Source organism: Watersipora subatra, chromosome 10, assembly GCF_963576615.1.
Source record: "Watersipora subatra chromosome 10, tzWatSuba1.1, whole genome shotgun sequence".
In the NCBI taxonomy this organism is placed as follows: Eukaryota; Metazoa; Bryozoa; class Gymnolaemata; order Cheilostomatida; family Watersiporidae; genus Watersipora; species Watersipora subatra.
Window position 1 is genome coordinate 57,948,921 of NC_088717.1, and position 227,417 is coordinate 58,176,337.

The 227,417-nt window shown below is 37.9% G+C and overlaps 10 protein-coding genes and 1 long non-coding RNA gene across 11 annotated transcripts; 3 read left to right on the top strand and 8 right to left on the bottom strand.

Annotated features, from left to right (window-relative positions):
- The first annotated feature begins 13,501 nt into the window (after positions 1 to 13,501).
- Positions 13,502 to 62,157, top strand: LOC137407258 (telomerase protein component 1-like). The gene is made up of 49 exons (XM_068093866.1): positions 13,502 to 13,592; positions 14,112 to 14,267; positions 15,344 to 15,540; positions 16,615 to 16,788; positions 17,157 to 17,315; positions 17,625 to 17,759; positions 18,377 to 18,538; positions 20,784 to 20,880; positions 22,161 to 22,247; positions 22,328 to 22,516; positions 25,184 to 25,297; positions 26,041 to 26,241; positions 28,467 to 28,614; positions 30,898 to 31,078; positions 31,477 to 31,695; positions 32,145 to 32,290; positions 32,409 to 32,645; positions 33,774 to 33,950; positions 34,642 to 34,875; positions 35,132 to 35,225; positions 35,331 to 35,368; positions 37,486 to 37,606; positions 37,875 to 38,057; positions 38,646 to 38,800; positions 38,914 to 39,061; positions 40,481 to 40,660; positions 41,621 to 41,713; positions 42,719 to 42,851; positions 43,081 to 43,264; positions 44,094 to 44,271; positions 45,232 to 45,452; positions 45,682 to 45,940; positions 46,184 to 46,308; positions 46,737 to 46,877; positions 48,867 to 48,975; positions 50,249 to 50,368; positions 51,436 to 51,534; positions 51,965 to 52,248; positions 52,656 to 52,789; positions 54,583 to 54,710; positions 54,878 to 55,042; positions 57,199 to 57,374; positions 57,613 to 57,827; positions 58,328 to 58,510; positions 58,845 to 59,077; positions 59,781 to 59,885; positions 60,442 to 60,528; positions 60,925 to 61,167; positions 61,830 to 62,157. Exons 1-49 carry the CDS (start codon positions 13,502 to 13,504, stop codon positions 61,971 to 61,973), a joined length of 7,782 nt encoding a protein of 2,593 aa, XP_067949967.1. The 3' UTR covers positions 61,974 to 62,157.
- LOC137406642 (alpha-N-acetylgalactosaminidase-like) lies at positions 62,063 to 73,174 on the bottom strand. The gene is made up of 8 exons (XM_068093247.1): positions 72,968 to 73,174; positions 72,133 to 72,307; positions 71,330 to 71,504; positions 69,281 to 69,363; positions 65,669 to 65,830; positions 65,161 to 65,358; positions 64,247 to 64,409; positions 62,063 to 62,414 (listed from the first exon to the last, which is right to left on the bottom strand). The coding sequence occupies exons 1-8, from the start codon at positions 73,123 to 73,125 to the stop codon at positions 62,302 to 62,304; spliced, it is 1,227 nt and encodes a 408-aa protein (XP_067949348.1). The 5' UTR covers positions 73,126 to 73,174; the 3' UTR covers positions 62,063 to 62,301.
- A 1,571-nt stretch (positions 73,175 to 74,745) lies between these two features.
- Positions 74,746 to 79,134, bottom strand: LOC137405739 (uncharacterized). The gene is made up of 4 exons (XM_068092113.1): positions 79,010 to 79,134; positions 78,492 to 78,721; positions 76,835 to 76,985; positions 74,746 to 75,097 (listed from the first exon to the last, which is right to left on the bottom strand). The coding sequence occupies exons 1-4, from the start codon at positions 79,035 to 79,037 to the stop codon at positions 74,988 to 74,990; spliced, it is 519 nt and encodes a 172-aa protein (XP_067948214.1). The 5' UTR covers positions 79,038 to 79,134; the 3' UTR covers positions 74,746 to 74,987.
- Positions 79,135 to 79,259: 125 nt separating this feature from the next.
- Positions 79,260 to 93,292, top strand: LOC137405677 (ubiquitin-conjugating enzyme E2-22 kDa-like). The gene is made up of 6 exons (XM_068092017.1): positions 79,260 to 79,442; positions 89,631 to 89,783; positions 89,954 to 90,036; positions 90,143 to 90,306; positions 90,407 to 90,471; positions 92,688 to 93,292. The coding sequence occupies exons 1-6, from the start codon at positions 79,380 to 79,382 to the stop codon at positions 92,757 to 92,759; spliced, it is 600 nt and encodes a 199-aa protein (XP_067948118.1). The 5' UTR covers positions 79,260 to 79,379; the 3' UTR covers positions 92,760 to 93,292.
- Positions 93,293 to 107,408: 14,116 nt separating this feature from the next.
- LOC137407259 (uncharacterized) lies at positions 107,409 to 108,203 on the bottom strand. Its single transcript, XM_068093867.1, has one exon. It carries the CDS (start codon positions 108,201 to 108,203, stop codon positions 107,409 to 107,411), a length of 795 nt encoding a protein of 264 aa, XP_067949968.1.
- A 159-nt stretch (positions 108,204 to 108,362) lies between these two features.
- Positions 108,363 to 112,612, bottom strand: LOC137407260 (uncharacterized). The gene is made up of 3 exons (XM_068093868.1): positions 109,660 to 112,612; positions 109,323 to 109,513; positions 108,363 to 109,196 (listed from the first exon to the last, which is right to left on the bottom strand). Exons 1-3 carry the CDS (start codon positions 112,610 to 112,612, stop codon positions 108,363 to 108,365), a joined length of 3,978 nt encoding a protein of 1,325 aa, XP_067949969.1.
- A 5,178-nt stretch (positions 112,613 to 117,790) lies between these two features.
- Positions 117,791 to 122,954, top strand: LOC137407262 (uncharacterized). Its single transcript, XM_068093869.1, has 7 exons — positions 117,791 to 117,887; positions 118,566 to 118,634; positions 119,251 to 119,402; positions 120,075 to 120,191; positions 120,302 to 120,461; positions 121,660 to 121,806; positions 122,681 to 122,954. The coding sequence occupies exons 1-7, from the start codon at positions 117,791 to 117,793 to the stop codon at positions 122,908 to 122,910; spliced, it is 972 nt and encodes a 323-aa protein (XP_067949970.1). The 3' UTR covers positions 122,911 to 122,954.
- A 12,911-nt stretch (positions 122,955 to 135,865) lies between these two features.
- LOC137407263 (uncharacterized) lies at positions 135,866 to 139,188 on the bottom strand. The gene is made up of 7 exons (XM_068093870.1): positions 139,092 to 139,188; positions 138,875 to 138,943; positions 138,598 to 138,743; positions 138,249 to 138,365; positions 137,555 to 137,714; positions 137,216 to 137,356; positions 135,866 to 136,083 (listed from the first exon to the last, which is right to left on the bottom strand). Exons 1-7 carry the CDS (start codon positions 139,186 to 139,188, stop codon positions 135,866 to 135,868), a joined length of 948 nt encoding a protein of 315 aa, XP_067949971.1.
- Positions 139,189 to 153,991: 14,803 nt separating this feature from the next.
- On the bottom strand, positions 153,992 to 155,010 carry LOC137406275 (uncharacterized). Its single transcript, XR_010979848.1, has 2 exons — positions 154,862 to 155,010; positions 153,992 to 154,436 (listed from the first exon to the last, which is right to left on the bottom strand). It is a non-coding gene; the product is annotated as an uncharacterized lncRNA (long non-coding RNA).
- Positions 155,011 to 158,690: 3,680 nt separating this feature from the next.
- Positions 158,691 to 159,188, bottom strand: LOC137407264 (ladinin-1-like). Its single transcript, XM_068093871.1, has one exon. The coding sequence runs from the start codon at positions 159,186 to 159,188 to the stop codon at positions 158,691 to 158,693; it is 498 nt and encodes a 165-aa protein (XP_067949972.1).
- A 1,107-nt stretch (positions 159,189 to 160,295) lies between these two features.
- LOC137407266 (protein dachsous-like) lies at positions 160,296 to 226,807 on the bottom strand. Its single transcript, XM_068093873.1, has 51 exons — positions 226,670 to 226,807; positions 224,200 to 224,349; positions 219,810 to 219,940; positions 217,121 to 217,613; positions 216,313 to 216,526; positions 210,673 to 210,850; positions 207,039 to 207,186; positions 206,447 to 206,659; positions 205,517 to 205,531; positions 204,978 to 205,108; positions 203,190 to 203,339; positions 201,806 to 201,971; positions 191,901 to 192,084; positions 189,032 to 189,262; positions 186,464 to 186,697; positions 185,946 to 186,121; positions 184,501 to 184,722; positions 184,116 to 184,389; positions 183,768 to 183,994; positions 182,964 to 183,144; positions 182,145 to 182,351; positions 180,806 to 181,084; positions 180,302 to 180,492; positions 179,774 to 179,870; positions 179,414 to 179,599; positions 178,809 to 179,051; positions 178,026 to 178,231; positions 177,430 to 177,598; positions 177,029 to 177,244; positions 175,686 to 175,843; positions 173,755 to 173,993; positions 172,718 to 172,916; positions 172,509 to 172,628; positions 171,824 to 172,018; positions 171,189 to 171,322; positions 170,558 to 170,738; positions 170,008 to 170,248; positions 169,316 to 169,515; positions 168,874 to 169,096; positions 168,510 to 168,632; positions 167,990 to 168,225; positions 167,627 to 167,747; positions 167,284 to 167,468; positions 166,582 to 166,766; positions 165,887 to 166,075; positions 165,503 to 165,672; positions 164,912 to 165,136; positions 162,697 to 162,961; positions 162,332 to 162,549; positions 161,892 to 162,122; positions 160,296 to 161,241 (listed from the first exon to the last, which is right to left on the bottom strand). Exons 1-51 carry the CDS (start codon positions 226,805 to 226,807, stop codon positions 160,730 to 160,732), a joined length of 10,200 nt encoding a protein of 3,399 aa, XP_067949974.1. The 3' UTR covers positions 160,296 to 160,729.
- Between the last annotated feature and the right edge of the window lie 610 nt (positions 226,808 to 227,417).

A 227,417-nucleotide genomic window follows, 5' to 3' on the forward strand; every position in this document is an offset into this window, starting at 1 on the left:
TCTAGAATATTACTCATGCTTACATTATTGCATCATTTACTAGTCTTGTTAATATGTTATACTGCTATACACTTGTGTACATGACAAGAATTGCACAAATCATGTTTTCTATTATTCTGGCATATTCTAGAATGATCTTCTTTTCTACTATATAACCAAAGTTCCTGGTAATGGCAGTCCAGTTTAGTATTACACCTCTACATTACAGCTCCAAACATTATACATACAGTATACAGCTCTGCTCTTTTACTCTTCTATAATAAACCTACACACACACACGCACGCACGCACGCACGCACGCACGCACGCACGCACGCACGCACGCACGCACGCACGCACGCACACACACACACATACGTGGCTACAGAGCAAAACTTTCACAGTAATTATGATGAACAAAGTTGAGTAAAATTAGAAAATAATACAAGCTAATAAATGACAAATAAATAAAGAATGACTAATAAATAATGATAAATAATAAATGACTAGTAACTAGTAAGTTAGTGACTAGAACGTTTTGTGTAATTCATTAATACATTTCATGTATACTTGGAAGTAAACAAAATTGTGGAGTTGCTTTTTCATTTCGCATAATAAACAATCCTTGACATTGCGTCTAGTATTTCAGGGATAACTAATGCGGGCTATTACTATGTCGATATTCAATACTACATACATCATACCGGTATTAATTTGGTGCAATGCATCCACACGAACTCAAAATGACTGGTTTTTCCCTTATATGACCCGCTTTTTCAAGTTCCGAGGCTACTAAAATTGATTTCGTAGCTATGTTGCACCCACTCAGCAACCTTGGTTATGAGGCGTAAAAAGCGGTGTAATAACGAAAAGCAAACATACGAAGCTATAGTTGGGTAGCTCAAAGCTTATCGCCATTAGTTTCGTGCGTATTGGTAAAGCACAGCGTTTTGAAAGTCATGTGTAAAAACTTATGTTCAAGGGTTACTAGAATATAAGGTAGGTTTGTAATAATTTCTGTAAACGAACAGGTATGTAATTCTAATAGGTACTCTGTAGATACATCTCTTACATCTTCTTCATAGAACGTACTAGAGCCGGTTGCGGCAAGCGGCACGCCTCATATGTTGAGCAGTTGTTAGCACTAGATAACATTGTAATTTATTGCCATATTAGCAATTAATTGTTTATTGTTGATGTGATGTACAGTTTTTAAATTCACGAACAGCCTTTGGTAAAAAGCTGTTGTGATAAACAGACGTTCTTGCATATATAGTAGGAGGATCGCCTCTTCCAGCAGCTCGTGTGACAGTCGTACTAACTTGGTCCTGCATTAATTCATCATAGGTGGTAATTAATGAGTTGTGATTTTGGTCAGAGGAGAGGAGTCGCATTAGCGGATTTTGTCTACTGACCTTCCGTCTTTCACATAGTGTTTGCATATTTAAAGTATCTAAAGCTTTGGTGATGCTATCTCTTTCTTTCAGTTTACATATAAAACGTAGTGCGTTGTTTTGCACCATTTCAAGTTCATGTTGTAGTAGCTTAGTAGAAGGGTCCCACACAGTGGAGGCATACTCAATATGTGGCCTGCAAAGACTAGTATATGCTAAGAGTTTGGCCTTTTCAGGAGCTTTATATAGCACACGCTTAATCATGCCTAACTGCTGTCTCGCCCTTCTGGCTTTGGAGTCTATATGTTTGTCAAACTTCAGGTTAGATTGTAGGATAACACCTAGGTATTTGGTTTCTTCAACTATTTCTAATTGTTCAGTGTCTAGGAAGTATTCAGCTGAGGGAGAGTTATTTTTGTCATTAAAAACCATGACAGAGCACTTAGATACATTAAATAGCATTTTCCATTTGTTAGCCCATGATTCCAGGGCATTAATGTTTACCTGAAATCGTTGTTTATCAGCATGGCAGTTTACGGGTTGGTATATCAAGGTGTCATCTGCAAATAAACTAATATTACAGTCAACTTGCTGGGGCAAGTCATTAATATAAACTAAAAACAGTGTGGGACCTAGCACTGATCCCTGTGGAACTCCAGATGTGACAGCTAGTTCATCGGATTTATGTCCATCAACTACCACCCTTTGTTTTCTGGCCATTAGGAAGTCATGTATCAACATAAGAATTTTATCATCTATGTCAGATATACTGGATAACTTGTTCATCAAGAGTTGGTGAAGTACTTTGTCGAAGGCCTTTGCAAAGTCTAGTACTACGGCATGAGTGGTATCTCCCTGGTCGGTGCTGCGTGCAATATCATGATAAGTACTACACAGCTGAGTTTCACAAGAAAGGCCTTGCCTAAAACCATGTTGTCTACTGTGCAGTACTTTATCAAGTTTATCATTGAGGTGATGTAGAATAATGTGCTCCATGAGCTTACAAGGGATGCTTGTCAGTGAAATTGGCCGGTAGTTGTTTATTTGGTTGTATGCCCCACGCTTGTGGAGTGGTGCTACATGAGCTAATTTCCATTTGGTTGGTAACTTGGATGTTTTATATGATTCGTTATATATATATGTGAGACATTTGGCAGTCATTATTGGATCAATTGTAAGGTCTTCCTTTCTCAGTCCATCTGGACCTGGTGATTTTCCATTTTTTAAGCTATATAATAATTTCAATACGCCCTCATAAGTAATGGAGATGTTATCGTTATCACATTGTGTACGTTGATTAATCGGGGGTAAGTTGATCTTCAGTACAAAATTGTTTATGAAAGAAACTATTGAGCAGGTTTGCACATGTAACTGGCTCTTCAGTAATGGTGTCATCATTGTCAATAAGCTTCATAGCTGGTTTGGTGGAGCTTTGCATCCATTTCAAGTGACGATAAAAAGGCTTACTATTTCCCGATTCCAGAGGTTTACATATTTTATTGTACAAGTAACTTCGTTTAATTTCTCGAAGTTTATTTTTACCAAGCCTCCGTTCTTCTTTCTAACGCTTGAGATAGAATGAGTTTGATGTTTTCTTAAACAGATTGTAAGTTTTTCTATGTTTGTTGACTAGTTTCCTAGCTTCTTTATTGAGCCATAAAGGCTCTTCCTCATTTGCCTTGTGTATTATTTTGACTGGGACTGTTTTATTGACTGCATTTATTAGTTGTTCAGTAAACAGCTCCCACATTTCTTTAACATTGTGCATTACACTTAGTTTAGCTTGTGTAGGAAACAGAAGTTCCTGAAAAAGGTCAATGTCTGCTTTTTGATAGAGCTTTTTTGGTTGCATATGCACACGCTTGTTCGATTGGCTAAGTTGTATGTCAGCGGTGATAATGTAGTGATCACTAATACCTGGAGTAATTATTTCCGCATTTATTTCTGATGGATTTGTAGTGCAGATAAGGTCTAGAGTGTTTCCTAGGACATGAGTAGAGTCATTGATAATTTGTAACAAGTTATTTTCATCTAGGGAAGACTGAAACTGCTGATGTAGTAGCTTATATTGAGTATTTGGTTTAATAATACCTTGTTTCCAGTCAAACCCTGGAAAGTTCATGTCACCAACAATCAAAATATGGTCCTGTGGATATTTGTTAAATACATAATTGTAATACATAGCACATCAATCCAATGTTTTTTGTATTGACAGTCCGTTGAGCCTTGTAATTTCAATCACTAATAATGCAACCATTGAAACTGATGTGCCAATACATGTATTTGCTTTTAGAGTTCAACTTGTCATTTGGGTTTTAGATGTTTGATGCTAAGTAATTCTAATAATGATTGATTACAAGCATAGGCCTAAACACTTCTGAAATTTGCATGCTAAATAAATAATACATGTTGTGAAAAGGCAACCGTCGTGTTCCCTTTACTGCTCTGCAAGAATCAAAACCACTAAATGCAAGGCAATTGGAAATAAATATTTAATAATATATATAAGCATACAAACAACTCAATGTGTACGCATACACTGGACAGCGTGCAAGAGGCTGCTAGGGATCTCTGTCTTTCTTGGCTCATCTGGGCTCCCTATATACTGTTTCGTCCTTGACTGGCTTCGCCCCAGCGGTAGATTGGCAGCACGCTGGTCTCGGCAACCGACCTTTGGCCGACCAGCAGTCTTGCCGACGGCTGTGCTTTTTGGTGAGCCCGAGCTCAGTCATGCCGTCAGCCCTAAGGTTGGTTAGGCAGCTGGCCCTGGCTTCAACAATCTTCTACTACACTCTCTCTCCAGTGGAGGCCCTGGGGCTGTCTACTCAGCGTCAGGAGGAGATATCAGTTGAGACCAGAGCCGGTGCCGTTACGCTCCAAACTCTAGGCGCAGTACTTTGGTCTCTGTAATTGCTCAGTCATCTGCAGAGAGCCTCTGGGCTCGTATCAGGCTTACAGTTTGAAGGGCTATATCTTGTTAGCAGGGGCTGTCTTCAAGCAACTGGCAGGCTCGTTCCTTTTGCAGGCAAAAGAGGAGCTCGTTAGCTTTAGGCCCTCCCAGCAGGTGGGCTAGTCGCTTAGCATGTGACTCGGCCTGTGTCGAGCTATCTTCGGCTTGGTTCCTGAGTCGAGCAAGTAGGCTGCCGATCTGTTCCTCAAACCATTTCTTCTTTCTCGCAGGCGAGCTGTCAGCTCTTAGCTTGGGCGACCCAGGTTGTCTTGGTTGTAAGCAGGCAACCCACGATCGCTGAGTCAACTTTGACTTCAGCGACTCAGCTCGTCACTTAAGTTGGCCTCCCTTAAAGGTTGACTTGCAACAAAGTTCTCATTACAGTTATTTGATATCAAAAGATTCACCATGCTCTGTTGTGTTGTAGGTGCCAAATATGTGGAAATGTGATTACAAGCTCTTAAAAGATAAAAAATGAAAAGCCGTCGTAGATTAGAATCTGTTTGTTTCTCTTACGTCAACCTTTAAGCACGCGCCTGCCTACACTAACCAACTTGACTCCTGGCACCCTAGGGGCCGATCAGCCACAGTCAGTGTAGGGTACATGGCTTCATCGAGAGGTCAGTCGACCATCCTCTTGCCTATAAGAATGCATGCCACTTGGCTTCATTCACCAGGTAGATGACAACACTACATTTGTTATCCTCGTGTGTCCTCCGATGTTACATTACTTGGTCACGGGAGTCGTGTTGCTAGCGGCACATGTAGATGGCGAAGTGCTGCAGTACATATTGTCTGTTCCTTTGGGCGCGGTAGTGACACTGCACAAGCTAGATGTGCCAGGCTTTCACATAGACTCGGTCACTTTAGTCCAGGCAGCACTACTGATGTATCGCTCTGTCGCTCAGGCAACTTCTGGATCTTCCACTCGTAGCCTTTGGGTCTGTGCTTGCATTGAGGGTGATCTCTCAGTTGACTCAGTCTCAGATAAGCGAAAGATTCAGGCCGGCCCGGAGAACTCGACTCTCTCTACTTTTACCCAATCGAGTTGTTCGTGTATCTTGAGAGGTTTTTTACTTGGTTCCTCACTCGGTCGGCTGCGCAACATCTCCTTAATGCGAATGATCCGAGCAGGCTTTGGCTGGTAGCTTGGAGGAGGAGTGCCAACCAGGTGTTACTCGTCATGAGCATTTTTGTGTGGAACAGAGTCACCCAAGGAGTCAGCCTGACCAAAACATTCTCCTTTTGCTGTGCTGGGGAGTCTCACAGTCACGTTCGAATCTGATGTGTCCGTGTTTTTACACACAAATGCGGACTCCTCGTTAGAGTCTAGGAAGCCCCTCTCTTCAATGGCTCCAGGCTCAACAGATTCCAACAACAAGCTCAACATATCTGCAAAAGAATTTACAGTTTCACCTGGTTGAGCCGTGTGGACAAGTTCATCAAATTATCTCACGAACAAGCGAGTGGAGCGAATGTTTGAGTTTTTATGATAAATGCATGTGCACACAACTTACGAAAATTATTCATCAACAACGTCGAAATCCTTGCATCGAAATCTCATCCACAAATTTAACCATTTTTTTGTAGATTCGTTAAAGTATAATAACGATACAAAACACATACAACCCTATTTAAACATGTTACCAAGTCTTTGAAAGGTTACCGCAATATCTTAAAACTAACCCATCTGATCGGATTATACATAAATGAACAGATTAATTTGGCCGAAAATCGTTATTAAAACTGGCCAAGCCTTACTTTTGTCAACATTAAGACCGGCAAACGAAACGCCGAGCGACAGAGAATAGAACGATTAAGTCATGCGCATTTCACGAAAAAATAATGTGCACATTTCACCAGTCTATAGCATTGTCGAATTGGCGATGGTTTCTGTAATTAACGTAGAAGTACAGAAATCGTTTCTCTTTTGCTGATTTCAAAGTAACTGACATTTTGAAAACTTTTGAGTACTTTGGTATTCTAACTGATGCCCAAAGCAGTGAAAGTAAAGGTAATGACGATGATATTTTTTTCTAACGATTCTAATGAGATTATTACAATATTTAATTATAAGTTTGGATATTCTTCTTGATACTTCTTGATATTGTTAGCTATGACATTTTGAAATGTAAACAAAATTGTGCATTGGTTTTTTATTATTACTGTATTAATAATATTGGTTATTCTAATAATATCAGTGCATTTTACTTCCAATATTGCATGTCTCCTATTGCGGAGGGAAAGATATAAACATATAATCTTTTCCTTTCATTATTGCTGTTTGTTGTATATAATAACACCCACACCCAGTACATTACAGCTACCAATGCAGTTATCCTATTGCACTGCAGTACCATTTGACTGCTAATATTGCATTTCTCAACCATCAGTACCATTTCTTTTTTCCAATATCACTTTGGTCGTGGGCTGTATGACAGTGGAATTTCTAGTATAGTATTTGTTTCAGATATATAGGTAAGTCTCCAAGAGGGTACTTGGTCATTGTAGGGTACAAAAGCAAATGGCTCTGGTCTATTAAGCTCCCAAAATTGCAGCCTTTTCTCGGCCCTTGTATTTCTACGCAAGGGCCGCTGCGGATTGGCTGCCACTGTCAATAACCATGCCCACCGGTCTGGTTGTCGAGTGATCCGCGTAGTCTGAGGGTTGTGCAGAGTGACACCAGGTGCCTTTAGTGTCGGACTCAAGAGTCGGACTTGCTTTCCTGAGGTATCGCATCCTCGTTCTTTTAGTTGCCATTGGAGTTCCTTGAACCGAGCCTCGAGTTCTTGGCTCAACTCTGGGCCCTTGGTAACTTTAGCTTTTGGTTTTGCCAGTTTCAACACTGCTCTCAACTTGGCTTAAACTTCTTGTTTTCTGGCCAAGGCCCCTTTTATATTAGGGCCTCTGCGAGGTTTTATCGTTGCCAGTGTTCGACCTAACTCCTCGTTCTTCCAGTTGCCATTGGAGTTCCTTGAACTGAGCCTCGAGTTCTTGGCTAAACTCCGGGTCCTTGAGGAGTCCTCCGAAGACTGTCCTTGATGCTCAATCAGGCAAATGTGGTTGGGCCAGGCTTTAATTGACTTGGTACTGTTCCACAAACTTTGCCTGGAGCTTTGAGTTATCTCGTTATTGGCGTCTTTTATTCCAAAGTCAAACCTAATCTTATGGGGCATAGAGTTGGGCTTCTCTCTGTCTTCTTGCTGGATGGCCAGTTGCTCCTCCTTGAGGGCTGCACACACTTTTTCTAGCTTCTTTAGCGTTTCTACCACATTCATGTATGGGCTGTACCTCCGTGGGTGGTCAGCTGATCTAGCAGATGTGATTTTTGGTCGAGCTTCAGCAAACTGCTTGTCTCCTTGATTGCAGAGTGAGGTGTGCCTTGGTTTGCGCTCATTAGCTGAGGGAGCAGCTCTTTCCACTTCTTCTTGCTCAGCAGGAGTGCTCAAAGGGCACTCCAGCTGAGTGCCCTTTGAGCATGTCAGTCTCAAGGGCACTGTGGAAGGCAACAACAGACCCAGCTGTCTGTTGTTGCCTTTCACCATAATGTTAGCTTGAGGGTGGTAGGAGTGGTGTACGTCTTTTCTACCCCCAAAGCTGGCACAGCTCGGTTATTAGCTAATTTTCAAACTGTGCTCTCTGGCTAGTATAGACTTTCTCCAGCAGGCCCATATAGCAGAACACTCGCTCAGCTAGGGTATTAGCTACTACTGGGCCTATGGCCTCTGGGAGAGCCAAAGCATCCTGCCAACTTGTGAAGTGGTCCGCTAATACCAGGATCTACTGATTCCCTCATGCCGTTGTTGACATCAGTCGCACCAGGTCCACGACCACCTTCTGCTAAGGGCATCCTGCACATAGCCTCTCCTTGCAGCCAGCCGTACTTGTGCCTCCATGCTTCACCGCTTAGTAGACCTCGCAACTCTTAATCAGTCTCCTCACCGTGGCTGTCATTCTTGGCCAATACCAGGTCAGTCACAGTCGACTGGTCATCCCACTCACCCCAAAGTTAGCAAATGTGTGAGTATGCTAAATGGTTGTCTCTCTTATGGCTGGTTGGCAGACTGGGCACCATCAAGATTGGCCATGGGGATGTCCAAGCCTTCAGTACTTCATTCGGTCACAGCAGAATGAGTAGCTGGATCTCATGTAGTTGCCGGAGTTCCCGATCTCCCAACTCTAGCTGATTCTGGGTCAATTCCTTTGCTCAAGCGATGGCTTGGTATATGGTGGCCACCGGTCCCCTGCCTGCATTCGAGCTACATTAGTTTCTTGTTGGCGTCACCTCAAGTCATCCAAGCTGTGTCGGCTGAGTTGGTTGGTCCTGCGTCAACTTCCCTAATTGCCATGTTGGCAGCAGGCAGGTCCATACAACCAACCGCCTCGCGTGTGGCTTTGGTGACCTCTAACACGGCTGATGAGCTCCCCTCGAATCTACCAGACAAAGCTTGACTTTCCATAACGCGCTCTTTTCGAGTCGGTCTTTGGTCTCTCAGCTCGATAACTCACATTGCTGGCAGTTCTCACTGAGCTATCTGCTGAGCCCATTGGAATTCCCATGGCGGAGTCTGGTTCAGTGTTTCAGAGTACTAAAAATGGCTAAAATCTTTACCCACTTGGCTACATGGTTTGAGAGTTCCTTCTTTCTGCATAGCTATTGGAGAAAAGCGTGGTCTGTGCAGAAAAGGAATTATCGTTCGTAGAGGTAAGGCCGGAGGTGCTTCACGGCCCTAACCGTGGCCAACAGTTCCCTCCAAAGAATACAGTAGTTTCTTTCTCTCGGTGCCAGAGTTTTGCTGCAGAAAGCGATGACCCTTTTGGTCCTATCCTGTACTTGCGACAGCCCTGCACCGACTCCACAGCCGCTAACATCCGTTTCCAGGATGTACGGCTGGCTTGGATTGGGGTAGCCCAGCACAGGTGCCGAGGACAGGTGCTTATTCAGCTCCTCAAAGGCCATCCTGTTCTTCCTCATCCCATGTCTACTTTTCCCCATTTTTCTGTCAGCCAGTACAGAGTCTGTGCTGTGGTAACTCAGGATATATTGCCGGTAGTAGCCTACCATGCTCAGAAAGCCTTGCAACTCTTTGAACCCTCTAAGGGTCAGTCATTTTCGGACAGCCATCATTTTTTTTTGAGTCAGTAAATACATCTTCAGCGCTAACCACATGGCCTAAGTAACGTACCTATGACTAGAATAGCTCACCCTTGTAGCTTTAGTCCGGCTTCTTTCAGTTGCTGAATTACTTTTTTCAACCGGTGTAGGTGGGTATCAAGTCAGGCGCAATGACGATGATGCCATTCAAGTAGAGTAACAAGGTCTATTAATGCGAGCTGTGTAGTACACACTACATCAGCCTTTGGAAGGTGGTCGGGGCAGAGGTGAGTTTAAAGGGCAGGACCTTTCATTTCTGAAGCTGGAGCAGGTAGCAAACGCCGATTTCTTTTGAGCATTGGTGTCCAAGGACACTTACCAATAGCCACTGACTAGATCTAGTGGGCTAAAGAGCCTGCTGCTAGAGAGGGCATCAAGGCTGTTGTTGATCTGCGAAAGGGGTATGCATACTTCTCAGTAATGGCATTCAGCCGTCGGTAGTCAACGCAGAAAGCCGTTTTTGTACTCTGCGGTGCGGTACTCAAACTAGAAACAGGTGGTTCGTCATCCACCTGGTGGTCCTCTCCTCCCATTGATTGTGATGCCGGTTCAGAAATGTTAAAGGTTGATCCGTGGTGTGACTACGCTTCCTTTTGGCCAAGACGCGTTCAAGCTCATTGCCAGCAGTGAGCCCTCTCAGGCAATCTTCTATCAGCTTCAACGAGCAGTAGTTCCTTGTAGTGACTTGACACGGAACGGCCATCTCGGTCCCCTCTGGCACCACCATATCCTGCAGTACCTGCACTTTGCTGAGCAGCAGCTGCCCATGTCTGTCCATACAGGTCAGGGGCTGACCATCCACGGAGACCACAGGCTGCTGGAACTCTAGCTGGAATACGGGCTGCGGGAAGGGCATCCTAGGATGCCCCTTTTGGTGGCACTAATGTGCCACCAAGAGAGACATCTCTAGAATAGCATCCTTGCTAATGTGACTCGCCACAAAGACCTTCTCGGTCTTTACATCACAGAGCTGTATGGGCAGACGCATGGCTTTGTAGAGTGGCCGCCAGGTCCCATTGGCCATGAAACTGACTGTCACTCTTTTTGAGCAAATCCTTCACGCTTTGAGTAAGCTTGTCAAACACTTGTTTGCTTAGCAAGTTCGTGGTTCATATGGTGTCAATGAGAAACTGGATAGGCTGCACTTCCAGCTTCACGGGGAGCAAGTAGCTTGTAGAGTGGGGCTGGTCCAAAGATTGTGCCCCGATCGGTTTTGTACTATCCTTGCCTCGCGAGGCAAGATCCATGGCCCTGAATATCCTGAATCTGTTGGGGCAGTCTTTTGAAGTGTCTTTCGAGTATGAAAAGGGGACGTAAGTCAAGTCGGCCTGCCGCTTTTATGGTAAGCTTTCGATTATTCACCGGCCGGGGTTTTTTGTACTGGGTCTCCTGGGTAACCTCAGGGAAAACATTCTTGGAGCAAGCTTCTAATGTTTTGGTTCAATGTTCGCATTTCAGCCTTTCCACTTTTAAGGCAGGTTTCTGACAGTGGACCGGCTGGGGTCCATCTAGCTGACTCCAGAGCTCACTCTTGGCAACGCCGTCCGATGTGGTACAATCTGAGCTGAAGCATGTTTCCATGTCCGTGTTGCCCTCCAGTCATCTGGGTTCCAGCTTTTCTAAGGTCTTGTAGTAATTTTGAAGAGCTAAGGCCAGGGTCTCCTTCATTGCCATCTCGTCCAGTGTTATAGGCGCAGACCTGCTCTGTCTTGTCTCTCCATTACTCTTTGAGCTCTTTTGGGCTGGAGTCCCTTCTGGCAGGAGGTCTCCTACCAGTGGGTCAAAGTGCCTTTTGCTGGAGTAGGATTGGTTTGGTTCCTTAGTGCAACCAGTAGTCGGTACTAAGGTTGCGGCTCTGCCTTTTTTCCCGTTTGGTAGCTTCCGACTGGGGCAGTCATTACGAACGTGTCCCTATTCTCTGCTCTCCAGCATTGTAGAGGCTTTTTCTCAGTGGCCTCTTGCGGCTGACTCTTCTTTTGCTGTAGCTGCTTGACTTGCTTTGTCAGCTGCCTCATGAGTAGTGCCAACTGACTGTCGATTTGATCTTGGACTATAGCAGTCCTCTCCATCTGGGCCTTCTCCATGGACCTGCCAGCCATCGACTGGCATCCCTCAGACTTAACTTTGAGGAACTTGTTGTTTCAGCTCAAACTGCATTGGTCAATGTGAGGGTCGGCACTGCCGACAGATGGCCCTGTAGTTCCTAGTGGTTAATGGCGCTTTGAAATAACTCCTTGCCATGTCCTATAGGCCGCAAGCAAGTTTCCGCAAGCCACTCAGACTAGGCGCTCCACTTGGCAGGCATGCTTCTGGAGGGTAGTGGCTGTGTTTTTTTCAGGGTGCTCAGTTCACACTTGCCTGCCCGCCTTTGAGAGAGGTCGAACCAAGCTTGCAGCGCGTCAAAAATGGCCTCTACTCAATCGGCCTCCACTCACCTCCACTCCTCTTGCAAAACTTTTCGGAGGTGGAGTAGACTGGTGGCTTCTGTCCAGCCGTTTGCTTCTTCCATTTCTTGAAGTCGGCTGAGGAAATACTCCAGGTCTGCCGATCCAGAGTAGTGAGATGATTTAAACTGACGAAAATGGCTTGTGGGACCACCATCATTCTCTCTAGTACCTCGGCAAGACGGTCTGTACCTCGGTTCATGACAGCATGCGAACTGAGGTTCAGACAGCACATTCGGAGTTCATCCTAGTATCAATTTTTATGAGAATACCTTGCAGACCCTTGAAGGCGGTCTGCCCTTTGGGCAGCTAAGGCTCTCTATGATCAGGAGATGATCTTGCCTCGGAGCACTCTTTTCTTTGGCACTCTCCCCTTACTATCACTTGATTAGCGTCGGTTCGAGCAGTTCTCTTACTATCACTAGGATAGTCTCTGTTAGAGCATCCATTCTGTCGCTTCTTGTGGAATCGGGATCCCCGATTCCACTGCTACCACCAGTGTATAGGCAACTGACCTGTTCCCTTTACTGCTCCGCAAGAACCAAAACAATTAAGTGCAAGGCAATAGAGACATACATTTATTAATATATAAGCATAGGCCTACAAGCAATTCAAAGTTTGCGCATACATTGAACAGCATGCAAGAGACTGCCAGGGATCTGTCTTTCTTGGCTCATCTGGACTCCTTTTATACTCGTTCGTCGTTGGCTGCTCCTACTGCTCCTACGACACCAGCTTTTTTGACGCCACTGCCTTGCACGGCGTCAGAGCAGGCTGTGGCTTGGCTCAGTCATGGCGTCGGTCCTGAGGCTGGCTAGGCAGCCAGCCCTTGCCTCGGCGATCTTCCGCCACACTTGCACGATTGAGTAAGCAAATCCTACTGTACATGTAACTCCCGATACAAATCACAAAGACTAGTACTACAAGGTATAACACTAAGGTGATGCTACAATAGATATGACACTAAATTTGCTGCTTTTCCACTTCAACTTGAGAAGCTTTATGTAGACGGTTAACCTGACACTTGAATTTATAAGTTACTCAGGATAATGCTTGTCTGTGAAGACTTGCTACAGTAAAGAACTATTTACTAGATTACCTGACTTGCAAACAACATGCTGTGGTTTTATTTTTGGAGAGGCTTACACGTGTAGGCAAAAAGGGCGTCCAACCATAAATTGTTTTCTCTGCCAGCATACCGAAGTTGGGGCTCCATCTAAGGCATTTTGGTTGATCACTGATATCAAATGTGACAGTGCTTCCACTGATGCCCTCTTTCAGATATTTCGGCACCGCGTTTCTTCTGATGCTAAAAGAGTTGCAGCAAGTTAATCGCTTGGTAAATGCAAGAACAACCTAAGCATGCTTTCATATCTCTGCAGAGTTTTGAATGGAACTCTCCTGCGTGTACACCTAAACAGATTCGTGTCTAAACTAAATTAGAGACATGTTTAATCAGAGCCTGTGAAAAAAGACTGCGTGTCTCAAAATCATAGTTGTGGTTGGTGTAAGCAGCTAAAAAATTTTGTTCATCAACTACATGTATTTGGTTTGTTGCAGGATTTTGTAAGCACATAGAATGGTATCACCAACACTCATTCAAGATGAGAGAATGAGCACAAAACTGAAAACAAGGGATTTGAGGAACCCATCCTTAAAATCCCCAGCTGGTAGGTCAAGGCTACTCCAGTGTGTTAGCCATTTTCACAAAACTTGTGCAGCTGTGTCGAAGTAACAATGTTGAAACAAAGTATGTAGCGTGTTTGAGTCTCTTGTTGTTGTTATGACATTAAGTTGAATAGTTAAGATGGATGTGAGCAGGTCATAACATTTATATTGTGTTCAGCGATTCTTTAAAGCAGTCATAGATCTGTTAATTTTTAATTTTAATTTGTAAGGTTATACAATGGTACTCTATTGGCTGCAGTTGTCTTGTGGGCATGTCTGTTTGGAATGAGGTGCTGCATCTTATTATCGGTTGTCGTTAATTTACATAGATAGAATTCAATGTGTACAAGTGGACAAATAGAGGTATCTGATGGCTATAGACCTGGATGCCTGCCATAGACATGTATACTGGCCAATGCTCATAGAAACTGATTGAGACACAATTCAATATGCTGTTGCTAGAAACATTTCATTCTTTGATTTTAGAAAATTAGTGAACATTTTGTTGTATTTGTGTGTAGGCTCACTCTTGCAAGGTCACAGCCTGAGTCTCTCAGTGAAAGCTGCTCCACGAGAGACAGTAGCGGATAGGCTAAGAATAACTTCAAGTAGGGTCAAGGCTCGATCTCCTTCAGACTTGGCGAACCCTCTGCTTGAGTCCTCTACAGTCATCACAAGTAGGCAGCCTTTTTTTATTTTACCTCTTTGCAACTCTAAAAGACAATTACAATTTTTTATTTATGGTTGGTATTGTAAAATAGTAGCAGTCAGCGGCAATGACCTTATATGATATTGATACCCTCTGGCATGATGTCATTCAGGTATCAGTTATAAGACTAATGAAGATTGCACACCTAATCTGGCATTAGTTTTATTTCTGCTAGGATGAAAGGAATGGAGTAAAACTTAATCTTTCTTAAAATGCTAGGATATTAATGTCAATACCAAGTGACTCCAGATGTGCATGTAGAATCTCTGTTTATGAAGAGGCCTGCTGTAAGATACAAAGATCATAACACACGCTCTACGCTACAGTGAGAATGAAACCGCTTAGTTGCGTCTATTTTAAGGTTTGTAGCAACAACTTTTATGAAACCACAGGAGTCCCTCGATACTTTGCGGTGTAGCTTTCGTGGCTTCAGTACATGGCTGGGCAAAAAATACGTTAAAAGTATTAAAAAGTTATTACATTATTATTACGTTATTATTATTACGTTATTATTATTACGTTATTACGTTAAAATATTGAAAAGTTAAAAACAAAAGAAAAAAAAACACTCAAATACAGAAATCTCTCATACTCAGTGAGATCTCTCTGCAAGGGTTATTGTCATAGCAGTCGTAAAAGTTCACTGTTTTCCTGTTATGTTTTGTGAAGCGTAAAAGTGCCAAGTACCTGTGACACCCTTCATCATGAATCTTAAAGACCTTTGACCATCTAAATTGTCTAATTAACTTAAGAAAAATATGAAAATACTTATGATTAATGAAAAGTGATTTTATTAGGTATGAGTTTGTTAGTTTCTATCCCCAGATTTTCACTTTTAGAGGAGTGGTGCCATTCCCGATTAGTTACGAAAAATGAAAGATTACTATAAACAAAATCTTTGAAATCATTTGCTGCTACTGTATCGATTATGGCCTCTTGAGCATTGGTTTTGCCAACTTGTGGTTTAATTAGCTAGATTTCTTAGCACTTCTAAAACTACAACATTTACCATTTGATAGAGTGAATTTCTTGTTGCTTTGGTAGAAGGCAGAAAGGGTGGTTACAACACCGCAACGAGTAGTTTGAAAACTTGTCACAAGTTGTCATCAACTGACAAGCCAAGTCTGACCAACAAGCTGCTGACCAACCATGCCACAAATACGCTGGGTCTTTCTGCTAGCGCAAGACAGGTTACGAGGCTTGCTTCCACTCTGACCTCCACCCTTGCTATCAACCTAAAGGTAAGCACTGTTTAACAGCTGACGCAAATAACCATTTTGCCAACCATTGCCTGATTCTATCCATCTGCTCGCTAGATGACCTTCACCTTTCCTGCACCTACTACCTGTTTGATTACCCTATCTGCTTTACCAAAAACATAATTATGCTTGTATTCTGCTTACCTGTGGTTTTCTTCTGTATCTGCCTTTCTCTTCAGTTTTTACAAAATTTGTTCTGTGTCATCCAGCCGACAGTCTAGTCAGGTTATGTAGTAATCACACTAGTTGTCTAGGAAAATCCCACCAATTAAAAACACGAATGTATGTTAGCTCCCTTATTAAACTGAAGCGTTACTCCTATGTAGATCATAGAAATACTGGGACCCTTTGTAGCCTTTTGTTGACCCCTTGATGACCTTTCATTAGCATGTTTATACTACTTGGCAGCCATTTTACAAGAGGTGTGTTGGGATAACCTAACTGTTTTTAAGACACATAATTTTCTTCTCATGATTTATGCTAAAAGTTAAATAAGGAGTTACCCATCCTTGCCTTTTGTTTACTTGTCAAAATGTTCAAGTTTTTCCTGCTTGTTTATACATTAATTCATAACATTTAGATGTTTTCTTATATGTGAAAGAGCTGAAACAAAAATTTATGCATTTTTTGTCTTTTATAAAATTTGGATCTGTAACATTGAAAACCTGCAATGGAATACCAATAACCTCTCCTGATATCCAAACTGTTCCAATCTGAGATGGCTCACAGAGACGGCAGCAGAAGACAAAATAAACCTGAATATGACTGCGTTATGCAACCAAAAAGTTTGGGTCACCTAAAAAAGTGCGTGGCATGTAGAGAGTTGTAACTTGACTAGAGTTTACCAACATAAACAATGTTCTGCTGTGGAATCAAATTTCAAAAGTGGCAGACATAATACACATATTCATCTACAAATTAAAATAATTTTTGAGCTAGGATTATTTTGAATTAAACAGCGGTCTGCCCACAGTAATTGTTCTCTCTTTCTCTGCCTTATGATCAGGTCTCTCAGGTCTCTCACACACAAATAATAATGAGTTCAAATGTTTTTAGCCTTCCTATACCGCTGACCTTACCACTGACCTTACCAGCAACATGTCTGCCCACCTCTCCCAAACTGTGGAAGTTCCTTCTTCACTCCAAAAGAATTTGCACATTCAAAAGAAAACCAATTTTATAGAGAGACCAAAAGTGGAGAAAAAATCTAGAAAGCGAGCAACAACAGAGGTTTGTTTACATTTGATTCCATTTAGAGCAAGGTATGACAACTATGAGTGACAACATTGAATGACTTGGCATCTACAGCACTACACCTGTTGCACAGGGACCTCGTGTAACATTTATGATTAGTTTTCCAAGGTCATTTTCTTAATGGTGTCTACTTGAAATCGGATGGATTGCTGTGATCAACTAAATAACTCATTCAAAATCTTGAAATTTGCTTTGGCAGTTTGCACCTAAAACCCAGACAGGTTTGAACTTTGGTAAAACAGTTTCATTCTAAATGGCTATCAACCTAATCGTCCTGGAGAGTAAATACATTTTTATAACAAGTAATGCAATTAACAATCATCTCTTGCACAAACTACCTGCAGTTGCTGGAAGACACGTTACCTAAGATGCCAAGGTACAGTCTAGACTGCAGCTCGGTGAGAGTTCCTGGTGACGATAAAGAGGTGATGATGGAGTTCACATCTCCACCCTCAGCGGAGCCGGTGCCGGCCCAGAAGACCGATCACCTTGACAAGACCAAGGTTCTAGTATAGTTGCTTTTCTGACATACTTGAATTAATTTTCATGCCAAATTAAATGGTTGGTGTTGACGCTAGCTTTGCTGCGATTTTCCGGTAAAAACACATATTCTATTTGAAGGTATTGAAGCAGCAAGTTGGTGTACTAGCAATTAAATACAGGGTTTACACATGAATGCGAGTGCACTCGGCTACACTTGCTATGGGTGTTTGATCAGTACACAGCGCAAGGGTTGAAGCTATTTTAGTTTAATTCTTAGTTGCGTGTTTAGGTTGGCAGCAGAGAATGAAATATTTTCCCTTTTTTTACAGCGCCAATTTATCAATGCCATGAGTGCAGCTCTTCTCATGTCACCCAACTTCAAGTGCGTCTCTGATAAAACTCGCACCTCATTTGTCAGCTTGTGTGACAGCATCGCTGACATTGATCCAGAGTTCATTCTTAAGGTTGGTATTAGTCGACAGACCTTTCAGTCTGCATCTAAGCATTCATTTTGTTTATTACTGCTCTACAGGCATTGAGTGTATTTGTATTCTCTCACACTTCAGGCTTTTTACTTAAAAAGGGAATTCCTTGCTGTTTAATTCTGTTCATCTGTTTATCACTCTGTAAGAGAGATATGGATTAGGAGTTGTGTGCACATTGAGTTGCTGTGTGATAAGTGTTGCAATGGACCCTCACATGTTGCGAACTAATGTGGGCGCTTTATTAAAATAAGGATTTTTATGCCAACGGTCATGGCGGCACACTCGGAACTGCTCAACTCAAAATAGTAATGACTAAAGCGTGAAAATGTCTCAATAGTTTGCAAGTAACAAAACTCACAGATGTTTGCTTCATTCCATTTTGCGAATGAAAACAGTTTGTATAACTGTTTGCCAAAGGTACGATTTTGTATGATGTAATATGCTGTAAAATGTTGTCACAACCAGCCGTTGGACAAATCTCGCATTTGCTCAGGCTTGTGCATAATATTCTTTTGCATGAGGAGAGTTTTCAAGTCAATTGACACAAGATTGTACATATAAAGAAACGATGCTTGCAGCACCCTATTTATTGCTAGGTTGCCATATACAGTCGCAAGGATCTGAACATAAGAGCAGTAAGCAATTTCCTGCTGGCGGATGCAGCCCATCGTCCTGTATGCAGGCCATTCTTGAAGAAGTACTTCAAAAGTACAGTTATGCTGCCTTCCGACTGGATAGAGGTGGCTGAGATTTATCAGGTCTGCCAATTACAATGAATTGTCTCCTCTTGTGCATACATATATTTCTATAAGAAGCTGAAACACTAAATGTCAGTCTGTAGAGTATCTGCTGTCAGTCTGTGGAGTATCCGCTGTCAGTCTGTAGAGTATCTGCTGTCAGTTTGTAGAGTATCTGCTGTCTGTCTGTAGAGTATATGCTGTCAGTCTGTAGAGTATATGCTGTCAGTCTGTAGAGTATCTGCTGTCTGTTTGTAGAGTATCTGCTGTCTGTCTGTAGAGTATCTGCTGTCAGTTTGTAGAGTATCTGCTGTCAGTTTGTAGAGTATCTGCTGTCAGTCTGTAGAGTATCTGCTGTCAGTTTGTAGAGTATCTGCTGTCTGTCTGTAGAGTATTATGCTGTCTGTCTGTAGAGTATATGCTGTCAGTCTGTAAAGTATCTGCTGTCTGTTTGTAGAGTATCTGCTGTCTGTTTATAGAGTATCTGCTGCCAGTCTGTAGAGTATTTGCTCTCAGTTTGTAGAGTATCTGCTGTCAGTTTGTGGAGTATCTGCTGTCAGTCTGTAGAGTATCTGCTGTCAGTTTGTAGAGTATTTGCTGTCAGTTTGTAGAGTATCTGCTGTCAGTTTGTAGAGTATCCGCTGTCAGTCTGTAGAGTATCTGCTGTCAGTCTGTAGAGTATCTGCTGTCTGTCTGTAGAGTATATGCTCTCAGTTTGTAGAGTATCTGCTGTCTGTTTATAGAGTATCTGCTGTCAGTTTGTAGAGTATTTGCTGTCAGTTTGTAGAGTATTTGCTGTCAGTTTGTAGAGTATCTGCTGTCAGTTTGTAGAGTATCCGCTGTCAGTCTGTAGAGTATCTGCTGTCTGTCTGTAGAGTATATGCTCTCAGTTTGTAGAGTATCTGCTGTCTGTTTATAGAGTATCTGCTGTCAGTCTGTAGAGTATATGCTGTCAGTTAGTAGAGTATCCGCTGTCAGTCTGTAGAGTATCCGCTGTCTGTCTGTAGAGTATATGCTCTCAGTTTGTAGAGTATATGCTCTCAGTTTGTAGAGTATCTGCTGTCTGTTTATAGAGTATCTGCTGTCTGTTTATAGAGTATCTGCTGTCAGTTTGTAGAGTATCTGCTGTCTGTCTGTAGAGTATATGCTCTCAGTTTGTAGAGTATCTGCTGTCTGTTTATAGAGTATCTGCTGTCAGTTTGTAGAGTATATGCTCTCAGTTTGTAGAGTATCTGCTGTTTGTTTATAGTGTATCTGCTGTCAGTTTGTAGAGTATATGCTCTCAGTTTGTAGAGTATCTGCTGTCTGTTAATAGAGTATCTGCTGCCAGTCTGTAGAGTATATGCTCTCAGTTTGTAGAGTATCTGCTGTCTGTTTATAGAGTATTTGCTGTCAGTTTGTAGAGTATCTGCTGTCAGTTTTTAGAGTATCCGCTGTCAGTCTGTAGAGTATCTGCTGTCTGTCTGTAGAGTATCTGCTGTCAATCTGTAGAATATCTGCTGTCAGTCTGTAGATTATCTGCTGTCAGTCTATCAAGTATCCGCTGTCAGTTTGTAGAGTATCTGCTGTCAATCTGTAGAGTATTTGCTGTCAGTTTGTAGACCTTTTGCTGTCAGTCTGTAGAGTATCCGCTGTCAGTTTGTAGAATATCTGCTGTCAGTCTGTAGATTATCTGCTGTCTGTCTGTAGAGTATCTGCTGTCAATCTGTAGAGTATCTGCTGTCAGTCTGTAGATTATCTGCTGTCAGTCTGTCAAGTATCCGCTGTCAGTTTGTAGAGTATCTGCTGTCAGTCTGTAGATTATCTGCTGTCAGTCTGTCAAGTATCCGCTGTCAGTTTGCAGAGTATCTGCTGTCTGTCTGTAGAGTATCTGCTGTCTGTCTGTAGAGTATCTGCTGTCAGTCTGTAGAGTATATGCTGTCAGTCTGTAGAGTATCTGCTGTCTGTCTGTAGAGTATCCGCTGTCAGTCTGTAGAGTATCTGCTGTCAGTCTGTAGAGTATCTGCTGTCAATCTGTAGAGTATTTGCTGTCAGTTTGTAGACCTTTTGCTGTCAGTCTGTAGAGTATCCGCTGTCAGTTTGTAGAATATCTGCTGTCAGTCTGTAGAGTATCTGCTGTCTGTTAAACATAGTAAAACAAAATATGAATTTGCTTATGAAAACATCAGTTGTGACATTTCTAACTTGTTTCAGTTCACACATAGTATGTAGAAAACTATTAGTGGTATAGATGTAATTAACGATAGTTATGCTGCAATTTTTTTAGACTTTTCAAGACCACAACTTGAACTTTGGGTCATTGCCAACTGCATTGAGGAAAGTTATGGTGGAGAAGTTTGCAGATTTTGACAAGTATCAGCTTGGTGAGTAATGGATACTTGCACTGTTGCAAAGGTGTGACTTCTATCTCCCATGCTTGCACAGTCAATGGCTTTGGTAGTTGTGACATGTGTCAGTCGTTGTGACATGTGTCAGTTGTTATGACACGTGTCAGTTGTCGGGGCATGTGTTAGCTGTTATGGCATGTGTCAACTGCAGCATTTGTTAGCTGTGTGAGCATGAATTTTATAGCTTGGATTGGCTTTTGCAGTCTGTTGTCACATGAACCGGATGTCATGGCATAGGTCACCTGTTGTGGCATGGGTTTCCTGTTGTAGTAATTGAGTTGCCATTATTAATATGTAAGCAGAAGAGACAGCAATAAAATATACTAGAAATTCCCCTGCCATACAGCCCACGACCTGATAATGGAATAAGTGATAACGGAAAAAAGAAATGGCAGTGCAGGTTGTTGAAAAAGTAGTTGTCGGCAGGAATTGGCAGAGTATAGTGTAAATGAAAGTTGTTCGAGATGACATAAAATAAATTTGACATAAAATTAATTTAAGTTGTAAGCCTAACCTACTGTAATGTATGTAATTTAAAAACAACAATAAGGAAATATGTTTATTATAACTCTGAAATGCAAAATTAGAAGTAAAATGGCAAGCTACTGTGTACCATACACAGTTTGAAAGTTGGTTGTGTTGAATGTAGAATGATTTTGATAGTGATCTTTAACAGAAAGCAAGTATGAGCTTTCACGCGTCTGGAAGTTTTCTGCAAACTGCAGCAAAATAAAAAAATGTTTTCGTCATAATGGGGCATTGTAGTTCGGCCGTGGCTTGTACATAAGTTGTAAAGGATTTCGGCTAACGTTTTAAATAATTTAATGAAAACTTTGTGGACAAAAAAACATAGGCTGATAAACTGTGTACCACAATTTCGTACCTGTAAACCGGTCTACGCCTCAAACGGTCTACGTTTATTACAGAAACCGTTGTTATACTTTAACGGCTCTACAAAACGATAGTTAAATTTGTTGATGAGATTTCAAAACAAGGGTTTGCGACGTTGTTGATGAATAATTTTCGTAAGTTGTGTGCACATGCATTTATCATAAAAACTCTCAAACTTCGCTTCGCTTGTTTGGTCGTGGGATAAAACTGTAGCTTAAAGCATTCAACAGCGTGTTTGTCGCTCTTTTTGTTTGTCAGTCATCTCTCCTGTACCGTTCAAATAAGGTAACTCTTCTGCTATACAGGCTACATAAAATATTTAAAAACAATCTACTGTTTGTCACTTGGCTGTGTTGGTTTTGCAGGAAAATACAACAAGGATAAGAAGCAGACTAAAAGGAAGCCATTGTCCTCTAAAGAGAAAAATAGGATTGATCGGCATCGGCAGTCAGGTGAGTCCTCAGAGCAATCACCTTGGCTGTTTCCTGTTTCATATGAGGATAAAGCGTGTCCATATGCTTGTCTCATACAGGCATACAACCCTCACAGCTTGTCAGCGATGAGAGCAGTGACGATGAGTCTGAGATACACCTTAAAACCTTCACCCTGAAGCAGCTGATAAGACAACTCCACATCAGCTCGCCAGCTGACAATGTTTTGTGTCTCATTGGCAAGAAGTATCCTCAGACCAGGGAGGAATTTTACAGAATGAAACTGCCAGGTATTTATATGAAGTTATGGAGAGGAGGTAGCTGGTTAATCTTGGAGTTGCTCTCAGACACTTGGATTCCACGCAGTGGCCATGCTCGCTGATGATATTTACATATCAGTAAAGTTGGCAGCACCCAAAAAACCGTAGATCCAAAGTTTCTGAAATGGGTAAATCTCTACTGAAGCAACAAAAATCTGCAAAATGAGGCCACACTGGTTAAAACTGAACATGAAATATTAGCACCATTCCTGCCGTTTGTTGTTGAATGGTGGCGCAAGTTTCTTTGTTGTTTTGGATCACTATAGCATCGATTGTTGGTGTTGTTAAAGGTTGACTTGCAACAAAATTCGCATTACAGTTATTTGGTATCAAAAGGTTCATCATGTTTTACTCTGCTGTGTTGTAGGTGCAAAATACGTGGAAATGTGATTACAAGCTCATGAAAGCTCAAAAACAAAGTTAATCGCAGCCATTTTGAAAACGCCGTGAATTGGAATCCCTCTCCAAAACGTTTCAAATGGGACATAGTTAAACACGATGTGCTTCTGTTTACACTTTCATGCAACTTCATTCGTCGAAATCTTTTCACAAATATGCTTCACTCATTCAATAAAACCATGTCTATTGTCCTCATGCGACTCTTTCATCATCATTGTAATGCTGTCACTTTGAGCACTGATATCTCAAAACCTACCCTAAAAATTAGTTTAATTTATTAACCTTAGCCCGAAGAAGTGCATATCATCCTCTGATAAACATGAGGAGCCTGTTGATCACCTGTGATAGTCGAAACATGCTGCAGAAATTGTTCGCACCATTTGGCAAGAAGTATGGGTCACATGATCAGATTACGACTAGATGATTAGACCAAACCAAAATGAATCTGTAAACTAGTGAGCATCTATATTTGATAAGAGTTTTCTGGTAGAACTCGAAGTGTTTGTCATAAATTAGCACTACGAGACGTTTTATTTTGAACATTTTATTGACCTTTAATTTCACGTGATAACATCATGTGTCAAAACAATAACCACGTCGCGTTGAGTATGTCATCGAAATAAAAAGATTCCAACCTACGGCGTTTTTGTGATGGATGCGATTACCTGTTTGTTTTTGAGCTTTTAAGAGCTTGTAATCACATTTCAACATATTTTGGATCTACAACACAGCAGAATAAAACATGGTGAACCTTTTAATATCAAATAACTTTAATGTGAATCTAGTTGCAAGTCAAACTAACAAATTTATTGTCCAATCAAATGCAAGCTTCAATTATGCCTTACAGAACTAAATTGAGCATGGTCGAAGTTGGTTGGTTGCAGGTCTTCAAGGTTCTGTTACTTAGCTGCCTTATTCAACTGAAGCTTTTGAAACCAAAAGCTTACCTTTTTGTGTGGCCCCTCCCTTAAGCTATACCCTAGGACACTTATGTATTCGCCTCATCTAACTTTCGCATTTTCGCGGAGTCTTTCTCTCGCGAAAGTTTCATGTGCGAAACTAAACTATCATAACGAACGAGCGAAAACGCGAAATTAAATAGCTTTGTTCATTGATAGTCCAAGAAACAAATGGCAGCAAGCTATCAAATTGCATTATCGACCTCGCCCACACCATTCTACCTGCGGTTCACAATTACAAACTAGTCCCAATTGAATTTTTTTTTTATCGGTGAACTAGGCCCGTATTCCCTGGGGCAGCTGGCCGGCTGAGCCGTCCCAACTTTTTAGGAGCTTTCCGCGGCTAAGTACAGTCAAACTCGGATAGCTCGCCCTCGGATAAAATGTAACATTTCATCTCAAACACAAGGTTAACTCGAACGGATTTGTTTGGTCCGTTCCCACGCAATGATAAATTGCTTCAGATAACTCGACCTCAACATCATTTATTCGAAAAGCTATTTGCCCAACGGCTATGGAGACGGTTTTTATCGCTGTAGAATATCACTTTATTCGAAGCCATAGAGACAAACATCAACTTTTAGTAGTTCTTAGGCGTCATTATTATCATCATCAGTAGCAAAATATTCTTGTTAACGACCTTTATAAAGGTTTGCAAAATATCAAGTTTTACCAAACATCAGCTTGGCCATAAACTTCCGTATGAACTTAAAATAAAATCGGCAAAATTGATGTTTGTTAAAACGCTCAAAAGAAAAAGATGTCTTTTTTCTGAGCGTTTTAACTGCGGTCAAGTTTTGCCTATTTTAATTTAAAAATATCTCGTCAGTCACATCACTTAAAACAAAACTAATCTCACAAAAATAGAAAAATGTTGATACTTTCCGATAAAATTTTTTAAAACTTCACATGAGAGGCCCAGCTGAGGCCTACATAAGAAAAACCTGTTGGGGGCTTACACCGCCCCTCAACACTCCCAGGTGTTCATAACTAGTCGCCTAACATTAGCCGCCCCAACTTGCAACCAGTGAATGCAGGCCTGCAGTGAACTGAACCTGAGGAATCTAATTATGTTTGTTCCACTGCATTTATTTTCACATCACTATATTTTTGCACTCATCAGAGCTGCGAAATTAAGGTGCAGTGAAATTTTACTCTGTATGCTACTCACGAAACTAAATACTAGCGAAATATAAGTGTCCTAGGGTATGTAGTGTTTCAGGGCCTGACTTTCAGGCTATGCCTTTTAGACTCATTATTATGGAATAATGTTTAATAGGAGAGTTTGATGAGATGCAAGCTGGAAAAAGGATGCGGCTGCCCATTCCTGAAACCTGGGAGACGCAAGTATCACTCAGGGGAAACAAGGCAGAAGTATGGGAATCGCTAATAGGTGAGCTGGTTATTACTGACAGATGTCGGTGGGTATAGTGGTTAGTGCAGGTCAACTGAATTAGTTAATGGGGTGTGAGTTAGTATTACTAGCGGTAACTAGTAGGTAAGTCGGTAGTACCGATGGTAACTGATAAATTAGTCAGGTGGTACTGATAGTACTTGAGTTAAGTGCTTCTCCTAAGGCTGGTTCACACTATATCACCTTTTTCAGCTCTGTCCTCGGTGATTATTCATCGACCATGTGCATTGTCAACTGACGGTATCGTCGATGCGACGATTTCCTGATAGTTTTTCAAGCATCCACAGCAGTCTGTGCAATGTGTAACACTTTGGTAATGGTGATTGGTCATCACAGATTGCTTGATCCATATCTTCATGGCAGTTGCTGTGAGACTGCATAGTATAATGAGAAGGCTTAGCCACGGATTATTCACGGATGGAAACATTGTTCTCACAGACGATCACCGAAGTGTTGTGTGATTAATACTGATATAGTGTGAACCAGTCTCTAGCAACTGAGAAGTTAACCAAGTGTAATTTAGAGTTTTTGATAGCTCAGTGAATTGCTGCTGTTCTATAATCACAGAGTGGTTTAAGTTTTTTAAAGGTCCCAAGTACTGTTTGAAGGGCTACTATAGTAATTTTCCTGTTGCAGCTAAGTTTTGCGAGCCTACAGTTAATGTCTTCTAATACTAATAGCTGCTTTACCAATACTACCAATTACTTGTGATGAATATACAGACCACAGAAAGCTGCCCTTCATGGCTATGTTGAGAAACATACGAAACATGCTAAAGGCTGGTATCTCTGAAAAGCACCATCAGTGGGTCATCGGCAAGTTGACTGATGAAGGAGCAATAGCTAATAGCAAGCAATTTCCCTTCAGATTTTTCTCTGCTTACGCAGTCCTGACTGAACTCGACTCTGACTACGACAAATACCGTAAGTCCACATCTTTGCTTGTTTTTATGCCACCCAACAAATTAGGATTGCTCTCTAGAAATCAGGAGCCATGGCATTTGTGAGAAATTATGCATTTGAAAATATACGCATGTCTTGAGTTGCATTATTTTCTGTTAACTGAAATGTTGTGTAAAGAAGTTTGGAGGCAAATTAACCACCGCTGGTATCTTGCTCTTAAATGTATCTGTTAGTTCTGTCAGGACTATTGTAGGAGGTCTGAAGATTAAAAGTAGTTGTGAAGTTCTCAGGTTCGAATGAGTCAGCTGATTTAGCAGAACTGAACTAGCAGTGGACTGTCGATGAAAAAATATACTTGGTTTTTTTTCTGTTAAGTTACCCTATCAGGGGGATGTGCAGACGTAAACCCAAAGTTTGGAAAGTTGTTGATGATATGAATAAGCTGCTAGCTTGAACAGTAATATACCGTAATAGTGGTTTCAACAACATTCTTCATTTGAACTAAGTGTTGGTCTACATGTTTAAGTTTGTGATGGTTGAAAGTTCGCAAGTATTTGTTTGACTTGTGGTTTTTGATCATTTTATTTATCACAAAAAATAATTTCAACGTGAGATAGTTCGCACCATAGACCTATTAACTATACTATAGTTAATAGTTCTATGGTTATATATAGTATAGTTATATATAGTGTAGTTAATAGGTCTATGGTTCACACAGACTACCAGTTAGAAAAGACTCTGCTGTTCAAATTATTTCACCATTTTAACATTGTTGTCTGAGTTAGTGACCTTATTGCAAAAGTAATTTGCTTTCATAAAAGTAGTCATGCTTGTCAATTTTTGTGCAAATGCTGTACATTGATGATATGGAATCATTCTAGGTTGAGGGCTTGTAACAGAAAAACTTTGCCAGGGTAATACAGTGGAACCTCTATTTACAAAAGACTCAACACGCAAAATTTTTTAGTTGCAAAATGTCTTGTGGTAAATGATTTGCGTTGACTTACGAAGGATATTTCTAGATATGAAAAGCTGAAAGGCCTTTTGTATTTTGGTCTGTTTGTTTGTTTCATGTTTTGGCCTGTTTGCTTTACGTGGGTACGACATACCGCTTATCTTACTCAGTTCATTAATAACGAAAATCAGTAAATGACAAGTGTTGTTTTCATTTGTTGTATAATTTTGAGTTATTGCTTATCACATACAGAGTAGGACAACTTTAGTTTTCAGCAATTTAATTTCTGATGATGACATGGTTTTTCAGTTCATGCCGAAGTAAATAAATATTTTTCCTTACTGTCTTAGAAAATTTATTCTGAGCAACACATGAAATAACAATATAACATCCACCTCTTCTGACTGCCACCCACTTCCACATTCCACGATCTTCGCTCAGCGTCGTCCATACGACCAACATAAAAAGTAAACAAACAAACATACCTTTAGTAGTTGTTATTTTTTATTTCTCTGTTCTATCTTCTTTCCAAGTGTGCTTTTTTATTTATTACTTAGTAATATAATTATAACATGCATTTGTTATAGGTTTTTATCATTATATGTATTTATAATTTATATAAATGTTATTTCCGAGTGTTGTGGGAGCTTGGAACGAATTACAGAACTTATATGGTAAAATCGGTTTCGACACAAAATTTTCTACTTACGAAGCGGCTTCCTGCAAGAATCTATTTTGTAAGTGAAGGTTCCACTGTAAGCAGATGTTCCACTGTAAGCAGAGGTTCCACTGTAAGCAGAGGTTCTACTGTAAGCAGAGGTTCCACTGTAAGTAGAGGGTCCACTGTAAGTAGAGGTTCCACTGTAAGTAGAGGTTCCACTGTAAGTAGAGGTTCCACTGTAAGCAGATGTTCCACTGTTAAGTGTATACAATATAATAAATTCTGCTAGGCCAGCAAATTTAGTATATGCACAGGTCATGGACGACAATGTGCATGTGTTACAAAGGCCATATGTAGGTCACGTGTAGGTTACGTGTAGGTCATGTGTAGGTCATATGTATGTTGTGAACAAGTTGAAAATCATCTAGCGATCAAATACAAGGTTTTGAAAATTGCTAAAGCATGAAAATAAGTCTTCTTCTTATTTTCATAGAGTTCTCAGCAATCGTTTTACAAAGTTAAAGCTCTTGAACCATAAACAGGGAGAATGTTATGAGTTTTGTTATGATTCCAGCATAATTATAATCACAGTTTGCAGCTGTTGAAAGTGCACGCATTCATTGCATACAGAAGAAAAGCTGATATCTCTGGCGACTAAGCTGGAAGACGCGGCCAACAAGGAAGAGTCACAGCTTGGTTATAAACGCAGAAAGAAGAAAACAAAAGAGCAGCGGCGATCTGATCAAAAGAAAAACGGGATGAGGAAGCAGTTGAAACAGTGAGTTCAGGGTTTTTAGATACCAACTATCGGGTAAGGAGTGGGGTGGGTTTGCATCCTGAAACTCTGTGCAAAGTTACAATGGTTATGTGAATTGCTAAACTTGTGTGTGCTAGTGAATGTCACTCTTTTACATAGACATCTGAATAAAACAACTCGTATGATTATCAGTTATAAATATTGTAAAGGATTCGCTGCTTTGCTTCTCCAGACTTGAGCGAACCAGCCACTTTGAGTTGAGAGAATAAATATATTTAATCAATAGTGATAATAATCACTAGAAATTCCACTGTCATACAGCCCACGACCAAAGAGATGGCCAGAGATATTGGCAAAAAAATAAAGGGTACTGATGGTTGAGAAATGCAATATTAGCAATCAAATGGCTCTGCAGTGCAATAGGATAACTGCAATGGTAGCTGTAATGTACTGCGTGTGGGTGTTATTATATACAACAATAAGCAATAATGAATGGAAAAGATGTTTATATTTTCCCCCTGCAATAGGAGAAATGCAATATTGGCCAATATTAGAAGTAAAATGCACTGATATTCTTAGAATAATCAATTTTATTAATATAGTAATAATAGAAAAACAATACACAATTTTGTTTTCATTCCAAAACATCATAGGTAGCAATATCGAGAAGTTGTGGTATTTATATAGTTTTTAGAAAATTTATTTAAAAAGTGTTTGGTCATGACACACAACAACAATGAAAGGAAAATATTACACGTTTATATCTCTCCCTTGCAATAGGAGAAATGCAATGTTGGCAAATATTATAAGTAAAATGCACTGATATTATTAAAATAACCAATATTGTTAATATAGTAATACAGCAATAATAGAAAACCTATGAGCGGTCATGCGTCTCGAAGATTTCTGCAAACTGCAGCAAAATAAAATCTGTTATAAAAGTGTTATAAAGCTGTAGGCCTAATTTACTGTAATGTATGTAATTCAACAACAATAAAGAAATATGTTTATTATAACTCTGAAATGCAAAATTAGAAGTAAAATGGCAAGCTACTGTGTACTATACACAGTTTGAAAGTTGGTTGCGTTGAATGTAGAATGGTTTTGATAAGCGATCTTTAACAGAAAGCGAGTAAGAATATTCACGCGTATAAAACTGTAGCAAAATAAAAAATGTTCTCGTCATGAAGGGGCGTTGTAGTTCGGCCCTAGCTTGTACATAAGTTGTAAAGAATTTCGGCTAACGTTTCAAATAATGAAACCTTCGGTGATTGGACAAAAAACACAGGCTGATAAACTGTGTACCACAATTTCGTACCTGTAAATCAGTCTACGCCTCAAACGGTCTACGTTTATTACAGAAACCTTCGAATAAATTCGATTACAAGTAAAAAATGCCATAGACTGATGAAATGAGCACGGTTTTCTCGTGAAATGCGCACTGCTAAATAGTTCTACAATCGGTCGCACGGCTTTATTGGTGTTTCAATTATCGGTCTTAACTTTTATTAAACCGAGCTTTTCAAGCTTTTTGTGGCGATTTTCGTTGAAATTAATCTGTCTATTTGTGTATAATCCGATCAGATGGGTAAGTTTTAAGATATTATCGTAGGTTTACAAAGACTTGGTAACATATTTAAATAGGTTTAAATGTGTTTTGTATCGTTTTTATACTTTAACGACTTTAAATTCCGATGCTTAAATTTTTTGATGAAATTTCTTGACGAGGGTTCGTCTCATTGTTGATGAATAATTTTCGTAAGTTGTGTGCACATGCATTTATCATAAAAACTCCCACACTTCCGCTCCGCTCGTGTGGTCGTGTGAATATATTTAATAAATAATAATCATTATATTTGATAAATAATAATCAATATATTTAATAAAGATTACTAAAGTACTAGCAGAGTGTATTACGGTATAGAAAGCAGTATTATGCCAGCACTCCTGATGCCGTGCCTCTTGTTCGGCTCCTGCGTGTTCTTATATACTAGAGGGCCGCCCCTCTGGCTCGTGGCTGAACGTTCATTTTTCTTCCGGCTCGTCTCCGGCTGGCTCGGTTAAGCTGAAGTCATTCTCTCAGTTCGGCTGGGCTGAGTCCTAGGTCAGCCAACATCTCTAGTGTCAGGCTGGGAAGTGGGCCTGATGGTGTCCAGCACATTATAGTAGCTAATGAATGCTTCCCCAAATACAGCTGTTTGAGTTGAGCTATAATTGTAGTTCTTTCTTGAGCATTATAGATAACCCGTCATGTAGACGTATGGTTGGAGTATTATAATCACTGATAGCCCGTGATTCTTACAGGGACCTAAAGTATGACAAAGAATTAGTGGCTAGGTACAGAAAAGCTTTGGATAAGTCTGTAGAGCTGGCTACCAACTACAATGTCCCTCCCATCCCTGGAGTGACTCTTGTACTAATCAACACAGGGAGGAGTATGTTCCACCCGTGTACTACATACAGAGGCATGGGGACGCCAAGAAAGGTTTGTACGCAGCTCAAGTACTACTAGCAAAATAGGAACTTGGACTCTGGTCACATGGTAACAAAAGGAATAGGAACATTGTAGCTGACTATCCAACTTCATAATACACAATTTACCATCCTTGACCTAAACTGTTGATATTCTGATGATCAGTAAAAGGTTTTATAGGAGATAATAAAAAGGAATCCACCAGTTTTATGTTCAACAGTGTCTGTCTTTGCTGATGCTTAATGTGACAAAAGGATAGAGAAATTTATTCATCTGAATATAATCTATCATCAAAAACATTACAAAGTGCTGTCTTCAAACCAAAATACATCGTTTCAAATTTGTTCTTTTACCTTATGATCATTTTTGCCATTGGTGACTTTCACCTCGTTGTCTTATCTCTCTCACAGATAGTGGAAGTTGGCATTTTACTTGGACTAATGTGTCAACACGCCTGTGAGTCTAGCGAACTTGTAATGTATGACAAGCGCTACACAAGGATTCCTCTCGAGAAAGAAGGCATACTCGCTAGTACAGCCAGGCTCGTTGAGCGTATAACATTATCTGATAATCCAACTGCCAACATTCCCAGGGAGCTGTTGCAAGATATCTTGATGAATCGACAGCATGTAAGTTATGGAAAAACACAGTTAAAAGAACCTTAGCCATTTTGAATGTTTTATCAGATCTTCTATAGTCTTGTTTAGTTGTAATCTCTTCCGCACCAATGATTTATAACGGCGACCAAAATTGTGAAAGTTGTCAAAAATTATTAGTTAAAAAGTTTTATTATATATTAGATCATAAATATTGTATATTATATTATGTATTCATATCTTATACTATATTGCATTAACTTTTATTTTATTTATTTTATTACATTGTATTTTGTTATATCAATATTATTATGTTATATATTATTTCATGAACTTGATTAATTTATGTTATGTTACAATATATTATTGTAAGAGTTTTAATCAACAGCTATATCGAGCCATCCAGAGTATCCATTGTCTAAATCAGTGAAAAGAAAAAGCACTATTTAGGATTACTGACATTACTTTTGCTTCTTATGCAGATAGACAATGTGATTGTTCTCTCCGATGGACTCACATATGATAACCCTGATGGAGCTGCTATGGAGGAATTCCTCAGGGCCTACAGAGACCTCATAAATCCAAATGTCTTGTTCGTCTCTATTAATCTCTCCAGCAGGGTCACCGGGTAGGAGTGCATTTCTATTTATACAGACTGGTTTTGCTTTTTATTTCTGTATAAGTTGTGGTGTGTTTGCGTACTATAATCCACGCCAGGGCCGGAACATAACTTTCTGCTTCTGCAGAGTCGAGTCTCAAATGGTATCTAAGCACCCGAATGATGTGTTCTTGGCGGGCTTCAGTGACCAGCTTTTGAGATTTGTTGCCGAGCGTGGAGACTCTGCTCAAATGACCTATGTGGAGAACATAGACATGAAGTACGGCCTTGTCTCCACACTGCCTCCCACTGACGGAGCGAAGAGCCGATCTGCCACACATCACGGTGTTGTGACTGATTGCCTGTCTCCCGCACGAACTCTCAAGTTAGTCAGCTAACACCTTGTTACCATATGGCTGTTCATAATATGGCTCTTAAAATAGCTGTCTGTCGGTACCACAATTTTAGCATTTGTGTAAGATGTTCTTTTTGGTGAAAAATAACCGATATATGGGCAAGTAAGAGTTGTCTTTTCTGTCTATAAATTTATGTGAACATAAACTGGTGACTTAGAACACAGGCTACTTCTGGCTACTATGGTTACAACAGCTATCTTCTAAGATGTGACGCAGAGTTTATCAGAACACTTTTGCTCCATAGAAAACTTGTATTTCATGTGAAGATACCACTCGCTCCGTGATAGTTCCAGTCCTTCACTACAAAAACCATCCAAATGGCTCTCCTATGGTATTCATTCTAACAATAAGCCAGTTTAACAGCTTTCCTTAGTACCTTAGTACCTATGAGCTGTGATAAATACACAATATTTATCACAGCTCATAGAATTAACAGATCCGCTAAAAAATTTGTCACTTACATTTAAGATATTGTGTCATCATTTCGCCAAAGCAAGGAAAGCCTTTTCACAGTGTAAAATTGCAATGTTAAAATTTTTTAATTTTCGGTTTATGATAAAAGAAAAAAAATTTAAAACAGCAACCTGAACGTATTTTTGCACGTAGGGTAATGCTTCAACATTGGGTCTCAGATATATCTGGTAACTATATTTGTATATCAGAATCAATATCGGTATCAATTCTACAAGTATATTGGTCAAACTGCGAGAACGATAGCGTTCTTTTACAGCAGGTTTCACAAAACTAAAAAAAAATGTTAACATGGTATTTCAAATGCATAGATTCTTGTGCAGAATTTCCTTTTGATTTCAAAGAACTTTAGATTGAAGCTCAAGAACCAAAACTTTAACTGTTAGAGTGGAAATACTGAGTGTAGGTCAGCTGAAAATACTGAGTGTAGGTCAGCTGAAAATGTTTGGCAAAAACTATTGCCATGAGAACAGGCGAAAGAGTTCCGTAGTGAAAATTAAGCAGTTAGTTATATAACAATTAATATATAAGTTACTCTCTAATAATCACATAGGTAGTTATGCGTTTCATGTGCTTCAGTTGGCAGCACACTGTGTCATATCTTTATAATTTATATTTGCTGCCAGGTGGAGAGTGGCTCGCGTCTTCATCTCCTCCACTTTCCTCGACATGCATGGCGAAAGAGACGTGCTTACGAGGTTTGTGTTCCCAGAAATCCGTCTTTGGGCTCGCAAGAGACTAGTCCATGTTCTGGATGTAGACCTTAGGTGGGGTATCTCAGAGCATGCAGCGAATGAAAGTGGGTAGGTTGCTTGTGGTTTTTATTTAGCACATTTAGGATTGCTTTGGTCATATTGATGTAAAGCATTCTTCTACCTGTGTACACCTATCACAGTTTTAACTGGTCACCTCATATTCATCAGCAGTTTCGGTTTTAGCCTTGTCTCTATTATCGCCGTTGGTCTTAAGTGGGTGTTCATTCTAATACTGTGCTTCATACCATTATTATATTAGGAAGCTTTGCAATGCTTTTTAAGGACCTGAATCCACCATATTTATTGTGAGCCGTAATGAGCACAGTAGTTTTAGTCGCTAGTGGGGTTAGTGGAGTAGTAGTAGAAGAAAGATTAGGAATACTAGTAATGGCTAGATTGCTATATGGATATGTGACACTTGTTGCAGGTCACTCAGCCTGTGTATTAATATTAGGAATACTAGCAATGGCTAGATTGCTATATGGATATGTGACACTTGTTGCAGGTCACTCAGCCTGTGTATTAATATTATAAATACTACCAATGGCGGGATTGCTAGATGGATATGTGACACTTGTTGCAGGTCACTCAGCCTGTGTTTTAATATTAGGAATACTAGCAATGGCTAGATTGCTATATGGATATGTGACACTTGTTGCAGGTCACTCAGCCTGTGTATTAATATTATAAATACTACCAATGGCGGGATTGCTAGATGGATGTGTGACACCTGTTGCAGGTCACTCAGCCTGTGTATTAATGAAGTCCTTGCGGCAGACTACTTCATAGCCATCTTGGGTGAGAGAACCGGCTGGATTCCTGGCAAGGACGAGCTGCCTGCTGGAGAAGAGTTTGATTGGATGAGACGCCTTCCTCAACCCCAGTCAGCTACTGCTTTGGAAATACAACTGGCGATGAGAACTAAGGCTCCACAGAACTGCTTCTACTTTATACGATCAGATGAGTTTATATGGTGAGAGAGGGGGAGAGAGAGAGGGGGGGGGGGAGAGGGGGAGGGATAGGGGGAGGGAGAGGGAGGGAGAGAGGGGAGGGAGAGAGGAAGAGAGAGAGATACAGCTAGACCTGATATATGTTAATAGTTTATATGATGAGAGAGTGATATGTGAGTGAGTTATTGTGGGTAATGATGTACATGTATTACATTGAAGGAATATAACTAAATATTATCTTCTGTTGAATGCAAATGTTGAAGCACTCCTTGTTCACAGGACTGTTCCACGGAAATACCAAGATTTGTTTAAAGACACTGATGATCATGTCCCCGTGCTAAACAACCTGAAGGATATGATACTCAAAAGAGGGGTATGTCTGATATCTCCTTATCAGTATGTCATCTACTCACTGGGTCATGCGCAAGTTTATTTTTTCACATGATCTATATTTCAACTTTCTTACTTATTATTTCAGAAAGCAGGCAGCCGGAATGTATCAGAGGTGTTTGACGGGTGAGTATATGTTTCCTATTTGGTTACAAGTACTCAACTTATTCAGTCCATGTGCTAAGGATTTTTAACATCAGACTGGCAAGCGCTATTTGCTCATTGCTTTTTGTATTATATATACATGCACTAGTATGCTTTTCTGTCCCATGCACTGTGATAAATTGTAATGAGCAATCATTATATGTGTAATTTATGCATGAGGTGGCTGAGTGGTGTAGTGGCTAGCTCGCAGGACTAGTAACTGGATTATCTGAGTTCAATGCCAACGCGTGGAAATTTTTTCTTAACTCTCAAGCTGCGTTTACACCAGCCGATTGACAAACCTAGTTTTTGTGGCCAATTTGGCCAGATTTTGGCCTATTGGCCAGATTTTCTTCATTCACACCAGGTCAAGTTTGGACTGAGATTGAGCAATTTTGCCGATTCGCTTTTATTTACCGAGTCAGATCACTTTAACTGATATATTTTTAGCAAGTCTTGCTTTGAATTTTGTTGACTGTTTCCTACGATGTTTCTCGTGGACGTTTTAGCAGGTTTACTGATTATTTTGCACTGCCCAGCTCATCATTAATAATAGATAACTATAGAGAGGGCTAACATAATATGCTTCAACTATTATAGCAACAGCATATTAATTGAAGCAGTTGCTTCAATTATCATGCCGTTGCTATAAAGATTGAACCTTAGCAATAGTTCTGTTGATAGCACAATTCAGTGGTACTATCAACAGAATTATCACTCGAGAGCGAAGCTATGACAAAAACATGCATGAATGTGAAGGCAAATATGGTGTTTACTTTAAATGACAAATGATTGACTCTTTGAAAAAGTGATTTTATTGTCTACTCAAATTAAAGATCGGCCTAGAATCAGCCATCGATCAGGCACTGCCCAATAAAATTTCTCTCTGGACAAATTCGGTCTCAGACTCATTTGCTCTGTTCACACGATACGATTCTCGATCAGTGGCAAAATCAGCTAGAAAATCGGCCTGGAGTCGGCTGGTGTGAATGCAGCTTTTGTGTGGCTTTGAACATACGGGGGACCACTGTCCTTATTATAGCAAAGATTATGACAGAGTTTGATTCCTCAGACTTGCTTGGAAAAAAGATTTTTGCTTCAGTGTCAGATATTTGTGTACCAGTAAAGCTACTTTTATTTGTTTTTTGCATTTTTTCTTAATGTATCACTCCCAATATTCATTATTAGTAACAAAGTCTGTACTTCTAACTGTTTATTACCTCCCAATTTAATACTAGACATAAGTAGTATTTATAGTCATCCGTAGTTATCTATAGTCATTGTAGCTATTCATAGCGATCCTTAGTTATATATAGCCAACTCATCCGTAAATGTTGATACCCATCAATAGTTATTTATAGCCATCAATAGTTATTTATAGCCGTCAATGGTTATTTATAGTCGTCAATTTTTATTTATAGCCGTCAATAGTTATTCATAGCCATCAATGGTTATTTATAGTCGTCAATGGTTATTTATAGCTGTCAATAGTTATTCATAGCCATCAATGGTTATTTATAGCCGTCAATGGTTATTCATAGCCCTCAATATTTATTTATAGCCATGAATGCTTATTCATAGCTGTCAATGGGTATTTATAGCCGTCAATGGTTATTTATAGCCGTCATTAGTTATTTATAGCTATCCATGGTTATTTATAGCAATCAATGGTTATATATAGCCATCCATAGTTATTGATAGCCATCAATGGTTGTTTATAGCCATCAATAGTTATTTATAGCCATCAATAGTTATTTATAGCCATCAATAGTTATTTATAGCCATCAATAGTTATTTATAGCCATCAATATTTATTTATAGCTATTAATAGTTATTCATTACCACTATTACTTTGTGGGTAGCTGTTCATATTGTTTCATGTTTCACAATATTAATACATCTTTCTGTATTTCATAAATAGCTCCCAACCATTACAGATATGTAGCTGTTTGCAAATATAGCTAGCTATCCACAACCGTAAATAAACACGCAGTTATAGATCATCTCCTTTAGCTACTAGGCTAGTAGCTAGTAGTACTAGCATTCCATAGCACATGGTGGCTGTGCAGTTTTCTGCAAAAAATGTCATGTCTTTTTAGTTATCCTGCTAGCTGGGCAGGAGTTATTGACAACAAGCCAATGGCAGGCGATTTGGAGATGTTTGCTCTGAGAGCTGTAAAAATGATAAAGGAGAGGATAACTGCTGACTATCCATTAGAGGTAAGTCAAGGTCTATCTACACTTACCGCTCTATTCAACAAGGAGTACAATTATCAGGTGTAAATATCTACCGCTCATGATATACTTCCAGAGTCCAACATTTTAATCGATTGTCTTAGTCATTTAATAGAAATTGTTTCCTAGACAGTTTCTATCTATGATAGTTATCGGTACTTATTGTACTTCAATGATGTAATTAAAGTGTGCACCTGATAATAAGTGATGTTGATGATGCAAGGGTGTAAATGTGGATGTCTGTGGTATACAGGAGGTGTATGGGGATGAACTGGAGAACATAAAGGAATGGCAAGATGGGCTGATCGAGGAGAGCTCAGCAAAGTTCAAAGGTCGCCAGTCAGCTGTCAGAGACTTTTACCGAGAGTTTGGCTCTTTTGACAAAGGAATCTGCCTTATTCACGGAGAGATGGGCATTGGAAAAACTGCTTTCTGGGTATAGCGCTCAATGAGCTCTAGTAATGAGGCTTTCTGGGTATAGCACTCAATAAGCTCTAATAATGATGCTTTCTGGGTATAGCACTCAATCAGCTCTAGTAATGATGCTTTCTGGGTATAGCACTCAATGAGCTCTAGTAATGATGCTTTCTGGGTATAGCACTCAATCAGCTCTAGTAATGATGCTTTTTGGGTATAGCACTCAATGAGCTCTAGTAATTATGCTTTCTGGGTATAGCACTCAATGAGCTCTAGTAATGATGCTTTTTGGGTATAGCGCTCAATGAGCTCTAGTAATGATCAAATGATGGAAATTCTTTAGTTCCTTTCTGTCGTTTTACTGAAAATTTGGATGAGCTCTCAAAATAAATTTTCATTTTGTGTAATTGGATCATTTTATCATATAAGCATGCAAATTAAGCCTGAATATCTGCCCATATCCTCACTCATAGAGTGCTGATGCATAGTTTATCATCAGTTGAATTACATAGAGAAATCACTAACTAGTAGTGAACAACTAAAAATATTATCAGTGTAACAAAGATGGCTGTTTGTATGCTTATTAATGATTATGTTGTCCTGACAGTCACGTCTGTCTCATGAAATGACGGAGGCCAGCACCAAAGTGTTCAGACACACAGTGTGCACAGGCTATGATAACATGATTGTAATCCTACGCCGATTGTACCAGGAGTTGTGCTCTCTCTACCAAATGCCGCATGACACGCTTTATGATTACTAGTAGGTGTTACCTCGATACTATTGATTGCAGGAATGTCTAACCTTAGATCTGTGAATAGCGGGTGTGTTGAATGTATCCGCTAGATCAGCTTAAGCTTGTTTGGTGTTTACAGTGAGCTTGTAGAGGCTATCTCTAGCCTTCTCTCCGCAATAAGTGACATCACGGAGGAAACCCTTATCATCATGATAGATGGCCTTGACCACCTTAGCCAGGAGAATAACTCCCAGTCTCTCAACTGGCTACCGGAAACCCTTCCTAAGGTTCGCTCTCCCAGTTTCGCTGGGTTTTTCGTAACCTTAGCGTGTTCTGCATTTTACAGCTCATGAGTCAGAAATGTATTGTGCCATAACAATAGCTGACCTGCCACTACACACTACACATATTGTGCCATAGCAATAGCTGACCTGCCACTACACACTACACATATTGTGTCGTAGCAATAGCTGACCTGCCACTACGCACTACACATATTGTGCCATACCAATAGCTGACCTGCCACTACACACTACACATATTGTGCCATAGCAATAGCTGACCTGCCACTACACACTACACATATTGTGCCGTACCAATAGCTGACCTGCCACTACACACTACACATATTTTGCTGTAGCAATAGCTAACCTGCCACTACACACTACACATATTGTGCCGTAGCAGTAGCTGACCTGCCACTACGCACTACACATATTGTGCCGTAGCAGTAGCTGACCTGCCACAACGCACTACACATATTGTGCCGTAACAATAGCTGGCCTGCCACTACGCACTACACATATTGTGCCGTAACAATAGCTGGCCTGCCACTACATGCTACACATATTGTGCCGTAGCAATAGCTGACCTGCCACTACACACTACGCTTATGTGCCGTAGCAATAGCTGACCTGCCACTACACACTACACATATTGTGCCGTAGCAATAGCTGACCTGCCACTACACACTACGCTTATGTGCCGTAGCAATAGCTGACCTGCCACTACACTCTACACATATTGTGCCGTAGCAATAGCTGACCTGCCACTACACACTACACATATTTTGCTGTAGCAATAGCTGACCTGCCACTACACACTACACATATTGTGCCATAGCAATAGCTGACCTGCCACTACACACTACACATATTTTGCTGTAGCAATAGCTGACCTGCCACTACACACTACACATATTGTGCCATAGCAATAGCTGACCTGCCACTACACACTACACATATTGTGCCGTAGCAATAGCTGGCCTGCCACTACACACTACACATATTGTGCCGTAACAATAGCTGGCCTGCCACTACACACTACACATATTGTGCTGTAGCAATAGCTGACCGGCCACTACACACATTTGATTTAAAAGAACTGTCATTTAAATTACTACAATTAGCAGAAGTGGGCCAAACCAAACAATTTTTGTGATGCTAAGAAATGCTGTGTGACAGCTGCTATCTGACAAACTCAAACAAAGGCACTAATTAGAGCTAGTCAATAGCTCCTCGCAGGTTGGTGATACCTGCAAGTTCATCGTTTATTCACTGCTGCTAGATGTTGTCAAGACTTGTCCGTTGAGGGTGACAGCTACTTGCCATGAAGTAGCTGTCAAGGCCGACAGCTCCGTTTCTCTATATAAACCATCCACATAATGCATCATAAGGCTATCACACATGTGCTTCTTTTTGCAACAGAAAGTGGTGTTTTTGCTGACTTGTACAAGCAGCTCAACACCCCACAGATGTCTTTATTGCAAGAGAGGAGTCATTCAAACAGAGCTAAGAGCCCTGGATGTTTTGGATAAATCGGAGCTTGTCAAGGAAAGTCTGGCCAAGCATAGAAAAGCTCTTGATGAGTCACCCTTCAACAACCAGGTGTGCCATATACGCCCTCATGTCCGCCCTCATGTCCGCCCTCATGTCCGCCCTCATGTCTACCCTCATGTTCGCCTTCATGTTCGCCTTCATGTCCGCCCTCATGTCCACTCTCATGTCTACCCTCATGTTCGCCTTCATGTTCGCCTTCATGTCCGCCCTCATGTCCACTCTCATGTCCACCCTCATGTCCACCCTCATGTCCACCCTCATGTCCACCCTCATGTCCACCCTCACGCCCATCTTCATTTCAACCTTTGGTTTAGTTAACATTAACTGATTTAGTTAACATTAACTGATTTAGTTAACATTAACTGATTTAACTAACATTAACTGATTTAACTAACATTAACTGATGTAGTTAACATTAACTGGTTTAGTTAACCGTAACTGGTTTAGTTGTCGAGGAGTGAGCTGTTTAATCACAAAGTTCGTTTTTCATTCCTAGAGTTGAGCTTAAAGTCTGGTCTGGTATGTACCTGAGTAGCATAGCAGCTGATGACACAAGTCAATGCACTGATACTCTAGCAGATTCCAGCAGGCATAAACTGTTTAACGCTCTACTAATTAACAAATATATCATCAATAGATGACTCTGGCTATATTGTATTAATTGGTTTTCGAACGGAGGTGTCTAGATATTAACAGAACTTGTACACTATGGAGACCTGTCTTCATCGACTTATTTCTACTCTCTCTAGCACCTGCTTTACTCTCTGCGCCTGTTGTCATACCTACATTAGTAGTTTTACCACATCTTACTATTTCTACACTTAACATTCTAGCAGTGCCTGCTGTATCACTTAGCCTTATGAATCACGCGTGTCTAGTTCTACCTGCGCCGGTATGTTATAGATGAGTCTAGTTTTACCTGCGCCGGTATGTAATAGATGAGTCTAGTTTTACTTGCGCCGATATGTAATATATGAGTCTAGTTTTACCTGCGCCGGTATGTTATAGATGAAGCTGCTGACAGGCAAGAGGAGTGCTAATAATCCACTTTACCTGATGCTGGCTTGTGAACAGCTCAGGTTCCATGGAGTCTTTGAGGAGGTATGACACACCTCAGATGCTTGATATTTATACTGGCATTGAGCCTGGTGTAGCCTGTGTTTTCTTTCAGTTTCAATCGGATAGCTCGCAGCACGCGGGTAGATTTTCAAAGCGAATTGCCACACTGCAACGTGTTTATTGAGGGCAACCGTTTTTAGTGTATGTGAAGGCGCATTCTTCAGTTTCTAATCAGATGGTTGTTTGAAAGGTCAGTTTTCAGACATTAGACACAGTTTTGAAACCAATATTTTTGGCGAGCTGGTGAAAAGCATCAAGTATGGAAGTTTATGTATGTATGAAGTACATGAAGTTTGAACGATATCGGGCCAAAATATGTAAATGCAGTGAATACGCGGACTAACAGACAGATGTACAATAACAAAGTTGGATGTGTGCTACGTGTGTAAGTAGCTTGCAGTATAATAATATCAGGTGGAAATGGTGATGTTTATTTTTAGTCCACCTCTCCCATACAATTCACTCGTATCTTAAGTTCATTAGCTTTTTAGGTCTAGCATAGAAGAGTAGAGAGTCTAGCTAATAACGGACTTTAAGGTGGTCAGACAATTCCAGCCTCGTTATTGTTGATCGGAGTATCGGCTGCTCATGTGATAACCAGCAATAATTAGACATCCTGGTCATTCCGTGCGCTGTCGGAGATCATCATGTGTAATAAATATGTACACAATTATTCTTTGCTGTGGAAAGACGGTCGAGTGGCGGGGATGGTAGCATTCTTAGCTGGGAAAACAAATATTCGGATTCATTTCCTGTGCAGTGCAATCTTTTTTAACATTTTCTTGCGTGGTTTCAGACAGACGAATAGACGTGACTATTATTGAAGTTTGGAGTTCTTAGTAAAGTAATCACGTAGACATCATAGATTCCTTCCTCATGCTCACCTTGTTCCTCGAATACCATAAGTAGTCATTTTTTCTTTGTGCCCTTTTTGAGATCATCTCACCATTTTCTGTTTCTCACCACTGGTGATCTGGCTCCCTACAGGTAACAGAAAAGATTAAAAAGTTGCCACACACGCTGTCTAAGCTCTTGGACTACATTATCAGCAATCTTGAAGTAGACTTTGGCGATTCCACCGTATCAAAGCTCTTGGTAACCCTCTACTGCCTTCCTGCAGGTACCAGTTAATTGCTGACAGGCTCATAGCTGATACAGGAAATATATTGTAGAGATTCGCTGTAATATTCATCAGATATGGATTACATTGAAAGCTAGTGGATGCTGTAATGAGAAATGAGCGAATAGGAAATGAGAGATTTTTCTGTAGAAACATAAAATCTAGCTATGTTTTCTCCTGTAAGCCGTGTGACTGGTCATGCGAGTGCCAACCTATTATTTCTCTGCAGGTGTCACTATCAATGACATGAAGCTTTTACTTTACGTATACCTGAGGGTGAAGGGAGGATCTTCTCTCGAACAAGTTGGGACTCTCTATGAAAACTTTTCCGCGGAAGACTTGATTGCGACCTTGACCTTCACTCAACTGCTTCATCGGATTAGTTTCTTTCTTGCCAACTATGAGAGCAACAGGTTAGTTGAGTCTTTAAAGGTGTATGTCCATCCATTAACACTATTATACCAGATGGTTTTACCTTGAGCATTACTGAAATATTTAATGCTCATTCAAGAGATAAATCAGTCGTAACACCCCATGCGCTAATACAGGGTAAATACATGCTTTAGGATGACCAGCACTTCCCTATTCCTTTTCATTGCTGAACCACCACAACTGACGAGATCACACAACTCTCTCACCACCTCGTTTAGAATGTAACAAATAAGGGCTCACAACATAATGAAAAACAGACATATTCTGAATATATCAAAACAATATGTTATTGGAAGGTCATTTACGAATAGTCTAAAGTTTTCACACAGAAGCAACGTGTTAAAAAACAACTTAATGATCTCAGACTTTTTTCCTGCCTTTTCTTTTCTATTTTTCTATTATCTGATTAAAATATGGTTTATCGTGGGTGAGGGAAATGAGCAGATGATTTTCAGGATTGATGGTGTTATAATATATATTTATTTTTGATATATAAAAAATATGAAAACCCAGATTCACTGATACAAGTTGTTGCAAATTGAACAAGAATTTCAAATCTTCTTTTTGAGAGAGAAAGTTGGATAAACAGTCCTGACTATTGATTCTTGCTCCCTGCAACAGCTCACGCCCCTTGTGGGTGCGAGAACCCCTAATCGGGAAGCCCTGCAATAAACATTAATATATAATAGCCCAAGATTTAGGAGGTGTTTGGTTGATTTCATCTGATTAAAGCCTAACTTCAGGGTACCCAGCTAATTATTGCTATCCTTTGGCCAGTAGCAATTGTATGTTATTGTTGGTGGCTTGCAGTGTGCTAAGACTTACCTCTCAACCCATGCGAGAGACAATAAGGAAAAGATACATAAAGACTGGGGAGGTAGAGCAGCTATGCCATACTGTGATCTCAGGCTATTACCTGTATGCCATGCATGAGTTGCAGGCCCAGCCCTCTAGTATTCAGTACTACAAGGATGTCATCTTCCATCTGGTAGGTTACTATTTCTGGTCCTTAAACAAGGCTTGTGTAAGGCCTTAAACATTGCACTTATAAAATGCATTTTAATTTGCTCCTATAATAGTCATACAGGTATATTTTGTGGACCAGTCTTCTTAGCCATCTGCTAGGGCTCGGTAAAATGCCCTCCGTGGACTATATATAGGCAGCTAGATGTGATATAATACCAAAAAAATATCTATCAAGTAATGGAGTACATGATAAAAAATTGTTTAATCCTATGCATATCCATTAACCTGGAGTTATCTTCTCTTCTAGAGTTGATGGTAATTAAATTTTGGAAAACGCGGTAATGAATCCGATATAAAATTTTAGCACTAAATTTTGGCACTAAATTTAGCACTAAATTTAAACACTGGAAACACTATGTTTCCATGACTCGCATAATCCGCATTTGTTTGCTATCCATTAAGCGTTCAGTTAGGTAGCCTAAAAACAAGAACATATTTATTAAGATCTTGGGCTATGACTCTTACTAATTAATGATCACGCAGGCTCATTTACTGTCAACAGACCTGCAACAGACCTGGCTCAGTTATCATGTACCAGTATGTACTTCAACAGAGCCTAATTTACAGTGTTTCTCCTTGAATTGTGTGGGATATGAGATTTGAATCAGAATGCCTGACATGTACCTGATGACATACCTCCTACCAATAGGAATCTGACAGCCCTCAAAAAATCACAGTTTAGACATTATGTAGTGAGCCAGCTCAGCAATGGCTCATGTAGTGAGCCAGCTCAGCAATGGCTCATGTAGTGAGCCAGCTCAGCAATGGCTCTTGTAGTCCTTCCGCAAAATAAAACTTGAAATATAAACTTAATGTATAAAGTAATAGATCGTTAGAGGATGATGCCCAGCTGGAGCAAGTAACTTACAAATAGTATTGATATGGTTATATCCAACACGCCAGTGCGTTTTTTGTCCTACAGAAGCGTGGCTACCAGTTCACAAAGACTGTAGAATTGCTGAAATCATTAGACTTCCTGCACCGGAAGTGTTGCTTTGGACTTGTGACAAGCCTCAACACGGACTATAGCGCTGGCCTCTCAGCTAAGGCTGGCTCTGTGGCTAATCGAAAATGGGCTGCTGCCGTGGCAGAACTCGGCGAGTTCGCTCAATTTATATACAGAAACACCTCCCACCTGCTCAGGTGTGTCTTCTTTCACATCTCTATCATGAATCTGTTGCGCATGCTCATGATAGTCTTTTGAAGTGTTGGTCTTGCGTAAAACTGTATACGTGCTTTGTTTTTCAATTAGATCAGGGGTGATGTCTTCTGGTTGTCATCGTTACTACTGACAGTTCATTGTGAGTTGTTTACAATTTGTGCATATTTAAAGGACATGTCGCTGATGGTATTTATTTTAATCATAACGCAGCGAGCCCAAATGCCTGATCCAACTCGCCCTCAATGAGCCTGAGCAAAGCGCCATCTGTCAGTCCGCAAGAAAGATACTACTGAATGGAGATATAGATTACATAGACTGGGTCACCAAACCAGATGCGGCTGTGCAGTGTGTGGCCACCATTAAACCTGGTACAGTGATCAGGTGCAGCGCTATTTCTCCAGATGGAAACCTTCTAGCATTGGGTGGAGATGACTGCAGAGTGCATATTTATTCCATGGCGAGTTGTGAGGTATGTGGGTGAATATCATACTAGCTCGTGTATCTAAGTGGCTTCTCTTTACTGTTGTTGGTAGTTTTATGGATGTTTCTATGAACAGATGTCATGTGTGAATTCCTGACTAGTATCGATTACTATATATGAATATAATGATGTTTAGTGGGCAGTTCGCAATATCTTACATGAATTATATGGTATCTTACGTGGAGTATATGGTATCTTACATGGAGTACATGTATATGATACCTTTAACAGGAGAAGATGACTTTAGTCGGACATGCCAATCTAATAAGTGACTTGCGGTTTTTTGGAGAGAAGCTGCTAATGTCTGCTTCACATGACAAAACAGCTAGCTTGTGGGACATTACCACTGGACACCGGTAGGTAGACATCGTCTAATTCTCTCACTCTCTCATGAAATATATTTTACGGTCTTTCTCATCTTTTAAGTATGTTCTCATTCATTTAAACTGGGATTTCTTCTGCTGATATCTCCTTCTATATATGTCATCGGTCTTTATCAAAGACTTGATTCACATTCTCTGCGTTTTGGATTGGGGTGAAGAATTTCCTATTTGAAAAGGGCAAATTGTTAAGTCTATTACCGGGCTTTCCTCAAGTGCTGGTAAGGCTGTTGCCCCGAACTAGACATCTCTCGTGTAATAGCAGTTTCATACATCTATTATATACCTCTGTGTTTCTGATTAATAACAATTGTTAATATATTCCTGCTATATAGTTCACACCTAATGCTTAAATTATAAACTATCTCATATGCAACAACACAGCTTATGAACCGCTTTTGTAGTCGTGCTCTCCTGGACAAGCACATCCGTAGAGTGAGCTCTTGCGTTTCTACCAAAATTTCTCTCCTCACGGCAGGCTGGGATGGCTTTGTCAAAATGTGGACTAGGGATGGCAAGTTGAAAAATGACGTCTGCAGAGTTTCGTAAGTGTCATCAAACGCCGTGCCATTCCTCTTTTCTATTTGTCATTTCTTTATTGTTATTTATAGCCAGTTGGTCAGCAGGGACTGCATTTTGCAACATACTTGAACTTAAGGAGTCAAGGGTTTTACAACATACTTGAACTTAAGGAGTCAAGCAGCACCAAAAAATAGTCATGCCGCTTGGTGAACTACGTGTGATGGAGCGCTTAATGAACTATGTGTGATGGAGCGCTTAGTGAACTACGTGTGATGGAGTGCTTAATGAACTATGTGTGATGGAGTGCTTAATGAACTACGTGTGATGGAGTGCTTGGTGAATTATGTGTGATGGAGTGCTTAATGAACTATGTGTGATGGAGTGCTTAATGAACTACGTGTGATGGAGTGCTTAATGAACTATGTGTGATGGAGTGCTTAATGAACTATGTGTGATGGAGTGCTTAATGAACTATGTGTGATGGAGCGCTTAATGAACTATGTGTGATGGAGTGCTTAATGAACTATGTGTGATGGAGTGCTTAATGAACTACGTGTGATGGAGTGCTTGGTGAATTATGTGTGATGGAGTGCTTAATGAACTATGTGTGATGGAGTGCTTAATGAACTACGTGTGATGGAGTGCTTAATGAACTATGTGTGATGGAGTGCTTAATGAACTATGTGTGATGGAGTGCTTAATGAACTATGTGTGATGGAGTGCTTAATGAACTATGTGTGATGGAGCGCTTAATGAACTATGTGTGATGGAGTGCTTAATGAACTATGTGTGATGGAGCGCTTGGTGAACTACGTGTGATGGAGTGCTTAATGAACTACGTGTGATGGAGTGCTTAATGAACTACGTGTGATGGAGCGCTTAATGAACTACGTGTGATGGAGTGCTTAATGAACTACGTGTGATGGAGTGCTTAATGAACTACGTGTGATGGAGTGCTTAATGAACTACGTGTGATGGAGTGCTTAATGAACTACGTGTGATGGAGTGCTTAATGAACTACGTGTGATGGAGTGCTTAATGAACTACGTGTGATGGAGTGCTTAATGAACTACGTGTGATGGAGTGCTTAATGAACTACGTGTGATGGAGCGCTTAATGAACTACGTGTGATGGAGTGCTTAATGAACTATGTGTGATGGAGTGCTTAATGAACTACGTGTGATGGAGTGCTTAATGAACTACGTGTGATGGAGCGCTTAATGAACTACGTGTGATGGAGCGCTTAATGAACTATGTGTGATGGAGTGCTTAATGAACTACGTGTGATGGAGTGCTTAATGAACTACGTGTGATGGAGTGCTTAATGAACTATGTGTGATGGAGTGCTTAATGAACTACGTGTGATGGAGTGCTTAATGAACTACGTGTGATGGAGCGCTTAATGAACTATGTGTGATGGAGCGCTTAATGAACTACGTGTGATGGAGTGCTTAATGAACTACGTGTGATGGAGTGCTTAATGAACTACGTGTGATGGAGTGCTTAATGAACTATGTGTGATGGAGTGCTTAATGAACTACGTGTGATGGAGTGCTTAATGAACTACGTGTGATGGAGTGCTTAATGAACTATGTGTGATGGAGTGCTTAATGAACTACGTGTGATGGAGTGCTTAATGAACTACGTGTGATGGAGTGCTTAATGAACTACGTGTGATGGAGTGCTTAATGAACTACGTGTGATGGAGTGCTTAATGAACTACGTGTGATGGAGAGTGCAGAAAAGGTTTTTTGTTGCATCATATTTGTTCTTGTCTCTCCAATCATATGATTTTTTGTATTATCTCATCTTCTCCTTTCTTCTGCTCGCAATGCCTTAATTTTCTTTCTATATTTTAATATTCTCTCAATCTTTATTTACCTCATTTACACACTTGTGGTTTAAGTTGATCAAAGTTAGCTGACTGAAAATGCCTTTCTACAATCCGTTGTTAGCATTTCATCCAAGCACCTGTTATATACATAAGTACTTGGAGTACCTGTCATCTGCAGGTGCCCAATCAATGACATGAGTATTCACCCGAATGAGGTCTATGCCGCTATTGCATGCTGGGACAGCACCGTGAAGGTATACAACATACTGAGCAACAAGAGGCTCTCTGTAAGTAGTTTGGCGTACTGCGGGTTGTCTTCTCTCTGAACATCCATAGTTTATCATTACGACTGTCTAGAGGTGCTCTGCTAGTTGATTGATCCTATGCTGTCGAATCACTGACTGTATATTTGTTTGTATTTATATTGTGTTTCATCTAGTAGATGTTGAACTGGATGAAAAATTTATTTTAATCTCATTTGCTAAAAACATTTTTGATTCTCTTACAGCGACAAGCGTTTACCACAACCCATGATTGCTCTTGTGTAAGAACGATTGTTTGCTAGCAATTTTAGTTTCCACCTTGCTACAACTAATCTCAGTGGTAAATGCGTTTGTAGGCAGGCCACTGCTCAGACAGTCTTCAACGTAATAAATGACTAACAGCCTTACCCAAAATATATATACATTGTATATAATCAAATAGCGTGTCATATAAATGATTTAGTGAGAATAATTAGATTGGTATTTGAGTATGCAAGGTTTTTGCCTTATTTTAATGAAGAATTGTGCCAAAGTGACACTACTGAGATATAAAAGATCAACTTTTTTCTATAGCATGAATTTGTCTGATATCATACAACAAACATTGATTGGGTTGTTAGGGTGCTGAAACATAATCTAGCAGCTTTGGGCCATGAAATATAGCTATACCAAACATTCAATTCATGGCATTACTCTACTTTTGGTAAATTTTCTACAGTTGAACTCCTAAATTTTGGCAAAAGGTAGAACTGGGTCCATTGATAAGTAGAATATAATTATTCCATATTATTGTTTTATTTATGCTGTGGACATTTAATATTACACAGGAATGTGAACAATAAACACTCCACTTTGTTTTTTACTACATAAATGCTACGACACTGTTTTGGACAGTGTTTTTTCATTGTTGACTTTTGTTACTATGTTTGCAGTTTTATCTTATCTTATAGACTTATAGACTTATAGACTTATAGACTTATAGACTTATAGACTGCTGCTGTATCAGTCATAAAGTGTGTGTTTTATTGTTCTCAGGTTGTCATGATATAACTCTTACCTTCTGGTTAGAATAATACATCAATAAAAAATAGAGCACAAATAGCTACTGGTACAAGTTAAGAACTGGGGTTGACCAATTAAAAGCCAGTGAGTGTTTGGCCAACTTCGAATATTACCATGTATAATCTGTTCAGCGCTACTAGTTGCTGAGCCAATATTACCAGACGGAACGAGCGCCTTTCGTCCCTTTGTGACATTTTGATAAACTTGAGTCAAGTAACGATGACTTATCTCGCAGGTGCTCCATGGCCACAAAGCTTCAGTCCGCAGCATCTCCTACTCAACCGATGGCCAGTACATAAGCTCGGCAGCTCTGGATGGTGAAGTTAAACTCTGGTCTGCTGTGAACGGCAGTCGAGTGAGTCAACCATTTCCCAATTCTCTCATGGTTCCCTCGATATTTTTTCTTTTTGCTTCTAATCTTTGCTGGTTCTTTCTATTTTGATAGTTTTCTGCTCTCTGATCTCTTCAGTTTCTTATTTTTATGCTCAGTTCTCTTCCCTCATTCGGTTTATCATCTTTCTTTTCATTTTCTACCCTTATTCATTCTGCTTTCTTCGTCTCAACTTCCTTTTCATATTTTAACATTTTTTCAACCTTCATTTTTCACATATACACGTAATTACGCAACCTTCATATTACACATATACACATAAGTACTCAACCTTTATATTTCACATATACACGTAAGTACTCAACCTTCATATTTCACATATACACATAAGTACTCAACCTTCATATTTCACATATACACATAAGTGCTCAACCTTCATATTACACATATACACGTAAGTACTCAACCTTCATATTTCACATATACACATAAGTACTCAACCTTCATATTACACATATACACATAAGTGCTCAACCTTCATATTTCACATATACACGTAAGTGCTCAACCTTCATATTTCACATATACACATAAGTACTCAACCTTCATATTACACACATACACGTAAGTACTCAATCTTCATATTTCACATATACACATAAGTGCTCAACCTTCATATTTCACATATACACGTAAGTACTCAACCTTCATATTTCACATATACACGTAAGTGCTCAACCTTCATATTTCACATATACACGTAAGTACTCAACCTTCATATTTCACATATACACATAAGTACTCAACCTTCATATTACACATATACACATAAGTGCTCAACCTTCATATTTCACATATACACGTAAGTACTCAACCTTCATATTTCACATATACACATAAGTACTCAACCTTCATATTACACATATACACATAAGTGCTCAGCCTTCATATTTCACATATACACATAAGTACTCAACCTTCATATTTCACATATACACGTAAGTGCTCAACCTTCATATTTCACCTATATACATAAGTGCTCAACCAAAATGTTTGCATCATCCACGACTGACCAGACTAGATATTTTTAGATGGGTTCCTACGAGGGCCATAGTCGACCTGTTAGAGACTTGTGTTTCTCATCGGATGGCGATAGACTGATAACAGCTGCTGAAGACAGTCGTATCAAGGTAAAGTTTGGTTAACTATAGTCGTATGTGGGTTATGTATGCTGCTTTGTAGCAAAGACAACTTCACTACCTATATTAGAATACTGGAGCCACGACTACCCAAGCTCATAACTTCTGCATAGATGCTATTAGCAGATGCTTTCTCACATCTTTGATAGAGGGCTTCTGTCGTTACGGACAATAGGCTATGAACTCAGGCTATGAACTCAGATAGGAACACACTCTGTATCTTGGTACCGATGTTACACTTTTACTGTACAGCTTTAACTATGCATGGTTGCTTTTATTGTTTGCTTGGTTCCGTTACAAATCATACATATCACTTGAAATCTGTCATCAGATTGAGTTAGTTGCTGTAGAAACAATTTGGGAGCAAATGAGGCAACAACTCTAATAAAGTGGTATACATCATTGGTCTTTGGTTGAGCAGGTCTGGTCAGGGCAGCTTGGACTATGTGTGGACAAGTGGCCTGTGACACCCGTTCAGACTGATGATTCTGTGCTTTGTGTGGCCATCAACTCGAGCTGTACTGAACTCGCCGCCGGCACCACTCTAGGGAGTGTGATCACCTTTAAGGTAGATGATCTCAGCACGCCAATCAATGAAGTACGCCATAAGAAAGGCATTTCTATCTTGAGCTTGTGCTGGTGCAGAGACAGCAGTGATGTCATCTGTGCCACAACCGTTGGCAGCATCCATAAGTACTCTCCTATGTAAGTGACATGCTTCAACGCGTTTCCTTGGCTATCCATTTAGTCTGTTTTTGACAAATCGATAAATGACATATATGTACAGTTTCTACTGAGGTTTCACTATCAGCGAGAACTGATGGAACCTGATGATTATAACTATGTATTTTATATAGTGTTGTATAGGTGAACACACTTGTATCTTATATATAGTGTTGTATAGGTGGAGACACTTGGATCTTATATATAGTATTGTATAGGTGGACACGTTTGTATTCTACAGTTAGCGTTGTATAGGTGGACACATTATGCATTCTATATATAGTGTTGTATAGGTGGACACGTTTGTATTCTACAGATAATGTTGTATAGGTGGACACGCTTGTATCTTATATATAGTGTTGTATAAGTGGGCATACATTTGTTGCTAGGTTCTCACAGACTGATGAAATGCCGATGCTGATTCAGAACGTGACCCATGCTGCCATCCATAGCATTTGTACATCCACCAGGTGGGCCATTGCTTTCACAGATGGATCTGCTACAGTCTCTCTCTGCTCCTATGGTTTGTTCCTCAAAATCGTTAGCAGCAGTCAATCGGTCTTAATAAGTTGGTGACGAAAGCTTGTTTGTCAACCATGGTTTGTTGGACCACAAGCTAGGGCAGGTTCTGTTATATAAGGGAACTGTCCAACACCTCTTTGGCATTACAAAGTAGAACTATTTGTAACTATAGGTAATAACACCGCGGCAAATTTGTTGCTAGGCAACAGACCGAATGTTTAATTATATTCGGATGGTCATCTCTCCGCCGCACAACTCAAAATTAATTTGAATTTTTGGTTGATAGTTTAGCTTTTAGCTTATCAACAGGCTATCATTTTTCCATAATTCTATCAGCTTCTGGTCAGACCTGGTGAAACAGACTGGGAAATCACGCAGCCAAGCTGCTCAAGTGCATTAGAAGTAAAATATTTATTCGATCAAATATGTGTTAATGAATCCCACTTTATCATTGTGTCTCTCTCTGTCTGTCTTTGTATGTTTCTGTCTGTTTCTGTCTGTCCGAGTGAACGCTATGCATTTTTACTTTTTTCGCTGATTTCATACTACAACTTCACACGCATATGCTCCATGCCTTTCGCCGGGTCGCCGAAAATATTCTATTGTACGATTCTGTCTGGTTTCTGGGAACCAGCCTCTTAACCACCTGATTAAGAACTCAGAATTGTTGTTGTGAAAGCGGTGTAGCAATTTGCGTTAAAAGAAATATCAGGCAACGTTGGTCTTAATGCTGTTTACCGCTACAAGGTGTCAAAGTCAACAAGTGATATTACTCAATAGCCACTTATTTTCATTTAATGATAACTGCTTTTCAGTCGGTTACGCACTCACTAGCGTGGCACTAATGAAGGCTATAGCACTTGGACTACTACAATGTGGCATGGGTTAAATGGACGATTAGGACATTTAGTGACGATACTTATCAAGTCAGCTAGTTCAGTCTTGTAGTATCTCAGCTCTTAGATTAAATTGTCTTACTAAAGGCTGGTTCACACTATATCGCCGTTTGACAGCGTTTCCCTTTCATCGTTCATCGTCGATTATGTGAACTGTGAACCGATGGTATCGATGAAGCATCGCCGACATGTCGGGAAAGTTTGAAGCTGTCAAACTTTCCCGATATTTCGCCGAACATTGATGACTGCCTTTCAAATGTGAACTTTTTCAGCGATAGTAATTCGCAGTCTCGGATAGTATGATTTATTCATATCTGCTTATGATAGTCACTGCGAAACTAATATTTGATTCCAGCGCCTGAAAATAAAAATATTTCTTTGCGAAAATTTAAAAAGGGAAATGGGAACACTACGTCAGGAGTCTTTCCTGATGCAAACGGGATAGGTTTGTGATAGTGTGAACATCGTTATCAGTGAACATCGCCGAAGAATTGTGGCATCAATGCCGAGATACGGTGATATAATGTGAACCGGCATTTAGGTGAAACCATCCCTTCTCTCTTTTTCAAGAGAGAAGAGATGGTTACTCCTAAAGGGATGAACTCCTGGTGAGGTGGCAAATGTAATAGAAAAATCTAATGCTAAATTTTATTTTTCCTGTTCTGATGTTGTGACTGAACCCAGGTAGTAGGTTGAGGAAGGTTGGTGTCATGTGTGCACTGGTTGATCTACAGTACTGGTCTCACCTGTTGAGCGGTGTCATTTCCTTTCTAGTCATAATCTTTGGAACGTGAATATTTTGACCTTTCAACTGTTGTTATTTGTAAAACCTGTAGACGTTAATCATCTATGTTTGCTCCTTTGCAATCTTTGCCAGGAATGCTCTCTTATCTTATAGATGGTACAAAGACAGCTTACGACAGCCAACAACACGCTGGAGCTGTGCTTTCATGCTCATTCAACAACGATGGCAAACTCCTAGCCACGGGTGGAGCTGACTCCAGTATCGTAGTTTGGTCCATTGAGGTGAGGTAATCTCTCTTCTGAAGTTTTTGAAATATTCCATTTTTTGTATTAGTTGAACAAATGCTACTTAAATTTGTATATATGTATTTATATATTGTATTTAATGTACAAATTTATTTCTGCAAACTGCCATTGTCTAATGGGAAACATGTATGTGTATCCTGCAGTCCGTAGGAGGGGTATCTCTAACACCCCAAACCAATATATCTCAAGCTCACGCTGATTGGATAACCTGTCTCTCTTGGTCGGATTCTGTACAACAGTTGGCTTCAGGGTCTAATGACTGCGTTGTCAAGTTGTGGGACTTTACAAAGTCTGCTCCACCTACTGACGTACGTAGTATATTTTATGGTGATGAAGTATGTGTGGCCATGATATAGTATTTCTAGCAATTAAGTGAGATACAAAGCAATGATTATACTTACAACATTGCTAGCCTAGTACTAGAATTCAGCTTATGGTTAATTATCTTATGGACGCAGAACTTCAAAGACATAGTGGGTAGGCAAAGTTGCAACACAAAGTAGTTTTGGAAAAATCATGCGCAAATGGCCGAGTCTACAATTCATTATAACTAAGTCTTTGCCCTAGCTCTATTAGCATGTACATGTCAGGAATTTATAATCCATCAGTTTGCCTGTACACCACATCTGTTTGCCTGTACATTATATTTGTTTGCCTGTACATCATATCTGTTTGCCTGTACATCATATCTGTTTGCCTGTACATCACATCTGTTTGCCTGTACATCACATCTGTTTGCCTGTACATCATATCTGTTTGCCTGTACATCATATCTGTTTGCCTGTACATTATATCTGTTTGCATGTACATCATATATGTTTGCCTGTACATCATATCTGTTTGCCTGTACATATTTGGCTTGTGCAAACATTAGAATTAGTGAATCGATTTAAACCGCTTGATCGTATGTGTACTAACATATGTACTGCCATGTGTACTAACATGTGCACTAACATGTGCACTAACACATGTGTACTAACACATGTACTAACATGTGTACTGACATGTGTTGTTTACTCTGAACATGCATTGCCGGCTTTCTAGGCTACTGAATAAAACATGTTGTATTAATTGTAGTGACTGTAATTACTTTTGAGAAGTTTCCTGCAGTTTGAACTCCTAAATGTTGGCAAAAAGTAGAAGTAATTGGTTCAGCTGTTATGGATTAAAGCATGTCTTTTATTCTGAGGCATTTAATTGGTTCAGCTGTTATGGATTAAAGCATGTCTTTTATTCTGAGGCATTTATTAGTCTGCTTAGGCTGGTTTTTAACAAATCTTTATATGAACTCGATAGATAGATTTGCACACCGGCCAACCTGGAGTTTTATGACGATGAAATACGACTGTATGAACTCGATAGATAGATTTGCACACCGGCCAACCTGGAGTTTTATGACGATGAAATACGACTGACTACTAAGCGTAGCTCAGACCTCAGATAGAGTTCTATGAAAGAGCTAGCAAACAAGCAACTATCGTGCATCTGCAGTAGCAATCTTACAAAATATAAAATTCATGGACTTGAGCAATTGGCGATGATAAGCTTGCAGCTAAAAATATGTAAGTGTTAGAGGTGGTTGTGACATTCTGTCACCTCCATTTCTGTTCTGCTGCTTATTCTTTTGCCTCGCTTTGCTGAATTCAAATGGTTCTAATATTTTTTCAATTCGCAATTCAACATGTAGTCTGCTGTACTAAAATTATTGCTTGACAGCATTATAAGAAAAATAAGTTAAGCTAAAACAATGGCTAAATCAAGTAGTATCTCATTACAATGCCCTCCTTACTACATTGTGACATTTATATATAATGACTTTCTCTATCTTTCTTAATGTGACATCCCAGGTGGTTCACTTTCAATTTTCATCCCCAAGGGCTCGGCGAAAAAAGCACGTTTTAGGGGTGTTTTTGGTGGCCAGACACTCTAGAGTGTTTTCCTAAAAAAGGGTATGTGTTTTTAGCTTGGTGCAGTGGATAGGGGCCAAATCTGTCTCATTGAGTTCCACACCGTGTAAAGGGGTATTCATGAGCAAAAAAGGGGGCAATTAGTCTGTAGTGATAAAGTGATAAGGGGTAGGTTTGTATTAATGTGTAAGTCAGTGGAAAGGGTGCATTTTATAACATCTCAGACTAGCTCTAGGGGATGTATAGAAGAGAGTGAACTCCCTGGGTGTGACATGCAAGGACCTCTTCTTTGCACTTGTTGTGTCGTGTGCAATGACTTGCTCACTAGATATCCCGTGTCATATACTAGAACCTCCTCTGTACATTTCTTAATGTACAAAGACCTCTTATTGGCAAGGTGTGATATGCTTCATGAATTACAAGCCGTATTGTCTGTTGATCACGGATGACACACAAAGTTCTCTGTAACTCGAATCAAATGGCTGTGCAAAGCTTACAGCATCTAGAAAACTTTTTGTATCGTTATTGGTTACTGTACGAGTTTTGATTGGTTGCAGGCTAAACATGAGCTCAAGGGACACGGTGCCGCCATCACCTCCGTCTCGTACAAAGCAGGCTGTATCGTCTCTGCTGCTATGAACGGAGAGTTCAAGGTATGGAGTCATAAGGGAAGTGAAGTCACATCTGTCAAATGCAAATCGGGAGCTTTGAATGCCTGCTCGTTGGGAATACGGTGAGTTGTTGCGTCGAGTTTAACAACCTCTGTTGGAGAAATGAAACCTTAACAAGTGAAAAAGTGGATTTTCTTTATGATACTCTATTGTAAGCTCATTTGGCAATAAATCATTCCTGCCTTTTCATGTATTTCAATATTTATGTTCTTGAATACAATGTGCTGTAAACACCTAAAAGTATACCCAACAATAATGGTGCATTTATTTTGTGACGATGACAACATTTGTATACTTTAGAATGGCATCCAAGGGTGGTGACGAGGCCACACCAGACTGGGTGAGTCAGATGGATTGGGACGATGTAGAGAGTAGTAAGCCCAAGGCTGCCACAAGTAAGGCAAAATCAGACATTCTGAAGGAGGTGTTGGTTGCGATTGGCTCTACAGATGGAGAAGTTCAGCTTTGGCAGCCACTCAAAGCCAATGAACAGGAAGAGTTCATCAGCACGTCAAGTCAGTGTATTTGCTGCCGTCAGCAGTCAACAGCCTTATTTACATGCCTACTTATTATATATGTAGGTGTATTTTATTGTAGCTACATGTACATGTAGGTTTACTCTATTGTAGCTACATGTAGGTGTACTCTTCTGTAACTACATGTAGGTGTACTCTATTGTAACTACATGTAGGTGTACTCTAGGGTAACTACATGTAGGTGTACTCTAGGGTAACTACATGTAGGTGTACTCTATTGTAACTACACCTAGGTGTACTCTATTGTAACTACACGTAGGTGTACTCTATTGCTTTGCTCGCCCTTTTAGCTCAGCTAATATTGAGAACTATGATTAGTTGCATATTTTCTACAAGACTTATTTTACTCACAAAGTTCAAATTGGGTCAATTTTAACCTGTTACAACCTGTTGTGGTATGCCGCCAGCCAAGATACATGGACATAGCCCATATACATACTACTGCTGGTTAGACTATGAACTACATTTTGGCATTACAGGTGCCCTTTCTGTCTGTAATAATTCTAACAGACTGGTATCCACCCACCTCGATGAGTCAGTACGGATGTGGACCCTTCCTAGCGCAAAGCAAGTGAAGGCTAGCACAGAGAGATCAGTGGACCTGAAGCCTAACTACAACCAGATAACGCAGATTGCTGAAACTGAGATGTTTCTTCTTGCTGGTGAGCTATATAGCTAGGTATTCACATTATAGTGACTAAAGATGGTGGCGCGGGTAAACTTGTTTTTAGAGATTACAAAAGTTCAAGCACCTAGACTACAATGTGCTTGCACAGGTGATACCAACTACCGGTAACTGGAGGAATTGTGTTTCCATGATCACTTGGGTCTCCTTACCCGGAGAAGAGTTCTCCTACCAAGTAAAGCTTCATTTAAATTGTGACCTTGGAGTTTACATAATCTATGTTAAATCATCCCCAGTGTTGTGCACGTTTAATAACACTTGTAGGGTTTGATTGACTGTAAAGTCTTAAGGTTTTATATTGTCCTTTTCAGGCTCATTTGATGGAAGCTTAGCTGTGTGGCGTCGCACTGAAGGACGCCCCATTTGGCTCCGTCAGATTAACTGCAGTTCCACAGCTATATCTGCTATCAATGTACCTTTGGAGGACAAGCTTCCTATGAAGATATTTGTTGGTGCAGAAGACGGCACGTTGGCTATTGTAAATCTGAACTGGGACGGTGCAAGAGTTTGGCTAGACCTGCTTAGTTCTACCCAGGAATGTCCGGTACGTACTTCATAAGCATGTAAATGATATGGCAATGGTACAGGTGCTGGTATACGACTGACACGTAACTGTTAGACTTTAACTTGCCGTGTATGACATGCTCCTCACGGCTCTATGACCACCATTTGACAATAATGCATAGCTGATGATTATGTTGATGAATGGTTGACGTATGGCTGGTACCCGACTGACACAAAACCTTCTAATGATTGACATCATGTCTGATGTATGATCAGCGCATAAATAATCTCTGATCGGGACATGACTGATGCATGATTGGGACATGACTGGTGTATGATCGGGACATGCCATATGTATGTTTGGGTCATGACTGATGCATGATCGACATGCAACCGCTTCATGATCGGCGTGTGATCGGCTCATCTAAAGCTCTAGCTTTCAAAAGGTTTCTGTGTTAGTATTTTCATGCTGAGTTCTTCGCGTTATTGGTAAACCAAGTGGTTATAAAGTCTCGGACTGAGAGCGCGCAACATTACTGGCACCTGATGAATAATTTGCGTTATCTGCTGTTGTATCAGGATATTCTTTTTGACTACCAATTTTGTTTAAATTTATATTCACAATTTTGAATTAAACTTATAATGTAAGAGACATGTCATGCAGTATAATGAAGTAATAGTGAAGTAATACCCTAGTGTATTGGTGTATGAAATAGCCTTAGCACCTAAGCTCTTGTTTGTAGCAGAATGCAGACTCTGTCAGAAGCCGCCCCATTGTAAGCATCCAAATTGACAGGACATCTGAGGAAATTGGTCTTATATTTGGTGACCACAGAGGACTTAGCCTGGTTAGTTACTAAATGATTAGACTACTAGGGGTGTCGCATTAATAATTACTAGTTTAAATACCTGTGTAACACTCATCTGGATTCTCTAAAGTCCCATCTCGAGCTACTTGTAGATTGCTGAGAACTAAATTTATATAGACTGGTGCAATGGCATGGTTTTACCTAACTAGTCAATTCACTCTGTGTAATTTCGTCTAAAGCTTTTGACTGGCTATGTATAAGGGATCAGTCTAGCATGTTCGTGTCCTTATTCTAGAAGTTAGTCAAAATGTATCCACCTACAACAGTGTCATGTAACATCTACACATGCCCATGCATCTTCTCATCCGCACGCATTTGGTGACAGCTTGTCTTCACGATGCCTCTTGTGATTGTTTTTCAAGTATTCCAATGTTTATTCAGTAGGTTTCCTTTCATGGCTGCAAGCTTTAGTTCATCAGATCTTCTGTACCATTCTCATCTAACATTATATATCTTCTACGGTATTTAACTTAAAAAACAATTATAGGTTTTCTTCATAGAAACATGTTCAAAAAAAGAAAATGTTTTACTTTAGGGCTCTGCAAATGACAAGACTCTCTCTATGAAGGGCAGCTGCAGCTATGCGCTTAGGATGAACATCAGTGAAATCAAAACTCTAAAGGTGAGACGCCTTTATTCTCACTCTTTAGCTTCCTTGAGAGCTTTTCGTTAACATTTCTTAACAGTTTTCTTAACATTTCTCCATGTTGTATATCTCTACTGATTACTGTATACTTCTCACCATCTGTAGGGCTGCTAAGCTTTATATCAGAATATAAAACAAACCATGTGATCCTGCCTAGATTCTTCAATTAGCAATAGCCTGTGATCCAGGCTTCTTAAACTTGAGATTCTTGCTTCGTACCAAACTCTGTCTTCTTCAAAAATTCTCATGCTTGTTTTATCGAACCTGACATAGTGAAAAGCTAAATTCCTTCAAGGGAAATTTGTTGAAACTAGCTGAGGCCTATTGCACTGATGCTAACATGGTGACAGCAATCTGTTAGTATGTTTCTAGGCTTATGAACTGAGCAAAACCCTCGATGATGGAGAATTGATAACAAGCTGCGCTTCTTCATCATTTGTCTGCACAGGAACAAGCAAAGGTCGGGTTCTATTGAGCTCTAAAGAGCATGTGCAGCAGCGCATGCAGGCTCATAACATGAGAGTCACCTGCCTCATCATCGTTGACAGAATTCTTATTTCTGCTGGAGCGGACTCATTTGTTAAGCTGTGGAGGGTTGATCACAATGGTTTCCAGGTAAATGGCTGTTGACATACATTGTAACCAGTAACCAGCAGTACACTTGTAAGTACACTTCATCTTTCACTTAGCATCGTGTCTGTACATAGACTAAACTATAACCAGTAACCAGCAGTACACTTGTAAGTACACTTCATCTTTCACTTAGCATCGTGTCTGTACATAGACTAAACCATAACTAGTAACCAGCAGTACACTTGTAAGTACACTTCATTTTTCACTCAGCATCGTGTCTGTACATAGACTAAACTATAACCAGTAACCAGCAATACACTTGTAAGTACACTTCATCTTTCACTTAGCATCGTCTCTGTACATAGACTAAACTATAACCAGCAGTACACTTGTAAGTACACTTCATCTTTCACTTAGCATCGTGTCTGTACATAGACTAAACTATAACCAGTAACCAGCAGTACACTTGTAAGTACACCTCATCTTTCACTTAGCATCGTGTCTGTACATAGACTAAACTAACCTACAGATTGGAAGCGCATTTACATTCTAACTGATCTACCGACGGCCATGCTTGGTCGATTGTTCTATGATGTTACTGTAAACGAAAACTAAATCCATTTCAGTGTTCTATGAACAACTATTAATGCTTTCAACGGTGCTGCAATGTGACATTCTTTCCTAAAATCTATATTGTATTACAGCTGCTGAGCAAGCATATAGCCTTGGCTCCAGTTACCAGCTTATCATGCAGTGGGGTCAACAACCTACAAGCTAACAGACCTGTATATGAAGTGTATTGTGGAGACGTTCTTGGTGGGGTACACAGACTTGATTTCCATCTCTAATGGTAGAAGACTGACTATCTACCGTAGTAATTGCTATTTCTGTTCGATCAATTGATTTATTTTTCTATCTTCAAAGTTGACAATCCTAATCAAAAGCAATCATCAGTAATCTTTATTTTATGTAAACAATCTACTCATCTAGTGAACGACAGAGTTTAACAATAAAAATATGACTTGAGCCTTGCACGATGACAGCTGAAAATCGAGCATACTGTCTGATATAACCAGCAGGCGACAAAGTGTCCCTATATTGTAAATTTCACTGGAATGTACAGTAAATGCACTAAAGATAAGAATCGACAAAGATTACACCCGAGTGCTCTCATGCCTAAATATTGCTGGGAGAGGGGTTTGGGTGGCAGAGCATGAAGTAGACACCCCCACTGGGATTGAGCCATACAGATACATCATCCTTGGGACTCAGAGTGCCTATGAAACTGCCTGTAATAAATGTTAGACGATGTGAATTGGCAGCACTCTTATCTATCAACTGATAACTACAGGAATGAATATGCTTATAGAAGGCTCTTAGCTGAGATTATAGAATGTCAGGGATCATAGATTATGACTCCTATGTAGTTTTGCAAACAGCTTTAGGAACTTTCAGATTTTCTACACGTACCCTTCTAGCCACGCATGTGAAATATCTATTCTTTGGTAGATTAAAAGTTACAGCTTGCTCGCACCCTAAAATTTGAAGTGATCCTCTACATGCCACTTTTGACAATAATCAATCATAAGACTTTAATAACGTTTTTATGATTTGTTTAATAAAAATGTTTGCTATGTGGTGAGTGATCTGCCGTCGCCGCATACGATTATTTAAAATAGATGACAATCTCAGACTACATTTTTCAAATGATGTGTTGTATAATACATGTTCTCAAATGTTCACAAATGATCTGTTGTTCTCAATGAATAGTTGCTAACACGTGATGAACATTAACACGGATGTACATCTCAGACTACATATTTCAATGATGTGTTGTAAAGACACAGGTACTTACAATCAATCTCAGACTACATATTTCAATAATGTGTCGTAAAGACATAGGTACCTACAATCAATCTCAGACTACATATTTCAATGATGTGTCGTAAAGACATAGGTACCTACAATCAATCTCAGACTACATATTTCAATGATGTGTTGTAAAGACATAGGTACCTACAGTCAAAATAGTCTCAATAAATAGTTGCTAACACATCCTGCTGCACATTATTAATCGTAAGCAAGCTATCATAATTTTCCTATAACTGTAAGGGGGTAGAATTCAAGTTTGTCGGATATGTGCATGCTGCATATGTAACAAGGAACTGGAGGTATCCAATTAATAAAATAATCTATACTATAAACAGTGACCATCTGAAGCCACACCAAGAGTATCAGGAACAAAGCTGCCTCGTGCGGGATCTGAACTCAGGTATGCCGATTAATGGTCCAGCGCTCTGACCAGTGCACCACTAAATTACTTTATCACATCTGTATTTAAACAAAAGGAATCCATTATCTGCACACATTGAGTCAATAAAAATATGTTACTAACCCATTCTGAGCGTAGTTTTGCTTTGTAAAATCTTTTTTAAAGCAATTTATTTTTAGCAATGACAAGTCATGCTAGACGCATTAAAGCTACAAATTTTTGCTAATTTCAGATATATAAACTTTAGGTGAACGTTTGTTATTGAACAATAATACTAATGAAAGTTATTACTCATATTTTATAGGTACTAAGAATGCCATAAACTAATAATATTGTTTAATCGTCCAACTCGAACGTGCTCGTGGTCTTTTTGAAAATGGCTGAAAAAGTGTTCGTTCTCATTCTGCAACGCATATGTGGTGTTTTTCATGGTTTTGGCTAATGTAAAATTTTGGGATGATTAATTTGGTATTAAAATATATTTTATAGACCATTTGGTTTAAAAGTCATAACGTTTATACGCGCCCCTGATAAATATTATGTTTTATCGAACTAGAGAAGAGCTTTAGAAAAAAAGATTGCCTCGCACGGAAATCACACCCAGGGTGCACAATTGAAACGCACGCGCGCTGCTATTACACCACTCAGTACTCCTAACAATAAACTGGATAGTTCCCGATATACTGATTACTCATGACGATCTCTCAAAGTACACAAGACTGGCGAATGTACTAGTCTGTCTAAAGCTACACGAGTATGCAAGTTATATCTTCAATGGGTGTGCGTCATTTGCTGTTCGTAACGTCTCTGAAACATAAAAACTCATACATAGTTGGATACAATACTCACCTTCGAAAACTTCATAGCAGTCATAGCTGGTAGCAACAGATAGCCCTAAATCTTCTAGTGACCTGTTGATCTTTACTGGGGTGGGACCATCTGTCGTCCTAAGTAGCGCCACAGCCATGGAGTTACCTTTCAGTTCCCTGATGTACGTCTCTATGATCGTTCCCTGTGCACATGAGAAATACAGTAGGTGGGAGTAATAAAACTGCTGATTTCATCTATCAGTACAGTTTCTCCATAGTTCTATGAAGGAAGACTATTTTCTTCTTATTGCTTCCTATTATAGCTTCCCTTAACCTTCATTTCCTGAAATCTCTCAGCTAAACATGTTTCTGAAGATATTAGATCCTACTTACATATCGTATTAGGAACAGTAAATAAAACCCAAAAGCTTTTTGCTAAGATAAAGCGCCGATGCAATGTATTGCATCTGTTACAGCCATATAGTTTTCTTTCAGCTCCTTATGGATGTCTCTATAACCTTTCCCTGTGCAGGTAAGAGATACAAGGGTGAGTAATAATACTGCTTGCTTCAGGCTCCATTAACATATCTTAGCAAATGTTTCAATGAATATCTCCGTATTTTCATGAGAGTCGTATGCTCCCTCCTTAGTCCTACCTATTATAGCTATACTCAACCGTTTCTTTCATCACTGAACCAAACAGACATGTGTCTCATGATCTCTCTTCAAACCTGCACATCGTACCAGAAACAGTGAATGAAACCCAAAATATTTTTTTAGCGTAAAAGCATAGATGCCATGCCTCGCTTCACCCCAGCAGATACACTTCAAATGAAAATAACCAACAGTGTTATAACTGGAACAGCTCTGTTGAGTTCTAAAGTTGATAGGAAAGCCCACCAGGACACCCAGGTGCTCTCTGATAACCAATGAGAGTTTGTAGCTAAGATATACCTTGAAAACTCTCCTGCCTTGCTTGCCAAGAGGGTCTTGATTGACAGCGATGACATTTCGGTTAAGAAGAATTTTTGCGGCGGAGGGGTCTATGTTCCTAAGGTCAACTGACATGATCAGAGGTGATGCGTATATAGCCCAGAGAGCCATTTGTGCACGCCACTGATCATAAGTTATGCCAAAGTCCCCAATGATTAGCTGTAAATAGGCAGAGATGTACAGAATATGCCTTTAATATCTCAGAATAATGCAAAGTTTAACTGCCCGAGATCACAAACCAAAGATATTGCAGAGAACAAGCAGAAATCTTTCTGATAGGCTTCTGGCCATATTATAATAGAACCCAAAACTTTGCCATAACTAATGATTAACACAAACAAAATAAAATCATGGAAACGCTCAGAGGCCGATTGTGAAACAAATATAATTTGGTTATTTGTGACAAAACTTTTCTCTAGAACTCAACTTTTAGGCAGAAACAAAACAAAGTAGTGATAACTAGTCACACCTCATCAGGATCGTTGTATTGCCCAGGACCAGCTATCTCAGCGAATTTGTCGGTATTGTTGCCATAGTGATCTATAATCGAGTATACGCTGCTCCAGTTATCCTGTATGTCTCCATAATTTCTCCAAATGTTGCAGTACTTGGCAATCGTATCATAGGGCGGCTAAAATTTACAAACATGTCTCTATAAGTCAGAAATACAATAGCACATCTGTTCCAAAAACAATGCAGTTTTGTAAACCAATAAATGCGCACTTTCGCAGTTCTGCTTTACATGGTGTTGAAAGAGTATTAAACCTTTCTTTTTTAAATTTAAAGCCATCGATTCCAAGGAAACTAGAGTAAATGATGAAAATAACAAAGACAATGCTTTTTTAGAACTAAGCAAGAAATTACAAAACGCAAGCAAACATCTTCGGATTATGTCATTAAAAAAATCTCCGAGGTCGTCAAGTAATTATCGAGAATAAAATGAAAATGTGAACAAAATGACAGTCTGAAGCCAGTGAAAATGGAGAGGCGTTATGACTGGAACAGCTCTGTTGAGGTCTAAAGTTGATAGAACCCATCAGGACACCCAGGTGCTCCCTGATAACCGATGAGAGTTTATAGCTAAGATGTACTAGCTGATACTAGCTAAGATATACTAGGTGATGTCTAAAACAAAATGTGAAAAAATACAGCATATAAAATACCACATATAAAACACAGCATATAGAATACCACATATAAAACACAGCATATAAAATACCACATATAAAACACAGCATATAAAATACCACATATAAAAAACAGCATATAAAATACCACATATAAAACACAGCATATAGAATACCACATATAAAACACAGCATATAAAATACCACATATAAAACACAGCATATAAAATACCACATATAAAACACAGCATATAAAATACCACATATAAAACACAGCATATAGAATACCACATATAAAACACAGCATATAGAATACCACATATAAAACACAGCATATAAAATACCACATATAAAACACAGCATATAGAATACCACATATAAAACACAGCATATAGAATACCACATATAAAACACAGCATATAAAATACCACATATAGAATACCACATATAAAACACAGCATATAGAATACCACATATAAAACACAGCATATAAAATACCACATATAAAACACAGCATATAAAATACCACATATAAAACACAGCATATAAAATACCACATATAAAACACAGCATATAGAATACCACATATAAAACACAGCATATAAAATACCACATATAGAATACCACATATAAAACACAGCATATAGAATACCACATATAAAACACAGCATATAAAACACAGCATATAAAACACAGCATATAAAACACAGCATATAAAATACCACATATAAAACACAGCATATAAAATACCACATATAAAACACAGCATATAAAATACCACATATAAAACACAGCATATAGAATACCACATATAAAACACAGCATATAAAATACCACATATAAAACACAGCATATAAAACACAGCATATAGAATACCACATATAAAACACAGCATATAAAATACCACATATAAAACACAGCATATAAAATACCACATATAAAACACAGCATATAGAATACCACATATAAAACACAGCATATAAAATACCACATATAAAACACAGCATATAAAATACCACATATAAAACACAGCATATAAAATACCACATATAAAACACAGCATATAAAACACAGCATATAGAATACCACATATAAAACACAGCATATAGAATACCACATATAAAACACAGCATATAAAACACAGCATATAAAACACAGCATATAAAACACAGCATATAAAACATAGCATATAAAACACAGCATATAAAACACAGCATATAAAATACCACATATAAAACACAGCATATAAAATACCAAAATAAAACACAGCATATAAAATACCACATATAAAACACAGCATATAGAATACCACATATAAAACACAGCATATAAAATACCACATATAAAACACAGCATATAAAATACCACATATAAAACACAGCATATAGAATACCACATATAAAACACAGCATATAAAATACCACATATAAAACACAGCATATAAAATACCACATATAAAACACAGCATATAAAATACCACATATAAAACACAGCATATAAAACACAGCATATAAAACACAGCATATAAAACACAGCATATAAAACACAGCATATAAAACACAGCATATAAAACACAGCATATAAAATACCACATATAAAACACAGCATATAAAATACCACATATAAAACACAGCATATAAAATACCACATATAAAACACAGCATATAAAACACAGCATATAGAATACCACATATAAAACACAGCATATAAAACACAGCATATAAAACACAGCATATAAAATACCACATATAAAACACAGCATATAAAATACCACATATAAAACACAGCATATAGAATACCACATATAAAACACAGCATATAAAATACTACATATAAAACACAGCATATAAAATACTACATATAAAACACAGCATATAAAATATCAAAGATATCCCTAAGTTAATTTAAAGTTTATGTAGGTTAGACAAGCTCTGTATCTTTATCCCTACCATTAGACTATGCACCACCCATCTCCTGTATCTCCTGTGACACCAAAGCTACACCCCTATACAGCCAACTCTAACGTAAAGACAACCTGACCATACACCACCATTACCTATGCACCACCCATCTCCTGTATCTCCTGTGACACCAAAGCTACACCCCTATACAGCCAACTCTAACGTAAAGACAACCTGACCATACACTACCATTACCTATGCACCACCCATCTCCTGTATCTCCTGTGACACCAAAGCTACACCCCTATACAGCCAACTCTAACGTAAAGACAACCTGACCATACACCACCATTACCTATGCACCACCCATCTCCTGTATCTCCTGTGACACCGAAGCTACATCCCTATACAGCCATCTCTAACGTAAAGACAACCTGACCATACACCACCATTAGCCTATGCACCACCCATCTCCTGTATCTCCTGTATCTCCTGTGACACCAAAGCTACACCCCTGTACAGCCAACTCTAACGTAAAGATAATCTGACCATACACCACCATTAGCCTATGCACCGTCCATCTCCTGTATCTCCTGTGACACCAAAGCTACACCCCTATACAGCCAACTCTAACGTAAAGACAATCTGACCATACACCACCATTAGCCTATGCACCACCCATCTCCTGTATCTCCTGGATCTCCTGTGACACCAAAGCTACACACCTGTACAGCCAACTCTAACGTAAAGACAACCTGACCATAAAAACCTTTTTATTTCTAGCGACTATTACTCTATTTAGTTTGTTTCTAGGAATCTAGTTTTTACATCCTTATAGAAAGCATTTGTTAAATTATCTATGTAATTACTTGAAGGTCTTTGGGCTGTAAAACGAATTAAATGAAGTATTTGCACCAACATACGAAACAAATCACAAAATGAGTTAAATTCAGATACGATCGTGGACCAAAAACGAATCAACAGTTATAATAACAAGCTAACAACATCTACACAGATAAGGGTTTAAGGTACTAAAATATCTAAATAACTCACAGTTTGGATATATGCTGGCCAGCTGCAAGAGTACATTATTGGTCGTCCAGTTTTGTTCAGGGCCTTTGACATTGCCGGGTATCCTGAATTCATACCATGTAATTGGTGTGAGTAGAAGGCATGAAATCTTATATGAAAGAGATAATCGGATAAAAAGTACTTAAAGTGTCTATATTCTAAATTATTATAGTTCCCTTTCAAGCACCTGATAATTGCACAAACATGTAACAAACTTTAGTGCTAGCTTGTGACACTCTACCTAATTTGCTGCTCTTATTACTCAACTATTATCCAGGGATTACGTGTTTGTCACAATTTCCATTTCTATAACATTTCCATAATTCATTTTCATATTATTTCCATTTCCATAACATTTCCATAATCTATTTCCATATTATTTCCATTTCCATAACATTTCCATAATTCATTTTCATATTATTTCCATTTCCATAACATTTCCATAATCTATTTCCATATTATTTCCATTTCCATAACATTTCCATAATTCATTTCCATATTATTTCCATTTCCATAACATTTCCATAATTTATTTCCATATTATTTCCATTTCCATAATATTTCCATAATTCCTTTCCATATTATTTCCATTTCCATAACATTTCCATATTTTTTCCATTTCCATAACATTTCCATAATTCATTTCCATATTTTTTCCATTTATATAACATTTCCATATTTCTAAAATAAAATTTCCATATCCAATTCCATAAAAATTATGGAAATATTTATGTTTATGGAAATGGAAAAGTAAACATTTCCATAAAATGTTTAGCGATCCCTGGTGTGTACGTATGTGTGCGCGCTTGCGTGTCAAATGAGCGTGTGTATGTGTGCAATCGTCAACTCTTCCCGAATATGTGATTAATTTATACATAATATGAATATGATATTTGCTTGCTAATATACTTTATTTAGGGTCCAGGCAACATCAAAACTGTATGCTACCATTGCCTATAACTAAGCCAGAGACGATTTGAGATGTTTTGAGAGTTTCTTTCAGACTCCCTTAATAGTTTCTGTAAGACCACTGATGTTAGCTGGGTTTGTGTGTTACCATTGTCCGTACATGTAGCCAAGTCCAGAGACAATTTGAGTTAATTTCTTCCAGACCACTTTAATAGTTTCTGTAATACCATGGATGTTAGCTGGGTTTGTGTGTTACCATTGTCTATACATGTAGCCGAGCAAGAGACAATTTGAGTTAGTTTCTTCCAGACCCCTTTAATAGTTTCTGTAATACCACTGATGTTAGCTGTTTGTGTATTACCATTGTCTATTCATGTAGCCTAGTCTATACAATATAACTCCCCTCTGTTTATATCTTGGATTACGTGTATGTTACAATTTCCATAATTCAATTCTATATTATTTCCATTTCCATAAAATTTCCATAATTCATTTCCATAATTTCCATATTATTTCCATTTCCACACCCTTTCCATAATTTATTTCCATATTATTTCCATTTCCATAATATTTCCATAATTCATTTCCATACTATTTCCATTTCCATAAGTCATTTCCATATTTTTTTCCATTTCCATAACATTTCCATAATTTATTTCCATATTATTTCCATTTTCATAACATTTCCATAATTCATTTCCATAGTTTTTTCCATTTCCATAACATTTCCATAATTTATTTCCATATTATTTCCGTTTCCATAACATTTCCATAATTCATTTCCATATTTTTTCCATTTCCATAACATTTCCATAATTCATTTCCATATTATTTCCATTTCCATAACATTTCCATATTTCTAAAATAAAATTTCCATATCCATTTCCATAAAATTATGGAAATATTTATGTTTATGGATATGGAAAAGTAAACATTTCCATAATATGTTTAGCGATCCCTGCTATTATCACTCTTTTCTATCTCTGTTACACCCCACTACAAACATGAGGTCACACGCTATGAGGTCACAACCATGGAACAAACATGCTTGTCACCTCAGATGCAATGGCTACAAGCAAGAGCCACATTTTACTTTTCTGTTTAGAGTTGCGATACACTCACCGTATGCATAGTAACTGGCATTAGCATAACAGCCATCCAATTTAAGCATGTCCACTCCCCAGTCAGCGAATGTCTGCGCATCTGTTTCAAGGTTTGCATAACTGCCAGGATAACCAGCACAGGTTTTTGTGCCAATGTCTTCATAAATACCAAACTTGAGTCCTAAATTATGTATCTGTCAAAAAAGATTGAACAATTTCTAGCTACTCCGATCATGCAGTACGTTCCATCACCCCTAACGTTTTTTAGCCCACTGTACTCACCAAAAGATCTACTTCCTAAACCTCTTTCACAAAAAGTGGCTAGTGTGTAAGTTACTAAGTGTGTAAGTGACTAGTGCGTAAGTAATTAGTGTGTAGAGTAAATTAGAGAATGTGATTTCAACAAAAACAAACCAAAATTCAAGCTTCATTAGAGTCTATAGTGAAGTTTGAGAAGTTTGCAAGACTTCTCAAACTTACTAAAAACATATGCTAATATTTTTTGGCAATTTAGTGCACACTAACAATTACATATGAACAGGTTCGCGCAGGTTCGTGCGCGCACACACTACCAAACCATTATTGAGTTTATTCACGCATTCGTACCTTTGCAGTAAAGCACACTCTGATCATGTCACCAACAATGTCATAGAATTATTGTCCAGTAACAGTATGAAAAAGTAGAGTATTTTTGCACAATTGCAAAAATATTGTGTGAAACTCAGTTGCACAATAAACTGTGCAACTGAGTTCGACACACAAAGTTCTTCATGAGTCCAGAAAAGACAGACATCTTTAAAAAGAAATTGGATGACTGCTTACATATGCAGCTAGGGCAGCGATGCCACTTGGAAATCGGGCAGCATCTGGCTGAAGTTTGCCGTTACTATCGCGCTCTTTTGCTAGCCAGCAGTCATCTATGCTGACATATTGATAGCCGGCATCCTTATAGCCACCTTGTACTATCTTGTCAGCCATTGCTTTTATCAGTTTTTCGCTGAAACATAATGGAGACAAATCTATTGTGGTTGTATGTGAAATGTGTCATTTTTATAATACTTCCTTTCATTTAAATAGTTGAAATGAAATGTTTGGCACACTGTGAAATTTTGGTAGATATATAGCTGACACCAACTCAAACGCCAACAATGCATGAACCATAATCTGGCATTTACAACAAGTCATGCAAGCATAAAAGGTGGCAGCAAAGCAACAACACAATGTAGCAGATGAATTCATTCACGTAGCAAATAACTCCATGTATAAATGAATTCAAAATGTTGATTTGTATTTTGTATGGATATGCAGCTGCTACTAGCTAACAGTCAATGATTCTCGGAGTCCTTTTTATTTAGGGTGCTTGAAAGGCCATAACTAAACTACATTTGTCATACATTCCGTATATGGCACAACAAAAACAGTCTGTGTTGTAGCTGATTGACGTGTATTTGTGAACGTAACAAGGAAGATTTTCTCTCACTATATGAAATTTCACTAATCTTACACAATACTATTAATATCACAAGTATTTATCTAGTAAAGTAGAATTCTATTCGTACAATAACCTTTCAATTTTACAAAACAGAAATCGGAGGCAAATCATGCGATTGAAAAAGTTGGTCTATGTAAGCAGCCTAATCATTTTAAAAATGATTACCTGATGCAATTGTCGGGATCATTGAGACAATCTGTGTTACAACGAAATCTTTCCCACGCCATCCAGCCCATAGGAGGGGTGAGTGCCAAACCATTGTCAAGTGAGAAAGTTGGTTTAGAAAGAGCAAGCAAAAGCAGTGGCATCAAACGTAACACCATTTTATTCAGAGTCTAAATAGTAAATAAGCAATAAACATAAGCAACATTTTTTTGTATAGCAATGTTATATGACGACTAAAAACACAATCACGCAAGCAACGTTTCAAATAAGTGATCAAATACCTAACCGAGTTTAAACAGTTATAAAGCAAACAATTAAAATATATTATCAAACTAAACACCTACAAAATATCTACGGTTACAGTTTATCACATCAGAGGAAAAAATCAAATGGGTTTTATATGAAACATAACGTATGCTTGACAATATCGGTGATGTTGCCAAAAAAGAACAAATATGCAAAAACCGCACAAACACATATACTGGTATTATTCATTTTGTTCAAAAAGAAAACCGACACCAGAGTAAATACATGAGTTCAAGGGGAGGCGCATCTGTCAACAACATGGCACAATTTGAACGAACTCGGACACGCCTACAATCAAGTGAATAAACACCAAATATTGTATCACACAAAATGCTTTAAAATTTTATTACGTCTAGCGCACGTCAAGGGGTTTAGTCATAGATATATAAACCTATATATCTATGGGTTTATCTGTCTATGGGTTTAGTTAAGTCATACCAACGTAAACATGAAGAAAACTACCATTACCAAACCATTACATAAAGTGCGATAAAACAGCTTCACGATACATGTATATTTGTATATTAATGTATATTTGCAAAATTTAGAGCCTATAATAAATGCTTATTATGCTTATATGTCCGCTAACGATGATGAGCTTCATCGTGTAAGAGTTATCGCATCCCTCTGGCTGGTACACGACACCGAACATCAATAGGTTGGAAGAGAAGAATACGTGTACATGTACATATTGCGCATGTAGTTGTTAACGTAAAAAGCGGGAGTCATCTTTCTTTTTCAAAAAAGGCATATAACTTCTATACGCAAATACTTGATGGAAATGATGTTAGCTATAACTGGCCATAACTAAAAATAACTGCACAAGGTAGGCGAAGGCTAGTAATGCTGGTTAATTCCTAGACTAGTTTAGTACCTAATCAATGCACGATATGATTCCAAGGTTTCATGTCGTATTGGAGAGCCTCCAAGCTTCTCTAATACAAAAACATGATATTATACAGTACTACCCAATGATATTTTCCAGTAGGTTCTGGTAGGGGTCTGGCTCTCAACAATCTGAGAGCAATCTGTCTATCTTTCAACAATTTGAGAAAAAAGCCACGAACCTTTCTGAATTTTCTAAGCCGTGACAAATACTGATTAATAAGGTTCTTCATTTTTTTAACTTCGTCTGGACTTTCGCCATATAAGCATTATGCTCCAGCTTATATGCATGCAACTCACTGGTAGTCTGCAGTTCCGATAGTGTATTGGTTTTCAAAATATACACCTGAACACTCAGCATGGCTCGCAGTAAACATCTTACATAACTACTAGAAACCTATCATTATCTTATCTTATTATCTTTACATCACAAGAGAATCAACTATCATAAGCAACCTTGTAAACGCTATAGGATGTGAGCATATATAAACATATATTGAATTAAATTTTGGTCGTGGGTGACCCCACCCACGACCAGGTTTCCGGCTTTTCAAGCAAATCCAGGTTTCTAGCAGCAACACTAGAAATAGCTTGACAACTTTTCATTTATTCGAAAAGATATAAAGTCAAAATATGACACCAAAACATTGGCATATAAAATAAATAATTAGCTGTGTTTTAATGTGTTGCCGTCAATAACGGCTCTGGAGTTTAGCAGACATTTGGTAGGTCACAGTGACAGAATAGGGTACAATGCAAGGCAAAAATGTTTAATTAAAGCAGCATGTCATATGTGTTTGATGAATATGTAACGGGCGTTATGTGCACTTTACGCTTTCTCCTCAATAAGACCCTCTGCGATGAACATGGCAAAAGGAGTAATCTCATCATCTCTAAAGTCAACCAAAACTTGCATGCCATCAGGATCCATTTTCTCTCCTACAAAAAACCAAAGTGGAGGAGAAAAGGCCACCAAAGAACTTGCAGATATTATCCTGAGATAATTTAGTATATACTGTCACTTCCACTTTGCAGTAAATTATTATTTAATAAACACTTGTGTACCCACACTTATTTATTCTCTGACTTACCTACGCCATCAACAGCATATATGTTATTACGTATTTAGCAAGACTGGAGAATGACACTTTGAGTTACTGTATTTCTTTAATGCAGTTTCATTAGATTGCCAAATGTCATCTTTAAAGACCTGATGATTTATAGGGACAAATGATCAGACTTGTTCAATTTTGTTTTCAGATCCTGGGACTGCCAGTCGTGCTGCACGATAAAACGACATTGCACGATAAGTGTCGATTTTGTGTGGGACGATATCATTTTTGGGCATTTTATAGGTCAATTCTGTAATGGGGTATATCGACGTTTTCGATGTCAAAACAATAAATATCTGTGTTTAATTGGCAAAACAAACATCGATTATTGCTGGCTTTCGTGACTCAATATCGGCACAGCACTAATTCCTGAAAACTTATTTGCGAGCCCGCGGATCTCCTTATCTTTGCGAATCCTCTAGAAACAGATCGGCGAAGTAGAACAAAAGTTTCATAAATGTTAGTGAGAAAAGACAACTCCTAATTCTTTTTGTATTTGGACACACTTATCACTCTTGTATTTGTTTTTTTGTGAAACCTCGCAATAATCTATATTGAGAGTGCATAACTCTAAAGTTTCGATACTGAACGATATCAATAGATTACAGGGCCAATATATCATTTTGGCATGTGGTGTCATATCGCACAGCACTAACTGCTAGTAGCACGAGTTGACTCGATATGTCGCCAAGGCGTTTGAAAGAGAAAACATTGAATTTATTGCAGAGTGTATTCAATGACTTGACGCATTTTCAATGAAGTGCTATATTATCAATTGTATATTGATAGCAATCGTGCTATTTATTCAAGGTGTTTTAATGAAGTGTTCACCATATGATATAATGCATATGATACCAAATACATGGAAATACAAAATGTAATTTTACTGCAGAGTTAACGGAAAAGTTGCAAGCCTATTTACTGTTTTTTTATTCAAATTATAATCAAAACCATGTGATTGAAATCAGAATCCAAGTTTCCCTTTCATTATTTTTCGACTGATTAAAACTATTTTCAACGACAAAGTTTACCTCAATTATCTAAAACAAAAAGACTAAGCTATTGAATTAAGTTAAAAATATGATAGAAAACTAACACAGCACCCTTTTACTAAAATAGAAACTTGATGAGATTGTAACGAGTCATACCCAAGGCAAATGTTCGTCGTTGCAACAGCCTACCAATAGCCATTGGCAACAAATCTATAACTGCACATCTTTAGGTAATAAATATGGAGACAGCCTTAGTTCAATTTTTATAAACTAGCCAGGCATCACATTTCACTTACATTCTGACCAGTGTTGAAAGAATATCAAGGAACAATATCAAGTGACAGACAATTCTTAGTGTTTTTAAGGGACCTATTCATCAAAAGCTAAGAATAAATGCCACACAAACTTGTGTTGCCAACTATGTCACAATTTTATAATATAAACGAAATATCTAGTCAACCCGCTTACCAAAATTATTTTCCGTATTGCAAAGTCTATATATCCTAAAAACTAGACTTTTTAAACATTTGAGTTCTTTGAAATCCTGCAAACATTAGGTGGTTTCAAATTACCTGAAAACACTTCCATTTTGTCTATTCCCTTTTTAACCATGGACTTGACATGAGCAGACATATTGTCTTCAAACTTCTTCATATCTTCCTCAGATCGTCCATTCTCCTTCATTTTGCCTTTGACAGCTTTGAGATAAGGCTTAATATGAGCCTGCAAAGATGATGAGATACAAAAACCTAAAAATCCATAAACTGCTCCTTGTAGGACAGAAAAGGGACACAATAATTGCCATGTAGCTACCACATGTATTTAGACCCGCTGACTATCGCTACTTCAGTAGATGATTCTTAAGTGACATTACTTTAACATACAGATATTCTTATAACCATAATGTGACATAAATGTACAATAACTTTGAAAAATATTTGACATCATAAGCCCACTTGAACTAAAAGTCAGCAACAAAAGGTTTAATCCATAACTCCTGAACAAGTGGTCAGAGCACTTACGAGGTTAATAAATAAAAACTAGGTAATTTCAACGCAATAGTTGTCTGAAAAATGTAATATAACGTGCAAAATCTGCAAAAAGATAACATCTTTTCAACTTTCTCACTACACTATCATTTTTTAGACACGTAGTAATTATGAAAGTAGAACTTTCGAGCATCTTGTACTAATAATTCAATCTAAAATGTTTTGAATTTGTGGAAGGACAAATCGGTTAGAGACATTTTAGCACTAACCCGCTGGTTTTGACAAGTTAGTAAGTAATCAAGATCATGTAACTTTTGGGCAGATACACTTTCTTACACTGACTAGAAGACATGCATGTTAGGAGCAAACTGAAAACTTGAGATTTAGATCATGCACATACAGAAATAAACCTAAGGAAGAAAATTCAGAACCTGCTGATTGCCTCAGAACCGGCCTGATTAGAGCAGCACATAGCACAAGTTAAAATAATAATAAAATAACAATAGGTATGTTTCCTACTAAAAACATTAAGATTATTTAGGGTTCTATAACATCAAATTATGACTATAAGTAACATGGCAAAAATGTGTAGAACAAACCCAAGTACACAACAGCCAACATTTTACTTTTGAATTCATTGCTTAACATGAGCCAATACCGACAGACTTTTCAATGTTGTATATCTTGTTCAAGGGAACAACGAGTAATGTAAACGCCAAGCTGCATATGCGATGAACTCTTACTAATTTAAACTAATAGATGTAGCGCAAGTAAAACTGCATATTTCCATCGCTCATTCTACTGCCAAATATAGGCAACAGTAACGGCTCCTAATTGATTTAAAGGTTTTTTTACTAAGGAATCAACAGATGTAATTCATGTTCGGCGACTTGATATGAAAGCACTGTCATAGCAATGACATGTACACTCATTTATAATGAAAGGCCATGGAAAATTTTCTATCTATCCATTGACTGCTGCTGTTTAGCAGCATCAAATGGAGCCTCCATGATTTTACTACGAGGAGCTAGCCAAAATTATCGCCACAACAAAGATTCTTGACATGAAAATAAGACTGTTTACTACAAGAATTGTGGCAGCGAAGCCAGCGCTAGCACAATCTGTAGAATGAAACCAAAATTTCCCAGCAATCAATAAACAAAGTAGGGTTTTGTGATAATCCCATTACAACTTAGTTAAACGATGGCACGAGTTAAGAATCTTTATAACCAAGACATACCATAAAACCTTTTTTGTCGAATGGTGGCTGCTCAGCAAGCCGATTCTGAATTACAACGTCGTATCCTTTCTTCTCAGCTGACTCAACTCCCTCGGAAGCCTCCTCTGCACTTGCATTTCCACCAATGAGTGACTCATCTATTTCAGTGCTTTCACTCACCATCTTGCAATTGACTTCAATAATTCCATCCCGCCGAATAATATTGAATGAATCCGTGAACAACTCATCGCCTAATAACACAAAACATCGACACTAAATCATTATAGCTAACTTCAGTTTGAAAACATGAAATATCAACTCGAACCAGCTTTGAAGAGAATAAATGGCAAATACATTTAATTAACAAATGAATAGGAAACCAACAATGTTGCTTTAACAATCTTCTTGTAATTTCGATGGTGAGAAATTGCAGAGGTCAAAATATTTTGACTGTGCCTGGTATAAATAAAAACCAGGTATTCCCACAAATGGTCCAGTAAAGTTGCTTAGGTTTTTAATAAACTTTCAAGTTTACTAACCTGTAATGATGTCCTTGAATATTATCATTTTTAATGGATTTGCCCAGCTTCTTTTCAACGGGGAAAGAAAGTGGCACTGTACCCACTGTGACACATAAAGGAAAGACTCCGTAGTCCTACTTAGTGTACCATGAGTAACAATCGGATTTACATAGTCTCAAGAATAATTCTCATGCTGTACAATTATTGCTACATGTCTATGGTTGACACTCATCTTGTTTGACGAATAGTCGATCTCTTGTTCGTGGAGATAATAAGTGAACAGCTAGCTTACTTCGGAGACCCGACAATCGCCCCGAGCAGTTTCCTACTGATCTTGTCTTGCGAAGAATGCAATAATAATAATTTTATGCGACAGTAGTTTTATAACATGGCGAATATCGCTAGCCAAAGAATTCAAAGAGAATTTAAAGAAGTTATCAAAAGTGAAGAGGTTTGTAAAATTTTGTACAGGCATGGCCATCTTCAAACGGTGTTGTTCAACAGGTTGCCAAGTATAAAAAAAACTTGCTTGATGGATAACATTTGAGAAATTTGGTATCGATGTTTATCCGTGGATCATTGATTTGGCTACTGTGACTCACAATTATATGGCTATTTAGGCGAATTTTTGTTTTAAACATATCTACAGTAATACTTCAGAAGGTTTTGCTTACTTTGATGCTATGAACGTATTGCTGTAGCCTAGTAGGTTTTAACGAGGTTATGTGAGTATGTCGCTGATTTTGTATATTTTTACATATAACTCATAGTTGGTGACTGGTACTTGTCTCATGCTCCAGTACTAATACAAGTTGTATTATCTCTGCTGTCGATAAGCTTGCGATTCGCTGTCTTTCAATCGTTATTTTTGTGTTAGTTAGCCACCAATTAATCATCATTACAACTCTGACCATTTTTCTCTCGAATGATAATAAAAATCGGTTTGGAAACTTTATTATTTAGCTACTTGCATTGATCACATCCAATTCGTATTGCCATTTTTCATATCAAGTTTGCGTATTCTAACATGTTAACTTAGCTGTTTGGCTTTATCTAAGAAGCGTATGCTTATGCATGTAATGCCTTTTAGGCACCGCTTAGTTTTTGCTTGTGCAAGAAGTAACCACCTAAATCTGATTAAAAGAAAAACCTAAATACATATACATGCGTCAGTTTCCTTTAATTTCAAGCTTATTTTATGCTTTCATAGCTTCATCATTTAAACTGAGTTTTACCTAAAATATAGCAAGGTTTTTTCGAGTGGCTGTTTCTAAATAGCTCAAAATTAGGTGTTCTGCCCCATATGGGTGTAGTCCGTGTATGGCTGGTAGGCAGAAAATTGTCAGTGGTTAGAGCACTTGTAACTTGATATATATATATAATCTAGATTGATGGAAAACTAATCTGTGGTATGAAAATTGTCATAGAAATAGTGACTGCATACTTAGGCGTTGCATTTAGTGCATTTCTGAACATGACATTCTTTTTTACCACTGCATATAAAGATTTGAAGATCATCAACATTTTACTTTTGGCTTACACAAAACTATATATATAGCACAGGAACACCAGCTCGAATTACATCGTTACATTATCTTAGGTCCCCTTGGAAACCAAAACTTATGAAGCTAATATGCAAATAGCTTTTAGCTATTTGCATATTAGCTTTATAATAGTTTTTATAGCTTTATATTATTCGGTCAATAATAGCTATTATTTAGCTATTATTGACTTGCTTGTGAATATCAAGCCGACCGAAAGTTTTGCTAATTTGGATAATTTGCTGAATCCTCCACGTTAATTATATCCAGTTTGTCATTGTGCGTACGTTTTTCACACGTTTTTCATCCAAACTTCATACGCATATGTTCTGTTCCCCCATAAATATTTGGTTTCAAAATTGTGTCTGATTCTCAAGAACCAGCTTCTTTAAGATGTGGTTGCATCAAATTTTAGTTGATTTCAAAAGAAAGCATTTTTTTATCAGTTGATACGTTGTTTTTTGTGTTAGGCGATCTCATTGTCAAGATATTTGAAGATTAAAATTGATCGCGATAAAAATGCCCAAGCCAAAAAGACATGCCCAGACTTGCCCAAAATGATGTAAGGCATGATACAACCTGTCTCTATTTCTCGTATTCACATCGGCTATTGCGATAAAAGTCTAGTCCTACGCGGCTCTATTGGCATATTTTTTATTTTTTATTTACTCGTGTTGGCTAGAATAAAATTTTAAATCTAGCTACAGATACATTATTATAAATGTCTCAAACGCCTCAAATAAGAGAAATTGAAAACTTGTCATATTAGCTTCCTCTAAATGCTGTGTAAACATCGGAGTACCGACTTCTGCCTGTTTACGGTAATTAGGTCGTCGAGATAACTTATTTCATCGCGGCCTTTGTATCAGCTAAGTTTTCAGTGGCTAATCACACCGGAAACTTGCTACTAAATAAAATAAACGCGCTGCCATCTTTGAATAGAATATGTTTTAATATATGGCGAAACCAGCTGCATCCCAAAAGGTCATGTATAGTCAACGTTATCTAATCATTATCAGTGTTAATTTGTAGAAAAGATTTACTGGTCACATTTGATTAGTTGATTCAAGTACAAAACAAATGTTTTGTGAGTTGACCGAAATAGTGAACGCAAAACAACGTCAATTTCTTTGAAATCAGATAACTCACCGATTCTGGTATAGGATTACTAAAGCCATTCTTGCACCTGGTTGGTGGTTTGTGGACTCACCTGTTTTTATTTAGTAAGGTGGAGCATAAACGTTTTTGAACTTAATAGTTGGTCCGTTGGAATTGAGTCGAGCTATGCAAAAGTAACCGCCAATACAGCTCTTATTTCACTTCATAAATCCATAGAAATCTATCAGAGAAGATTTCAGCACAGGTCGCAACAGGACTATGATGTATTCAATATGTTCTGCAAATCATGTTTTGTATGGTCCTCAACAATATTATTTTTTTATATAATTTTTACAAGCCAAACAATTTTCATCGCAGCATTAAGTTTTTATTAAAAACATCCATCCAAGTTGTGGCCATTCACATTGTTTCAGCTCATATAATAGGACAAATAATCTACTGAAGCAAACTCAAACAAAACATATTATAGTGTGTGTAGCACACATTCGCGTCTCTCTTTCCCATTTGTGGCAGTTTCCAGACCTACACGACTGCTCCCCTAGTGAACCACATAAACATTCCGTAACAATAAAACAAATTTAATACATGTCATTCATATATATGTCGTTCTAACGCATATCTACCGAAAGCGTTCAATTTGAAAGTTAGATAGATTGCGAGTGTAATTTTCAAAATGAATAAATGTTTAACAAAAGCATAAATACGCAAAGCCAACAATTCGAAGCTTTGTTTCTGAGAGTTAAAGATGAGCAATGATCAATCGATGTTTCTCACTTTCTACAAGTGGGAAATGAACATAAATTCTAATCATAAATCTAATTAACTAGCTAAAAATGCCAAAGAAAATTTTAAGCAAATGTTATAGCTAGGTGAAACGAATAAAAAGTTATGAAATGATGATTCGTGATATCAAAAAGTTATAATTTTACTTATTAGTAGATGTATTCATGAGTACTAAATTTATTACCGTTAGTTTAGAATATATATGTAAGGTATACTCAAAGTTAAAAATAAATTTACCTCCATTCTCCTATCTTTCTCTGCAGCATAGCGTTGTTGACGTCTGTCAGCTCTAACCATAACCTGTTTGCTGCAATCTTTAAAGGTTGACCTGCAACAAAATTCACATTACAGTTATTTGGTATCAAAAGATTCACCATGTTTTACTCTGTTGTGTTGTAAGTGCAAAATATGTGGAAATGGGATTACAAGCTCTTAAAAGCTCAAAAACGAAAATCTGCCGTAGATTGGAATCAGTTTATTTCTCTGACGTAGTCATTACATCTGGTTATTGTTTTGTCATGTGATGTTCTCATGTAAATTGAAAGACCAATAAAAGGCTCAATATAAAACTTCTCTTAGCATTAGTTTATGACAAACACTTCGGGTTTTACCAAAAACCCCCTATGAAATATAGATGCTCGCTACTTTACAGTTTTGTTTCGGCTTGGTCTAATCATCTAGTCGTAATCTGATCATGTGACCCATACTTTGCGAATAATTTCTGCAGCATTTTTCGATTATCACAGGTGACCAACAAGCTCGTCATGTTATCATACAATGATATGTACTCCTTCAAGCTAAGGTTAAAATATTAAACGAATTTTCATGGTAGGTTATAAGATATCAGGGCTGAAAGTGATAGCATTACAATGACGATAAAATAGACACGTAAGAACAATAGACATGGTTTTATTGAGTGCTTGAAGTATATTTGTGAAAATATTTCGACGATTAAGGTTGCATGAAAGTGTAAACAGAAGCCATCTTGTACAACTACGTCCCATTTGAGCCATTTGGGAAAGAGATTCTAAATTATGGCAGTTTCGTGATGGCCGCGATTAACTGTTCGTTTTGAGCTTTTAAGAGCTTGTTATCACATTTCCACATGTTTTGCACCTACAACGCAGCAGAGTAAGACATGGTGAATTTTTTGATACCAAATAATTGTAATGTGAATTTTGTTGCAAGTCAACCTTTAATCACCTGACGCTCAGAAAACTTTGAGTCACCTTCGCTGAACTGAGCATTGTTACAATTCTGTTGTTCGTCAATAAAAACGTGTTGGTGCAGTAATTCAGTAAATCAATTATGTGGATTAAATCAGTAAATTAAATATCAATGTCGATACTCGTAGCTAATAGAATCTACTAGTAGTCGGTGCACGTAACTTACAAGTAATAGAGCAAAATTCCCAACAACGAGAATCTTCGAAATCACAGACGAACCGTTTTACGAGCGGTAACATTTAATATGACCTATATAAAAGTTTCATGCTGATGATTGGCTAATGAAGAGATCTTATATTTATTGCTTGTGGACTCTTTTCACATGTATCATTTGTTATGTAATGAATGAAGCACTCGCTGGAATCTGAGCTTTTTAAAAGATGGCCTCATTCAAACGCTTATATCTCTAGACAGGGTTAGTCTATAAAGACAAAAATGACATCAAATTGTAGCTCATGTTTTAGCCTTTTATTGGTCTAAATTTCATTAAATCGACCTTTTTGACGCAACCACATCTTTAAGCACCTATCTGGAGGCATTTGATTAAAAAGAACAACATCTCGGGCATTGTCAGTCTTACTGCTAGTGTATATGTGTACATATGTATATGTGTATATATTGTTATTAGTTCTCCTTAGCTGTTTTTTGAAATAACCAACAGCATGTAAATTTGTAATTTTATCTAGCTGCAAAATGTTAGTTGCAACACTATCCAATGACTGATATGAAAATACATTGTCTTAAATTGATATTTTGGTTGGTTTACTGCAGTAGCAGTTAATAAAAAAAGCCCTTTGGTTAAATTTTGCAGGTTTTGAATCTTATTGCTCGTGAAATGTTGTTAAATGATGTCATCCTTTTCTAGCATAACTTTTTTATGGATAATTTTATTTTGAAACATTTTATTACCCAAAGTATAGTTTGTCAAATGAATATACAACATTATAATGAGCACTTTACTGGATACATTTATTTCATATTATTATTTCTACACTTATTTGAACTCTGAAATACTAGAGTTACTCAGTTACAAGTAGTAAGCCCGGTGATGTCTAGTATTTCTTTCATTATCAACCAGATAGCCAGCGCGGGGTGTTTAGGAGACTGGTTCATAGGTACCTGATAGAGCTTTGATACCAAGTGTTTCTATGGACCTGACAGAAGATACCAAGTGTTTTTATGGACCTGACACAAGTCATGCACTATATGAGTGGCAAGTTTAGATGTTTCAACCAAAGAGTGTAAAAACACAAAATGTTTATACGGACACACACACTCAATGACAAAGTCCGATTTATTAATAACGACTATAAAACAGATGAGACATCAAATAAAAATCAATTTTATTTATATCTATAGTGAGGGAGTCGAAGCTTTTCTATTTGCATTAAAGTTTTGGTCAGTTTTGATCAGTTTTGATTTTTTTAAATCTGAGTTTTTATGGTTTGACACTTGACCTCAGCTGATTTATAATCAAAACATTCATTGTTTGGCATCTTTGAAAATATAACAATTTGATACATAAATCTTAATTACATTTTTCTGTTGTTTGCTTAAAAATATTTTTCCGCTACGACAAAATGATCACTAGCTTGTAATATTCAGTTATAAAAGTCATGTGTTTATTTTGTGGTGAGAAATGAAAATTGAACTGTTTTATGTCCTCATGTTTCTCAATATTGCTTCATCTCAAACTATGTTTTTTAAGTTACCATAAAACCTGTAATTGAATGCCACCTTTATTTGAACACTACTTTCCTTTGACCGCCACTTTGACCTTTATAGACCCTTAATATCAAACAATCAGTAGAAAAGTGTCTACAAAATAATATTAATAATGAATTGTGTACATCAATAACAATCAATTCTCTCGTTGTCAAACTTCAAAGCTTTCAGCTTTTTTTTTTAAACTATGAAAGCAACACCATAAAAATGATAACTGTCTCAGTCTAATAATAGTTCCTAGTTTAACGCGGTCTTAATATTTTGAAGTACATGTATATAAAAACGGTGTAGATTTACGATGGTAAAATGAACAACTAGTTTTAGGCTAAAGATTACGTTTAGCAAGCAAACCTTTTACGCGTCGCATTTGTGCTAAATGCAATGAGTAAAACTTTTGCTCTGCTAAAAAGTCATTTTGACGCTAATATCGACTAGTTCAGCAGGGTAGAAAAGGAGTTGAGGTCAGAAGACATTGTGGAAGGCATTGGACAACCAGAAGATGTTCGTTCCATCGAAAGCAACAATCAAAACGACCTGGCTGAGCAAACAATGCAAATATTTTGGTTTTAAAAACATTAATTTTTGGTTCCGCGTGAAATATAAGTATGATTCGTTTATGTCACTTGTTCATGGACATATATTTGTACTATTTGACAGATCATTATATAACTTGTAAATTTGCAGATCTATAGCATATTATTTGATAGCATCATTGCGGTAATCTGATCTTACAATTGATCGACGCTCATAACTCCTCTTCTACCGCACATAACAAACTAGTTTTGTCTGCAAACTGTAGCAAACATCAACGAATGCAATGAGCTTTTATGCAACAATGTTAAATATAGATATAAAATAAAAATGTCTCTAAATTTAGAATGAAATAAAAATTGAAAGCTCCAACAGATTGCAAAGCAGGACACAGGCTATAATATCATCAATAGGTTTATTGCAAGCAATAGATATTAGCTGGTAGGGATATTTCTCCATTTCTAAACGCATATTTATTAGAGATGTTAGGCAAGTTGGCGTATTTATTGTATCCAAAAGGTTTAATGTCGCTCCATTGGAAGAAGAGGGCAAAATATAGGCGACATTCGCTTCGCCTGTAAAAGAGCTAAATTTATCTTCCCAAAATTCTGATGAGCCATTTAATAAATACACCGCCAGCTTTTATTTGAAAGTCGCCTCCAATTGCCCGCCATTATAGAGGAAAGGTTGAAAAATAGAGCGCCATGGCAGTCAATTTGAGGTTTTACGGGAATCTGGTTAGTTGTACCTCTAATAACTGAGCTCATTTTATGACAATAAAATAGGAATACTATTACTATAATAGGAATACTCAAATAGGAATATTAAACTGCTATCAACAAATAGTTTCTGAATTATCTTCACTTTGTCGTTTTATCTTTGATTTATCTTCTCTTGCCAACACAGAGATTGCATATTCTAAGCTCAAGTCCTTCCACAACATTTTTTGAATGCATAGTAAAATGTAATCAATGTAAGCCATCAATATCAAGTCATTTGACCACCAAAGGTTTTAATCAGACAAGCTCCTGAGACATAGACTTAGAAACTTGTTAATGAATCTGTCTCGTCGTGCCAAATCACTAGTTTTCAAGCAATGGGAGATGAGATCGGAGATTAGTCGTTCTGTCTATATTATCATAGTTTGTGACAAGTCTAGGCTTGTCCATCAACGTTGAACATTTGTCCTCCTGTTTGCCGCCTAACTGACCTGTTGGATTGAGGTTAAATTTTTGTAGATCAGCATAAGCACTATTTATACAGCATATACTGGTTTGATAGTTTTATTAAGCAATTACCATGATAATAAAAACATAAAAGAGGGTAAGAAAGTGTTAATATTGAATTCAATGATGCGTTTGTGCCTCACTTAGACTTGCTTCTATGAAAATCATTTGCTTAAATTTTTGCTTTCTTAGATCAAACAAATGTCTGTACCAAACAAATTTCTAGAAGTCGCATGCCAAATGTTAATATGATTCTATGCTGCCCAGTGTCACATGTCAAATATTAATATGGCTCTAGGCTGCCCAGTGTCAAATGTTAATATGGTTCTATGCTGCCCAGAGTCAAATGTTAATATGGTTCTATGCTGCCCAGAGTCAAATATTAATATGGCTCTAGGCTGCCCAGAGTCACATGTCAAATGTTAATACGGTTCTATGCTGCCCAGAGTCAAATGTTAATATGGTTCTATGCTGCCCAGAGTCAAATATTAATATGGCTCTAGGCTGCCCAGAGTGAAATGTCAAATGTTAATAAGATTCTAGGTTGTCTAGTGTCACATGTTAATATGGTTCTATGCTGCCCAGTGTCAAATGTTAATATGGTTCTAGGCTGCCCAGTGTCAAATGTTAATATGGTTCTATGCTGCCCAGTGTCACATGTCAACTATTAATATGGTTCTATGCTGCCCAGAGTCACATGTCAAATGTTAATATGGTTCTATGCTGCCCAGTGTCACATGTCAAATATTAATATGGCTCATAGGCTGCCCAGAGTCAAATGTCAAATGTTAATAAAATTCTAGGTTGTCTAATGTCAAATATTAATATGGCTCTAGGCTGCCCAGAGTCAAATGTCAAATATTAATATGTTTTTAGGTTGTATAGTGTCAAATATTAATATGGCTCTAGGCTGCCCAGAGTCACATGTCAAATATTAATATGGCTCTAGGCTGCCCAGAGTCACATGTCAAATATTAATATGGCTCTAGGCGGCCCAGAGTCACATGTCAAATATTAATATGGTTCTATGCTGCCCAGAGTCACATGTCAAATATTAATATGGCTCTAGGCTGCCCAGAGTCACATGTCAAATATTAATATGGCTCTAGGCTGCCCAGTATCACATGTCAAATATTAATATGGTTCTAGGCTGCCCAGTGTCACATGTCAAATATTAATATGGCTCTAGGCTGGCCAGAGTCACATGTCAAATGTTAATATGGTTCTAGGCGGCCCAATATCACATGTCAAATATTTATATGGCTCTAGGCTGCCCAGTGTCACATGTCAAATATTAGTATGGTTTTAGGCTGCCCAGTGTCACATGTCAAATGTTAATATGGTTCTAGGCGGCCCAGTGTCACATGTCAAATATTTATATGGCTCTAGGCTGCCCAGAGTCACATGTCAAATATGGATATGGTTCTAGGCTGCCCAGTGTCACATGTCAAATATTGATATGGTTCTAGGCTGCCCAGTGTCACATATCAAATATTAATATGGCTCTAGGCTGCCCAGAGTCAAATGTTCATATGGCTCTAGGCTGTCCAGAGTCACATGTCAAATATTAATATGGCTCTAGGCTGGCCAGAGTCACATGTCAAATATTAGTATGGCTCTAGGCTGCCCAGTGTCACATGTCAAATATTAATATGGCTCTAGGCTGCCCAGTGTCACATGTCAAATATTAATATGGCTCTAGGCTGGCCAGAGTCACATGTCAAACGTTAATATGGCTCTAGGCTGCCCAGTATCACATGTCAAATATTAATATGGCTCTAGGCTGCCCAGAGTCACATGTCAAATATTAATATGGCTCTATGCTGCCCAGAGTCACATGTCAAATATTAGTATGGTTCTAGGCTGCCCAGTGTCACATGTCAAATATTAATATGGCTCTAGGCTGCCCAGTGTCACATGTCAAATATTAATATGGTTCTAGGCTGCCCAGAGTCACATGTCAAATATTAATATGGCTCTAGGCTGCCCAGAGTCACATGTCAAATATTAATATGGCTCTATGCTGCCCAGAGTCACATGTCAAATATTAGTACGGTTCTATGCTGCCCAGAGTCACATGTCAACTATTAATATGGTTCTAGGCTGCCCAGTGTCACATGTCAAATATTAATATGGTTCTAGGCGGCCCAGTGTCACATGTCAAATATTAATATGGCTCTAGGCTGCCCAGTGTCACATGTCAAATATTAATATGGCTCTAGGCTGCCCAGTGTCAAATATTAATATGGTTCTATGCTGCCCAGTGTCACATGTCAAATATTAATATGGTTCTAGGCTGGCCAGTGTCACATGTCAAATATTAGTATGGTTCTAGGCTGCCCAGTGTCACATGTCAAATATTAATATGGCTCTAGGCTGCCCAGTGTCAAATATTAATATGGTTCTAGGCTGCCCAGTGTCACATGTCAAATATTAATATGGCTCTAGGCTGGCCAGAGTCACATGTCAAACGTTAATATGATTTTAGGTTGCCAAGTGTCACATAAAGCTTGAACTGAAGAATGATGATTTTACACAGCTCAAGGGGGAAATTATTGGGCCACCTGACACCCCGTATGACGGAGGCGTGTTTCAAGTCGACATTGTAATACCGGAGACCTACCCATTTAATCCTCCTAAGGTAAATGTCTCGCTTCACATTCCTTCATCCTTTTCCCAGTCCCTCTACCGGTGCTAATTTAAGGGCACAAGTTTACTTATGATAGGGTTTTCTTAACAGTTGAACTGTTTGTCTCACGTTATCTGAAGGTTATATTTAATAGCAATAACAACTCCTGCTGTTCATTGCAGGTCAAGTTTGTAACTAAAATCTGGCACCCAAATATAAGCTCAGTGACAGGTGCCATCTGCCTAGACATTCTCAAAGATCAATGGTGAGTCTGCCAGCTGTGCTGGTAGTTCCTAAGGTTTGCTCTTATACGTGCCCTGAAAGCCAGCTGGGATATTATGACAGCTTTATAACCATTGGCTGTTTTGCAGGGCTGCGGCCATGACACTTCGAACTGTCCTTTTATCGCTACAAGCCTTGCTCTCCGCTGCCGAGCCAGATGATCCTCAAGATGCTGTTGTTGCAAGACAATACAAAGAGCAACAAATTGTTTTTAGGCAAACTGCGAAGCATTGGGCCAACATATATGCTCAGGGTGAGTGCTCAAGTATTCATTCCCATTCCGTGTACAGTTTCTCTCTATTCTTTTACCCTAAGTCATGCCTCGCGAGTCTCATATTAGAGTTTATTTCTAGGGCCAAACCGAGAAGCTGAACTAGAAGCCAAAGTATCTCAGCTTAAAGCTATGGGATTTGATGAGGTCAGTTTAGATACAGGGGAGTACATTGAAACCTTGACATACTAAGTTCAAGGTTAACTTACAGCATTTTAAAATGACATATTTATATACCGAAATACTCGTGATATGTTGTTGTCAACAATGATTTTAATAGAAAAAAAAATCATTTTGGCGACAACAACTTCAAGCTGTGACATAAGGAGGCTATAGAAGGAGGGAAACCATAGTCGTATAATGTACAATACGAATGCTAGTGACTCTCTTAATCATCAGCATTCATATTGTACATTCTATGAATGAGCGACATTCTATGAATGAGAGACATTCTATGAATGAGAAGCATTCTATGAATGAGAGACATTCTATGAATGAGAGACATTCTATGAATGAGAGACATTCTATGAATGAGAGACATTCTATGAATGAGAGACATTCTATGAATGAGAGACATTCTATGAATGAGAGACATTCTATGAATGAGAGACATTCTATGAATGAGAGACATTCTATGAATGAGAGACATTCTACGAATGAGAGACATTCTATGAATGAGAGACATTCTATGAATGAGAGACATTCTATGAATGAGAGACATTCTATGAATGAGAGACATTCTATGAATGAGAGACATTCTATGAATGAGAGACATTCTATGAATGAGAGACATTCTATGAATGAGAGACATTCTATGAATGAGAGACATTCTATGAATGAGAGACAAAAGGGCTTCTGTTGGCCACCATTCTAACACATTCTCTCCATCTAGCTGCCATGCTTCCTATTTTAGCTACCCATATAGCAGATAGATGTTTGCAAGGTCGAAGTAGGTTTCACAAATTCCAAAAAAAGGTCTGCGTCATGTTTATACATCCTGCATTTACTTTTGACTGATGGTTATAGAATTACACTAAACAGCTTGTGTGTACATCTTGTGGAATTCCCTCGCAACTAATTCTTTTATACGAACAGAAACTTCAAAAGATTGTCAGCAAAAATTGGCTATTTTGAAAGTCACCTGTTTAAAACTTATCAATGCATGTTCTACTTTTATAAAATCATTATTTTATTTTCATAAAAAACTTTTCATTCATTTTTATAAAAATGAATTTTTATAAAATCTAGTTAAAAAGCTGAGCAGATTAAATATTACGTAGCGTCGCAGCTGTTTTTGGTGGGTTTCTGTAAAGCTGGCAAATCTTTTTTTTATTACTTGCAACTGTTGATAAATCTGGTATTTGTTCAAAATTACCCAAAAATATGATTCAAACTTTAATCTGTAATGGTATTTGCTAGCGTTAATGCAATTACAATTTGCACTGTCAATTAACCTTTCTTCATTACTTCGACATGCATGTCGAAGCTGTCATATGTTATTGAGCAGACCGTCTTAAGACAACACTGTGCTTTGTTTAACACATTTCATGGCTCAAAAACTCGATAAAGGCTTCATGTAGTTACAAATAACATTCGAACAAAGGCAATATATCAAATTTTAGTTCCAAAACTGATGTTTGGGAAGTTTTGGATGTCATATGTAGGAAATTACCTTGTTTGTCGATACAAATATTATCTTGAATTTTACATCGTCTATCTCAAATAATTGGTATTTAGATATGGCCAGATGTAGATGTTAGATTGTGTTAGCAATGCTAGACAAAATAAGATGATTGTGAATGTATTAAAGGTGCTAAACATAGCTTAAATCTGGCTTATTTGTGATACCTGCGGTTTATCTAAGTACTCCTCAGTAATTTATTATTCTATGGTTCTAAGGCTTTGGCATCATCTACTTGACGACCTTGGAAATTGCTGAGTTCTTTTGTCAATCCTCTGTTCTTAATCCTCTTTTCTATATAAATAGCCATTTTGAGCTGGTGACCTATATAAAGTCAGTTTGGACCCAAGCGTTCATCATCCTGTCAACACTCTTGCTTATCACTGACCAGTTGATCCTCCCAATTAGAATCCATTTTCAATGTTGGATACTTTACCTAGTTTTAGATTGGAAGAATTATGCAACTCCTTTGATAATTGGGTTATTCCCATTAGTGAGAAGACAACTACTTTCAATCTCACAAATTCTTACTCAATGACTTAAACATACATGTAGTTCAAATTATTTTTAGTAAACTTTTGCTGTTTCACCTACTTATTGTATTTGCCTAGAATTTTGAACAAGCAATATAAACTATTACAATCCGTCATACTGTTATCATGTTTAATGTTAATTTATGCAGCATCGAGCAAGGGTCGCTCTTTCTACCTGCGATTGGAATATGCAAAGGGCTACCGACCACCTTGTCAGCTAGTTGACTAACCTACTCCCTCCGCTGCCAGAGTTCTACTCCTGTTCCTTGTTCACCAGTGTACTGTGGCTCAGCTACCAGATCCATCAGAAGTTGTCGTTCCAACTGCGGGACTGTATAACTCAAGTCCCTCGCGAGCTCGTTATGTTCTGAATTGTCCACTCGTGTTTAACTTGGCTATCCTTGTATTATAACTGTGTTTTATAGTAGGTTTGCTGTTACTAATATTCATTGCTTGATAGTGCTTTCGCCATGCCTTATATAAATTCATTTATCCTGAGAACTCGGATTTTTTCTGGTCAGGTTTACAATACAGCATAACTGGTTCTATTTCGAAAGGTTTGGCGTTGTTAGAGATTTGCCTTACCTCCTATTTGATTTTTTAAATAATTAAAACAAAAAACCGCTGTTGATTAGTATTTCATGATCAATACAATACACAAAATAGAACCTGCGGATTAATATTTAAATGCTGCCCCATCATTTGTGGTGTTATTACTCGCAGTAAAATTATTTCACTCTGTATACATGTGTACATGACTCCTACATATTGTACATGGTATGTTTATATGACTTATAAGAGTCAGGATCTATATAGAAACTTGTTTTTGCTGACAATTCGTGTTGCTTCAAAAAGGTTACAGCAAACAACACGAGTTACACTTTTTATTAATAAGCCTTCAATCATTGTTAACTAGCTTTTTAGAGAGACAAGCTTACAGCAAAACACTATAAAGGCTCTGAGTTATAGCGGCAGTTGGTGTCAAAGCTTACCTGTGCCGAAACTCTTAGTGTTGTGTGCAACAACGCTTTGACCTTGAAACGCATCTACAGATTAATAAATGACTGCAATGTCGGGCAATGGCTAAAGTTTCTCTCGTTCATCCACACAGACATCCCCAACAAGTGTATGAAGCCGTCCTTGAATATCTTTTAGTCTTCATAATAAATTGCTTGTACGTGTACAATAGCACATGTACACGTACAATAGCACATGTACACGTACAATATACAACAGCACACGTACAATATACAATAGCACATGTACACATACAATATACAATAGCACATGTACACGTACAATATACAATAGCACATGTACACGTACAATGTACAATAGCACATGTACAATGTACAATAGCACATGTACAATAGCACATGTACACGTACAATATACATTAGCACATGTACACGTACAATATACAACAGTACATGTACACATACAATAACACATGTACACGTACAATATACATTAGCACATGTACACATACAATAGCACATGTACACGTACAATATACAATAGCACATGTACACGTACAATGTACAATAGCACATGTACAATATACAATAGCACATGTACAATAGCACATGTACACGTACAATATACATTAGCACATGTACACGTACAATATACAACAGTACATGTACACATACAATAGCACATGTACACGTACAATATACAATAGCACATGTACACGTACAATATACAACAGCACATGTACATATACAATAGCACATGTACACGTACAATATACAATAGCACATGTACACGTACAATATACAATAGCACATGTACACGCACAATATACAATAGCACATGTACACGTACAATATACAATAGCACAAAGCATCATTTTGAGATTTAAACCCAACCGATAGCTTAGCAAAAACAAGCTGAGCTCTAGCAAATATCAAACCTTCAATCAAATTCACTGATGGAAGGAGGCAGATGCCGTAGTGAGTATAGTAGTATATATAGTGAGTGTAAATAGATAGAGAGTGTAGTAGTATATATAGTCAGTGTAAATAGATAGTGAGTATAGTAGTATATATAGTCAGTGTAAATACATAGTGAGTATAGTAATATATATATGTAGTCAGTGTAAATAGATAGAGTGTGTAGTTGTATACATGGTGAGTGTAAATTAATAGAGTTGAGATAAGGGTTGGACAAACGGGGACACTTCATTTATATGTAGGAGATAGCCAGGAGCTACAGGGTATCGTTGTGCTGCTGACAAACTTCTTTTAAAAATGTCACTAACTAACAGCTAATGAACTTACGACCTAAGCATTTGCAGTTTTCTCCCAAGTATCATTATATCAACTACTGAATGCTGAAATCTTTCTCTAAAAGTACAATACTTATTGACTCTTGGTACCATCTTCGATTAGTTTCCTTACCCTACTCAACAATATTTAACGGTAACTTTTATGATACATACTATGTAACCAGTCTACACATAATTTTCCGTTCTGAGATAAGCTGTAATTCTATTGCCTTAACTTTCCTATAGATTTTATGAGTCTAGCATCAAAGGTACTAATTTCTTGGTTCTAAAACTGATAGATAAATGCATCTATATCTATATTTTTCAAAGTTTGTGTGTCGTTTCAGCTATAGCTATTAAAACCTTGTTAAAAAGAAACAGTATTGCAGAAGATTTGATCTCAGACACTCAGATTCACCAATGCAATGTCTTACCAATTCAGTCACACAAGCTTGATGCATTGAGCAGATATATGTTTCTATATGAGAGCAAATACGCTACCGTTTTCAGTCACCGCGCAAAGTGATGGCATAACGGCACGGAGAGGGAAGCTTTTATTAGTAAGCTTACTCAACTTATTCATTGGCGATGTGCCAGGCTAATAGCAAGTGGCAGACAACTCTCATTCACTCTCATTGTTTATAAGCTGATTTTAATACCCAGGCAAGCCTGGTAGCACAGCTATTTGTTTTATAAACTTATCATTGAGTGCATTGCTACAAACCTTGCATTACACCAAACACCAAAATACTATTCAATATACATTCTGCAGCAATGCTACTCTCAATCTTTAATTTTCAGTTCAGCTTGGCTCATTCAGCAACAGCAATGTGCTAATCCGTACTTGCTAAAGCAAGGAAAATCATACACTACGATAGACAGAGGTTCAATGCTTGAAGATGAGTTATGCTACAACCCTAAAACCATATGAGGAAATCGGATCAGTAAAGGAAATGGAAGAAGATGCACAAGAGGCAGCTCTGTAGGAGATGAGCAAAATTTATGACGACATCATTGACAAACAGGCAGTTAACTGGTACACAACTGAAAGGAGAAACAAGAACCAATTGTGTTAGATATCTCTACATACATGATAACAAGGTTGATAGGTAGTGGGTGGTCTGTGAGGTTGCAAAGCTTTCAGAAAAACAGCCATCGAGCAACGCAAGCAAAGATTCCTATGGCCTCGATAGTAGAACAATAGAAGAAAGTTGAATTTAGTGATGAGTCAGTATTCACCATACAAAAGAATTTTAACAACAGTTAAGTGCCAAGAGAAACTGGTGAATAATTCAGTCCAAGCTGCCTCCTGGCAGTGATTGAGCATCTTATTATGATTTGGGGCAGCATGTCATCTTAAGACGTTGGCCACTTGATGATTGTTGATGGCGTGGTGAACGCTGACCAATACATCAATTTTTTTTAAAAAAGAACCTCTTGCTAAGTATCAGCAATCTGTTCACTTCGCCTATATTGACTTCATTCTTTGGTAGGTTTTTGTCATCGTGTTCAACCCTTAAAGCGCCATCAAATGATGTAAGTTATTTTTGCTTTATGCTCCATGTTACCAAGATTGTAAAACTTATTTTTGTGAGTTTTTCTTAGCTTAAATCTAGCTTAGCAAAAATTTGTTGTGTTAATGCTCTTATTCACCACGGACATGCTGAAAATTTTATGTGAGATAAAGTGTTATCCGTGTTGCTGACATATTGACTCCTTGACCTCCTTGACTGACTCTACGCCCAAACTTAAAGAAGCACCGCAATATGTTTACAGTGCAGAATAAATATGTTTGCTTCACTTGTGCACTGTCATAACACGTGTGTACAAGAAAGCACAAATGAGCTGTCTTCTTGTCTTTTGGCCTTGTATCATAAAGGCAGCAATCTTCGCTCCCTTTTTTATGCCGTCTACTCCAAGCCATTTTGTGCCGTTCTGATCCAAGTCGCCTTGGTATGGGTTGGTCTCACATCCTCCACAATATACGGTAATTGTAAAGAAATTCAAGCCGTATTCATTACTTCTGTATAATGCTGCATGATGTCAATTAATATGCAGCCACAAGAAATCAGTTTATTATATTAAAGGGAAAGGTTGTTTACCAAGTTACATTACTATAATAAAGCAGTAGGTTTTATAATATTTATATTAATATATTAATATTTATATTATTACTACTTGTAGAATAGAGTAGTAAGGGAGGCATTGAGAAACTTATGGAAAAATGTCGGAATAACAAGTAGGTCGATAATTACTAATCGGGAGAATAGGTACATGTATATCCAAAACTACCTTCTGTTCTGACTTACAACTTTAAAACTTAAGTTTTCTGACTTATATAGCTTTAGTAATGAAACCATGTAAAATATATTCCCTAATGACATCTGAGTAATGAAAGACAGCAAATAAAGAATATGCAAAATTATATCAATAAGAGATTGTTGCACCCATTATAAATAAGTTCAGAGAAGAGGCAGCATTTACAATGATTAGTTTGTTTTTTCTAGATGACAAAGTCTATTTTGAAAAGTAAAACTAAAAACAAATATTTTATATGTCTACAACAAAGTGAAAAATAGATATATTTTTTGCTATAAAAAGAGCGGTGTCTATCTGTTTGTTTATTTGTATTTAGGGGGTCAAGGTTAGGATAAAAAACAACTTTCAACGATACTCCAACTCGTGACATTCAGATTAATAAACTGATGCTGTAACACCAGTGCCAATCGACCGTATCCGTATCACCTTCAAGTATTTATGAACAATTGCACAGCCACCTATTTTCTGTTTTGTCGACACATCTGACAATCTGTCACAACCAACTAAAATGTCATGGAAGTTATATATAGAATAGATAGAGTGCTATACGTATGTCAATATAAGTGCGGCGAAATACTATGTTAATGTGAATTTCTTACGCGGTAGGAAGCGAAAACAGCAAAAAAATTTTACGATATCTGAATTTACATTATAGGAGCTTCTACTGCATAGCCATCTATTATACTGACATATATAGCCATCTATTATACTGACATATATAGCCATCTATTATACTGACATATATAGCCATCTATTATACTGACATATATAGCCATCTATTATACTGACATATATAGCCATCTATTATACTGACATATATAGCCATCTATTATACTGACATATATAGCCATCTATTATACTGACATATATAGCCATCTATTATACTGACATATATAGCCATCTATTATACTGACATATATAGCCATCTATTATACTGACATATATAGCCATCTATTATACTGACATATAAAGCCATCTATTATACTGACATATATAGCCATCTATTATACTGACATATATAGCCATCTATTATACTGACATATATAGCCATCTATTATACTGACATATATAGCCATCTATTATACTGACATATAAAGCCATCTATTATACTGACATATATAGCCATCTATTATACTGACATATATAGCCATCTATTATACTGACATATATAGCCATCTATACTGACATCAAAATTATGCCATTTTTGGAGATGGCATAATTTGGATGTTATGGCTGTATGTGTATTTTTTATAAATTGCAGCAAAATGCTAGTGTTATCATGCCGGTCTTTACAATAGTCTACAATTTTGATTGATAATTTATGAATTCGGCTTCATAGACTGTTGGCAACAACGATTTCGAACATTGTCTTTCTGACTAAACCTCCACTCACCATAACTGACTGTTCTTAATAACAAAGACAGCCCACTCAATATTAAGCGTTTACCAAGTCACCAACTTAACAAGCCTCAGAATGACCAAAGGCTTTTCAAAGACTCTATCGCATAATATAGCTTACATTTAGCAAATAGAAATGTACATAGTGTAATCATATACATACAGATTATTATTAACAACCAACAGAAATCGAAATCCATATGTACACTTTCAACTGTATAGCCAATACATATGTACACTTTCAACTGTATAGCCATTACATATGTACACTTTCAACTGTATAGCCATTACATATATACACTTTCAACTGTATAGCCATTACATATGTACACTTTCAACTGTATAGCCATTACATATGTACACTTTCAACTGTATAGCCATTACATATGTACACTTTCAACTGTACAGCCATTCAAAAACATAGTTTTGTAACATTTTGGTTTACCGATTTTAAATCGAAAACAATATGAATTAATTATATACAGTACATGTATATTCTCAAGTTATTACCTGATGAGACTGGGTGTTTGAAACAAATTTATATTAAATTGACAGACAGCTAAGTAGCCTACTCTTTATATTTGTTATTATAGTATTATTCACTCTGCGCTTATTCTTAGTGTATTGACTGCTCTTTCTTCACTATTTTTCACGAAACTAGAGTTTCTAACCACACTGCGCACACCGTGTACACCGCTCATACCGTGCCACACCGCACACACCGTGTACACCGCTCATACCGTGCCACACCGCGCACACCGTGTACATCGCTCATACCGTACACATTGTGTACACCTCGCGCATCGCATACATCGCGAGTATTGCAGTAGTTAATGAGCAGAAATGACTGATTTTAAAGGCAATCATAATGACAAGATTTTCTGTACATTTTATAACTTATGAAGTATTGAACTGTTCTAGCTTGATACAGAAGCGGACCAATATTTTCATGATTTGTTGTGTTATTAGCCTTTTGTATATAACATACCGTAGTTAATAATATTGATAGGATCAGCCCTATTTTGTCTGTATACTCTATTTACAAATTAGTCTAACAACCACAATTTTTAACTGGCATCAGATTCAAACTACCTTATGAACAGCCTTGGACGATATTATCTTCAATGTCAAGTCACCAAGTCTGGGATTACTAGTGGACAAGAGGCTGTCACAATTATGGCCGCCATTGTTATTCATAGTCTCTTTTAAAAAGGCAATTGAGTTAGAATTGAGTTTCCTTTAACTTTGCTATCAAAATGTACAATATAGAAAGGGGTAACTCGATTATATTATAACTACAGGCAATCAGATGAATGTTATATTGTTACATTTGTTTTCAGGAAAAAACCATATCTAATCACAAATATGTATTTTTCATCTTATTCAGTGCAGGTCATATTGAGCATTGGAAAAAAGTATATTATAACTATTATATTACAGACAAATATAGAAGGAAGTAAGTAACTTGATTATTATAACTATTATATTACAGACAAATATAGTGGAAGTAAGTAACTTGATTATTATAACTACTGTATTATATTACAGACAAATATTATAGTGGAAGTAAGTAACTTGATTATTATAACTATTATATTACAGACAAATATAGAAGAAAGTAAGTAACTTGATTATATTATAACTACTATATTACAGACAAATATAGAAGGAAGTAAGTAACTTGATTTTTATAACTATTATATTACAGACAAATATAGTGGAAGTAAGTAACTTGATTATTATAACTACCGTATTATATTACAGACAAATATTATAGTGGAAGTAAGTAACTTGATTATTATAACTGTTATATTACAGACAAATATAGTGGAAGTAAGTAACTTGATTATATTATAACTATTATTTTACTGAAGAGTATAATATTGTTATACAAGTTTTCACGAAAACGGTATTTAATCACAAATAGGTATTTCTCATCTGATACATTGTAGATCATTCGGAAAATTGGAAAATAGTATGTATTAATAATATAATATATACAATTACAATTAATATAATATATAAATTGTTCTGAACTTTGTTTATATTGCAAGTCAAAAGTAAAATTAATGTTATCCACAATTTTTTTAGATGTTTGACTTCCTACTACATATATGATTATTTTATTATTATATATTATTACTACTACATATATGATTATTTTATTATTATATATTATTACTACTACATATTCTAACGTACCTGGTTTTTGCGTCCTACCTCTCGCGTGCTCGCAGTTAAGATGCCGCTATCCCCCTTTCTCCTCGCGAACCGGACATCCGGTTCTCCGCATCACACATATATGATTATTTTATTATTATATATTATTACTACTACATATATGATTATTTTATTATTATATATTATTACTACTACATATATGATTAGTTTATTATTATATATTATTACTACTACATATATGATTATTTTATTATTATATATTATTATTATAACATACATGATTATTTTATTATTATATATTATTACTACTGCATATATGATTATTTTATTATTATATATTATTACAACTACATATATGATTATTTTGTTATTATATATTATTACTACTGCATATATGATTATTTTATTATTATATATTATTACTACTACATATATGATTATTTTATTATTATATATTATTACATTACATATATGATTATTTTATTATTATATATTATTAAAACTACATATATGATTATTTTGTTATTATATATTATTACTACTGCATATATGATTATTTTATTATTATATATTATTACTATTACATATAAGATTATTTTATTATTATATATTATTGCTACTACATATATGATTATTTTATTATTATATATTATTACTACTACATATTTGATTATTTTATTATTATATATTATTGCTACTACATATATGATTATTTTATTATTATATATTATTACTATTACATATATGATTATTTTATTATTATATATTATTACTATTACATATATGACTATTTTATTATTATATATTATTACTATTACATATATGATTATTTTATTATTATATATTATTACTATTACATATATGATTATTTTATTATTATATATTATTACTATTACATATATGATTATTTTATTATTATATATTATTACTATTACATATATGATTATTTTATTATTATATATTATGACTATTACATATATGACTATTTTATTATTATATATTATTACTATTACATATATGATTATTTTATTATTATATATTATTACTACTACATATATGATTATTTTATTATTATATATTATTACTACATATATGATTATTTTGTTATTATATATTATTACTACTACATATATGATTATTTTTCACATTTAAAAGCTCATAAACAATGAAGTGTGTTTATAAACAGTCTGCTGGGAGAGAGCTTAGAATTGTAAGCTATGTCATAAAAAAGTGCAGCACCTTAGATTCGTACCATCTGCTGACAGCATGTAGTATCGCTTATCTCCTAATGGCTGTGATTGTCTCTTTCCTTTAGAGATACCTTTGTGATCTAAATTTAACAAAGAAACTTTTTCAAAGAACTTGGTCTCCCTTTTAACTCCTTACTATTTATTTGTTGAGTAATTATAGCCTGAGTACGTGTTATGTAAGAATGTGATCTATAATCGGTTTTTGACTTGGTTTATAGATTTATTGCTACCTTATTGGGTTTATGTAGTACAAAAGGTAGACATCGAATATTTCTCACTTTTCATTGGACACCGATAAAGTTTTTTTTATTCTGCACAAATTTATGATTATTGAATGTATTAAACTTATTAATAATTAAAGCATGTTATAGCATTAAGTCCTTAGTGAACATCTATGCAGGTTCTAGAGAAGTGATAGCCTTAGAGAATTGTTTTGCATATCACCATTTATAAGCAATGCAATGCATAAAGCACGAGTATCTAACCAATACAATACGATGCAAATTAAGACAGTGCAAATTTTTACTGGATTTTCAAGTGGTGTTAACCATGCTACAAATCCAATTTACTACAAAGATAAGACAACTTCAAAAGATGCAGTAACACTATTCAAACGTGTGATGATGTGATGATCAAATGGAAATGATTAATATAATTTCCAGAAATATTTCATTTAGGGTGAAGCTGATGTATTTAATGAGAAACTTTTTGTAACTTTGAGGCTGACAAATACATAATTAGAAATAACAAGTTAAATTATACATATTCAATGTTTATATGCATGAAAAGCGTATTTGTAAAAGCAAATCTTGGAGTTGGCTCCACTATTTTCTATCAATCATTGCATAATAATCCTTATCTAGTGCTAACTTGGAGTTCAAAAGATTTCTATATTATCCATAGATATATATACCTATATATATCTATATATCTATATAGGTTTATATATCTATGATATTATCATACTCTTGTGTCTTGGTAGCGTTTTGTCAAGTTAACCAACGTTCTGTATGCTTCCCAAAACACTCTCTTTAGAGTTATCCACTCTTACACAAGTATACATAAAACCATTGGCGGATCTGTGAATGATTGTAAAATATACACTTAAAAATCTTCCAATGCCACTACGCAAAAGTTAAGAACTTTCATCTAGTTTAATATTCCCTACAAGTAGTTTTAAGTTCTATAGCAATGCCAATCAGCTATACAAATGATAATGTAAACAATTGATGTGCCAATTATAATAATATGATATATTAATCTAGCAAATAAAAAACTGCAATAGTTGTTAAGGAAAAAAAGGAAAGAGAGAAAGTAAGGCATCAGGTCATAACTGTGACCCTATTTAAATGTTAAGGAGATGAGTAAGTGTATGAATTGGGAAGCAAATCATTACGTTGTGTCTGTCTGCTCAATATTTACATTGTACACACGTCCAAGTCTTTGGGCAAAGCTTTTTGAAAACGATCACGTAAACTACTGTAGTTATATGTATGCTTTATGTGTAAACATTGCGGTTGCTTATATTTAGATAGATTTTTCCAAAATATAAACAAACATTAGCCAAAAGATAACATCAATTATTTTAAAACAGTTGCTGTTAGGTAGCTGTACACATTTCTTCATGTGATTTGAGTCTGATGTCCTTTATCTAGACATAAACCAATAATCCTCAAAGAGTTGCTGTATTACAGACTTAGCCTGATTAGCTAAAGTTTGTATAAAGCTAATGACAACGGAAGCAATTAGTTATACTGATAAAGTGCCTTATGCTTTGTACAGGCTTGAGAAGTCTAAACCTTTGAACTCCCAAAAGCTGGCCAGTGATGTCTGGTATAACGGATGAGAGGTGTGAATGAGATAACCCTAAGCTCCATCAATAGTTGGCTAATCAACCCTTGAGAGGCACTCAAGTTGCCTTGAATAGAATAAAGTAGTAATTGATAAAAAATATTCACATGATTTTAGCAGAAAAGATAAATATAAACATGTTAGATACAAGCTTGGTATTGTGTTTAGTTAGCAGTAAAAAATGCGCAAGCCTTGTAAAATTTCCTCAATCTCATTCATTTACCAAACTGAAAAGCCAGTTTTGAAACATTTCAAAATACGGTAACTCAGTATGTTTTCTATGCAAGAGCACTACAAGACGCCACCATAGTACTTAAGATATACCGTAATACTTATCGTAACGATGATCGACGGCTGGCAATTATAACCAACTGCTGAGATGTGTCACAATGACAGTCTGTCCATATTACCACCAACTGCTCTGATGTGTCACAAAGACAGTCTGTCCATATTATAACCAACTGCTCTAATGTGTCACAATGACAGTCTATCCATATTACCACCAACTGCTCCGATGTGTCACAATGACAGTTTGTCTATATTATAACCAACTGCTCTGATGTGTCACAATGACAGTCTGTCCATATTACCACTAACTGCTCTGATGATTCATAATGACAGTCTGTTCATATTACATGTATAGCAATCTGTTGTCATGTTTCATGATGTCAATTTGCACTGACAGTTTTTATACCAACACACACGAGACACAGTGAGACCAAGTTAGCAATGACGAGAACTAAATTACATGTATTAGTTGATAAATCCTAACCTACCTAAACGTATCTCTGAGGCTATTTGTAACTGTTTCATTTACCAGTCAATTTTTCTAGTTCTCTTTTTTGAATCGCCAAGCCATCAACCATTGTACTCAGTAACTAAGGCATGAGGTACTCAGTAACTAAGGCATGGGGTACTCAGTAACTAAGGCATGAGGTACTCAGTAACTAAGGCATGAGGTACTCAGTAACTAAGGCATGAGGTACTCAGTAACTAAGGCATGAGGTACTAAGTAACTAAGGCATGAGGTACTCAGTAACTAAGGCATGAGGTACTCAGTAACTAAGGCATGAGGTACTCAGTAACTAAGGCATGAGGTACTCAGTAACTAAGGCATGAGGTACTAAGTAACTAAGGCATAGGTACTTGTAAAACTGTTACTCAAATCTAACTAATTCTCTGTTTCTCTTTTGTTAATCTTTACAAATACCATCATCAGTATGATATAAACAATCATGGATTATCCATCATCAGTATGATATAAACAATCATAGATTATCCATCATCAGTATGATATAAACAATCATGGATTATCCATCATCAGTATGATATAAACAATCATGGATTATCCATCATCAGTATGATATAAACAATTATAGATTATCCATCATCAGTATGATATAAACAATCATGGATTATCCATCATCAGTATGATATAAACAATCATGGATTATCCATCATCAGTATGATATAAACAATCATGGATTATCCATCATCAGTATGATATAAACAATCATAGATTATCCACCATCAGTATGATATAAACAATCATAGATTATCCATCATCAGTATGATATAAACAATCATGGATTATTTGTACATTTATACCATTGTGAGAATGCCAAGCAAACATCTACAATCTCAGATGCTTAGAGAGAACCCAAGCAGCTAAGTGTTCTGGCATTATAACAGATAAAAAACTTTCACACCAATGACATCTCTTTGATCATTCTTGCATTTCATTGATGATCTATCAAAAGTTACAAGCATGATCGCTAATAGCCCTGCTTCACTGCTATAGCGCTTACATTTGGCACTCTGCTAATAGCCCTGCTTCACTACTATAATAGCCCTTATATTTGGCACTCTGCTAATAGCCCTGCTTCACTACTATAATAGCCCTTATATTTGGCACAATGCAATGATTGCAAAGATTAACTCTCATCCATGTTATATGAAGTGATTAGATTAATAAGTTCATAAGCAAATATAATTGTTATTGTATGTAATGTAAATGTATTCTTGTTGTTTTCTCTTTACAAACTTTTATCAATATTTACTGTTGCAAGGCATAATAAACAGATTAATTATTAAAACTTTGACAAAACAAAAACTTCAAAATTAAATTATTATATTTATATATTAACAGTTGATCATTAGAAGCTTTATATAATAAATATTTAGAAATTAGATATATATACGTATATATATACACGTATATATATACGTATATATATATACGTATATATATACACGTATATATATACGTATATATATACACGTATATACATACGTATATATATATATATATATATATATATATATACAAGTATATAAGTACATGTCATAAATCCTATAATAGATCTAATCCTATTTTATAGCCTTATGATATTAGAAGCAAGGTTATTGGCTACCACTCAAGTTAGTAGGGTGTATATTATAGCGGTTTACGCTAGGTTCGTAGCTGGCAAGTGTATTAAGCTGGAATTGATTCACTGATTTGGAGATGACTCGTTGATGTTTTATTCAGTCAACACCGAAACTGTGAAATCTACAAATGATTAACATATTTAAAAGTTCTTCCACAGCAATATAAAAAATAACGATATTATAGAAATAGAAAATTATCGACACAAACCTTTTGCCGTCTTTGAAAAACACTCACACAGCTAAATCAAGAAGTCAAACGAAACAAATTAGCGATAAATGCCAAAATGTTCTGAACAGAAAAATCGTCAATTAAATCATCAGTTGCGTGTTACTAGTTGAAATTCAAAAGTCATAATGCCGAGCGTGGATGGAAGATAATTGCAGGAAGTGAAGGCGTGTCAAGACACGTCAAAACAAAACACGTCGAAACAACCCTTGTGGCGCCTTAAACCCGGATACAGCGATGTTTTACTTAACACAAGAATATAAAATTGGTGAGTTAGTAGACAGGAAATGTTAGTAGGGTTCTCTTACACTCCCACCAAATATAAATTCTAATAGATTTTATATTTCCGCTGCACCATGTACGCAATTGGACTCAACAGATGTCCTTTTTTTTTCTTTTTCTTTTTTCATGTCAGCACCCTTTTTTGCAAAACCATAGTAGTAATACCAAGGTCATATTCTAATAGAAAACAATAGGTTTGAAGGTTACGTTAGTAATACAAAATATATAAAGTTCTATCCTAACAACAACAAAACCAACACAAGCAACAACATAAAACAAAAAAAACAAAAAAACTAACATCCAAAGTTGAATTAGCACCACAAACGGAGTTTGCTATTAAACGATATAATATGGGCAACGTAAGTGGGAATTATGTATCCTCTAAGAGTTTTACTAGTTTTTGTATGGGACGTTGAAGATAAGTTGGTTCTGCCATCTTTCGCCCCTTCTTGTCTAAGTTACAATTTCCCAGTCTCACAGTCACCTTACGCACTAAAACGTCTTTACCTGGAAACACATCTTCAGCTCGCCCTATTTGCCACATGTTCCTCGGCTCATTGGATTCGACTATAAGTACAACATCTCCGACCTTCAATTTGTCTTCAGCTTTTGTCCAGGTTTGACGACGAGTGATGTTGTCTAGATATTCCAGCTTCCATTTTCTCTAAAACTTTTGAGCTACCCACTGTACCCTTTTCCATCTAGCATGGCAGTATATTGCTTCATCAAAATCTCCAGGTGGTGGCACAGTGGGTTCCTTTCTTCCTGTTAGAATCATGTTTGGTGTGACTGGTGTTTCTTCATGATTAGAGATGTTGATTGCTCCTAAGGGCCTGTTGTTGACAATAGCAGCAGCCTCATAGAATGCCGTTCTTAGGGAAGTACTGTCGAGTCTAGAACTTTGCCTTAATATGTCATTGAGCACTGCTCTGATGGTACGGATCTGCCTCTCCCAAACGCCTCCCTGATGGCTTGCCATCGGGGAATTAAATACAAACTCTATGCCTCTATCGCATAGGCATCTTTTTGCTCCCGCATCCAACAAATTCTTGGCGCCGACAAAGTTTGTTCCATTGTCAGAATAGAGCTTTATCACAGAACCCCGTATGGCGATGAAACAACGTAGTCCATTGAGAAAGGCGTCGGCAGTTAAATCGTTTAAAACTTCAATGTGGAGAGCCCTACTATACAAACATGTGAAAACTAATCCGTACTTTTTCATTTCCTTCCTTCCCTCTTTAATCGCGTATGGGCCGAAGCAGTCCATTCCTGTGTGTGTGAACGGTGGGGCACAGCTAGTTCGGTCTTGAGGTAACTCTCCCATTTGCTGTCTCATAGGCTTTCTTTTCATCTTCTTGCATGGCATGCATTGACCTAATTGTTTTTTAACTGTTCTTATACCCGATATGAGCCAGAGGCCATTTTGACGCATGGATATTAGCGTGTAGGAAGGTCCCATGTGGTGTGAAATTTCATGGTAGTAGTTAATAAATAGCTTACTCGAGTGAGAGTTCTTTGGTAATATTATTGGATGTTTTTTTAGCTCGGTAAGAGATAAAGAATTTCTTGCTCTCCCACCAATCTTTATTAAGCCATGTTGATCCAGGTAGGGGCTTAATCAAAGCAACGAACTTGTTTTCATCACTTGGTTACCCTTTATCAAAACTCCGATTTCCTCTTGAAAATATTTTGTCTGTGTAATTTTCAATACTAATCTTTTGGCCGCTTCGATATTTTCAATTGATGGTCGCGTCAGAGGAATCTTTAAAGACTTGTTCTTGGCCATCTGGAGTAAGTAAGCAAAGGCTCTTAGCAGTCCCTTGAGCGTGCTATACTTTTTCAACCTGTTGTACATGTCGATGAGTGTTGAAATCTCAGTCACTCTGACAACTTGGACTTTCTTAATTTCTGGATCATCCTCTGACACTCCTCTTCGTGTCGACATATCCAACTGTAATCTATGTTGTAGTTCTGGCTGCGATCGTAAAAACTTGGGACCCGTAAACCACATGGTGCGTTTTAATTTTTCGGCCTCCATCCCTCGAGAAGCTATGTCGGCAGGGTTTTCTGCCCCGGGTACGTGATGCCATTGCTCAGGGTTAGATGCTTGTCTAATCCCATGAACTCTGTTAGCAACAAACATGTGAAATTTCCTCCATTCATTGCAGATATAGCCAAGCACGATGGTTGAATCACACCAAAAAAATGACTTGCTTATATCCATGTGCAGTTCCCTTTGAAGCGTATTGTTGAGTTGGGTGGCTAAAAAGGCACCTTGTAGCTCTAGTCTCGGAATGGTGGTTACCCCTTTACTGGGTACGACTTTTGCTATAGCCAACACAAGATTGGTGCAAACATTTCCTAGGTTGTCAATGGATCGCAAATACGAGCAGGCACCAATGCCTTCCAGCGAGGCATCTGAAAATGTGTGCAGCTCATACACGCATTGCGTCTGCAACCCATCCAGGCACCTAGGTATTTCTAGTTAGAGTTGTGACAGTTGAGTAGCCCATCTGTTCCACAATTGATTCATTTCCTCATTGAGAGGTTCATCCCAATCAACACTAGTCTTATTGACCTTCTGCAGTATATTTCTTCCCTGGTGTGTGAATGGTGCTAAAAGACCAATGGGATCAAAAAGCTGACCGACTACAGACAGTATGCCACGTCTTGTGACAGGCCCAGCTTTAACATCACTTCCACTAAATCTGAAAAAATCTTTATTAAGGTCCCACTCCAATCCTAGGGTACGTTGAGGAGACAGATAATCTGCAAACAAATCGATTGCTTTCTCCGACTCGGGAATCGATGATAAAACTGAAGAATCATTGCTAATGAACTTATGAAGTCTTAAATTTCCTGTTGCGCAAAGAGCCCTAGCGTCCTCAATAAGTTGCTGTTCACGCTTGTGATACCGTCATCAACATAGAAATCTCTCCGTATAAATTCTGCAGCTTTTGGGTATTCCCCGGCATGGTCGTCTGCTAAAGTTCTCAGACCATAGGTGGCAACAGCAGGTGAAGATGTGGCTCTAAACAAGTGCTTTGTCATCCGATACTCTTTGACTTCTCCCTCTGTTGTTTTCCATAAAAAGCGCAAATAATCTCTGTCAGATGGAGTAACATGAAAATTGAAGAACATTTTTTCTATGTCGCAAGCGATTGCGATTTTTCCTTTTCTAAACCTACACAAAATCCCAAGCATACTGTTGGTCAAATCAGGGCCTTGAAGCAGATGCTGATTTACAGATGTTCCCGAATATGTAGCTGCACAATCGGATACCACACGGAGTTTGCCTTTCTTTTGGTGCTTTACTGCACAGTGTGGTATATACCACACGCAACCTTTCTGAGGAACAATATTGGTAGCCTCTTCAGCATGGCCCCCCGAAAACATCTCTTGCATGAATTGTACATACTGTAGTTTAAACTCCGAGTCGCTCTCAAATCTCTTAAATAGTGAAGTGAGGCGTTGTTCGGCTTGGCGTTTGTTGTCTGGTAAGTGTGGTCGCTGCCTAAATGGTAAAGCCATCTGATAAGACCCTGATGGTAGCACTTCCGTTGTTTGTTCCATGATGTTTAGAAATTTTATGTCTTCTTGAGATATGAGGACATGATCGTCGAGCTTGATGCATGTACGGTGTGTAATAAGTCTTCTATCTCCTTGCCGTCTGTTGTCTGCTCCAAAGACGGTCCACCCCAACATTGATTTCCTGGCATATGGCAAGCCTTTGACTTGAACTAATGCTTCTAAAGGGGCAAAAGCCTCGGGACAATTAGCTCCTATTAGCAATCCAATGGGAATGTCCATCAAAGGTGGCAATTTGCTTGCAAACTCTTTAAGATGAGATAGTTTTGCCACATTATTTCTGCAAGGAATGTGGTCGCGATTGCATGCAATATTTTTCCAACCATAGGCATCTAAGTAAGTGAAGTCTGCTTGTTCGTATCCTTGTATTCTAATATCTTGATATAAAGTGACCCATTTTGTTGATTCTCCTGTGAGAGTTTCTACTGTGACCAATTCTCTTGTGTAGTCGGGTTGGAGATATTTCGCCAAGTCTGTATTGATGTAAGAGTGTTCTGAACCTGAATCATGGAGCGCGTATACAAGTAGCGTTTTTGCAGGAGATTTGTCAGTAGTTATATGCACTGGCAAGATCATGCTGAGGGAGTTACCTGTTGTACCAGTTTTCTTTGAAGATATCCGTTTAAGTTCTGCACTTGGTTCTTTTCCCGGCTGAATATTTGTGCTGGGCATCGATGTGGTTGAGCTTCTTTCACTTGGTGGCTTTGGAACCGCAGCTTGTTCTTGGTTTCTCCAATCTTTAGATGTTGTCGAAAAGTCGATGTGTAGGACTGTTGGATGTCTTTTCCCACATCCTGTCTTGGAACAAAAGGCTCTGTTTGGGCACTGTCTTGATACGTGTTCTCTTTTAGTACAGCCAAAGCAAAGACCATTCTCCTGAAAAAATAAGTTCTTTGGTTCTCTTGGCAGCTTAGCAAGTGCCCAACATTCGTTCGTTAGATGGGTTTTCTTACAGTAAAGACATTCACTTATTTTAGAGGTTCCTGTTGAATGGCTTCGTAATTTCATTGGATTGGCTGGAGCATAGCTCCTTTCCTTTTTATTGAAATCTGGCTTATGTTGACAGTTTTGATTTGCTTCCTGTCCGCTGATCTTTCGTTCTTCTTCCATATCTTCAGCTTGCTCTTTGACGAATTCAACAAATTCATTAAAAGTAGGATAACTGCTATATTCTTTTACACACACTCTCACCTTTTTGGCCCAGGATCTCAACATCCATTCTGGTAATTTCCTAGCAAGAATCTCATTTTGGTTTCTGTCATTCAATAGGCGCAACTCATCACAACCTCGCATTGCGGATTTGATGTGACTTAGAAGATTTGCGTATTTTCTCATAGTGTCAGCATCCCTTGTGCCAATCTTTGGAAACTCCTCAAGCTTTTTTCTTAATCCGAGAGCAGCATCATACTGTTTACCAAATCTTTTTCTCAAATCTTTCCTTGCGTCTTCATAAGCATCCATTGTGTTGGTAAGAAAATATCCACTGACTGCATCAAATGCTTTACCAAAAATAAACCTCTTGAGGTGTCTTAGTGGTTGCAGTCCTGTTAAGCCTTCCGATTCAATGTAGGCGTCGAAGTCTATTTCCCATTCCTTGAACATAGTAGGATCACCCTTGAAAACACTGGGTTCGAGGGTTGAGCGCTTTGTGGACTTCATCGTTGCAATCAATGCTTTGGTGAGGGCTTGTATTTCACCTGAACCGGAGTTGTTCATTTTTGTCTCAGCGTTTGAAGCTGCAGACCCTGTCTCGGATTTTGGAAGACGATTGTTCTTGTTGTTTGTGGAAGAGCTCTGAGAGTCCCTTGCCTTCTTTCTAGCCATCAGCTGCTGAAACTTTGCAGCTGCCTCTTCCAGCTCTCTTTCTATATCACTGTCATATTCTGCGGAGTTGACCCTGCTTGCCTCTTCTATTCTCTCTGCTAACGTTCTCTTGCAATCATCAACAGTTGACCCATAATATTCAAACATGTTCTGTAGTGTGGTTAACCTTTCCTTATCATCAGTCAATTCACACAATTCGACCCACTTCTCCTGTATTTCCTTTAACATCTTCTCGATAGCAGAAGAAAAATCTTGCATTTCTTTTTCAGTGTGCATATTCATCAGAAAATCTTCTATTTTCTCCAATTCATCATTTATCAACTTTGGAATATCCTTGAGTAATGTAGACTTTTTGATACGATCAGATGTTCTAAATATAGGTGGGCTATTCATTCTGTGGCCACTACCTGCTTGTGACGTGTGCTCTGCTGAATTGACATCTTGTTCTGAATTCATTATGATGTTTAAAAGAGCAATCATGATAATACCCTGAATTCGTTTATAATTACAGAAAATCAAGGGTGAAAAAGCTGAAATAGATTGCTTTACAAGTAAATACCACAGTCAAGTCAATATCAATACAAAAATTAAATCTTATACTTTTACACAAAAGAGCTTCAATACCATTGAAGCTGCAAAATATGTGATCTACAAGAAATTTCAATACGTCTAGTTTAGGTATGTGAAGTCAACAAAATAATACCAGTTGCAAACTGGGCCGAAAGCGCCACAATAGATTATAAAGTACGAGCGAGGACCGGCCAAAAATGTCAGACACTTCGGAAAAGACACTAACCGCGGCAGCCAAACCGTGTGCCAATCGGTTACCAACCAAAATTAGCCACCATCCGAGCAGGGCAGTTTACAAGAATAGTAATCCAAAAGATTGCAAATTGCTCAAAGAAAAAATTATATGACAGTTTCAAAACAGAGTGACAATTTTTAACATTTTTTAAATCTTAAACGATCTAAAATTGTTCAGTAGTTATCTAATAAAGCTATCGAAATGTTTAAAGCTTTCGAGTATCCTAATATTTCCTTATCTCAATAGTCTGAATAGGGTTCTTAGCCGGCAGATATATTGTTCTATTTAGCCGGTTCGTTGTTTCGGTAATTACTGAACGTATATTCGTCGACTTAAATGGCGTTACGATGTTGTGTGGTATATCGACAGTGTAGGTCTGCACGGCGACTCAGGGATCCCGCGTCAATCAGTGTCCTTTAAATAGTTCAATATAGCCAGTACGACGGCTCAATAGTTGAATATAGCCAGTACGTCGGCTCAATAGTTGTGGCACTTGTGTACACACGTTCGGTAAATACGAGACACCTTTAAGTCCGCCCAGCAGTTCTTTGATGTTCGTTGGTTATTTTCTCTTCTGGGAAAGATTTCACTATAGCGGTTTACGCTAGGTTCGTAGCTGGCAAGTGTATTAAGCTGGAATTGATTCACTGATTTGGAGATGACTCGTTGATGTTTTATTCAGTCAACACCGAAACCGTGAAATCTACAAATGATTAACATATTTAAAAGTTCTCCCACAGCAATATAAAAAATAACGATATTATAGAAATAAAAAATTACCGACACAAACCTTTTGCCGACTTTGAAAAACACTCACACAGCTAAATCAAGAAGTCAAACGAAACAAATTAGCGATAAACGCCAAAATGTTCTGAACAGAAAAATCGTCAATTAAATCATCAGTTGCGTGTTACTAGTTGAAATTCAAAAGTCATAATGCCGAGCGTGGATAGAAGATAATTGCAGGAAGTGAAGGCGTGTCAAGGCACTTCAAAACAAAACACGTCGAAACAACCCTTGTGGCGCCTTAAACCCGGATACAGCGATGTTTTACTTAACACAAGAATATAAAATTGGTGAGTTAGTAGACAGGAAATGTTAGTAGGGTTCTTTTACATATATACTATTTTTAGCCAGTAATGGAATCTCCTATTCAATATTTAAAAAATAAATTGCAAGATTAAGGTGTTGAAATGCACCATAATTAGTATTCCGGAAGGTTCTATCATGGGCCCACTGTTATTCATTATATTTATTAGTGATCTGGTTGTTAAATAAGTGCACTCACCAAGAAATCCACAAGGGAAAAGCCTCGTCTGCCGTTTGTCACATGCTTATATAGCTTTCGTAGTCATCCACATAGTTGACTCCTATAGGCCCACGTACTTGCGGTGCGACCTCTCAATACCGAACTGGCATACGTAACCTAAGTTCCTGCAATACGAGTGGGCACGAGGCAGACACACGCATATACAACACTGGTGAATTGCGCTCCATCACCAAATTGCGTACTTTTTGCTGACTATGAATTAAGTGAAATTAAAAAATGGTGTCTGGCAAATAATCTTATCCTAAATATCTAAAATACTTTACCTGTAAATTGTAAAAACCCCTCAAAAACATTTGACTGGTTCACTTGGTTTAGTCCTTATATTAACAAAATTACTGTAAAAGGTTTTTAGGAATAATGTTTGATGAAACCAGCAATTATGGCCATAGTATAAAATTAACTAGTAATTTACAATGTACGATCTCAAATGTCCCAAAACAATGATTGGCCTGTATTATACATTTTTTTACATTCATCTGATTTATGGAATAAAGTTTTGGGGCCATACTGGCTCAACAGAGTTAGAAAATATTTTGCTATTACAGAAAAAGCTGTAAGGATTATGTTGCAAATCAAACCAAAAGCATCAGTGATTAATAGATTTTCTTAAATTAGCTTCTCTTTATTAAAAATAATGCTTATAAAATGCTTTTTAAATTTTGGCTTGTGCTTCATTTCATTAATGTTTTTAGTTATGTTGATTTTCAAAAAAAGGTTAATTGATCACAGCTGCTGTATCACAGTAGAGAGAAGTAATGCTTTTCAAACACAATACTTGAAACCTAGTAAAGGTCAAAGGTCAAAGTAAAAGTCAAAGATCCATGTTGTGCACTGCAGCTAAATGATTCAATAAATACTTATATGACTCGTGACTTGCTTTCAAATGTTATAAAAGTGAAGACGGCAAAGCGCTGGTTGGCGGCTGGCGCTGCTGGTATCCGCTAGTGTGTGTGATGTCATAACTGTGTCTGTTCTTCTGCACACTGCCAGTGGAACTGTCCTGCTGTTATTCTCAAACTATTGAACAGTCCCTTTTGCTTTATGTTTGTATTTTTGTTATTTTCTACGCTTCAACGATAAATTACACACAATAAAACATTGCACACATACACAAGCACACACACACACGCGCGCACACACACACACACATGCAAGCACACATACACAAGCACACACACATGCAAGCACACATGCACAAATATTCTCTGCAGATATTTTAAAAATAAATGATTATAAGGCAAGCAGGCTGGATAGTGAAAGCGAGACATCTCAGCTTTGAAGGGCTAGCTTCTCTCGGTCTATAATAGCATTGATGGATCATCAGCAGGCGCTTGCAGGTGCTTGCAAGTGTCCAGCTCGTATGTATATTATTATTATCCTATTTAGTGTTGGCAGGCAAAAGGATGATGCCCATAAAACATCTTCACCTTGTTAAGAGTTCATAAGAAGGAAGGCTCCACTCCTGTAATGCATAAATCCTACTAGCTTAGAAGGATAATTCTAAGATTCCAGCCATTAAATGACTCAATAAGCTCTTTGTCCTCACCTATCCATTCTCGCCCATCCTTGGCAGCTTACATGATGATTAGCTGAGCATTGCATGTTGTTTTTCGTTAGAAGTTACTCTTCTACAGCGACAGAGTAAGGAATAGACACCGTTGGGTCATGTTTTGCAATTTAATCAAAAATTTATGTATTTCAATTTGAAAATTCTTTTAATTTATTGGTATTGGCTGCAGTTTAGTAGCAAGCAGCAAAAAAGCTAAAACAAACAATTACTAACCATTATATATAAACTATGAGCAATACAAAAAATGATATACCATATTTATTCAAGTATAACCCACACTTGTGTATAACACAACACACACCCTTAATTTTTGAATGAAAACTTCTATAAAATATTTTTACCCCATTTCACTTTTTAATCAACAAATTTCAGCTTAAATAAATCATTACATACAGAATGCCTTTAGTACGACTTGCGTCTGCCATATCTGGGTATCAAGGTGGCAAAGGCATGTTCAGAAAAAAACAAGCTCAGAATAGCAACAGCATATTGAAAGCAGCAAATGGTATTACCTATTATGTGTATGTAGAGTTGTAATAAAACCTTGTAAACCTTTAACTTACATATTGTTTTCATAATAATTACATTGCTCTGTAGCCATGATAAGAACTATTGAGCAACAGCATGCTATACGACTATCCGGATTTACCTTTAATTTTTGATTAAAAGTCAGTACAAAATTTTGTGCAATGTACTTGAATAATTATGGTGTATATATTAACATAGCTTCTATTGCTACTCACAAAAATCGACTGATAACTCAACTGTCAAAGTTAGAGTTTTAAAATTGTAAATATCTCAAGACAAAATATGCTTACCCAAATAACCTCTGACCTCTATCATACACTTTTACAAGAGACAGCTTCATGAGTTTATGATCAAAAGCTCAAGTTTAGTCAAAGTTTCAAACTGCAGAATGTCTTACAAAAACAGATACTATAGGAAGTAATATAATAGTCTACCGAACTTATGAGTACATGTTGAATATTTTATGGCATACTCTAAATCTATTGGGAATTGTTCAGGACTTATGAGTACATGTTAAATATTTTATGGCATACTCTAAACCTATTGGGAATTGTTCAGGACTTATGAGTACATGTTGAATATTTTATGGTATACTCTAAACCTATTGAAAGTTGTTCAGGACTTCTGGGTAATTTTTGGCGAGAAGGTTTAACTGGGGGCTTGAGTTCTGTCATATTAATTTGAACAAATATTCTTACTATAAAGCGGAGAAACAAACCAAGTTAAGTACTATTTATTTAAGCCCTGATACATACAAAATCTTATCAGCCGAGTGTTGTTCTTTCTCATGTTAAACAGCAGCGACACACTTCAGTAAGGAGAGTGATATAATCGCTTCAGTTATTTTAATAATAAACGTAGGTAGAAATAAGAGCTGCTACAGCCTACAGGATGTCAAGAAATGATGCTGCATGTCTGTGTGTTTATCTGTTCGTGCGTGGTAAAAAAAGTTTTCTTAACCAAAACAAGGATCGTATTGGAACACTTGTCAGCGTCACACAAATTGTTGGCTGATAACAGCGGACAAGTGTGATGTCAATCCTACCTTGACAGGTAGGATTGACATCACAGGCAGGTTGAACAAAGAATAAAGATGAATAGAGTTGAATAGAGATGCAGTGGCTGTGAAGCGTGACCCCTGTAACCAGTTGAGCGCTGACCTTGGACAATTGAAATGTGAATACATCTGACTCAACCAGCCAGGATGTTTGTTGGTTTAATCGCCTGATTAGACAGTTGCGTGAACCTACCAGCCTACATCTTGACGCGTTATCATAACTCTTCAATAGATAATTACGTGTGATTGCTGTATATGATGTCAGAAGCGCTACTATATAAAAGGAAGGTTGCTGGAGTAATATCACTAAGTTTGTTATATCTGTACCTAGACATTGCAACATCATGCACCTAGCGATAGTGTGTCTCATAGGCTTGGCTCTGTCTGGTAATGTGGCATCTCACTCCTGGATCGCCTGCACAGACTATTTGCAAGAAAATGGTAAGTATAAAGATTTTTACTTGGTGTCTAGAAATGGTGGTAACAGAAGCTGACATGTTTTTACATTGTTTTAATATAAATAATCAAGCTGTTTTAATTTTGGTTCTAAATTTTTTTCAATTTTTAAAAACAAAAAAATCATTAGTTCCGTTGACTCATGAGTTGGTCCTAGTATGATACCCTTGTGAGAAAGACACCGGGAGGCTTTTTAAGTAGGCTCTACAGATGTTGGGCTGATGTAGCACAGAAGCAATAGTGGTTATATGCCCTTCCTATCACCACTAATGGTCCTTATGTGACTTATCATCAACCTACTGATAGTATGCCAGCGCCTAATCACTGAACCTCATTCATTTGTATTAAATACCATTTAATGTCACTTTTGTGTAACATGTAGTTTATGAGTTTGTAAATTCAAGGAAATTTTATTATTAGTTAATATATTAGCACGTAGTTTATGAATTTGTAAATTTCAGGATATTTTATTATTAATTAAAAATATTAGCGGGTACTTGATAGCTAAGTCTATATGCCATCACTTTGTAGTTCTACCTGCAGTAGATGCCATCACCTTGTAGTTCTATCTGCAGTAGATGCCATCACCTTGTAGATCTACCTGCAGTAAATGCCATCACCTTGTAATGCTACTTACAACAGCATTTATTATTAAACTTGCAGGTGATTACTGGAGCTCAAGCTACTGTCGAGCGTACGCTCGACACGGCCACCAGTATACGAACAAAGAGAGTAAGTACTATTTACAGACTGTTAGCAAGAGTTTAGACTTATGCAAAAATAAATTTTTGTCTCAGTAAATGCAAAGCAGTTATACGGTCAAATATAAACGAGATGGTGATATATAGCTATTATATATAAATTTTAATAAGCATGCCAGTTTTAAGAAGCCATATAACATGAAGAATAATCTCGCAAAAGCAATGCTTCAGGAGTGCTGAAATCGCTCTCCTCATCTCTTGCTGAAGACATCAATGTATAGCCTTACCATACAGATCTCTTCTAAAGATTTTGCACTTCAGTCTGAGAGGCTTGAAGCCATCAAAGGCTGCTAACCAAAGCCAATACAACATACACTTACAGTTTGACGGGTAAATTTTTAGCAATTGTTAAGATTGAAGAAAAGTACTCTGGCAGAACTTGTAACATAGGGCAGCTCCAATTTTTTATGATTAAGTTGCTAACGGTATCTGGGTGCAGCTAGCTGCAGTCCCCGTCTTTCGGTCAGACAGTTGATGATGCAAATTGACCCATGATCTTGACCAACTCTAGCCTACAAATAAACCTCTCCTACGTTGCACTGCTTTTTCACAAATTGGCTACATAATTTCATTTTATTATGTTACAGATTTCGGCACGGACACCGGGTACAACTATGTTAATCCACAAGAAAATCAGCCATGTTTTACAACCAGAGATGATGCCAATGCATACAACTCAGCGTACCCCATGGCTGTCTATTATCCTGGACAAAAGGTTGTCGTTGCCCACCCTACCAAGGTAAAGCCTTAGAGTGAATTCATCGCTCACCTTACCAAGGTATAGCCTTAGAGTTGGAAAAATATTATCACATTATATGTAAGTCTGTATCTTCTTGTGCGTGCAAATTAGAAAAAAATGATGTACTTGCAGCATAGGGCAACTATGTTGCAAGTACATCATGTATCAAGTAACACGAGTCTTCACATGTAGTACTAAGGCTAAATTTATAACTCTAAAGCTATAGCTTTACAGCTATAGCTTGATAGCTATCAAGCTATAGCTTGATAGTTATAGCTTGATGGCTATAGCTTGATAGCTAAAGCTGATAGCTATAGCTATTGATAGCTATAGCTTGATAGCTATAGCTTGATAGCTATAGCTGATCAAGCAAGCAATAACCATCCATAGCTTAAACAAATTCGTAATTATGTTTCAAGTTTTTAGCCAAGGTCTCATATGTGGAGACAACTTTTCTGTCTCTTCTTATTGACTGCGTGAGATAGAAAGATGTGACAGAACAATGACTCTGTATCACCTGTAGCTGCTCATATTTGTACCCGGTGATTATGGGCCTGTAAGAGTTGTGTCCCCTACTGAACTGAGTTCAGTAGGGGACACATCTTACAAACCTGTACCCAGAATTCTGTAAGCGCTGGTAAACAGGTCAGTACAACATGGTCTTTGTTGTAGAACCACGTTGCAGAGACTTGCACCAACCAATACATTCCTGATAATGGAAACTTTGTGTATAGGAGTGATGTGAATCCTGTGTCTGACCCAACCCTGAGTGCCTTCAAAAACAATGAAGTAAGTGTAAACAATGACAGCTTGATAAACCATGTTGACAATGCGTGATGGTTATGACATGTCGTACCATTCATCTATACTGTATGTGTAAATATGGCATTGCATGGCAGGTGGTTGATCTTGGAATTTCACCCTTCGGTCATGACAAAACTGTGGCTGATATAACAACCTACCCCAAACCTGGGTACCAGAATGCTCCAAAGTTCTGTGAGAACACGGACAAGGCCTTGGCCACGAGCGCCTTCTACATTCCTACTGACCTTCAATCTGGTAAGATATAGAGTAGAGAGGCTTGTCACAGGTTGACTGCAAGTTTTGTGCTGTCATAGCAAAATAATTTTATCTTGAAAATCTGCCTTTAAAAGTATGATACAGTATATTATGAGTAGCTATGTAAAAACTATTTCAATGTATATGCTATTGGAATACTGAACTCAAAATTGTAACAACAGCAAATTCTATTAGACAGTACAAAAAAATAATAAAAATTTGAAGAAAATTATAAAAAACTTTAGTTTAAAACATATTTGCTCTACATTTATAGTATGTTTCCATCAACATCTGTAGCAATTTTTATAGAAGTTGTCATACTTTTGCTTTCAGCCCAAAGCATCACAGCATTCATGATGCTTGACCTGTTTTATTTGCGTTTTAAGCAGCAGTTATCGTTTTATATTCCATATATAAAATTGAATAATAATAGAATGTCTTTAAGAGTTGTATTGTCAGCTGGTATCACTGAAGATTAAATGCAATATATATATGTAGATAGGTATGTACTTTACTGTCACAGGTCAAGGCCGTTCAAAGTAAATTATACCATGAAAAAATAAAATACATAATAGTAAAGTAAGTTTTTTTGTATTTGAAGAAAAATCTCTTTTTGCATAATACTGCTCTACAGTGTGGAATGGCAAGGAGTTGATTCCTGGTATGAGGTATAGTGAATTTTCTGAGGAAGTAGGAATGTAATAGATGGTCAGGCAGATTGCAGATGGGGTTTGAATATTTTTGACAGCAAATATCTGAAAACGCAGTCAGCTTATCAGCATTGTTAAGGATGTTTAGATGCTGATCATAACTGTCCATATCAAGGTAGCATAACTTTAAAAATAATTTTTGAAAGCGTTCTAATTTTTTTTTTATCAGTCTTCGATACAAAGAGATACCAACTTAAGGCAGCAGTAGCGCTGGTTCTGTACCATGACAGCCTAACTGCCTGGTTAGCACAATTGTTGTGAGCACCTGTAGCTACCTGCCAGAGTTATACATGGCAAGCCTAAGTAACTCGGAAGTAGCTATGCAGTATATGGTTTTGTTTCAAGTTTCTATTTCTAACACACTAATTGAAAAGAAGTCAATGAATCAATGCTAACCTTGACTCATAGTGTCATGAATTTAAAAGTGAATGTAGAAGTACCGATAAGAAACTGATGTATAGATATTTTATGTTTTTGGCATGTTACAGGAAGATACACCTTTCTCTGGTCTTGGAGTTTTAACAGTGTCAACCCATCAGACACGTACACAAGCTGTTGGGAGGCAGATGTTGTATCTACCAAATCTGAACGAGACAATATACTTTCCTCCAATGGGCTCTCAACCAACGACCCTGGTGAGAATTGGTGCATAACTTGGCATTCTTGCATAGCTTTAGAGATAATATAAAAGCTCTGCAACAAGACTCTATTCTCACTCTTCAGTGATCTTTCATTCAATACATTTGCATTGGCTACATAATAATAAAATCATGAAATGGCATCATCTCGCATCATCGACCCCTTTCAGTAGGGAATATTTGCAAGTGGTTGCATAGTGGAGGAAACATACAGACAGTGAACTACGTATCCGGTCTTCAGCAAAACGATGTTAATATTTAGTGAGTTTTACAAATAGATAAAGGGACTTGTTGAAAACTTGCAGATTAAATGAATACTTAACAGTGTTTACGAGTTATCCCCACCTGAATATGCATATATAGTTTGACTAGATGATGGGTTTGATACAGAGGCTTGCATTAAAAATTATTAACATAGAGCAAGTTATGAAATTAAGAGTTTTTGCAACTGGTCATTTTAAACAACTATTGCATTTTTAGGCTGATTAAAATTAAAAATTACAATTAAAGAAATAGCTAGTTAGGTTTGACAGCTCCCTGTTGAATCAGCTTGGGTCCTTAAATAGTGTATCATTTCACTAAAATGGTCAGCCTGGCTGCATACTGGGATAACCAGGGTGCTGAACAGTAATGGCTACATACTGGGGATAACCAGGGTGCTGAACAGTAATGGCTACATACTGAGGATAATCAGGGTGCTGAACCGTAACGTCTTCTCATCGATTAAAGAAGTAAAAATAAACACAACATATGTTAGACTGAGGACCAGTAAATATAGAGGTACTTAGCGGTGATGAATGTAGATATCTCATTGAGCCCTTATAGATACCCTGCCAAGATAGTAACATACGGTTTCACCGCTCCTTTTTAGAACTTTTGCATGGTGTCTCCCTCGCTCCATTGCCTCCTGGTGTCACTACCACGCAATCACCTGTTACTACCAGCCAAGAAAGCAGCAGCCAAGCGAGTACCAGCCAAGCGAGTACCAGCCAAGGAACCAGCCAGGCAACTGTGTCTTCCAGTCAAGGAACTACTTCTACACCAACATCAGTGCCAGACACATTGCTCTGTCTGGATGCCTGCCTCCATGCATGCTACTAGCTTCAACATAACTCTGAGGTTGCTTCTCAGCACAGTTTAGCTTAATCTAGCGATCTTCTTTATAGCAGAGTGATATTGGCCTTGGATTATTTAATAATATAAAATAATGAAAAAAACTCGTTATTTATTACTTTGTGAGGTTTTCATTTGGAAGTTTATGTATTAGTTTGCTTAAGAGTAGACAATGCTGAAGAGATCAAGTTTACTTACAAGTAGACAATGCTGAAGAGATCAAGTTTACATACAAGTAGACCATGCTGAAAATAAAAAGTTTACTTATGAGTAGACAATGCTGAAGAGATCAAGTTTACGTACAAGTAGACCATGCTGAAGAGATCAAATTTACATACAAGTAGACAGTGCTGAAGAGATCAAGTTTGCATACAAGTAGACCATGCTGAAGATAAAAAATTTACTTATGAGTAGACAATGCTGAAGAGATCAAGTTTACTTATGAGTAGATAATGTTGAAGGGATCAAGTTTGCTTATGAGGAGAATGTACTGAATAATGACTTTGGGTGAAATGCTCTATGGACAATCCTGCATACCCGCAAGCTGCAGAGACGGTCAGCAGCTGGCAAGTATACCTATGTATATATATATATATACATGTATATATATATATATATCAAGAAAACATAAATACCGTAAATTCCAGCAAATAGGTCAAAAATTTGACACCAAATCTCAAGCTTACAAATCCATCTCCCGACTTATATGACTGTCATGCTTTTTGTGAAACCAATTCTAGCAAAATGCAACTTCAAAAAACCATTGCAAATCAAAATCACATGATATGACATAGGGTTTTGTTTATAATATATGCAAAAACAAAAATTAGAATTTTTGAAAGAAAAATATTTGCGTCGTTTGCTCCGCCAGTTGCATTCTGATTGTTGCTTTAGTTTAGAACCATTTAATCTTCTTCTATCTTTTCAATACCTTCCACAGTGTTCGCTGACCTGAGCTCTTTTTCTGCACTGCTACACTAGTCGATATTAGCGTTCAAACAATTTTTAAACAGAGCAAAAAATGCGCGTTGCTTTTACGCATTGCTATTTGGAAAACTTTTCACAAAAATAACGATAAACTTTTAGCACAAGTTTATAGCTTAAAACTAGTAGTACAGTTTCCATCGTAATTGTAAACCGTTTTTCACATACATCAAAGTATCAAAACCGCGTTAAACAATGAAGTACTATTAGCCTGATGCATTTGTTAATTATTTCCATGGCTTTGCATTCAAAGTTTTAAAGAAAAACATTTAAGCTTTGGAGTTAGAAAACAGACTTTAATACGAACAGAAACAAAGAAAGAATTAATTGTTATTGATTAAAGTGAGGCATTATTAGAACAATTTTGTTGACACTTTTCTACTGATCACAAGATCAAAGAATGTCAAAGTGGCAATTAAATAGAAGTGGCGTTCAATTACAGGGTGCCACTCTATTTTTCAACCTTTTCATAGTGGCGGTCAAATAGAGTTGGTGTCAAATGAAGGTTTCATGGTATCTGTACTTATATTTTTCAAGTTTGGTATTACTCTCTAGAGTCACCATAATTCTGTTTCTTGCTTCTGCACTCTTCAGGTGGTGGTGAATCATCAGACACTCGAAGAGTGTATATTGTCACGCCAACCATATCCAAAGTGGTGCACGAATACTAATGGCAATTACACAGATAATTTTCAAACTTTGACAAGCTTTCTGGCTTAGATATTATGTAAACACAAATGAAAAACACTGTGAATCCATTACCCTTTATTGGTTCGAATTCGTCACTATTTATTGGTCACTTTGGTAGAATACTGGAAAAACATATTTTTTGTATAACCATATAATTTTTTGTTTTGGTAGTTTTCCTCTTTTGAAAACACAACTCTTGAAAATAGAAAAAATAATCTCATTAAAAACATTGTCATCGTAAAGTGTTGACAGTCTCAGCTACTCAGTACTGTTTGGTCTAATTTTAGAGTATTCATGTGGTTTGCTGATACTGAACTGTCATCAGTGTATGTGAGGAACTGAAACATTGCAATACAATGTTGCTGAAAATGTCACACAATGAGAATATATTGCACTGGTACATTTTACAAACTTCTGATTTTTCCCACAAGTATGAAATATAAGGAATTACTAGATAAATGCTCAGCGTTGCACGAGTAATAAAAAAGGTTTTTGTATAAAAGAATTATTTTTAATTGGATAAGTTTTTTACCCAATAAAATTGAATAACTCCAATTTTTCTATTTATCTATTCTCTCGATATATATGAATTTCAGGGTTGGTTTGTCTTTTTGTTTGTCTTTTGCTTTCATCCGTGTGTCCAGTTATAGCGATTAAAGTTTTGCAATAAAAAATCTGCTTTGCAGAGGATTTGAACTTGTGACATTCTAATCACAACTTCACAAACAAGCACGTCCAACCACTAGGCTACAAACAAGCATGTCCAATCACTAAGCTACAAACAAGCATGTACAACCACTAGGCTACAAACAAGCAGGTCCAACCACTAGGCTACAAACAAGCACGTCCAACCACTAGGCTACAAACAAGCATGTCCAACCACTAGGATACAAACAAGCACGTCCAACCACTAGGCTACAAACAAGCACGTCCAACCACTAGGCTACAAACAAGCATGTCCAACCACTAGGATACAAACAAGCGCGTCCGATCACTAGGCTACAAACAAGCACATCCAACCACTAAGCTACAAACAAGCATGTCCAACCACTAGGCTACAAACAAGCACGTCCAACCACTAGGCTACAAACAAGCATGTCCAACCACTAGGCTACAAACAAGCACGTCCAACCACTAGGATACAAACAAGCGCGTCCGATAACTAGGCTACAAACAAGCACGTCCAACCACTAAGCTACAAACAAGCTTGTCCAACCACTAGGCTACAAACAAGCATGTCCAACCACTAGGCTACAAACAAGCATGTCCAACCACTAAGCTACAAACAAGCATGTCCAACCACTAAGCTACAAACAAGCATGTCCAACCACTAGGCTACAAACAAGCGTGTCCAACCACTAGGCTACAAACAAGCGCGTCCAACCACTAGGCTACAAACAAGCAGGTCCAACCACTAGGCTACAAACAAGCATGTCCAACCACTAGGCTACAAACAAGCACGTCCAACCACTAGGATACAAACAAGCGCGTCCGATAACTAGGCTACAAACAAGCACGTCCAACCACTAAGCTACAAACAAGCTTGTCCAACCACTAGGCTACAAACAAGCATGTCCAACCACTAGGCTACAAACAAGCATGTCCAACCACTAAGCTACAAACAAGCATGTCCAACCACTAAGCTACAAACAAGCATGTCCAACCACTAGGCTACAAACAAGCGTGTCCAACCACTAGGCTACAAACAAGCGCGTCCAACCACTAGGCTACAAACAAGCAGGTCCAACCACTAGGCTACAAACAAGCATGTCCAACCACTAGGATACAAACAAGCATGTCCAACCACTAGGCTACAAACAAGCACGTCCAACCACTAGGTTACAAACAAGCACGTCCAACCACTAGGCTACAAACAAGCGTGTCCAACTACTAGGCTACAAACAAGCATGTCCAACCACTAGGCTACAAACAAGCATGTCCAACCACTAGGCTACAAACAAGCATGTCCAACCACTAGGCTACAAACAAGCATGTTCAACACCTAAGCTACAAACAAGCATGTCTAACCACTAGGCTACAAACAAGCACGTCCAACCACTAGGCTACAAACAAGCATGTCCAACCACTAGGCTACAAACAAGCACGTCCAACCACTAGGCTACAAACAAGCACGTCCAACCCTCAGGCTACAAACAAGCACGTCCAACTACTAGGCTAAGCCATTCTCCTCAAGTTCACAAACAAGCACGTGCAACTACTAGGCTAAGCCATTTTCCAACATTCTTAGATACATGTATATCTATATCCTTTTTGAAATCGCACATGCTAAATATGCATTTGTTATTATTAATTAATATTACATTTTACTATTGTTGTTTTTAGAAACCTTTTAAAAGCTTATTTTTCCCCATTACCCATTACCTATTTTTTTAATTTTTAATTTTCAAATATGCCGTTTTGATTTCAAATGTGCAGTTACACTCCTATATCAGGTTTCAGTAAATCTGTAAAAACTAAATGCTTTTCATGTAGACAAATGTATTATCTGCAGTAAGAATTTCCTCTACATTCTCTCTCTGTTTGGTCAAACAAAATATCACACACAGTCTGATATCTCATTTTTGCGCTTGTACTAGTATTGAAAGGTATCAGTCTTGTCCATCAAAACTTTGAATCTAATGAGCTTTTGCTGCAACATTAAAATTTTTAATACACACAATTCCATGTACTGATTGGTTTTTTAAAAAATTTATTTAAACTGCACTAAAACACCTTTTTTCATGATATCAAGTTTAAAAGTTAGAATGGTAAACGTTGTATATGTTAAATAAAAATAAGTTTTCTGCGCAAAAACCTTTTTTACCGGGTATACAGCGGGCATTCCTCTAGTTTACTATAGTAAGAGCCATGTGCATTCTTCTGAAGCCAGCGTTAGAAAGAATGCTTGCGCCATGATCTTTCACACAATCATGATCTTCAAGCATGCTAGCTCAAGAGTTTAACATGCTATTTCAACCACGGTATTAAAAATTGGCGGATGTAATGAGTATCATATACAGAAGTATGCCGCAGTATCACCAATTGGATGTGTAGTGTAATCGGATACTGCACCTGTGTGCAGAACTGGAAGCTTCAAATTCAGTTCCAGTTTTAAGTGGATTTTTCGTTCCTCTAACTTTATCGATATACCTGGACATACGAACAACAGACAAACACTGAGATTTGTGTATATAAATATTGTATCTAAACTGTATCGTAATATAAAATAATCAACCTCATCAGTAACATGTCTAAGTGTTATAGCGCTTCATTGACGGAATGGGGGGGCCAAGAAAATGGTGATGGACCAAGAAAGTGGTGAAAGATGGATGATTGGGTAAAAGGACATATTTAACAAAGTATGACGAGATAAGCAAACATACTATCTAAAAGAGTTTGTTGAAAATTAAAGAATGTCTTCTTCACAGGTCTTTGATGGTATGTATTGGGTGCAAGAGCTCCCAACATGCGCAAAAAGCAGTACATTCCTTAAACGCCAATTTTGAGCAGGATAGGTTGGAGTTTGTTCCTCTCACTTTGCAAAGATCTCTGTGTCGCCACTTAGTAGACAAACACTTGTTTTTATCTCAATTTTTGAATTATTTCATATATATGGCTCTTGTCCATATTTTTATGAATAACAAACACATTTTAATAAACTAAGAAGCCCATCCTCACACTGATTACAGCAATAGCACCCTCTTCATTATACGTAATGTTCAAGTCAACACAAGAATCAACAACAGTTCATCACGAGAAGTTGGTATCTGTTGGTAGAAATACCATACTAAGACTTGATCACGTAGCCTGTTCTGTAACTTTTGAAAATAAGTAAAATTATAGGTCCACAGATAGATCAACAAACAGCTCTATGGAAAGTTGGACTGAATGTTTCACCCAAGTGTTAAGCTCTATTGTTGTTATGGCAACTAATGTTTAAATAATAGTAATCTTATTATCCGCTACAAGCATCTTATCTGACACAATGAATACTGAAAGACTACTTCTAACTCCCAACCTGAGGGGGATATATATAGATAGTCTAGCTGCTGCCAATTTAAAAAATTTAGCACCTTACAATTTCAAATTTGAAAAAGAATTTTGTTCTGTTATTAATTTATCATCTTTTACATAAGGAGTCAGCTGACTTCCTTTCCAATACTCCCACTTCAATGCATAAAACATACTTTTTATTTTGTTAAAATAGTTCTATATCCTCTATACTATGCATGTTTGTCTTTAAAGAACCTAAAAGACAAACAAATTATTGGTAAAAGTTTCTACTTTGATCTTCTCCCATATTGGAATCAAGAGATGGGTTTTAAATTTCTATTATTTGCTTCTGATGTAGTTTAGCAAAGATAGTAATTTACAGTTGATGAGGATCCACAAACTAAATAAAGATATCAACCACAGCTAACTATAAGTATGTTAGTTGTCTGCTCCTTCCTTCTCTATCCGCTGTTGTGTTGATGCTAATGATTATACTAACAGATTCATATTATGTTCCTTTATTGTACGCCAACCGTTGGACGTAGTAGGAATTTGTTGAATTTTTAATTATTCTTTATACAAGGTAAAGTTAATTACAGTATACTCTTAGCCAATGAACTTGATGTTGAAAGTATTAGACTGATTTTAATAAAATTAATGAGAAGTAAACAAAAACATAGAACTTTCTAGAATAAACAAGCTCTATATATAACAGGGGTAACAAGAATGCACAGGTTATATTTTAGGAATTCTACTCAAACTAGTGATGTCACAAAGTTTTTTGAGATTACGCATTGCTGCTACTTGTGCCAAGTACTGCATTACTCTCGGCCCTTCTTTCTAGCCTACCCACGGTTCAACGCTGTTTTTCCCACTGCATACTGCCTAACATAATCATATGTATTATCAAGTTACTCTATGAAGTAAACTGTTTGAAATATCTCGGATAACACACTCTTAACTCTTAACGATACTTACAAAAAGAATAAAAAATAATAGAGCTCAGTTAAGTTTGTTCGTAGTTTTTATGTAGGTTATAATTATATCATTTTTAAATTACAGAGCGCAATGAGCACCCAGACATTGTGTCAATCATGTAATGACAGATGGTGCGAAACCACAAGTCTGCAAGGAATTGTGATGGGACTAAACGTAAGTGTTATTTATTTATGCTGTTACGCTGATGCTACTTGTAGTTTGTGACTAACTGGGATATATATTTGGTCTTGTCAGCTTATTAACCTGGGTAAAGCTAAGCTTTAGCAATGCCAATAAACAGAATTCACATTATGTTTAAAACAAAACACCAATGGCTTTTGTGAGGTACTTCTGACATATATAATGTCTTTGTATCCTTCGTTTTAACTATTTTTATATAAGATAAAATATTCTTCAAGTAGTGTTCCTATAAGGTAGATAGATCAGAGCCTGACAATGTTGGATTCTGATATGCTTCCTTCTGATGCAGTGAACTTGGTATTCTGACCCGTCTTTTCTTCAGCAATAAAAACACACAAGTAATTTTAACGCTACTTTATTTTAATCTGGAACTCTTCTGACAGTCATGGCAAAAATCTTTCCGTTAACATCTCTACCAATTTTGATGCAATACTTTTATAATTTTATTTCACGATTTACAGCAAAATAATATTAAATACAAATTTTAAAGTAGAAGAGAGCTTGAATATTGTGTTACACGAAATAATAATCACCTGAAAAACTGTAGAGCAACGCTAACACGCTATCACATCTTTTGATAGTTCAATTCGAACTGATAATAGGTGATGACCGCCAACTTTCAACCCCTTCTACTTTATCTTCTTTGTCACCATAGTCTCTATCTACTTCACCACTAGCGGCAGGGCCAAGTGTCACCATAGTCTCTATCTACTTCACCACTAGCGGCAGGGCCAAGTGTCACCATAGTCTCTATCTACTTCACCACTAGCGGCAGGGCCAAGTGTCACCATAGTCTCTATCTACTTCACCACTAGTGGCAGGGCCAAGTGTCACCATAGTCTCTATCTACTTCACCACTAGCGGCAGGGCCAAGTGTCACCATAGTCTCTATCTACTTCACCACTAGCGGCAGGGCCAAGTGTCACCATAGTCTCTATCTACTTCACCACTAGCGGCAGGGACAAGTGTCACCATAGTCTCTATCTACTTCACCACTAGCGGCAGGGCCAAGTGTCACCATAGTCTCTATCTACTTCACCAGCAGCAGGGCCAAGTGTCACCATAGTCTCTATCTACTTCACCACTAGCGGCAGGGCCAAGTGTCACCATAGTCTCTATCTACTTCACCAGCGGCAGGGCCAAGTGTCACCATAGTCTCTATCTACTTCACCACTAGCGGCAGGGCCAAGTGTCACCATAGTCTCTATCTACTTCACCACTAGCGGCAGGGCCAAGTGTCACCATAGTCTCTATCTACTTCACCACTAGCGGCAGGGACAAGTACAATAAAAATATATCGTGGCTACACCAATGACCATAATTTTATCGCATATACCTTCTTTGCACGAGGGCCGATTCAACTTGACTGTTCGTCTAACTTGTGACTTCCACAACTAGACTTATGGAATGAGATGACACAGACAAACATTATGACTAGAATGACAGATAATTATACTCAAACTGATGCTACGATGACTGACAAGAATACTACAGACAGACTGACGGTGACGGACTGGGCCCTGCCGCTTTTTCATTTTTGTATTTTTCGTTTTTCAATTCGTTCCTCTAACAAATATATTCATTCTCTCCCTCACACCGACTTGAGCTTGTTTCTAACCTTTGTCCTTGTAGAATAGATTATAATAATGGTAATAACATACCTTATTATTTCATTGTTTATTATTTCAACAACGAACGGGAAAAAATTATTTTAACGCATAGTTTGCTACGAATTGAACAAATAAATAAATACCTGTATATGAAGCTACAACTTATTTTTAATGTGAAAGCCACTGATTGCACAAATATAGCTAACGAAAAGAAATAGCACTTGCTACAGCTAGTAAGCACAGCTATTGAAGCACCTTTAGAAGAACCGCCCAGCACTAATTTATATCAGTCTGTAGTTAACACAGTTTAGATTTATCAGTTAATGGAATGCAATATTCTCCTTCATAACCTTGTAGAACCTTTTCTGTTGTTGTGATTAAGGCTGTACAATTACCATGGCTTAAACATTTTATACTAATAATATATTGCAAGCCAATAAAAATAAAACATACAGAAATTTCAAAATTAGGACCTCAAGAAGTCTATAAAAGCTGAGCTGTAGTTCCATGTAGAAAGTGTCAGTTTTATAACAGTTTTATAACAGGGATAACATGATACTGAAAGGAGGTAAGAACGGTTAAAATAAATAAGACTTCATCAAAAGAATGCTTATGTTACATGTATCAAAGTAGTTAGTCTTGAAGCAATAGATATTTCATCGCCACACGAAATATGCTTCAGTATTGTAAAATTTAGACTAATATCAAAACTTCAAGCAGACATAAATGTAGGTGATTAACTAACAGACCTGTAGGTGATTAACTAGCAGACCTGTAGGTGATTAACTAGCAGCTATGTACTCTTTATATACCTATAATAGAAGTACGTATATAAGTGTGTACTATGCGCATTATAAGTACATTAAGTACATTATAAGTACTCCAAATATATTATACTATATGTATATATATTTATTTATAAATAAATATATATATAATATATAAATATATAGAACATATTTTTATAAATAACTAAATTTTTTCAGGAGTGCGGTTGTGACCGACTTGAAAACTTCTGTAATTTGGCCTTTCTTTTTTGACTATTTTCAGATGGGTAAGTTTTAAGATACTGTCGACACTTTTCAAAGACTTGGTAATATATTTAAATAGTTGTATATGTGTTTTGTATCGTTATTATACTTAAATGACTCCACAGAAAAATTGTTAAATTCGTTGATGAGATTTCGGTACAAGGGTTTGCGACGTTGTTGATGAATAATTTTCGTGAGTTGTGTGCACATGCATTTATCATAAAAACTCTCAAACATTCACTCCGCTCGTTTGGTCGTGGGACTATATGTATATATATTTATTTATAAATAAATATATATAATATGTGTATATAAATATATAGAACATATTTTTATAAATAACTAAATCTTCTCAGGAGTGCGGTTGTGACCGACTTGAAAACTTTTGTAATTTGACCTTTCTTTTTTGAATAAGAACACAATTCTAGCTCAGTCAGCCAATATACAATGTTGATAGTTAACTACGTTAAACCGCATAAATGTGCTGAGTTCATTACAGAGGCTCATTTCAGTTTTTGTGTATTCTCAGTAACAGCTACACTGCCCTAGTCATTTCAGCCATTTTGAGTTCCACTAAATCCACCAAGGGACGGTGTCTTAATCTACTTCATCTATAATACTGCTACCCTCAAAGAATTTGTTTAGATAATACAAGTAGGTAACTTCACAGACCTCTGAATCATTGTTGAACAAGAATGTTCTTTCAAAGAATAAAAGAGATGATTTGAGCAGAAGAAAAGATAATCAATTAGAGCAATTAAGTAGCAGAACAAAGAGGAAGGGCTTATGAGAGGTCAAGAACTCATTGCATTGAGAGCTCCCCATGGAATAAAATGAAAAATGTGGGTGCTATCTAGGTTTGGTTTGAGTGTGTGAAGTATGGCTATTTGTTGTGCTGTATGATTACTTCACTAGTGAGGATATATGGCCTACTAACTCAGTCGATCATAGACCTATAGATCATAGACCGATCACCAACTGAGCCGATCATAGACCGATCGCCAACTGAGTCGATCATAGACCTATCACCAACTGAGTCGATCATAGACCTATCACCAACTGAGTCGATTATAGACGTATCACCAACTGAGTCGATCATAGACCTATCACCAACTAAGTCGATCATAGACCTATCACCAACTAAGTCGATCATAGACCTATAGATCATAGACCTATCACCAACTCTATTTACAAATAATAGTAGCAAACTCATAAAAATAGAAACATGAAGATATTAACTGACCAAAATTTAATTTTAGCTTGCTATAACTAATAGCTAAAGCTTGCTATATAACATAAATAATTCTCACTATCACTAATATAAAATAGAAAGGAACAGTCCGTATGGCAGAAAACCATCTCTGTATGAGGGAATGAGTAGAAGTTTCTTCTCTTCTGTATAGCGAAATGTGACAGGTTACTGTACCTCTGTTATAGTTTATCATCTCTATATTAAGAATAGTGAACGCTCGGTATTGCACAGATAATAAAAGAAACATTTTTTTATACAGAAAAATCATTTTTAATCAACATATACAAGTTTACTATTTTAACTTTTAAATGAAGGTGAGTGTTTATTTCTGTGTGCTATAAGTTTAACTAGGTTTATGTTTCATATACATGTATTTATAGCATTTTGGAGAAGTCTGGGCCCGTGTTCTTCTTTTACTACACTTGGCAATCCCGTGCGCTAATTCAGTTTGGCAAATGTAGTATGTATGTCCACAATTATTCCATAATATGGCAACATGGCTGTATAGTGTAGTGGTGTATAGTGGTTAGCGCCACTGATTGCAAAGTACATGTATGTGTAATGAGTTCAATTCCAGTGCAAAGAGATTTTTTGTTCCTAACACTAGCAAGCGCTTCATGCACTGCATACGCAAGCTGCTGCCAAAAGCTGCTGCCAAAAGCTGCTGCCAAAAGCTGCTGCCAAAAACTGCTGCCAGAAGCTGCATGCGCTGCAGCGCTTGCTGGTGTTAAGAACCAAAAACTTAGGGTTGCTGTTGCAAATCGGTGCGTTTGCAGCACTGCAAATGCTGCAAACGCACGTACTTTACTTCTATAACTGGACATAACGACAAACCAACAAACCCTTTGATTTATATACCTATATATGATTTATATACATATATACACGTAGATGATGCTGAACGAGCTAGACAAAGCCAATTTCATTATCTTCACAAATGTATCGCCTAATGTATCTTTCGGTTGAACCCAGCAGCACAATCGATCGCCTCAGAGCTTTTCACTTGTCATACCTTACTTCCCATCAATGATAGCATGACCTATTTTGTACTTACGCTATCCTACCTCCTCTGAACATCAGGCCTCTCTCTGGCAAAGAGTTCCATCTACCTTGTTTGCTGTACAACCCCTTAACCTCTCCGCGCACAGGAGTTCTTTTACAGCTAATCACAAAACTAGTATCTCTCTCCATTACACCCTTTCCGTAATTAAAACAGCCTTCATCCACTTACCTGTTGGCTGGATTATTCTTACTTACCTTTGAGCTTGTAGCTTATTTAATGGTGGCCATCTCTGATAACTATAACAATATTTTACAAGAAATGTTAGAAAGTATAAGAACCCTGCTCAAGTCAGAATCTTGTAGGAGGACAGGAAGGTGTAAATTTTTACCATTGTAAAGTGTAAATCAAAATTTTAAGTAAGACTTTACTTAAAACAACACGAATAATTTGTTTAACTAATCACAAGCATTTTTAGATTAAATACACACCAACAAATAAAATACATCCCAGATATTGTAGCAACTTTTGCAAAAAAAACAAACCCGCAATTACAAAATTTGTCAGCCCTCTGTTAAGGTTTAAGAGTACAACTACTAACAAATACAATATTTACAAAATGCTTCAAAAGTTATCCATGGAAACAATCATTACCAAAAGTATAATCATAACTATTGAAATGCTAAGATCAAAGATCACTTTATGATTATTATATACTTTGTAGTTTTGCTAATATAGACAGGGTCAAAAGGTTAACAGGCCTGTGACTGATAGCCCATTGGGCTTCAAAGAGTATGCTGAATATTCTATGGTATTCTCCAAAATTATTTGAGGTTGTTCAGGACTTGTAGGAAGATTTTGTCTAGAACATCTAATTAAGTCTTGAGTTGTGTCATATTAACTTGACCAGATATCTTTTTTATTAAATGAAGAAACAAACCAAGTCTTAAGAATAAAATACATGTATTTTCATTTGAGTATTTAGAGTTGGAAGGTTTCAATAAAACAGAATATGAGGTGAAAAAACGTGAAAACTTTCTAGTAAAATAAGAAAAAAGTGTTGAGCAAATGATATAAATGATGTAATGATATAAATGATGTAATGATATAAATTATGTAATGATATACATGATGTAATGATATAAATGATGTAAAACTATTTATTCATCATCCCAATCGTATGCCTCTTGAGATAAACTTGTCTCTAGTAGCAGGATTTGAGACAATTGTCAAGGCAGGTCAGAGTTGAAGGTACACAATTCTGGCACGTTGGTGACTGAGTGACAACAGGAGGGCTGTTCGTGTTTGGATCAGGGGTGGGCTCGCTGGGAATTGTGGGTGGTGGTGCAGCAGAGGTTGGTCCAGCTGTTGGAGGGTCAACTCCATCTGGCAGAGGAGCCAGAGATATGCCATAGAGAAGCTCTAAAAGCAATCATCAGAGCTATCAAAGCCTGGCTTGCCTCACCTTTGAGATTATTCTCAGTATAGCAGTCAGTTACTGGTATATATATACATGTATATACACATGTATATACCAGTAACTATATTTCATTGCTATATTTTAATTGTTATAACTGGACATAGGGTGTACGAAAAAAACGCTGAGATTTATAGATATATATATATATATATACATGTATATATCTATAAATCTCAGCATTATATATATCTATAAATCTCAGCGTTATATATATATCTATAAATCTCAGCGTTATATATATATCTATAAATCTCAGCGTTTTGTTTTTTTCGTACACCCTATGTCCATTTATAGCAATTAAAATATAGCAATGAAAAATCTGTATAATAGAAGATTTGATTTGAGAACCTCCCATTCACAAAACAACAAGCTAACCCATGAAGCTCAACGGAATACATTGGAATCACAAGGCAGATAGTTATTATCTGGGTTAAAATACGCAGAGCAACGCTGTGTTATGCGCCACGTCACTAAAGCTTGCTCTCACGGTTGTTATTAGTAAGTTTAGCAATACGGATACTAGCTTACTAAAATTAGCTAATGGCAACTACATTACGTGCCACTGTTTATAAGCTGTTTTTAACACCCGTGCAACTCCAGACATTTGGCTAGTATATATACATATATATATATTATATATACTATATATATATATTGAGATTCTATCTCTATTATATAATAGAGCGCTATATATATACTATATGGCTCTATTATATCTCAAAATTCATATGGTTTAATTGTGTTAATGCGTGTTTTGTAAATTTCATTTTCTAGAAAACTCATAAATACTTCCAAATAAACTAAGGTGAAAATCTTTGTCTTGCTGACTGCTGTCCTGAGAACAATTTCATAGCTGAGGTAAACATATAAAAATACATATATTATATATATAATATATATACACTATACGAATCTTGAGCTATAAAAAAGCCACTTATGTTATGGACTCGCTTATTAATTTTAATATAATATACATGACCTATTGACCTCTCTCTCACAATAGCATCTGGTCTAGTGCAATTCTCTTGCACATTAACAGTATGAACTAGTGAGTAATGAACACTAGCAACAAACCTGGTTCATCAGTAGAGAGACCAGCTTTTGTTAGTTTTCTATTTCGAGCTGCTTTGTTTTTCATAACTTGTGCCTCCCAGCAGGTTGTATAGACATCTTTATCACTGTTGAAACTCCATGACCACATGAATATGTATTTACCTAAAATGAAACACTGCATTACAAGCCATCAGAAAAAGTGAGTTCATAATTACAGAAGTTTTGTAAAGGGGGTTCCTGCCTTAAAACTTGACTGTAATTTTCACATAAGGGGCGGTAACTAAATACTTACATCTAATGGTTGTATACAGTGAAAGAGGCTAGATATTGAAAAGGACTGACAATCATGATGATACGTACCAGCTTGAAGATCCGGCGGAATGTAGAATGCGGCAGTAGCCAGGGCCTTGTCATTGTTCTCACAAAACTTTGGTGCATTCTGGAAGCCTGGTTTAGGATAAGTCGTGATTTGCTCAAAAGTTTTGTCGTGTCCAAAGGGTGAAATTCCTAGGTCGGCTACCTAAAATGATATAGATGCTACTCATAAAATCAACCAGCTAAAACCTAAATGCGTTCAACTATAAGCATGTATTTCACTATAAACACGTGTTCCACTATAAACATGTGTTCCACTATAAACACGTGTTTCACTATAATAACGTGTTTCACTATAAAAACGTGTTCCACTATAGGCATGTGTTCCACTATAAACATGTGTTCTAATACAACATGTAATTCATTATAAATTCAATTCACTTGAATCACACCTGTCATGAATTATTTGTGGTTTCCATAGATCGAGTAGTTTTATTTAAAACCATTACTGCTTTGCGTGATAGAATGTTTTTTTTTGTGATAGCAATTTTAGGAGTAAAGCAATGTTAACTTCCTTCATTATACAGCCTATGAGCTAACTTCACAACTATTGGCTACTAGGATCATCTAGTAGCCAATGGTTGAAAGGTTTCAGAATCATCTACTTAAAGATTTGAGAGATCTGTGATGAATGTAACTTCCAGTTTGATTGGTCTAAAGCTATTCTTAAAATGCTTACTTTGTTGGCATGAAACTCAGGCAGAGTGGGATCAGTACTTGGGTTTCTTTCACTTCGGAATATGTAGCTACCGTTGTCTGGGATATACTGGTTAGTACATTCTTCTGCGACGTGGTTCTACAAAAACACAACTTTCAGTCTATAGTTGGAAACAGTAGACTGGAAGACTATTTCTGGTACTTGTGTTAGATTTTACATTAATATTTAACATCATAATGTATAGCTTTAATATCATCATAAAATTCTAAATAACAAGCAATAAAAGAAAGATCACAGGCTAATTTATCACCGAATGCTCTAATGCTACAGGTTATAAAACTTAACACATGTTTGTGACAAACTTTTGTACCTTAGTTGGGTGCGCAATGACCACCTTTTGTCCAGGATAGTAATACGCGCTACCATAGTCGTCTGTGTATTTGTCAATGTTTCCTATAGATCTACACGGTTTGGGGTCAGAGGGATGATAGTCAAAGCCCGTGTCTTTTCCAAACTCTGTGAGCAAAATTAACGAGCTGATAATTTAATGAAAGTTAAAGAAAATTATCATCTTTCATACTTAGATATGGCACTTTGATCAACAAAACCTTAAGCTTTAGAAGTTTAGTAGATTAGTTGCTACAAACCATTCTTTGGAGTAAAATGGTGTCCTCCTCGAGGGAATGCTCTGCAATTATTTTCACTCCAGTAGTCTCCTGCAAAATATGAGATGTTATTAAAATTCTTACACAGTATTGTATGAAACAACAAAAGACAGCGGTGTCTACTGTTGAAGCTAATCAGTGACTGCTCCGCTCATCTTTGCCATTTACAAGTAAAAAAACTTAAGAAGCTTCCGTTTACCGTTCTCCTGCAGATAGTCCGTACAGGCTATCCAGGAGTGAGATGCTACACTTCCGAACAGCATCAGGCTTCCGAAAAATATTGCAACACGATTCATGTCTGTCTGTTAGCGTGGCTGGCTTGAGTTGACTTCAGCTTTCATCTGAAGTCTTGCTTTCAACAGCTCTATATATATATAATCGGCAAGACAATTCTCTTATCACGTCAGTCTTTTGATAGCCGTCTATTAAAGGATTCGTCTCTGAAATACATTCAATAGAGATCAGTTCTATTCAGGATATAAAATAAATACAAATGTATCATCTAAGATTGAATTTAATTGAATCAAATCAGATCTATGATCTAATGAGCTAAAGACGAGTTATATAACAAAGGTTATGGCTGACGTCATTCCCTGACGCACTTGTCAGCAGTCTGGTTGTTTTCAATACCTACATGAGTCAGAGGTGCTTGAGTCATCCGAAACAGTTTGGTGAGAGAATTCAGGATGACTTTACATGTTAGAGTTAGAGATTTTACTAAAACAATCGGTTGGAACATCAGATACACTTGCGCAGCCTTAGTTTTCAGCGTGGCTTCATCAAGCATCAGATCAATGCTTTGGGAGGAGAATAAGTGTATTGTATTTAATAACTGGGTAATCACTAGTATGCGCATATAATTCTTCCTTTTTATTCTAGAGCAACAAAGAACGATTAGCAGCATTACAGCGGCTACAAGTATAAGAGGATGTAGTCAATTGTGAGAAATAATGAAAACTGGCAGTCTTCTTTTTATAGATCTGACTGATGGTGCAAGGAGAACCAGAGGACTAATGTTATAGGTCATGGAGCATAACAAGTAGTCATTCAAGTGTAGTAAATATAATATTGTGTGTCTTCCATGTGCTGGCTCATGGAAACCTGAGTGCCATGGTTGGCTATACTCATACCACACAAAAACAGATTCACAAAAAAGCGTAGTCACAAAAACTATTCCATCTTATTAAAGGTGCTGGATATCAGCAGTTATCAATAGTTGTAAACGGATGTCAGCAGTTATCAACAGTTGTCACCAATTATCAGTAGTTGTAAACAGATATCATCAGTTATTAACAGATACCAGCAGTTATCAAAAGTTGTCACCAGTTATCAATAGTGTAATAAAAAAATGGATGATAAGTACGACACTGAGTTTCCACCATTGTCATCGCAGAACAAAACCCTTAAAATGGAAATGATAGCCCTGAAAAGGGCCGAGGTGGTTGGTGGGACTACTGGCACTCAGAAATCGATTTCGACTGGTGAGTCCAGTAGCCCGAGAGGGTCACTGTCGTCCCCAATTTGGTCTACCGATGAGTGAACGATCTTGGACTCCACTTCATGTCATGGAGTAGGGCAAGCGTCACGGGCTGGCCTCCAGTACGGCCGTCGGTCCTGCCGTGGCCTTGTGTAGCATTGCCCTCGGTGATGGTGTTGGCGACGGGGTGAACACGCTCTCGGTCTCTGGGGTTCAGTCTGGGTAGACTGTGTTCTTCGGTGCTCAGCAGATACGTGCGCTTGTAGGAGAGGCTGGATGGTGAACACCTCATCATAAGAGGAGCAGCGGTGTCGGTGTACACGAGCGTGCCTCTGTAGGTCACGCTCCTTGTTGCAAGAAAAATCGCGAGAAAAAGTACACAAGTGCTTCATGCTTGTAAAAGTGAATGAACTGTCAATCAGTGTATTCCCAATATTTATAGACAGTCAGCATGCGTAAGAGAGTTGATGATGTCTTTTCTAAGCCTATAATCCGGCAGCTTCAAATTGCTGACTCAATGGATCTATATTACGTTCGTCGCAATTCAGACAAATTTGAATAGTCATTTATAAGGCGCACGCTTAACACTTGTCCAATGTAGAGTATATGTATGTGTTATACTAGCAATTTTTTTTATGTTAACCAATTATTACCATATTGTTCTAAGATTTGCATGTTACTATACAAACACTAAAACAATTACTAATACTCGTATTGCGTGATTAGTTAGTGACAGATGTTATCGTTTTTGTATTCGAAATATGTTATTGTAGAATTGGTTGACCTGATTACTGTGCAGCCAATCAATTGTAGATTTTTCCCTGGGGTTGCTATATAACCTGTCAGTTTTATCATTGCTAGTGTGTTACTGCTTGGTACTGAGAGATATAACACCAATAAAGATACTGCGTTCTTTACAATAAGCTCTGCTTGATTTTCAAAAGCAAATAGTGTATAAAATTCTTGTCACTGTTTCTGACTTTAGCATTGTGATATTAGCCAGCATACCATAGCTGCATTCACTATAAGTGCTATTGATCGAACATCAAGAATTATTGCGCTTGGCTTGCTAGGGTGTAATAGTTGAAAAAAGACACCATCGAGTCTGTTTATCGGCTCACTCTCGAGTCTGTTTATCGGCTCACCCACGAGTCTGTTTATCGGCTCACCCACGAGTCTGTCTATCGGCTCACCATCGAGTCTGTTTATCGGCTCACTCTCGAGTCTGTTTATCGGCTCACTCTCGAGTCTGTTTATCGGCTCACTCTCGAGTCTGTTTATCGGCTCACCCACGAGTCTGTTTATCGACTCACCCACGAGTCTGTTTATCGGCTCACCCACGAGTCTGTTTATCGGCTCATCCACGAGTCTGTTTATCGGCTCACCATCAAGTCTGTTTATCGGCTCACCATCGAGTCTGTTTATCGGCTCACCCACGAGTCTGTTTATCGACTCATCGAGTTTGCATGAACTCGCTCTTGAGTTGGGAGTTGTCTATCCTTGTCAAGTAAAATTTACTTCAATAGTTGTAAACAAATGTCATCAGTTATCAACAGTTGTCACCAGTTATCAATAGTTGTAAACAGATATCATCAGATGTCAACAGTTGTCACCAGTTATTAGTAATTGTAAACAGATATCATCACTTGTCAATAGTTGTCACCAGTTATCAATAGTTGTAAACAGATATCATCAGTTGTCAACAGTTGTCACCAGTTATCAATAGTTGTAAACAGATGTCATCAGTTGTCAACAGTTGTCACCAGTTATCAATAGTTGTAACAGATATCATCAGATGTCAACAGTTGTCACCGGTTATCAATAGTTGTAAACAGATATCCTCAGTTGTCAACAGTTGTCACCAGTTATCAATAGTTGTAAACAGATATCATCAGTTGTCAACAGTTGTCACCAGTTATCAATAGTTTTAAACAGATGTCATCAGATGTCGATAGTTGTCACCAGTTATTAATAGTTGTAAACAGATATCATCAGTTGTCAACAGTTGTCACCAGTTATTAATAGTTGTAAACAGATGTCATCAGTTGTCAACAGTTGTCACCAGTTATTAATAGTTGTAAACAGATATCATCAGTTGTCAACAGTTGTCACCAGTTATCAATAGTTGTAAACAGATGTCATCAGATGTTGTCAGATGTCAACAGTTGTCATCAGATAACAACAGTAATTGATAAAGATAAATGAGACAAGGAGACTACATTGTTGAAGTACATGGACAAATAGACACCACTTAGAAGATATCGTATTTGTACTTATCATGATACATTTGAGGGTGTTGAAATTATGCCTATATATATATGCATGTTCACTTCATAGATATCAACAGGCTACTCAGGCAGCTATTGTACTCCCAAGATTACTCAAGCTTTAGAAATAAAAGTTTTTCACTCTACGATTTAAAGGTTATATTTAAAATAGAAGAATTGATATGAACCTTTAAGCAACCAGAGTTTTAAACAGGCCAGCATGATGGCATATAGCATGGGAAATTATAGATTAAATGCTCACCAATAAAATAGTATACACTTTAGATATAGTAAGTTTCGCATAAAGACAAATCCACACTTACAAAGTTTATTAAAAGTCCTTCAAGGTTTAAGAGTACAACCATAAACAAATACCTACACAATGCTTAAAAATTAACCGTCCTATAGAAACAATCATGGACAAAAAATACAACTACAAGTATCAAAATTCTATGATGAAAACCCACTCATTAGCTCTATTTCATCAATCAAATTGTATCATAGATTCATAGATTCATAATCATAGATGGTATATAGCATATAAAGTTCCATAATGTACTATAATTATATCAATATTATAGTTTCAATAGTACTCTTTGTCATGCTAGTCTGTGGTCAGTCAAAAACCTTTCTGTGTAACAGCCATTTTATAGAATACTTAGTTTTCAGACATGAATAGTGCATTCTGGGAAATGCAAGCCATTCAACTACCCTTCAGTAAAGTTCACCGATGATGTAACAATTCACTGGGAGGCAGTCATGTGACAGTAAGCTTTACAGTTATCTCGAGGATAAGTCCTGCACAGCCAGTAATCATGGTATAATAACTGTAATAGCCTATAATATCTGTCTTCCATGTATAATAACGTGTTTGTATGTAGGTATAAATACCCCTGTAGCCTATGCTAGTTATGTCTTTATTGTGAGGGATACGATGGCTGATTACCATGTCATTTTTGGAAGCATCTTTTCTGCCTGCATCGGTATGTATATTTGTATTTGTTGTATTCTTGTAGAGAATTGAAGCCTGAAGTAGTGTGTAGATTGTAATGTAGTTTATTCACTGATGGAAACACACAACTTGAACTGAAAATGTTGTGGGTATTTATATGGAACCAAAAGTAGCTTTATAAATATTAGCTTAGTATATGGTAAAAATACAATAGAGCTCTATATGGCTATCTTGCTTCAGATGTAAACAGAATTGTTATAAGCAAAAGGATTACTATAGCCATAAACTGTTATCTCATAATTGTCACAATCCCTTATAGCTCAATAGCCATAACAGTATTGTTGAAGATAAAGTATGTTTTGTCACAGTAGCTACTACATATTAGCAACTCTCTATAGGATTCATAGCTGTTTTGGCAGCAATGCATATTGTATATGTAATTGTGACCCTTGTCTATAGGAACACTAATATGAATATTGAATCTACTTTGTACTCTATTTAACAAATCAGTATGAGAGTTAAATTAATTTCAATAATGCAAAACATTTTTTCATAATATCATTGCATGTAGAGAATTTTAATCTTGTATTTTCTGATTAATTGCCAAACAAATTTTCTGCGAAAAACACTTTTACTCTTCCCAATAACCCGCACGATACAAGACGAAATAGGGAATTGTACATACCATCTATAAAATCAGGGCAATGTTTTTACTCCTTTTGGCCAAAAGCAACTAGGGATCTCCGAGGGGATGTCGAGTGTGCAGATGTTTAGTTTCTTTGATTTAACCGGAGAGATTTGTACATGTATGTAAATAAATAAATATATAAAAAAAAACATTGAATAAAAAAGGTTCTTGAAACTGAGTTCTCACGTTTTTTTGCCTTTATAGGCTCTCTGTGAGAATCTGATCTGTGATAGCATCGTGTTGCAAAGTTGACCCATAATAATGGCCTGAATGATTTTCTTTTCCGTGTTAGCTAATGAATTATCAGGAGCTATGTATTGATTGGATGTTTCCTTTCATAGCTATAACATTCACACAGACGTACTATGTGTACGTAAATGGCACAGAAGGCTGCGCGTGTCATGGGTCCACTGAGCTTCAGTGTCAAGTTGCTCCATGCCTACTTGCCAAACCTTGTCAAGTTTCCAATTCTCGGTGCATAGATGACTGCTGTTCAGGATGTCACTCTCATTATGTTGATGGGCGTGGCTATCGAGTTGACTGGAGGCTCTGTGAGGACACGACAATGGAGTGCACGTGTGAACCAAAAAACATGGTGAAATGTCTAGTGCCGCCGTGTACTTATGCAGATCCCTGCGCTGTAGAGAATTCTACATGTGTAGACAATTACTGCGGAGGCTGTCATTACTACTACGTCGATGGACTGGGAGAGCGACTGAACTCGACTATTTGTCCAGACACTTGCCGAACAGCTTACGATATAGACTACTAACCCGTGTTGTGTACAATGTTCTTAGCTCCGCATTTTCAACTAACTTTTTACTGTTTTTATTGACTCAAAGTTGAAAAGTAGCCAAAAATAAAACTGTATAGCAGGCTCAAGAAAATCTTACTATTTAGTGATTTATTAATTTTTTTTGTCCAGCTGTAGTTTAGAAATCTATTTGAGCGACGCAACTAACAAAAGTAGCAAAAAGGTAGCAGTGACGACCTCTATTGAAGGTCAGAAGTGAACTGTTAACAATTTTTTTGTCATGATGCGCTGTTAACTGTAAACATGTCTTCCATTGTTATAACAACTTTTGAACTAGTGACATTGTGTTGCAATAACAAACTGAACTGTTTGCATCTCTTGTGTTGTCATAACAAACTGAACCGTTAACATCTCTTGTGTTGTCATAGCAATTAGCAAACAGAATCGATAACACTCCTTTCAATAGACAAACCACAAGCTATTAACATTTTTTCAATTGTTATAACAAACTGAAGTGTTAACCTCATGTATTCTTTTGTCATGACAGGCAGCAAACAGCCAAGACTTACCCAACATCTTTTATAACTTTTCACATAGCAAGCTGTAATGTAATGCTAGTTTTTAAAGTCCTTGACCTGTTTCCAGATGGCCAAGATCATTCAGCATGTGAAATACTGGCTAGTAAGCAACAAGTAAATACAAAAGATCTCTTAGCTTGATAATGCTTTCTGTATAAGTACCTAATCAACATAGCCAATCGCAACCCGATAATGGGCTCACCTTTAGCTAGCATTCCAAATTTCCTCTCACCCTGTTATGAAATCTACACCCTTGTGGAGTAAACTGATCTGAAATGGCTGAGTAAACTGGAGGACAATGTACTAATCATATATGCCAGTCTCTCCAAAATAACTACACAATCCTTTAACATATCATCTACCAAACTGGGAAGAAGTAAACACAATGCTGTTGGGTCCGCTGCCACTCAGCTCATGACATAGAACAGGAGAAACTCTAGCAGCTGTGCTTAGCAGTTTGTTAAACTACTTGTAGCCTTAGATTTCTACCTTTTGCTGCCATATTAAATCATCAATGTCTTACAGCTGTTAACAAATCGCTAGTGTATGAAACTGATGTAGGGTTGAAGTTACTGACACCAGGGAGTTGTTACACCTTGTTGACATAGTAGGCTATTGCAGCTTTGAAGCTGCTTTGCCTTGCTGGCTTATAAGCCTGTTATAGCCTTGGAACCTGCTGCACATTGTTGACTGACCTAAAGGTTCACCAGTTTGCCTTTCTTACTCTTACACGTACTACATGTAGTTTTATTTGCTCATCAAAATGACTGTATTCTTACTCAGATGAAAATTAGTTACTTAAAGGACATTCATTTATGTGCTTGATGTAGACTTTTATGTCTGTCTCTTTTATGTCATGGAGTATATTATGAGGTTTGAAGGGTGAGTATGTGTGAGACTGTGGGGTCTTCTATGGGCAGGTGTTGTACTAGAGTCTTCTATGGGCAGGTGTTGTACTAGAGTCTTCTATAGGCAGGTGTTGCACTAGGGTCTTCTATGGGCAGCTGTTGGACTAGAGTCTTCTATAGGCAGGTGTCGTACTAGGGTCTTCTATGGGCAGGTTTTGTACTAGAGTCTTCTATAGGCAGGTTTTGTACTAGAGTCTTCTATGGGCAGGTGTTGTACTAGAATCTTCTATGGGCAGGTGTTGTACTAGAGTCTTCTATGGGCAGGTGTTGTACTAGAATCTTTTATGGGCAGGTGTTGTACTAGAGTCTTTTATGGGCAGGTTTTGTACTAGAGTCTTCTATGGGCAGGTGTTGTACTAGAATCTTCTATGAGCAGGTGTTGTACTAGAGTCTTCTATGGGCAGGTTTTGTACTAGAATCTTCTATGGGCAGGTGTTGTACTAGAGTCTTCTATGGGCAGGTGTTGTATTAGACTCTTCTATGAGCAGGTTTTGTACTAGAGTCTTTTATGGGCAGGTGTTGTACTAGACTCTTCTATAGGCAGGTGTTGTACTAGAGTCTTTTATGGACAGGTGTTGTACTAGAGTTTTCTATGGGCAGGTGTTGTACTAGAATCTTCTATGAGCAGGTGTTGTACTAGAGTCTTCTATGGGCAGGTGTTGTACTAGAGTCTTCTATGGGCAGGTGTTGTACTAGAGTCTTCTATGGGCAGGTGTTGTACTAGAGTCTTCTATGGGCAGGTGTTGTACTAGAGTCTTCTATGGGCAGGTGTTGTACTAGAGTCTTCTATGGGCAGGTGTTGTACTAGAATCTTTTATGGACAGGTGTTGTACTAGAATCTTTTATGGACAGGTGTTGTACTAGAATCTTTTATGAGCAGGTGTTGTACTAGAGTCTTTTATGGACAGGTGTTGTACTAGAGTCTTCTATGGGCAGGTGTTGTACTAGAGTCTTTTATGGACGGGTGTTGTACTAGAGTTTTCTATGGGCAGGTGTTGTTCTAGAGTCTTCTATGGGCAGGTGTTGTACTAGGATCTTCTATTGGTATATATAGGTCTTGTAGCCTTAAAGTCAGGCTCTTTAAGCATAGGCATTTATACATCACTTATTAAGATTTGTCCACTTTTACAAGTGTAAGCAAATTATAATACTTTATTAGTCCTTGTTTAATGCAGCAGGATACTTATTTGTCTTCTTGCTCTGCTAAATTCTCAAGACCAAAAAAAAAATGTCCTTAATTATTTTCAATTATTAAATGCACTTTCAAAGGATTGCCTATTTTACACGAGGCCATATCGCTGACAAAAACTAGAAATAACATTGTAATGGTATTTGTTTGGGCCGAAACGAATGATTTGTTAGATTTCTTAAAATCGTTAGAAGACAAGGAGATCTGATTGGGTAGTTACTACTTCTATTGCCTTCTTATTGAATGAAGCTAGTTCTATACTATTGGTCAATTATTTGCGATGCGTAGTGAGTGAAATTCAGATTTGCACAAAATATACCTAGCTAGCGTTATAATTCGCTAAATCAATGAGTCAGACGGAATGGGCGGAGAGTTTGGTGAGATGCTACGGTCTAGACAAAACTATTGTTTTGTGTTGTTCCAGGCTTTATTAGAGCTAAACATTAAACAGGGAGAACAGCCAATAATCTGCTGAAATAAACCTGCATGAGCTAACAGTAACAGTAAGGGCTTGTAACTCCTACACCAGTGTATTGCTGCTCTTTGCTGCCACAGGTAAACATTAAAGTTGCGACCCTGGCTAGAATCAAATGGGCACTTTTTGCCTTGTTAGAGAGAGCAAGGCAGAGCACTCTTGCTAGAAAGAGCAAGGCAGAGCACCCTTGCTAGAGAGAGCAAGGCAGAGCACCAATGCTAGAGAGAGTAAGGCAGAGCACCCTTGCTAGAGAGAGAGAGCAGGGCAGAACACCCTTGCTAGAGAGAACAGGGCAGAGTACCCTTGCTAGAGAGAGAAGGGCAGAACACCTTTGCTTTGCTTTCGTTTAATGCCTGACGAGCTCTGTTTGTACCTATATGTTTGCATCACGCTAACCTGTCACACATCTGACACTTTTGTTAGATAAGTGAGAACCACAAGGTGGTATTCTCTATAGTTGTAAATAATAGTCATCAGCCTTACCAGCATTGTTTACAAGGAAACATGGACATTACGCAAAGATGTTATTGCGGTAATTCTGCTGATGCAATTAGAAATATTTGATGCAATTTAAAATGTTTTGAATGAAATTTTTGTATTTGGGTTCATCAAATTTTTTCCGTTGCTTCATGGTTAATCAATAAATAAATCCTATCAACTTTCCTTATTGATTTCTACCTAATAAGGTCTCCGAAGAATGCTGCTTTGAGGTGGCAACGATATCTACAAGAACGTTTACTCGTTGCATTATTGCCTTTTCAATGAGATGCAAACTTTTTCTATGCACTTGACAGGTGTTTGACACTGCTGTGCAAGTGCCCTTTGTAGGTACCAGAGGTGTAGGTACTCAGCACCTTCGCTAGAGCTAATTGTCCTTCCTCGAGCTCATAAGGTTTCAACAAATTTTAGTTTGTGTGTGAAATAGGCACCTTGGCCTAATCTTGATTTACTCGACAGCAATCACAAATTTGTAGACTTTACTGTTACCCTTGTAAGTTATTTGCTGATATTGTACAGTCTTGTCTACAACGGACAACCTTTGAGGCCAGCAAAACTATGTCCTTGCCCGAGAAGATCTTCTATTTAAAAATAAATACTAATTACAGTGTTTTGATTATTGTAATAGTGGTATCCTGGCAGCCTCATGTGCCGTAAGAGATCATCAGGTGTAATAAGTTCTAATGGCAAACTTTTGTCAATAAAGTCAATTTTTTTTACATGTTTGGATCACTTTAAAACACAAAAATACCACATATGAGTGCCCTAGGTACATTAATAGCCAAGTTATAAGGTCAATAAATTGTCAATTTTTATCTTTTAGGTCAATTTTGATCTTTTAGGTCAATTTTGATCTTTTAGGTCAATTTTGATCCTTTAGGTCAATGTTTATATGTTTGAGTCAATTTTCACTCTTTATGCATACTAGGAATTCAAAGTATCTCCTTACTAAGGTATTTGGGTATTTCCCTTTCCTAATGGAAATTTGGTGGGTTTTCTCTTGCTTTATTCGTTATGTATAGGATGAGTCAGCATGGCATGATGAAGTCTGCTCAAGTCGCTTGTTGATATTTATAGCATGCGCTGCCCAATTATATGACTAGTATGCATTCAGTTTTACACTAGCAAAGATGCCAAAAGCTAAGCAATCAGCTCATGGGAAGGCTCTTCAGATTACAAGAGAGTTTTCTACCGAGTTCACCAAGACCCCAGGCAATGAGCTGTATTGTAAAGTTTGCAGTCGTGTGGTAAAGTCTTCTAAACGATTTTTTGTGGGAAGCCATCAGAAAACTGCCAAGCATAAGAAACAAGTGGAACAGCCAAACCAGTCAATGCAAAAGTTCTTACCAGCAGTATGTAATGCATTCAATATGTAGCTACATGTATTATTGTTATATTTTCAAACTACACTTGGACAGCTCGATTTGTTGATTAATTAGAAAACTATGTATTTTAAATTTAAAGTCAATAAAGTCAATTTTCCAAAAATATCAAGTCAATTTTTATGATTTTGAGGTCAATAAAAAGTTTGCCCTACTAATAACCGTATGTACAGATATTTTCAAGATTCAGTGAGTGGTTGATTGGAGCAGTTATTACGGTGTTGGTCTATCATGCTGGAAGTCATGAGTTCGACTCCTGTATGAAGCAATCCTCCATCCCTATCCTTCCAACGTGGCTTCAGACAGATGGACAGATGGACAGATGGACAGATGGACAGATGGACGGACGGACAGACAGATGGACAGATGGACAAACGGATGGACACGGTTCTTATTATAGTAAAGACTTACATGCAACGACCTAAAGTCAACGATTCTATAAAAACTAGAGAGCTAAGACAGCTCTCCTTTCTGACGCCTCAAGTGGAACCACAAAAGCTGAAAAACCAAACCGTTACACCGAGATGGTGAGAGCCCATCTTCTTGATTTATTTCATAACTATGCTAGAGTTCAGGAAGAGACAGTGTCTCTGGAGACTTATATAGACTCAACAAAATAGGGATTAGACAAACCTTGAAAAATGTAGCAATGCTCGTAAACAGTAAAAAGATACAAGCACATTTTAGCGTAACTTTATCAAATTAGGCCCCCATGTCTTCATGCCCTCATGTCTTCATGCCCTCATGTCTATGACAAACTTCACTACTGAGCAAATTGATCACATTCATCCCTGATATGTAGAATTTTAGTCTCACTTTCCTCCCAATCATTTGTTGGAAATTAGAAAGCGAATGGTTTCTTCTGAAGAATATTTAGAACTTGGGTTATAACAAAAGAAATACGGTGACAAGATCGAGGAGACACAAAATATAGAATCCTGGCTAAAAGAGACTGTTATTTTACTCAGCAGTATATTGCCCAGATGCTGGGTTGGCTGTTAATTATGTTACTCTGTCTTATGAGTATGTTTCTGGCTGCCATTACACTAACTTTAGGAATCCTCAACATGTCAGGCAAGTGACCATATAACTCTTACCTGAAGTCATATGTTGTAAGCTGCTTGTTACTCTATGCTTTTGCTGATACATAGCTGTCTTGCTGACCTTTATTTTATCACAAAGTTATCCACGTATTTAGATTTGCATGTTTCTTTATATGTTACAGGGAGAAGTCGTCCTCTCCTTTTTTAATTGGCAGCTCTAGCAGAGAGGGACACCTAATGCTTAATCTCCAATAAATATGCCTTTCTGAGAAACTCTGTAGCCGCCTCTTTACTTTCTTTCACAAATTCTTCTGTCTATTTCATGTTTCTTCAAATTCTTATCAAACATCTGAACAGTTTGCGCAACTATAACATTGTGTCAGAAAGGAACCTCTGGACTGCATCGGTTTCGGCAACGATGAACGCTGCATGCAGTTTCCTTTTAGAATGAAATCTATTGTTATTTGACTGTAGCTGTCTTCCAAGCTTCCAGGAGACAATAATGCTGATTGGAGCAGCGCATTTTCAACTGAATTATTGTCAATGATACATTTTGATGTTTGTGTAAACCATTTAAAATAACTAAATTAAAATTACTGTCAGTAGAAATATGATTTGTTTATATTGTCTCACAACATTTGCCTTTGTAAAATTTTTGATTTGTTGAATATATAATACTTCAGCGTTGTAATTATATTATTACCTCTTGTGTAGTTGATATGTAACGGTAGCATGAGTTCCATGGTTGTCTGCTACTAAAGACACCTTGAGAAGGTTATTAGCTAAGTTCTTAAAAACTCGGCTCTTGGAATCCACCTAACCATAGATATAGTAAACCCTAGATTGGGGAATAGCTATCATTACAATGGAGCAAAAGTGAGGCCTATAATTGGCTGTTGTTTTCACGACCGTTACGTCGCAGTGATGTGCATCACAGCATCAGAGCCTTCTATTGAGCAATGAGTTTAGCAATAAAAGCAAGCTTGTCATACTAGTTTTTAAGTCATAAACGTAACAGTAAGACCAAATTCTTAGTGAAATGTCACCAGAGGTGACTACAACACCCCAGGTATATCCTGAATTGCCTATAACAAGACAGAACTTCAACTCAAAACAAGAAGTTCTCAACAGTATCATAAGCTATCTATGCCGATTAAAGACACCAAGCTGAAAGCTGCTAGTGGAAAATAATAGGAAAACCTTCATCATTGGTTTTGAGTCAGCAGGCAAATCTGTGTATGGCATTGCTCAATATCTTTTCAGCAACTACCCTTACATCCACTACTTCCTAACCTTTAAAGGATCACATTGAGACTCTGTTTTCCACGATTTTGGTCTAAGGGTGGCTATAAAAATAACCTGGATGCACTTCGAGCACTGCTCATAAAAGCAGATATCACACCAAGTCTCAATGCTAACTGTATTGATCTGAATGTGAGCAGGGCTGAAAAAACTGGCCAACTCCTGCTACATTCTCTGGCTAGGAAGAAGAAGGAAGAGACAAAATCTGAGGAAGGTGAAGATGAGGAGTTCGGTGATGAGGAATTTTTTCTAACTCGAATGTGATGAGTGTATCAAGTTCTTGACCGATGTAGAAATAGTGGGAAGTAGAAGTAGTGATGACATAACCCTAATCTCAGTTAATAACAGAGGAGGATTTGTATCACCATTGATAAGCCGAATATGTATTGCTGCAGAAAAGTGCCTACGTTCACACATGGAGAGCTATGGTATCACACAGAGAGCTTTTAAACAAGTAATATCACAGACAATAACATATATGTCTTATTACATAACCTCAATCAAGGTTTTACATGTACAGTGCATGCCAACAGTCTACTCAAAACTATAGTAAATCGCTATACTAAAATCAGAATACACCATGCCGCTTCAAAGCAGGAATCTAGTTTAACCAACCTTAGACAAAAGCTGTCTAGTTATTTTCAGTCATGTCTAATGGGTGTTTAATACAGTGGTCCAACTTAACTGCTTCTAAATCTCATTTGATTCATCAGTTTGTTATTAGTTTAATTTTTATTCGGTCACTCTTTGTATTATCAATGATATAGAAGCTTCTAAATCATTGGTATTATTCATTACCATGTGTGTAAGATTCTTGCCTTTCTCATCCAAAGTCATTATATAAGTTTTATTTATTCTCAATAAAATATGCAGCCTCACATGCACAAACTATGGAATAATTGTGCAGGTTTTAGTGTTAAGTCAATAGGAGTTCATCGATCAGCTGATTCACTTTACACATCACCATGACGTTGCGTCATGCTAATTATAGGCCTTACTTATTTTGATTATTCGCATATCTAGGGTTAGGTTAGCCTGTCTTGACAAGCTGTTGTTTTTGCGTAGTTGTCCTCCCCCCCCAAATAGAAATGTGATGTCATGCTATAATGTACTAACATCCCTATCACCTGCCTAGGCCATCACTTCTCCAGAACACTTGACAGCCGCGGAGAAGTTGAAAACATGGAGTTGCGCAACAGCAACCATCAGATGTTGTAACCTGCCCTTTAACGTCACTTTCTACAAATTTCTGATACTAACACCCAGCGTTACAACGTTAACATGAAATTTGTAGGGTTACGGTTCTGTTCTCACCACCTTAATGATGATGTCATTTCTTGTGACTCATAAATACTAGTGCTATAAAATGGAATGGTATGTTTACACCAGTATGTATTGATAAGTTGGAGACATGAATTCTGTTATGTTTAACAATTTTAATTTTCTTTTATAATTTTTTATTTAGTGTGTGACTTTTGCTTGCTGCTTGCGAGACAGGCTGAGAAAGGATGCATGAAATAAATACATAAATACGCTATGGAAAGTTTGGGTTTAGTCTGTAAGAAGCAGGAATGCGTTTGATGAGATTATGTCTTTATATTACTTTTTATTTATAAATAATAGTCTGTCCTGTGATAGATTTTTCCTACACATCATGTTCTCATGCGCACCGATATAAGGACTAAAGGCTTTACACTGAATGACACAGAAAACAGTGATTATCGCCATATGAGGGGCAGCAGATGGTATCATCATGGCGCATGGCTTGTGAGACAGGAAGCTACCTTAGAGGTGCACATGTGCCACATCCAGGTACTCTTTGGCCATTCTCTAGGAAGTAGTGGTTGCAACCATGACAGTAGTTTGGGACGCACACAGCATTGGGATGTCCTGGACATGTCAATTCCTTGGGACAAGGGCTAGCCACACAGTTCATTGGCCAAGCACATGTTTCTGGACATGCATCCAGCTCAGGTGTACCTCCTCGCCGAGGCATGGTCCTTCCTGCGACCATGCCGAGCAGTGCAATCCCTGAAAGAGAAGACAATCCCTGAAAGAGATAAGATGACAGCAACTAGAGACTGATTGGTAAAAATGTTAGATGGGTAAAAAATTATCAAAGAGGGAAATTCTCTGATTTTAACGCCATTTCTCACAATACCATCTAATTCAATATTTGGCACTGATGCATGCGCATATTTACTAGGTACATAATCTCCGGTAATCAATAGTAAACCCAGCTTGCTGTTAATTGTTCCTATGTTTTTTTGAATAGCATAAAACAAATAATCACATTTTAGAAAGTTTTTGGAAAATTAGAACAGCCTCATGACTTCATCTTTATCTTACAACGGAGAATGAGCACAGATAAAGAACAAAAAACGGTAAAACTTTCTAATGCAAAAGATGCGAAGAAGGGTTTTATGGAAACCAAACAAATAAGACGGATTACTCACCAACACAGAGGAGAGCGACAGAGGACTTGGTCGACATGCCAGAGGTGTTTGCTGTGACGATAAATGGCAACAATACACTAGTTTCCTCTTAAATACATGATGAAAACTTCTTGTTACGCAATAGACGCTTCCAGAATGATGCTGGTACGCCTGATTCATCAGCTATAAAAACAATTTTTGCTGATGAGGTCACATTGTGGTAATTGTCAGTATTGATGAATGAGGCGATGTTGGGACATTTTACTGGAAAAATGTCATAGGAAATGATTGCAGTGACAACATGTTCAGGTTATTGCAGGCAGCATGATAGACACACCACAGGATGGTTTCTCTTGAATAATTGTTCTCTTCAATCAGATAGACAAGGTTTTAATACGAGCTACTACACTGTTTTCACAAAAACCACAATCCATGAATGCGCTCATAAGGGCCAGTTGTGCTTGAAGCCTGCGGTGACACATTCCTGAGTTGTGTGCACTTGACACATTCCTGGGTTGTTAATCAGATGGGCGTTTAAGAGGCGGATCCTCAGGAACCGTGTGGAGTTTTTATTCAAATGTTTTTTGGCGACCTGGCGACAGGCATGGAGCATATGAGTATGCAGACACAACCAATGACACAGTGATGAGATTCATTAATAGAGATCAAATTGTTTTTCCAAGAACATATTTGCTTCAACACGCCATTTTTTAAATTCTTACCATTCCGTTTATACTCCATAGTAGGTCTTAGTCAGATGTGATAGCTTTGTGTGAATCTTTACCATTGATAAAAGCTAAGAAAAACTGCAATATTATGATCTACGCAGGGGCTTCCTGTTACAACAACAGTATTTCATAATAAATATTTTAGTAAAACAAACTTCATTGTGGACAATCAAAAAGAGAAAAGATAAGGCTAAATCTAGATCAGAATCTAGAAAAGTTTATATATAAATTGTTTCCTCACCCCGGTTAACCCGTATGGGTGGTAGTTTTCTGTTCTAACTCGAGTCTCCTACCAGAGACCTGGGAGTTTGAGCACTCGCCTCAAGATGTTAGCTGTTCCCAGTAGCGCACTTTTCTGCAACTCACCTGAGTTGATTGTTGTTGGTATTTGGGCAAGCCACATTTTATGCTCCGGTGTTATTGCACCCAGTGCCCCAATGACTACTGGGATTACAGTTGTTCTTACATCCCAGCATTTTTCAATCTCTTCTCCAAGAGGGAGATATTTCTCTACCTTTTCTTTTTCTTTGCTGTCTATATAGCAGTCATTGGGTACTGCTATATCTATTATAGTAGCTCTCTTGTTCTCCTTGTCCACCACCACTATATCTGGTTGGTTTGCTAGGACATGCTTGTCAGTCCGGATGTAGAAGTCCCAGAGGATCTTAGCGCGATCATTTTCATTGACCTTACCAGGAGCTTCCCACCAGTGTTGTGATTCATTAAGGCCATACTCGTCACATAGACTTCTATACACAACACCTGCGACATGATTATGCCGCTCAGTGTATGCATTTCCTGCTAGCTGCTTGCATCCACTGATGATGTGTTGGATGGTCTCAGATGCATCTTTGCACAGTCTGCATCGAGGATCGTCTCTAGTGTGATAGATTTTCGTTTGGAGTTGCCTTGTTGGGAGCACTTGCTCTTGGGCTGCCATGATTAGCGACTCTGTATTGGCCGTCAGGTTTCCTTTGTTCAGCCACATAAAAGTCTGGTGAAGATCGCCAACCTTAGATATTTGTCGGTGGTAAGCACCATGAAGAGGTTTTGTGTGCCAGTCATATATATATATATATATATAAATAAACACTATATATAGTGTTTATTAGCCAGTATGTTTGTTGTTATATAGTGTTAGTGTAGATAAAGTTAATATCTCTCTCTTTCTTGCTGACGCAAGTTTAGGCAGAAATTCATTCTTTAACACATACGGTAGGTCATATAGTAACATTACTAAGGTTTTTATGCTGCAAATTGGTTGAATTACACCAAATACTATTTACCAAAAAGCCATTAGTCATAGGTATTCTGCCTATGTCATGTTCTGCTGATGCAATATTACAAAAACATGTTTACATTCTTTTGTTATTTTTGTGGTTTTCAAATAACAGATATAAGGAATTTATTGCGCTATTTATAGCTAGCTATCAGTGATTTTCCTTGTTATCCTTTCTCTGTTAAAGTAGTGTTTATTGCAATTGCCCAATGATTATGCAAAGTATAGCAAAGTCGGGGATGTGTGTGAGGCACCCTACCATGTTTCACTGCTAAAAAATACGTGATAGGTTGACTAAATATTCTAGTGCCAAAAAACTGTTCTGTTGTACTGTTGAGATGTTAGTATCCGTTTAACCAATGATATAAGCATCTCCATCATTTATTTCATTGGCTTAATTACATACTTGTTTTGAGAGCTAATAATTGACTGAGTTTATCATATACGTGTCACCAGAAAATCTACATGTACATGACCTTTCCAATATGTGATAGGTAAAATTCTACACCTCTATTTCTTCCTTCCGTGTGAATATGCCATAACGGTATATAGCTGCCGATCCAGAGCTGCTTCTACTTGGCTCTTTAAGAAGCTGGGTAAAGAGCTCAATGTAACACAGTATCTGTGCTGTATCATGTAGATCATTGTAAAAGTTGAATGGCTTTCAAAGGGCGACATGGTGAGAATGTTTTACGAGTTGAGAGCTGAAGTTATTGAGTTTTTGAAAAATCGAAAAAGGACAATTTCTCATTTGCAGTGAGTGTAGACAAGTGTGACTTCAATTAGGTGTTCTTCTAACGAGCTGAATCGAAAACTGTAAAACAGAGATAAGAATATATTAACAGCACAGGTAATATCAGTGCTTTCACAAACAAACTACAGTTGCGGCACAATCGTAATAGAAAGACTTCTCCACGCATGAATGAGCTGCAAATGGGTGAAATATTTTTTGATTGGCTATTTGAGAATATCACGGAACACTTGAATACATCGAGAGATGAACTGAACGAGCTTCCAAACTCAAGTGATGAAAAGGAGACTCTCAACAACTTAGCGAGATTTTATTCCATTTAATTTAATACAAGTTTATTCTATTCAAATGCAAAAAATTCTTGAGAACCTGCAAAAGAAACTTTTAGAACTTTTTAATGACAATCAGCCATTATAAAGCTTACTAGAAATAAAAGTTCGCGTAAATATAGACGTACGATGGCAGTTCCCGGTGTAATGAGGGATTGTCACGTGTAATGAGCAATTATTTTTAAAAATGGAAAGGTAGTCGAGGGGCATAAATAGTATAGGGCTGGAAGTCCGAATATTTGGGTTAAACTCCTGTGTGGTGCAATATTCTTTCTTAACGCTCTCAGCGTGGTTTCGGACAGACAGACAGACAGGACTCTTATTATAGTAAAGAATCCACCATGACAGACAAATGTAGAACAATATCACTTGAAAGGTTTCAGACGTTAGCGAGTAACATTTGCTCAAAGACTACCTTCCAAGCACTATGTATTCTTGTATGATTCTATGCATTTTCGTATAATTAATTCTCTTCGACTTATTTACCTGAATGTGTGGCAGATTCTCAGCTGTGGCCAACGTGAAGACAAGCTCATATTAATCTGGATGTAGAACTAGACCTGCTATATCTGAAACCATAAACTTGTCTGAAACCATAGAACTATCTGAAACCATAGGCTCATCTGAAACCATAGGCTCATCTGAAACCATAGGCTCATCTGAAACCATAGACTTATCTGAAACCTTAGACTTATCTGAAACCGTAGACTTATTTGAAATCATAGACTTATTTGAAACCATAGACTTCTCTGAGACCATAGTCTTATCTGAAACGATAATACTTTTCCGAAACCATAGACTTCTCTGAAACCATAGAGTTATCTGAAACCATAAACTTATCTGAAACCATAGACTTTTCTGAAACCATAGACTTCTCTGAAACCATAGACTTATCTGAAACCATAGACTTATCTGAAACCATAGACTTATCTAAAACCATAGAGTTATTTGAAACCATAGACTTATCTGAAACCATAGAGTTATCTGAAACCATAGAGTTATCTGAAACCATAGACCTATCTGAAACCATAGAGTTATTTGAAACCATAGACTTATCTGAAAACATAGACCTATCTGAAACCATAGACTTCTCTGAAACCATAAACTTATCTGAAACCATAGGCTTATCTGAAACCAGGCTAATCTGAAACCATAGACTATCTGAAACCATAGACTTATCTGAAACCATAGATTTATCTGAAACCATAGACTTATCTGAAACCATAAACTTATCTGAAACCATAGACTTATCTGAAACCATCCCTAGTATATCACAGTTGGTTAAATGGCAACACAAGTCTCACTAAATAACTAAATAATAAATATTCATGAACTGAATCCGCAACAAAATATAGTAAGAGTAAAGTTCTACTCACTCTCAATATTGTCTTACATTCTGTTTAATATTTACTATAAATAAGCGCCGTGTCCATCTGTAGCCACGCTTGGAGGTTGAAAAAGATTTGAACTTTCGACATACATCTTTGTATACTCTTAACAAATATCAACTTCCTTTTAGCATTTGAGAATAATTGCGTAGATAGTTATTCTCCGGGCTTTACACACAAAACCGCCAGGTACTTGTTGATAATAAAGACACAAAATTCATATTGTTATGACATTATTATTATAGCATCAGACAAACTTAAATATAAGCATCAACCAGCCTGAATAATCTAGCATTGAAGAAAACTGTACGTGAATTAACAAGGGAGGAGTGGAACCGTGAGTTTCCATATTTGAGAAGGAACCAGAAAGATTACAAAGAACTGGTTTACATGCTCTGCGGGATACAATGATTTCCTCTAACAATAGGTTGAACAGTTTAAGCATGAGAGTGGAGTCAGTGTTTTACTACTGTATATAACCTAATCAATATTATCATCTAATTACTATTTACAAATAATTTTATATTTCCGATTTTTGTACATAAGATATGGTAAGCTGCATCTTCTTTTTCAACTACCTACTTGTATTTCTGGACAGCAGAAACTAATGACTAGTTATTGGTTGTAGGTCGGGTGTTGATCAATTTTCTAGGGAAAGGTTTAACTACAGAGGTTTTAACAGACAAGTGAAGCTGTAGCTAACCTAGTTTCTTTCGAAGTACAAGAAACAAGCAGATGGGCAGCTTTAAGCAAAAGAGTTCTGACCAACTCTGTTTGACGCTCAACCTCCGTATGCTCTCCGTCTCTGTCCTGTCTCAGTTGACGAAGCAACATATTGTAACGTATGTGAATTTTACATGTTATAATGAATAACCAAACTAGAGTGCTCAGTTATTACTCGTATTGCCTAGTTTATAGTTAAGGAGCGAAGGCTTTTGAGCTGATTGCTATAGCGAGTCATCTTTTTCTCCATGTCGTTGTCTTAACTCATTGTATTGTTTTCGTTGAAGTATATGAGTACAAAATCGTATCTAGACAATGAGATGCTGATATAAGAGCACAGTGTTACAAATATGCATGGTATGTGTGAAAAATGTTTATGAACACAAAAAGGTGTCATACATGTCAGTAGTCTTTGGTCAAGCTATTAAGCCGTGAAATCTGACAGGATCTCACAAAGTGTAAAATGCTTGTCTATCATCACTCATTTGTTGCATAGCCCGTGTCACAATGGCTAAATATTTGAAAAAAACTGCTGTAAAAATCTATGATGATAAGTCGCACAATAATGTAAATATAAAACAGCGTGATAACAATAATGTGTAAAAAAGTTGATGAGATATTTGCAAGTCATCAATAAAGTTAAGATGCAATAAAAATGTAAGAATAATGAGAGTAACAAGATAAATACTAACTAGATCCTGTAATCCACATCGCTGTCAGTACTAATACTGGGTGGTTTCACAAGCATTTGACCTTGGCCTAGCCTCGATCCTTGCATAGACCGAGTTCGGCTACCATTCGATTGGAGGGTGCTAACAGAAGGGCTCCGTGTGGCAAGCGGAGAAAGAGCCGGGGTAAAGTTAGGAGAGAAAGCTAGATTTGAGAAGCTCGACTCGTGGCTGATGGGGCTGCGAGGTAAGCTCGCCATGCTGGTCAGTTGGCTAGTCCTGGCTGAACTTAGTTGAGTCATTTCTCTCTGATTACTGCTGTCCACTCTAGGGGGCGTTGCAGTTATTATAGGTGGTGGCCCGCCTAGCTTTAAGGGTTGTTGGGCTCGCAATGGACTAGACTGAGGTATTGTTTGTACAGGTTTTCGCTTTGGCTGTATAGTTTCATCTTTTAACCGGGCTATTTCAGCAAAAACATCAGCCAGAGGCTGAAACTGTGGTCCCCAGTCTAGGAGATAATCCCAATTGTACGAGCCTGCAATATCAACCATTTGTCAAACATAGCCCGGGTACTTTGTTTTCTTTTCACACATTGGAAACAAATCAAGATTCAATGATAACAGAACCAGCCTATTTACAGAACAGAGAAGTTAAGCTAAAGTGTGAAGCTAGTAAACAGTATTAGTAAATGTCTACCATAAGACAAGCTTTGACAAGTGTGTTTAGGTTGTTTAAGCTCAGGCAGTTTAATGATCATGAAAGTCAGTACTTGTCAGTACTTGTCTGTGATAACAGTATTGATTGGATAGATACATGATCAGAACTGCCTGAGGCTTTAGTCATTACGGCTGTTGTAGAAGACAGGACTGTCATAGCCTGTACAAAAAATCCGACTGTAAGATGCTATGGCCATATCCTATCTGCGCAATATGCTGCAGAAGTATTTCTTATTTCACTACCATTAACTAATATACCATATTCTGTACAGTTGAAACAAATTCTTTTTTAGGTTACCATGACCTACCTTTCAACATTTTACTAGCATTATATTTCCTACCATATGATTTTCAAATAGAACTGATTTTCAGGTCATTATGAGGCACTAGTGAAAACTTCACTAGCGTCAACTATCCTATAATATTTTGCATGGGTTAAACAAATAATTTGTAGATGACCATGACCAACCTGTAAACTCCTCACTGGCATCGGTCACTGAACTCAAACTGCCTATCTGTGCCGGTGCTTCTCCAAATCCCATTTGGTTGATGTTATTCTCACCACCAGCCTCCTCAACAGCATCTTCACCTAGCTTATTGTACAGATTGGAAATATCTAGAGGGTCAGCTTCCCCGCCTCCTTCATCCGAGAAATGATGCATCGACTCCACCGATTGGCTCATCGTTTTCTTATCTCCACCTGCACAGACAACTAAGAGGATGACTAGATGCACCACCCGAGACCAGTCCTATCACCTAGACATTCCATAAAAAGTGGTCCAAGTTATTGTCACTGCAAAGCAAAGTTAATTACTAGCATTTTTCTTTACTCGGTCAAACCTGAAGACAGAAGTGTTTTACGACTAGCGAGCAATGCAACACCAACTTGTTGAAATAATAAATACGTACCGATCTTCCTCGAGTCAATTCCCAGCCTTGCGAGGTATTCCTGGTGATCTCGAGCGGAGTGCTCACTGATAGTGTCAGCATCTCTCTGTATCCCGCTGTCGGGCATTATTTTTGCTCTTTGGTGTACATGTAGTGGTACAGTATTTATAGCCGTAATCTCCTCATCACCCTCATCTTCAAACTCTGCTGATCCACGGCCACTAGAAGCACACTGAGACCTGCGCAGAGCAACAGAACACCTCTGGCACCAGACGTCACCCACAAATTTGGAAGTTCATTTTCAAAATAAAGTATGAAATAATAAGCTCGAGAGCCCCCTAGTTCAGCTAATTGCTGGCAGATGATACCAAAGCACCAAAACGCACCTGTCTGTCATATCATGTGATGCAGCTGTATAATGAGCGTAGGATCCATAGGGAGGAGGAGCAATGCCAGCTGGAAGGATTCTATTGTAGGGGTCAGCACGGCCCATGCTGTCCATATTCTCAGGCTGTGTAAGACCAGCTGAAGGATCTTGCTTGCGCATACGCCGGCCCCTCACCATCTTGATGACGATGACAGCGACGAGCACGACAACGACGGCGAGGCAGACGACCACAATGATGATTATTTGTGTCTGTGTACTCAGTTCTAGCAAAACAAACAAACAAAGAGTGACAAAACCGAAAAAAATGAGAAAATGTCACAGCACTGTGTCAGCCAGACTACAATTGCTTCAAAGGTTTGCAGTCTGATACAAAAGGTTGAAAGACAAGAAAGACTTTACCTGCTCAAAAATTATGAAACTAAAAATTTAAAAATATGCTCAGCTTGTTAAAAGGATATAAAAACAACAGAATACAGCAGCGACAGTCTATACTGAAATCTTTAAATGAAACCAGTTAATAAATGTTAAGAATGTTAGGCCTGCTAGAGAGTATGAATTGTGTAAGAGTACAGAGCAGGTAGGATAAAGGCTTGTATACTCGGGCTATAACATAAAGCTTAAAATTAGATAAGATATGCGGATCTTTGTAATAGCTTATGTTGATAGTTAGCTCCTGGATACAAAAATTCTTGACCAATAAACCGTTGTTTTTAATACCAAATGAAGGTGTGAGTTTTAAACGCTACTAAATACTGTATATTGCTGTAGTAGTAACAAAAAACAGTATTTTCTTCCTAAAACTATAAAAAATTTGAATGGAAACGACAGCTGTAGTAACACTGGCTGAAGTGACAACAGCTGCAGTGACAACAGCTGTAGTGACACTAGCTGAAGTGACAACAGCTACAGTCACTACAGTTGCAGTCACTACAGCTACAGTCACTACAGCTACAGTCACTACAGCTACAGTCACTACAGCTAGTGTCACTACAGCTAGTGTAACTACAGTCACTACAGCTAGTGTCACTACTACAGCTAGTGTCACTAAAGCTGCAGTCACTACAGCTAGTGTCACTACAACTGCAGTCACTACAGCTACAGCCACTACAGTCACTACAGGTAGTGTCACTGCAGCTAGTGTAACTACAGCTACAGTCACTACAGCGAGTGTCCCTACAGCTACAGTCACTACAGCTACAATCACTACAGCTACAGTCACTATAGCTACAGACACTACAGCTACAGTCACTACAGCTACAGGCACTACAGCTAGTGTCACTACGACTGTAGTAACAATAGCAAAGGAGCAAAAGAGAAGCATTTTGTGGAAGAGATCTAATGAAACCTCTACTTATGGCTGCATAGAAGTTCCAACTTTCCGATACACAACTTAAAATTTGAAACGACTTTGATTTTACACCCTCGGTTATTTCCAACATACGAATTTCAAAGTTTCTAAAAAGATTTGAGGTTTTCAAGAGAGCAAGTTTCCACAAATTAACAGTAAGATGTGAAATACAGAAACAATAAACTTGAAAATAATAAACACATAAGAAACATGGATAATAAATATATTAGAAATAATAATAATTATATAAGAAATAATAATAATAAATACATAAACTAAGTTAGTTTAGCTTCTCCTAGTCTAATTTGAAAAAGATTTCACAGTGTTAACTCTGTCATAATCTCTACCTCCGAACCTAAGCGTCGCCATGAGTACGTTTCTATTCGCCTGTCTTTTAGGTAAAGTAACAATAAAGACCTTTTTACTAACTATTACTTCATTAATTTAGTTTTAACGTATAATTTAGATTTTTACATGGTTTTATACAATATATTTGTTTTAGTGTTATGTAGTTACCTGCAGATTTTATAAAGAAGTTACAGTAGAATGCCGGGGCTATGGAACAAGTTGAACAAATTACACTGTATTCCTATAGGAATATTTGCTCCAGCATACGGACGAACAGCTTCAACGTACAAAATAGATCACAGAATGAATTAACTTTGTAGAGATTTAACAATATTGGTCCTTGCATTGATCTCTCATTGCAAAGACCACACCTCGAAGCCATCTGTTGAATAGAATTCAATTTTATAAAATAAAATTGTAATAAAATGAAACTAGACTATAGAAAGTTGTAGTTGAGCTGTGATTATCATCACCAATTTATGAACTCGTATCATAGAGTACAACGGAAAATACGAACCAGATGAGTTGTCTGTATTGCCAGCCGCACCAGGGATGATGATAGAAACTTGGGCAACCGCCGTCTGCGAGTCCGGCTTGCCGCTCCAGGCCTTAATTGATAGCCGCTCTTCGCTGTTTAGACTCCTTTTCTTTCGAGAAGAAACATCCCGCTTGACTTTGGAAGACTCAACGGAGTTCTTCAGATCACTTTTGATCGCAATAATTCCATCTTCTCTGCTTACATCTAAAAGCAATTGAAAATGTGACAATGCGATAGAAATTCAGCATTATTACTACTAGCATTATTACTACTAGCATTATTACTACTAGCGTTATTACTACTAGCGTTATTACTACTAGCGTTATTACTACTAGCGTTATTACTACTAGCGTTATTACTACTAGCGTTATTACTACTAGCGTTATTACTACTAGCGTTATTACTACTAGCGTTATTACTACTAGCGTTATTACTACTAGCGTTATTACTACTAGCGTTATTACTACTAGCGTTATTACTACTAGCGTTATTACTACTAGCCGCAAAGTGCTGATAAACATCATCGGCAGCGATTTATTCTTAACTAGAAAAGTCAAAATATGTACTCACTAAAATAGTCGGAATCATTGATGAGAGTGTAAATTACGACTCCGTGGGGTCCGATGTCCTCATCTGAAGCGACCACCCGGCCTACCTCCATTCCAACATACGTATCAGCTAGATCAGGTATCTCAAACTTGTATGACTGCTGCCTGAATGTGGGTGCGAACTGATCGAATCTGTGAGGAGGAAACACGAAGACTGCATTTCTTTGCTTAAATACACCATTGCTGTCAGCGTTTGTGGTCCTTACTATTGTGACTGTGTATTTTACCATTTCAAATGTTTAAATTTAATTTGAGTAACTCAAAAATAGCAAAGTTCTTTAGTAAGCACTGACTACTGACTCAATATTAGCAACAACAATGAGCTTATCAAAGGCGCCCGACTCACCTCAATATCTGCACCTGTACTTGAACATCAGCCCGGAATCCTCCGGCATCCGTCACAGATACATTGAATGAGTAAGTTTTCTTCCCCAAATAGCTAAATGCAATAGCTGTTGTGACTTCCCCCGTTTCTGAATCGATCTTGAAGTTAGGTGCGTCAGCTCCAACTAGTGAATAATTGAGCACTCCATATCTGTAACAACAGTACGGCATGTATTGCAACTGTACATTCCTGAACCAGCTTCATGTCAGCTGTATTTCTATTTTACAAGATCAGGAAATGACCAGTGCGCTAGTTTCAGCAGGTGTATAGTCACCTGACCCGCAGAAGTGAAACTTTGTGCGCTCTCATTAAACTTAAAATAGATACAGCATCTGGTCAGCCTATGTAGCCTATGACTACAAGCGCTTGTAGTCAGCGCTTGTAGTCATAGGCGCACATAGGCTGCTGCTGTATCCAGCTGACCAGCTGCTGTATCTATTTTAAGTTTAATGAAAGCGCACAAATTTTCACTATATGCGTTGGATGAAAATATACAGTACATAACCATAAACACAAGTGCAATAAGCCCATACCTATTGCATTCATGGCGAGAAATATACACCATATAAGAGTGAAATCATTATTGGAATTCAAATAACATAAATAAGACAAAAAAATAAATATAACTTATGGTAACAAGTGCTCAAATAACATACATGCCAGCATCCTCATCTACTGCCTGCGCTGTGAAAACAGGAGTGCCGTATGGTTGCTTCTCTTGCACCGTTTCCAGATACATGAGCCGTGTAAACCTTGGCCTGTTATCATTTACATCCGATACATTTACAAGGACGGTAGCTATTGCGGACTGTCTAGGAACCCCCGTATCTGCAGCCCGAACCTAAAAATAAAACTGTATTGTGTAACTAAATAGAATGTTATTGCTGATAGCTGTATTTATTGAGCTAGGTATCTGCGCCGTAGATGACAAACTATCAAGGAGATGTATAAAGACATTGTAGGCGAGTTCATGATATATTAGACAGTTTGTCTTGCTGCTAAGTTGATCATATGAATAATGCTTTAGGCATTCTATAGTTTATTGCTAGGCATATTTTTAGATATACACTTGAAAAGCAGCCAACAAGCCTATGCGGTGTCATTCCTAATAAGGCACCAATCACTCAGGCTCTCCGATAGGGAATTCCGCTCAAAACTTATCAGACAGCACAAGAATGTAGTAACAATAATAATGATGCAGGGAGGAGACAACAGCAAATTGTTGCACTGACATAGTTGCATAAAAGGTCAATAGAAAAAGCTATAAAGATGAATGGACAACACCAAGTGGAATCGGTGAGGAATTGGTGAGAGAGTTGAAGGTCATACGAGAAAGACAAGAAGATTACGGAACTCACAAGCATTTGGTGGCTCTGTTTCGTGTCATAATCGAGAGACTTGCCACTGGCGAGCCTGATAAGACCCGACTGTTGGTTTATCTGGAAGAGTCCATCATCGTTGCCGGATGTAATCATAAACTCGATCTCTGCGTTGTTACCTATGTCCTTGTCTGTTGCCTCCACCTGCACTATGGCTGCACCAGCTGAAAGCAATAGTCGTATCCATATTGTATATAATAAAAATAGCATATTTTATGGAATGCAGTGAGCGCAGGCCTTTTATGCTCACCAATGAGCTTGTAGGTGCAAATTTCTAAGGAAGCGAACAATTAAAAGGGGTTTAGTAAGAAGTTCAACCTACCATCAATGTCTTCTCGAACATTTGCAACTATGAGAGGCGTTTGCGAGCCATCGCTTATAATGAGGTCGGGATTGGAGAACACAGGCTTCCAGTCATTGAAGTCACTCACAGTGATATTAACCTTGAGTAAAGTAAAAGGCTTGACATTTAACATACACGGCAAAGGAGCAAAACTGATCGTATTCAATAGTTAATTGATATGGTAACTCAAACTCTTTCTGACTGGACAAAAGGTTGGTGCAATATTTATTATGAAACTTCTGGCAGCAGACACTAAAATTACTTACAAAGTTCTCTACTTGGTCACGACAGCCAATAAACAGGTAAAACACAGAAATAGAGAACTGAATGAGTAGTACATACAGTAGTTGTTGTGTTTCTTGGTGGTGAGCCACCATCTGCTGCCATCACTCTTAGCTGGTAGTTATCAACTGTCTCTCTATCCAATGCCTTCTTCAGCACAATATTACCTATGTTTGTCTCCTGGTTCTCCATACTGAACACTCCGTCAGGGTCACCACCCACAATAGAGAATTCAATTCTCTTATTGGCGGGGCTATCATCTGCATCGGACGCTGATAATGAGAGCACAGTCACACCTACAAATATGCACTATCTGCCTAAACATCCGGTACTGAGCATCTCCTGTTATGTGTAATGTGTTGAACAGAAACTGGTGAAAATTTTTTAAAATGAAACAATTTTCAGCTTATTACACAAATGTATTGCGAAGCATGTATGACCTTTAAGATTTTAGCCCATGACTCTTCCAAAAAATGCAAGTTGGCAATAACTACAAGAGACGATAGTTACTAAAAGTCTACTACTAGTAGACTACTACTCTGCTGGGACTCTTGAGTGAAGAACTCATCAAGATTCTTACCGATCTCTTCATATTCTGATACAGATTTTGAGAGACTTTGAGTCGGAGAGAAAAGAGGTGCATAGTTGTTTATGTCGTGTATATGGATCTGTACGAAGACAAGTGCGTTCAGCTCGGGCTCACCTGTGGGAGTTAATAATTGAGGTGTAAGGCACAAGCGCTTGACATAAAAAGTCACATCAAAATGCAGTTAGAACTGTTTCATCTACTTATCAGAGCTCTATCATAATCACAAAACTTGCTGCAAGCTTCAAGACGTAAATATGTACCACATGCAAAAGATTTCATAACAATTGTACATATATGAAGTAGACTCAATTATTGAGAATTCTCTCACAGCAGGGAGAGAGACTTGAATACGTACCACTATCAGCAGCTTTGATGGCCAGACTGACCAATGCATTATTTGTACTGTACTGTATTTGAGCTCTAGTGTATATCCAGCCTGTAGTCTCATTTATGTAGAAGTCATCAGCTCCTGCACTCTGCAGACTGTACCTTATTCTCCCATTACGACCCGAATCTCGGTCTGTAGCCACCACTTGGATAACTGGTGAGTGAGAGTCCATCATTTCCTCTATTTCAACCTAAATGAATAACAGTTATCCATTATAAACACGCTTGTTCAAGACACAGCTACTGAAGCCAAGGCTAAAGGGTAGCCTTCCTTCTGGTGGGACTTGGAAAGCTATGGATGATGAGGCAAACAAATCAGACCGTTAAAACTGAGGTTGTCTTAATGCTGTTTTCAGCTTCTGACAAGAATATTAATACAGGTAAAAAAGAGATAAAGCCTCAATGCTCACCTCATAATCCGACTGGTTGAATTTAGGCGCATTGTCATTCTCATCTCTGACAGCAATGTAGAGATCCCCGTTGACCACAGTCACGGAGTCATTAGCAATCAGATGCAAAACATACGAGCTGGTGCGCTCATGGTCGAGCTCCTTTGCAAGGGTGATGCGGCCTGAGTAGTGATCAATGCTGAATGTGTTGCCAGGGTTACCTGACTCGGCAAAGTCAAAAGTGACAGCGGGAGCGGTGTCAGGATCAAGAGCTGAGACCACATACACCTCCTGACCTACTTGCATGCCTAGAAACATTTATTCCAACAGATGGTTTAAACATGTACGCTGTAGGTACGCTGCAGGTACACTGCAAGTATGCATCTCTACAGTATTTTCATCATTTTTGTGCAATAAACAAAAGGATCAAGCAATACTGTTCAATAACATACAGCACTTTCCAGAAAAAAAGCAATGAGGGGAAGGTTACAAGGTGAACACCCCGTTAATCCTACATAGCAAGGACTCGAATATGATAAAAATTTACTATTGCCTACTAGCTAGAAAAGACCTGAACTACCAGAATGTCAAAGAACTGTTACAGTAGCCAAAAAGTACATATTTAGAAAAAACTAAGTCCAAAAATACTAGAAGCTGCGAGATATTTCAAAATCAGTAAGTTTCTAAGCTAGTAACTGACATTAGTGACTTACTTTCCTTGATCATGTACGGATTGTCTGCCTGATGCTGGAGTAGATTAGTAAAGGTAGGAGGATTGTCATTGGAATCCATTATGTTGACTCGTAGCACCATGCTGCCAGTGAGAGAAGGCGTGCCTTTGTCTCGCGCTGTGATTGTCACTCTGAGCTGATCATCAGTCTCTCTATCAACCTCCCGAGCTAGAGTGATTATTCCTGTCTTCTGGCCGATTTTCAAGTAACTGGCCTCATCTCCCTAAGAGAGCAAATCAAACAAGATTCAGACAAGAGAGACCTTCTACCCAATCAATCAGCAGAGATCATCATCAAACAAAAGCACTATAAAATAATATTTCTATAGTTAACGGAGTAAACATGGCAACTTTTTAGTTTAATGTCACATTCACATTTCATTTTTCGGCTGCAAATATTTTTAATAGAGGTTATAATTTGTAAGCCATCATTTATGAGCCGGTGTGTAGGGGCATCACAGTTATTAAAGACAGGGTGCATAAGAACCTCACGCTAAATGCTACCCATAATGCAACTTCGTTTTATCACCCACCTGCAGATTGAACTCCACAATGTTGTTAGGCTCTGTTCCATCTTTGTCAGTAGCTTCCACTTGAAGTATGTACGTTGAGATGCTAGCCGACTCCATAACATAGGCGTGGTTTCTCTTGAGAGAGAAGATAGGGGCATTGTCATTCTTGTCTTGCACATTTATCCACACGGTGCAGTAGTCAGTCAGGCTACAATGTGCAAAAAGGTGGTTAGCAATGTACATTAATTTATGTAAAAGTGGAAAAAGGAGAAGACAATGTTTTAAATTGTTGGAGCTGGTTCTTTTAGCGTGTCTAACAGTATCTTCAATATTGACCTGCACAGTGAACATGAAGGATGTGAAAATGTAAACAATAACTTCAAGAATGATTGGCTACCTAGGGGTATGGCCAAACACCCCTCGTGATATATCGCCAAAATTATTCTAACAAAAACAGCACCCAAAAGATCTCATCTTGAAAAAGTATTTATACTTCAAGCTATCTAACTATTCCTCCGCATTTAAATTGTTGAGCTAGTGATGCTATTAGGGTATATTTGAGAAACTTATATGAAAAGCAACAACTTACTCCCCACTCAGGGCCACCACCACAACTCTGTATCGTTGCACTATCTCATAATTGAGATTGGATGAGTCAGAGACGATGATGGTTCCCGTGGTGAGACCGATAGAGAATGGGTTGTTACTTTCTGGAACATCTGTCGTTAGGATGTAGGTGATGGCACCATCCGTACCATCCGTGTGCTGAGCAGCCACTGTCAGTACCTGCAGCAGTTACCAAGTTAATTATGCTTATGAAAAAAAAATCTATAAAAATTACTTTATTGGTAATAATCTCATTTCAAGCAGAAATATTTTTTAAATTATGCATACAATAATCATCATCAACAGTCAACCATTAAAATAAGAAAATTGTTTGACTGACATTGCGTTTAAAAATACCTTTTTTGCCAAAAGAATGGACATAAGAAAAAAGATTACTAAAGTAGCGAGCAACGATATTTTTAAACTATTTGTTAGAGGTTGTATGCAAATTTTTCATACCATGTGAGTTAAAATGAGTTGAGAGATTGAGTAAGCTTAAAATAAATCATTTTCTCACTAAATCTTAAATCACCAACTGGTCAAATTTCTCTCGCTAACTGAGAGTGCATAAATTGTAATACTATTAAAAGCAAAAAAGAATATGTTATAAATTTCTCACATTAAAAGCTTTTAAAATAAACCTAATGCAACGGCGAAACTAAAAGGTTGTGTCACACATACCTCAACTCCATTATCCGCGTCCTCATCAAGGGAAACAGTAAAGGATGGTGATGTGAACTTGAAGGTTTGGTGACCAACTGAGGACCCAACCCGTATCTCCACGTACCCATCCGTATAAAGACTAGGGGTACCCATGTCTGTAGCCCGTACTCTGAACTTTTGAATTCCAGCCACATCCAGTAAACTTTGCTTTACCTATAACAATAATCTTATTAACATTTTTCAGCTACTGCAGATTTATAACGCTTGATCAAGCAGCACAAAACCTGGTGAGTTCTACCCTCAACTATGTACTTGATCAAGCAGCACAAAACCTGGTGAGTTCTACCCTCCACTATGTACTTGATCAAGCAGCACAAAACCTGGTGAGTTCTACCCTCAACTATGTACTTGATCAAGCAGCACAAAACCTGGTGAGTTCTACCCTCCACTATGTACTTGATCAAGCAGCACAAAACCTGGTGAGTTCTACCCTCAACTATGTACTTGATCAAGCAGCACAAAACCTGGTGAGTTCTACCCTCCACTATGTACTTGATCAAGCAGCACAAAACCTGGTGAGTTCTACCCTCAACTATGTACTTGATCAAGCAGCACAAAACCTGGTGAGTTCTACCCTCAACTATGTACTTGAAAATGAGATTTAAAGAAATGTTGGCAAAAACTGTGTTGACAATATAAATACCTTGATCTCTCCGGTGCTGGGAATGACCTTGAAATACTGAGCGGCTACGTCCGTGTCATCGATGCTGTACTCTATACGGCTGTTATCCGTGTCCTCTTCATCGTTATCAGTCGCCTCTAACTGTAGCGGAATAGAGAGAGCTAAAGTAGTGTGAGGTCGGAGACGCGTAACTATCAAGGTACAAAAGAAAATAGCTAACGTGTACATACCGTAAGTACGGTTTCCTCCAGCGGAGCGAGATTAGTGATGTTCTTCTCAAAAGGCACTCTGGTAAATTTTGGTGCATTGTCATTGACATCGAGAATGGTTATCTCCACCCAGGTCTGCTTCGTTCGCACATCGTACTGGGCATTATCCTGCGCTGCCACTCGAAACCTGTATTGGGGTTTCTTTTCACGGTCAAAGCGGCTAAAAATTACAAGTACAAAATGTGTCAAGTGCAGGGCATAGGACTGGAAAAGTGCCAAGTGCAGGGCATAGGACTGGAAGTGTCAAGTGCAGGGCATAGGACTGGAAGTGTCAAGTGCAGGGCATAGGACTGGAAAAGTGTCAAGTGCAGGGCATAGGACTGGAAAAGTGTCAAGTGCAGGGCATAGGACTAAAAAAGTGTCAAGTGCAGGGCATAGGACTAGAAACACAAACAATGACACTTACAGGAGTTTATAACACAGTAAAAAAACTTTTTCAATTTGTTAGCATAACTGCATCAGCATGTACCTCTCTTTCGTTAGGTCAGCATAATTATATCAAAACCAAATAACTGTTTATAGTTCATACTTCCTACGTATATCATAGTTCCTACGAAATATCTTTCACTAGTTATAAGTTTGACAACTTGTGTGTGCATACATGTATTTCATGTAAACATATTTATTATGTGGAAACTGCATTGCTAATATTATATGCATATATTATATGCATAATGATAGAAAATGAACCAGATTTCTTACATGTTTACTGTTAACTGCAGATATTAACTGTAGATGTTAACTGTAGATGTTAACTGTAGATATTGACTGTAGATATGGAATGTAGATATGGACTGTAGATATTAACTGTAGATGTTAACTGTAGATGTTACCTGTAGATATTAACTGTAGATATTGACTGTGGATATGGAATGTAGATATCAACTGCAGATGTTAACTGTGGATGTTAATTGTCCGCGACTACTGCAGCTTATAGACAAAAGGTTAATGCAAATGGATGTAACAATAAAAACCACAGAGCCAGTTCGATCACCTACCCTGATTCAAGTGATGTCGTAATGACTCCTGTCTCGGGGTTAAGGTGAAATTTACCCTCTGTGCCGTCTGTATCATTACTGGCTATATAATAAGTTATCTTGGAGTTATTTCCCTTGTCTCTATCAACAGCAGCGATAGCGAGGACGAATGAGCCAGGAGCGACCGTTTCATTCAGACTAGCTGAGTAGTCTTGTCCGTTGTTAGTGAAGACAGGGTCATTGTCATTTGTATCCAGGACCTATGAGCAAGGGGAGATAACTTTATATCTGTATATATAAATGCGAACTTCTGTCGTACATATGTCCAGTTATAGTGATAAAGTTCTTGGAACAAAAAACCACTTCGTACCGTACTTGAAATTGGAAACCCGGTTTTGCAGACAGGCATGCTATCCAGTAAACTGCATGGCCTACCTGCCATATTATGGCATAATTATGCAAAAACTTATTGCATCAATTAAAACATGTGCAATTAAAGCACTTACAAAAATATTATTGGCTACTACTAAAATGCTTGAAGATCATGATGCGTAATGTAAGGAATATAAGCACAATCATAAGCACAATCATAAGCACAGCTTTTATTACGGTGAATTTAGATTCACCGTAATAAAAGCTGGAATTCGCTTAAGTTACCAACTCAAGTTACCAGCTCAAGTTACCAACTCAAGTTACTGGCTCAAGTTACTAGCTCAAGTTCCGAGCTTAAGTTACTAGCTTAAATTATTAGCTCAAGTTACTAGCTCAAGTTACTAGCTCAAGTTACTAGCTCAAGTTACTAGCTTAAGCTACTAGCTTAAGTTACTAGCTTAAGTTACTAGCTTAAGTTACTAGCTTAAGTTACTAGCTTAAGTTACTAGCTTAAGTTACTAGCTTAAGTTACTAGCTTAAGCTACTAGCTTAAGCTACTAGCTTAAGTTACTAGCTTAAGTTACTAGCTTAAGTTACTAGCTTAAGTTACTAGCTTAAGTTACTAGCTTAAGTTACTAGCTTAAGTTACTAGCTTAAGTTACTAGCTTAAGTTACTAGCTTAAGTTACTAGCTTAAGTTACTCAAATTCATTGGGTAAAGAAACTTAGCTAATGGCAACAGCATTACCTGCCACTGTTTATAAGATGTTGTTTTATTACCGGTGCAATGTTGGGCATTCAGTAGTATTTACATAAGTATATCTTTGTCATTATAAGATATATTATACAGTATTATGATGAGATACATCACTATAGTAATATCAGTTACTACTATATAACTATGTTACTTTTATACCGCCTAACATATTACTACTTTCATGCTACATGTAGATATACTACTATATTTATGTTAGATATATTACTGTAGTTCTGTAAGATATATTACTGTAATTCTGTAAGATATACTACCATATTTATGTTAAATGTATTACTCCATTTCTGTTAGTTATCTTACAGGATAAATTTTTTGCGACCAGAACTTGCGCTCATTTACCATATTAATAAAAAGAAGACCTCAGATATAGCTGTTACACAAATTTCCATAATATAGATTACAATATTCGTATTAAACTGTAGTGCAACAAACTGTACATATCCTGCATGCTAAAGCAAAAGTATCCAATATAATTTACAGGTGGCTCTACAAAGAACTGTAGAATTTGAGAACTGTTTGTTAGTGATAGAACTAAACTGTTCAGCATTAAAGTACAAATAAATGATGAGAGTTGATAAACTTAGTATATACTTGATGTACAGGTATATTAGTAGTTTACTAAATGTTTTGAGTTGCGAGCAGAACATACTTGGCAGAAGGAGAAACTATTATTTAATGCAATATTCAAAAATCATGATGCAAGTCTACTCTCATGATACTATAGAGTAAAAGGTTTTCAAATGAAAAGTCAAATAAGAGGCAAGCATATGCAAACGTAAGATACAGTCGCGGACCGAGTCACTCACCGTGATGACTAAAGACGTCTCGTTACGTTTACGTGGGCTGCCGTTATCCTGCACCTGGATAGTCAGTGTATACCTCTCTTTCTCCTCTCTGTTTAGTGAGTCGGCATATATCTTGCCTGTTGTTGCATTGATGCTAAACTTTCTGGCCTCGTTACCCGCTACAACCCAAATACAGCCAAATCACAGCGAGCGCAACTAGGGTTCCATCGATTGTAATACTACTAAGCCATGTGACAGCAAAGAATTCTAGTACAACCTACTACCACAGATTTTGACAGCTAGCTAATGTAGCGATGTAAATACAGGCTGCTTGATCAAAACAAACTACAATAACAAAAACATTTACTTCCTTGATTGGTTAAAAGCCATGACATGCAGCTGAGAGAACAGAAGCATCCTGCTACCAAATGATGAATAGATGACCGCTGCTACCTCAACAGGAAATGAGCTATATAGCTGTGACATGCGCAGTCGAAGCAGCATCGACAGCCGCAGCACAGCATAGTGCTGGAGGCTGTAGCTCTGACAGCAGTAGCACTGGATGCTGTAACCCTAGCAGCCATGGTGCAGGAAGAATACAGATTAACAGTAAATCACCATAAATTTTTATTTCAATCAGATATGACGACAAACTGATTATAGTACCCAACTGAGAATTTCACTAGAAGCAGCTTACAACCAAACGAGCATAGTCATCTAAAGGCCATTGCTTAGGAATTTTACAAGTAAATCAAAGAAGAGCTATGACCCCCGCTCCTGGTTTATCGCTAAAAGGAAGTGCCATGCGCATGCAGAGATCTAAAGCTAAGAACTTCATGCAGAGCTTAGCGTCTCCGTCGAACCAAAAGATCAATCAAGATTGAGGAAGAAGTATAATTGTCTTAAAGAGCAATCAAAGAAAAGTAGGCTAGTAAGTAAAGGAGATTGTGATGGCCTAGCCAAGCATGAAGAGGAGGGGAATGGCAGAGTATGTTTACCATATACTTGTGGTGACACTTCCGTCACTTGTCCTGTGACATCTAATGAAAACCATCCAGAAAGGTTAGAACATACAGCTCAACACACAGCTAATTCTCTACCTCCTGATTTTTAGTTAATTATGCTGCGGGTCAAGGGCTTTAACTCATGTTGGCATCGCGAAAAGTATCCACTGGCCCGAATGTAAATGTATCAACATTCACAACAAGCATAATCAAATATGATGGTTGCGACACTCAAAGGCCTACCACATCATAACAAGATATTAACATGGCTAACAACACAATATCACACTCATTTCTATGAATGTTTGTCAAAACACGCATTTGAGGGGTAGACTGACAACTATAAAACAGATCACTTACTTGTAATAGAGTAAGAGAGAAGAGCGTTGTCTCCGGTGTCCGCATCTTGAGCGATTACCTGAAATATTGAGACGTCTTTGTCTCTCAAGTTTTCAGGCACCGTCTGGAAGAACTCTCTGTGCATGAAATATGGAGTATGGTCGTTCACATCTTCAATTTGAACGGTCACGGTGCACCAATCATAAAGTTTTGGGTAGGCACTGTCGTGCACATAAACTACAAAATAGGTGAGGAGTTATCAGCCCTATGCAATTAAACGTACATGCCTTCTACCCACAATGCCAGTAGTATTTTCATAAGAGCTTAAATAACAAAAATGCAGTTTAAAATGCTTTAATTATTTTACATATCTCATGTTGGCAACCGATATTAGAAACTTTAGGCATTGATGTGTGAGTTACCAGAGAAAGTATAAGAGCTTTTAGTCTCTCTGTCTAGTGGAGCTGTGGTTCTTATGATGCCCTCATGTGGATCAACAGTGAACATGTTGTCCGCCAGGCCTGGAGGAATCGTGTACACCAGTTGCGCATTAACTCCATAGTCTGGGTCTGTGGCCTGCACCCTAACCACCTGCAAAAGACAGATAGCATTTCTCTATGAATTACTCTCCTAACATATAATCTTACCTTTGCCCTAACAATTACTTTAAGCTGATTGCAACTGCACATTCTAATCTCAACCCAATGCCTGCCAATACATATAACATTCTACTGTCCACTCTCAATCCAACTTACTACAACTTACTGCAACCTAGTACAACCTAGTACAATCTACTACAACCAGTACAACCCTCTGCAACCTCCTGCAACCTACTACAACCTCTGGCAACCTAGTACAACGTACTACAACCTAGTAATACGGGCTGCCCTCTAAAGAAGGCATGTTCATGTATGGATTACAGTAGTTTCTTGCAGGTGTAATGTAATACACATGGCATTACAAGTGCTGTAACTAAGACATTGTAGTAAAGAGAAGACGACAGCCACTCTTTACGTACCATTTGTAACGAGTCCAACTCTTCACTGACGTTAGCCGAGTAGCTACTGTTGAGGAAACGCGGCGCATTGTCATTCACATCAGTCACAGTTATATAGATAACCTGAGTTTCATGGTTCGGAGGGTTTCCAGTGTCGATAGCCTTCACAGTAAGATTATAGGTTGCCTGTGCCTCTCTGTCTAAGGCTCCAGTCAACTTGAGCTCTCCTAATTAAGAGAAGATGCAGTGGCTAGTAACTAACACACCAGCAGTAAATACATACACTGTCAACACTTGACCACCACTAACACACCAGCAGTAAATACATACACTGTCAACACTTGACACCACTAACACACTTGCAGTAAATACATACGCAGTGAACACTTGACCATATGAATGGCGGGCAGAATGAAACAAAATGCAAAACACTCATAATTTACAAAATACGCAAAATATTTTGCATATTTGCAAAAAAGATTTATATTGAAAAAAATTATATTTTTATAATTATGCTACATTAAGATTTAAATACTTATACATTTTTAGAATTATATTTTGCAAAAAAATTTAGCAAAATATTTAAAAACCATCAATTTGTTGACATTTTTATGAAGTTTTGCTCAGTCAAGCTTCTTAACAATAAATGGTGATCTAGTCACTGGAAATGTGAAATCTTCAAACAGTTTTTCACCTATAATAATTGAGTAAAAACAAAAGGATTGAGTGCGACAGACCAGCCTGAGTACAAGCCAACCTTGGACTCTGAGGCAACAAACTGAGGTCAAATAGAGAATATTTTACCTGTGGCGCTGTTGAGGTGGAACTTGTTCTCAGAATTTCCATCAGTAATTGTGTATCTAATAGAGTTATTTTTGTCTGCGTCCTTAGCAACCACAAGAATTATGGGGTAGTTGACTGGCTCATCCTCAGCTATACTGATAATGTGGCGAGATATGAACTGAGGCTTGTTGTCATTTATATCCTTGATGTTAACCACAACTGAGCAGGTGCTGTGCTTGCGCTCTGTTTCATTCACAGCCTGATCTGCAGACAGGGGTTCAACAATAAGACATGAGTAGATATACTGGCAGACCTAAGGCATGATATGCCATGTGTCATGGCCAAACATATGGCATGATAAGGCATGTGTCATGGCTTAACTTGAGACATGACACGTGTGATGGCTAAACTAATGGCATAAAAAGACATATATTGTGACCATACCTGCAGAATGATATGACATGTGCCAGGGTCAGACCAATGTCATAATATAAGTATATGGCCGGACTACATGAAAGCATCATAATACTATATATTCTATAACATGAATGACCCTGGCTTGCATATTCTATTATTTTCTATGTTTAGAAAATACTGTCAATAAATGTCAAGGCGATAGTACTTACCGGTAGCCTTTATGACAAGAAGAACGCCAGAGGTGATCTCATAGTCAATCGTTGTGGCTGTACTGATCTGACCAGTCTTAGGGTTAATACTGAACATGTTGATCGGCTTTCCGGGAAATTGAGAGACTATTTTATATATCACCTGCCCATTTTGTCCCGTGTCAGCATCCTCAGCTGTCACTTGACCTGCAGACAGGTACGAATGTTTCAGTTAGCTAAGCGATATGATACAGAACAGAAACGCATGAATCAAGTTAACACACTCACCGATTGGTTCACCAATTGTAACACACTCACCGATTGGTTCACCAATTGTTACACACTCACCAATTGGTTCACCAATTGTTGTAACACACTCACCGATTGGTTCACCAATTGTTGTATTTTCAACAATGCTGATCCACTTTGGGTCACTGCCAAACATAGGCGCATTGTCATTCTTATCAAGAACAGATACCTGCAAAGTATAACATAGGCTAAAGAATTGTCTGGCCAAACCAAACAACTACTTCAAAAGACAGCTCATGTGATGACAGTTCATGAGAGTTCAATGGTTTAAGTTCACTTTTAAAAAAAACAGCTCATGGGAAACAACAAATCACTAAACTATACAATAGATGATCTCGAACTTATACACTCTCACTTTATCACAATAAGCCCACTAAAATCACATGAAAGCACACTAAAATCATATAAAAGCCCACTAAAATCATATAAAAGCACACTAAAATCATATAAAAGCACACTAAAATCTTATAAAAGCACACTAAAATCATATAGCAGCACACTGCAATCATATAAAAGCACACTAAAATCATATAGAAGCACACTGCAATCATATACGTAGAAGCACACTACAATCATATAGAAGCTCACTGCTACACTTACGCTAACATTGATGTTAGTGGCCTGTGGGTCTTCCAATGAGCTATCGACTGCCTGCACTATCAGCCAATGAAATTTAACCTTTTCGTAGTCTACGTGAAGCGCGGAATAGATCTCACCAGACGTCATGTTCACGTCAAACACATTTTGTTCGCTGCTCTGACGCACCGAGTAATGCACTCTGCCATTCTCGCCTACAAAGACGAATTACGCTATCAGTAGATGAAATGCAATTGTTGCAGCCAATTCAATGGGTGACCTATGATATTGAGAAGATATTGGAAGATGGTGGTAACGGCTGAGAAAAAAACTTCTGGTGACAAAAGGGTTAGATTTCTTCTGTTAATAAATTTATAGTAAATTGTTAAAACAGCAAAATCGTGACAATTTCAAAAAAATGACTAACAAAATAACGATTGATAAAGATTTGGTGTACCCAAAGAGTCTTTGTGTTCGATTAAAACTAGAATCTTGACTAAGAATGTCTGAGAAATAAGCAAGAATCACCTTGGTCCCCGTCCAGAGCTAGAACTCGCCCTACTACGGTGCCCAAGGCTATGTTCTCATCTGTTTGCAAGTGTAGGTATGAAGCAGTGAAGCGAGGAGGCTCATTCTTATCAAGTACTGTGACCATAACTGTGGCGGTAGAAGAGAGGGAGCGGGGATTACTGCCGTAGTCTCTTGCCACCACCGTTACATTATAGACATGTCGAGTCTCTCTATCAAAAGTCACTCTGGCTCTGAGCCAACCACTCGAAGGATCCATGGCAAACTGTGCTGTGTGCCCTACAAAGAGACCAAGCCATGAAATGTAACATCGTAACATTACATCTAACTGCAGTGTAAAATGAATGTGTACAATAAAGTATGGGAAGCTGGGAAAGTGAAACAACTCCAAGATTCGCTGTAAATCATAAATACTTTGTCGGGATCTCAGCGAGACCGAAGAGTGAATAATATCGGTCTTTTAAAATAAATTTTAAAAAATTTAAAAAATAAGAACAATGATAATACAAAAAAAATTCTTTTTTAGCCAGCTGACAACCACTAGGTCAATTTGACATGTTTATTTGAATTGTCTAAAATAATCTAAAATAACAAATTTAAAAACATTGTATAGTGATCAGTTCTGGTTGAGTATCACTTTTAGATTATCGATATTGAATATTTTATAGTGACCAGCAAGGTTTTCCAAACTTGAAACAACAGTACCATAAATGTGATTTACAAAGATGGTGCACGATTTACAGCTCGACCAATCACATGTTAATCCAAACCGAGACTGTGGCAGCGATATGCGCCACAAAATGGAAGATAAAATGGATTTAAAATTGACGATATTACTCTTGATGGTGTTGATGAATATGATAGTTAAAAAACAGAAGCACAAAATAGCGTGTCAAATTCTAATCACTCGCATGTTATTGACAAGAGAATGTAGTGGCAAGAATTTTGGCAAAACAAGCAAATACTTATTTGATTAGTTCCATGACCTTTGGCAACTAATGCTCGTGCCCAGAAAGTCATGTGCAAATTGTATGAAGCTATCAACACACACTTTTAAATTCAAATTCGGTCACAATCTACTAGAGATTATAGAAAAACTTTTACCTAGCTTGGTCTTCACATTCACACAAACTGAGGTGACAACAAGACCCACCGCCTGTTTCCACAATGTTGATTGACTAGTGTATTAATTTGACTTTCATTTAGAAATGTTCAACATTAAGACTCCATTGTATAAATGCTTTTTATCTGTTTATTAATCAGTTCACTACGATTGATACTTTGATGAAAGTAAGAAATGAAAAAAAAACTAATCAACAATAATGAAGCCCAATCTCACCTCCCACTATTGAATAAGAAACTCGACTATTGTCACCCTCATCGGCATCTGTAGCGGTAACATGCACAATCAGAGAGTTGTTGTCCTTGTTCTCATAGACATAACCGCGGATAACTCCGTTCTCAACGTTGCTAAACCTGGGTGCATTGTCATTAAGGTCTTCAACCATAACCGTCACGACGGCTACGGCGCTCTTCGGTTGATGTCCTACGTAGAGGAGGCAACGGTCAACATTTCCAAACATGATCCTTTCTACTCATTCTCAATACATTATCAACTAGAGGCAACTCAAGTTTATTACGGTGCCGAATCAGAACAAAGAGGTACCCTCATAGCCTTAGTTTTACCTATCTACATTTCATTTATAAATGAATCACTCAAAATATCTCTCCACTAGATATCTATCCACAATAGTAACAGAAGTTGCTAAGTAACAGTTTTCTAGTAACTTTTCTAGTGCAATACTTTCTCTGATAGGGAAAGGGATTTACATTAACAAGGATAGACAACCCTGACAGGATACTGATTACACCCCAAGTAATGATGATACTGTTGCCATGAAATGCTTTTCAAAAGCTGTAAGTTGCTATGAATAACTATATCCAGAATGATTATCACTGCAGTCTCAAGTGTAATGAGCATTTGTTAACGTTATGCGTGTAGATTGAAAAATGAATGAACTAAGAGTTATCCTCTCATGATACAGTCAACTATACCATCATGACTGATTCGCTTCAGGACTCTAAAATGCTATAGATGGTATATGCTTTTAAGGATACCAACGATATCAGAGAAACAAATTTAGACGAATAAAATCACCTGTGTCAGTGACATAAACTTCAAACTCGTAGAAGGATTGCCTCTCCCTGTCTAGAGGACCATTAACATACACATTGCCAGAGAGCGAGTCAATGCGGAAGGCAGTAACATGTGAAGGAAAGCTATAGGAAAGTTGGGAGTTAATTCCTGCATCCCTGTCAGTTGCCGACACAGTTCCTACCTACAAAATCACACAAATTTACGGAAAGACGATTCCTAACATGTGAATGCTTGAAGCTCAAGACAATTGCAAAGGCTTAAAGCAGACGGATACAACACATAAAATCATTTACTGTCAAAGATCTTCTCATAGAACTATCACAACTTAAAATGTACTATCATATTTATTCTCTGTTAGTAGAACCACACGATAAAGTTAATACCTACACAGTGTAGAGTTGAATCTACACTGTGTAGATATCAACTCAACACTGTGTAGATATCAACTAAACACTGTGTAGATATCAACTAAACACTGTGTAGATATCAACTCAACACTGTCTAGATATCAACTCAACACTGTGTAGATATCAACTCAATACAGCGTAGATGTCAACTCTACACCATGTAGAGTTGACATCTACTCTGTGTTGAGTTGATATCTAAACTGTGTAGATATCAACTCTACATTGTGTAGAGCTGTTAAATTTGGAGATGTCATCTGTTCCTCATACTGCATAATCCTTTCCACAGATCTAATCAGCAAACTGACTCTCAATTCTAGCCTCAGGCTCATCTAACTGTATCACAACACACAAACAGAAATATTTAAAATACTCACACAGCAGATTAGTGTTTTCTTACCTTTTGTCCAGTAAGAGTACCCTCGAGGACCCTGAGCTCAAATACTGGCATGGAGAAAATAGGTATGTTGTCATTCTCATCTACAATACTGATTCTAACGGTGGCAGTGGCACTGCGGCTCTGCGCTCCCTGGTCCACGGCGACTACAGTCAATGTGAACACCGACCTCTCCTCCAGCTGGCTGAAGGAGACCTCATTATAAAGAATTCCAGTTGTGGGGTATATACCTACAAATACAGATTTAGTATCAAAATACCAAAAACCTGTTCCACCTGCACTGTATCCAAATACAATTATTCACGAAGAGCCAGTTGTTGCTGTGGCCAAAAAAAGGCCTGATGTACTCACCAAAGTTAGTCTCATTCTCCTGAATATGGTACTGGATCCGAGCATTCAATCCGCTGTCTCTATCTGTGGCGTTTACAGACCCCAACCTTGTGAGCACAGGGGCAAGTTCCCCGAGGCTAAAGTCATATTCATCAGAGCTGAATACGGGAGGGTTATCATTCACATCTCCTACCAATACAGAGATGTTGAGGGTGTTTGTCTGCTGGGGAGTGCCACCGTCAGATGCTTCTACTTGCAGGGCATAGCTTCTGCGAGTCTCATAATCAAGGGATTTCTGGCAAAAACACAATTATATATATAATATTATATGGTATAACATATCCAATTACGCTAGACCGGCAAACAGTGTTTGATGGAATTACTAAAAACCATGCCCAAGACCTACCTGTAGTTTGAAGATGCCAGTGTCAGGGTCAATATGAAAGGTCTGGTCAGCATTGAAGTTGAGTTGATACTGGACCTGGCCATTGATGCCGGAGTCTCGATCAAAAGCCTGTACAGTGTAGAGCCTCTCATCTATATCTGTACTCTCTGACACGTGCAGAACGGCTGCTGAGCTCAGAAACTCCGGTTTATTATCATTGATGTCGGAAATGGTGACATTTACCTGCAAAATAGTTCTCTCAGACTTTCTGTTTCGCTACACACAACTTCAGAGCACTTACTGTGGTAAAAAGCTATCAGTAATCACTTGCACATTGAACAAAAAACTTTTATTCCCAAACATGTTTGCGCGCAATTCCTCGAAGATGGAGTATGATAACTGCTTAGCAGATGCTGTGATGTCTCTGTGATCATAGCCTGTGATCATAGCCTGTGATCATAGCTCGACATGTGTAGGTTCAGTAGTAAGAGAACCTCTACAACTGGAGACATGCCCACTTGTAGAGAGCAACTTAAGGGTGGATGGCATTCCTGTCACCACCGATGGCATTTTTGGGATTTGAAACCCAAACGGTTGTTTGCAGGTAAGGCATTCTAGACCCCAAGGCGAGGGCTGCTGGTGAGTGCCAAAGGAAGAACAGCATTTGCATGCGATTAATGTGTATTACCACTAAAGATATAAAATCTACTCTGAGCAGGTTAAATGAGCCCACTATATAAAACCTAGACAGATGTTATAGAAGATGTAATATTAATTATAATATATAAGATAGATTTACCTGCAGCGCTCATAACAGTCTTAAAGAGTCATCTGCTCTTGTTTTAAAACAGCAATCATAATACCTCCATATATAAGGGTGACCAAGGTCATGTGAAGAGCAATAACCTGGAAAGCTTACGCAGTGTACCATTTCAATATAGTGTGATTATATGATGTACAATATAGTGTTATTATATGATGTACAATGTAGTGAAAAAATATAACATATAATATAGTGTAAAGAGATAATAAAGTCTAAATATATAATATAGTGTGAAGATATAATATATAATAAAGTGTCAATATATATATAGGTTATTGTGATAATAGGAGATGAAGATTCTAATTCTCTCACGTAATAGGCAAGAAACTGTTAGCATGAGGCCCAATAGGTAATGAAATGATAATGGAGATTGGTGTAAATTTTCGCACAAACTATTTTTTTCAAAATTCAAGATTAGGCTAACGATGAATTTTTGTTATTAAAAAAGCAAAAAATATCCATGAGGTCCAACTAGTTCTTTCTTACTAATCTAGCAAGGTTCCTTCTGAAATAGTTCTTTGACTTAGCACAATCGAGATAAATTTTTCCATGCTACTATGATGACCAAATTGGTCTAGATCAACAGACGGTAATTGAGCGAGTGATTAGCTAGAGCCCGGTAGCGCAGCAAATATTCAGATACCTGTGCATTCCCAAAGACTCCGTTCTTCTCAGCTCTAATGTTGAGGATAATATACGCAAACCGCTCGTGGTCAGTGGGCACCCCGGTGGTCAAAATACGGCCGGTTGAAGCTCCCATCGAGAAGTAGCCAAGGCGGTCACCAGAGAATATTGTGTACACAATTCCTGAGTCCTCACCTGTTACAATGGAATATAGCTTTAGTTAGTAGTTAACATCATGATTTCAGAAGAATGCGGTTTATGTAGGTTTGAATTATGTATGCTAATTAAAAGCAGTTAGGATCATCCAACAGGAATAAACTGATGATTCAATGAATCCAGAGATTCCAACAAATGGGAGAATACAGCGCTTCAAGTCCATAACCTGTAATCTAGTTAGGTGACATAGCTACTTTCTCTACGCATGCCAAATACTCTTATAAAAAGAAACACTGACCAGATTACATCTAAAGATTCCCTAGGGGCCCTATTATATTGTTACATCTCAATTGAATATGCTCTGAAGGTTCCTACACTAACCTTGAATGTCTGCCATTACAGTTCCGACTATTTCGTCTTCAGCAGAGTTCTCAGCTACAGAGAACTGATAAAGCTGAAGAGAGAACAGTGGCGCTGACTCGGAGTTGGTGATGACTGTGATTTCGACATTGGCTGGCACCAGGGAGGGTGAGTCACGCCCATCTCTCGCCGATATGACCAATGTGTAGAGGAGAGGAGGAGAGGGTGGAAGAGCACTCGCTAATGTGACTGTGCCTGTAACGAGTGTCAAAACTGGCTCGTATAGCGGGTAGAGATCAGCTGACTGCTCAAGTAGTCATCCCTAACTTAAGTATGCGAAAGAGTCTTGACTGCGGAGTGTAACATGGCCCATGGCCCAATGTAGATTTGGTCAACTCTTCAAATGCATAATCTTACTGCTGCATGGCATTGTAAATTATGAACACCAAAACTTACCACTAAAGGCTGACTAACACACAGTTTTAGTAGAGTTTATCAGAAAGTATCAGTATTTTTCTATCACTTGCGATTGTTTTTGATGTTTGAGGTGATCTGATTGCCAGGATGTTACAGGATTAAAATCGGCAAAACTTGATAACGGTTAAAACGCTTGGATTCAAGTGAATGTGCGATTATGACGCCTATAGTCGCACTTCAGCATAGAAGCCGACAGAATAGAAACATGTAACGTGCAACTTGAACACAATATCTTTATATATATATCTATATATAACACTAATATCTATATATAACACTGATATTTATATATAACACTGATATCTATATATAACATTGATATCTATATATAACACTGATATCTATATATAACACAGATATCTATATATAACACTGATATCAATATATAACACTGATATCTATATATAACACTGATATTAATATATAACACTGATATCTATATATAACACTGATATCTATATATAACACTGATATCAATAATGAGAGAGACAGGCAGCCGTGCACCTAGTGATGTCACTTCGGCACATACCGTACTTTTCGGACTATAAACCGCACCCCTATATAAGCCGCATCTGCTTTATTTTCCAAAAAATGATAATAAAACAATACATAAGCCGCATCTTTGTATAAGCCGTAGAACTCAGGACGGTGCTTAACGCGGCAGCAACTTCGCTGTTTAAAACGGAACAGTGTCTAACGGCACTGTTTCGTATTAACTGACGCTTTTTAACCTAGTGCCTAATGGAACAGTACCGTTAGGCATTGTTTCGTTTTTTATTTCACCGCTAGAGGCGCACTAACCGGAGATTCTGGTTAATGCGCCATAGCGGTCAAAGAAAAAGCCACAGAATAGCCGCACCCTTATATAAGCCGCATGTCTCAAATCATCAGAAAAAAGTAGCGGCTAATAGTCCAAAAAGTACGGTAATTTTCTTTTGAGCGTTTTAGCCGCGATCAAGTTTTGTCGATTTTAATCTTGAAACATCCTGGCAGTCCGATTACCTTAAAGGTTGACTTGCAACAAAATTCACATTACAGTTATTTGGTATCAAAAGATTTACCATGTCTTACTCTGTTGTATTGTAGGTGAAAAATATATGGGAATGTGATTACAAGCTCTTAAAAGCAAAAAAAAACGAACATCTAATCGCAGCCACACGAGACCGCCGTAGTTTGGATTCGCTTTCCTAAACGGCTCAAATGGGACGTAGTTGTTACAGGATGGTTTCTGTTTACACTTTCATGCAACCTCATTTGTCGAAATATTTTCGCAAATATACTTCACGCATTCAATAAAACCATGACTATTGTTCTTACGCGTCTGTTTTATCGTCATTGTAATGCTGTCACTTTTAGCACTGATATCTTATAACTTACCGTAAAAAATCGTTAAACTTTTTAAACTTACCTTGATAGAGTACATATCATTGTCTGATAATCATGACGAGCCTGTTGGTCACCTGTGATAATCGAAAAGTGCTGCAAAAATTATTTGCGAAGTATTGGGTCACGTAATCAGATTACGACTTGACGATTGAATAATGCCGAAACAAAACTGTAAAATAGCGAGCATCTATATTTGATACGGGGTCTTCAGTAAAACCCAAAGTGTTTGTCATAAACTTGCGCTACGATAAGTTTATATTGAGCTTTTTATTGGCCTTTCAATTCACGTGAGAACATCACGTGACAAGACGATAACCAAACTGTAATGAATACGTCAGAGAAATAAAGAGATTCCAATCTACGGCGGCTTTTCATTTTTGAGCTTTTAAGAGCTTGTAATCACATTTCCACATATTTGGCACCTACAACACAACAGAGTAAGACATGGTGAATCTTTTGATCCCAAATAACTGTAATGTGAATTTTGCTGCAAGTCAACCTTTAAACATCAGAAACAATCACAAGTGATAAAAAATACCGATAACTTTTAATAAAATCTACTAAAGTTTTGTGTAAGTCCATCTATAAGGATCGACTAACACATAGACGAGTTGGAGCAGACGATAAACTCTCATTTCAAGCCACCATATCGGCCAAACATCACACGGCAGCACTAGCCATACAACGATAAGACATGCACCATATCAAACCTGCCATCAAACATACCAGAATGTTGGTCGATTCCAAAATAGCTGCTACCATTTCCACCAGCTACAAAGTAACTGACGTTTCCCAGCATTCCACTGTCAGCATCGGTGGCCTCCACAACAACAATTGGGTCGCCTATTTGATTATCGAGCCTGACATTCCCTACATAGTCGAGTGGATAGAAGATTGGGGCATTGTCATTAGCATCTGTCACCGTGACCTTGACATTCACCGATACCATTTGTCCACCTTCAACCAAAATACATAAAATTATTTAGTCTTTTACCACAAAGTCATCATTGATCTACAAATATGAACAACTAAAGGAAAAAATTGTCTGATTTCCAACAACAACTGCTTTAGATATTTAAAAATAAAAACTTGATATATTTTGATTATAAATTGTAATATTGAATCATTTGATATCCTATTTAGAATCAGTAGACCTGATGACTCTATGGCTAGACTGAGTTACTCATATATAAGCCTGCTATCAGATAGGCTGACAGTTTTTGGAATATAAGGAGTCGGTTCTCTCATAGGACATGTTGACACAAGCGTGGCAGCTGGCAATCGAGCCTGACTGGAGTGTTTATCAACCGCTCACAAATATATACAAATCTGGCGATTGCGGTAGGACATCGCCAATTTTAGATGGTCTGTTTATTTGTCCTACTTAGTTGTAGTTAGCTTCTAAACCCTATGGCTTCCGCAGAGGGATGGTTTGCTATATCATTTTGACCTGGATTGCTAAGGGAGAGAATAAGTGCCCTAACGCATTTCTTATTGGGTTACTGGTAGAAGTTTCCAACTGGTGTCATGTCTGATATCATGGGCTATCACTAGTGTTACACGCTACGAAGTTTTGTCGTATTTTTCATCTTCATAGCATGTAAATGGTTCAAAACGTCGAATCTTTAAATCTTTGAAGCGATTCGAACCTCCGTTTCAAGGGGGGTATTTTTGAAAACATCGTAACAGCAACGAAGTACTGCGTATCATGTAAACATCAATATTCGTATTATTAAACAAATCTTTGCGATTAGAGGTTGGATTTTCATAGTTTTCATTAGTGACGTCCTCACAACATCTCTGTTTTAATGCATGTGTTTTAACAATATTTTCTTCAAAATAAAAAAATATTAATTTCGAAATTTAAAGAAAGATTTCTTACACGCTTTGACATTGACGTTTGACATTAGACGTATTTTAGGAGTGCCAGTCACGATATAAATTATCCGCCCGTTGTAGATAAAAGCGCAACAGACTAGTGTAGAATACGCGGAGTTGTCCGACAATTTCTTCGTAGCGCGTAAACTCATCAGCTACGAATAATTGCGAGTGGTGCGACCACTCCTGCGTATCATGTAAATTCGACCTCTTCATTCCTACGATCAAAACCGCAACTTCGAAGCTCAAAAATTCGCAGCATATAACACTATTGTATGTAAAGCCTTCCAAAAAGCACAAAATGCCACAAAATGACACAGCTCCGTGCAATAAAAGAATACCAACTCTGAAGAGAGCCAGTTCGGTTCGTTTACGCAAGTGATTCACCTAAACACCACTTGCCCATTAGAACATTTTCTGCTCATTGCTAAGCTCAGACCATCCAGCAAGCCGGGATGGTCAGCATAGGTTGTCCTCTATCTGTCCAACAAAGATACTGTCTAACCCAGATATCTTTTTAACCCAGATACCTGTCCAGCCCAGATACCTGTTTAACCCTAATACTTGTCTAGCCCTAAAACCATCTTTACCATAATGCCTAACCCTAATACCTTAGACATAGACTTAACTTTACTACAGTAAAACACCTTCCTACAGTAAAACACCTTCCTACAGTGAAACACCTTCCTACAGTAAAACACCTTCCTACAGTAAAACACCTAAGTCCTGACAGCGCAGAGCCTGTAATCAGATGCCTGTCAATTAAAAACGCTTATTATGCATAGTAATGAGCAACACTGATGATGACACTTCCTCTCCTCGTTTCCTAGCTAAGATGGCTAGCGTAGAGTTTGCTATACTCAGATACGCTAGTAAACAACTACAGCTGTCACGATGCCAACTGTGAGAAAAATTTAACATTCTGTTAATTAAGTACACAGTAAATTGCCTCAACCGACCACCTAGTCAGCCTGTCGAGGGCAGCGGAGTGAGTCAGTTAAAATATCGAGCATGCAGTGCACTACAGAATAATTCGATATCAGTAGAAATACACTGCTGTCAGCATTTTTTAAATACTCCATCGATCGACTAAAGGTTAGAGACTTAGAAAATTTCTTAACTGAAAACATGAGGTACCAATTGAAATGGTAAAACATATTCTTTAAGGGAGATCAGAGCCTATTGGCATCATTATAGATAAGCCTCACTAACAGCTTGAACCAAAAGCATTGCAGCTTGATGTCAAGAAAGGGTGGGCATAATCTCAGAATAGTCGCCTCAAAAAAACTTAAAAGTGACTTATATCGTTGCTTTTTAGGTACTGCCTAACCACATGTATGGTGGAAAGACTTCCCAGAATGCTGTGCGCAGTGCCTACAAGCCAATACTCAATTAGCCAGCATATTTACACAGCAAACAAAGCTGACACAAGGCTATTGTTGAAACTGATACAGTAATGTGATCGGGAGGCTGCTCCATTCATAGCCCCGTTATTCATCTGGGTGGCAGGGCTGATTCAAAGATTTAATGGACCCATATTAGCCTCTATCCAGTACATTGTTGTGTCTTGTTTTGTCATTGCCACAGTTTATTTTATAAACACACAATAAATCACTCCTTTACCAGAAGACTCCTTGTCTCTTGTTTGTGGCACCTAAACACAAATTGATAAACTTCATGTCCCCACAATGACTTCAAGTATTGCATGCTCAAGTACCTGCATCTGTAGCCATTACTGGAAACTCATGCACTTTTGTAGATTCATAGTCTAGCTTTGAGGCGAGCGTTATAAGTCCTGTCTGATGGTTAATGGCAAACTGAGGAGGGGGCACAATTCCAGGAGCCCTAAGAGAGTATGTCACCGCAGAGCTGGATCCACAGTCGTTATCAGTGGCAGTTACCTAGAAAAATAGAATACACCGTAAAATCAGGAAAACCAGGTTTGATTCACCGGCTATAACCGGTTCCAGACTGGTGCACGAATTTACATCAAGCCCGCTGATTAGTATATGATGACTGGATTGCGTATAACAAGTGCGCGTCTAAAGTTCATCTAAGGGCAGCATTTCTCCGCTGACCTATCTGCTGCGTAAGCTTCATGCCACTCAAAGTTCAATAAGTTAAGTTTTATTACAACTATTTAAATTCTAATCATGGTTAGAAATAGAATCAGTATTGAGATGCGAGATGTCAGCGAGATGGCAGCAGATCAAGGCCAACGCATCAGTAGATAGATGCATTTGAACTCTTGTATTTCTAGAGGCAGCGGCTATGATCCTAGCTGAACCCTGAGAACAACTGTGTAGCAAGCAAATCACAAAGTAAAAAGTGGGCGACCAACAATTGAGCCTGACGAAAAAGATACAAAATACCTATATTATACCTCGTTAGAACTTTTAACTCACTGCCTAGTTTTGAAGAGTTATTGGTGTTTAACTTGATTTAATACGTGCTGTTTTTCAAAATTACGAAAGTTCTCAAGCACGCTTTGTATTTCTACTGAAGTGTATTGAGAATGCAAGGAATTATTTAGAATTGAGAAAGAATTGCAAATGTCTAGTGAGCGCGGATCTAACAGATGGATGAGGAAGCGAAGTAAGGTATTTTCTACTCATTAAAGTAAATTAGCTGCTAACGACGTGGGAGTGAGGCTTTGCGTGACTGTCTATCTCCAGTCTAACATGCACCTCTAGTACAATCTCATAACATCTGCTAATAGCTGCAACAGTTGGTGCTGCCATTTGTCTAGACTACTAGTCTTCACCACTCGCTGTCAGAGGCACCAGAACCGCAGACAGTTAGAAACATAACTGCTAGAGATGGGTTGCTCAGAGCATCAAATTCAATTATTTTGAGGGAGCAGACATTGCAGCATATTGATCAACCGATATAGGCTGTGTTCTCATGATATTTTATCCTTATGTTATCATAGGTCTACAAGGTATGCTAATATGTGTATATATGAACAAGCTCTCCGGCTTACATACATAAATACAAACCTTAATGCATACGTGTATCTAATTATGTAGATATGATAACTCCTATCATTAGAACAACAAGATACAACATGGACTGATTCGCAGTCAATATAATTCAGGTGACTTATAATAGCCTGCGATATTGAGAAAGGTAAATATACTCCATGTTTCTATAACGCAGCCAATATAATTCAGGTGACTTATAATAGCCTGCGATATTGAGAAAGGTAAATATACTCCATGTTTCTATAACGCAGTCAATATAATTCAGGTGACTTATAATAGCCTGCGATATTGAGAAAGGTAAATATAGACTGTGTTTCCATAACGCAGTCAATATAATTCAGGTGACTTATAATAGCCTGCGATATTGAGAAAGGTAAATATAGACTGTGTTTCTATAACGCAGTCAATATAATTCAGGTGACTTATAATAGCCTGCGATATTGAGAAAGGTAAATATAGACTGTGTTTCTATAACGCAGTCAATATAATTCAGGTGACTTATAATAGCCTGCGATATTGAGAAAGGTAAATATAGACTGTGTTTCTATAACGCAGTCAATATAATTCAGGTGACTTATAATAGCCTGCGATATTGAAAAAGGTAAATATAGACTGTGTTTCTATAACGCAGTCAATATAATTCAGGTGACTTATAATAGCCTGCGATATTGAGAAAGGTAAATATAGACTGTGTTTTTATAACGCAGTCAATCCACATGTTCGCATCATCAACAAGAAGGAAATGACAACTCCCAGCAAGTCAATCGAGCTTTGTTACTCACAAATCTTTATCGAACGATTCAAGCGAACGGGGAAACGGCACTTGCGAGTGACGCATAAGAAAATGCCACACAAGCTGTTCAATTTTAAACACTTTTCACACTTTAGTCATTCCTATTTCGATTTGATAAGACGAGAGTGTGCGACTATGACATCAGATGTAGAACTCCGTTCTCTTTTTTAACAAAGAGCCCGTGTTAATCCGCAACATTTGTATGTCCATTGAAACACTTATCTCAACGAGCGCACAACTCCAAATCCGCACAATGGAAACGAAGTGATAGAGACACGGATATACTGTTGCGAGATGACCTGTTTTAGGACCAACCAGCCACTCAGAGTATTATGGATAAAAAAACCTCGTCATCCATGAGCAAGTCGAAGGCTCACTCATCTGGATATATAAATCTCTGTGTTTGTCATTTTGCCTTTTTGTTAAACTCTGTGTTCAGTTTTAACAATTAAATTCTAACAATAAAAAATCTGCACGGCACTGGATTTGATCTTGAGACCTCCAGATCTAGAGGCGGCGAACTTAATCATTAAAATGCATGGAAGACAATGGATTCATTGGGCAAATAGTCATTACATTGGTTAAGATACTCTTAAAGCGTTTGTTTGGGTTAATAACTAGCACTGTTGACTATTATGAGTAACGATTTTTAAGCTGGCCCAAAATGCAGGTATTGTTTTAGTAAAGACTCTAGTAAAGACCTAGCTTTCCAGGTAAGTTACTAAAATTTATTAGGTAATTATTCTATTACCAGTGCAATGCCAATTCGGCCAGTATAACTACAAATTCAAGATTCGCTCTTTATAATGTTTTATCAGCATTCAACATAATTTTCACCTTCAAAGTAAATATGAAACTTGAAAAAACTGAATCAACTTGAGAGCTGAGTATACAAAATCATGGGTAGCACAAAGTAGTGATGGCAGTTGGAATAAAATTGAATAACTCAGTGCAAACCAACTCATAATATAAGTTGAACACTTGCACATATTGATATGAATTATGCTGTCAAAACTGGTCTCGAAATATTACAGACTTTACTCAATTTAGTAGGGTTCAGAATCGCACAGTGTGTAACAAACTGAAGATACAGCAATACAACAAGATCACCTGACTCTTTATTTGTGTACAAAAGTCAGTCTGAAGCATACCAACAAGCAAACTGAGACAGAAAATTACTAATTTTATGCATAAATCCTGTTATTCACTTATAGCAGTCCATGTAAGAGTGCTTATCCGAGATCTGGTGTATGAGTGAAAAAGATTATCTCATGTAAAAACATTTTATGCCATTTACATGGCTACTTTGAAATTTAATTGTGGCTCTCGCGATGGATGGATACCATAATTTCTAGTTTACACACTTCCCAGCATCTTTAGCAAAGAAAGCGCTAATAGTCTCTGCTTTATAACAGCACTCCTCACATTTATTGTTTTAACACTTTGCTCTGAGTTCCTCGCCTGACCAAGCTATCAGCAGGAGATGACAAACGGGTCTTCGTGAGACCTGCTGAGACATGCCTCCTAGTTGAAAACTAAGTGACTACCACCGATGATTTTGGATAAACAGATATAATATGCAATTCACCTACTAACAGAGGACCGACTCCCTCTGTACTACATGAGCTGTGAGAGCGGAAGCCTGGCAATATGGCTTGAAGAGCATTCTGTGGGAGCTTGTAAAATACGAAACCAATTGCATGACAAATAAATATTTAGATTAAAGCATTTTGTATTAATTGCTACAAGCTTGAATTGCCTAATTCAAGGTAATGACTCCAGCCATTTCAAAGGATTCTATTGATGGAGAGCTTTCAACGATTACAAAACTCTGTAATCAACTTTTCAATGCTAAAGTTGCCCATAGCCTTTTACAATTGAGCAGTTGGCGTGGGGAATGACAAAGAGCCGCTCTATTTGTCTTCATGATAAAACAACAGGACATACTCTGTATCCAACCATTCATTATGTTTGGGAGCTTACAAGGCTTTGGAGTTGACCACACATAATAGAGAAAAAGGATTAGATCAGGCAATGATTTTCTTACCCGGAATAGTTCTTTAGACAATCGAACAAAATATTCTCAAGTGAAACAATCAAACGAGCCGCTTTTGTGAACTCTGTTAGTAGATGTATAAATGCAGTCAGAATAGTTAGATAGCAGAGTGCCAGACAACCTGAACCGAGGAAATCATGTTACATAAAGTGGCTGACAATATACTAGACACAAAAGAGGCTTTCAACTATGCAGACACTGACTTCAAATGCAAGGATAATCTTCCAAAAGAATACGGTGATCTGAGGAGGTATAGACATTCTCACGAGCGCATTTCTCTCATTCCTCACTAGCCCTTAGTCATATTGCAGACATAGCCCTAGCACCTATCGGACCCAACAGTCGCTGAGAAATACCTGCCCGTCATAATCCTATAATCAATTCTACAATTCTACAACAAAATAGTATCGCATGCATACATTACTTGCTATGACATGAAGGTAAGATGGACATACAATAGTGACAACCCATCAGAAAGAAGACAGGCAGTAGCAGGTGTGAGCAGTGTGAGTCAGTTTACGATTGAAATAAGATGATGCTAGCCAGAGTCATCCGCTACGGCCTCACGAGAGACATTGAAATCTGCACAAGCCAAAGGGTGTCCGTTGGGTGAGACATAAAAGACTACATAACAAAAGAATGTCGTGGAGACTACATGAAAGGGTGTGAGGTATCCCAAAGGGGCAGCGACAGTTAGGATTAATTATCAGATGAGCGCAAGCTTCATTTTGGTCTTCTGGGAGGCCTGTCCACAACCAAGACGATTCATGAGATACAGCGAGTGGCCTAATAGAAAAGCAAAAAATCTAGGTCGGCAAAACAAAAGTAATAAAACATCATTGCGTGAGGAATTGTCACTTCTTATCTGTTGCATAATGAGTTTAGGTTTGTTAACATGAGCGAAATCATTCTGCACCCATTGAAATGCTTCCACAGATCGCTAAAATGCTAATCCAAAGTGTAATAAGCAAGAGACCCAGCAACTCATAGTAAACCGTATTACAACACCCAAATCTCAAGTACCAGACACCATAACACCATCGCTTATAAAGTACAGAGAAGATACTACAAGTTGGAATTCAAAACTGAACTGCCAAAATTTTAGCTAAGCATGTGATCTTAATATTGAACATTTTACAAGTACAGTGGACACCAGCCATACGACATTAACTTGTTCTGGTATTGGGATCAGAAGGCTAAAATGTCGAATAAAAGGGTATAGGAACCAATAGTAATTATCTTATGCAAACACCTCTGGTAAAAATCCTCAAAATTTTATATACGTACTGTACATATTAAAAATTAGTAACAAAATAATATGTTAACCTTTTAACTATAATTACCTGCAGTAACTTTAGTATATCTAGTGGTTATGATCTGCAATAAAATGTAACATTACTAAGTACAAGTTATTTTTTACTTCTCCCTTTAACATCATTATCAATCTTAGGACCCGTGATTAATAAATTAATGCCATATAGTTATATATAATGAATTCAAGCTTATAGTAAGTATTATAATAAACAATAAAATGCAAAATAAATTTGATATTGTTTCACTCACGCAACATCAAACATTACGAAACGCGAAGAATGCCGAACTGGAACTGAGAGAAAGAGAGAGCATCCTATTTTTTTCAGGCATCGTGGAAAAGATTTTGGCGAATAGCATATCGACATCTTCATGACTCCGACATATGAAGCTCACCGACCGGATTTTGAGAGACATTTTGTTGATGTCGTAGGGCGAGGAAATGCCGTAACTAGGACCCGGAAAAACTTTGTGTACCACATCGTGTGGCGAAAAAACTATAAGACATCGTAACTCGGGGCTTGGCTCTATATAAATAATGATCACCAGTTGATTATGTTCTATCTGTAGCACACCGTGAAGCTAAAAATAGTCTCGCCTCGTTGCAACTGAGAGACAAAACAAGAAAAAACACTGAAAGCAAATTAATGTCCAAATTTTGAAAGTTGATTTATAAAAGAAGCTAATCATATTTGGGTGCAAGAGAAATAGTCCTAAAAGCTCTTATTATCGTGATTTAAATTATTCCGATGCCATAGCCTAACAGCCCTACTCGAGTTGGGAAATTAATCCACAAAAGGAATTGAGACAGCGGGTCCCATCAATGCGCTGAAGATTGTTCAATTGAGACACATGAACAGGTGCGTTGATAACAGTACCATTATACATTCATGTGTGCAATCACATCGTCTGTACAATTTAATTAATTCTCACTGAATGGAAACCCAAAATGACTTGGCATGAGAACTGTTACAAGAGTTCAAATCAACCATGTCACCTTTTTAGGTTTGCAGCGTGTTTCGACATTCAAACGTTTGGTTTAAGGCCTGGCTACGCACGGCAACAGAATGCATCGTCAACGCGTCGTGCGGATATTTGCTGTGACTACACAAACCAACATCACTAAATGATGCGTCATGTTGACAAATAAGTAAGTGAATAAGAGCTGGCCTCAGTCATGTGACCTCAGTCATGTGACCTCAGTCATGTGAAGGCTGAGACATCTTTACTAGATGTATGTTACTGAAGTATCGTCAAGATATTTGTACCGTAACAGGTATTTGCATTTCTATATTTTGCTGAAAGACAAAACGATACACTTAATCATAAAAACAAAAAATACTTCAAGATCATAACATAAGCTATAGAAAAAGATTTTAAAGAACAGGATTATCAAAGAAATATCCAAAATGTTTCGTAAACCGTTCCAATTTATACTAGTAGCTTTTGTATACATGCTACAAGAGAGAATATCTGTGTCCGCATGTTAATAGGAGCTTGTGTGAAGCCTTGTTTGTTGTCATCCTCATTTTAACTACCGTAAGTCCTTATGCTCAAGCCGCGCGGCTTGTCGTTGGGCGCGGCTTCTGGTTCAAGATCATAGGCCGCGGCTAAAACCAAGGTTTTAAAACTTACGTGGGGCTCAGGGCGGCTTCTCGATAAATGGTGTGTCTGCTCAGTTTTGCGCTATAACCATAGAACTGCAGTCATTATACACTTTTATGTACGGGGTTTTTGCGACCTACTCGTTTATTTTCAAGGTCATATTCATGGAATACTTCAGACTAAAGAAGAATTTATCGCTCATGTTTAACTCACCACAGTCATAGGTTATTAACACCTTTTCATTCTTGACCGGCATATTTCCATAAACGTGAAGCCCTCTAACAGCGGATTAAAAATCTAGCTGAGATATGGCAAGTAAGTTCTTGATGCAAGGGTTTGAAAATTTTAATTCAAACTTGGAAGTAAAAGAAAATTTTTTTCACGTGTACTGCTGTAGCCTGTTTTTTATTCAAGAGGACGGGGGTATAACGAAACCCGCCTCAACACTCTCGCTCCCGAAGGGGGTCAAAGACGACAAAACTTCAGTCATTAGCCGCGGTCTGTGGGCAAATGCGGCTTGTTGGAGGATTATTTTTTCTTTCATGAGTCATCTGTTTTTGAGCACAAGCCGCGCGGCTTGAGTATGAGGACTTACAGTAATCTTGGAGCATGCGTTGGAAATGAATAAAATTGAAGGGAGCATAATTATCAACTACTTCAGCCAACTACAAGTGAATCAGTTTTATCTCTACCTAACGTGAGCAACAAGTTCATTTTGGAAACGATGCATCGCCAACGCGTTGGCCACGCAAACGATGCATTTCGTCGGTGTGTGCTGCCAGGCCTTTAGACTGTAAATGGCTAACCCTGCGTGCAGGATCTCGCGTGTAGACTTAGGCCAACCGCATCCTTTGAAATGAAATCACAGCGATTAATAGTGTGAAAGAAACGAAAACCTGTCCCTGTCAAAATATCTGGGAGAATATTCGATAGTGCAGGATCATTCAGAGGCCAGCACTGCGAGTGCGTAGACTAGGACAGGGGCCTAGCAATCGACTGACAGGGTTTCACCCAAGACGAGATTCCCTGTTGAGGTGGAGAACTAAATGAGGGATTAGGAAAGGAATTTGCATAGAGAGGATCAATAAATCTCAGCGGCACTAAGTGCCTCTCAGCATTCTTGCATCGTACCTGTTGGAGACCAGGAGATGCTATCCGCAGCAAATCTTTTCGCGACTGGGTGATTTCCAGGGAGTTCTAAACACCCTGTCGATAAAAACTGAATAGCATATCAGAAGTTGGCTCGTAGCAAGCTCTAGTCTTACCTAATGAACGCACTCTACACTCGTGGCACATGTTGACCTCACAAGGAATGCAAGATAACCGATTAAAACTGTAAACAGAAGTCGATCCTGCACACACGCCTGATCATGCTATAAGAGCAAATTCAGCATGAGGAAACCAAAATAGACCTAAAGGCTGGTTAACATTATATCGCCGCATGTCGGCGTTGATGCCACAATACTTCGGTGATCATCGATGATAACAATGTTCACACTGTCATAAACACACGGCGTTGTTTGCTTCCGTTTCCACCTTTCATTTTCACTTTTCCCGAAGTAACCTTTTCTTTGCCATGCGCTTGAATTAAATAGTAGTCCCGCAGCGACTATCAAAACAGAAATATATAGATAAAACTATCCGCAACAGCGAATCAGCAACCCCAAAATGGTGCACATTGTACAGGTGGGCGTCGATGCACGACAAACTATCAGCAAAGTTTGACAGCTGCGAACTTTACAATGTTCGCGACATTTTTTAAATTCTCCCTTTAACATCATTATCAACCTTCCGACCCATGACTAACGAATTAATGTCACCGTCAAACGTTGGGAAAGCTGGACAGCTACAAACTTTCCCAATGTGTCCGCGTTGCTTCATCGACACCATGGATTCACGGTGCACATAATCAACGATGAACTCTGAAAGGACAACAGCTACATAATGTGAACTAGCCTTTAGCTATAGACCTTCATTGAGGAACACCTTGTTAAATAGTTTCATGATTGTTTGCTTCCTCTCATAACTTGTTGGCCATAAAGCTGTGTGAATCATGTCTAGACCGGTGTGAAGGTTTGGCAAATTTATTATTGACATAATTTATGGTTTTCCTAGTGCCACACGCTCAACAGTGTGCTAGTAAGTTTGCACGGATTACACATCAACTCCTTATTGACATAAAATTAATATTTAACTAATCAGCTGAATGAATACATCTGCAACTTTTTACTAACCCGCGTTGCAGCAGATACGTGATGTAGATCGGTATCAAAATACTAACAACAACTCAAAATAAACAAATGCTATGCCATTCTCATAGAAGCATATATGATTGGCTTTTAAAACCTGACACAGGAGAACCTAAAAAAATTTTGACAAGGCAAAATTTAATTAGATTTCATAGTGTCTTTATATGTAAAAATGTGTTGGCATATCCTTATATCTTTTATGAAAATGCAGATGTCAACCACAGCAATATAGCGCATTGACACGTTAAAATTTTTTTAGCATTCCTGTATCTTTTTAGTATTTTGAACAGGCCAGTGCCTACAGTAGGCTATAGCAAGTCAGCCAAACACTAAACACGCCTCCAGTTCAGCACAAAATAACCAACCATGTGTGATTATTTAAGTTGTTTTCCGCTGTAAATGGTATGAAGCATCGGGAGTCTATAAATCTTAGGGTACATGTAGTACTATTCTCCTTGACCCTTACTACGAGCGAGCGGACTATGTTGGACCAGCTACATAAAAATCCGTCTGGCACATGGCAACACTGGTGATGTCACTACAGTCAAATTTAATGATAATTTGAGGTACATAGAGTATGATGTAAGTAACCAGAGTGGAACAGAAGTAGAAGAAAAAGAATACCTGAACAACATCGGTGCCGACATCGTCACTCTCAGATTTTAAGACGGAGTAGAAGCTGTGCTCGAAGACAGGCTCATTATCATTGGAGTCTCGGATGTTCACTGTGACAAGTACAGGGGGTGACGATCTACTGGGGGTGCCCTGATCCGTAGCCCTGATGTAGAACCTAGAGCAAAGCATAGCCAATCAGCACGTACGATGCATCTGCATATAAAAACAAAATTGTCATGTAACTGTGAAATACTCAACTAGGCGCGAAATTACTGAGTTGGTGGTGCAGAAGTCTTAAACATGAATTTACACAAATGTTTAGTAGGTTTTATCACAAAGTATCAATATTTTTATTTCATTTGCGATTGTTTTTGATGCTTGAGGTGATCTGATTGCCAGCAAGTTTCAAGATTAAAATCGACAAACCCTGATAACGGTTAAAACGTTCAGAAAAAAATATGTGTCTTTTTTATGAATCATGTCACTAGTTGTTATCGTCGCGATAATTGATATCAGCTTTTGCATCTAAATTGCAATCTCTATTCTGTCAGTCTCTTTGCAACTATGGACGTCATAATCGCACTTTCACTTGATCTGAGTCTTTTAGCCGCAACAAAGTTTTATCGATTTTAATCTTAAAACATCCTGGCAATCAGATCACCCCAAACATTTTAAAATTTTAAAAATAATGCCAATTGAAATTTTATTCCAGTATCGCCTGCTAATGTTTTTAACAAATTCTTTCCCCATGGAAGAGTTGCAAGATTTTATGATAGATCATTGTCAAGATACCCGTTTAAAAAGTAAAAATCAATTAAAGTTGAAAAAGTGTTTGTCTTCTAAGGGACAGAGATCGATATTTTTTAGTGCAATGAAATTATATAATAAATTTTTGAGTGATTGTGCGGGCTCTGCTCCGGGTCAGCTGAAGGCGAAGTTGGTAGAGCGCCTGTGGGCGTCCTGGGACTGTCCTTCCTGACTCTGGTGCTCCGGAGTGTGCGCTTATCGCTGATTCTGTTTCTTTTCCTACTGCTTGCTGGGGCTGCCTTGACTCTAGCCTCTGGCTATCTGGCATGTCCTATTGCTACTCTGTGTATTTTTTTACTCATATTGTCATGTTATTATTACGCAATAAAAATCAAATCAAATCAAATCAAAATCGAAAACAGTCGCAAATGATAGAAAAATACCGATACTTTCTGATAAACTTCATGAAAGTTTTGTGCAAGTTTATCTTTAAGGCGCTACATACTACTACGTACTACTACATACTACCACAACTAAACCATTCACTACTTTAGAGGTGTAGTCGACGTCCAACGCAAAAAATGTATGAATTAAACCACCATACCCGAAAGCAGCAATAGGCCTACCAGATAAAAGAAAGCCTCACCTTGGACTGGACCCTGCCTCACAGACAATGTTGTCTTGAGCGGTCACCACCATGCCAGATGTATTGTGTACACTGAACCAGTCCGAATTGCCTCCTTGGAACGGTTCAAGACTATAGGTGATTTGACCATTCTCACCAATGTCTCTATCACTAAAACATGGAAGAAAAATTAAGGGCTACAGAAGGATTGTTGGACTCTACTACCTCTGGAGTTTCTTTAGGAACTGCGTCTAATCTCCAAGAGTCTTGATTGTGATTCAGTTGTCAGTTCAACATAGAACCTTCCGGAACTTGGGTAGAACTAGCTAAGTATGGTAGAACTAACCAAGTCAAAACCAGAGAGAATGAATTTAAAGAATGGTTAGTGCGAAGGTCACGCACCAACTGCCAGTACCACCTTCATCTTTCGACAATTATACAATGTCTCACACGTTATTTACCTTAATTTTATGTAATATTTTAGTCACAACAAAAGAACTTTGGATCTGGAATATTCATAACTTGTTAAAGGCAAACGGAAATGTGGTCTACACAAGGAACTCGTAAAGTGTATGAATGATTTTATAATGGCAATAATACAGTATATAGATAGACAATATAGCGTCAACAATACCAACATAACAAAATATTTTATATCTCCGTCTGACAATGACACCTCGACTATTACAGGGAACTTACGAATATTGTTGCTGAGTAATTGACGTGTCCGCCTCACCCTTCACTTAACACACTGACTACATACAGACTGAGGCTATACTTTCATGGCTACTCTGTTTTATCATTACACAACATTGTTAGTAGGACTAGTCTGTAGTTCTATGTCTATGTTAGCTAGTAACTTTATGGCCTAGATATGAAACATTGGAATCAGAACCCTTCTCAGCACATCGTTTCTGCACTACGACGTTGAACTGGTGGCTGCCCAGAGCAGCGGGTCCTAGCCTTGTTGGAGGTATGGAACCTTGTGTCATATATGTGTACATTCATAGATTCTTTTTAGTTAAAAATATATATTATACAAGTAAAAGAAAATTTGATACTTTCGCCAAACTTTTGAAAATCTCTCAACAAACTCCATGGGGTTTGATTAAACTCAAGTCAAAACCAACTCAACCAGATATTTCCTTCGTAATGTTTCATTTTAATGAGTATTTGGTTTTTCATAACGGAATAATAATGTATAACAGTAAGTTGCAAAATGTTGTCACAAAGAGAATAATTTTTTGCCTCAGCCACGGTGTAATTTTTGAGCTTTTTAAAAACACAAAATACGCATTTAGCTAAAGTGAAGCTAGCCAACCAGAGATGGGTGAAAAGCTAACAATCCAGACATATTCTGAGCTCACCATTTGCTAATTTGACACAATCTCATTGACCATCTACCCTACTACATTGCTAAATACCACTGGAACGAGGTTCAAGTGTTTAGGGTGTGTTTAATAATCATGGCATTGCAAAACAACCATTTTCCTCAGAACAATCGCCATTTACATTGAATAGTTAATCCTGACCACATTGTCATCCCAATAAGCTTGAAATAAAAAAATTATCTAAAATATGTATTCCTCAGAACTGCCACAAGGCCATCAATACCTTATCAACACGGTGATTGATAGTTTGATAAATGATCAAATTCGTCACAAGTATGTGAGCTAAGGCTATGTTTGAAATGGTTTTAATCCCGACAGCATCTGGCAAGTGAGAGGAAATGATTACGACGCAAACTATGCTATGAAAGGCCCTGCAGGGAAGGCCTGTCGACCAGCGCATCTGAGAACTCTCACTTACGTGGCGGTGATGTTGCCTATCGATGAGCCAGCTTGCACCAACTCTCCCATTTCCAACGTGTAAGAAGGTTGGCTGAAGGTCGGATCATTATCATTGACATCACCGACAATCACCTCAATTTCAACAGATCTCTGTAACAGCATAACCCCATCTCACAGCATGCCACAAATAGTTGTCAAGCTAGAAACCTGTTCAGTTTAATTGGAACAAAACTCATGCTCAAAGACAGGTGCAGAATTCTTGTTGGAAATGGTCGGTTTAACCAACGTACAAGCGCTCTTAGCCCAAAGTTCAGTGCAGCCGTTGTTTAAACTGAGGCGCATGGAGCTCATGCACCCAACCAGGCCATACAAGTAATGTAAGGAGCATGGACTAAGGCAACATTCAAAGCATCAATAATCAAACAATGTTCATGATCTACCAAAAAACCTTTAAGCATACACAGACTTCCACCGCAAACACATCAATGTACGGCTATAGCAGTTGGTTGTCGGCTGAGACATACCCTGACAGAGCTCAGCGAAATGTGAAATACTTACAGATGGGCTTCTCGTCTAAAATTTAATTTCAAATGCTTGGATTGAAATGACTGCTAATTAAATGATGAGGGATCAAGTAAACAGATGGTGCGTCCGCAATGCTCTATACACTGACAGCCATAACATGGTCACACAATCAATTGGAGCAGTGAAGCCACTTATGGCTCAAACAGTCGCCATATGAATGGACCTTCTCTCGATGTACTATATTACTAGTAGATAGCATAACTTACTTTAACATGCATAACTTACTTCCCATGCAAGACTCAGATATACTAAACTTATATATAGTACTGAGGTAAAGATAACTTGCACAAAAACTTGTACATTTTTTTCTGAAAGTTTTAACAGCAATCAAGTTTTGCCGATTTTAATCTTGAAACATCCTGGCAGTCAGACCACCTCAAACATCAGAACAATGGCAAATGATAGAGATGGTCATAACACTCCCAACGAACAGGTAAAGAAAGTACCATCCGCGGTGCAACCATTCCAGATAGCGATGAAAAGTAAAGACTAGTGGTGTCCGTGGGAGAAAACCAGCAACTGTTGCTTAGCAAAAAATACAACTCATACCTTTGCCAGACATTTGACAGCAGGTGCTCTGAATTGTTTGTCATTTGAACAAGCTCTAGAAATAACAGTTTATATTTGGAAAGCTAAACATATGGTTTGATGACATGTTTAATACAAATACATCAGCTAGACAGGGAATGAAAAAGCAGCAAGCCGAAAAATAGCAATGCCTCTGGAAATCTGGCCTGGACTACTAAGATGCAAAACATGTAATAGGGAACATATGACAGACAGCTGCTCTTTGGAAAGATAGGTTATTGCCTACAACAGCGATCCATCCATTAAGTGTCATAGCTTACCAGCCTATGACCTCAGCAAAGACGTGAAACAGTCTTAGCAAGAGGTTTAACTCACCGACAAAGGAGGGCTGCCATTATCCCAAGCCGTGACTGTCAAGTTATACTGGCCCACTGTCTCTCTGTCTAGTTCAGCTTTTAAAACGATAAAGAATGTGTCTTGATCTCTTCGACTCAATTCAAATTTTCCACCGGTGTTAGATAGTTGGACTGTGAAGTTGGCAACTTCCTGATCAGGATCATCAACAGAGAGACGTATGATGTTGGTCGGCTAAAAGAAAGGGCATTCCATCGCTGACAGACGAAAGGGTAAGCAAAGCCTCACTGCCTTTCATAGACATCAAATATCTCAAGATGAAAAGCGTTTAATTAAAGCTAATCCTCTCTAGAATAAACAGCAATTAGTGCTCTTGTCAAATACATACAAGAGACATTTACAACAATTCCAATTTCCTTCACATTATTTTTATCACAGGCGACATTCACACACATTGACAAGCCGTGACTGTCAGATGTGTCAGCTCGCATTAGGAAGATGATAACTGAAGTCCCAAAGCGATAAAATTGGGAAGAAAGGATTGTTTGGCAAGAACTTACAAATACTCAGCCAAGGAGTCTCTGGATAAACAAGCGTGACCGCACTAACTTACCACCTGCTGGTCTTCGGGAAGCATGCCTGCGTAAAGGTAGTTTACAGTTACATCGGGAGGTTGGTCATTTATGTCCTGCACCCGAATGTTGACAACCGCAGATGAAGATTGGCCAATGGCCCCAGGATTGCTCGCCACCACTCGCAACCTAAAGTAATAAACCACTCTTTGATGCAAAAGGTTGAAATTTACTAGTATACCTGGCCTCCATCCGCTACTCTTTCATCTAGTTGTCTCCTCTTCATGAATGGCGAGTCAAAAACTGATAGAGCTTCAGGATTTCCCAAAATCACCAGGACAATTAGATATTGCAAACAGACGATTTGCGATATATCGTGATGTTATTACGTGAAGAAGACTTGTAAATTTTTGTTAATATTTTGTTGTATATTTTAATTAGAAAAGAAACTTTTTTGCACTTGTGATAACTAGAAACATTTCATGAATGTGTGCGTGTGGAAGGCCATGGAATGAGTTTAATATAGGACTAGGAGGCCAGTGAGTTTTAGTTCCAGAATCGTTCATCCTGAAAATCATCAGGTGTGAAATAAATCGTCATTACACAATTATATAGTTTATACGATTGACGATAGCTCTTTAAATGGTGGCGATTTTCTAATCGACTACCTTATAAATCGCCACTAAAAACAATTAAATCGCCATATTATGAAGCTCTACAACAAATATAGTTACTCTTGCTCCTTTATGTTAAGTTATCTGTTTCCAGTAACAAAAATCTTGCACAAATATCTTTGTGTACAGACTGGATATGAAACAGCAAGAATGTCTCATAAGTTACGCTGCCAGGGGCCAATTGTGCAGCTCTAGGATTTAAACCACCCCTAAAGATTTGTTCAACATGGAACCAATGATTACCATTTATGGTATCTGGGGAAATTTGCGTATGCAATACTGCAAGACAAAAATGGAGTCAATTTTATTATCTGGCGGTCTACCAGTTTCACAAAAACACACGCAGACGGGACCCCACACCTAGAGGGACCCGCATATGATTGACCCGCTAACCAATAAAAATGCTGACCAAATACCAAACTTCGTCTGGGAACTTTACTAAAATTAGTTGAATCTAGACTAATCATTACTACCGGACAAGGCCATAGACCATCCTCTACAGACAGTGATTAGAAACAGCTGCTAACATGGAACATTGAAGCAGTCCAGAGCCGTATTAATAAATGACTGTTCGCCTAAACCGTTTAGTGCTGACTTAGGCAGCTGCTGCCCATTCTTACCTGTCACAACGCAAACATTCCTCACAGCCGTGTCAATACATTCTATTATTGCCTAGTATTGATCCTCCTCAGTACTCACCTACCCATAACCCTCGGCTTATCCTTATTAACTCTCCGCTATTGTTAACCCTCGCTGCGTTAATGGATGCCACTGAGCAGGGCTCGCTGATTAAACATCTCTTAACATCTGCTTTGTACTAAAGATGTCTTCGTGCAAACTGTAACTTTTGTAACTGGTGTCTCATAATCGCTTATATATATAATCGTATATATAAGTAGGCTATATATACTTATATAAATATACGCTTATATATATATAAGCGTATATTTAAGCGTATATATATAGTATATACATATATGTATATATACTATATATATATGCATTATATCTGCGTGTAAACAATTTTTCTTCATGCTATATTTAGTGGGAAGGCAGCATATGAAAGTAAAACGTTGTTGTTAATAATAGTGCCTTCATGACTCTGATGTATAATACACTGTATTCGTGTCTCTCTAATACCAAGCTTAACTGTATTCGTGTCGCTCTGGTAGACCGAGTATAATTATTTCAAGTCACAAATACTTATACTGAAACATCCCCAGAATTCTGATCAAGTTTTAAGCAGTTTGTACTCTTTCCTCACGCGAGAAGCTAAAAATTAGATTTCACCCGCTGAAGTGTCTTCTCGATATAATTTTTCAATCACAAGTGTATAGATGATTATCTCTCCCTAAAACTCCTCTACCTCTAACTCTCTAGCATGGAATAAAGTGAACTAGAACGAGGGAATTGACATAGATGAATGAACACAGATGAGACTGTTTATCAAACGTCAGTACACTTAATGCTGTGCACAAATGAAAAACGCCTAAGAAAAGCCAACTTGGCTGTCGCAGCCAACAGTAACCATGTTCTTCCTTCACTGCAGTTATGAATCTACTAACCAGACAATCTCTCTTTATTCCTACTGAATGTATTAAGACAGCCATATACAAGGCCGATGAATGAAGCCTGTGATCTAATGTTTTCCAGTTTTCAGTATGTCCAGACCCAACATCGTGCCAGTGTCAATATAGGATCAAGGTAAACGCATTATAAACCATAAACCATTGCAACTTGGAGGTACTGGTTAATGTTGTTTGGTCTCACTAGCTGCTCTCAGGCCTTTCAAATGAAAAGTTAAACTAACCAGATATGAATTCAGTAAACTCTAAAAACATAAGTTTCCTGGCTGCCCATTGCTTTGGGTCACACACTCGAGGCAGAATGGCGTCTTATTCGACAAGTTAAGATTGGAGTAGCCGAGACGGACAGACCTGAGCATTTGTGTAGCAACGGCTGCATGGCAACCAACCAACAATTTATGTTAATTGACGCGGATGAAGCATCCACATCAATTCCGTACCCCAGCGAGCTATGGTGGCCCGCCATCGAGCCTCGCAGAATACTAGATTCTCTGAATCATAGACCTACCTGGCCTCAAGCTTAATGGAAGAGTTGTAAAGGCACTTGGCATGCCCTAAATGTTGACAAAGGCTAACCGCAAACTATTGGTGTCGTGGAATTTAGCAAACACCAATAACCATGACAAAAGCTACAATTTGCATTGTTATTGTATGAAACAGCTCACAACAATGAGCTAAATTGCATTAAATAGAAATGAATAGGTGCAAGAAGAGAATTTTAAGTCGTTATTAACAGTCATCAGAACTACAAACCTCTGTGACTAGCTATCCAGTACTCTGTGACTAACTATACAGTACTCTGTCACTAGCTATAAAGTACTCTGTGACTAGCCATACAGTACTCCGTGACTAGCTATCCAGTACTCCGTCACTAGCTATACAGTACTCCGTGACTAGCTATACAGTACTCTGTCACTAGCTATACAGTACTCTGTCACTAGCTATACAGTACTCTGTGACTAGCCATACAGTACTCCGTGACTAGCTATCCAGTACTCCGTCACTAGCTATACAGTACTCCGTGACTAGCTATACAGTACTCTGTCACTAGCTATACAGTACTCTGTCACTAGCTATACAGTACTCTGTGACTAGCCATACAGTACTCCGTGACTAGCTATACAGTACTCCGTGACTAGCTATAAAGTACTCTGTGACTAGCTATACAGTACTCTGTGACTAGCTATACAGTACTCTGTGATTAGCTATACAGTACTCCATGACTAGCTATCCAGTAATCCGTCACTAGCTATACAGTACTCCGTGACTAGCTATCCAGTACTCTGTCACTAGCTATACAGTACTCCGTGACTAGCTATACAGTACTCAGTCACTAGCTATACAGTACTCAGTCATTACTATATATATATAGCATGAAATATAAAATTTCTAAACTGTTGCAACGGCACAATTACCTGTAGGAGGGATTGGTAAGATAGTTGAGCAGATGTTGCACAGTGATCTCTCCACTTCTGCTATCAATCGCAAAGTGTGTGTAGTCTATTGATGAATCGGAGGAGCTCAGTGAGTACTCTATTACACCATAAGGTCCTTCCTCGATGTCACTGGCATTAACTCTTAGAACGAGTTGCCCTGTGATATAAGTAGTGTAAATATCACAAGCTAGACATTGAGACATGGGTTAAGGATAGCAATTCAACTGAGAATTGCGCTGTTTAGAAGCAGATACGATATATTTTATAAATTTAACCTAAATACTGCAGTAGCTAAATGAATGTTTTAGAGAGATTTTGTGGCTGAATAACAAAATACTGCTCAGAATAACTGTTTTCTTGTCAATATGTTGATTATTACAATACTTTAAAGGATGACTTGCAAGTTGCAACAAAATTCACATTACCGTTACTTGATATGAAAAGATTCACCATGTCTTACTCTGTTGTGTTGTAGGTGCAAAATAGGTGGAAAGATGATTACAAGCTCTTAAAAGCTCAAAAACGAACAGAAAATCGCAGCCACACGAGACCGCCGTAGTTTGGATTCCCTTTCCAAAAGGGCTCAAATGTGATGAAGTTGTGAGAGATGGTTTCTGTTTACTTTCTTGCAACCTTAGTCGTCGAAATATTTTCACAAATCTACTTCATGCTTTCGATAAAACTATGTCTATTGTTCGTACGCATCTGTTTTATCGTCATTGTAATGCTGTCACGTTTAGCAGTGATATCTTATAACTTACCGTGAAAAATCGTTAAACTTTTTAACCTTAGCTCGAAGGAGTACATATCGTTGTCTGATAATCATGACAAGCCTGTTGGTCACCTGTGATAATCGAAAAATGCTGCAAAAATTATTTGCGAAGTATTAAGTCACATAATCAGATTACGACTTGACGATTGAATAATGCCGAAACATAACTGTAAAGTAGCGAGCATCTATATTTGATACGGGGTCTTCGGTAAAACCCGAAGTGTTTGTCATAAACTAGTACTACGATAGTTTTATATTTGAGCAATAAACTTTCACTTTCGCGTAATTTTCACTATTTTTCGTTCCACTCAAGCAATATCCAGTATTTACGAAATACAAAGAATTCTAAACTGAGAGGAAGAGCAAGCATCATAACCCTTTTATGAGTTGTTGGAGGGATTTTGGCGAACAGCATATTGGCATCTTCGTTATACCGAAATATTCAGCACACTTACTGCCAAATTTGAATTTCGAGAAATTTTTTGTTGTTATCGTATGGCGAAAAAATGTCGTATGGCAAAGTGAAAAAATATCACAGTTAATTCTCATGTAGCTAATCGGGAGCTTCTACAGATAGAATCAGATCAGGCTATCATGGCGAGTTCTGTGAACTAGGGAGTCTCTATAAACTAGTACTCTCTATAAACCAGGGGGTCTTTATAACTTAAGGGTCTCTACAACCTAGGAGTCTCTATAAACCAGAGGTCTCTATAACTTAAGGGTCTCTATAACCTAGGGGTCTCTATAAACTAGGGGTCTCTACAACCTAGGGGTCTCTATAACTTAAGGGTCTCTATAACCTAGGGGTCTCTATAACCTAGGGGTCTCTATAACCTAGGGGTCTCTATAAACCAGGGGTCTCTATAACCTAGGGGTCTCTATAAACTAGGGGTCTCTATAACCTAGGGGTCTCTATAAACCAGGGGTCTCTATTATAAACTAGGGGTCTCTATAAACCAGGGGTCTCTATAACTTGAAGGTTGACTCGCAACAAAATTCACATTACAGTTACTTGGTATCATAAGATTCACCATGTCTTACTCTGTTGTGTTGTAGGTGCAAAATATATGGAAATGTGATTACAAGCTCTTAAAAGCTCAAAAACGAACAGTTAATTGCAGCCACACGAGACCACCCTAGTTTGGATTCGCTTTCCAAAACGGCTCAAATGGGACGCAGTTGTTACAGGATGGTTTGTGTTTACACGTTCATGCAACCTCATTCGTCGAAATATTTTCACAAATATAATTCACGCATTCAATAAAACCATGTCTATTGTTTTTACGCGTCTATTCTATCATCATTGTAATGCTGTCACTTTTAGCACTGATATCTTATAACTTACCGTAAAAAATCGTTAAACTTTTTAACCTTACCTCGAAGGAGTATATATCATTGTCTGATAATCATGACGAGCCTGTTGGTTACCTGTGATATTCGAAAAGAGCTGCAAGAATTATTTGCCAAGTATTGGGTCACGTGATCAGATTACGGCTTGACGATTGAATAATGCCGAAAGAAAACTGTAAAGTAGCGAGCATCTATATTTGATACGGGGTCTTCGGTAAAACCCGAAGTGTTTGTCATAAACTAGTGCTACGATAAGTTTTACATTAAGCTTTTTATTGGCCTTTCAATTCACGTGAGAACATACGTGATGAGACGATAACCAAACTGGAATGACTACGTCAGATAAATAAACAGATTTCAATCTACGGCGGCTTTTCGTTTTTGAGCTTTTAAGAGCTGGTAATCACATTTCCATGTAATTGACACCTACAACACAACAGAGTAAGACATGGTGAATCCTTTGATACCAAATAACTGTAATGTGAATTTTGTTGCAAGTCAACCTTAAAGGGTCTCTATAACCTAAATGTCTCTATAAACCAGGGGTCTCTATAAACCAGGGGTCTCTATAACTTAAGGGTCTCTATAAACTAGGAGTCTCTATAACCTAGGGGTCTCTATAAACTAAGGGTCTCTATAAACAAGTTGTCTCTATAAACTAGGGGTCTCTATAAACTAAGGGTCTCTATAAACTAGGGGTCTCTATAAACTAGGGGTATCTATAAACTAGGGGTCTCTATAAACTAGGGGTATCTATAAACTAGGGGTCTCTATAAACTAAGGGTCTCTATAAACTAAGGGTCTCTATAAACTAGGGGTATCTATAAACTAAGGGTCTCTATAAACTAAGGGTCTCTATAAACTAGGGGTATCTATAAACTAAGGGTCTCTATAAACTAGGGGTCTCTATAAACTAGGGGTCTCTATAAACTAGGGGTCTCTATAAACTAGGGGTCTTTATAAACTAGGGGTCTCTATAAACTAAGGGTTTCTATAAACTAAGGGTCTCTATAAACTAAGGGTCTTTATAAACTAAGGGTCTCTATAAACTAGGGGTCTCTATAAACTAGGGGTCTCTATAAACTAGGGGTCTCTACAAACTAGGGGTCTCTATAAACTAAGGGTCTCTATAAACTAAGGGTCTCTATAAACTAGGGGTCTCTATAAACTAAGGGTTTCTATAAACTAGGGGTCTCTATAAACTAAGGGTCTTTATAAACTAGGGATGTCTGTGAATCTGTAGTCAATGAGGACTGAGAGTCTGGTACAACAAAATGGCCACTAAAAAGACAGGCAAGGCAGGGAGGTTAAAGACTGGAGAGTGTGAAGCACATGATTGTATTACTTCAATGATTGCCTATGAGAGTAGCGGAGTGGATGCGCTTGATTGACTGGCCCTTTGAGTGCCATTCATAAGTTAGGTGAAAAGATTCTCTACAGCATTATAGAGGTAATTTCAAGATGATCTGCACAAGCTACACAACCTGATAAGTCTACAGCTGATAGCATGTAAGAAAGACGAATCCAAATGGTGTCAAGTACAGAGAGTGAAGGAGCTCTGTCTATATCTGCAACTAAAATTTTCTTCCTCCGGCAAGGGTGTAACGGAGCAATAGCAATTGGACCATAGAATTATTTATGGGACACCCATAGCCAACCACTTGTCACTTGAAACAGTCTTCACGGCTCCAAAATACCTTATCATATTAGCATATTCCGTTGATCTCTTAATGAACATGCAGTTAACAGTTATGCAATTGAGTCTTAGAGATGAGGTGAGATTACTCAGACGTAACAATGAGGTGAAACCATATACTGTAGCAAAGGGATTATAGTACAGAGTACGTCCTTAAGGCTGGTTGTCCTTAAGGCTGGTCGGCGTTGTCCTCTCGGCGATGACTCGTCGACTATGTGCACCGTAAACTGATGGCATCGTCGAGGCAATGCGGAAACATCAGGGAACTTTGCAGCTGTCAAACTTTGCCAATAGTTGAGCGAGCATTCACGAAGGTCTGTGCAATGTGCACCACTTCGGTGATGGTGATTGGAGGTAGCGGATTTTTTGATCTATATTTTCTTTCATAGCAATTGTTGTGAGACTTGTATTTCATCATTTCCAAGACCGCATTGTTTAATGAGAACACTGTGCCGCGGACTGTGCTGCGCCATCGGACTGCGTCGATGTAAATGTGGATGGGTTAGTGATAGCGTGATCATGGTTATCATCGACAATCACCATAATATTGCGGGATCAACGTGGACATACGACGATATGGCGCGAACCAGCCATTAACTACCCTATATGTAGTTAACAGTTTATTGTGAACAAGTATCAGTTTATAATGAATTGTTAACAGTAACATATATTAACAGTTAACATATATAGTAGTCACCAGCGCACAACAAACAGTAGCTATATAGTGAAACAGAGCGTGAAAGGTTGAGCTATACAAATACGTGAGGGTTAAAAGTCATAGAAGAGATCGTATCAAAATATAACAACTCAAAATAACGATGAGAGTTGAAGATTTGTGCTGTGATAAACAGGTTCTAGAGCTCAGCACTTATGCCCTACAGCCGCTCATTGTCATGAATAATATTTGTGGCGTTTGGTTGACGAGATGAAGAGAAAGAGCGTTTTAAGGCTTAGCTATATCGCCTATCAACTATGATTTATTGTTTGCTTTTGGAATTCAATCCAAAAGCGGCTCGGCTCATGAGTGCAGCAAGTTCACAACTACAGTGAATCACTGCGGTCTGCCATCAGGCCCTATACATAAACCGTAACTAGCGAGTAGTGAGCCAGTAGCTACACTACCATTCAAAACTCAAAATACTAGAATTAGATGAAAAAGAGAAGCAATGACTAAGATGAGTTAACAAAGTGACAGCTAGCAGAAAACATTCAATATATGTAATCCTTAGAAATATCCCGGGGAAGTGTCAAACGATATTTAATCTGACACAAATCCTACCTCACAGCTGCGCGAAGGCAGCAAAAACAGACCAGCTCAGGAATGAAGGTTTGCGTGTCGTACAGCCATGCGCCATGCACAAGCATATCTTAAAGGAAGACCAGCTATATAAAAAGGGATAAGCCTGGTTGTCAGCTGATTCTCTGCTGAGGGAGTTATTTTACTTCTAATGATTTTTGACTTTCTCATTTGATGTCCATTGGATGACACCGAATGATGTCATCCAATGAAAGGTGGAACATGTTGAATATAGAAAGTTTTTAACTCATTGTCCAGCAAAAGCACAGGTATTTCTACTAACTCAATTAGAAAAAACTAAAAAAATAACTTTCCATCAAGCAGCAGGTGCTCTCATTAACCTCTGATGAACTCTAGAAAGCCGCAGTGAGGCTGACATATCAGAAGAGTAGATTAGCATAGGATTAGTTGAGCATGAGTTAAATTGACACAAGCGTGATCTCAGCACTAGCCAGGGAACATAAAACTGCAGCATTCTAGAAAGCTTCTCATTACCCAACATACCTATGGTAGCATTTTCCAGCACGGTCGCGCTATAGTAACTTAAATCAAACTCTGGCTTCACATCATTGACGTCTTCGACAGATAAGTTAATCCGCAGATCTCCAAACCGACCCAGGCCATCGTATGCTCTTACAATAAATTGGTAGCTCTTTTGGGTTTCGTAGTCGAGTGTAGAGTTCAGCTTTAGATTCACAGACAAGTCAGTAATTCCCACCTGTAAAGTCAGCACATCATTCGCTGCAATCTATTCAATTGAATTAAAGCGATGGGGAACATTGAGAACATCTATCTTTGAGTACAAAAAACTGCTAAAACATTTTGCAAAACTAAAACTATAGCTATCCGTTTAGGTTACTCAACGATAGCTAGGAGGGGTGAGTCTGGTTGAAAAAAGGAGCGTGAGTGAAATACAGGATTGGAATCAACATCAAAGGATTATGTTAGAGTATCCCCATCAGACAACATTTTAGCTTGCTAATATTAATTCTATTGTAAAATTAGCTAAGCAGAGCAATGTCTACAAACACTTTGCCCCTGCACTTTAGAATGTTGGTAGCGGAGGTAAAACAATCAGATTAGCTTGGTAAAACAAACACTAACGTAGTTATTGGTGACTCTATCTTTGTTTGCAAATCACCTATTCGAGTCGATAGGAATGTTTGTCCACTGCATTAGCGACAACTTGGATTATTTCGATTACATTAAATGAAGATGAAACCCCAGGAAAACTTTGAGCTCTACATGAAACATTTGATAGATATTTGGAAATATGTGTGTAGAAAACTTAAGAAGCATAGAGTGTACTTACTGGTTTTTCCTCCAGTCGAAACACTCCCTCTGGACCATTGACTATCTCATACCGTTGGGTAGAGTTAGTACCTTCATCTGGGTCATTAGCGGAACCCAAAAGAGCTAATTGCTCATCCACTGCTGTGTTCTCAGGAATTTCTAAACTCTTCATAGGCTCAGAAAATTGCGGAGAATTATCATTGATGTCCTGTATGACAATATCTACAGTGTACGGAGCCCCTTGCGGCAATGGCACTACAATGAGGCTATACACAGCTTTTTCCTCTCTGTCAAATGCAACTTTGGCTGTAACTAGTCCATTCGGTTGGAAATCAAACAAATTGGAGTAAGTAAGCTGTCCAGGTAAGTCAGAAACAATATCATTTGCTTGTAGAACAACTAACTCTTGGTTTGGAGCATTATCCAGAGCAAGACTTCCTATTTCTGCGGGTGCGCGCACATTTTCTTGAAAATAAAGCGATTTTCTTGGAACCGCTTGTGATATTGTTTGACTAAAACAATTTAATGTAGTCCATATGGTAAGCAGTATATATAGTCTCAGGTGAGGTCTGTGGTGAAGATATGATATGTCGGCCATTTCGGAACCATTCAGCTGCGTTGACCGCAACGTTGACAGTTGCTTGCTGTAGCACTATACTTAATATCCTTCAGCACTATAATTCATCTTTGCTGAGCTACGACATGGATCCCTAAAGTATCAGAATATGGTAACAATAATAATATACCAACGAATAAAAGGCATCTAAGTTTTCACAACAAAGTAGAAGTACTACGTTATATGGACCTATAGAAATATATTTCATACAGAATCATACTATGCAAGCAAATTTTCTCTAAAGAAGCATCTAATGAAAAAAACTTTCAATGAAACCATTTGAGCAAAAGACTGGACAAATACAATATTCACAAGCGTGTACGTTGACTACTATTCTGCCGATTATATCAAAATACGTTAGACGAGTGATGAACGTGAAAACGTGTACGATAATATGAATAATTGTGAATAAGATTGTCAGTTACTAAAACTTACTCAACATAACCTATAAAACTGTATAGCGACACATATTTAGTCTGTTAAGGAAGGCATAAACGATTGAATTAATCACAATGCACAAATGCTCTACGCTTTTCCGTTAAAATTATTAGTGAAATGTAACGAGAAGTGCTCGCCGACGTAACTAGTCAAATCGATAGCGAGGATCTAGTAAGCATCTGATAGAAGAATAAGCCGTGTCGTATGCCTTGCCTACTTGGGCCATAAGAAACAGGGCTTGTCCGTTTGTCCAATCAACGGTTTCCAAAAACACTTTATAAAGGAGACAACTCTTTACGTGATAGAGGGGCATCAAAGATTCAAAATCTCCAAGGATGACTTGGCCTGCCTTTCTCCTGCCTTGTATTACTCGTATGCTATAACCTATTGGATATCTATTTATTTTGACTTATTATGATTTAGTAACTTGTACAGGATAAGTTTGTACTATAGGGTAAGTTATCCTGCATTACTTATTTGAAGTCATCCTCTCATGTAAATTTTCTTTAATTTTTTACACAAAATAATCTCACACTAAACATGAATTTTTCACTACTATCTTGCATTCAGGATACATTTACAGTTTCCATTTTATTTTATAATATGCCTACTAATAGAGGCTTTTTGTTATCAGCAAAATAAATGATTACTAACTAACCAATTTGTACAAAACTATTATGCATAATAAAATCTCTATAGCACCATGCCAAACATTTCAATCACAAGAGCAGAGTTGATAACTCCAACTTCTCTTAAAAGTTGCACTATTATATCAGTCTCTGTTTGGTGAAAGCAATATCATTTTTTTGCAAATTGCAACGACTATGTGAAACAATCCCCAAATTTCCTCAAACTTGAGGATCTTCAAAATTCGATTGTTATGCAATAGCCAATGATTTTGGTATAAGCAATAATGCTGCAACACAGATACAGTTTATCTTTAGTGTTTTACAGTAGGTCTGTCTAATACAGATATATGTATTTGTTTATAAGAGAATTTGCTTGTTAATAGCTGTAGTTCAACTTTTTTAGTACCAAATATTTAGAATGGAATGATAATAATGTAATAATAATAACATTAATGATTATGTTTGGTAATCTGAACGTTTACCAATACTACCTATGCAGAATTACATAATGAAGTATATAATGATAAAATAGTTGAGATTGATTTAAGCCTAAGCAAATGAAGCGCTCATTAATACTAAGAAAGCAAAACAACTACACCAGGTCACGGAAGACAAGGTTCAAAGTGCTTTGGTAATTGTGTTTTGGCCCTTGGAAGAAATCGGGGCTGCTAGAAACTTTAGTTCAACCAGTAGTTGCTGACACTACTGTTGCGGCACCTGGCTGTTTCTCTGGTTCTGTCATTTCTTACTGGGGCGGTCTCTCTGAAGGTGTCTCGGCCTCCGCAGCCCCAGCACTAAAAGAGCTTGGCTGATGCGGCCTCTTCAGAGTCGTGGCGTTCCTCTTGTAGCTGCTGAACCTGCTTAGTCAGCTGTTGCACCAAAAAGGCAAACTAACTGACAGTCTGGTTCTAGGCCACTGTTACCTGCTCAGCTAGCTACTCCTCAGCCTACTCTTTCATGAACTGGACAGCCGGTTGTTAGTATTCTCTAGACTGTTAATGTAGAAACTTTGTGCTATCCCGTACCATGCAAGCACGACCAGTATATTGTGTTGCGAGCCGAGGTTGTTCAGTATACTGCAGAACATCCTTTTTACCATATTGGCCAGGTATGGGTCTGGCAGATTGTTGTATGCCATATAAACCAGTAGCTCTACCTTGAAGAAATAAGCAGAAAATTAGCTTAACTTTGGGCCAAATAAAGCAAATCAAATGAAGAGCTGATGGCAGAAAGCTGGAATTATTTGCTGTATGTCATTGAATTTACATATATTTGAGTTTTTGAACTTAATCACAGAAATAAAAATCCAATTTGCTGGTAAAACATGAAAACAAACTGCCACGTTTGAACTAGCTTGAGTTTAATAAAAAAAGTTCCAGAAGTATCAGAATTGTTAATACTACTACAGTAATTACTACTACTGTGATTCGGACTGTTATGTGTGCATTTAGAAGATTCATGTTACCCACAATTCTTCCGCATCAGTGTCGCATTTGCTTTGTCATCTTATTCTATTTTTGACTATGTTTAGTTTGTGCATTTCCTTTTAGATTTGTGTGAATCAATTGATTAGCATTGGTTCAGACACTAGTGAAGCTGCAAAGCTGTAATACTAAAATTTACGAGTAAAAAGTACATCTTTATTTCAGCGAATCCAACACCTTGAATATACAAACTAGCAAAGATTAAAAATAGTAATAGTAGTGACTAAAGATTAGAGTTAGCCAATAAAAGTCATATTTTATGCTATCATCTGTCCATGCTCTCAGCAGACCTGCCAGCATCAGACAATCAAAACTGTTGCCTTATATAGATGATTGGTATGTTCTATGGTATGTTCAAGTACTTACACTGAGATCTAATTAATATTTCCCAGTGAGTTTATTAAATAGGGCTCATGCTCATCTCTTTTCAGTGACCAGAAAAGGGATGACAGTCCTGTAAAGTTTTCCTGCACAGCTAGCTGACATGGATACAAAGATACAATGGATAAAAATGTGAACATCTCTAATCTCTGTACTGTCATCTCTGTTGGTTGGCACAGAAGGCTCAAAAAATGAGCCTGTCCCTGCCTGTTGATTGCATCCACCACTGCTATTAATAGTTGACATGATATTGATAAGGTTGTTTGTCAGACAACAGCCTTTTGCCTTTGACTAATGCACAAAGGCACCATTTGCATGTACCAGAACATTGGTTACAATGAAAAGGTTATGAGGACAGGAAATGCTAACTTACAGTGCAGAGTAGTTCTCTCAAATACAGAAAAAGTTGATGAACTGCTGGATGTGACTGCCAAGGTTGAGAAGGAATCTATCTCTGCATTTTCTTTCAGTTGTCATCTCATGTCAGTGGTCTTATAACGTCAGTTGTCATATAACGTCAGTTGTCATCTCATGTTAGTTATCATCTCATGTCAGTTGTCATCTCATGTCAGTTATCGTGTCAAATCAGTTTTTAGTTGTCACCTCATGCTAGTTGTGTGACAGGAGAATCTTATGATAATGCTACTGAGTGGTTAGTGTATAATGGCCAAAAAATTACTTTATCGGTAAATAGGTTGCCCATGTTGTCGTAGAGGATTGATGGCTAGCCATATGCTGTCATGAAAGTACTGTAGTTACAAAAGTAACTACTCTTGCAACTACTTCGGTAACTATTAAGTACAAACAATAAAAAAGGAAGTGAGAGCACAGATGCTGCCAAAAGTTACGACGGCTACAAAATTTAAATACTCTTTTTTCTCTTAGCGCAGTCACGAAAAAACTGTCATACACACTTTTAAAATCCGACACGGGAAAATCTAATCTAAATGTGTAAAGTTAAGTGTTTGTTTGTCCGCTGTTCGTGTGTCCAGATATAGCAAAAAATCTAGGAATGAACAACCTGCTTCGCACTGTATTATAACTCAGAAACGCTACTTCTGCAGACAGGTCTGCTATCTAATACACTAGTTCTGCAGACAGGTCTGCTATCTAATACACTAGTTCTGCAGACAGGTCTGCTATCTAATACACTAGTTCTGCAGACAGGTCTGCTATCTAATACACTAGTTCTGCAGACAGGTCTGCTATCTAATACACTAGTTCTGCAGACAGGTCTGCTATCTAATACACTAGTTCTGCAGACAGGTCTGCTATATTACACTAGTTCTGCAGACAGGTCTGCTATCTAATACACTAGTTCTGCAGACAGGTCTGCTATCTAATACACTAGTTCTGCAGACAGGTCTGCTATCTAATACACTAGTTCTGCAGACAGGTCTGCTATCTAATACACTAGTTCTGCAGACAGGTCTGCTATCTAATACACTAGTTCTGCAGACAGGTCTGCTATCTAATACACTAGTTCTGCAGACAGGTCTGCTATCTAATACACTAGTTCTGCAGACAGGTGTGCTATCTAATACACTAGTTCTGCAGACAGGTGTGCTATCTAATACACTAGTTCTGCAGACAGGTCTGCTATCTAATACACTAGTTTTGCAGACAGGTCTGCTATCTAATACACTAGTTCTGCAGACAGGTCTGCTATCTAAAACACTAGTTCTGCAGACAGGTCTGCTATCTAATACACTAGTTCTGCAGACAGGTCTGCTATCTAATACACTAGTTCTGCAGACAGGTCTGCTATCTAATACACTAGTTCTGCAGACAGGTCTGCTATCTAATACACTAGTTCTGCAGACAGGTCTGCTATCTAATACACTAGTTCTGCAGATAGGTGTGCTATCTAATACACTAGTTCTGCAGACAGGTCTGCTATCTAATACACTAGTTCTGCAGACAGGTCTGCTATCTAATACACTAGTTCTGCAGACAGGTCTGCTATCTAATACACTAGTTCTGCAGACAGGTCTGCTATCTAATACACTAGTTCTGCAGACAGGTCTGCTATCTAATACACTAGTTCTGCAGACAGGTCTGCTATATAATACACTACTTCTGCAGACAGGTGTGCTATATTACACTAATACACTATGCGGTTCTTGTGGTAAAATTGTTCACATACATGTATTATTTTATTAAAGCTGCCAATTTTTAATGATGATTGGTTAAAATAGCTGCTTCAAGCTTCAGCTAGTGCGCTTAAAAATTATGATCACGTGAGCGATCATAATGCAATCGTTTTTTTTTGTAATGCTGGCTTAAGTTATAATAATGGTTCTTATCATAGTAAAGATTTACACTAGATGAAATTACTCAAATTCATTGGGTTATGAAGCTTAGTCAATGGCAACTACATTATCTGCATCACTGTTTATAAGCTGTTTTAAATCTTGAACAAATGTGTAAAAACGAATGTGTGAAATAATTTTCAATGATATGTTTTAGCGATGCTATGAGCTTTCAAATATTTATGCATTAGCTTACAAATATTATGCATTGGCAGGACCGGTTACAAACAGAAATGGAAACACAGAACTCAGGTTGGACATAGGCAGCTTCATTTAAAAGTTAGAACAGGAAATGTTATATGTTGATTAAAAATAATTTTCTGTACAAAAACTTTTTTTATCAGTCTTAAAAGCCCGGGCATTCCGCTAGTTGCTCAGAAACTTCAGGTAAAGGAAATAGGAAGTTTGATGTCACATTATCTGCTGGTGTTAATTGAGTTAAAAAATGTTTTTAATTGTTTTTAATTGTTAATTTAAGTTAACAAATGTTTTTAGCTAGTGCCATATTTTTCGCAACTTAGGGCACACCATATCATTGGGCGCCATCTCGACTCCGTGGTTCATTTTTGCACTTGGATCAATGTATAAGGTGTACTGCACCCCATTATAAGACGCGTTTTAAAGTATACTGCAAAGAGAGCCAGCCAACTCTTTACTTGACACACCAATATCACAGAATAGCTTGTTGCATAAACTTAATAGAACATATTGTGGTGGACGCCGGGCCACGAATTTATTTCTGATGTTTTATATACTCGCATATAATTACTCTTATATGTATTTTGTGTATTGTGTCTGTCTCTAATACTTTGTTAGTTTGGCTGTAAATAAGACAATGTGTTAGCGAGTCTATTAATCATTATTGTTATACGGCTTCCTACCCGGTTCCATTTTACGGTCCGGGACAATAGGGAGTGCTCTCGCTAGGAAAGCCGAGTAGTCGCAGCTCCACAACTAATGGAATTTCCTTCAAAAGAAAAGAATGAAAAACCACACTCATTTCTCTTACATTTACACAACACTTATTACAATCTAGATCGTGCCTGAGTAAAGGCCGACAAAATCCTTTACAATATTCATGAATATAATGATACAATATAGAATATCATACAGAGAAAGCACAATACATCTGTTTTTTTCTTGCAATTTTTCTTCTTTTATTGGCTTTAGGCTCCAGTCTTCAACCAGTCTGTTGTTCAACCAGGCTCACTAGTAATTCAAGTTGTATCTGGACCGACATGGCTTATGGCTGATTTGTCCTCCCAAGTCGGCACGGAGACCAGCCAGTTGGCTCCTTCGCACACCTCCCCATTGGGTACAATATCCGCTAATCCAGCTCTAGCGGATGAGCCAGCTAGGTCCATGGCCGATGTTGCCCGACTCCATGCCTTTAAAGAAGGATCTCTCGCCGAAAAAGCCCCTCTGTCGACTTGGCTATATTTCTCTCTGGCTGTCACACCTTTAGTAGCTCAGGCAGTGTCCGCCCAAGCATCTCCGTCCACACAAAACTGTCGAGGCCTATTTAGTTATTGTTTCTTGAATACCTGGCTGGCTTGTGTCACAGCACTTCTTCTAGTACTTGGCTGGCTTCTAGGATTTTGCTGAGTCACAGACGTAGTGGGAGGTGATGCTTTTGATTTTGTTATATTTTCGTCGTCTCAACATCCTGCTGGCTCCTCCTTAATCGATTCTCCTTAGTGAGCGGCGACGTACAGGGAGCCATTTTTAGGTAAAGAACTGGCTCCACTTCTTTTGGTTCATGATATATACTACTGGCTTGATTCCTGCAGGCTCCTTGGTGCCCCTAGTGCTAAATCACTTGGTTTCTCAATGTGTGCTAATAGGTACATGAGCAGGCGAGCACAGAAACATGAGAAGACAAACATGAGCAAACACAGAACATACCATATCCTTCTTCTGCATGACGTAGTGTCGAATGAGTCTATTACTTTTTTTAAAATGACATATCTCGCAATCGTCTTTTCATTTTTTGAGTGCGGCAACTATCCCCCATCAAGTGTCTGCTGAGACAAGTACCATATGGTTCATACTGTTTTGTTTGGCCTGCTCGGTTGAGCCGGTGAGGGTGATATCTTTTTTAGGACAAAATTTAACGCCTTAGCCGGAAGAGCTCAGATGGGTGATGGAGGATCTGACCTGTTCCGAGTTGTCCCAGCTTGAATTAAGGCGATCCGGCAAACCTTTTTTTCCGCCTGCTTTAAAAATCATGCGGTTCTGTAGTATTGGCAGTTTTAAGGCAGTGAGATCTACCAACGTTGTCTACCTTTGGCCAGTCTATGTTCTTGCTTATCTTGAGTAGTACTGGCTCCGTTCGACTGCCATTTTCGTTGGGCAGTCCAAGTCAAATATTTTTCCTTTGTAAGTCATAATTTTAGCTGGTTGGGGACATGTTAAATTTCCTGCTGCTTTCAAGAGAGTGTAGATGGCACTACGAGTCTCTGTTTATTTTTCTTAACTTCTTTAGGAGAGAAAACCGGCTCTATATCAGTCAGCATATCTAACTGACTTAATAGATGTTGTAGAAAAGGGGTTAACATAACTTCATGATAATGATAATAATTTTTTGCAATGAAGTAATGTTTTGAGTGCTCAAAGGTTCATGTAACATTGATTGATTGACGGCAGCTTGAACCTGATCCCAACTTTTTCTCTCCTCTCTGGCATCCAACATATCATGCCACCACGGTATTATTCTAGCTGCCTGACATGCCAATCTCTATGCTAGGCAGGCTTCTCAATGACTGGTTCTATTTTCTCTGCAGCCAGCCCCCTGGCTTCAGCTGCTAGAAAAGTTGAGAGATCCTCCGTTGTTTTTCTTTAGATAAAAAGAAGGAACTGCAGAGCTTTAGTTCCCCCGGGCAGCTTCGTGTCTGGACACAAAACCTCTGGCTGAGAAACTGCCCAGAGTGTCTTTAGTTTTTCAGTTAATCTGTCTGGTTCAGGTGATCTGACTTCCTTTATATTTAGTCCCCTCCTGGGCTTCAGGGTAACCAGAGCTCTTCATAACTCCTCTGGACAGGCATGATAGAGTTTTAAACAGCTTTCCCACTGGATAGAGCAAATAGGCTACAATGTTTTTCCACTAAGTATGCATAGTTCGATCAGGACTTTATGTCCTGGTATGGCTCTACAAACTTGGCTCATTGTTTCAAGTTATCTCCTCTTCTCTACTGCTTGTTTGACAGCCAAATCCAGTTTTTGAGGCATATAGATGATGGAGGTTCTTTCTTTTTCCCTGCCTTTTGGAGTGGCATAAGAAGCGCTATCTTGATTTCTTCCAGATAGTTTCCTGTTTCAGCAATGTGATTTAGCAGGTGTGCGATCTTCTCCTGAGCTTTCTCTAGTTTTGGACCATATTTCATATGCTCTGTCTTTATCTAACCCTGCACTTATGTTGTTTTCAGACACTTGATAGCCGTTCTAACTTCTCCCTAGCTAAACTCCTCCGTCATTTCCACAGGTTGCACTTTCTTTATCTCCTTCCTTGTGTTGCAGCTAAGCATCTTTAAAAAAATCGTTGTGATGCTTATCTGTCTCCGTCCTTAGACACCCGGATAAGCAACATGACGACTTGAAGGATACCTTACAAGTATACTTGCATAATGTACAGTATAATTATACTTCGGTCGTCCAAAAGTCGAGTAGGGTAAAGGTCCGTTTTAGAGGTGTGTACACGCTCATACTCACAAAGCCGATCCAGTGTCGGACACTGATCCCTATAGTCCACATAGTCCCTATAAGACACTGAGCCCACTGAATTATACTACCGCTGGAATGGCCAAGGTCATTTATCTGCGTACCAATTTGAGCGCCATCTTGGTCCATGCTACATGGTCACGCTCCCTTTTATAGTAGCCTAGCAACATTGTACAACATTTAATCTCAATGAGCTTGTGAGTGCTTTTATCCATCCCCAATCTTAATCAACCTATATATCAGAGTCAAGATAAAGATCTACATATTCATTCAACCTATATATCAAAGTCAAGCTAGCTAAAGATCTACAGATTCTAGGCTATAAGTTTTTGTTGTAGATGGCTATTGGCATGGTTTCAACAATAGGCAGACAACTCTATATGGGCTCTATATAATTTGCATTTCTTATCAACAGATGTTTCTACTGGATTTAAGGGTATTATTGACATCGCTCGCTTTACCAGCCCAGTAAACTTTAGCTTTAAAACTTATTGACTATCTAAGAAGAGATCACAATAGTTGTTTACATCACCAAGAGCAGAAAACTGGCCAAAGCTGTTGTATACATTTGACTAAAATCGTGCAACCTACATTGCTTTGTTCGAAAAGTGGTTGGATTGGCCTCGAGCCTAGATTAGCTTTAGCTATTGCGCCAGTAGGTCCCAACACTCAATATATTTTGATTTGTGTTATATTTATGTGTTATTCGTTGATATAGACCAAAAGCAAACTATAAATC

Coding starts and splice junctions, on each gene's coding strand:
- LOC137407258 (XM_068093866.1), top strand. CDS start 13,502: ATGGTATCACCAACACTCATTCAAGATGAGAGAATGAGCACAAAACTG. Junction 43,265..44,093: donor GCCAACTATGAGAGCAACAG/GTTAGTTGAGTC, acceptor GGTGGCTTGCAG/TGTGCTAAGACTTACCTCTC. Junction 52,249..52,655: donor ATCCATAAGTACTCTCCTAT/GTAAGTGACATG, acceptor ATTTGTTGCTAG/GTTCTCACAGACTGATGAAA.
- LOC137406642 (XM_068093247.1), bottom strand. CDS start 73,125: ATGGTGTTACGTTTGATGCCACTGCTTTTGCTTGCTCTTTCTAAACCA. Junction 71,505..72,132: donor TCGCTGCCCTAGCTGCATAT/GTAAGCAGTCAT, acceptor CTTTTTTGACAG/ATACATAATTTAGGACTCAA. Junction 65,831..69,280: donor GGCCAGCATATATCCAAACT/GTGAGTTATTTA, acceptor TGTAAATTTTAG/CCGCCCTATGATACGATTGC.
- LOC137405739 (XM_068092113.1), bottom strand. CDS start 79,037: ATGATAATATTCAAGGACATCATTACAG. Junction 78,722..79,009: donor ATTCAAGGACATCATTACAG/GTTAGTAAACTT, acceptor TTGTGTTATTAG/GCGATGAGTTGTTCACGGAT. Junction 76,986..78,491: donor TCGACAAAAAAGGTTTTATG/GTATGTCTTGGT, acceptor TCATCTTTGCAG/GCTCATATTAAGCCTTATCT.
- LOC137405677 (XM_068092017.1), top strand. CDS start 79,380: ATGGCGAATATCGCTAGCCAAAGAATTCAAAGAGAATTTAAAGAAGTT. Junction 89,784..89,953: donor ACCCATTTAATCCTCCTAAG/GTAAATGTCTCG, acceptor TGTTCATTGCAG/GTCAAGTTTGTAACTAAAAT. Junction 90,472..92,687: donor AAGCTATGGGATTTGATGAG/GTCAGTTTAGAT, acceptor TAATTTATGCAG/CATCGAGCAAGGGTCGCTCT.
- LOC137407259 (XM_068093867.1), bottom strand. CDS start 108,203: ATGGGACCTTCCTACACGCTAATATCCATGCGTCAAAATGGCCTCTGG.
- LOC137407260 (XM_068093868.1), bottom strand. CDS start 112,612: ATGAATTCAGAACAAGATGTCAATTCAGCAGAGCACACGTCACAAGCA. Junction 109,514..109,659: donor AGATTTCTATGTTGATGACG/GTATCACAAGCG, acceptor ATTTGTTTGCAG/ATTATCTGTCTCCTCAACGT. Junction 109,197..109,322: donor GAAGAAATATACTGCAGAAG/GTCAATAAGACT, acceptor GATGGGTTGCAG/ACGCAATGCGTGTATGAGCT.
- LOC137407262 (XM_068093869.1), top strand. CDS start 117,791: ATGCACCTAGCGATAGTGTGTCTCATAGGCTTGGCTCTGTCTGGTAAT. Junction 117,888..118,565: donor AGACTATTTGCAAGAAAATG/GTAAGTATAAAG, acceptor TTAAACTTGCAG/GTGATTACTGGAGCTCAAGC. Junction 118,635..119,250: donor CCAGTATACGAACAAAGAGA/GTAAGTACTATT, acceptor ATTATGTTACAG/ATTTCGGCACGGACACCGGG.
- LOC137407263 (XM_068093870.1), bottom strand. CDS start 139,188: ATGAATCGTGTTGCAATATTTTTCGGAAGCCTGATGCTGTTCGGAAGT. Junction 138,944..139,091: donor GGACTATCTGCAGGAGAACG/GTAAACGGAAGC, acceptor CATATTTTGCAG/GAGACTACTGGAGTGAAAAT. Junction 136,084..137,215: donor TCTCTCTACTGATGAACCAG/GTTTGTTGCTAG, acceptor GATTGCTTTTAG/AGCTTCTCTATGGCATATCT.
- LOC137407264 (XM_068093871.1), bottom strand. CDS start 159,188: ATGGTTTCAGATAAGTCTATGGTTTCAGATAAGTTTATGGTTTCAGAT.
- LOC137407266 (XM_068093873.1), bottom strand. CDS start 226,807: ATGGACCAAGATGGCGCTCAAATTGGTACGCAGATAAATGACCTTGGC. Junction 219,941..224,199: donor ACAAATCAGCCATAAGCCAT/GTCGGTCCAGAT, acceptor TATTTCTTCAAG/GTAGAGCTACTGGTTTATAT. Junction 210,851..216,312: donor GCTGGAAAATGCTACCATAG/GTATGTTGGGTA, acceptor CTTATATCACAG/GGCAACTCGTTCTAAGAGTT.